The sequence below is a fragment of the Camponotus floridanus genome, unplaced genomic scaffold (genome assembly GCF_003227725.1).
Source record: "Camponotus floridanus strain SB8 unplaced genomic scaffold, Cflo_v7.5 scaffold124, whole genome shotgun sequence".
Lineage (NCBI taxonomy): Eukaryota > Metazoa > Arthropoda > Insecta > Hymenoptera > Formicidae > Camponotus > Camponotus floridanus.
In genome coordinates this window covers 301031-523173 of record NW_020229242.1, presented here as the reverse complement: position 1 = coordinate 523173, position 222143 = coordinate 301031, and the positions used below count along the sequence as shown (strand labels likewise).

The following is a 222143-nucleotide window of genomic DNA, read 5'->3' as shown; positions in this document are numbered from 1 at the left end:
GAATGTCTATTTTCAATTTTTTTTTTGATGTTTCAGTTCTAAATATTAGAATCTTATATAATTAATATCTTTGTTTTCTGTAGATACATTTGAAAGTTTTGAAACCTGGATTTTGGAAAACAAAATGATAACTTGTATGACCCGTAATTTAGCACGTAAGACTAGAATCAATTCATTTATAGTAACTGGGAATGGAAATGAATTGGCTGGATTGCATTATTAAAAGCCAAAGCATCCCTAAACGATTAAAAAATAGGGCTGGTCAAAGATTAATGTATATCCTACATATAAGGAATACACTGGTAAGAAAATAATTGTCAATACTATATAATATAAAATTTATTTCTCCTCTTTTAATATCACTTTGTATTTTTCAGTGTTACATGATTTCTTTACACAGTTTGAGAATATAAAAATATTTGTAAAGAAAATTCATGAAGGATAATGGGCTTGGTCATCATGCGATAAAAGCGTGTTGCGAGATAATTGGCATAAAGGATATGTATGCCAAAGTACAAGGAGGAATGTAAAAGCATTCTTTATTGGTTTATTGCAACAGTATGTATATAAAGTATTTAAAGGCATACACTTTTTATTTAATTTATATTAGAAAGAAACATTTTTTATTTATAAAAATATATATACATATATATATATATATATAATATATATATATATATATATATATGTTAGACACAAAGCTAAAAAAAAAACGTGGATTGTGTCGATTAATTAATTAATTGTTTTATTTAATTATCAATTTATATACGTATATTATTAACAATAATTTTTTGTTTACTTAAACTGTATAAGGTTGTGCATAAGAAACAATCTTTTTTATTTAGTATTTCAAGCATATTTTCATAGAACTTTAATTTAATTATTATATTATTAAAAATATTGAACAAAATAAAGAATTAAAGCTGGCTTTCTCTGCAGTCTCATGGCAGATTATATCAGAAATCATACTTTAATTATTGCAATATATCATGAAACAAATCAATCTCAAAATAATGGAAATATTTGCAGAAATATCAAATATGTAATGTAAATATTTTAATTTTTTTGTATGCGATCTATTTTTTATTCTATCGATGTTTTCATAGTGATGCACCTTGAGCACTTTGCTTCATATGTTTGCAATAAAAATATATTAAAGCAAATTATTTTGCAAATTTATTATTCTAATTTTTATTTAGAAAGACTAAGATTAAAAAAGACGTATGCATTTTTTTCAGATAATTCTATTGGAAAAAACGCATCAGACAAAACTTTCCTGTACATTTTAAATGTGCCAAAAGATTTGCTCTTTATTCCACTTACTGCAATAATGTACACTAAAAATGACAGCTCTATATTAAAAATGATAAATCTATGTTTAGTAGTTGGAAAGAAAGAGAGGAGAAATGAAAAGTGTATCTAGAGAATTTAAAAGAATAAAAATCTAAAAATAATAATACATAAAGATTAATATTATGTATTTTTTTCATGAGGAATGTGGGGCGCACATTTATGCATTTATTTATTTAGATGAGATTTACTTTAGAGCACATTCAGTATTCAACTTTAATTTTATTTTCTCTTTCTTACGATATATAAGTATAACATAATTACTTGCAAATGCTATCATTTTTGTGTGCTTACAGTGATACAGAAGCAACATTACAAGTACTATATTTACAGATAACATCTGTATAATAAAAAAGTACCAAAGTCTAATGGTGAAAAAAGGGTAAATATTTTAGACCAGTATAAGTATCAACCAATTATTCCATTGCTCTGTTTCATTAGAGTTGCAATTTTCTTTTATAATATCATAAATATTATAAATAAGAAAAAGATTTCTATACGTTTCAAATAAATTTATATATTTTATGTATGTAATACTGCGCACACATATTAAAAGGTGATAATATCGCAGTTATAATAAGATACAATCCTGACAATGCAGTGATTTTTGGATCCTTCTTAAAATAATTTAATTTGATTTATTTTTGAGAAATGCGCACAATACTTGAGAACAAATTATTTTTGTGCCACGTATTACTTGTGTAAAATTCCACACACAGTATCATATTGTCTGCGATATATGAAAAGCTTCATCGATGAAATATGATTGAGAATATGATGATAAGAAAAGTAATATAGTACTTGTAATGAATAACCTTAATGTGGAATACATAAATATTTTATATTTTAATTTCATAATCAAGATGAGATAAGACACTCATGATTACTTTAAAAATGTGTCCACAAATATCATGTAACTTCAACAGCTGCACATTCGTCAAATTAATCCTATTACGTTAAATGAATCACAGCAGCTTATTTTAATCTAACCTAACCAATTATATTATATGCTTCTCATTAAAATGTGTAAAACTGTACGTCGCACATTTAATACGATTAATATACTACGTAATAAAATGTAATACACTATTGAAATAATTAAATATTATTTTTGAAAGTATGATAAAATCCAGGGAGCATACGCTTATGTTTACATTCGACATCGAAAGCACTGAGAGGTTAGGTTAGGTTAGGTTAGATCGAAAAAATTTATCGTTTAACAGTTGGCAGCCCTACGAGATAGACTGTGCAGCACTGCGCGTATATAAAATAAATTTGAAATCGCTTCTAGCTAACCATCTTCACGCGATCGACTTTATTTGAATTGCACCGAATCGAATTATGATGCGGCGCCGATTTGTCCGAATGTAATTCGGGACATCGCGATGCTGTATAAGCGTCGAATGAGCACAAATTATCACGCAAATATGATAAATCAAATCTACTCACCGGCTGTTCCACAGGCCGCTCCTCCTTGGGACAGTTCGCACGTCTCGACATCCTATTCCGATCTTGATGCACACAAATCCATACGATATCATCCACGCGAACGCGCGACACTTTATTCGGCACTCCCGATATTCGATCGCATCCGATAATCATCATCAAGGGCGCGAATAACGCGACGCAACTTCGCTCCATTTTCGCAATGACGCCATCACTGAATATCGTCAAAAATCGCTGTCGCGCGTTTCCATCGACACACTATAAAAGTCGCGCGATCATCCTTCGACACTCTCGACTCTCGTTCACTCGCGATATTCGTTTAAAAACGGTTAAAAGACGCGAAAAATGCGGACGTACGACGATCCGTGTAACTGCGTATGACTCCGATTCACGCGCCAACATGGCGGCCGTATGACGCGTTTGACGTAGCAGTGACGTCGCAGTGACGTCGCAGTCACGCGCCAACATGGCGGCCGAACCAGTGCGCATTCGTTTCTGCGAATGGCCATTCCTGCGCGCAACTTTGATTTCTGAATATTGTCTACGGCTTTAATTAATAGCACATAATGATAAATATATAAAGATGGAATCAATTAATCATATTGGTCATATATGTAGACTTGCCTGAAGAAATAGAAAAAAAATTGAGATATATTTTTAATTTCTTTTTCTTTTAGTAAAGGATGGAAATGTCTATTCATAGGCTTGTTCTTTTTTTCCTCTTTCGCGCAATTTCGATTCAATATATAACGTAGAAAATTCATAGTATATTATGCTAATGATATGAATTACGAATGATTCGATTGTTTTATCGCGCTTTTCCAAAGTCAAATCTTATAATATTTAGTTTTGCATTTTAAAAAACTGAGAGCGATTCATATACAGAGTTTGAAGAGATATCCAATGAGATACGACAAATTATACTTGCGTTGATTGGTATTCATCAATACCGAACTGTTAATCGCGAATACGTACAATACTTTCACACATTTTTTTCGCAAAGAACGATATACGAAATGTAATATTTCGCGCCTCGCGTTTCACTCATGCAGCCATCTTTCTTTGCTGTTTAGTATCGCCATCTGCATTCGCGTTATACGCCAGAATTACGTAGTCCAGATACTTCGACTGCCGGTAAAGTCATCATTTTGTGCATGTCGGTAAATTGTTAGAATCGCGTCGCGCAAGCATGATTTTTTTATTTGTAACATAACAAAATATGTAATTAAAAGTTCATATAAAACACGTGTTTTTAATCAAATTACATATACTTATTCTGTTACTCTAATACTTGTACGTTAACAGATTTAAGTTACACACATTGCATAAAGCTTCCAGAGAAAAATATCCAGAGGCACAAATATTTTATTATTTAAACGAAAATCATGCGAAGATGAAACAATAGATTAAAGAAGCCGTATAATCATTGTACTTTTATGTATAAACGTTTCACAAAATAAAATCTTTATAAATGAAGTGTTACATTAAAAATATTAGTATAAAATTAAATATCCATGTGAGATTTAAAATTTCTTGTCCTTTTTTTTCTTTAGAATTTTTTTATTTTTTTTTTCTAAAGATTCTTTAAGCGAGAACTGCTTCTTTCACAAGACTATTGAACAATTTGAATATTTGATATTTTTTTAGTAGTTTAAATTTCGTGAAAAAATTCGAGAGAAAATTAGATTTTACCGTATTACTGCACATATCGATTAAATGCTATATCAAATATGTAGTGTAAATATTTTAATTTTTTTGTATACGATCTATTTTTTATTCTATCGATGTTTTCATAGTAATGCACCTTGAGCACTTTGCTTCATATGTTTGCACTAAAAATATATTAAAGCAAATTATTTTGCACATTTATTATTCTAATTTTTATATAGAAAGACTAAGATTAAAAAATACGTATGAATTTTTTCAGATATTTCTGTTGAAAAAAACGCATCAGATAAAACTGACTTTCCTGTACATTTTAAATGTGCCAAAAGATTTGCTCTTTATTCCATTTACTGCAATAATGTACACTAAAAATGACAGCTCTATATTAAAAATGATAGATCTATGTTTAGTAGTTGGAAAGAGAGGAGAAATGAAAAGTGCATCTAGAGAATTTAAAAGAATAAAAATTTAAAAATAATAATACATAAAGATTAATATTATGTATTTTTTTCATGAGGAATGTGGGGCGCACATTTATGCATTTATTTATTTAGATGAGGTTTACTTTAGAGCACATTCAGTATTCAACTTTAATTTTATTTTCTCTTTCTTATGATATATAAGTATAACATAATTACTTGCAAATGCTATCATTTTTGTGTGCTTACAGTGATACAGAAACAACATTACGAGTACTATATTTACAGATAACATCTGTATAATAAAAAAAGCACCAGTCTAATGGTGAAAAAAGGGTAAATATTTTAGACCAGCATAAGTATCAACCAATTCTTTCACCGCTCTGTTTCATTAGAGTTGCAATTTTCTTTTATAATATCATAAATATTATAAATAAGATAGAGATTTCCATACGTTTCAAATAAATTTATATATTTTATGTATGTAATACTGCGCACACATATTAAAAGGTGATAATATCGCAGTTATAGTAAGATACAATCCTGGCAATGTAGCGATTTTTGGATTCTGAAAATAATTTAATTTGATTTATTTTTGAGAAATGCGCACAATACTTTAGAACAAATTATTTTTGTGCCATGTATTACCTGTGTAAAATTCCACAAACAGTATCATATTGTCTGCGATATATGAAAAGCTTCATCGATGAAATAAATGGTTGAATATGATTGAGATATAAGAAAAGTACTTGTAATGTAGTAATATAGTACTTGTAATGAATAACGTTAATGTGGAATACATAAATATTTTATATTTTAATTTTATGTAATCGAGATGAAATAAGACACTCTTGATTACTTAAAAAATGTGTCCACAAATATCATGTAACTTCAACAGCTGCACGTTCGTCAAATTAATCTTATTACGTTAAATGAATCACAGCAGCTTTTTTTAATTTAATCTAACCTAACCAATTATATTATATGCTCCTCATTAAAATGTGTAAAACTGTACGTCGCACATTTAAAACGATTAATATACTACGTAATAAAATGTAATACGTTAATGAAATAATTAAATATTATTTTTGAAAGCATACATCATCATACAATTCAGGCAGCATACGCTTGTATTTACATTCGATATGCAGACACTGAGAGATTAGGTTAGGTTAGGTTAGGTTAAGTTAGGTTAGATCAAACAAATTTATCGTTTAACTGTTGGCAGCCCTACGAGATAGGCTGTGCAGCACTGCGCGCGCGTATACAAAATAAATTTGAAATCGCTTCTAGCATAACCGTCTTCACGCGACCGACTTTATTTGAATTGCACGGCATCGCATCGAATTATGATGCTGCGCCGATTTGTTCGAACGTAATTCGGAACATCGCGATGCCGTATAAGCGTCGAATGAGCACGAATTATCACGCAAATATGATAAATCAAATCTACTCACCGTTCACCGGCTGTTTTACAGGCCGCTCCACTCGCTCGTCTCGAGACGTCCCATTCCGATCTTGATGCACACGATATCATCAACGCGAACGCGCGACACTTTATTCGGCACTTCCGATATTCGCTCGCATCCGGTAATCACCATCAAGGGCGCAAATAATGCGACGCGACTTCGCTCCATCTTCGCGATCGCGCTATCACTGAATTGTCGAAAACGGCTGTCGCGCACTTTCACTGACATATTATGAAAGTCGCGCGATCATCCTTGGACACTTTGGACGCTCTTTCACTCGCGATATTCGTTTAAAAACGGTTAAAAGACGCGAAAAATGCGGACGTTCGACGATCCGTGTAACTGCGTATGACTCCGAGTCACGCGCCAACATGGCGGCCGTATGACGCGTTTGACGTAGCAGTGACGTCGCAGGCACGCGCCAACATGGCGGCCGAACCAGTGCGCACTGGTTCGGCCGCCATGTTGGCGCGTGCCTGCGACGTCACTGCAACGTCACTGCTACGTCAAACGCGTCATACGGCCGCCATGTTGGCGCGTGAATCGGAGTCATACGCAGTTACACGGATCGTCGTACGTCCGCATTTTTCGCATCTTTTAACCGTTTTTAAACGAATATCGCGAGTGAACGAGCGTCGAGAGTGTCGAAGGATGATCGCGCGACTTTTATAGTGTGTCGATGGAAACGCGCGACAGCGATTTTTGACGATATTCAGTGATGGCGTCATCGCGAAGATGGAGCGAAGTTGCGTCGCGTTATTCGCGCTCTTGATGATGATTATCAGATGCGAGCGAGTATCGGGAGTGCCGAATAAAGTGTCGCGCGTTCGCGTTGATGATATCGTGTGAGTTTGTGCGCATAAAGATCGGAATTGGATGTCCCGAGGCGAGCGAGTGGAGCGGCCTGTGGAATAGCCGGTAAACGGTGAGTAGATTTGATTTATCACATTTGCGTGACAATTCGTGCTCATTCGACGCTTATACAGCATTGCGATGTCCCGAATTACGTTCGAACAAATCGGCACCGCATCATAATTCGATGCGATGCCGTGCAATTCAAATAAAGTCGATCGCGTGAAGATGGTTAGCTAGAAGCGATTTCAAATTTATTTTATATACGCGCAGTGCTGCACAGTCTATCTCGTAGGGCTGCCAACTGTTAAACGATAAATTTTTTCGATCTAACATTACCTAACCTAACCTCTCAATGTCTTTGGACGTCGAATATAAACACAAGCATATGCTGCCTGGATTTTATCATGCTTTCAAAAATAATATTTAATTATTTCATTAGTGTATTACATTTTATTACGTAGTATATTAATCGTATTAAATGTGCGACGTACAGTTTTACACATTTTAATGAGAAGCATATAATATAATTGGTTAGGTTAGATTAAATTAAAACAAGCTGCTGTGATTTAACGTAATAGGATTAATTTGACGAATGTGCAGCTATTGAAGTTACATGATATTTGTGGACACATTTTTAAAATAATCATGAGTGTCTTATCTCATCTTGATTATACGAAATTAAAATATAAAATATTTATGTATTCCACATTAAGGTTATTCATTACAAGTACTATATTACTTTTCTTATCATCATATTCTCAATGATATTTCATCGATGAAGCTTTTCATATATCGCAGACAATATGATACTGTGTGTGGAATTTTACACAAGTAATACGTGGCACAAAAATAATTTGTTCTCAAGTATTGTGCGCATTTCTCAAAAATAAATCAAATTAAATTATTTTAAGAAGGATCCAAAAATCACTGCATTGTCAGGATTGTATCTTATTATAACTGCGATATTATCACCTTTTAATATGTGTGCGCAGTATTACATACATAAAATATATAAATTTATTTGAAACGTATAGAAATCTTTTTCTTATTTATAATATTTATGATATTATAAAAGAAAATTGCAACTCTAATGAAACAGAGCAATGGAATAATTGGTTGATACTTATACTGGTCTAAAATATTTACCCTTTTTTCACCATTAGACTTTGGTACTTTTTTTATTATACAGATGTTATCTGTAAATATAGTACTTGTAATGTTGCTTCTGTATCACTGTAAGCACACAAAAATGATAGCATTTGCAAGTAATTATGTTATACTTATATATCGTAAGAAAGAGAAAATAAAATTAAAGTTGAATACTGAATGTGCTCTAAAGTAAATCTCATCTAAATAAATAAATGCATAAATGTGCGCCCCACATTCCTCATGAAAAAAATACATAATATTAATCTTTATGTATTATTATTTTTAGATTTTTATTCTTTTAAATTCTCTAGATACACTTTTCATTTCTCCTCTCTTTCTTTCCAACTACTAAACATAGATTTATCATTTTTAATATAGAGCTGTCATTTTTAGTGTACATTATTGCAGTAAGTGGAATAAAGAGCAAATCTTTTGGCACATTTAAAATGTACAGGAAAGTTTTGTCTGATGCGTTTTTTCCAATAGAATTATCTGAAAAAAATGCATACGTCTTTTTTAATCTTAGTCTTTCTAAATAAAAATTAGAATAATAAATTTGCAAAATAATTTGCTTTAATATATTTTTATTGCAAACATATGAAGCAAAGTGCTCAAGGTGCATCACTATGAAAACATCGATAGAATAAAAAATAGATCGCATACAAAAAAATTAAAATATTTACATTACATATTTGATATTTCTGCAAATATTTCCATTATTTTGAGATTGATTTGTTTCATGATATATTGCAATAATTAAAGTATGATTTCTGATATAATCTGCCATGAGACTGCAGAGAAAGCCAGCTTTAATTCTTTATTTTGTTCAATATTTTTAATAATATAATAATTAAATTAAAGTTCTATGAAAATATGCTTGAAATACTAAATAAAAAAGATTGTTTCTTATGCACAACCTTATACAGTTTAAGTAAACAAAAAATTATTGTTAATAATATACGTATATAAATTGATAATTAAATAAAACAATTAATTAATTAATCGACACAATCCACGTTTTTTTTTAGCTTTGTGTCTAACATATATATATATATATATATATATATATATATATGTATATATATTTTTATAAATAAAAAATGTTTCTTTCTAATATAAATTAAATAAAAAGTGTATGCCTTTAAATACTTTATATACATACTGTTGCAATAAACCAATAAAGAATGCTTTTACATTCCTCCTTGTACTTTGGCATACATATCCTTTATGCCAATTATCTCGCAACACGCTTTTATCGCATGATGACAAACAAGCCCATTATCCTTCATGAATTTTCTTTACAAATATTTTTATATTCTCAAACTGTGTAAAGAAATCATGTAACACTGAAAAATACAAAGTGATATTAAAAGAGGAGAAATAAATTTTATATTATATAGTATTGACAATTATTTTCTTACCAGTGTATTCCTTATATGTAGGAATATACATTAATCTTTGACCAGCCCTATTTTTAATCGTTTAGGGATGCTTTGGCTTTTAATAATGCAAATCCAGCCAATTCATTTCCATTCCCAGTTACTATAAATGAATTGATTCTAGTCTTACGTGCTAAATTACGGGTCATACAAGTTATCATTTTGTTTTCCAAAATCCAGGTTTCAAAACTTTCAAATGTATCTACAGAAAACAAAGATATTAATTATATAAGATTCTAATATTTAGAACTGAAACATAAAAAAAAAATTGAAAATAGACATCATATCACATGATTTTTGTATGTGTGTGATTTAACCATTATAATCCAATAATAGCATAAATATTAACCTTTTCCAATAAGATCCGATTCAATGCTTCTGCCATCCATTGTAACACTCCTCCAACCACATTCCAATGGCGATAATTTTATTTGCATTGGTCTGGTCTGACTTTGTGGTAATTCCATAAGTTTTTGCTTTCTTTCAAGATTTACAAGCAGTTTCAGCTGTTGAATTAATTCTTTTCCTCTAAACACAGGAGTGTTTAGACCAGGAAATTGTCGGAATTGTATCGGAATTTTTCCCATGACAATAATTTGCTCCTTATTTAGGAGCTTTCTCTTTTCACTATTCTTCTTGCTGTATCTCTGCGTCTTCCTGCATTACTGATACTTGTCACACCCTTTCATAATTCATCTTCAGGTCCTATAGAACAAAAGCACAGTGAAATACAAATTGTTTTCTACTGTAAATATAAACTATTATCAAAATGCTATATCCATAAAAGTTCTACTTACTATTCGCAAAAAATATAGAGTTTCTCACATTATTTAATAAAGTGACTATTTTTAATAAATGTGAATGACTGACAAGCAATAAATTAAACAATATTAAACAATAATATACCTGAAAAAAATTTCATAATTTTATTGGAGTTAAATTGATAAATTAATTTTAAATACACATTATATGTTAATTACATATAATGATTTAGAGACAATGATATATTTCATTTGCGTTACCATTGTTTATAGATTGAACATTTTTTATCAAATTATTTACAACTCTAAATATGTAGCATACGACAAGCCATTTTTAAAATCTATAAAACAAACAACAAAGTTGTTCATAGTTTTCACTCTTTTTTGTCATAGGCCGGTATTCATAGTCCGATCTTATATTTGAGATCGTCTTAAGTTCGAGCTTGAAATGCTACGCAGCTATTTGATTGGTTGAATGAGGTCTTAAGTCAACCTCCAAGCAGACTTAAGACGATCTTAAATATAAGATCGGACTATGAATACCGGCCATAGTTTTCTTTTAGGCGATCTTAGCCCCGGTTCCACAATTCGAGTTAATCCGAGTTTAATACGTTAAACTGGGACCTGATTGGTCCATTCACTACTTAAACTCGGATTAACTGGATTGTGGAACTGGGCCTTAGGCCGGTATTCATAGTCCGATCTTATATTTAAGATCGTCTTAAGTCTGGTCCGAGGTTGACTTAAGACCTCCTTCAACCAATCAAATAGCTGCGTAGCATTTCAAGCTCGAACTTAAGACGATCTCAAATATAAGATCGGACTATGAATACCGGTCTTAAAGTCATTAGATTAACAAAGTATCCGGCTTTAGGTTATCCCTGAAAGGACGATGCGTCCTCTATAAACATAAAAATATGAACTTAAGGTGCAATTTCATTGACGCTAAAAAGTAGCGTCAATGAAAAGGCCGCTTTACTCATTGAAAAAGTTGAAACTGTTTGAACTTTATTTTATTGATGCCAAATCTAGAGAAAGTCTAATGATTTTAATTTGCCGCTGGTTTCTAGCGTCAATGAAATTGCACCTTAACGCTTTACTAGATCATTTCTCATTTCGTAAGTCGTTGGCAAATTGACCAATCATGGTTGATTATTTTTGAAATAATCGATTATGATTGGTCAATTTGCTCACGACTTGCGACGTTACGACCAATGTAGATCCGGCTTTAGGCTGAGTTTCTACTGAGCGCGTCAAGCGTCGCGTCAACCAGCGTGAGCCAATCAAAACATCCCATTGGAAAGGCCCATCTACACAGGACGCAACACGCAAAACGCAGCATACACTATGGTTATGTACCACTCTACAAAAGTCTATGCTTTTGGTCTGTGTATATATATGTTGGGTTATCATACATGTCACTTTCTTTTTATTTGCCGGCAGTTATTTAAATATTGATTGATAGATAATTATTGTCTCTATTAATCTTTCTATCTATAAATATATTTTATATCGAAACAATTTTTTATCTTTATACAATAAAATTTATTCAGTTGAGATGTCTTATAAATAGATTTCGCATGTTACAAATTGTTATGAAAAAAATCTTGTACATACTTACACACATGATTTAAAGTAATAATGTCCAATTCCTTATAAATGTTGTATGACGGATAAAATATCCTTCTGAAACGTGTAAAAATAAAAACTTGTAGTATTAGCAATACATACATGTTGAGTTATGGGAATTGCTCTTTCGTTGCAAATTTTAAAATTTTGGATTAATAATTTTTGTTTTATAAATTGAATTCTCTTTATTATCATGCATAATTTTAAAATATTTAATATGAAAATTGATTTTTTTGATATATTTTTTTAACAATTTAAATCTGTTATAACATTATCTTTGATCTTTTAATAAATTTTTACACAAAACAATGATTATTATTGATATTATTATCATTTAAAATTTAGGATCAAATACATATAAACAAAATTTTTAAATAAAATGTCAACTGCAGATATAATTTAGATGAGAATGTAGAAACAATTAGAAAATACAATACAGGAAAAAGAAAGAGAACCAACAGTAATTATATACTTTAATAATAATTATAGTAATGCAATGTTAAATCAAATTGTTTTATCCCAATCATATACCTATTCATTTTAGATTTTTACTAATTGACTTTTTAATATAATCATGCATATAATATAAACCATTAAAATGTTTATGTGGCAATTGTAAAAGATTATTTATATTTATTTGTAACATGCAACATATACAAAATGATGAAAGAAAAGAAACAAGTGCTAAAGGAAAAAAATATTTTATAGCACAAGGCACACAAAATATTTCATGTATGATGTATATACTGTACCTTTTGTTTTAAATGTGTTAAGAGCCGGCGAAGATATATTATTTTAGCATCTCTTCTACGAAGTTTCTGCTGTAGCATGCGAATCTTATGGCGCAAATTTACTTCGATAGAAGTTGGTAAATTCTTTATACGGTGCGATTTTATAGAGTCTAAACTATTGTAATCATTTACTCGTTTTATTTCAATTTCCATCGGTTTACATATCGATGGAGATGTTGGCTCTTCTATTGCAGCTGTCTCTTGATTATATGTTTCTAGAATGATGTTACTATTGACATTGACATTATATATATTTGGGTCTTCTATTACATCTACTATTGTATGCATATTCTCAATAGCTTCATCATTTATTTCCAACTGAATATTAATATGCGAGTCATTTATATTTTGATCTATTATATTATCTATTGTATTATCTACATTATTGTGAATATTTGCAAAATTTGTTTCATAACATTTGTTACTTTTCTCTACATCATCCTCCTTATTTTTCTTATTTTCATTATCTACTTTCCTGATTTTGTATTTTTTTCTTTTTATAGATGAAGGAAATATAGAAGGTACCGCTGTTGGTCTCAAAAATGTTTTATAAGCTTCTCGACAAGGCAAAAAATCATTTGCAGTAAAATGTTCATTGCAGACTGTATCATATTTACTGGGAGTCCAATTTTCTCTTTTTATGGCATTCAACCAGGCTGTCAATCTACATTTATCTTTGAGAGGAAAGCTGCAATATTTCATATAAAATTGATTTATAAATTTAATTTAATGATAAATATTTAACAACATGTAAAGCTATAATTTACTTAAGTCAAAGACATATTCCACTTGATAGAAAAAAACCAGAAAAATCCCAATTTTACGAGAAAATGAGTGGAGAGATTACGTAGGTATTTACCGAAAAAATTTGATATTCTTTTCTTTAGAATATCTACTTGAGCAGCCAAGTATGCTACAAGTCATTGGCATATTTTTTTATCTTTATATGTGCGCTATAAACACACTTGATATTTTCCACCTGTTAACCTAACCCCTTTTCCAATCAGCTGATTTACTGATGGGAGTGGGAGAAAAGAAACGAAAGCTACTGTCAACTTACGTCTTTTACTAGCGGTAACTAAATATATTTTTGAACGCGCTGAATCGATTGGCTGTCTGATAGAAAATTTCTAGGGTTCCAAAAATTTCCTGCAAAATAACCAATCAAGTTTGGCGAAATTTACAACCAATAATTTTAGATTTGTCTTGAAACTAAACTAGAACGTGAATAAAGCCGAGTCTACAAGGTAATTTAAACTTTAAAAATTTAACCAATCACAATTAAGTATAATGAAGAAAATACTCGATTGTAATTGGCTACATTCGGCTCAATATTACTAGATTTTCCGATGTAATTCGACGCTGATTGGTCGAATATGAAAATAGAAACCAATAATGTTCGACAAAAAGTCGGGAAGATGTTGAGGATTCTTTGAAGCGTTTGATTGACCAATCAGATTAAAAATCTTTATTCCTTTTGTCCTGATTGGTCAATCAAACGTTTCAAAGCATCCAAAATGTTTCCCCGTAGCCAAAATAAGACAGATGTATTTAAAATATTAGAGAGAAAGAGAGGAAACACAAAAAGTGTAAAAGGAGTAAATTTAATGAAAACACTTTTTTTTTTACACAACATCAATTGATGAATTACGAAATAAAATAAGTATCTCGTGATCGCGGCCATGATGCTCTATCGAAGACAATTACGCAAGTCATATTGAATTAATATTTATAAGAGACAAAAAACTTGCCTCTCTTATTTCACAGAGATAATCCAGAGCACGAGAATAAGAATAACGTGACGTAAAACAATAATGTCGCGATCGTTGCCTGATAGCCCTTATCAGTCCACGGCCACTTTTGCATCATGCGACCTTCGTCACCTCCATCGTCGTAAGCCTCACGTTTTGGTCGCTGTTTCGTCCGTTGATTCGGTACGAAAGTATATTCCATTAAATCGGTTTTTTTTTGTGCTTATTGTTAGTACGATTCTATCAATTTTTTCTTTATAAAGATGCTTTTTGTCGATTCTTTTGCGAGTGATACGCACCTGTCCGTTTGAATTGTTGTATCGTCATCGAAAGATTGCTGTAATTAATTCGATTGCAATTCAGTTTTTCATACTATTGTTACGAAAAAAGTAAATCTTTTGTTTCGATCGATCCGAGTCGTCGCGAATAAAGATAAATCGCGTTCCTTGTCAATTTTCTGTTCACCCAGACGCATAGTAGATAGGAAGTCTACTTCCTTCGAAATTACAATATCATTTTTGCTCGTTGATGAATTTTAAATTTCTTGAAATATAAATTTTAACTCTTGCTTAATTTTGTGTTTTCTTTTAAAATCAGAATCTTTGTATCTTTTTTTGTTTTAAATACTAGAAGAAAGCAACTACAACGGGGAAATCTTGTGATTAACCTTGAAAAATCATTTATAGATTCTTTGATTAATTATGTAATGATAATATAATGAAAGAAAAATAAAATAGAAATAAGAAATGTAAAAACGAAATATTTAAGTTTTAATGTAAGATGCTTTAGAAACAGACTTGAGAGAAAAACATATTTATGATGAAATGATTGATTATGTAATAACTGCAATTCTTTCATTGACTTCATTTCATTAATTTTTTAAACATTTGGATTTTGAAAGTTTGCTGTTATTATTCCAAATTACTCTGTTATCATCAGTGACCTATTTTTTCTATACATATTGCATAATTGCAATTTTAATTCCTTATATTCTGTCTTGCTATACATACATTTATTTTTATTTGAAGAAGGAGAGATCTAAATTTGATCAAATGAAAATAATGTCGTTTCTTGTATTTTCATTTTTTTCCAATTCATAAAAATATGTGTAAAATATTTGCAATCTGCATTTTATCTTACAACTTCAATCTCGCAACTACAATTACAACTACAAATGCTTTGTTAGTGACGCTGTTTTTGTACATGCTTTTATATATTCTTTTTATAACTACTCTCTACCTCTTATCTTTCATTCTATTTTTGATACAATTTAGCTTCTTTTCAATCTCTGTAAAATTTCTCAAGACGTTTAATTTTTTCATTTCACAAATACAGGTGAATTCAGCTAAAAGAGAACACATCCAATCTGATCATTCCGGATCTCTTTGTAAAAGCTGGAAGATTTCCATGAGAAATGATTCAGACTATTATCATCTTGCAAAGAAACAGCAGGGTCATCGAATGAGGACGATACCGATTGACCTATGCCAGCATCAAAGTACATCACGTTTTCAAATAAAGTCACGTTTAAATCACGTTTCAACAGCTGATAAGCTTGACCTTTTTATCCATATGGACATGCCCCGATATGCAGAGTCACCCGATTGACCTCGAGAGTGTCGAAACAAAGATAAACGAGGATGTAAGTAAAGCTAGCGTGCTTTTAAAGGTGACTCAGTATCTAGCCAACATTGAACACGATTGTATACAGAGAAATTTCTCCCCCACTGCTCCTCTGTCTCTACAAGACAATTGTTTTGTTTTTTAATTTGATGAAATTATTAAAAATCAGTAGGAGTGAAAAACCAATATAGCTGGGAAAATCAAATCATATCACTGCTAGAAAAATTCTGGAAATGTTTTCTTAATTATAATTGCATTTTTTTAAATAACACTTTAAATGTAATTCTTTCTTGGGACGTGTAGGGATTTGAAATCCTCGTAATAGTGAATATAAGTTTCTAAATTGTTGGTCTACTATGGAAGCTCTGGGATCTGTAAGTATTTTGAATTGTGAATCATTTTTATTCGAAACTAATGTAAAATACATTGCTAGACAATCTAGGTTGAGTATCTTGAATGATGTTAAGCTTTATTGTATATGCATTAACAGCTATAGAAAAACAATTGTTAGTAAAAAAAATAAATTAAATATATACATATTTATACATATTGATGATACATGCAATTGTTATGAATGCAATGAAACAACAGAGGCATTTCTTTAATTGATATGATGGAAAAGATCTAAAATATTTATATGTGCTTTGCATTATGTCTCTACATAATTTCAAACAAATCGAAAATATTAATCTGTTAATATAATCTATTGAAACAGTTTTATCATGTCCTTTAGTTGATATATATTTATTAAATCTTATATAAGGATAAAAAAAATATCTAGAGAGAGAGAGAGAGAAATCTTGTTCTTTTTAGGACAGTTTTATAAGAGTAACAACAAAATGTTTTATTCAATATGTGTTGCAAAATTATTTCAAAGATATGATATGTGCAAATACTTGCTGTATTTCTTTGGGAAAAGAAGATACATTTTATTTTTAATATTTTTGCAGTGACAGAACAAAATAATCTGTATAGCACATTCAAAATAGAAATATACAAAAGTATATTTCTCTATTATTATTTTTTTCTTTCTTGTACAGTTCTTGGAATAACTTTATAGTGAGATTAGTAGATAAGTAACTTATATAGATTAGTAGATAAGTAACTTATATAGATTATTGATTAGATTGATTAGTAAGTCACTTAAAAAATTAGCAAAGAAATTTGTTCGACAATTTAATGATAATTAACAGTAATTTATACAAAGAAATTTTCATTTAACCACTAATAGCTCATTGTAATAAATATTCCATGAAAATGACTTTTTACAACAAAATAATTAAAAAATATATTTATATATCTCGAAAGTTGTTTGAAAATTGGTTGAAAATTATCAAAAAATTATCGGTTGCAAATTTTTTTATAAATGACTATCAGGATCATCCTATATAATGTTGTGCGTCACGAAAGATTTCATTATTGAAATTCGCGAACTTTCCATAAAGAGAAAATACGAGAGATAAGACGACCAAGACAAACTGTCGATTAGACAATTTACAAATAAATAACATCCGACACGCGCGGATGACAAATTTGTTGACAAGGAAGTTTATTAATCTTTTAAAATTTCATTTTTTTGTCTTCTTTTATTTATGAGAAAGGAACAAAATAGATTTTTTGTGTAACAAAATGTAACTCTTTGAAAATATGGTTAACCATTAAGATAAATTGTGCAATGCGCACACTATTAAAAAAAAATATGTATCCTATCTTAAAAAGTGTCATATAAATAACTCATGACGATAACCCCGGAGTCATCCTCGTTTGATAACGCGCGACCAAGATCGTCTCGTCGCACGAGTGCAAATTCACTCACGTGCAATGAGATAGCCGTACAATATTAATTTGTGTTTGAGCAAATATTGCATTAGAGTTGATACTGGACATATGTATCTGAAAACTTTGAATGTTCTTTGAAGATTCTCGATACTTTCATTGAATTAGAGAAATTTATTTGCGAAATTAAAGGAGCTATAATTCGCAGACACTACAAATCCGAATGTATGTTTCTCATGATTTTCTCTTGTGTGTTTGCAGTATCCGATTTTAAAATCTTTCCTGGCAGGCTCGTTCTCCGGGACGTTCTCCACGATTCTTTTCCAACCGCTGGATTTGGTGAAGACTAGGCTTCAAAGTAGAGTCAATGTCTCCATCGAGTAAGATTAACATTCTGTAAAATTTGTAGTCATACTTTATTTTTAACAAATAATCGGAATCTTTATTAATTCAAAATTCTTAAGATATAAAGTTTATAATTTAATCTTTCAAGGGATTTGAGAGAAAGATAGAGAAAGAAAGAGATATTTATTAATATTCTAGTCATGCAAAATTTAGGTTTTAAAAAATTTATAAATTTAATTTATATAATTTTGTTGATTAATTGACTTTGATCAGTTGATTTTAAATTTTAACACATATATTTCTAAACATTGATATTTATTAACTAATTACCAATTACATCTTCTACACTTCTCCGGAATAGATCGCCGAAAAATGGAATGTTGGGCACGGTGGCAAACATTGTTCAAAAAGAGAATGTCTTCGGACTTTGGAAGGGCATGACGCCGGTAAGATGTCCTTTATTCTGAAGGATTAATTTGTAATTGGATATTGAACTCACATTGATAACGGTTACAAATGTTATTTTGCAGTCGATAACCAGGGTAATTCCCGGTGTGGGTCTATATTTCTCATCATTACATTGGTTGAAGCACGCCTTTGATTTGGAAGAACCATTGACGGCCCTGCAGGCGATTTCCTTAGGCATTACCGCACGCTCTATGTCCGGCGCTTTGCTGATTCCTATTACTGTCGTCAAGACGCGATTTGAGGTATGATTAATAGAAAGGATATGACAAAAATACATAAGAGAGGATGAGAAAAATATTGAGAAGGGAGTAATGAAGAACGAAAAGAAATTTTAAAGCAAGAAAAGAGAAAGGACATTTTTGCAAGTAATTGCGCTTAGTGTAGTTTATTAAAATAAGAATTTAAATATTTCAAATCGAGAAATGAATATTTAATATGATTGTTATGATTTGCGCAAAATCAAATTTGAGCCAATTTTAACCGATTATATTATCCCGACTATATTAACATAATTTTACAGAGCGGCGTTTACAAATATAATGGTATCAGCGAAGCTCTGAGGTTGATTTACAAACAAGAAGGAATGAGAGGTTTATCTAGTGGACTAGTACCTACCCTTCTACGGGACGCGCCTTACAGCGGTTTATACCTTATGTTTTATACACAACTGAAAAGCGTGGTTGCTAGTACAGGTATTTCTCAAATGATTAATCTAGTAATTACTAATAATAATTATATATATATGTGTGTATACATATATCTGTATGTGTTTTATAAAAAAAAAAATTATATAATTACTTATATGATTTATTATAATTCCGATATTGATTCATAATTCTTGATTTATAAAAATTTAGAGATCCTTGAAGATTACAATCTTACAACCAAATTCTTCATTGATAGGAGCAACAGGCGATTCGCCGATACCGATTCATTTTGGCTGCGGGATCCTCGCTGGAGTTTTAGCTTCGGTAGTCACGCAACCGCCGGACGTTGTCAAAACGAAGATGCAATTGTATCCGAATGAATTCAATGGCATTTATCATGCGACATTTCTCGTCTATAAAAAGTACGGTGTCTTGGGGTATTTCAAAGGTATCGTTCCTAGAATGCTGAGACGAACTTTGATGACCACTATGGCTTGGACCGTATATGAACAGGTAATTCGATCAATCATCAAATACAAAACACGAATACGAATAATCAAATAAACAGCAAGTTTGCATCTCGTAATAACTTTAAAATTAATATTCAGAAGCTTAGCAATGAAAAAAATAATTGTGTACGATTTTGTTAAATATAAAATTCATATCAACTTTTTCTTTACTAAATTGTAATGTACTTATTTTATTTGATTACTTTTAATTATATAATTTATAAATCAAATAACATATTTAAATATATCGATGTATATGATTATACTTTTCTCATATGTTTTTTTTCCAATTTTGAGATTATATGACATAAGGAAACAAATTACGCGCGCATTTTGTAATATTCTAGTAAAATCTTATATACCTCTGATTATACATATTTTATCTGACGAGATATATTTTTTTTTACCGAAATTATAAACAATAAATCTGACGATAATAATTAACATGTATGTTATTACATTATGTGTTCAGGTAACGAGACGAATAGGCTTAAAATGAATGCATTATCGCTGTATGAAGTTATTGTACACCAGAAGAGGATTGTACCATGTCCAGTATTAGTATATACTATTTATATATATTATTAGTTGGCGTGAGACACAGTATCTTTCTCTGTACCTCGCATATTTATTTGTAAATAATAATATATAAATATATATATATATATATATTTTTCCAAAGTTATGACTGCATATTTAACGCCGCCAACTCTCTTATAAATCTTTCCTTTTCGTTCACTTTTATATATTTTATTTTGTTATTCTCATATATTTAATATAATACAATAAGGATTTTAAAAATGACAAAAAAAATTCAAGACTCTTGAAATATGTTGAAAGTTGATATTTAAATCTGAATTAAATCTGTTTTAATTCCAAAATCGCACAACATAGAATAAAAAAAACAGAACGATATAAATGTGCATATAGCATCATTTTATTAATTCCAAATAACAATCTTAGGAGTATTATATTATAATTGCGGTACATTAATACCGCGAGTTAATATTAGATAATTTACCTTTCTGATCGCTCTGTTTATGTATAGATGGCCTAAAATAACAATTACTCAATACACAAGTTATATCAATTCCGATTTTTGTCGAAAATTTTATTTCTTCGTCCATGTATTCTCTCTATCTCACCCTCTCTCTCTTATCACCGTTAAGATTATATAAAATCTTTACCTTAACAAATACGTTAAGTGATGTCTTGCGTAACTTCTTATGCCTCGCACTTTGTACATCTCTCTTCTTCCTGAAAGTAGACGATCCGAGTTTTAATAAGTGCCACTGGTTCGCGATTCGATGTAATATTCAAACATATTTCAATCATAGTTTTGTATAGACAAAATCTTGTCCTTCTGTCGACTGTGTGTTTTATCAGCGCGCAAGGTCTTCCTCGGGGAGATTATGAATTAAATTTCGACAAGAGTAAATAAATTAACTTTTATTTAAATTGAATCTAATTTCTCCGGGAAAAAAAATTTGTCAAATAAATATTACTTCCCTTTTATAGGTATAAGGTATATTAGCTTAAAAAAATATTATAAAATATTTCTTTTATTAAGAGCAGTACGATATATAGGTATATATTTGTCGAGCTTCTTTTTCCTTCATTATTATTAAACGATGGTCCATCAGTCTTACCCCTTTTAAAGATTGCGCGAATACTCTTAGTTTTATACTCTTCGCTTTTTGTACGCGAAAAGATATGATTACATCCTATATCGGTAATTTGAAGATTTCTATATTTGTCTCTGAATTGTTGCCTATCTCAAAATGATTCTCGAGTTAGTCAGGGACCCGCTCAGATAAAAAAAAAGCAAGAGGGGGGAGTAAATTCTCTTGGCAAAGAAGAATATACTGATGTTATCACATTCCGGCATAAATACCTCGTCAATTGCGTGGCACATGGAAGCTAGAGGTTCGTATAGTCACAGTCACACACGTTTGCAGGGCGTACTCGCAGTTGTGCGCGCTCCAACTGCATTCGCAGTAGTGGACGAAGCTCTATGAAGCGGGCACTAAGAGAGAACTGTGTCCCCCCCACGGCGCTAAATTTCTTCTCTTTTCTCTCTCTCTCCCTTCCCTTCCCCTTCTCTCTTATCGCGCAAACTTTAACATTTTTTTTCAACGAAGACAATTCTGTACCAGAGATGCGGAAGGGAGTAAGTCCAATTCTATCGGCTTTGTTTTTTTTTCATATAACGGAAATACGTGTGACGTTTCCTTTCATGAGTACTTAACGGAAAACGCCCCGAAACGTTTCCGAAAGAGGAAAGTTCTCGAATTTGATTTTATCTGAAAACAAAAACGCGATAATATATTATAATAAAGAGAAACGCTGTATTTTTACAAACAATTTGTTTTATTTTTAAATAAACAGCAGAAATTTTTATATATATATATATTTATATATATGTACGTATATATGTCATCTTAGATGAGTCAACCTGATTGCATTTATTCACACTTATATTTAATTCATCTTGAATATGCGCGCATCCACAATTCCGGAATCTTTGCGGGCTTCTCCTGGAAAAAAACGAGTTCTTGGACTTACGCTCTTCTGCCGTTTTTCTTCGAATACAGAATTATGATCGACGAAAGCAAGCCATAGGATATACCTTCTCCCAGCTTGCTCCACAGAAAATAATCGGAATTACATATAGAAGGCAAATTTGATTTCTGCATGACGCGATTAAAGAATTTTTCACATTTTCTATTGATTCCTTTTTTATTTAATGCAAAAAAATTAAAGTTGAAAAAATAAATCCAATTTTCTCTTTCTCCAAGTTCTATGCAATATTCTTTAGATTGTTTCAAAATTTCTTAATTATTGCTGTTTTTTAGGAAATTAAGATTTATAGAGTCGAGGAAATTGAATTTAGATTTATTTTGAAATCTTAATTCTTTTCGAGACAAAATTGCGATAATAGCATGATTGATATTAATTATCAATCATAAAAAAATTGCGCGATCGTCTGACATGAGACATGAGATTAATTAAAGAAATTTTTATATGACTAAGCGAACAAATGTAAATTCAATTTTCTCGATTAAAAAATTAATCATTAAATTATTAATTATTGTAAATTATTAATTGTTGTAACCTTTTGTGTCTTTGCAGAGGCATTGCACAGTGATAAGTGTACCTATTATTTTTCGATTGCTATTATCCAATATTCATTCACCACTATTCGAATTCTGATCTTAAAGATAATGAAAGAATATGGCAAATAGTTTTATAACGTTCGACTATTCTAGCAGAAAATCAGAGAGAGGGGAAGAAAGATGTTTGTTTCACGGAGAAAGAGAGAGAGAGAAAGAGTGTGAAATGAACACTTGCTGTGACTCTTACGCGGTGCTTCAAACATCACAGATTATATTATCATGTATATGTATTATGTGCATCGGAATGGCAACTCACCTGGATCGAGATAGTACCTGTACAGTAATTGAGACGAATATGGTTATATTGTTTAGTGCATACCTGGCTCATTTCTCACTCACTAACCAATCAAGAGAAGTTACTTGTGACTTCGGCTTCGCGAGCGGTGTCGGCGACGATTCTGATGGCTGGAACTCCGATGATCCCGATTTCCTATAATCATCGCTATTATTATCATCGCAATTATCGTAATTACAAAACATTTACAGCACATTAAAGATTATCAAAAATCAAATCACGGCTTACCTTTATCTCGACTATGACGTCGATAATTATCTTCGTCCCGATGATGTCTTTCTCGCGATCTACTTCTACTTCTGTGTCCAGAATTTCTATAACCAATATAATATATTCATTAGATTGACTTGTTCGAGTATCGTCAAGTGTCGGTTTAAAATATGATAAAAAATAATTTAACACTTGAAGAGATATTCACCTGTGACTGCTAGAGTCGTGACGATTTTTATCATCGTCCATTCGCCTGCTTCGACGTTTGTCCCTATCTCTGTCGCGATCTCTATCTCTGTCACCATCTCTCCGCCGCCTGTCAAGCTCTTCATTCGCTCGCGCTCTTTGTTTCCGCTCTTCCTCCCTTCTCTGCTCCTTTTCGTCCCGCGCTTTTTCGCGTTTGTTCTAAACGATTTTAATTTCATTTTCAGTTTCAAAGACATATCTAATGTTGAAAAAAAATTTATAAAAATCTATTTTCACCATAATTTCTTGAAGAGCGCTCTTCAATCTTGCATAACCCACATGCTGTTTTCCCATTAAATGATCGTCGATCCGTTGCTGGGCGTCGCCTACGATGAGGAACGCGCCGCATACGTCGCACACTTCCATCTGTTTCTCCTGCGCGGCCGCTAGTTCAGCAGTCTACAAACGAATTTCATAAAATTAACATAAGTGTAAGTTGCAAAGCATCATATTCTCTATTTTTCATTAAATCTCTTTCAATAAATTATAATCTAAAATTTATTACAGATTATAATTGCAACTTTTACAACTCGAGAAATTATTCGTCTATATACTCACTTGATTGTAGTGACTATTGTCGTTGGATTTCCTTAGGGTTTCGCGCTCGTCCTTTAATTGGTCGCAAAGACGCATTAGGCCCTGCGCTTCCTCCACATTACCTCGAATTCCACTCTGTTCGGCCTCTTCCACTAATTTATTTATCTTCTCTGTCAACAAAGCAATCTGCTCCTCGTTCCTTTGCGTTTGCGCCGGGGTTAACGTCGGCTATATACAAAACATTGAATTATAATTTTTATACTTGTAATCTTCTAATGGAAAAACTTACCGCTTCTGTTCTTCCAATCAGTGCCAATCGTTGCTTTCCCTTGATGATTTTTCGCTCCACTTCGTTCAACATACTTTGACAGTACCTAATAAATTCGTCCTCGTATTGCTGCTTACGGTACGAATACGGAGCCTTTTCGAACAATTCCCTAGCTTCATCGTCGTGCACCTTGGGACATGCGCCCAAGTCTGCTCTCGTATTAACAAATAGATCATGAGGACAGAACTTTACCAAATACAGCTTGCAAAACTAAAACACAAGGAATCTTTGATGAATTCGAATGAAAAAAAACATACATTAGTAAAGCACAGATTAGTAAAGATATATGTATACGATCAAAGTGCCACATGTAAAAATAATGCCTGTATCCAGAATCTTTATATTACATTAGGAAAAGTAACTGTAAACTGTATTTATTTTTCTTCCTCGATAATTCTCTACATCTTACAATGTTTAAATTCTAAAAATCTAATAAACGATACGATTAATCCCTGACATTTGTAACGACTAGTAAATGACTTTTCACACTCGTAATTGTCTTTGATCGCCCGCGTCTTCAATTCCAACGGAGATGAAGAATAAAAAAAAATGTTCTCGTCAAAATAAAGGGTTAACAATGAGGCGCTCGAAAAATTTTGCGCGAAAAACAAGCGAAAGTGTTCGAAGGGTACACATTTAGCATCGGATGACGGGCTCACCTCGGGGTCCTCCCAGTTGAGCTCTTTGGGCTTCTCGTTGGGCAAAACGTTTCTGTTTCTGCCCATGAGCTCATCGAGCAACGCGGCGGCCGCGGCGGCGGCCATCTTGCTTCGGTCGCACCACGATCGCACGACGATCGTCGCGAGCCGCGCGCGGAGAGATCGCGAGGAGAAAAACTCGGCGGCGAGGAGATCGCGTCGAGCGTGACCGTGACTTGACGCGGAGATGACGAAGATGAACGGAAAACGGAGATTTCGACGGGACGCGTGCACGCTCGGGGCTCGCGATGACAAACACGATCGCGACAATTGCAAAGCGTAACTACGAACTGTACCGCCAGCTGGCGTTGCCGCGGTGAACAGTTTGAACAGCTGAACAGGAGCCAACCTGATCCAGACGGACGAATCTTCGCTCGCGTTATTCCGATAAATTTTCGAATATAATCCTCGACGGACTCTAAGGTAATCCCTAAGGATATTCCTAGGTACCGACATAACATTCCTGTGTATTTCTTTTATGGCAATTTTAGAATCCAATTGTCAATTGCACACGCGCAAGCGCACAGAGTTGATATAGGTCGGGTTTTTTGCGCATGCGTGTTGATGATGACGACAGTGACGTATACTGAGAGCGCGGAAAACGATTGGCTCGAACGACAGATCAGATTAAATGTATAACAATTTTTTAATTAAATTAATATAATTAATATATCCATATTTTTATATGTATAATATATACATGTATATAAGTCTTTGTAAAAGGAGCTACCATCGATATAAATATCGAAGCAATTTTTTAGCGAACAGGGACACACATCTTTTTTATTTGCCTAGGTACTTTCTTGACACCGCGCAGGCGCCATAAATCCGATTCCTGACATTGCCAACACTGAAGCGCTCGTGGTGACACGCTGTCGCGTGAAGTTAACCGCGCGAGGGGAGTTCGAGTCTCGAGGTTCGAGGTCACCTTTATCCGCAGTTACGTTCAAGTTGCGAGCGACGGCGAGCGTGAGTTGCGAGTGTGAGTGTGAGTCAGTGAGTGCGGTTGACGTCTATTCGGAGATACACCGACGAACGATGTTGTAAACCGTTTTCGAAGAAACCGCATCGCCGCGGTGCTCTTATCAAGAGGTTGAAGATTGTCGTCTCTTCGCGCAGGTGAGCAATTTCGTACTTTCTGCTCGCGCAGAGTTTTACTCGGCCACTTTACTCTAATGCCAGCAATCACTGACGTTCTCGAATTTACAGCGAGGAGTCACATATAGGGTAAAGATTGAACGCGGCGAGAAATGTTGGCGAGCAGCCAGATGGACGTTCGAGAAAGTCACATGTATAGCTGTTTGCTAGCTCGCTTTGATGTTGACACTTTGAGGTACGAACATTAAACGAGTACAGATTCTCCACCGCGACGTGGGGAGTGGTGACGATGCAAAATAACTCCAAAACCAGAGAAATGTTTATCGTCCGAGCTTTGGAGAAGATATTGGCTGATCGAGATGTCAAGAGATCGCATCTCTCGCAGCTCAGGAAATCTTGCGAATCTGCGCTTGGTGAGAACTCAAAGATTCTTCAAAGAGTAACAACACGCTAGTAACAACATAGTTGTATTTACTTGTTTTCATCTTGCAGAGGACCTCCGCAATGAGATCAAAGAGGTGCCGGTCGTACAAGGTGAAGAGGTGACCTCAAATGCCCTTCCGCAGCCCAAAAGCGACTCGAATGTTATCACCGCGGAAAAGTATTTCTTACCGTTCGAATTGGCATGCCAGAGCAAGTCGCCGCGGATTGTAGTAACCGCGCTGGACTGCCTGCAAAAGTTGATAGCGTACGGCCATCTCACCGGGAATGTGCCCGATTCGACAGAGCCAAACAAGTTGTTAATTGTGCGTATTGTTGAAACGATCTGCGGTTGCTTCACCGGCCCGCAGACCGACGAGGGTGTGCAGCTGCAGATCATCAAAGCTCTACTGACTGTAATGACGAGTCAGCATGTGGAGGTGCACGAAGGCACGGTATTATTGACGATCCGTACCGTTTATAATGTTTATTTAGCGTCGCGCAATTTGGTGAACCAAACGACCGCTCGCGCAACTCTCACGCAAATGATCAATGTAATCTTTGCACGAATGGAAACGCAGGCCGAGGAGGAGAATGTGAGACTCGACGGCGAACATCAACAACAAGAGGCTGCTGTTGTGGCGAACGGTGAGGCCGAGACCGAAGTAAACGCGGAGAATGCCTCTGACGTTGTAGATCCTCAAACGATTGTCAAGGGTATCCTAGACGATGTGGTGAATTCTGTGGTACCGTTGGAAGAGGAAGTTAATCTGGAAAATGGTGGTCCGGAAGACAACGGCGACGAGGCGACCGCCGAGAATGACAACATGGTCACCGCCAAATTTACTCATGTGCTGCAAAAGGATGCGTTTCTCGTTTTCCGCGCTCTCTGCAAACTGTCTATGAAACCGCTACCGGATGGCACACCCGATCCGAGATCGCACGAGCTTCGATCTAAAATTTTGTCGCTGCAGTTGCTTCTAGGAATTCTACAGAACGCTGGGCCGGTACTACGCTCTAACGAGATGTTTGTCATCGCTATTAAGCAGTATCTGTGCGTCGCATTGTCTAAAAATGGCGTATCCTCGGTGCCAGAGGTGTTTGAACTCTCGCTGGCGCTATTCCTGGCGTTACTTGCACGTTTCAAAGTGCATCTCAAGATGCAGATCGAAGTATTCTTCAAAGAGATCTTCATGAACATTCTCGAGACCTCCAGCAGTTCTTTCGAGCATAAATGGATGGTCATACACGCGCTTACGAGAATTTGCGCAGACGCCCAAAGTGTTGTTGATATTTACGTTAATTACGACTGTGATCTCTCTGCGGCGAATCTTTTCGAACGACTTGTCAATGATCTCTCTAAGATTGCTCAGGGTCGCCAAGCCCTGGAACTCGGCGCGTCACCAAATCAGGTGCGTTGCAAGCGATAAAAGATTATTCTAGATAAAAGGTAAAAGAGAAAATAAGATAGGTTATTAAAAAAGAGGACTACTTTATCGAGAAACATTGTAGCTTTCTAATAGTAGCGTCTTGCTGTTCCAGGAAAAATCTATGCGCATTCGGGGTCTCGAGTGTCTCGTATCCATCCTGAAATGCATGGTAGAATGGAGTAGAGATTTGTATGTGAACCCGAGCGTGCCAGCAGATCAGCAGCCACTCTCGGATCCACCAGATCCAGCACCGGAGACCCTGCTGCCGCGCTATGGCAGCGCTGGCAGTCTCTCATCGGCCAATTCCAGTCTGATCGGTAACAAGGAAGTACCGGACTCGCCGGAACAATACGAAGTACAGAAACAGCAAAAGGAAGTGTGGGAAACTGGCATCGAAATTTTCAGCCGGAAACCCGGTAAGGGTGTGCAGTATCTGCAAGAACAGGGACTACTCGGCACCTCACCGGAAGACGTAGCCAGATGGTTGCACCTGGACGAGCGGCTTGATAAAACGGCCATCGGTGATTTTTTGGGTGATCATAATCACAATCAGGTAATAGAAAATACATAAAGATTATACAATTTATATGTGACAAATTACATTTGATAACAATCGTCGGACTAATTATATTTCGATCATTTATTATATTAATTTAGAATATCATTTTAATTTTTCTATATAACCAATTAAAGTATAATGTAACAAAATTTGACGAATTACTTTGTTTGTGCAGGTAATGTATCACTACATCGATCAGATGAACTTTGCTGAGCGCGATTTAGTAACTGCGCTGAGGTACTTTCTGGAAGGCTTTCGACTACCTGGTGAGGCGCAGAAGATTGACCGGCTAATGGAAAAGTTTGCCAGTCGCTATTGTGAATGCAACCCCAACAACGGCCTCTTTACTAGTGCAGATACAGCTTATGTTCTTGGTTTCTCAATCATAATGCTGACCACTGATTTGCACTCACCACAGGTTAAGAATAAGATGACCAAAGAACAGTATATCAGGTATAATACATTTTAAGCTGCTTAAAATTGTGCGTGCATATATTCTTGTTGTATCTTGTTGATCCGAAAAAAGGATCTTTAGTAATATCAAATTTATAATAATATGAAGCGCGCGCTTTATATTAATTCTTTTATTATTTTCATTTTATTTTTATTGTTAATCGTTTGTGTAAGGATAAATTGAGGAAATCTTTTTACGTTATCTTTGTTCGTCTGTCCAGGCTTAACCGACGTATCAGCGACAATGAGGACCTTCCCGAGGAATACCTTTCTAGGATCTATGATGAAATCGCTGGTAACGAAATCAAGATGAAGTCAAATCCCAACAACAACCGGCTTGCCGGCAAACAATTAATCTCCAGCGAGAAGAAGCGACGATTGTTATGGAATATGGAGATGGAGGTGATTTCCACAGCAGCGAAGAACCTAATGGAATCTGTCAGTCATGTTCAGGCGCCGTTCACCACGGCGAAACATCTCGAACACGTGCGTCCGATGTTTAAGATGGCTTGGACGCCGTTCCTCGCGGCCTTTAGCGTCGGCCTGCAGGACTGCGATGATACAGAAATCGCGTCGCTCTGCTTGGACGGCATCAGGTAAGAATATATTTTTGGATTGAAATCTCGCATTATCTTTCGCAATCATTTATATTCTATTATTTATATAATGTTCTTTGCAGATGTGCCATTCGTATCGCTTGCATTTTTCACATGAGCCTTGAACGCGATGCCTACGTGCAAGCGCTGGCGAGATTCACTCTGCTAACAGCTAATTCTCCCATCACTGAGATGAAGGCGAAAAATATCGATACCATTAAAACTCTCATTACGGTAGCACATACCGATGGCAACTACTTAGGAAGCTCGTGGCTTGATGTCGTCAAGTGCATTTCGCAGTTGGAATTGGCACAGTTGATTGGCACTGGGGTACGGCCGCAGTTGCTGGGTCCGCCGTCGAAACCGCATTTCCCGTCACCGTTGGCAAACTTTGGCAATCTTGCATATTCTGCCAGTTCGCACCAAACCAGTAATCTCAATCTAAGCTCGTTAGATCCCAGTGTAAAGGAATCAATCGGCGAGACTAGTTCGCAGAGCGTCGTCGTGGCCGTCGATCGTATCTTTACCGGTTCAACGAGACTTGACGGAGATGCCATCGTTGAATTCGTCAAAGCTCTCTGCCAGGTCTGTCTTCTTCATATTTAATTGGTGTAAAAGATTAAATATAAAATATCTTTGGTATAAAACAAAATAATAAACATTACGTTATCATAGGTCTCTCTCGAGGAGCTGGCACACCCCACACAACCCCGTATGTTCTCTCTCACAAAAATTGTTGAAATCTCATATTATAATATGGGCCGTATCAGATTGCAATGGTCTAGGATCTGGCAAGTCATCGGCGACCATTTTGACAGAGTGGGATGCAGTCCTCGGCAAGATATCGCTTTCTTTGCCGTAGATTCTCTAAGGCAGCTGGCTACAAAGTTTATTGAGAAGGGCGAATTTGCCAACTTCAGGTTTCAAAAGGATTTTCTCAGGCCATTCGAACACATCATGAAGAAGAATAGGTAATTTAACTTGATAATTTTCTTAATATTAATGACTTAATTTGATATAATTTATATTAATTACGTACCTATAATTCAATTGTATATGTGATGTGACTAATAATTTAATTTAATCCAGGTCACCTATGATCAGAGACATGGTTGTTAGGTGCGTGGCGCAGATCGTTCACTCGCAAGCACCTAATATTCGATCTGGTTGGAAAAACATTTTCAGCGTTTTTCATCATGCGGCCAGTGATCGTGACGAATCCGTCGTTGAACTGGCTTTCTCCATGACTGGCAAAATTATTAGTGGGTTATTTTTATATCTTCCGAGATGCTGTTTTCTCTTTTTCTTATTTCGGCGATCGGTTTAAGTCAGTCCGTTGATTGATTAATTTTATAGTCGTCGTTAATTCGGATTGATACAATGTGTCTATAGATGAGCTGTATGCAGAGGATTTCAGCATTATGGTGGACTCCTTCCAGGATGCTGTCAAATGCCTGAGCGAATTCGCGTGCAACGCATCTTTCCCGGACACCAGCATGGAGGCCATACGGTTGATACGTTCCTGCGCATCCTATATCGATGCGAATCCCCATCTGTTTGCCGAAGGTATGATGGACGATAGTGGGATGGTTTCCGAGGAAGATCGAGCCTGGGTAACGTTATATTCATTCGTGTATTTTTCATTCAAATTGGTCAATATTAAAATTGCTTAATATATTTATCTCTATTTTTTTTCATATTTTTTCTTTTAGGTAAGAGGATGGTTTCCATTACTGTTTGAATTATCCTGTGTGGTGAGCAGATGTAAATTGGATGTCAGGACGCGTGCGTTGACAGTACTCTTTGACGTTGTTAAAACTCATGGCGCGTCTTTCAAGCCTCATTGGTGGAAGGATCTCTTCCAGGTTCTCTTCAGAATCTTTGATAATATGAAACTGCCCGAGCAGCATACCGAGGTACGCCTTTAAAAATGAAAACTTTGCAAAGAAAAAAACCGATGTAATCTTGTTTTTTTTCTTCTCGAAACGCTAAATGATTGGAGCATCTGTTAAATGTTACAGAAAGCCGAGTGGATGACAACAACGTGTAACCATGCGCTATATGCCATTGTAGATGTTTTCTCGCAGTTTTACGATATTTTGGGTCCCTTATTGCTGGAGCAGTTGTATTTTCAGCTTCTCTGGTGCGTTCAACAGGACAACGAGCAACTGGCCCGATCGGGCACCAACTGTTTGGAAAATCTGGTCATTAGCAACGGTATCAAGTTTGACGAGCAAACCTGGGAGAAGACTTGTCAATGCGTCTTGGATATTTTCGAAAGTACCTTGCCGTCCGCTCTTCTCACGTGGAAACCACAGTCGCCAAACAAGGAGTCCGATCTCGATGTAATCACTGGTGAATCCGATGGCCTCCATATTGGTATTCTGAAGCGGAGCAATAGCGCGCAGAGCCTGAACACCGAGTCTCTGCCGAAGGCGAAGCTTTTTTCCGCGTTACAAATCAAATGCGTAGTCCAGCTCGAGTTGATACAGACTATAGACAATGTTATCTTTTATCCGGCGACTTCGCGGAAGGAAGATCAGGAAAATCTGGCACTCGCACAGGCCGATATGCTGAACGGCAAGTCATCAGAACTTGTAAAGTAAGTTTTATTCACATGTATTGCTATAAAATAAGTGAAAGATATTTTTTAATCCTAAAGAATTAATTAGAGAATCTGAAAACTCTCATTGAGCATCAATACATCTATATTCATATTCTACTCAACATTTTTTAAGTTAATACTCAACTTTTATTCGATCGCTAACATACGTTTATTTATAATTCGATAAATAAATTGGCGGTTTTTTACTTTTTCAATACCGATAGCAATATGTATTGTTTCTTCAGAGCTAGCGCGGATCAACAAAAAGAGGAACAGGGAATGTACTGCGCTCTGACAACCAATCACCTTTTACAACTAGTAGAGTGTTTGCTACGATCACATCGTTTCGCAAAGAATTTCAATTCGAATCACGAACAACGCAACGTACTATGGAAGGCAAGTTTTCGCGGAAATGTAAAACCAAACTTGTTGAAGCAGGAAACACAGTCGCTTGCCTGCGCACTACGCATCCTCTTCAAGATGTATAGCGACGAAGCACATCGCGTAGACTGGCCCAAGGTCGAGGAACGACTGGTCGAAGTGGCATGCGAGGCTTTGGAATATTTTCTTGCACTTGCCAATGAGGCTCATCGCGAAGCTTGGACGCCGATCTTACTACTGCTGCTTACGCGGATCCTGAAAATGAGCGACCATCGTTTCGCAGTTCACGCCTCTACTTGCTATCCTTCTCTCTGCGAGGTCATGTGCTTCGATCTCAAGCCCGAACTTAGATCGGTATTGCGTAGGTTCTTCCTCAGGATTGGACCAGTCTTCAGAATCACACAGCAGTAGTAGTTACGGAGCCGGTAAGCAACGGACTATCAACGGATACTATCGTGGAATCTCTTGATTTCTGGCTCCGACTCTTGTGAGAAAAATGAATGTCATATGCCCATCTCGAGCCTTAATAATAAGAATGTAATTAAATGTAAAATGTGATTAGATATTTTGTCTCGTGTTAAACTTTATATATAGTTTACAATCAGATTTTTGCGGCGTCAAACTTTTTTTCTTAGTGTATTCGTATCATTTTACATCGCATGCTTCATCGATTTGCTTTTATTCTTCTATGTATAGCATTACATCTAGCGCTAAATGTGACTCGGATTTTATTTATACAATTTGCAGATTTCTGCATATCAATCGCGGTCAACACTAATTTGATCATATCGTGATAATAAATTTATTTTATACATATTTTAGATGCTAAAAAATTTAGCGCTAAATGTATGATGAAAATACACTATGTAAACATGTTTGCACAACGTTTATTGCAGAGATTTTTGAATCGTATATGAACCGTTTAATGTCACATGTATGTACATATGCGTTTATATAATATAAGAGAATATATTATATAAGGATATATATATATATATATATATATATATATATATATACATGTATGCATATATATGCTACATGCATGCATATGTACATATGTACAATAAGGCAACATAAAAAGTTAAAAATTGGCAAGATATATCTTTAAAGTTACTTTTCTTTTAATGATTTTAGACGCGGTAATATTTTGTGCAATTTTTTTTAAATTTGAATTTCGTGATTTTAAATATCGTGTCCATTTTCAAAGTAAAATCTATTATTCCCGTGTCTAGTGATTTATGAGAGAATTTGACTTTAAAATTTGATCATTAATTAATTGAGAAAAAATATTACTTTATTACTATTGTGCCCTAATTTTTATTTAAGTGAATGATAAAATTTGTAAAGAAAAGAGCAAACGACTATCACGGATTCTCATATGTCATGAGATACCGTATATGAATGTATGTATATTATAAATAATAGCAGTGAAATAGCTAGCTAGGCAGCGACAAATCTTTACAATTTAGATAGAATGAGAAAAAGATTTTCTGTGTGTGTGTATGTCTGTGTGTATGTGCGAAAAGATAAGATGAGTGAGAGAAGAAACAAGTACTGTCAATACGTAGAAGATTTAAAGTAAGCCATCTGTAAGCATGTTATCATTAAAATTAGAATCATTATATATGTATATTCGTATCAGAGCAGAGGAAGAGAATATATAATATTTAAGTAATATATATAAATAATAGAATGATTAACTTTGACATCATTCAAAGTCTTATTTAAATAAATTCGAAAAAGAAATTGTATATGTGTATATATATATATATATATATATATATATATATATATATATATAATTTATTGTATATACATATGTTGCCTTTAATATAAAATGTAATTCCGGAATTTAAGTAGATATTTTTTTGCGCATGCATATTCTATCGTTTTCAGCATTTGTAGGAAACAAAAAGAAAAATTAAATGACGTTGACTACACCAGGAAAACTTTAAAGGTGCAATTTCATTGACGCTAAAAAGTAGCGTCAACCATTGGTTGAACAAAGAAGCAACTACTTATTTCTTTGTTTAACCAATGGTTGACGCTAAAAAGTAGCGTCAATGAAATTGTACCTTTAAATATTTGAACCAATCAGAATAAAGAACTTTGCACTTTTTGTTCTGATTGGTCGAACGTTTCGAAGCATTTTTAGCGCATGCTATCTATATACATAAAAGTTTATGATTTAAAAGTCTACGTTTTCTCAATCGTAGTTGTTATTGGACACTCGAGTATTTGAAAATGCGCGCATGCGCAAATCGGAGGTGGATAAAATATAGAATTCAGTTGCATGTATTTTACGGAATCTAAAAAACATAAGAAAACGAAAGTGCTCCACTATTTTTTCGAAATGAACACACGTGCCAAAGAAAGAAATGTTAGTATACCTATTATTTCGCATTTTTATTTCTTTATTGCTTATATATAACTTTGAGAGTAAGTTCGTAGATATGCAAAGCAGATCTTGCAATTTACGAGAAGAGTTCCTAAATTGATTTAGTTCATGAACGCATTTCTACTATGAATTAGTAGAATCTGTGAACGAAACATTTTTCGATGTTTTGAAGTCGATTTTTTAATGTTTTTATAATTGCAAACCAATTTCGCTATAGAATGTTCTTTTTTCTACTTAGACGTTAGAACATTCTCATTCGGAGACATATTTTTATAGTATGAAATTTTCAAGATGTCAAGATATGTTCAAGATATGTTGAAACGAATGAAAATGGAAAGATTTTAACGTGTAATATAATTGTCTATGCATTTTAACTCATTCTATATTCATATCTATATATTCTATCATTTAGTATTATATTAATTTAATTTTTTTTTTAATTATTTTTGATTTCTATTCTTTAACAGCAAAAGTGTACACATTCAAGTAATATACAACACCAGTCGAATCAACATCACATTGATAAAACGTGTGAAAAATATCCTCCAATTGTCTTTGAAGGTTGCATTCAATATATTACTGAATTTGTTGATTGTGCTTTTGTATGCAATAATCTCACGTGAGTATGAATCAATCATGCGAGTATGAATAAATGTAGGATATTTTTAAAGAGGAAAATATATAGATGATATTTTTGTTGAAGCATTTAATGAAAAACTGTCAAGAAATTGGCAAGAAGAATCTTATTGAAATTAGTATTTATTATGATAAAAATGTGTTTTTTTAATGAGATTTTTTTTCGAAATTTGAAAGTTATTTATATTTTTTTAAATAAAATAATAGCTGACAGAAGTAAAAATTCGACCTTGTATCATATAACTTTCAAAAATAATACATTTGAGAAAAACAAGATTTAAAACTTCCCTTTTTGGTTTAAAAACTCTAAATAAGTTTGATAAAATTTATTTTCTTGTTATAGTTCTTCCATTGAGTCAAATCATCTCTTTTTTACATATTTTTCTATATCAAAATAACAAAGTTATTGTGCAGATACTAAAGTTAAATAAAATATTTTCAATAAAAACAAAAATCTGCAATAGTATGAATGAGGACTATAGATGGAGCAAAAGAAAGAAAAAGAAACTATGAATTCAAAATAAAAATTTTAAAATACAAAGATTTTGATTTTCATATTCTTTTTCAGGGAAGAGATAAATCGTAGCAAGGAGAAGGTTGTACCACTAGGTTTTGATCTAGAGTGGCCTTTCAGTTTCCAAACTGGCAGCGGAAAGACAGCCCTGGTACAAATTTGTCCAGACGTTAATGTGTGTTACCTCTTACATATTTATTCTTTAAATAAATTACCAGCAGCCTTTGTTGAACTTCTCTGTCATCCAAAAGTCATGCTTGTTGGTGTTAACATTAAAAAGTAATTATTATTATATAAATTATTGTTACATAATATAATATATAATATAATAAATTATTTTTGGCAGTGATAAAGGCTATGAAAAACTAGTATTTAATATAAGAATTAGTTATTTAAGATCTGCAAAGTAATTTTGCGTCTTTATTTTAGGGATCAAAGATTAAACTCATCTGCTCAATTTTTTAATTTAAAATAGGACATCTTTTAATGTCAAATTATTTTTACATGATTTTTTTCCACACATAATATCATAAGTTTGTTATTTTATAGCGATCTACGGAAACTTGAAAGAGATTTTAAGGAGTTTCCTGCTCAGAAAATAGTGGATAATTGTTTGGATTGTGGGCCGTTTGCTAATCAACGCTTGCTGCGATCTGGTCGTTGGAGTTTAGAAAGATTGACGACTTTAGTGGTATTTTCTTATTATTTATGTATTGCTTTAACTGCAACTTGATAAAAATTAAGTAGTTGAATTAAGTTGAAGTAAAATTAAGATTGGCATAAATTTTTTTTCTGCGTATTTAGTTAAAAAAGAAAATCGACAAGAATCCCGAAGTGCGGAGGAGCAAATGGCACGTACAGCCCCTCAGTGACGCTCAAAAGATTTATGCAGCCACAGATGCTTATGTATGTGTAAATTAGTCAAGTCGATACAACAATAAAAAGCATCTAAAATAATATAGAAATGAAAAAACTGAAACATTAAAATGATGAAAAGTATCTTAAAATAAAAATAACAATATTAGAAAATTATGATCAACTTATAATGTGGAAATTAACAAAAGAAAATATTGAAGATTTAATTGCTAAAGAGTTTATAACATGTTTTTTAAAATAACCATTCCTTTGCAGGTATCCCTTTTGATTTATAGAGAACTTGAAAACTATGGAGAATTAGCTTGACCTAACTGATCATGACAAGTTTGTAACCAATAAAAGTTGATGATATATGAATTGATAATTGAATTTTAACGAAATTTCTCAGCTTTAAAGACTAGCTAATTCAACATCACAGAATCTACGAAATGAATCCACGAGTAAAAGTTTTATTAGCCGGTCGCTTATCATATGGGGTCGGTTTACATTTACAAAAGACTTTGTCGGATCATCATCACAAACATTTAACCAAATCAGCGAATACATTAGTACTCCTAGAACACGAACCGGTATACACGGTGGGAATTCGAAAAGGAGTATACACGGAGGCAGACGAGAAAAAATTGAGGAGCCTCGGCGCGGATTTCTGGAAGACGAATCGTGGCGGACTTATCACCTTTCATGGACCCGGCCAACTGGTAGCTTATCCGATACTCGATCTGAAGCAATTCCGTACAAGCATTAAATGGTACATACGCCAGGTGGAACATACGGTGATACGCGTGTGCGCCGAACTCGGCATTAAGGCCATGACTTCGCCACACACTGGAGTTTGGGTCGGCGATCGCAAAATTTGCGCAATAGGCGTCCATGGCAGCCGTTATATTACTACCCATGGCCTCGCACTCAACTGTAACATTAATCTCGGGTGGTTCGAACACATCGTACCATGCGGTATCGAGGGCAAAGGTGTAACCAGCATTTCTAAGGAGCTAGGCACGGACATAACGGTCGACGACGTGATACCGATCTTTCGAAGCGCTTTTAGCGAGCATTTTGAATGTGAGCTAATTAATTATTCGTCCAGCGAGGCTTCGCAGCTATTGCGAGACGCGCATAATGTTTTAAGAATATAATAAATAAATAATTAATCCATTTAATATTTTTAGAAATAAAGAGATTCGTGAATTTTTTTTAACAAAGTTGTTCTCAATTATAGCATTGCTCTTGAGTTTGTTAAAATTCTCTCTCTCTTCCTTATTTCTAAATCCTTTAAAATTTCGAACTTTTAAATGTAATAAAACTTGATCAAATCAGTCCATATTGTGATTAAATATTTTTAAAAATTCGAATTTGATTATCAAAAAATAGTATATTTCGTGATTAGTTTTAATTTCAATTGCTTAAATTACTCTACATTTTTAAATTTTGTTACATTATTTTCAAAATTTTTAAAAATTTTAAACAAGTAAGATTAAAATCTAATTTTTTACTAATATCATTAAATTATGACGTAAAAAGCGAGAAATCGAATGAATTTTTGAAATATATTGAAATAAATTCTTTTTACATGTTTAATTTATAATTCGATTTTCATAGATTGATATATATATATATATAACTATAACTATTAATAAATTACCTGAAAGTCCATTTTCGCTGGAAACGACAATGCAACACACGCACTTCAGTGTGTATACTCGTTTATTTAACTTAGGATAAAAAGTGAATCTTTGTAAATCTTACAACAGCAATTTAGAAGCATTCAGTGTTAATATGATAATCTTATATCGATAATTATATTTTAACCATTTCTTATGATATAAAGATTTGAAAGATTCATTCAATTAATCGATTCTGTAATTATTGATTGACAATTATTGTGCCTGAATGATTATTTCGATTACGATTTAAAATATTAGCCGTGAAAAAATATTAATCACAATTGTGTTATAGAAATTTTAACGCAGTGTGTAAATATAAATCAAACATTTCAACATGTAATGTACAATATGTAAATAGGTAACAAAGCATCCGCAATGCGAGTATAGTGCATAGGAAATTTTATGTCACAAACAATTTATTCTTAAACATTATTAATTATATAAATATTGTCGACAACCTAAATCAATGTGCGTTTAAATTGAATGCATCTTAAATTTTATGTTTTAAATTAAGGAAAAAGATAGACTTCATATGGCTAAAAAATCGATGCAAATCTAAAAAGTTTAAATAACAAAACTTATTTTAAGCTTATAATTACGCAATTAAATTAAAGATTGAAATTGCATTGCATCTTTGTACATTAAGGAATCAGGATTCCACTGGATATTAATATCCGTAAAAACCCGATAAAAAATATCCACGATTAATATATATAATATATATACATATATAATAAACAATTGTAATGTATTCGTAATCTCTCTTTGATTCTAATATAAGCATTCGATTTAAACGCGTTATTATTTGGTGAGATCTATATAGCGACAGGCATTCGACCTTCTGTCTTGCAAGTTTCCAAGTGATTCAATCGCTATAGAAAGTTTTGATAAAATATTCGATGTCTCTCAAATTTGTACGGTCTTACAAATCTTCTAAAAGAGCTTCGAAAATCTTAAAACATTGAAATCAATCGCAAGGAATCAAGAATACTTGAAAATCTTGAAAGACTTGATAAAATAGCTCTGAAAACTTTTGTTCGAGAAAATTTGTGTCATATAATCGCATTGAAGCAATTTGAAAGGTCACATCAGCCCGTCGCTAAGTCAAAATATAAAACTAGTATCACTCTGTCAACACGTGAAGATATCTTTGATTGTAAAGCTCCGCGGTGAGAGCTCCAATAATCTCGACAGCATTGTGAAGGGAATTAGCAGAATCTCTAATGAGTCTGATAGCTCTCTCCACATCTCCCCGTAGTTCCGCGTATTGCTTATTCATCAGGATTCCCTCCAAGCTCTGCATGGCCTTTACAGCTTCCACGCTAGGTCGAATCTCCATTGTATCCGGATCGGTTGATCGCGAAGGCGCCACGCCAGGTGAATGAGGTGTGTATCTTACTAGTTGCTGATCAGACTTGGATTCCGGTAATTGCGCTAGGCAGTAAACGGCTGTGGCGCGACTGAGGAATTTGCATCTATTTGAGAAGATTTAGTGAATGATTAAAAGATTAATCCAAATGCAGAACATATGATTATATAGCGCATCATAGCTCATACCGCACAGTGAGCTGAGAGCCTTTTCTTAATCCAATAGCTCCTAGAATACCCCATCCTTGTCCCACATCGTCTGCTACGGTTAACAACGCTCGTGCTAATCCCTTTAAGGCTCTAGCAGCGATTACTGTATTCTCGCTATATTGACATTGCCTGTAAGCCAATTCGCATGCTTTCGCCCATAGCAGAGGCAATTTCTCCTCTACGATGTCTCTGAATAAATAAAATTCAATACTAATGTCGATTTCTTTGTAACATTTTCTAGGAATAAAAATTAATGAAATTGTATATTAAATAATCACCTTGGATGCATGTAAAAATATTTTCTCGTTACATCTAGTTAATTTTCTTCGCGCTAATAATCATCGGACTTACGTAGTTTTAATAGCGCTGATCCAGTCTACTAGATTAATCAATAGCATGCCTTCCTCTCGGATGTCCCTGCAGGATGGAAGTCTCTTTAGCAATACAGAGTAAAGGGCCAACAACCTTCCCTCAGACACCAATACCGATTCTAATGGCGGTTGACGGGGTATCACGGACTGCAAGACTGTCAGCACTGACGCCCACGTGGGCCGAACGTCTTCCGTTACTAAAACGAAATAGAAACGTCATTAATACTTTGGAACTAAATCTGTAGCATAAGATGAAAAACACGAATTTTTATATGAAAGTAATCGATCGGTTGTTTACCGTTATATTTAAAATAAGCTTCCAACGCGGCCTCCATAAGATGGCCCAGAGTGGATGAGGAAGCTACTGCCATTCCGATCACTCTTAATACGCCCATCAGCACCGGACTGCTAGCTGTTCGATCTAGGAGCCATGCCGTCCAACTGCTACGAAGATGATCGACCAATACTACGCTTTGATTGATTGAGTGCAAAAATTCAGTGATCAGCAGACCGGCCTCAGCAACCTGTTGCGATTCGGAGACGGCTAAAGAGAAAGAAAAAAGTAAAGAAAAAGAAATTACATTAGTTACTTTGTTTTCTTTAATCAAAGCTGTCAAAGATGAATCACTCCAAAAGTTTATATCTAGATATTTACTGCTGGTGATGACAATCTCCATATCGTCGAGCATCCGCGACAACGTATTGGTGAATACTTTGCTATTGGTTGACAAAAGAGACTTGTGTCGTGTGGTACAATTGATCAACAATTTTACCATAGAACGTACGTACATCTGTCGTTTCTTCAAAGTAGTGGGATGAAAATGTTTCACTGTAGGGTCGTAGGCCGCCGCTATTTTCAATAAACTGTATATAACAAATAATTATTTTCATAATTGATGTAATATACATATTAAACATATTAAACATATTACACATATTAAATGATTATGCATGAATATACTATATATTAGTCTCACTTGTTAATAGCTACATCGATGGCGTGAGCCTGGTCCTTGCCTAGGCCTAAAATTACTCTGGGGTCGCAGCTCATCACGTGCCAATTGATCACTTGGTCATACGCCGCGGCGTCTATTAAGTGCCACGAAAAGCTCTCGGCTTCCGTAACCAACTGCACCGCTTTCTCATTCTGAAATATTATAATCAGTTTTTCAATGAAATATTATAATCCGTTTTTCAAGTTCATTTTTCTCCAATAATCATTGCAATGACTTCATATTCTTGAAATTCTTACTCTTTATTTTTAGAAATTAGATATTATTTTTCTTTTTATCATTCAGAATTTAATTTCTTATTTCTCGAATTTTATTTTTTATTCTTTCTGTTCTAACCTGTCTGACGTTGGGTTCATTCGATAGCTTCACCAGCAAGTTAAGCAAACAGATGTGCATCCTGGCAGCAATTTGCAGAGATTGCGTGGCTATCAACTCATTGATCCAGGCGGACCAATTGATACAGGTGAAGACACTTCCGAGAAACAAGTGGCAGTCTGGTAGATACTGATCAATAACTCTAATCATTAACTCTATATCGTTGGAGGCAGGGTAGAAGCGATCCCACGGAAGGGACAGCAAGTTTCCATGCACCACATTCAGCACGTGATCTTTGACGGATACGTGGGCATAATTGGATACGTAAAATTGCCACACGAAACTAAGAATCTTACTCGACGCTGGCATAGTGTCGACGATGAAACGGATGCACTCGGCAAACATTGCCATTGTCCGATTCGCATATGGACCATCGGTGATGATCCATGGCAGCAACACCGATCTGTCGTCCGTCAACTGCTGGATCCACGCAGCCGTAGGCTCCCGCAAATTTCTCGTCCAATACGGGGTAATCCATGGAGCGTACATTTCGCTTAATACTGGCCAGATCTTTTCGCACACTGAAAGAACATTGGCGTAAGAATAATTTTCTTTTTTTTGTTGCACATAAGGTTCGAATAGTTATATAGCAAGATTTCAAGATTCCAAAGATTCATAGTTCTAAGAATATCGACTCACATTGATCTGCAAGCGATCCTCGATCAGCCTGAAGCGTCAATACGACCAAGGCGTGGCCGACCATACCCAGAAATATAGTCAGCGGTTCATTGTAAATTCTGTACTTTGGATAAAGGCCGTACAATCCGTATTGCAATCTTTCCTTCATGAAATGCCTGCTTAAGAGTACAGCAGTGTCGTGCATCTGTGAAATACGGTACGAAAATATCATGATATTATCTAACTCTAATGAAATTTATTATTACTTCTACAACAAAACGCAATATTTTTCTTTTTGTATAAAAATAATTATTTTTGATGATAAAATTGAAACCTCTTGGCGAGATAATAGCCTTTGCTCCGTGGCATAATGTCTGATTTCGTCTCTGATCTTAGAAGCATATATCGGTGCAATGTTCTTTGGCTTGCCGCTGAGGGCTCCTAGCAAATCACGCCAAACATCTAGCGACAAATTCTGGCTCTCGGATCCTTTAAGTACTGCGCTCAACACTTCACCGTAGTGTTCAGGGAACTCGTGTAGGAGAATGAGTCGGAGATGATTCCGAAAGAGCTGCAGCGATAATACAATTAAAATTTTATAATTACTTGTAATTATGTGTTGTAATTATTTGTACTTTTCGTTTTTTTCTGTTAATTAAAATGAGTATCCTAACGAAGATAAAAATAATTCTCACTTCATGCAACATCAGCTTCTCTTCTTCGGGATTCAGACCGATGTTATACAACGCTTTAGAAATTAGATCTATGAAAGTAGATCTTTCGCTTAATCGCGGACGGCGATAATTCAACCAGCTACCGACGTCAAACTATAATAGAAAGAATAATCCATTAATCATAAAGATGAAATAAAAGATAATTTCCTTACGCTCGATTCTCTCTACCTTTGAGAGCAACACAAAGCACAAGTCAACATTTGATCCGGTGGATAATTCTACGACGGTTTGATACATTTGCAAGAACGTGTTGGCTCCACCAGCGACGGGCGTGAAATGTGGTCCCAACAAACCCCCGAGATTAGGTCTCTGAATGATTGTGCTCAGCAATTGTGGACCTTGAACTTCTTCACCACTGATGAATAACTAAAACAGAACAGAAATCTTTCACAGCACATTTCGAGATTAAAATATTTTTTTCGATATAGTCATGCTTAGATCTATTCTATGTTAACAAATTGATATGTAAAATTATGACTTTGAATTGATGAACATTTTATATTCCACATATACCTGACCCAACTTCTCCAAACAAGTGGTAATGAGCTGTTTCGTAGAAGGACATAATGCCGCTTCTTCCGTGTAGAACTCCACCAGATGATAAAACAGTTTGACTCCGCTCTCCTGCACCTTGCGGAGTATCGCAGTATTTTCGTTAGTGCGACTAATAGTTAATTCATGCTCTAACATTCTGAAAGATGCGAATATTTAAGAACTTGGGAAAAAATAATTGTACAATTTCCTACTGTGCTATGGAGATAATTTTAAAATGTGATAACTATATAATTATAGCATTAGAATATATATTTTAGAATCAATCGATTAAACTAACTTACGCGATTAAATGATCGATGAAGACACAACCAAGAGTAACTTTGCTGGGTGGCGGTTGACTAGCTTTCACTAACAGATTCTCGTATTCAGCTCGATTCTGAGTTATCATGTGATCCACACCTTCGCTGACATGAGCTTCTTCAACCTATATGCAATTTTAAAAGTTCTGCTTAAAACTTTATGAACATACATCTAATTATTTATTCAGATCAAGAATATTAAGTATTAAAGACATCAACACACATTTATAAATAAATATATAAATATATAAAGTATATAAATTATGTGGTGTGTATATATATATAAAAATCTTTTTAATAAATTTAAATTTAATATCCAATTTTTTTTCAATTAATATTCAATATTTGATATTTAATATCTAGATTAAAGAAACGATTGTATTTTTTATAAATTGCTATTTCCAATCGTACTGTAATCTTGATAATCGCAGGGCCTGCACAATGCACTGTGGGAGGCGTGCCCGACCTCGAACGTCTCTGACCGGACGGCGCTGGATCGCAAAGGGCATGTAGAGTCACGTGGTTCTCATAGATCCGGTAAAGAGTCGGGACTAGTTCGAGGAAGCTGCAATCTACCGCGGTATGTTCAGATATCATGAGATTGTAGGTTTGCGCATAGTCAAGGATGACTCGGAGATGCGGCTTGACTAGATTGATGACAGTAGCGGAGTTGTAGAGACACTCTCTGGCTACACAGCCTAATACTGGTTGATTACGACTCAAGGATGGTGGCGAAAGCGGTGATTCGTAGACATTTAGCCTGCGAAAAATTCTGTGAAGCGGTTTGATCGATTCCACAGTGCTTGCTGAAGAGGATTGGGATCTCTGAATTCCTGATTGACTTTCGGGATCGCGAAATATCGCACGTTCCCATTCGCGTACGGCCTTCAATTGACTTTGCTGCACCGTCCAATAGTCGATATATTCCAACCAAAGAGTCTAAAAATTGACGAAAGTAATGGCGAAGATGTATAATAATTTGGGACTCTTTGATGTACAAGTTTAACTTACTCGATCTCCTTGCACTAGCAAAATTAGCCTTTGTGACATATATTGCGGTGGCAGGGCCGGAAGATAAAGTCCCGGTTCCTGAAGACGGGGTTCTTCTAGCCAGAGACTCAGTGTCTTGTAGAACCTGCAATAAATAAATGAATATATATATATATATATATATATATATATATTCATTTATTATATATATATATATATATATATTTATTTTTTTTCCAAAGACATCTTTAAGAAAAGTATTTTGCTCGACTGATCCAATATATTCGCTCACTTTGCTGTACTGAGATAAAATACACGCCGTTCATCCGTGATTGGTTTTCCATTGTCAGTGTCTTTCTCCCCTTTGAGTTGGAAATGTTCTGTCGTTTCATGCAACCGTTTCTTCAGTTTCTTCAAGTAGCTTAGATTTATCATCCCTTCAAAAAACTTTTCTCCGAACCCACCTTTATCCATTGATCTAGAACAATTCAAAAATAGAAACAAATTATATACATTTGTTTTATATATTGTATAAAATTACTGTGCTAATTTCTATTGTAAAGTATAAAATAATAGTAATAATCACCCCGATACAGTAGAAGTTCGTGCGAGGAATAAACTAAAAAAATTTTGCCACAAGAGAGGCAAGATCGGATGATCCAAAGGTGTATCAAGGGCCTGTTGAGACCAACGGTAAATAGCTAGATTGTTTATTCCGAATGGAGTTATCTTCACCGTTGCACAGGCTCTCTGAAAAAAAATTCGTAGCGATTATAAAATTTTATTTATTTATAGCATATAGTAATAATCTTTATACAGTTGATCTTAAACCTTGAGAGCAGTGTCCAGAGATATTTTGGATTGCATAGACAGTTCTCGCAGGATCTCACGCCAAAGTCCGGTTTTAAGCTCCCTGTCATATTGCTCCGTCAACAAGATCTGATAAGCGAGCCATATCGTTTGAACGGTTCCACCAAGGAGACTTGTCGAATTGGAAGATCCCGTTGCCCAGCTCAAAAAAGACCCGAATGATCCCGGCGCTCTAGTGGACGATATACTCTACAAGAATCGCACATTTAAATCGTATGAATAAATGCATATATTAGTTATTATTAGTGTTAAGAAGTTTTAAAAAATTACATGTATTACTTTATTATAACAAAAATTACTTTTTTAATTATTAATATATTATACATATTTATTAATCATGTATATATTTATTAATTATTATATTGATAATTTATAATATTTGATAAAATAAATATAATATATAATTATTTGTGTGATAAATTTTATTACATATATATATAATATTAAAATCTAATTATATGAATTAATTCTTATGTATCATACCTCGTTACTTCCATCTAAAGCAAACTAACAAAATTGATATTTCGTTAAAATTATGAAGTAATATTTTATTGTAAAATTACACTGTTATTTAACCTTTTATAAGAATATATACAGAATATACTCGAAATTGCACAAAAAGATGACAAAATTTTTTCACATAAGGCATTAAAAATTGTAAAAAAAATTTTTTACTTTTATTTTCAATTTTTATTTTTGCATCACATCTTCACTTAGTTTATATCACAATTTTTGATATTATACACCTTTTGTATATATGCATTCTTTGCTAATTCTAAAATCACTCTCGCCACCTTTGTACATATATACAATTATACCATCTATATAATATTACCATCTTTGTACATATATACAATTATATTACACTTAGATAGATTACTTACACAGAAAAGATTTTGAAACATGTTCTCCATCGTCATCCTAGTTTCTAAGTGAAAGAACGCTGCACGGATCACAGTGTCCATCAAATACATTACGCTATGATCCTTGTTCCAATCCTGAACAAGTGTCAACACATTCAACCACAGATGCACGAATCGTTCCGGGCTATTTAAGCAATACCTGTGACAAATATGTATAAATAATAATTACCTTCAAGTATTTACAACTGTATGAATTTATTCTCTTTTTTTTTTATTTTATTGCTCTTCTATTCCTATTATTAATTTCATTTTTATATCATATTAACTCATCCATGCGTACCGTTTGAAATAATATAAGTGAGATTCAATCATATTCGAGAACTGTCTGAGGATCGGGCCGGGAAATTCCGGGGCAATTAAATTCTTCGCTATCTTCATGTATGTCCGGTCGGCAGCGATGAGTGGCACAATCAAACTAACGAACTTGTCATTCTTCAATAACGAATCCGGACATTCGAGAAACAATGGTATCACACGATGCAAGCACACCAGCACTTGCTCATATTTGTAATAGCACTGTAAGGTTTGCAGCTGGCTGAAACCTTCGACGCAGATCAGTGGCACCGAGTGACCCCATAGAGTCATCAATACGGAGGCGTAGCAGGCGATCGGCTGTTTCTCACGTACTCCTTTCGCTAAAATTTCCAAGGTGGAATTTGATTCCATATCGGGCACGCAAGCAAGACCTTCGGCCGGATTTGAAATGGTATTTTGGCATACGGATTCCGAACGATCCAGTTGATGTAATCTCAGTCTATTCATCATCTCCCATGACCACAAGCTGAACGCCTGCTCGCTGTTCTGCGGCCTCACCATCGAAGATACCTAATCGAAACAAAATCGAAAACAAACTTTAACTCTTATTCGCTTTGATATTTATGGATAATCTATTTTATGGCAATCTCTAGTTCATTCTTAATCTTAACATTAATTTTCAAATGTTGATAAAACTAATGCTAATGCTTATCTTGATATGTATTAAATTTAAATAAAAGTGATATTTGATCAATCTCTTATTTTCACTTTTTCTATAATCGACGACTCACCTGCTTTACACCTTCTGCTAAAAGCGAGGCCGTCTGCATAGGAGTGTCGGGCACATATTTCATCATAAGCTCGACAATTAATAACGCCACTTGTCGATGTAGATCAATTGGAAGATACAAATTGTCATTTCTATATTAAGGAGGAGTTATGCACAGTCATATAAATTATCAATAATTTTGAATTTACAATTATGACTTCAATTCATTAGGAAATAAAGAGAATACAGGATACTTGAGTAGATTAAAAATTAATAAAAAACAGCAAAGTGTGAACATATTGAAAAATTTAAATATTCTATATAAAAAGAGTAAATGTTTTTTTAATCTTTCAAAAATGAAATTTCTGCAAAAGTATCGAAAGCATTGGCGCAACTTACGCGTCAAGATCCCAATTCAAATGTGAAAGAATCAATCGAGCCAAATGATTTTCGGATGAAGTCAAGGGATACTGATGTAACCAAGTGGACAAAATTGCCATGTCCTGCTGTTGTGGAGCCCACATTCCTATCTTTAGTTCCGTAAACAGATATAAACTCAACTGAAATCATTAAAAAACGATTATTATTATTTGTAAATTTATTTTAATAATAATAAATTTATTTTTAATAATTAACTATTTATATTATTACATGAGTAGTATTTTCTTATAATTTTCTTATAATATCATTATAATTATTTTAAGAAGTTTTATAATAAATGTTAATAAGAGAAAGCTTTCGCTCCTCTTTCTAATGATGAGTTGTAAGACTTTATTATAACATAAAAATTTACATTTTTATGATTTTATTTATATTTATATAAAAATTATTATTTTATACCTTCCCGACTGATACAAAATTGTCCTTTAATTTGTGCAAGATGTCAGACAGAAGAGTAGGATATTTACTCGTCAAATTCGATAAAAGTGATCTCGCGTCCTTCGAACAGGATTCTTGAGTTTTCTCACTGAGAAATCCAATCTGTAATTCAGTTTATTAAATTCGATAGTTAAAGAATTAAATATCTAAATATGCATCATATTTCAAAGATATTTGTGAAATGTAGAAATTATTGTAATTTTTCTTATTTATAAATAGATTATCTCGTCATTATAATAATAATAATAGAGATTATTTGATCGATTCATTGAATATGTATTTGTTAGCATACTTGAAACAGATCGATTGTGGCTGTTCTCACGAAATCGTAGTCCTTCTCGGCTCTCGCCATGGCCATATTAGCAAAGGTTGTTAACAGAAAATAAGACTCGTCACCTGGCATATTGCCCAATTTTTCTTCAAACTGCTTATGAAGTTCGCGACAACTTAATTCTGTTTCCCAGTCTGCAATATCAAAAATATTGTTGTTATTAATATTGTAATGTACTTTTAAATGGAGGTCAAAAAATTTGTGCGCAAATATCAAAAAGAAAGCAATGCAGAAGGAAATGCAGAAAAAGATAAACAAATAATCATAAAGACAAAATAATAAAAGAGAAAAAAAAGATTTGACTTTTAAAATTCAACTAAAGAATCATTTATTATCTTATACTTTACAATTTGTTATTAACATTTAGTTATTACTTTATTGTGCTTTATTGCTCTTCACTTACCTGAGACTGACATATTTGATGTTGCTACATCATCAATTGTAGAATCAGTATGCAGAATATAGAAAATGTGCCACAAAGTAGTCGATGATATAATGTGATATGGGATTGCTGCGAGATATTGCCAGGCTCCTAAACGTCTCGACGAAAATATGCACAGGATTGCTCTCAGGAAAAAGCAATCATATTCAATTTGCAGTTTCAACAGCATCGATTCGTCAGTTACCTGTGTAACAGTTATATAGTTAAAAAAAAAAAAGAATTAAAAAGTTATATAAAGAAGTAATATTCATTTAAGTTTTTACTGAAAAAACTGAATAAAAATTGATAAGAAGTAAAGCATATGTCTTTATATATAATTAATTCAGTATAATTTTATATAATTCTACAAATTCGCGAAAGATAATTGCGTTCTATGTACCTGGCTTCTATCAAAAGCCTCCCATTGATCGCTAGCGTATTGAACGACGTCTCTGATCAACGCGCTGAGTCTTTTTGCCAACTGTCTATATCGCGGCGAGTCGTAAGTCTTCAGACCCTGCTTCAAAAGTCTGACGAGCACAGTATAGAACGCGAAGAGGCGCAACATGTGATGATCCGTGATGACGTTCTCCTCCTGCTCGTATTTGTCATTCTGACATCGAATAAATAGCACCTGCTCGAAGAGCCTGTTTAATGGAATCTGATTGAGAAGGGAAATCAAATCGCTCTCGAAGAGATTGGCGCCGACATTGGCAATGTCTTCATCTTCTTCGCCCTCTTCATCCAGCATCACCCATACCGTATCCCCTGGACTACTCGTGGTATCCTGCAAGGATACCTGCACCTGTTCCAAAAACTTATCTCGATCTTTGATCGGTAAAAGAATCACCGCGATAGTGGCAATCATGTGATCGAGATATGGATCATTAAAAGGCGAGGAACTCAATCCAGAGACTTTCTGCGGTACTGGCACTTGTACAAACGACTTGGCCCAGTTCATCACGCCACCGGGACATCGCAGTATATGATTTAGTAGGAACAGGTGATCCTGCCATGTGGCGACTCTCAGAAGCACCGCCACTAGCTTTGACAGCCATTCTCTGGTGTCTGTGACAAATTTACCATCTTTAAGAACTCGACGTTGAAAGTTAAATAGAACTGTCACACACATCCTGAGTTCGATCAACTGCGGAGCCGTCTGAGACGGTGATTGCTCTGGTAGAAGATTTGCTGGAGCGGTCTGTGAAAGATTAGCAAACTCCTGAAAGAAAAAAATTTGAATAATAATCTTTTTCATCTTAAAAAAGATTAAGGAGATTGTAAGACTATTAGATTTTTGTATGTGTGCAAATTTAGTAACATATTACTTAGTTCATTTTTATTTAAATTAACTTAATTTAGCTTAGTTTTAGCTTATCATAACTTTGAGTCAAAAAAACCTTAGAATTTCTTGACACTCTAACAATTTTCAACAAAAGATAACTCACATTGAAACTTCTGGCAACTCTTTGCACATAATGTTCAATTTGCAGACGCAAGGACTCTGCTTCATAGCAATATAATGCTTGGCTATCGTGTAGAGTATCTTTGATGGCCGACAAGGTCCTGGAAAGTACTACCAGAGCTTGCTGATTAAAATGAGCAACCGAGTATTCATGGACGGCACTGACGGGATTGCCGTCTTGACATTCGCCATTTTCCGTCTCTGACGTTTTTTCCAAACACCAGAGTTGTTTCTGCGTTTCTCGACAGCTCTTCTTCAAACGCTCTAGCTCATAAGAGTTTACAATCAGATGGTTTCGTACTCTCAAATAACTCATCAATAGCTCGTGTAGCCTATGCTGCTGCCTCAATGGCCCGCATCTTAACTGAGTCTCTGTAAACTCAGTCACAAATGCATCCGCTAATGCTAATTCCTGGTTATGATATAAGGACATCAATTGCTGCTCTGTAAATGGTTTGACATCCTTCGATGTATTCAAAATTTCTTTTTTGCCTTCTCCAATCTCTGTTTGCTTCGATAAAGTGTTCTGACATGGAATCTTTGTTCTGATTAAATCCTGGGTATTTTGCGTCGATTGATTAAGTTCTTCGGGATTGATGGATTCATCTATTTGATTATTCAAAGTGTCATTGGATACTGAGTCAAGTTGAACAGCATCAGTTTCATCGTGAGAGTTGTCAGCTAACAACAATACCTGAAATATATAATCCATTTCAAACTACAATTAATTCAACCTAGTACAATGTATTACAGGTATCCTTGGTGAGATGTAGCCTTGTAAAATTACTTCGTTTGTTGTTTCAACTCGTAAATTACGCTCCTTTTCATAAGCTGCTTCTTCAGCAGCCTGCTTTTCATAAATGTCTGTGTCGATGGCAGCTGAATGTAATTCACTTTCTATATCTTCCACGGCTTCACCTTTGGGGTAATTTGTAGGTGATTCTCCAAGCAGGCACTCAAACTCCTCCAATGTAGGAGCATCTGGTATTTGATGCTGGAGGATTGATTGACGCAATCTGTCCCGTTTTTTCTTCTGGAAAACACAAGTATGAATTTGAATTTATATTATGATACATTGCTATTAATTCGTTCGTTTTTATTCATAATTTATAGTTCAATTATATAAATATATATTAATAAAATATGCATAAATATACAATAATAATTATTCGATTATAATCTGTTAATTCAAGCATGTCATTACAAGTACTAGAAAAGTAATGCAGGAAATACCAAACGAGAAAGCTGTCTTACCTGTTTCTGCTTCTCCATGGTGCATAAGTATCGCTATTTTAATTAATTGATATTGATTGATATAAATCACTGGATATCCTCGGTGTATCTCTAAAAAAACCTATTTGTAATAGATTTATAGTAGGTAGTAGATAAAGGATTATTGATAAAGGGAATCCAACGCAATGAAAATTATGATGTTTTGAGGATCAGAGCAATGTTGTAAAATGCATTCGTCGTCATCTTCATCATTGTCAATCAGTCGTTTGATCAAAACAAGGAATCAAAACTCACGACACTGTTTATGTCTCTATTTACGTCAAGTTGACCTCGACTAAACAATGGAATCGGTCCACTTGACGATTCGAAGCGATTTTAATTTTAATCGATTATCTGGAGATCCATCCAATCGCCAAACTGCGTTCGACTTGAAATTATCAAATGTTTGGAATGTTTAATTTATCGGAGAAAATAATCGGAATAAAGAATTGATCAATGTTTATAAAAATAAAAGTGTCTGGAATAATCAAGAGTAATATTGTGAATTGAAAGGACAGCTTTCTCCGGGATTTTCGTGCGCATGAGTGAATAAGTTATTGAACACGTGACCGACTTCAACAGACTCGTGCTAAGAGGTTACACACCGGGCTATTGTTGGAGAGTCCTGTATAAATTATCAGTATTTTTTATGTTATTATTTATGGTAAGAATATGCAATATTCATGCAATATATATCAACTGTTATATATTATAAGTATAAATGTATTACTATTTATATATATATGTACATTTTTAGAAACTTTGTTTCCGCATGAAGGATCTGATGGTATCCTTTATTACAAGAAAATATATACGTTACTAAAGCGTAATAGCGTCTGCTGACATTTGCGCTGTACGCATGCGTAATAATTATAAGAATCAGCTGATTCTCTCCATCGCGCACGGAATTGTACAGGCCGCAGCACACTTTTGCATAAGTGCATAACCATAAGCATAAGGAAATTGATTGGTCCCCAAGTATATGCATAAGAAAATGAACCAATCAATTTTCTTATGCTTATGATTATGCGCTTATGCAAAAGTGTGTGCTGCGGTCTTGTAGATGCATATGCGTAGCATAAAACCGTATGGACCAATGAGCATCGAGTATTAAGGTGCAATTTCATTGACGCTAAAAAGTAGCGTCAACCATTGGTTGAACAAAGAAGTAAGTAGTTGCTTCTTTGTTCAACTAATGGTTGACGCTACTTTTTAGCGTCAATGAAATTGCACCTTTAAGCCGCCATATTGACTTACTTAACATAATACTCGATGCTCATTGGTCCATACGGTCTCATGCTGTGCACATGCAGCTATGCAATTTCGTGTTCGATGGCCCTACATTCAAATGTTTTTGCATCAGGTAGAGTAATATTTTATTAACGGTCAAGATAAAAAGAAAAGATTTCTTTATTCGATCTATGTTGAAATAATACTTTATATCTTAACGTATGTATTTATTCACTAAAACATTGCCACGTATTTACGAATCATTCTGTTTATATTTTCGGCTAAATAGAAACAGTATATTTTCACAATATCTGTATTGTTATAATTCTTATAAATTTCGCTATTGTAGTTCGCCTATGACTAAAACTCGATGATGAAGATATATCTCTGGATGTTTATTAATTTTATTAATCGAAAAATTGAATGGTATCAATTAGCGTTGTATTTCTTCCTTTGAAATCTTTTGCAATCTTTTATTTCGTTCCAAGATCCTCGAGATGTTGAACTGAAATATCGATATTAGCAATAATTAATTATTATAATGTATGCCATATTATAATGCATGCATGTACATTTCATACTAAAAGAGAGAAATTTATATTTTATAAAACAAACAAATGCACAGATCTGGGGTATAAATTTTCATGTAGACTCTTTTGTTATCTTAATAATATAGCTAAGGCTGATGGCAGAGAACTACATGTTTGTCGTAGTCGTGGACGTAAAGTAAGACAGAGAAAAACGTAAGTCGTACAAGGCCATTGTCACAATGGCCTTGTACGACTTACGTTTTTCTCTGTCTTACTTTACGTCCACGACTATGACAGACATCTAGTTCTCTGCCATCAGCCTAAGACTTATGATTCCCCGATACATAATAATATCGAATTACAATGTTAAAAGTGAAAAAAAGCATTTGATCTTTTTATACTATATATCGAAATAAAATTAGTTTCTTTTTGCATATAATTTCTCATTTTTAATAGGTTATATTTATGATATCGATGAGATGTCTTTTTATTAATGGCATGTGAAAAAATTAATTTATTTTAATATATGTATGCGTGAGAAAAAGAGTTCTTATAATATATTTCACATTGAACATCATAATTCAATAATTGCAATAAGAAGACAGAAGACTCGATGTAAAAAATGAATTAAAAAGTGAAAGGCAATATACTTCCGGGCGTGCGTTGTTTGTTTGTTTAGTGTCGATTAATAAATTTTTATCTTATTTTTTTTGTTCTCTTTTCGATTTAGATTAAAATATGTGCTTTGTCGTAAAATTGTACTCTCTTTGTATTTCTTTTTTTTGCTTTGTTTTTTTTTTCTTGCACTTGATTGCACGTCATTCGCTTCGCATTATATCACAAATTAATCATTCTCTGGTCGCATAAAAAAGTAAAATATATATGCATTAAATACTTACTTCATCTTTGTACGATTATAATCTTCCTGGATGTATATTACGAGTATGGTTGCCATCGAGATATTTGCAAACGTCCAATATGTCGACGAATGTTTATCTTTAATTGTAAAAAGCAAAGAAAATAAAAAAAATTAATTAATTAATTACATATTAAAGATAAGATAAAGGGAATAGAAAATAAAACTTTTGATAAGTTCCTAAAAATGAGAAGAGAAAAAGAAGACTGGAAATATTTTGTTTAAAGAAAATTCATAAGATTTAATATAAAAAATATGAGAAAGGGAAAAGAAATTAAAAAAAAAATATATATATATATATATATATATATATATATAATTAAAAAGTATCATTAAAACATGAAAAATATTATATATATATATATATATATATATATATATATATATATAATATTTTTCATGTTTTAATGATACTTTTTAATTATCAATATCTGCTCATGCAATATAAAAGCAAGATAAAGAATAATCAATATAAAAAACACTATATATAATTATGAATATATTAAATATAATATAATATCAATTATTTATATAAATTATTTATATAAAAATATAATATAATATTATAATATTAATTAATTTATAGAGAATTGAAATATCGTTCTTACTCATCCATGGAAGAAAATATGAAAAGTAAAAGAGCGCGCCGACAAGATTCGATAGGAAGATCATATAACCACCGACGATGGCTTCGGAGATCGGAAATGCAATCTCGGAGGCGAGTTCGAGAAAAAGGGCGGGAGTGGACCAGCTGGCGGATATCCCCAGGATGACCGCGGCATATAATTCACCCTTGTGGAAGACTAGGATACGATCGTCGAGCAATAGTATCCATAGGAACATTGCCGATGATATCGTCAACAGTATGTAAAGAGTGATCTTTAGACGACCTTGAAATGCATCTGCCAATCGCGACGCTATCAAGCTCAAAACGCCACTAACGATGATAGTCCAGAAAGCTAACTTGTCCGCCTCTTCCTGAATTTTGACATTTATTTAAAAAATTATCTATGGCGCTATAATGAAAAATAAATTCTAAAGTTTCCGAGATAGATTAGACAAATAAATCTCAACAATTTAACTTTCTAACTTTTTTTTATAAATGTAAATTTTTAACAATTTGATATACTTGATATTTTAGAAAAATTTTGTCAAATGTAAATCGCTTTTGAATGAAACAAATGCTCAAAATTTTTACACCGTATTCTTACTTGCGTAATGCTGGCGTCAAATGTCATCGTCATCATCGCGAGCCAAGGTCCAGTCACACCTTGGCTAAGTGCGGCAGCCAAGCAGAGACGCCACATGTTTTTATTTCTGTAGAAATGACTAAATTATTAGAGAGTTAAGTTTCTATAGCAAATTAATTAATTACAATTAAAAAATTAATTACAATTTTGCAAAATATATTAACATAAATATAAATAAGCAAAACAATAAGAAAAAGTTATATTTTCATTTATTTGTAGTTTTCGTTCAAATCGATACTTAATTATTTTTAGATTAGGAAATTTAATGTACGACTTAATGTCCAAGAGGAAAGGAATCTGAACAAAAAAAAGAAAAAGGATCAACCATCCCTTGTGGGGATCGAACCCACGACCTTTGGATTAGAAGTCCAACGCGCTATCCTCTGCGCCAAAGGGACTTGGTACTCTTTCATGAAATGGAAAGTGATGTAGCATCACTAATTTTTCACAAAAAAAAGGGACAAATTATAATATATTTTTTCAAAATTTCATAGCTGAAATCTTGAAAGGATAACAAACAATTACTTTAATAGACGAAAGATGGATTCTACGAGGCCAAGACGCTCGGAAATTTCAGAGAGGTCAACAGATTGACACGATTCCTCCGGTAAGAAACAAAGAATGCCTATCAGGATAAGAAATTGGCCGACAAATTCTGAAATCATTAAATACAGTAGGAAAAATTAACACTAATTCAACAATTTTATTTTATTTTAAGTCTTGGCAACATTAAAACAATCTATTGTCAAATTTTAGACAAGCTCTGTAGCTCTGTCAGCTACAATGTAAACTTATGTATAGTACAAGCGTAGTTGATGCCAATTTGTTGCAATTTCTATGCTTGAATCTGCTGCCAAATTGCCGACATTATTAATGTTTTGCTTACTGGAATATAATCTTTTAGTTATTTTATATAAACAAAATTATTTTACTTATACAGTTTTTGTAAAAACATACCGATTCTCATGAGAGACATAATCTGTGCTCGCAATGCCACCGGATACGTTTTATCAAAAGTGACACTTTTGTTGGAATTTATATTATTTATCAAAGATGTAGTATTATACGCGATTGTGTCCTCTACTATAGCTGGCCCAATTAAATAAGAAATCGCCATTCCCAATTGATTGCAAGCAGAAGATATGCCTACAATATTGATTAACTTGTTTAGATTAATGCAGTAATAATAGCACAATTCAACAAAAAAAAATCAAGAAAAAGAATCACGTCTTGTTCAGTTATGGAAAATGTATTCTTTATCATGAATTTTAAAAATTGTAATTTTTTATGCAATTATGCTATATATATATAATTATTTTTTTTAATTATATTTCTTTTGTTGATTATTAGATAAAATAGAAAAGTACCGGTAGCAGTGGTGCGTTTCCCAGGAGGGAACCAAACCGCGGAGACCAGTGCTGTGGCAGGACCAAGGATCACTCCCGACAATCCGTTCAGGATGGCCGCGGTATGTACCATTCTGAATGACAAAATCATCCTTTTTAATTTCGATCAGCAATCAGCCGCGCAAAATTAACGTACATAGTGAAGACGTTCTCCCTAGAGGACACGCAACGAACGAAAGTCGCAAGAGTAGAAAGAATCGCCGCCATTCGCAAGGACATTGTCAAGCCTTATATTAATTTTAATACGATATATTAATGCGCTTCAAATTTATTTGTGATATTTAAAACTATCATCTTGTTTACAATCAATCGTACGTTTAAATTATATCGTGCAGAACAAAAAGGATTAACAAGTTTTATAAAATATCTTTGTTAGTCCAAATTGCATATTTTTAGAAAATCGCTTTTTATGTAAAACCTATTTTATTTTTAAAAGTAATTGATTCTAGTTTTTTTCTCTATCTCTTTCTTTTGCGTGGGGTTCCTATATTACTATACTAAGATCACCTTTCTTATAGAGGAGCCAGCAACAGGGTATACAGCAAGTCAGGTAGCTGATGCAACCCCAATCGGACAGCAGGGCCACCAGGGACTCGTTCCAGCTCGGGAAAGCCCGCAGGGCGAAACCCGCTATCGGACCCCAGGTATTCCACACGCAGCACTGCGAGCATGACAGAGTGCAAAACAGGCCCAAGGCCACCCGACCCTCCTTCCGGGGCCCGATTTCGCGCTCCGGCTCCGTCAAGGCCAAAGTCTCACTTTGACTTCCTATACACACGTGTTAAAACTGGCGATCGGCTCCAATAACGATGAAACGAAGACTTACGACGAGATATGTGATTTTGACGTCGCTCCAAGCTCCCCGTGCTCCGTCCGAATCTTCGGAGGCATATCCTGCCTTTGGATGTCCTTTTATGGTTCTTTAAAAGCTTGCCAGGTGAACTGCGGCATTGATGTAACCGCGTCATGCTTACATACTATGAAGGTTATCATATTAATGTCAAAAAGAAATTGAGAATTGCGATTTTTCTTATACATATCATCAAATTTTAAAAACTTCTCTTATCGAGTATATATGGCAATTCACTCACATTTTCGTCGTTGAGCTTTTTGGATGGCAGAAATTAAAAGGATGAATCGTACATGAAAATTTTGAATAGTTTACTTGGATTTTTGTTAAATAGTTTAAAGATTAAATGGTTAAAAGATGAGTATTTTTCAAATACTAATATTTTACTATGAGTATTTTTCAAAAAGGAAAATAAACGCAGAAATACATCTATAATTGTTAGAGTTACGACATTCTGTACATTTAGCATCGATCGAGTTACTCTGAACGGTAGCTTTGCTATTTTACCGCCCCGTTTGAAAAAAGGGAAGGGATGCAATAACGATAACAATAATAACGATAATAATAAATTCGTTTTCCAGAGGACGCGTCGATAAGCGACCGCGCACCCCCGCGGCTTCCCCGACGCCTAGCTCGTCCTCGCGGGGAATATTGACCGCGGGGATAACGATAATTGTATTGTCGCGTCGCGTCGCGTCGCGCCCGACGACGACGACGACAACGACAACGCAACGGCTACGCGACGACGAGCGCGCGCGAAATCAGCGTGAGCGTAATAATCGTAAATGCCGACAATAATAGACGGCGCACAAAGGGAATTAGACACCCATATACCCGCGGGGGCGGGGGCGCGGGGGTTCTCGGGGGGTGCGCGCGCACGTGCTTCCCGCGCTCACCCTCGGCGCTCTCGCCGGGTTGGCTCCTCTAATTACATCGATCCCCGTCCGTCGCCCGATTGGTCCAGCATCCAGAATCCGCCTCCATCGCGCGGATGAATCTCACGCGAAACAATCCAGATCATCCGGGGAATCGTGGCGGGGGGAAAAGGAAGGGGGTGGAGGAGGAGACACATACGTGATCGAGGACGATGGGATGGGATCCGTGATGATGCGGCCGAATGCCGCGGACGAGTGTCGCTGATCAAGTTTTCAGCTGTCGTGCCGTTTAACAGCAGAGCTTGCGAGGGCGTGTTATTGTTACTTTTATCTTTATTGTTGTTTGATTTCGCTTAATCTAAAGAGGGATGAGATGTGAATGAGCGCAATATTTTTTAATTGAAGATTGAAATAATACTGAAGATTAATATTGGTATATTGGTATATTACAGGCAAAACAAAATTAAAATAATTATGGCGATTAAAATACAGAATTTAATGATATTTGGAAAATATTTTTACAGATTGTGGATATACTTCAAGAAAATTAAATTTATAGATTTATTTATAGATTTAAAGCTAAATTGGATTATAAAGTTTTAAATTCAAAAAAAAGTTTAAGTTTGAACTCTTGGAATACTCCAAAGTTGACATCTTAAAAAGAAAATCTATAATTTTCTTAAATTTTCATCTCTGGATTTCCTTCGATGCAATGTCTATTAAAATCTTTTTTTAATTATAACATATTTTTTAAATTATAATAATAGTACACTATATTTTGTTTTTATCACATTAATTTTTAATGACAGATTCTCTCTCTTTGATTTTTTCCAATCTAAATTATAATTTTTCTCGGCAAAAATAACATGAAAAATCATTTATTCAATTTTTTAACATTATAAAGATATAACTAAATTAAAATTAAAATTTTATTGAAGTAATTTTCATTCAAAATTAACTAAAGAATATAATTTTATAATCCATTTATAATTTGCTGAATAATTTATTTTGCAACAAACTCTACTTTTTTAATCGCTCCAAAATTATTAATATTTCATATTTTCAGGAAACTGATTTCAAATTAATCAAATAATCTGTCATTAAAAATAATGCGATAAAGATGAAACATCCTACATATATATATTACGAAATTTATATTTTGCAATTCGCAAATTTAATTTTTTACATATGCAGCCAAATATAGAGAAAACAATCAAAATTTTGATCTTTTCTTTTATCATAATTCAATTTCTTTAGATTTCTTACAATTTAATAATTCCAGCTACTTGTTAAAAAAAAGCATTGGGAGAGAAGAATAATATCGCCTTCAATCAAAGATTAAAATTGAAGGAAGGGAAAAGTTTTTCCGAATACCAATAAGTACCGATAATCAGAACTCATCGGGATGCGTTGTTTCGCCGCATTGAGAAAATTGAAAACAGAATGAACCCGCAAATAATCTCGCTATTCACGCTAAACCGCGCGCGTTCGCTTCTTTCATTCTTGCTCGCGAAAAAGCCCCTCTTTCATTTCTTCGGAAAGCACAATGCATGATTGGCGCACCACAATTGTTGAAATAAATTAATTCGCGAAGCTCCTCCGTTGTCTTCTTTCGTGTATTATTTTTCATATTATATATCGAAAATTATGTAACATCTTTTTCTCCCTTCTCTCTTATATATCTATAATATTTATAAAATTATATACATAATTTTTATTTTGTTTTATACATTATTTTATTTATTTATTTATTTATTATCTATATAATTTTATTTGTTTTTTTTTGTCGAGAGATTAAAATATAGAATCATAAAGATTATATTTTTGATATTTATTTAAGCGTCTTAGGCTATTGTATTTAATTTGAATAGGTTTTAATGTCCAAATAAAATTGCGATAATATAATTGCTCTGGGACATGGTTTATTAATAATAACTTCCCGCGATGCAGTGCAAAAATTGTTCATTTTATAGAATTAATTATTATTCTTATTAGCAATTAAAATAGTTTTATAAAATTAATTAGATAAAAATTACTAATTTTATATTACACTATATTATATTATTATTATTGCTGTATTATGTTATATTATATATATATATATATATATATATATATATATATATATATATAAAATTATTAATTATTAATATAATTATATTCAGAGTCGCAATATAATGTAATATAAAATAGTATATGACTTTGTCTAATCTTGACAATAACTTACATTGTAGATAATTGCTAATACTTTGTAATGATTATACATGATAGTTCCTTTTTAATTGGATATCTTATAGATTAAAACGCACTACCTTCTGCGTTTATGTTTCTTAGCCTTACTTAATTATCTAATTAAATTACATCTTTATTTATTGATTAATTACATCTTTATAATCATGCGCAACTCACGCGCATTCACATCGCAACCTTTTAAATATCTGACAAACTTTATTGGCAAATTGAGGATTTGGGAAGATCGCGAACCCCCCCTTCCCCCCCCCCCCAGGAGACATCTTAAAGCTATCCGCGTGTTTATCCGTCTACAGTCTACAGGAAACGGTGGCCGCACGTGCGACTTCGCACAGGGGCGGCGCAGTACCGCGTGGGAATGGGAGGGTGGAGAGACATCCACCGTGGAAGGGAGTATCTCACGTATCCCTACCTTGCTCCTTCGTCCTAGCCGATGTACGAGGTGAGAGAATGGAGGACGGTTAGGTGATTCAGACGCGCGTGCCGTCATCCCGCGTCGCAGACCGACGTCCTCTGGCTCCTCTCGCGAATTCTCATTTCTCGATCCTGGCAATCATCTAGAGTATCGTAACTTTGATTGTGCATTGAGAAAGTTTGGTGTGTCCCTTTGAGTGAAGTTATTATCCGGAAATCGAGTGAAAGATAACATCTCGGATGAAAAAAGAAGAAATAATGAAACGTGTTGAGACTCTTGAAAAAGGTGGATTAAGCAGGTCGATCCTCGAAATTTGAAAACTTTCCGAGTTCCAAAAATTTGGAGAGAATCTAGTTAAAAACTCCCTTGGAACACTAGATATCTAACAATGAAACTTTTATGTGTGTGTATGGGGCTTTAATAGTATTTGCATGTGATAAAGATAAGCTTTCTTCGCTTGGAAAGAATGTTTTAAATTTTGCAAAAATTCAAAAGATTCATTTGGGACAAATATTTTACACAAACCTCTCGAGAGATCCATCTACGGAGAAGATATTCTTTCTCATAGAGGAATTTTCTTCACAATCCACCTGTTCTTTATTCGGAAAAAAACATTTTCTATCTATAAAGAGAGCGTTTTTCCAGATTGTCCCTTTATTTAGAAGAATCATTTTTCATTTAAAGATCTTCGAAAATTGTTTTCTCTCTTCGCTGGAGGAGATATTCGACGTCTAAAGAGATCCATGGACCATCGAATTTGAAGATCCCGTGAAATGTCTGCGAAGAAGACGAGAAGACCGTCGTCGCCGCGACGTTTCTTCGCGCGGCTCTACGGCCACTTGGAGGCGACCAAGAAAACGGAGGATGACGAAGATGAGGATCACGCGCGGGAAAGTCTGGACTCTTCGCCGGAAATCACGGGGGAGACCCCCCACGTGTTGCCCGGTTCGCTCGAATCGCACAAAATGTTCCATGTAAGTACAGAGATCGCATATTTTCTCTGCGTCTTATTAATTAATTAACATTATCAATCAAGATATGTACAACATAATTTTTTGTCTCAAAAATCCAACTCTTCTTCCTGTCCAACTCTCAATCAATTTCTTTCGAATTCTACGAAACTCTCTCTTTCGAGAGTCCGAGCGCATCGATGAATTTTTAAACTTGAATTAATCACACGGAAATCAATTAAATTAAATTAAAATAAATTAAATTATTACCGAGTATTCTTCTTCTTGTCAGATGTCGCATTCCAAAGATCCCGAAAAGACGTCGGACGACGCCGTGAAAAGTCAGGTGTTCGAGGACAAGACAACGGAGAAGGATTCGATGCTCGCGAGCGTGAGATTGCCCTTCCTGCACGGGGTCTTCCCGAGGGCACCCGGTGATCATCCATCCTTACACCTGACGCAACTCGCACATCCGTCCGCGCTACCGCCGCATCTCAACGGTCTGCCCCATCATCCTATGGCCGAGCATCACTTCCAAGGATTTTCAGCGTTCCGTAAGTCCTCGCTGCACTCTTTCTCTTTTCCACAAATTTCAAAATTAATCACGCGCAGCGCGATCAAGTATTTCAAATTTGTCCGATTAAACTTTATTAAAAATTTTTCACATTTACACGCGATTTAATTTTATCCAATTTACTTGATTATTCGTTGCAATTTAATTTAGCTCATTTTGAACAATTAATGAAGAATTAATCACATTGGCTCTAAAAATTAGCTGTTTTGAAAATTAGGATGAGTGGGTTTTCAGAATATTTAAATTTTTCAATCTTTTAGCGCGTACAAAAATAAAATTCGTTTTTACGATAAAGTTGTTTATTGAAATTTAAGATTTCGAGCGATTTTTTTGGGCGATCAAAATTCTCTTACAGCTGGCATTATCGATCAGATTTATGCTAAAAAATTTATGCATTTTTCGCTCAAAATCGCGTACTATTCATCTTCAACTTTAGCACAAAGATTTTATCCTCGTATGTTACGATATTTTCGACCAAAAGACATACATTCTATTTCACTCGCGTGTGAGCTGCAGCACGGAGATATGCACACATGGAAATGCAGGCGATCGCATCGCGCAATTCCAAAGGCCTGGTGCTCGGACGACACGTTTCTCTCTCCCTCTCTCTCTCTCTCTCTCTCTCTCTGTAAGCTTAGGATCGGAGGCATCTTTGCGTTCGAGTATTCGCGAATCGGTAAGCAGATTTCGCGATGTCGCATTATGCGACGTCGGACGAACGACACGACCATCGTCCAGAGGGAGAGGATACTCTGTAACGACTGTAGTGCTCTCCCTTAGTATCGACAATGATACGAATTTCTCAGCAGCTACAGACAATGCTACGAATTTCCTACTCGGAAATTGTTTCAAGAAAAAATGACAGATTTTTAAATTTATAAACCTTTTCGCCAGATTCTCTCAAAACGACTTGTCGAAAGTGATTTACGATATTTTTTTCGTTTCCCGAAGACGCATATTTGAAAAAAAAAGAAATTTCAAGAGACAGGATACTATAAAATAAGAATATATTAAATGTAATAAGGTCGAAAATTGTGCCATTTTCGAAAATAATGATCCTAATTTTCCGAAATATATTTTAAATACCCAATTCTCTGCATAGTAGATATGATTCCTAAAACGTTGTATCTCTAAACGAATGCATTCTTTGCGAGATAAATATATTTTTCGAGGAAACTTTCGATTGTTTAAAAAAAACATTGAAATATCACAAGACAGAAGAGTAAAACTTCCAAAAAATTTAGCAACAAATCTCGCGAAAAAAAGAGGGGGTGAAAAAAAATGAGAGCATTTCGATGAGATTGATTCGATACAGGCAGATTGCCGAAATACTTGGATGTCCCGGTCCGAGCGACGGGAGGGCGAGAATTAACGAATTTCACTCTTCATCTGGAAAGTTTGTCGGGGAAGCCCGGGACAGAAAAGATCGCACGCGAGAGCGAACGCGCGATTTTATCCCGCTTCGACACCTCGTCGCGTTATTGTGACGAGATTACGAGACGCAGTTGGCCGCCCCTCAATGCGAGATACACATCGTGGTATTCCCTGCACAAATCAGCTCTTCTCCTTCTCCTCTTCCTCTTCCTCTTCTTCCTCTTCCTCCTCCTCCTTTTCCTCCTCGCCGGTCCTTAAGCCTCCCCGAGAGCCACCGCCGACTCGACTCGCCGGAAAATATCGTGCACGCCGGGTGTTCGCGTTCGCGAATCTCGCATCGCGGAATCCGCATACATACTTGCGTATCCTGACTTTGATCTCTGTGATCTCGACAATTTGCGGCAAAGAATAGGGATGTGATGTTCCAGGGGAGCGAGATATCAGTTCGTATCGATGTACGATTACATGTATATCGGCAATTTTCTCCCTTCAAATTTCATTTTTTCAATGCAAAAAAATTCTTCTTTTAATTATTTTTCAATTTTTCTTTTTTTCCTGCGGCATATATGTATATGCAAATAGGGATTACTTGAGATTATAGATTTTTTTCCCGGAACAAGAATCTTTCGTTTAGTTATATTCCTTTAATGAAGCGTAATGTTCTCTTTTTCGTGCATTTTTTTTCTCCCTTGAAATCTATCGCACTGCTCGTAAAGGGTTATAAGGTTTGAGATGCAATCAGGATCCCGTATCCGCTTCGGACCGGATTGAGCGAAGCCTCGGGAAGCCACGATTTCCGGTGTCGCTTACCGATGCGTTCTAATTATTCTGTCACGTGGCGAGGATGAAATTACAGCGCTTCCAGATTCATCTTATCCGAATATGCGCGAAAAGTAAAGATTAAAATCGAATTGGAGGAAATCGTGACACGTGTACATCTTGTCGCAACTGTATCTTGAAATTGCAATTATTCGAAAGGTCCACCTTCCGAGGATGATGTCAGGATCATTTGTTACTCGTGCGAGCATCCGCCCAGGTGTTGGGGGAATCCAGGAAACGAGCTTCGCGTGACCGTCCTAATTGTTCACGCTGATCACGAGATCATTAAATCGTTCGTTTAAATAGATGAGTTATAGCTGCTTTTTATTTAATTTCTTCCTTTTTCTCGCCTAATACTTGATACTAAAATACTTTTATATACATCTCTTACATTTCTAGAATTTTCAGAAAATTAAATACTTATATTCTCGAAAAGACTAGCAAAAATAGATTTGAAATTATATTTGTAAAATGTCTTTTAAATATCCCGTGATTTTTCCAACAAATCGAAATCTTAAAGAAACAGGAAATATCCTATTTATGGACATCACAAAAGTATGACAACAAATCTGAGATTTTTCTTCTTTTTCTAGTGGCGCGTAGGAGGAGAAAAGAGGGCCGACCGCGAAGACAGAGGACGACGTTCAGCGGCGAACAGACGTTGAGATTGGAAGTCGAATACCGACGAGGAGAGTACATCTCGAGGGGACGTAGGTTCGAGCTCGCGGCCTCTCTTAGGCTCACCGAGACGCAGATCAAGATCTGGTTCCAGAACAGACGCGCCAAAGACAAGAGGATCGAGAAAGCGCAACTGGATCAGCAGTATCGGTATTGATTTCCATCCTCTCCCGACAAGCTCTTCGCAAATTTTCTTGGCATCGAAATATTATATCCGATACCTTGAAATACACCGATGATTCGTTTCGGTTAATTCGTTTAGTCAGGGTAGTTAAGTTGGTTATTTGCCGATGTTATTTCTCAAAGCTATTTAAACGCGCAATCCTAATTCCCCGCCTTATTGAAGCTGACACGGGAAAAATAAGAGGCCATACGGAGCATATGGCGGTTCTCGCGCGCATCCCACGCTCTATGCGTCCAGCCGAATCGTTATCTTGTCGACGTGATATATCGAGTTCTCTAATGCGGTTATTAGAGTGCACGACTGTTAGTTTCATCGGTCGTTCCATGTTAAAATCGTTCTATAATTCCGACGAATTTAAAAGAGAGAGAAAATGACATAAAAAAATTATTCTCTCAATTCTTCAATCAATGATAAGCGAATCTTATTCCAATAGAAGTTGAATCGAAGGCTTAGTTATTTGTTAGAAGAAAAGATATCAAACTATGTGATTAAATATGTAAATTACATATAGATTATGTTTAACATATATATATATATATATATATATATATATATATATATATATACATACATACATATATATGTGTGTGTACATGATGCAACCTAAAAGATAATTCTACAAAAACATAAAGTCGAAAATGTAGACTAAGCTTTTTTTATATGGTTTTATTCTACATTCTCGACTTATGTTTCTTTTATGTAGATTCATCTTTTTTCGGCTCTATCACTAGTTGCGAAATGCACCCTACATATTTGTATTCAATTATTTCCACATTTTATTCTGGACTTTTATAAATCTTTTTATCTCCGTCTTTCCCTTTGCGTTACTGATTTAAAGATTCTCACAAAGACGAGATCGTACAACCCTCCTTTGAATATTCTAAATCGCGCGAGAATCGTCAAACGCTTTTTCACCGGAAATCAGGTTCCGCGATCCCATCGCGAACAATTACTCCCGTACGATTCGCGATGGAAGAGAATCGCCCGATCCGAAAACTCGAGCACCCTCCTAGGGATGCGACGCGAGGTGTCGGGACGTCCCGGTCGGGCTTCCCGCACAAAGACCGAAATTTGTGCGAGCCGCTCCTCCTCCGCCTCTTGCTTTCTCGCCTCGCCTCTTCGTCACAATAGCACGAGACATAATCCTACTTAAGGCTATTTAGCGGCATATCGCAATCGGGAATCACCCTAGCTCGAGTCGCAGTCGAGCGTCGCTCTCGAGGTCCACCGAATCCCGGCCTTTCCCCCCTTCCCCCTTCTCTTCTTCGTCGCCACCCTTGCCTTGCGCCCCGGCGTTATTCAGTCGATATGCACCTGACGCTCGATAAACCTACGGATAAATGCACTCGCCGTGCTAACCGAGGGGATTTTCTCATCCACTTGTCGCAATCCTCTCCTCATCCCCCTCTTCATCTACATCCGGTTTGATCTTTTGCGCTCTCAATTTCAACCTCGAATATTGAAGAATATCTTATTAGGATTGCAAACGACGAAATAACGAAAGTTTATTTTTTTCGACCGATTTTAAATAAAAAGCTTATTTCAATAAACTTTCAATTTTAAGCTTATCGTCGAGATGCGCTTGATGCGTGAAATTATTTCATGCTATATTACTTATTCGTCTCGTCTAACTATGTACAAAGATTGTGAGTATAAACTATTATAGATAAACAAATATAAAATATTGAACATAAAAAATTGGAGAGAGTGTTGTGGGAACTTTTATTACGAGATCCTAATGGAAGAGAGGGGGGGGGGAGGATGATCTCACAATAACAGTCTTCATTAAACTCAGCCACAGTATTAAGGAACGTAAACGAGCAGAGGGGATCGCCGACACGCGATCCGCAGTTTACCCTCCCCTAATGTTTCGCCGAATAAAAGCTCTTTCGAAGCGAACGGAGATACAAGAACTGATCACGCGCTCTCCTACAATTTTCCCGGGACCATTTTCACAGGCGGAAAAAGTAATCGTAGACCTCGCGATTAGAAAATATATCGAGTGTCCGAAAATGCACGTCGATTAGTCATTGTGTAATCAAGAGTTTGCGAAAAATTTTTCGCTAATCGAGTATGTTTTGCAGAAACTTTGCTGTATCAAACGGCTTGATGAATCTGCCGCTCTATAACGCCACGGGATTCTGCGGCCTCTGCTTATACAAGGATACCTACGGATCGGTAACCGCCAATCGAGATCACTCCTGCGTTCCTGGCAATTCTATTGTCATCGCCGACGAATCTCTAAAGGATCAACCGCGTTACAGCAGCAGCGGAAGCGAAACGTCCGACAATCCGCCGAATCTCATGTCCACGACTTAATTGAATCCAACGTGATTTCGCTGTTCCTTTAAAAATACAGCTGACAATAAGTTAAAACTTTCTTTTTATTACGCGATATAAAAGCGCGACTCTAACAATCAGTAGTTTTCAGCACGAATAAAAATCTTCTCATTAATTCTTGTCATATTACGAGAAAAATAATAACCGCAAAAAATACCTTTCACATCCAGATGCAAGAAAAGATATTCACCGTTTCTCTAGCTTTCTAAAAAAGAAAAATTGATTTTTTATAAACAAAAATTAAACTTTTTTTCAAGAAAATACATTATTTTTTGCTGCGTTTGAAAAATGTTTCAAATTTTGATCAAAAATTTCAAAAGTATTTTCGAAATATTAAAGATTAAAAGAATACAAAAATTGATTTTTTTTATTCCCTCGGGTGTATATGTATTCTCTTGAAATACAATACTTGCAATTGACCATCAATTTAATTTCTGAATAGATTCTTTACGCGTGTGATACTCTTTGTACGAATTTGTTTCGACTATATTTATTTTATATTTACATTTGATAAATATTTGAAATAATCCAAGTGAAATTGATTGAAATCTTTAATTTTCATACAAATCCAATCTGTACATTCTATCAACATTTTCGCATAAATTTATATTTGCATCCTTATATTGACATTGCAAGATTATATTGAAATATCTTTAAACAACGAGATTTTTAAATATTTCGAAACATTTATAAAAATTTATAATGATAAAATAAAATTTAAATCATTGAAATTAATAAGTATTGATGCTAAAAAAGAACAATTTTTACTGCAATTATATTTAAAAAAAGTTTTAAATTTGGAATATTTGTACCGTTTAAATATATTTCAATATTGAATTGGCATCTTGTAATATCCTAAAGCATGCAATACTTTATATGAATTTTGTTAATATTTGTTTTAGATGCAAAATTCGATTAGATGCTTCGCGAATATTACTGGACAATTTAATATTAAGAAGAGAGAGACAAAGAGAGAGATGTTAATCTACTATGAAAGAATCTAAACACATTTGTAAGTGTTAGTAAATAATATGATACAAAAATTTTTGACATTATCTAACAAAACTTCTTTATCAAAAATCTCTTATTTTATAAAGAGAATTTTGCAGAATTTTCTGTAAAAGATGATATAGAGTCACACTCGTGGAAAAGAATCCTAATGTACAAAACTACAAGAATTGCTTGGATGTACAAAACTGCATATGCTTTTCAAATGTATAATCATCAATTAACAAAGTAAAATTATCAAATTGACCGTTAAAATTAGTTTATAATCGACTTACCTTTGAAAGCTTGTCTTGTTTCTTATTGTTTACACTGAACTAAATATAAAATTAATTCGGTGAATAGTTATATATAAAATAATAAGTATCATTAAAGAAATTAAGCCAATTAATTATAATAGAAACGCGTAATTATGTAGTGTATAGTTGCTATTATAATTTATATAGTAATTATAATAAAGGTAATATATTTAATTTTGCGCATATTTTATTCGTCGCTTTATCGATGCTTAATAACGAGGAGAAGAATGAAAGACATGAAATTACGTGTAATATTTGTAATTATTAATTAATTTCCTTTCACTTATATATTCAATTATACAGTTAAAAAAATTAGTCAACAAAATAAATTATGTAAGATAGTTATATTCTTTTCCTTATATTTTTTTTCTTTGTATTGTTATTTAATTCCATATATTTCACTAAACTCTGTCGTAGACAAAGTAATGTATCATAATTGATTGAAGTAATTTTTTAGAATGATACGTACTTGAAGAGTTTGTGAAGGAAAATGAAATTGCAACTCTGTAGAAGACTAGAAAAAAGTTTATTAAATATGTCTTAAATACATCGCACAAGATCCTAAGAAATTTATCTTTAAAATCTTTGCTTTGTCAAAAACTTTTCAAGTATTTAATATTTTATAGCTGTGAATGTAAAAATATTTAGATCTTAAGAAAACCAGAGTCCATATCTAATCCGAAAATGTCTTTAAATCGTTCAAGTTTGAATCAAAAAATGTTTCATAATTTCAAAAATTTTTTTTCTATTTTAAGATTTTAAGAATTTTGATCTTTAATCTTTATTAATACATCGCTCTCATTTTTTAGGGAGAAAATATTTATTTCTTTATTATACTCGGATTTTTGGAAGCTTGAATTTTCAAGATTTTATGAAAAAAATACCTACTTTCGAATAATAATTGAAACGATTCAAAATCTTTGATCATTAAACGCGGGGACGGATTGTAACTCAAACTTACCTCAGTTGATGACCTCAGAAGGACGGTGGTGGAGATACGTCGCTCTCTTCTAGTACCAGCCCGAATGGTAAACCAGAAATTAATGAAAACGAAAGACAACAATTAATATACAGTGAAAAGTAAAAGAAAATCTCGATAACAAACACATCCTGCCTATCCCCAAGAACTCAAACGAACCAAATTTGCAACACTTTATCATTTTTTATTATCATCCCTCTTGTGCGTACTCTAAATCTCGCTAATTCGTTAAATTCAATTAAATCGTTTCCTTCTAAATTAACGCTTAAGATGACGGTCAAGAGCGTCGATTTTTTTTAAGTGAATTTTTTTATCGTATTCTCAAATCCTTAGGCAATATCGAGTTTTTAGAAGGACCTCGGGCACGAAAGGATCATAGTAGCCATCAGTTTCAATCAATTATTCTCTTAGGAATTTCAATTACAAAGTTTGTAATATCGACATTGTCCTGAAATCTTGAATATCAGATTTAATATCAAGGATTTCAGAAAAAGGGGTGCATAATTTTTAAAAAATCTAACAATGAACATAAATGTCAGAAAAAGGGAAAATCATTAAGGATCCAAATTATAAATTCCTGAGAATTTGATTCTTTTGTTTGTTTAAAAGTTCATTCTTTTAACAAATTAGTTTTTTATAAAATATAATTTATATATATATATATATATATATATATATATATATATACCTGTATATATATATATATATATATATATATATATATATATATATACATACATGTACATATATATGTGTCTTTCAATTTTGTTTTCAAATATATAATAACAATATATTAAAAATGAATCTGGTTCATAAATTAGCATATTACATTAGAATTTAAAAATTGCATAAAAGTGAAAAAATGTGATTGCTTTGAATTATAATTACTTTTCTTGCTAAATCGCAATAGCCTTGAATATATGTCGTATTAAATATTTTTGGACTTGTGTAAGTAGCTAGCGTAATTGAAGTTTAATGTATTCGGTGTGCCTAAGATCCTTCAAAAGCTATAATGTATATTTAACTACGAAATCCTAATTCTCTTGAAACGCGACATATATAAAAAGAGAAAAGCATGTCGTGTTTTTCGAAAAGTCCTGCTTCTATATGTGATATTTTTTTATAGAAAGACTTCCTTTGTGCGTACGTGAACATTAGCATGAAAAAGAAATGAAAAGAAAAGAAGAGAAAATATATAATAAAACGAACGAATAGCAACGATGCAACAGCGATACAAAACGTAAATGTGCCTCCTGCAATCTAATCTCCCTTCCCTTTCTTTTTCTCTGCGAAAGAAAAATGAATTAAATGGAATCGGTAGAAATTTACAGAACATTTCGCATATTATATCGAATTACACGATCATAATATTTTGAATATTACTTTTAAAGCTACAAGATATCTCAGATACATTCTTTTTTTAAATTGTATTACAAATTTAACACGGAAATATTAACAAAATACTCTGTACAAATTAAATTTTAGTATTAACTACAGCTAAAGCTATTATAGATTATTATTCAAAATAGATTACAATAAGATCTAATATGTTATCAAAATTACACGCACGCAGACATGAAATATTGGGAAGTAACATGTTATTTGTAACACCATAATAATGCAATAATATATTGTTTGTATAACGATAATAAATTATATATATTAGAATAGAGATATTTTTATAAACTAACTTCTCGACTCTGTGTATGTATACAAAGTATTTATTTTTTGCATCTCGTTTATTTTTAACCGATTAATTTTTGCGAAAAATATTAAAACTGATTTTCGAGAAGGATATATGAATAAAAAATATATTCATTCAAACACACACGCTATAAAAAAAGAAACATGCTTATAAAGAGAATCAAAAGAGTTTCGAAATCATGTACTATTTGCATTATCCCTATTACCATTTAAGACCTTTGAAGGAGCTACCCTGTCGAAAGGGATGAAGCGTCATGAATTTATTACGTTGTCCTCTTTAGAAAATAAAATTGATTTGTTTGCGTTATTCATAAAAATTAATCAGTTAAAAATAAACGAGATGAAACGTTTAAAAGTAAATCCTATATACATACACATATATATAACACGTATATAGAAGCTATTGATATAAATAAAAACAAATTCTATTTTAACGTAAAAATAAAAAAATACGTTAAAAATATGCAAAAATTTTTAAATAACTATATAGTTTTATATTATTTAAACCTTTTCTTCTTTATTCTATACTAAATATTTAGTTAAATTACAATACTTTATAATTTCTCTAATACTTCTTAAGAGAGGAATATTATAAAATATAAGGAAAGAAATATAAAATTTTAGAGAAACAATTCCTAACTTTAAATATAACGAGAAAAATCAATGTTTGATTTATTAAAAAGAAATCAAATTTCTACCGATTCTTTTCAATTCATTCAACTCTTTCGCGAGTTCACTATAAATAATAACTTTCTCTCTTTCTCTCTCTGGTATATAGCATACCAGATATAATGTGGGTTCGCCTGAAGGACACTGTAAAACAACATTGTAATATATCATGCACACAGTTTTTACCATTTAGCACCCTACATATATGTATATATATGTATATATACACACACAGCATATCTCGAAATTCGAGGATAATAAAAATGCAACACGAGAAAATAATAAAAATGTACACCATTTTTTCATTCAAAAAAATAATTTTTTAAAGAATTTAAAATTGGTTGATTATGAGCATTAATTAACACTTCAACTGCCATACGACGACCGGCGCATCATATGGCAGATAAAGAGTTAATTAATACTCATAATCAGTCATGCTTATAAAGTCATCTGTCCATAAGTCGCGTGTATAGTAGTATTAGTTGCCGAACACTTTACGATCATTAATGCTAAATATAAGATTGTGTCGTATATCATCATAGATGACTCTTTAAACCAGCGATTATATCTGATCAAACTTAAAATCTTATATTAAAAAACTTAAAATCTTATACTAAAAAAAATTACTTCTTATTTAAAACTGGCATACATCTTACTTTTCACATATTTTCATGCTGCATCTTATTACCTTTAAATTTCGAAACACTATATATTATATACATAAATATATATGTGTGTGTATGTATGTATACACACACACACACACACACACACACATATATATATATATATATATATATTTATATTTGTACGTATTATATGTATGTCTAAGCAAATGAGATCTTAACATTCCTACCTGTGATTCGTATAATAGAGGCTAGAGCGAGAAGCCTAGCTCGCGAACACTAGTCCTGTTCCAGCCTGAGAATCCTTTCTCTCTTTCTCTTATTTTTTTCTCTCTCTGCTACCTGCCTGCTTTCTAGCTTCTTCCTGGCATTTAAGCTGCTAATCTTCATTATTAAAATTCGAATTCAAACTGCACTAGACTAACTACTCTAGTATCTTTGACATCACTATAGGTCTAAGGGCGAAAGACTGATTGAAAGATGAGATCTTTGAAAATCTTGCAAATCTTTATATCTAAAACAGAGTTTCAATGTTTCACGAGTTTTTCTATCTACTATTCTAGTAATCAAATTTTTTCGTATATAATTTTTCAAGCAATGCTACAAATATTTAAATTATTATATTATGTTAAACCAGAAAATTTTTAAAAACTTAATTCTAAAAAAGAATAAAAGAAGTCTCGAAAGATAACTTCATTTTCAAAAATCTTGATATTTTTAAGATCTTCAAGTTCTTTAGAGTTCTAATATTATTAATTATTAGTATTTTTTTCTAAATAAATAATTTAAGATACTGGTTCGAAACTTTCACATGTTACAATATTATATTCGAAATATTTACAGAGTGCCCATCATTTACGACATATCTGTGATAAGGAAATAATGTAACAGGTTTGGAAAGAAGCTCGAATCGAGTCGTGAGATTCCATGTGAAACGAAAAGAACTGTAGAAAACTGGGATTGATGTTTCATTCTATATACACAAAGGATTTAATAATGCATATACATTTAAATATTGACGCGCTCCGAGATATCGGTGACATTTTTTTTTTCATTGACTACAAATTCGACAATACAGCTATTTATTTCTTTTTCTTCGTTTTTTTTAGTTTAATATACATCTACAAGTTCTTTCTGTCTCTTCAAAACATATAAGATATAAATTTTGCCTATGATAATCCTAATCTGCCGTTATCACCTTGAATATTTTTATTATGCAACTTAGAAGAGGAAGTTTTGATAGCGTGAAAAATTTCAATGATTATGCATATGATTAATGCATATATAATAATGGTATATGCATATATACATATGTATGTATGTATGTATGTATGCATGTATGTATGCATATATATATATATATATATATATATATATATATATACACACACACACATACATACACACACACACACACACACACACACCCATATACATATACATATATACATGCATTTTTCTTATGTTTTAATAAATTTTATAAAATTAAACAATGAAACTTCGAAGTTACACGAAAAAGATATTCTGGATGGCAAATGCCAGTCTGTTCTAGACCCCAATGTATGTATATGTATGTATGTATGTATGTATGTATATGTATGTTCTCTTGTAGTCTTTTAATCTGAGCTTACACCTACTGGCCTCACGTCACAAAATTAAAACATGATAAAGAAAAGGTTTCTACACTTTTATTTCGCCGACTTTAAGTTTAAACAATTATACAGTTTCGTAAAATGATTAAGTTCAATTATATATTTCCTATTAATTAGTCCTAATTCCTACACAAATAAACGCTGAGGTATACATTGTCTTCTGTTACCATTTCTGTCGCTATGTGTATACGCGCTCTTTCTCCCTCGTTCTCTCTCTCTCTCTCTTCTTTTAATATGAATTATCTTCTATATATGTATATAAATACGAGTTTTTTTCCTGTCCGAGCGATCTTTACGAATCCATGTCTTTGTAAAGGACACGCGTGTATATTCGAGGGGGATAGTGAGAATGTTTACAATGAATGGAGAAGGGGGGAAAAATCGGACGCAAGATTAAAAAAGGATAGGCATGTAAGCCTCTCTCACTGCAAGCTAACTGATGATTCTCTTTCTCTTTGTCTCTTTATTTTTGTCCTGTATCCTGATTGTCCTGCCTGCCTGACAGTTTCTGAGTTTCTGCCTGTTCGTTGTCTTGTCTCTCTAGCCTGATAGCCTGCCTGCCTGCCTGCCTGCCTGCCTCCGATACTAAACAGTACAGAAGTACTGGCGACTAGAAGACAAGTAGTAGTAGGAGTAGTAGCTTCACCTGAGGTTTAAAAGTCAAGAAATCCGTTAGTCAAGTTTCCTAATCTGTGCAAAGGACCGCGGTCGGGTCGCGAGCAAAGAATTTATCGAATCTTTGAATCTTTTTTATAAGACATTCGGATTTTTGTCAAAACATTTATTTTAGATTCCAGGAATTCTACGAGATTTATAGATCTCTCGTATCCTATCTTTCTTCGTTTTATGGTAATTTAATAAGATTACTCGAATATCTTTTAAAAATTCTATTTTCTTCGAACCTCATATCTCGAAAATTTTTCTATATAAATTTTGGAATTTAAAAATTTCTGATTAAAAATTTCATATTTTTAGATTCCTAAGTAGAGAATTTATAAATCCTTGAATTTCTACATTTCTCTACTTCTCTCTCTCATTCTCCTATTTCTTCAAACATTCCAATTTATAGAATCTTTAAACTTTATATAAATATAGATATAAATATTAATATAAATAAGTTAATAAATAAATAAATATATATATACATAATTCTGCGAATTTTTAATTAGAATTTTAAGAGTCTAAATTTTGTAAGATTTAAAATGTATGGACATTCAAACTTTTCAAAGTCTCCAATACTTGAGAAATGATACTGATAGTTTTCCAGCAATCACATATTATATTACGTAATTTTATATGTAAGATATTTGTTGGAACAGTTAAATTAATTTCTGACTGTATTGCTAGAATGCATTATACAATAGATTATTTTCTATGTTTATTATTAATATAATCAATATTACAGTTGTTGGAGTTGTTTATTTCGAATATATTTGTACTTATTTCGAATATATTGTATACTATATTTTTTCCAATATAATAAAGAAAATAGATTAATAAATAAATTCTAAAAAGATATGTAATTGATCATATTGTAATAATAAAAAATTAAATAAAATTATGTATGTGACTCTTAGTAATAATATTATAATAATCTAAATTTGTGAAATTAAAATCACTTGTCAAATATATTTACAATAAGTATTATTACAATATTTGATAGCTAATCATGTTTGAATAAAATAAAAAGATAAATAAATATAATTATCATGTGTTAAATATTAAAATTTTTTAAAAGGTTGGAAAATACTAGATTTTATTTCATATGCTTGCACTTGAGCTTCTATTCCAACAATATGATATTATATCATTTAAAACACTCCATATCGAGTGTTGTGTATGCTGTATCATCTATGTAATTTGCTGGAAAACTAACTCATCTCCAAATTGAAAAGATATTTAACTAAAATTTGTATAATTCAAATCAGTGTATAATTTTAAATCACAATTTCTTAGAATTTTAAATAAAAATGTTCGATTAATTCAAATTTTAAGATTTGAGAGTGTTCTAGTTTTTAAAATCTCTTTTATATTTCCAGAATCTTGAATTAAAAAATTTCTAATTATTCTCGATTTTTAGGCTTAAATTTGTTTCTATTATATTTGACACTCACTATAGAATATTAAATTCGAAGGAAACAAATTATATAATGCTCGACATCTCAAGTGTTGTATTAAAATTTAAAATATTGCATCTAACCCACATAATCTATAGTAAAATTCTCTCTATAAAGATTGAGAAAGTATAATTCCTTTCCTAAGATTCTCGAATGCTCAAAGCCCCGTATTCCGAGATTCTTAAATCCTTGACCCTGTAGACCCTCGGAGGTCCTAATACACACAAGTTTGATAATTGCGAAGACTAAGTAAATTCCTCAAAAGAAATCTCTCACTTTTGTCGCGCGTTTTATAATAGAGTGAAATAATTTATCATTAACCTACATATTTTATATATGCACAAATATATTAAGTAAAATAAACACTATTCTTTAAAACTCAGTGGATAAAATATTATAAGATGTTGATATGAGAAGTAGAAATATATATAGAAACAAATTTGTTATCTCCATCTAAGCTTCTCGTCTATTCTACGCTTCTAAACTTTCGAAAATGTATCGACTGAAAAAAGAAAGAAAAAAAGAACACTATCGAATTGTTTGCTACTAAATAGCCAGATTAATTTCTAGTGCTATGTCAGATAGAATAATGCGATAAACATGAGGATGCAACAATCGTTAGATATAACTCTGTGCTCTAATTCCATCGTTTGCACACAAACCATAAAATATATAATGGCAATAAGATAATTTTTCAAAGAAGAATCTCTGAGTAGATATAATTATATAAATTTATATATATATATATATATATATATATATATATATATACATTATGTATTATATAAAAAGGACCTTTGAATTATATTTTAAATAATAAGAACGCATGCGCGCGAACAGACTTGAATGATTAATAAATTAATCAACATTAATGTATAAATGCTTCAAATAAATGAGAAATTAATTCACATATATCAAAGTTAATTATTAATTGCGTTGTATGAATCGTAATTATGTGATATTTCTTTAATTTAGAAATTAAGAAGATATTTCTCTCTGTATTATTTAAGATCAAATAAACTGAAGATAATTCGCGAGAAATTACTTGACAGAATCTCGCGATAAAAATAAACGATATAGAAATAACGAATCGATAATATACTATAATTATGTATTGTGCTTACCAGCGAGAGAGGTTGTTAGCGACATGCTCTCTGCGTTTTTTAATATCTTCTTCCACTACCTCCTCCACCACCGCCACCACCCATGTTTCCAAGGGAATTACCGCCATAGCCACCTTGATTTCCATATCCACCGCCGCCACCGCCGGAATTTCCGCCACCCATGGGTCCTGCAATATCATAAAACATAAATAAGATGGCTACAAATTGATCAATGATACGATTGATAGTCACATAAAATGACACATTTCATTTGGAAATCACACAATTTAGAATGTATAATATGAATAATAATATGAAATTATTTAGAATGTATCATAAATAATGTGATGCTTTAAATTTCAACAATTGATGATTAATCGGAAAGATGTTGGAAATATAGTTCATCCTCTATGTAAATTTTTGTTAAACAATATTGAGAACGACAGAAAAAAAATAGAAAGATACATGCCACTAGGGTTAATGCAGCATTTGTATCTCTCGATAAACTTCTTGTTACAATTAAAAAAAAGTGCAATAGCAGGAAAATAAAGACCAGAAAGAGTAAGCAAAATACACTACTGTTGTTGATTTTTGAAAGTGAAGAGCAACCTTGTCCGCCAAAAGGCGGTAACCATCTCGAGTCGCCAGATTGTCGACCGCTAGGACCCGAATTGGCGCCATAAGGTGCCGATCTACCGCCCGAATTGAAATTGTTGCGTACAGGACCACCGCCATACCCCTGTTGATAACCACCGCCGAAATTGTCGTTGCTCCAATTACCACCGCTATTATAACCACCTTGTCCGCCCTGGTTCCATCCTCCTCCTTTATCATATTTACATCAATATATTTTTGTTAATGTTATTCACATCACAGTTTATTATAATGAGAATGACTTCATATTATCTTTGTGCGGAAAATAATATGTGATTCTTTTTCTTATCTCTTTGTTAAAAATTTAAAATATAATGCGAATCGGATATTATAAAATGCTAGGAAAAGAAGAGAAGTTTGTTTGTTTGCGAACCTTTACCTTGATTCTGATTCTCCCATGGTCCATTACCTCCCCAACCTTGATTACCTCCACCGCCGTATCCGCCTTGATTACCGCCGTTATTCCAATCGCCACCGCCGCCACCACCGCCGCTGCCACGTCCTCCCCAGCTACCACCACCTTGATTGCTACCGCGCGGTCCTCTGCCAACTCCTTGGCTACCACGGCTACCGCCTCCGCTACCACCGCCACCCCCGGATGCGGATGCCATTTCAGCTCTGCTTAAAGCCTGCAATAAGAATAATCGTTATAATTAATAAAGATACAAAATATGTTTGACTAGTAATCTGATTTACAAAAAAAGCAAATCTTCTTATTAAATAATTTTCTAGAAACAAAAGTTTAATATAATTTAAACAAAAAATACTATACAAAAATAAGATACATTAATAGAATTTGTAAAAACATGTAGAAAAATACTAGGAAAAAAAAAGAAACTGACACTTTTTCTTGCATCATATATATTATATTGTTAGCTTAAAAATAGTTTTTAAAAACAATTCTCTTACCTTTTTAACGTCGACGTGCTTGCCACGAATCTGATGGTTACGTTGGAGACAAATCTTATCGACGGGATCATAGTCATCGAACTCGACGAAACCGAAACCTCGCTTCTTCCCGGTTTCCTTGTCCGTGACTATGCTAATCGAGTTTATGCTACCATAACTCTGAAAATATTGTCTAAGATCCTCCTCTTCGTGGTCATCCTTTAAGCCGCCCACGAAGAGTTTCTTCACGGTAGCTCCAGCTTCTGGTCGGCCAATCTCTTGTCTGGGTACTGCCCTCTTGGGCTCCACTACTCTGCCATCTACCCTGTGAGGTCTATAAAGGAGATATTGCCACGTGTAAAAATCCAAAATAAATATGACACTTTTTCAACAAATACAAAATTTTTAATTATTAATTCTCCACATTCCATTGTATTACTGCATACAAATTCCTCTTTCAAAAATAAATTACAACTTTTTTTCTAAATGCAAAGATTAATAAGTATAATATATAACGAATAATCGAACCGTTTTACCTAGCATTCTGGGCATCATCCACCATATGAGCACGAGAATAAGTGATGAAACCAAAGCCTCTGGATCGTTTTGTCTTAGGATCCTTCATAACAACAACATCTACGATTTCTCCCCATTGCTCGAAATGTTTCTTAAGCGAGTCATCTGTTGTTCTATAATCCAAGCCACCGATGAACAACTTTCTCACGTGTTCCGGCTCATTTTTACCATCCTGAAATATTAAACGATGGAATTAAAACGTTAAAAGTCTCAATCATACGCAAGAAATAATGCTGAAGTCTGGAAACTATTTGATTCGCAATACACATATTCATTTTTTTCTTTCTATCATTTTGAATATAAAAACCGGTAAATATTTTAAAACGAGATTGTGAAAACGAGCCTTCGTGACAAAAAAAGTTTCAATATGATGTTTGCTTCGTTATTATATATCTAAATAATGATAATTTTTCGACTAATGATTCGGATGAAAAAAAAGGAAATTAAAGCAAATTGAAATTATGATCAATTTACTTCGTAATCATATAACGTTCTTTGCCTTCCGCCATCATAGCATAAATATCGATGGCATTACTGGACGCCGGTCCGCAAATGCAAATACGTACGTACGTATGTATATATATACGTACACCCTCGCTTATGTCAGAAATGAAATTTTCCGCAATATTAACGATATAAGAATAATCTTAAATTTGGTCAGAAGTAGACTGATCCTTAGTACTTTGTCCTTAAAATAGCAGTACAATCAAAGTATCGTGAGGTAAAGATATCGGAGCAATTTTCGACGTGACAAGGTACTTACATCGTGCTCCATTTTCACCATCTTGAGAGATCTGGGCAGGATTGCCGGCTTCCCGATGGGAGAAGAAATACGAAAAGAACTAACACGAGAAAACGTCGTTATTATTTGCGAGATTGCGACGACACTCGACGATGATTACGAACGATCGATCACAATTCCGTGAATTCCGTGCACACACTCGCGTGAACCCCGGTCACCCCGGTGCCCGGCGTGGGAGAAGGGGTGGGGGAAGACGACTACTCGAGTCAACGTGAAGCGAAAATTTAGTCGCGGGGGATGGGGGGGTGCAACGGATTTGCGTTATAAAACTGAATTCTATTACCTAAATTTACCGCCTTCTTTTCGCTTTCGCTGACGTCTGAATACATCACGAATACGTCGTAAAACTAAACCATTCCGGCTCCATCCATAAGTATATCTCGATCTATAATAGGTAATTTGAGCCCTAAGCTTTTAGAAATTGACCAATCAAATATGAAAAGAATACTTGGCTGTGATTGGTCAATTTCTCAAAGCATAGGGCTTAAATTACCTATTGTAGATCGGGACTAAGATGTTGACCAATCACAATTGGATGTGAGAAGAATAATTGAATACGATTGGTTAGTTTCTTATAACTCCGTCAGTTACAGGGACCAACCATAAAGCGTCGTCTGCAATGAGATTTTAAGGAGACTTAAGACGTAAGACTTAAGAAATTGACCAATCACAATCGAATATTCTCTTCATACTTGACTGTGATTGGTCAATTTCTTTTAAGGCTTTAGGCTTAAATTGCCTATTGTAGATCCGGCCTAACCCATATTGGCACGTGTTTTCACATGCTCCTTCGTGGTATTCTTCATTCTTTATTCAATCGGACGGACGCTCTCAGTTCTCAGGATTTTCTGATTGTTTCTGGTGAAAAGCAAAAATGAACACCACGAGGATAGACAACGATCCGGTCGTCAAGGAAGTTAGTTTATTTAGCAAATATTTAATTTTTAATCTTTCTAAATTTCAGCTTTCGAATACTAACGTAATTTTGAAACCCAATTTCTAGGTTAAGTTTTTCTGCTTTTGCACGAATGGTCTGAGAAATTTGAATTTTTACAATTACCTCTTATCATATTATATGATAAAAAATTGTGTGAAACGTGTATAAATATTTGTCTTTTAAAAAAAATCGCTTATACTTAACTATTTTTAAAAAGCGTTTATATTTTTCATATCTACCGTACATATTTATATTTATTTGATTCACTTTTTTTATTGTTTTTCTGTGCTCTATTCTTTATATTGCTTATTTTATTTATTTCTCTCAATCATGTTTATTTTGATTAAAATCTTATTAATTAAGATTTTTTTATGTTAGGATGCTCTTTGTATAAAATACCATACACCAAAGTTTTTTTTACCTGTATAAGTAATAGAAACAATTATTTTTAGATACCTGTATTTCTGTCCAAGACTCTGGCTGATAAATTGTATATTGTTCAATATCCTGCATATGTCACCGATGGCTATGCTAATGCTACCATCTTGAAAACCTCCATCAAACCTGAAAATAAAAAGATCCACATGGAGTTTGCAATAGACACGTTAAACGAAAACTGTTATGATTGTAACATGGGGAAACAGTTGGCTCTCATTGCAGACGGCAAATCTAAAAAAGATGATGAAAAAGTATTTAATAGGTATTTAATAGGATATTTTTATATATTATTATACAACAAACTATTTATATTTGTTATAATACTTTATCAATATAATTACAATTATCCCTCAATAAAGTGCTTATAATATAAATTAATAAATTATAAGAAATACATGTCTATACTATATGAACATTATTATAGTTATACTTAATTGATTAAAAAAAACTACAGTTTGACACATCTCTAAATAAATGGTATTAATTTTAAAATTATTAGAATTACTTTCTTTTTTTTCTTTTTGGTATTAGTGAATTGATGGACAAGATTGTGTTGACTTCGGAACGCACAATGTCGGATTGCTCAAATTTAGCAGTTGGAGTCTTTCAGGATGATGAGTTACATATCACGCCATTGAACGGGATGCTACATATGAAACTACAGTGTGATTATCTGGATGAAAACGACAAGCGTAATAAGGATGGAACAAAAAGTACAATAGAAGGTAAACAAATATTTTTATGAATCTGTGCAATTTATCTAGACAATTTATGAATCTTTAAAATTCTTTTGGTACAAGAACAAAGAAATAAGAGAATGTAATATTAACTAATAAATTTATTTGTTAAAATACAGAGGGCGATGAAGAAGAGGATAATGCTATGCCGGTACAAGTGACATTTGCCAAACATCAGTCAGATAATGTGAAGAGAATGCAAGAACAATCTTTCCAACATTATTCTAAGAAGAGCCAGGAAGAGCCTTGGATACACACGAATTATGTGCCATTTTATGATACGCAAACTGAAGTAAGAATCGACGATATGTTGAATAATTATTATAAATTGTAGATATTTTGATAGCAAAAATGTTCAGGGACTTTCTATCATTTTATTCTCTCTCATATCATTTTATATCAAATTTGTTTTTGAGGCATAAAAAATTATAGCATACCTGAATGATTAAATATGGTTAATTATTAAATTGTGTAATTCTATGAATTAAATAACATCTAATGTTTATGTGCATTGGTATATCATATTGGTATCATTACATCTACAGACATTTCTCCCTTATTAATTTGTAGAACTTTATTAAATAAATTGTTTACATCTAATTTTTTTGTAGTTGACACGGATGGAGATGTTCTGCTCATTAACAGAAGATGAATCTATAAATCTGAATTTACCAAAGAATTATCTGTCTCTATTGGTACCCAAGGAATGTAATTCACGAGAATATGATAATCAGGTGGACTTCCATAATATTGCAACCTTACCACTGTTGGACCAACTTAGAATAATCATGAAAAAAGGTAATTTTTTTATTAAGTTTGAAAAAAAGAGAATAAGTATAATTTATTTTTAAAAAAATATTTTTTGAGCATAATTATTAATTTTATATTATTAAATGGATTTTTAAATGATATGAGAACTTGATAGAATCAAAAGAGTCCGTTTTTTTTTACAGTGAGAATTATAACATTCTCAGCATTACGTGAGTTTGTATCGCCGGAACATGATACAATAACAATGCTGAAATATATGCAGCAAGTGGCTGTGCTGGTGCAGGGTAATTGGGTCGTAAACAGTGAACTAATCTATCCCAAGGATAGTCTTTCTGTACAGAGTAATATTTCCGAGCTTATGTGCAAAGCTCGCGATTATATCGTGAGTGTCTTATCTAAGAACAATAGATTGTTGCTTATAAAGTGCAATTTTATGTTTATGCGAGACATTTAAAAGAATCAAATGTTTTACATGAAATTATTATATGTCTCAAACGAAATTATTTACTCTTACAATTATTTAGTTTTTACTCATTTAATCTTTGGAATTTCACACTGGAATTAAATAGATTTCCGAAATGACCTCTAATTTTAATTATAAAATTTGAACTCCTGACGAAACTTTTCATATTTTATCACAGCATCATTAATTGATAAGATTGAATTGTTTTCTCTTTAAACTTTTGTTCTCAACAATGCTATATGAATGAATAGAAAGAACTCAGAGAAAAGAAAAGATTAATTAGATGTATGTATGTCTTGCAGCTATTATTATTTACGGAGCATCAGTATCTTAAGCGCAACGCAGTCTTATCCTTCATTAAACTGGCATCAGATGAAATTAATCAAATTTTCGAAGAGCTCGGGATATATGAACCAAAGAAGGGTTGGCGATTGAAATTACCACCTAATCGGAGCTTCTGCGATAGGTAATTGTTACATTCTGTTGAGACATTAAAATATCTTAAATATTTCTCAATATAAAGAACTAAGTATATATTAGAGAGAGATATTAGATATTTTGATGCTTATCGTTTTTACTCGTATCGTAGATATTCGGAGATTGCTCAGCGACAGGAAATGTTTTGGGACGCGAAGCGAAAGCACGTGCGCGAAACGATGGAGGCGTATAACCAGCCACCACAGCGTCAACGCCGCAAATCGAATCGGGAATCGCTAGGTTCAGAAAATGAAGAAAGAAATGTTGGTCGTGGCCGCAAGTCACTTAGGGATTCGTCTCTGTCGGATAATGATGGCGAACCTACTAAACACAAAAAGAGCGGTCGTTCCAGAAAAGTATCGGAAACCACCACGTGACCAAAACCTATGCGTTGAGACGATCGACGATCTCTTGCTGTGGCATTTACGAATCGCGAAATATTTCTACAAACCACGCCAAGATACTATGGAAAGACGATTTCCCCCCAAGACAGAGCTTATATCTCAAGCTGATGGTATTGTGTGCGTCTAGTCCGTCATATTTATAAACATCGTAGTATATTATATTTATTAGCACGACGTTTATAACGTGAAGTACATATAAATACGGCATATATCATATTGTTATAATACAGCATACTTAAATATAAAGCATTAAAACTTAGTGCTTCATATTTAGGCATACACTGTATCTCTATACAACGCTTTCAATCGTGGGATATAAGTACATTTTGTAGATAGCGATTAATAATTATATATTTTGTTAATAAATAGCGATTAGAAAAAAATGAATGTCTTTTTATATTACTAGTAGGATTGTTATTATCATATTTCAACAAAAAACATATACATTTTATTATGATAATGCTAATTAAGATACAAAACCAAAGCGAGCGTTCATCATTTCTTGATTTCTAGCTAAATTGAATTCGAATATCATAATAACAATCATGTTAACAATATAAAAAAATTAATCTCAGCATGCTATCTGTCAATAATATTTATAATTCTGCCTTTCAAAATTCTGCCTTTGTAAGATATAGACATGTTTTGTACGTAGCGATTAATAATTATATATTGTTGACAGCTAAGAAAATGATTGATTTTTTTTATTTTTTTATTAGCACATTATGAAATTAATTTAGGTATTTAATTTCGAATTTAATTAAGAATCAAGAAATGAAGAGCACTCTCTCTCACCTGGCTCTGTATATTAATTATATTCATGATAAACTGTGTATAATATATATTTTGTAACTCTCTATTAGCATCCCTGTTAATCGAAAATAAAATGGATCTATCTTGTATATGCTCTCTTAAAGAAGATTTGAAATAACAATGAAATAAAAAAGTAACGATAATATAATAATCGTCTGATCGCTATTTATTACTCTTGCAATTTACGTGAGTAAATGTATACTTTTATATTATTTATATGACTTTAGATAATTTTTAGTCTGAAAAGGGCGAGAAAATTCTGAAATTTTAAAAAGACTTCATTCTCATGTATCATTAAGAATTGTATTACAGAAATCTTTTTGAGGCAATCAATATATATTTACTCGGACAGCTCAATATAATTTATCACTTTATTCACACATATTTAATTGATATATTGAACATTAGAACACTTCTTCATATATACAGGGTCTACCAAAAGTGTGGAAACCCCTAAATATCTCGGAAAATATACGTTTTACAGAAAAGTGTTTCCAACAAAAGTTGTAGGGTTTAAGAAGATCTATATACTGATTCTATCAGTTTGACCTTGGATGGCGTCGTCAAGGTCAGGTCAAGGTCACATTGACTTTTTTAAATGACACCCCCTACATTTGATTGCATATTCTTATAGCTTAATTCAAGAGCTTTCCAAAACACTATAATAATGTTCATTTTTATTAAGTACTTTGCGAGTTATGAGGGTTGAAATAATTTCTTAATTTTACATAAACCATAAAATATCTAGTAAACCATTCATTTTTCGATTATCTTACCTTCATACTTTTATGTACAAAATAATGAAAGGAATCAATTGGTGTAAAGAAAACATACAGTTGTTTTTAAGAAAAAATATGGAATTGTTAATTGCAAATTACATATTTTTTCTTAGAAACAACTATGTGTTTTCTTTACACCAATTGATTCCTCATTAATTTGTACATAAAAGTATGAAGGTAAGATAATCGAAAAATGAATGGTTTACTAGATATTTTATGGTTTATGTAAAATTAAGAAATTATTTCAACCCTCATAACTCGCAAAGTACTTAATAAAAATGAACATTATTATAGTGTTTTGGAAAGCTCTTGAATTAAGCTATAAGAATATGCAATCAAATGTAGGGGGTGTCATTTAAAAAAGTCAATGTGACCTTGACCTGACCTTGACGACGCCATCCAAGGTCAAACTGATAGATCTATCTTAAACTTTTGTTGGAAACACTTTTCTGTAAAACGTATATTTTCCGAGATATTTAGGGGTTTCCACACTTTTGGTAGACCCTGTATATACATATATAAAGAAGCGTTCTAATATGCAATCTATCAATTAAATATATATATTAGTACTGACATAACAAATACATGTGGAATATTAAATACACAAGAATATAGTACTTATATATAGTACTTATTTTATCTAATATATCTTCGCATTAAATTAATTATATTTTTAAATACTACATTCCTTCTGACGGAAAATTCCGCTTCTCAATTTTAACTTTGAGAGGTTTAATGGGAGATAATAGAACTTCGAATTTTAATTTTATCTTACTGATCTTGATACTTTCATCTACTTTGAACACGAATGTTCGTATTAAAGTTGCTAATATAACTTTTATAGAAATCATCGCATACTTCATACCTGCAAGAGTTTATCATATGCAATTACATGTATATAAAGTAAATTTATAATTCAAGATTATTTTACAATTTACCCATACATACCTATGCAATTTCTAGGCCCGTTACTAAAAGGCATATAATAACATAACTGAGAGTTTCCCAGTCTCTCTGGAAGAAATCTATCTGGATCAAATACTAATGGATTTGACCAATACTTTTTACTTCGGTGCACTTTTCCCAATGCTAAGATAATATCAGCACTTTTTGGTAAAATAATTTCTCCTAAAAACACAGAAAATATTGCTTTATGTATCGAAAATGTGTCCATGTGTTTTTATTTTTTCTATTTAATAATATAAGGAAAGCACGATTTTCAATAAATGCACATATGTATATATATTAAAGAAAACGCGATTTTTAATAAATGCACATATGCATATACATATATTTACAAACGAACCCATTCTTAAATCTTCCGTCAGCCGTCGTGCAATTACAGGCACTACAGGAAATAATCGCAACGTTTCCTTAATAATACGATCCAAATAATCCATATGTTGTAGATCCTCGTATTTAACTGGTACGGATCTAGGATTTGTCATGCCGTAAATCTCCAACAATTCCTCATATGCCTTTTCCTTTTATGGAAATAAATGCTTATAAATGTATGGAAATAAATACTCATAAATATGCAGGATATGATATCAGAAACAGCAATCGAAGAGAAAACATCTATATCTCTATTTCTGACGAGGTAAAATAATATTTTAAGCATAATTTTTTTAATAACATTTGGAAAGAGAAAACAAATTATGATATATATAATATAAGAAAAATTTTCTTTCTAAGACCATTTTTCCATGCAAAAATATTTCAGTTATATATTTACGAATCTATGTATTTAAAAAAGTAAAGGAAGAAAGAATTTAAAAAGTTTTCTCTACAATGTCTTGATTAAAGTAGATAAGATTCCAAATTTATATCATCAACGATATCAATATCAAAATTATATAGAAAAATATTTTAAAATATTAATTTTACGTATATGTAAATGTATGTGTTTTATATATAATTTAGCTTTTTAATAGAAATAATAAAGAGATAAATAAGAAAAATAACAAAAATTGTATATATGTATATAATAATATACATATAAAATTAAAAATATTAATTGTATATAAACGATATAACAATAATAAAAAATATGTCCTGCAAACTATTTATTCATGCAATCTCTTGAATAATAGAATTCATATTGGATCCTTTTTTGATATATATTATCACATTTAAAGTGTATCTTTTATATTTTAAAATTACATCAAGCTAGAAAAATACTTGATTTATAAAACGAGTAAACTATTATTAAGTAAACTATCCTTGAATGAATTAAACATATACATACTTGTATCTCTGGCAAGTTCGCTAATATGAAGGTCACAAAATTTACTGTAATAGCGGTCGTATCGGCAGACTAAAAATAAATAAAAATTTTATTTGTTATGCATTTATATGTAAAATATATAATCGCACGTATAGAAATGTCTTATATACCGCTACTAGCATCGTAAACACGTTATCGTGAATATTCTCTTGCGTAAGTTTTTCCTCATGAGATGCTTTCCAAAGAATATCGTAAAATGCCTTGTCTGTATTTAACAGAAATATATAAAATAGTATATCAATTATTCTTTCAATTATAAAACGGAGAGAGCAGAAAAATTATATATTCTTTTCGTTTCAAAAAAATTAATATTCGAAATAACTTTAAAAAGATAAAAATTATCAGTGGAAAAAAGACATGTTGCTTTAACAACGCGTTTTATAACTGCAGTTCTAAATAAAATTTATTTCGCTGTTAGTTGGCAAGTATTGATAAATAATATTGTAATCACAGAGATTGAAATATGCGAAAAAAACGAACTTACAAGTTATTTTATTCTTCGTTGTATCCGATTCATTTAATGCACATTGTCGTTGTTGTATCATCTGTAATAATAATATATAATAAGTTATACGAAGACTGGTATGTGTAAATTAAAATATTAATTAAATTAAAAATATTGAAAGAATATATTTCTAGTATACCTTATTCACGACGGAAGATATAAAATTTAATCTCTTTTGTTGTTCACGTCCAAAATTAGTGAGGTTGAATATAACATTAGAATACAAGAATACATTCTTGAATCTGTAGCTCAAACTTTTCTTGCAACTGAAATATTTTTCTTTTCAAATGGAATTCACCATAAAATATACAAAATATGTATTTGATATAATTGCAAACATTAAGTTTTTTGAATATCAATAATCGAAAAAAAGATCTTTTTCCTTTTCTTTGTTGTCTTCAAAATATTTTTTTTATAATAAGAATTTTTAATTTAAGATATTTTACTTACAATTAAATAATTCCAATTATAATAATTATAAAAAATATATATTGTCAAAAGAAGATTTTTCCGTTAAAACTAAAAGAAAACGATATTTACCTTATTATTACTTCACAACATTGACTGATTATATCTGATCGTGAATCCAATTTGACACCTAGTATAGTGTCTTTACAGCCCCACATGAGAAAAAAATCTTATTATTTGAAATATTAACTACTAACTGATTATATTAATTTTTCATACGTTATATATTAGTTAAATAAGTGTGACTTTTTTTGAACAAAAAAAAAGAAAAGTCTCGGCACCGAAAAAAAAGAACATTTGAATTACATATATGATACATACGTATAAAATATATATTCTGATATACGTATATATTAATTATATGTGACATAATAGAATTATCTCTTGAATTATATTATCGTGCAAAGTAGGCTTCAGAAACACATATCACTTTCCGAGGCGAAGGAATAGATACCTTTATACTATAAAAACGACAATTTAATATACACATACAAACATAATTCATGACTTAAGATAAAAATTTCATCCATAAAACTTTATGTGTGACATATCTTAAAGTATATGTGTATTCTGATATATTTTATATATATTATACACATATGTAACACACACACACACACACACACACACACACACACACACACACACATATATATATATATATATATATATTTTTTTTTAATTCTTCAAATTAGTAATATTTAATATTATTTAATTTTTACTCTCGTGTATATTATTAATGCATCTCTCTTTTTCTTTTTTCATTGTTCAAAGTTTTGATTTTTTTAACATTTTTGTAATGCCGAATATTTTCTATAAGAGTTTTTATAATTAAAAATTGGATCAAAAATTATATTTGATCTTACTATATGCAATGGTCATAGTACACTGCGATAGAGATTCAAATAAGTCAATCTCTTTTCCATTTAATCCAATTTTTTCTAGTTCATCTACAAATATTAAAGATTGTTCGACAAATATGTCGAAAAAGCCTCGTAACATATTTGTATTAAAAATTGAGGATATTTTTCGAGTCCTAGCCCATATAGATGCTGAAATGAATATTATAAAAGAATTATATAAAGAAGGAATAAATATATAAACACATATACTGTGTAATAAAATAATAAAATAATAAAATTAAAAGAAATATTTATTAGTAAAAGAATGTATCTGATTTTCCGTTCTAAGAAAGTTGCAGTTATGGATATAATTATAAATATTTATATAATAATTTTATAAATAGTTTATACATATTCATGTCTGTGTTTTCTTCGTATAGTAATAAGTAATAAGTAATACGTATATTTCTAATACGTAATACGTAAAAGTATATACATAGTTATTAGAAATTAATTATAAATATACGTAAAGGATAATTTTGAAAACTTATGTATGGGATTTATATTATTTATGTAATATTACATAAATTAAATTATTCCACATGATTCTAATTAAAAGACTTTATAACTTACTAGGAGCTGTCAGCAATGATGTCCTGCCAAGTATCGGTTCAATAAGTTTATATATTACGCCCTTATTCAAACAATGCTTGTTTTGTAAAATAATCTACAACGTCACATACATATTTAGTAATATCTCCATCACGAAATATTATTTTACATTATTTGAATATTATTAACGTATATTTCGGAAAATTACTTCAGTTACATCGGAAAGATAAATTATAATAGTTGTAAAATTATACAGAATTATAATCTATAAAAGAGATATTTTTTAAAATTAATTATACATATATACGTAACTGTTGTTCTTTTACCTTTATTTGATCCGGTTCATATATTCCAATAAATAATTTGTTGCCTATCCAAACTTGAAACGGAGACGAGTAATTTGTCACAAGCTTAAATAGAGAAACCAAAATTTCTAAAAAAACAATTTTTTACAACTTAGAGGATTATATCTCCACACGATACGTGATTCGCTCTTACATCTCACTACACTAAATTGAATGCAACGTTATTTAATTAATAATTATTAATTAAATTAATTTATTATAATATTATATATATTATATATAATATATATTATATATAATATATATTATATATAATATTATATATATAATATTATAATATTATATTAATAATTATTTTAATTAAATTAATTTATTTAATTAATAATTTTTTCTCCATAGTTTTGAGATTTTTAAAATGCCTTTCATTTTTCTTATTTTTTTCTATAAATTAAATGTATCATTGTCTTTGATTACCGTCAGGATTCTTCTGTAGGAAATAGAAGGCGCTTCCAACAAGTGGCAATGCCTTTGGACCAGGTAGTGTATTTACCATTTTAATGGAAATCAACTGGCAAAAATTATAGATGAAGTAACTTATGGCGACCCATGCCAAAGATATTAACACAACACTTACGAACACCATTGTACTTGATAAGAGCGAAACATCAATACATTAGTTTATTTAATGATACTAACTCGTATGCAGACACTGTTAATTCACGTTGCTGCTTTTTATCATGTTTTCCCCACTTTAAAAATAATGCTTGCGCAATATATAATTGAATGACAGTAGTATCGAGACATTACATATTACGAGGTGTTCGGAAAAGATAATCTCGGAAAAAATATCTTTATCACATTTTTATTTTATATTTTTTAATAATTTTTTTTTATCAGACATTACTAGAAGGCTAGAAAGTTTGCTATTAGAATGGGCCAAAGATTATTTAATATATAATAAATTATATTATTTTCCGCACACATTATTTTATAAATAATTAATATTTTATCCCGTCCCATACAGATTTTTAATGATTTTCGTTTACTCCATACATCCCGCATATTATCTAGATTAATAATTTTTAAATTTTATTTGTGATTAATGTTATATATATATATATATATATGTATATATATATATATATATATATATATATATATCCTGGCACCCTGTGTATATATATATTGTTGCGCCCGGAGCGAGGACTTCGAGATATATCGAAGACGCGCACTAAGAGAACGGCTGGCGCGGATCGCGTTAAATAAATTAATACTTTTAAGGATAACAAGGAACTTTAATACGAACACAGAAACACAAACAACAGATTAATTATACAACAGATTACCCATATAGTACATAAATGCATCAACATTGCTGCAATGTTACACATCAAATGCATCAACATTGCACATTGCAGTGTAATGCTGCAGAAATATTGCAGAGATATTATTTTATAATATTACTTTGGCAATATTGGAGCAACATTTTAACATTATGAAAATGTATAACATGTGTTTCTTTACTTGCCGCTACGTGGCGACATCAAACTTAATTAACTGGTGTTCGAATTTTCGTCTAAAGTGAATATATAAGAATCTACACAGGACTAATGCAGTAATTATATTTCTTATCTTGAGTCAGTTTAATTTCTGATAAATTGACTTGATTTATTTAATATTCTGAATTCTAATAAGGGATCTAGATTATTAAACAAATAATTTATTTAATAATCTTGATCCCTCGTTGGGATTCAGAATATTAAACAAATTTTTCTTCACTGAATGGATAAATGAGAAATAGTTCATTTATTGCGCGCATTAAAATATTCTGGTGTCGAGGGTATGTAAAATAATTGTACATATATTATTGAGATAAATATTTAATAAGAAATATTTATAAATAAAAAATTAATTATTAATAAATTTATTAATAAAAAACACTAACTAGACACTAACTAGATATCTTTTTAAAGGCGTAAAATTTTTTAAAGGGAAATGTTTTTTCCTATCTTTCTTAAACATTTTTTAAATATTTTCAAAGTTTATTTATTAAATTTAAAACGGTCTGCATTTGTAGCAAAACGCGTTTTACGATTACAAATACATTGCATCATAACATTACTACAATCTTACATTGTAATATTCCTAAAAGCGGACATTTTAACGCTGCTGCAATCCCACAGCAATGGTGCAGCAAATTCTGCAGTGAATTTGCAATGTTGCAATATTGAGGTGAAAAATGGCTGCAATGTGTATACAATCTTCGTGTGCTGTATGGGTAATAACACAATTATGGCTCGTAAATGAAAACGCATCCGAACAGCTTGATAGCTGTTTTTCAACTCCCAGCTGATTCTCGTTGTTTATAAACAATCTTCTTGATCACGGAATCCGGACAACAGCAGGGCCGTTAATAATAAGAAATGATAAGAATAAGAAAATGATTCTTTACATTTTATTCTTCGTGCTTGATTTCATTAATTGTTCCGTCGTTTCGAAGAATACGTTTCTTTATCATGTCAACTTTTGCGGTTTTCAAATCATAAGCCAAACCTAGACAAGCGAAAAAATCAATGAAAACTGTAGTGAAATCGATCAAATATTTTAATTCGGCGACTTTGTAATCCCAAGGAAAAATATGGTGATAGTTGTGCCAGCCCTCGCCTAATGTTATGGCAGAAACTCCAATATTATTGACGGGCGATATTGATCTGTATAATAATGTAAATAATGTAAATTTGTAAACACAAGAATACCGATATCGAACATAGATATCGACATAGATTATCATAAACAATTTCATCCACATGTTCTAGAAATACAACAAATGCATACTTGTCATATGGTTTTGTTCCCCATTTGTGAGCCACGGAATTCACCGAAAAAGTTCCATGGAGATTTAAATAGAGCGCGCAGATGATAAGATGCCATGCACACGATGGAGTCTCATTCCACGCCAAGCAAGGTATCAATGTTGGCAGAATAAAGCAGCATAGAATCGCCAAATGTGCATACCACCTGAGTAAAGAAGAATGTATATGTAATAAATAATATTAGCAACATCAATAGATAACGAACAGCTTGTAACTAGCTCTCATTTTCGTAAAAAAATTTCGCTCGACATACTTCCTCTGAAAGACGACGAAGGGATCTTGTTCGAGATCGCTGCAATCTATCATAGCACCTTTATTAACGACTTCCGGATGTTTACGAATTAATAGCCAGCCAACGTGCGAGAAAAATAATCCTCTGCGCGAGTTGTACGGATCTGCATCAGTATCTGTATATTTGTGATGCACTCTGTGATCTCTGACCCACGCGTAAATAGGGCCCTAAAAGTGTATGAAAAGAAAAAAATTCATATTTAGTTTTGATATTTTATTTTTTAATACTTTTCTAGAAAAAATATTTAATATTTGTCTAGGAAAATTATTTATTGAGGTTTTATTTCTTTGGAAAAATGATTTTGTGAGGAAAAATTATTGTAAATTATTTTTAAAGACTTTTTATTAAACATTTTGTTTCATACAATATTTTTTATATACTTAGCGTATTTTTTTTATCTTTGCAAGGTTTTTTAGAGGGATATAAAAGTGTATGAAAAAAATGAATATGTTGTGCCTTGAAATGGGACACAAACTTCGAGATCGAATCATTTCATATTTTGCTTTCACATTACTTTTCTAGCAAATTCCTTTATATCCGCATACGGTGTGAGAGCTAAGAGTTTCTTAATTTTCTAACTGAATTTCACTCAATTTACGAATATTCTAAACTTGTACACCCTCTGTGTAACCTTTCTATACACAAATGACTGTGACGAGAGAGAAAAAGATAAAGAAAAAAAATTAACGCGCTTACTTGAAAAGCAATGGTCTGAAAGACTGTCAGAATTAATCTCATCGGCCATTTTGCTTTGTAAGATCGATGGGACCATAATCTATGAGAACCAGCAGTGGTGCCTAGCGCCGCAACGATATAAAAACCCCAGGCTGATTTGAAAAAATAATGATATAACGATTCAAACAGTCGATAAAATTTTAGTAATTCATGAGAAGTTATATTATATCATTCATTAAAATTTACTTATATTATGCGCAATTTATTTAATGTAGTCAATAATTAATTTAGTGTACGATTCTCTTGGATATTAAAATTACACGAGGACTCTTTAAGAAACGAAGTCAATAAAATTAAGATAGATAAAAAAATACTTACACCAAATGATTGTCCAAAGTTTAGCATGTAAAAAACCTAGATACAGTCCGTAGATGCTGGCAAAATGAAAGTACGTTAAAATGAAGATTCTATCCCAAACAAGCTTCCATTTATAATCGCCTTTATGTTTTCCCGAATTTTCTGTTAGTACCACGTTTTTAAAGCCTTCTGTACAAATTTCATCATAAACAAGATAATCATATCACCAAATAAATTTGATATCATGTTAAAGAGTCTATAAGACATATGTTTAAGACACGTTAATTTGTGGATAATTCTTGATTAATGTTTCTTTATGAAAATTATGCCGATTAAGTTCGGAAAAGTGTTGTCGACAATATGTGTTAACAATTAATATAATATATAAAAACACACGATGTAAAATGAGAAAGGAATCTGCAAATTATTAATAACTAATATACAAAATAAATTAAACAAATTACCTTTAAAATAATTGCTCATTATAGCTGTAAGGTGTCCGATTTATAAATGTGATTCACTTGAATGACGCACCATAAAGTGTTTGAATTCGAATTTAAATTACGTGTCACTATTATGCATTGATCGATCAATATCATCTAAAATGAAATAAAATTATATTACAACTAACAAACTACAATCGCAACTGCGAATCTTATTTGTATTTGTATTTATATAGATAATGCTTATATCCAAAGGTTTCCACCATTGCTAATATATTTGATAGGAAAAGAAAGGAGTAAGAAAATTCTGACGAAATGTAAGAAAGTTGTAACTGAAACAATATGCATAATAAAAATTTAATATATTAAGATGTAATTATTGAATAAATATCTGAGGATTCATAATGTATTAAAAACAATCAAACAATATATAATAAAAAATGTTTTAAAACATTTTCAGTGTTTTAATGTTTTTTGAATAATTAAAAATCCAAATATAAATGTTTATAATAATGTTAAGGCTCCTGAGTATTCGCCACGAAGAACTCTGAGTTGACGTAAAAATAATGATGGCGACATAAAAATAAAAATCACGTAAAAATAAAGGCCATTTCATGCAAATGTTCCGTTACCAGTTGCCAAACCATTGCGATTTAATTAGTATCAAATTAGTTCGATGATGATTCGACGAGGTATTGTGATAAATAGTGTATGTGTATGTATGTGTGTGATTCGGAGTATCTTATTCTTATTTTCTATATTCTTTTTAAAGAGAATTATTTATGTAGAATTATTTTATTGAAAAAAAAGATTATTTTGTTAAAAAAAGTGTACACACACACCACACACACACAAGTGACACACGTTATAACCTTTTTTTCTTTCTTTTTTATATAATATATAAAAAAACTTGAATTAAATGCGATGTTAAACTTTAAATTATTAAATTATTCATTTTATACTAATGCTATGACATTTAACGTATGTTAATTATGTGTTAATATTTATTCACTTTATACTAATGCTATGACATTTAACATATGTTAATTATGTGTTAATATTTATTACTAATATATCTATTTACATGTATATACCATAAAGATTACATAATTGAGTTTATATTTTTTTTCGCATGCAAACATTTATGCAAACATTTATGTAAGAATCAGCAATGTTATGACAATCAGGAAGTTTGAATATAATAAACATAACAGAATCAAGTTTTAGCATTAAACTTTTTTATTTTTAATTACATCTATTAAAGAAATTGAAAGAGGCAAATATTAAATTAGAGGCAGATATTATTTATTATATTTTATTGTATTTTTATTATTTTATAATGTTATTATTAATTATTTATTTTTTATTATTAGTTGTTTTTTTTTAATTTTTTTATATGTTATTATATTATTTATTATTTTATTTTATTTTGTTTAACATGTTATTATATATATTAAATATAGTTTCACAATTTGTAAAGTGAATATTTCCTATATGTTACTATTATCTATATTATTAAATAAGTACTTTATTTATATTATTAAATTTTTCAACTGTTCATTATAATAGATGATAAAAGCCGATTTCCCTTTCCGTATTCCTTGCCTTTGCATTTTGATCTTATTCTACGAGTAAAACATGTTTTAGCCTTTTAAAAGGATATAGATTTAATCTTTAGCTTGCTTCTTGAATATCGGTAATATATCAATTTTGCAAAAATTATTATAAATTATAATAAATTATTATAAAATTATTATAAAATTATTATAAATTAATATTCGCATTATTCTAACAAAACAATCTAAAAATAAACGCTGTGGTATCAGATGGAGTATCGTGATCTATATGAAACACATTTGGATAAAAAGAGTATTAGAGTATTAGTATACAATATATAGACATATAAAGAGGCTTGTGGTTTATTTTTGATTTTTTACATTTAATAAAATGTCTTTGAAATTATTTTACTCGTATATGAAATAAAATTTTAAAAATCTACGACAAAAACAATTTAAAAGGCAAAATTAAACGACATATATGGGTGTCAGATGTCACGTTCGATTCTGTTGTACAACCGGTTGCCTATCTCATAGGCGGTCTGAAAAAATACGCTCTTTAAAAAAAGCAGATTTCTTAACAAAAAAATTGATTCCCTTGGTGAAATTTCTTGAAGTTCCATAGATTTTAAAATATCCTGTATATATAGAATATCTTTTTTTTAAATGATACCATACCAAAGTACGCAAATAGTGAGAATACAGAAATATTACGTTATAAAATACAACATTTTTATTGAAAAAGTTATTTTATGAAAATAATTCCAATTATTTGTTGCCTATCTCAAAAAGTCACTCGCTATCATTATTGGAAAAATAACGAATCTGAATCTGTTACAATTGATTATAACATCCTTAAAAAAAAATCCGTTCCTCGAAAATATCAAAATTCTCTCAATTCTTGTCTCTTTTCTATATTGTCGATTAGTTCTTTCATTTAATTAATATTAAAATTAAAATATATACTTATCAATTTTTAATTAATTTTTTAAAATTAATATCGAGATTGATATAAATTTCAAGCACGTTGTTTAGGAGTTATTATTAAACAACTACAGTCAAATTAAATTTGAAATGTTTATTAATTCATCCACGTTCTCGATCATGATGTATGTACGTGAGTGAGCAGCGAATGGGAAAGAGGAGAGGTAAAACACAGAGCAAATTTCTTTCTTTCCAAAAGAATAATCAGCGTCCGATAGAATCGGAATAAATTGAACAAAGCAAAGCGTGTCAGTGATGAGTTTCTCCAGTGGGTGGAGAACCGCAACTTTCGATCTCGTTTTCCCATTGAATTCGACGCATCGCTTGGCGGCCGATTTATTGAAATTTTATGGAAACGGATCGCGGACTTTCTTTCGTCAAGCGTGCGGTCTGAGGAAGGTCGCTCTTTTCACCGGCAAACGAGAGTGACGAATCGCCAACACGTGTGACGGAATTATTGCGCGTAACAAGGAGTTGCTACGATAAATAATTCAATTTGGAGTGTTATTTCGATCTATTAACAAACAATATATGCAAATTACAAATTTATCGAACATCGAATATTATTTTACGTCACTATTATTATTCTCTCTTAAGCATTGATTAGGAGAGATATATCAAAGAGATATTTTTATACAATTTTTTTACACGATCATCATCCGACCTGCGAATGCAGGAATGAAATTTTTAACAGATCGAATTGCGAGATAAATCTGCATGCAATAAATGAAACAAAGGAGTATTATACTATAACATTTTACAAACGAGGAAGTAAGACCTGGCTGTGAGTAGCAATAGGTGAGAAAGTTACGTTGGCGTATGAAATTTTAATCGGGACGTAACGCTTGAACGAAAGTATATTAATTCCAAGTGACAAGTTGTACGCAGCACTAGATGAGAAAAAAATCAATCATCTTACATAACAAACGCGAAAATCTGGTTATTTTCATTCGTGTGATATCTCTTAAAAATGATGTTAGAAGCTAAACAGATTTTAGATCCAGAAATCTCTTAACGAAGATATAAATAATTTTAAAATTATTGATAACCGAAAGTGACAGAAGCAGAAATATACATTCACGCATTCCGACTCTTCTATTCCTAATTTTAAGTCACTTTCACACAAATTTGAATTAAAACATTTTAATTTTAGAAATTATAAAGTTGTGCGTACAAGAAAAATATCTAATAATGTTCTCTTTCTTCATGCAGCGAATAATTTTTAGAACACGAAAGCTGTCAAGTGTCAATGACACGTTTTTCGAATCATGAATTAAATCCTTTCGCGATAGATCAATGATTAGCATCGTGTATCTCCCTTCTCTCACCTTTTTATTTTTCTCGCGGAGCGAGGATGTATTTAATTCAGCTAATTATGTCATTACACGATATTTCTACATCGGAAAAGTAATTGTCCTTGTTTATTATTCTCGAATAACTCGATATCGACTTAATTTACAATTCTCTGTTGCCGCTTTTGGATTTTATTTTTGAATAATCAGCTCACGAATAGATTTCCTCTGAGATAAATATTTTAATAATTACAGCACACATGCAAACTGCATCTAATGTGAAATATTTCTAATAAAAATAACTAGTTCACGATCGTCTCTGGGAAAAATATTTTTTAATAACCAGAACACACATGCACATAAACCGCATCTACCGAAATATATAATCTGTATATATATATATATATATATATATATATATATATATATGTTGTGTATGTAACTTACATAAAATATTTTTAACGTAATATGTTGTAACGTTTTCGTCTAGCTTGTTACTCGTATGAATGTTACGCGCGATAGCGAATATATATACGTATCTACGTACGCAATTTATGTATAAGTGTTAAAAAAATAACCAATCACAGTCGATTATTTTTTCATCATAGGCCGAATATTCGATTTGTCAGTTATCTTACGACCTTACGGTTACGATTAAAATTTTTCCACGTGCGAAGGTCTTTCCGTACACTCTAACCAATCAGCCACTGCCACGCTGCCAGCTGATTGGTCACTTCTACGCTCCCCTTGCCCCGCGAGAGGGATCATGGAACGAATCGTTGTCGCGCAGTGTACATATGCTAACATATACTATTACACATGACATGACAGAAAAGGAGATTGTCTCTCCTTGTCACACAAAAAAATTCTAATGCTGACATAGAATAATTAATCTACAGATATGTTTTATTCAAGTGTCTCGATCTCGCACATACACATATGCACAAAAATTTTCTGCACCGAAATTTTTGTTATTACGTCGATTACTAAATCTATTTTTACTAGTTCATCTATATCCCTCCATGCAAATACATATCTCTTATACATAAAAGTTTTACAGTTTGTGCGTGCAAAATAGAATCAAGACTCGTAATGATTCTATTTTGCACACAAAAACTGTAAAACTTTTATGTATAAGAGATATGTATTGTACAATACATATCTCTTATACATAAAAGTTTTACAGTTTATGCGTGCAAAATAAAATCAAGACTCGCAATTGCATAAAGGAATGTAGATGAACTACTAAAAATAGATTTAGTAATCAACGTAATAACAAAAATTTCGGCGCAGAAAATTTGTGTGCATATGTGTGTGTGCAGATATGCAAAAGCAGCATCTAAAGACATTATAAGAATTTAGAAATTAATTTCAAATATATGAGAATGATACATACAAAAGAAATTGACTGTAAAATTATTAATGAAAAATCAAATGAATAAAATCCAAGTTTCTTTACTCAAAATAAATAGTTGATAAAACAGATAATGCACAATACGATAATGCAGAAGTAGTTTTAGTCCTTCAAGAAGCATTTCACTAGCACATCCCTAGTTGAAGTATTACTGATTAAAAAGGCCCACTTACCTGTCAATGCGACAGCAAAGATAGCGAGATAGAACGAGTGTCAAAGCACCGTGAGAGACCAACAATACGCGTGTGCTTTATCTTGACGGACATGTCACTCTCTTATATAGCATATCTTGTTGAAAGTTGTATATAAGAGATGAATAAATAAGGTCTCTTATCTATTTATCTACATCCAAGATCATTCAATAATGAAAAGTGTGAGGGAGAGAAGAGAAAAGGCATGAAAAGAGGCGTAATCTGACAACCGGGTTCATTATACAGCCCATCGCCCATCATCCATTTTATTTCACGCATTTTGCATTTCAATCGTGACACGCAATCTCAATTCTACATGTACCGCGAGATATATCCTGCTTCCTCAGAAATTCCGGCCTGCAATTATGCTTTCTTCGGAATTGCGCCGTAAAATCTTCCGCAAGTTTCACGAATCTTTATATCTCCGTTGTTTTCTGCTTTTCCCATTTCATTTTTTAATTTTCAACATAAAAGGCCGATCTTAATCGCGAGATATCTCATTTTCATCGGTGCAATTCGTTCGAGAATTAATGGTCATCTTAATGACATGAAATTTTTCAATTAATTGCAATCAAAAACAGTTTTTTATCTTTCTTAATTATCTCAGTAAATACTTAATTATTTTTAAACCTCCAGTATTAACATGATTTTATAGTTTAATTTGGTAAATTTGATTTCTATAATTTAAGAGATTCAATAATATGTTTTATTAAAATTGATTAATTTTTTTAATGTAAAATCGTGTTCTCTCGAGTATTAATTCATCTTTTCAAATTTCAGTAAAATACATTTAATCCTCGTAACATCAATTTTAACTCACGATCCTCGCCGAGACTCTTTAAACAGGTGCATCTTGCGAAGGCAGTAGAAGCGACTGTGCAGGAGTTTATCCCACTACTTAGAAGAGAACCGAATTCGCTTGATCTGGTGGAGGCAACTTTCAACAAGATATGCTATATAAGGGAGTGACATGTCGGCCAAGATAAAGCACACGCGTATTGTTGGTCTCTCACGGTGTTTTGACGCTCGTTCTATCCCGCTATCTTTGCTGTCGCATTGACAGGTAAGTGGGCCTTTAATCAGTGATACTTCAACTAATGATGTGCTAGTGAAATGCTTCTCGAAGGACCAAACTACTTCTGCATTATCGTATTGTGCATTATCCGTTTTATCAGCTATTTACTTTATTTTGTAAAGAAACTTGGATTTTATTCATTTGATTTTTCGTTAATAATTTTATAATCAATTTCTTTTGTGTGTCATCATTCTCATTATATTCTCTATATTTGATATTAATTTCTTATAACGTCTTTTGATGCTACTTTTGCATATCTCGCTCTGATGAGATAATTGAAAGTGATGTTAGTATTGATAAATTGCTATAAAACATATGAAAATGAATTTCACAATTTTTATAAATATATATTTCATTCATATATTTTTTTCTAACAATCTATTTATAAGTAAAATTTATATTCTTTATTTATATTTATATTTATTATTATCTTTATATTTTTATTAAATTTATTGCGACAATTATTATTAGATTTATTAATAGACAATTTTATATTAAATTTTACTGTTTCTATCTATATTTTATTTTATCTAAAGTAAATCTCTAATCGTATATTTTTAACTTTACCATCTTTCAATGTGAATTAAGTTTAACTTGGAATTGGATATTTCAACATGAATATTTTAAGAATGGATGGAATTAAGGAATGCGATAGGATTAACTATTGCAACTATGGAAACTTAAATGCTCGACTTCCTTATCTCGTAAGCAAATAATTTCGCCCGACCGGTTCTTGCCCGAGTGACTGCCTGTCAGGCACGTGTCATAATTCTTGTTCCACCATGCGTGACCAAGTTAATCTTATAAAGTTGAGACTTTAACGGCGTTCACGGGGGTCTCCCTCTCGATTTATCCGGTTCAGCTTCTAGCGTGAAACAATATAAGCCGTCGAAGAGAAAGTACAACTCGCCGTTCAAATTTCCATTTTTCTCTTTTCTTTCCTACAGTCGAGGAATAACTTAATTAAAATACCGCACAAAAATATCTTTTACGATTCGCTGAGGCTGCGTACGAGTAAAAGCGAGGCAGATCAAAATATGGATACCCCGCCATTCGCGCGAGCATATCCTTCAGAATCGATCTTTTCTCCGCACGAAAATGCTTGACGGTCTTGATGCTTCGTAATTTGCCTGTCCTTGATGGTATATATCTTTGTAACTAAATCTTAAATTTATATTCTGTAAAAATCCTCTTAAAATTAATCAAAGACTATAATTCTGTTGCTTCTCTTAAAATTTAATTTATAAAAGGACCTTTATTTCCAATTGCTAATTACTTTCTAAAATTATTAGTGCCTGTATATCATGTAAAAAAATCATATACATATATTTATATTGCAAATTTGAACTGCTTGATTTTCTTCTTATAATATTTTCAAAATGAGATAAAATGACAGCATGCTTAAAATGAAATACATTTACGTAATAAGCTACAAAGTTGATACATAATATTCAGTTATGCAATTCTTCTATTTGCTTTTATATAAGGTTTACAATAAATTTTTATTCTAAATATCTTAAATATCTTTTTCTTTTATATTATATTTTTATAGATCTATTTCAAATTTTAATAGCGAAATTGACAAACTTTAAATGTTTTGATATGGAATCTATATTATTTCTAATTTGCACATGAAATTAATATATGAAATTAATTGGAAATTTTGTTTTACATAATTATAATCACATACAAAATTTCCAAAACTACACAATAGATTTTTAATTAGATTATTGACGAGTAATATCAATAATAAATTTTTTATTAGAAATTTGATGCAATTATTAGAAGCAAATTAATTAGATTCCTTTTCAAGCAAGAATTTAATAGATTTTTTTAATGAAAATGAAAAAAAACTCTAAAAAAATATGGATTTTCGAAATCTATTTCTGAAGAAGAGCACACAAGGTATCTCGATGAGGAACGGATTAGCCGGTTGGACATGTTTCATGCGGAATTTTGAAAAAATGTCACCGCCCGGCTGCTCCAGATTTTTTTCTTAAACCACAACCGGTTGACGTTACGCGCGTTATACCAATGCAACGCGTTATATCTTTCCGCAAAGTCGCTGAACAACTATCTCTTTTTCCATTATGCAATATTGCTTTCTTTGCATGGCGCATGCAGGAAGTCGGTTATTCCGCGAGGAAAACGCCCTTCTCTGATATGCGTGCATGTTACGAAGATTTTGTTAAAACAGATGATTACGGTGAGAACGCCGGAAAGATTATGAATAATAATAACGATCATTCGAGCGATCTCCTCGATGGAGAAAGTTCCCGCGGTTTTCCTGCCAGCGAAATCGGAGAAACCGATCGATAAACAGGCAAAAAATGATTATCTGAAATCGATCGGATTCAACGCGACGATCGAATTCCAAAGAGAAAAGAAAATTGAGATAAAATACATCCACCAACTTTGAAATTAAGTTTGCGGATTTCAACATGCTCCGTATTGATTTACTAAATAGTCTTTTTACTTATGCAAGTTTTGTCCCATTCAAATTGGAACAATTTTTTATGCCGATAGATCTCCAGAGTCAAAAATTAAATGCGCGATAAAATGAAATTTATTGAGTAATTATTGTAGCTAGAAATTTTCTTCTCGAGAAAGAAAAGCTCGCACATAGTCAAATATATAAATGTGTATAATTATATGAAGTCCATGTGTGCTTTTTTCTCTTGTATAAATCTCTCTCCATATAAAGGAAAAATAATAAGAAGAAAATAATAACAAAAAGGAAAATATTTAAATTGCTTTTTTTAGAAAAAGTGAAAGTGAAGAAATTTCTCACATGTAACATGTATGTATATGACTTTATAAGAGAGGGCATATACTTTCAACTTTGAGTTTTCGAAAAAAAAAAATTTGACGAATTGTGTGAGAAGCTGAAAGATTCAATTAGAACCACAAAGTGGCGACCGTGACCTTGGAAAATTATGTAAAAGTTATATTCTCTTTCGTAAATCGCATTGTGCATCGTTTTATGGAGACGCGAATCGAACCTTGGCGCGATCACGCGTCTCGCAAGAAAGTCCCATGTTGGGTGTGTTTGTGCGTTATGCGTCATTTTTATACGAATGCCCCTCTCACTTTCACTCCGATCGGATTTTAATCGAGGAACTTTATCCACATGACAAACATAAGGCTGCCGCCGCGCTCGTTAAACGACACGACACTTTTTTGCCTCATTATGCCAGCGATTAGCGATTGGCTAATTCTATGGAATATTAACGATTTCCGGGTATCGAGAGGAATTTCTTTGTTTTTTTAATACATTCAACATGAAAGTGTGATCGATAAACACTTGTAACGAAAGAAACACTTTTAACATAATTCATACACAATTGTAAAATAATTAATAATTTCCGATATTTAGCAAATTCCACCTAAAAGTTTCTTAAAAAGTAAACATTGTTGATGTAAATTGTGATGAAATTTGTACTAAACTTAACTTGAATAAAATATTACAAAGCGCGCATTACGTATACTTTATATATAGATAAAAATCAATGGAATTTTTCTCTTAATTTATATTAATTTAGCAAATTTAATTAAATTAAATATTTATACGTTAATAATTCTACGTATTTACGTGAAATTAAGTTTAGATTTGACAAAAAGTCCCGCGAGCGACGAATTTGAGAAAAAATGACGTTATGCAATAGACGCGTTATTATGGATAGAAAATGGCAGATTATCTTCGATCTATGTATTTATATAACTGCTGTTGCTCTTTCGACATTCTTAAAACTTTTTTACCCCTAGAATTATTATTTAACCGATGATCAAAAACACGTAAAATTACAATTTTATTTCAATAAAATATTTTGCTATACAGTATAAGTAAGTTCTGGTATATTATAGCATACTTTGTACTAAATACTTTCATTTGTAGTCGTATTTCTATCGAAAAAGCTCACCTAAAACCAGTTTTAAGATATAGTACGGTTCAATAAATAACGTAACGTCATATTTATAATTTCCATTCAACAGAAATTCTCTCCGATGAAATTTATCTTGAAATGCAGCTTGCCTTGTGTTTGTCGTAGATTAATAAATTTTTGAAAAAAATCGCACGTATACATATCGATAGTCTTTAAATTTAATCAGTCAAGTATTGCATCGGGAAACATCACGTGTGATTCGGAAGACTTAAGAATAAGAGATTGACATTTACAAATGATTTACATCACAATTAAATACTAAGAAAATTAATAAGAATGTTATTATTATAAATCATGTAGTAAGAATTTTTGACTCAATCTACCGACAAATTAAAATGAATCGAATGAAAAATGTAATAATTTTTTATAACTAATATAATATGTATGATAAATCTAATGAATTGCGCGAATGTTGAAACATTGTATTAGAAATTCACAAAATTCCTTTGAATAGTCTTACTATAATAGATACGGTATAGATAAATAATTATAAATAATTATATATATAATAATTATATAACATAATTGTATATTATTTATAATATTAATTTTACTATCTATATATCTATTGATAAGTTTTCAAATTTTGTTCATTACGAACAATTTGAATTATATTATTAGATTGCTTACAACTGCACTGTATAATGTCCTGCGAAAACAAATTTATCATCTGAAAGCGCATTCAAGGCGAAAGGATATTTGCTTGACCCGGTCACGTGAGCAGTGTCCAAGTTTGAATAGCAAGAATCGTTGTTGCTTGTGCGCGAGAGCAGGTGCGAGGAAAGCGTGTTACTTTCTATGTGTGCGAAACTCGAACATCGGTTTCACGATCAGGTAAAGTCATTTCGGTCGTGACGATGACGTGCTCAACGAGCACGAATGCTTTCCATAATAATTCTCAGATATAGCACGCATCTGGAAAGCTAGTTTCTAATTGCTTTAAACGATCGAGTCGTGATAAAAAAGAATGATTTTCAAATAAAACACATGACCAAATTTCTTATCGCCGAATATATTCATTATTTTTAATGAGCTTTGAGATTCTCGTATTCATGTTGTTAACACAATTCTTTTATTTTTCTAAAGAGTTCTTTTATAGACTTTTCAATCGTCTTTTTATATTTCTTTATATTCCATTTACTTTCACATTTTTTTAAATATAAATTTACCTACTTTACCTTCTCGAATTTCATGTTTTCATTAAGAATTTCTAGTTTGAGGATCCTTTCATTTTTAAATCATCGAACTTTCGAATTGTCTGTACTCTTGTCTCATCTATGAAGAACGTGGATAATGACCTTCAACAGGTTAAAATGAGAAACGAGAATCGAGCTGTAATTGTATATCAATGTCATTACAGGAATAAAAGAGCATTTCTTCGAGAAATCGCAGCCGCGCGCTTTCTCGCAAATCGGCACTCATTAAATTCATATGCACGCACGTGCGCACGTGTGCACGCGAGGGGAAAGTGCCCTTGACCATCGATACCCTCGAAAAATGCGGCTTACGTTTTAATAAAATGGAAAGTCGAGATTTACATCGAATTTGATATATTATGACGCATAGCGTCAATAATAATTCATCATGATTCCTGCTCTTCGATTCTAGGCATTAATTTTAATCGAAATAAAATCGCATATCGAATTCTTCCTCTCTGATTACATTGTGTTTCACAGGATGTTTTGGGTGTTTCTGGGATTACTGGGCTCCGCCATCGCGGCGCAGAGTTCCTATGATCTGGAAGCAAGGGCGGTTTCGTTCCCCGGGAAGCCGAGTAGCTTAGGACCGCTCTACTCGTCCAGCTCGGCTCAAGGATTCCGTGATAACAGTTACGAGGACAATGCGGTGACACCCACACCCTCGCCGACGCCGATCTATAGAAATCAGCAACCGGTCAGTCTTCACATTATCTATATTTCCATTTAAATGTGCGCACGCATATATTTTTATTGTATTCAATTCAACATCAGATATTAATATTATCAAATATTATTATAATTTATTAAATAACATATTTAACATTAAATTATTAATTATTTTTTATAAATAATAACATTACAATAATTGAGATTAATGGATTCCGATTGATGAAAAAATTTGTTCTTATTAATGTGAAAAGAAAATACGAAAAAAAATTATTCTACCGCAGTTATATCGCAAGCCGACAGCAACGCCGATAGATGTTCGCGATTATCCTCAATCGTCGGCTATCCGCATCGGTTCTCCGTCGCGCGCTCCTCCTCGAGGCCAGTACGGACCCAATGGACCTCCACAGGAGGAACTCGAGGAAGAGAAGGAAGAGCCTGATCGTCTCAGCCTTCTTCTACCCCAGAGTAGATTCGATTGCGTTAACAAGCAAACCGGCTACTACGCCGACGAAGACCTCAACTGCGAGGTCTTCCATTACTGCCAGGACAACGCCAAGCATTCTTGGATCTGCCCGGAGGGCTTCACCTTCCATCAAGTTAGTGGAAACGCAAATATTCTCCTTTTTTTCGCGTACTTAATGTCTCGATAGTTGTCTTTGATCGCTGAAAAATATCGCTCATTAAATTACGATAATAAATTACAATAGATCGAATCCTAGATACTTTAGGAAATTACAGTAATCCCTGCCATCAACTTGCTGTTGTGTTTATTTTACGTATAATTGTTTTTTAATAATATATATCGTTACAGGTCATGATGTAAAGTGTTCAAATGCTTATCTACACATACCTCGTATCTTTATGAAATATTCAATTGTGATGGAACTAAAATTCATTGTTTGATTATATCAGGTACACTTAATCTGCATGCCACCCAGCGGCGACATCAGTTGTAAGAAGAGTTCGCAATACCATTTCGTCAATGAATATCTGTACAAGCCGCTGAATCTTCAAGAGGCCGAGACCAAGCCCAATGTTACACTGAGGTACAGCGAAAGGTATTATCCCGCTGATATTTATTCGGATGAGAGGGAAGTCGGTGACTATCAAATCACTCCTACGGCCGCTCCGACACGTCGTCCCGCCCCGCAGGTATAATCATTGTCATTAAATTGTGTCATAATCGTTCGAACTCGTTCACCTGTAAATTAGAAATTACAGTAAATTATAACTTGCAAGATTCATCTAAAACTCGCGTATTTATAGCACATTTCTTTAGAAGCGACTTGCCCTTTTTAAAAATAATTTAATAATAATTTTGAATTTTCCAAATTTAAAATAATTTTTAAAATTCATGATTCACACACCAAAATTATACATTTTATAAAAATCTTTCGAACAAGTTGAAGCATATTATTCTATTTCTATTTCTTTATACAAAAAAATGTAAATATGCGAGATATCTATTCCTTTTAAAATCGATCATACATTGACACATTAACGATTAGGTCTTGTACAGGTCCTTGTGAGCCCGCAGCCTCAAAGTTTGAACAGCATTCCCGCATCGGTTCGTCCCACAGGACTCCCACAGTACCGTCTCCCGGTGAACCAAGTATTCCACAGCCCCGAAGAAGTCAACATTCCTCTTCAACATAGACGACCACAACAGCAGCAGCAGCAGCATCAAGTTCTCAGACGATACCCTCAGATTCAACCCGAGGAAGAGGATTACGAATAGATTCTTAACATTTTTTAGCTCTCTACACGCGGTAGAATTCATTTCATTCATTCGAATTTTTACATTTTTCCCATTAATCATTAAAAATATTCGATACACGTTTCTCAAATCGTCTAATATTTTTCTAAATTTCTTTTTTTGTGCAAAATCCTCTAAAAATTGCGAAATTTAAAATACTCTAGAATTTCTATATTAATTTATATTAGCGGCTTTTATATCGTATTCTTAGAAACTTAAGATAGAAAGAATAAAGAAAAAAAGAGAGAGAAACTGATTGCAAAATAAAAAACGCAAAATAAATAAAAATTTATTTAAAGTGTCGTTAATAATCACATTTTCTAATTAATTGATAATTAAAGCTAATTTAATTATTGTAAATAAATGATCGGATAATTAAACGATACGCTAAGTTTGCTTATAGTGTGTAATTGACTTTAAGAATTGATAAGCGAAGATGGTCAATAAATTGTTGTTGCGTTATTTTTAATTGCATTCATAATTTCTAATCATATAAACAGTCTTATATTTGTTATCGGTTTCTATTCAAGTAAGCTATTCTAAGAAACATTATAATTCCTTAAAACTTAAACACAAATTTATTAATATATATAATTTAAGTCAATATTATATAAATTTAACATGTATATATTAAGACTTGAGCATTATATTTTTACTCATAAATTTGATAAAAACAAACCTCGTTACGAAGTACAAGCATATTGTCACTATGTGACAAACATTTCATATATTTGCCAATTTTATTCCAACTTAACTTTTGCGCTCAAAGCGCGGATCAACACGCCTTCAGTGCAGTTTTTGCAATTCTGCGTCTCCAATGCATATCGCTTTGCTTTCTTTTGCAGTCCTGAGAATCCTTCGGCAATATCGTTGCTCCGAATCATTGCCGTTTACCGTTGATTTCTCATTCAACTGTTCTTCCGCCAACTGCTGCGTAGTGTGTTTCTTGATCGTAGAAACACAATTAGATTCCCGAAGAGAAACTACATCATTCTCCCTATAAGCATTACAATTTTCTTCTACTTCGCGAGTTTTCTCATCTTTTCTCACCGTTTCAGCCTCGTTCTGATTGCTTTTCTCCTCGTCGTTATATCTCACAATCTTCTCCTCGTAGACGTCAGCTGTAGAATCTTTTCGCTCTCCTATCGTTCGCGAAAGAAGAGGCGGCTCGCTTGGCGAAGACGTGACCGTGGTAGAATTCTCTTGCGGTGCGAGCTTATTATTGGGATAAGAATTCACTCTGGAATTCCTATCTTTGAGGCAGCTGCGTACAAAATAATTGTGACTGCTGGCGCTCTGCGGGTACAACTTCTCCTCGATTCGACAGTTAATCACTACGGCCTCGGCGATCGGGATCGGCTCCGTGTAAGTGAATATTTTCTTATCGGTCCTGTCCTCAAGCCGCCTAAAATTGTTGATGGGCCCGTTGATTACCGGCACCGCGTTGCTCACTTCGCTAGTGGTCTTTATTACAGGCGTGATATTGCCCATGGAATCCAGCCGAGAGTTGATTTGATCAATATGGGAACTCGGAAACGTTGCAGTGACTTTGCCGGGACTCTTTGGCTGTATTTTCCTCGGCTGCTTTTGTCTCGGCCGTTGCTGATTACTCTTCGTCGAACAGCTTCGCGAATCCGCTTCAACGGCCGGCGTTTCACGTGTCTCACAACCAAAATCTTCGGTATGATGATGCCTAATGTGCCGGTTTAGATTGTCCTTGCGTCGGAAAGGAATGTGACAGTACTCACAGGAAAATGGTTTCTCGTCTGAAAAAAATAAATTCACAAATTCGAGCAGCCTCGTCAGCGTAAAAGAATGTTTATACGATATCTAACGCACCTGAATGTACAGTTAAGTGTCGTCTCAATTCACTCTTGGACAGGAAAACTTTGTTGCAATGAGCGCAAGAGAATGGTCTTTCCTTCTCGTGAATACGTTTGTGTCGTTTCAGCAAAAATCTATCTTTAAAACTCTTGTTACACTCATCACACATATGCGGTCGTTCGCCTATGATAGTAATCATCTACTCGTTATTTTTTTCATTTGCAGATTCTTTGGAAAACCAAACTTTTTGTCAATTTTTTGAGACTTAAAAAATATATTTACTAAAGACAAAATTCGGTGAAGAACACAAGATTATTTCCACTTACTTGTATGCGTTCGCATGTGACGTTTCAGATTAGTTAATATGTGAAAGGATTTGTCACACGACTTGCAGTTATATGTCGCCGTTGCATTGTGCACATTTAAGTGATTTTTCAAATCGTCTCGTTTACTATATCGCTTATTACATTCAGGACATGTAAATTGCTTCTCCTCTAAAAGATTCAAATTAGAGTCATATAAATGTGTACAAAGTACATGTCATTTTTATTATAATTCTTTAAAAAAATATATATAATATTTTTAATAAATTTGCTTAATTATCATTTATTTTAATTATATAACATTGATGTATCATGGAGAGAAAAAAAGAAAGAAAAGAATTCCAAGTATGCTTACTGCTGTGGGAAAACATGTGCCTGTTGAGTTTGTTCTGCTGGGGAAAAGCCTTTTCGCAAAGATTGCATTTGTATGGTTTGTGACCTTTATGAACCCTCTCATGATACTCAAAGTGAGAACGTTTAACAAAGCTCTTATCACAGAAGGTACATTGATACGGTTTAACGCCTGTCACACAGGCATCATGATAACACTTGCCCTTCTTGTTACGGAAGATCTTACCGCATACGTTACATTTATATTTTTCTGGAGTGCCTGGTATTATTGTTATATGACTGCGATCCCGACATTTGATATCCTTATTCTTTTCCACAGTCTCCTCGAAATTTCCTTCTGCCTGATTACACAAGAAAAAAATTTTTTAATTAGCTAACACAACAAAAAATTATCACTTTCTTCTACCAATAATTGTTTCCTAATTGCAGCTTTTAATTTCTTACATGTAGCAATTAAAGTTATTTTCTATAATGATAAATAAATAAATAAAACTGGAATTTGTCTTCTTACATGAGGATTTTGTAAACTTGCAGAATTGTGATCATTTCTACTTTTTAAATGGGAACAAGTGTCCAATACTGTGTTACGAGTCTCTATCTTTGGAATGTATAACTTGTTGGAATCATTATTGATAATTGTATCATTGGTAGCAAACTTGTAGACTCCATCTTTGTCAAAAGTGACATTCTCATAATGAAGATCTAATGCTGATTTGCGCTTAGTAGAAGTAGATTCAGGATGGTTCTCCTTGGACTTGGAATCCTTGTTGATAACTAGCTCTAATGGTAATACAATTTCCTCACTGGATGATTTGTGTGTATCATTTGAATCTCCATTCATGGAACATGGTTTTTCTGCAATATATTAAACTTATTACAAACAGAAATGATTCCAAAAATATAAATCCAAATTAGAAAAATCTGATAAAGGCAAAACTCCAGGAAAACTTATGTACCCAAGTAATCTTGAGTGCCATGATGTTCAGCTTGGCAAATTTTACAACCATGTTCCTCAATTACCAAGCATATTCGACATTTGGTATGGCCACAGCTATCCTTTACGAGTCTTGAAAAAGACGCATTTGTAAGTTGTCCACAATTTGGACATTCTTCGGTCATTATAGTGCATTTTCTGAATTCCTTGGGAAATATCATACTTTATTTTCTGCATGCTATCTGGGAGCTTGTATAATCCTGACTTATATAATTAAAAAGAATAATTATTACAAATTATATCAAATAATTTGTATGTACAATAAAATACAGCAAAATAAGATTCTAATAATAGTACCACAATAAATGTGTAAGATCTAATCGAATAATGATTTTTAATAAAATCCAAATCTTACTTAAAAACTGCTCATCAAGGTGAAAACGTATAGAATTACATTGTTCCTCTTTTCCGATTATGTCCCTGAAAAATTTTGGCAACAATTTATTTATTGTAAATATCATATATTTGTTTCATTTTCACTTTTACCTATAATTTGTTTAACAATTAAGTAAATAATAATTTGCACTACTTTAACAATTTTTAAAGAATTTCAATCATTTATTCTACAATATTGCAATATCTCTTTATCGGCTAACGTTTTTGTACAAACTTATCAACTGCGGTTCCTGTAATTGGGTGCAGTTTCAAGTGCATGCAGTGTTCAGAGTGCGTTCTAAAATTCACTCCTTGTACTAGGGTAATTTTTCGATTGAGCAATCGGGATGAAAACACACCAAAAATTCCTTTATTCGGATTGGTCAAGTTTTCGAAGCGTTTAATTGACCAATCGGAACAAGTCTATGCTTCTTCATCCTTATGGCCGAGTTTCCACTGAGCGCGTCTCGCGCCGCGTCAGCCGGCGCGTCATGACGCGACGTGACGAAAGTTTTCAAGCAGCGTCGTTCTTATTCACCCTGAACGCGTCGCGACAAGACATTTTGTTTTTAACTTGCTCATAATAATCCGAAATAAATCGTTTTAGTTTAATTTACATTTGTCATAGACATTTGTATTATGTTTGCATTAATTGTGATATTTTTTAAATTGTAAATAAGAGTTTAAGAAACAACTATTTTTTTATATAATATAAATTGGTAAATGTATTAAATAATTTTTTTTCCATTTATAAATGGAAGTTTAATGGCTGGAAGTTTAGTTGAGTATAAGAAACAAATTTAAATTTAAACAAAGTACTGAAACAAAGTACTTAATGTATAAAAAAAATATCAATTTTTGCTATAAGAAGGGAATTTTTCCGCCTCTGACTTCTAAATTATTATTTTTTTAATTGAAATATTGAAATATTTAAGTTAAATAAATGTCATGTTAGATATATAATAGTTAAATATTCCAATTAAAAAGATAATAATTTAGTTAAACGATTTAGTTAAGTTAACAATTTTTTTTCTCAGTGTACACTGATTAATTATTTATTAAACCTCACGAGATGTATTAATCGTTTAATAATATAAGTGTATTTATATCCAAGTATATTTTTAAAGTCTCTCACACACACGTACATTGAGAAAAAAAAGTTGTTAACTCAACTAAACCGTTTAACTAAATTATTATTTTTTAAATTAAAATATTGAAATATTTAAGTTAAATAAATGTCATATTAGATGTATAATAGTTAAATATTCCAGTTAAAAAGATAAAAATTTAGTTAAATGGTTTAGTTAAGTTAACAACTTTTTTTCTTTTACAATTAGTCTTTTCTCTGTCTACTATTTGATTGTTTTATTACGCTTTTACAAGGTCAGGTTCTATAATCTAACTTTTAATTTGTATTTCATATGAAATTATTATTTTAAATATAATAATTTTCTTTCTTTGCATTTCTATCATGAATAGACATTTCCAACCTTTACTAAAAAAACTAAAAATATCCCTCAATTCTTTGTCTCTTCGGACAATTTATTTATATATAATTCTTTTTATTCTTTTAAAAGTGAACATCGAGAACAAGGTACGCGAGTACTGTAAATGTCAAAAAATGATCGCGCGAATATTATAGTTGTGAATATATAAAAATAAATGCAATATACTATGAATTTTCTACGTTATATATTGTATCAAAATTGCATAAAAGAGAAAAAGAAGAACAAGCCTATGAATAGACATTTCCATGCTTTACTAAAAAAAAAAAAATTAAAAATATCTCTCAATTTTTTCTCTCTTTCTTCGGGCAAGTCTACATATATGACCAAAATATGATTAACTGATTCCATCTTTATATATTTATCATTATGTGCTATTAATTAAAGCCGTAGACAATATTCAGAAATCAAAGTTGCGCGCAGGAATGGCCATTCGCAGAAACGAATGCGCACTGGTTCGGCCGCCATGTTGGCGAGTGACTGCGACGTCACTGCTACGTCACTGCTACGTCAAACGCGTCATACGGCCGCCATGTTGGCGCGTGACTCGGAGTCATACGCAGTTACACGGATCGTCGAACGTCCGCATTTTTCGCGTCTTTTAATCGTTTTTAAACGAATATCGCGAGTGAACGAGCGTCGAAAGTGTCGAAGGATGATCGCGCGACTTTCATAATATGTCAGTGAAAGTGCGCGACAGCCGTTTTCGACAATAGAGTGATAGCGCGATCGCGAAGATGGAGCGAAGTCGCGTCGCATTATTTGCGCCCTTGATGGTGATTACCGGATGCGAGCGAATATCGGAAGTGCCGAATAAAGTGTCGAGCGTTCGCGTTGATGATATCGTGTGCATCAAGATCGGAATGGGACGTCTCGAGGCGAGCGAGTGGAGCGGCCTGTAAAACAGCCGGTGAACGGTGAGTAGATTTGATTTATCATATTTGCGTGACAATTCGTGCTCATTCGACGCTTATACGGCATCGCGATGTTCCGAATTACGTTCGAACAAATCGGCGCAGCATCATAATTCGATGCGATGCCGTGCAATTCAAATAAAGTCGATCGCGTGAAGATGGTTAGGCTAGAAGCGATTTCAAATTTATTTTGTACGCGCGCGCAGTGCTGCACAGCCTCGTAGGGCTGCCAACAGTTAAACGATAAATTTGTTTGAGCTAACCTATCCTAACCTAACCTAACCTAACCTAACCTAACTTAATCTCTCAGTGTCTGCATATCGAATGTAAATACAAGCGTATGCTGCCTGAATTGTATGATGATGTATGCTTTCAAAAATAATATTTAATTATTTCATTAACGTATTACATTTTATTACGTAGTATATTAATCGTATTAAATGTGCGACGTACAGTTTTACACATTTTAATGAGGAGCATATAATATAATTGGTTAGGTTAGATTAAATTAAAAAAAGCTGCTGTGATTCATTTAACGTAATAAGATTAATTTGACGAATGTGCAGCTGTTGAAGTTACATGATATTTGTGGACACATTTTTTAAGTAATCAAGAGTGTCTTATTTCATCTCGATTACATAAAATTAAAATATAAAATATTTATGTATTCCACATTAACGTTATTCATTACAAGTACTATATTACTACATTACAGGTACTTTTCTTATATCTCAATCATATTCAACCATTTATTTCATCGATGAAGCTTTTCATATATCGCAGACAATATGATACTGTTTGTGGAATTTTACACAGGTAATACATGGCACAAAAATAATTTGTTCTAAAGTATTGTGCGCATTTCTCAAAAATAAATCAAATTAAATTATTTTCAGAATCCAAAAATCGCTACATTGCCAGGATTGTATCTTACTATAACTGCGATATTATCACCTTTTAATATGTGTGCGCAGTATTACATACATAAAATATATAAATTTATTTGAAACGTATGGAAATCTCTATCTTATTTATAATATTTATGATATTATAAAAGAAAATTGCAACTCTAATGAAACAGAGCGGTGAAATAATTGGTTGATACTTATGCTGGTCTAAAATATTTACCCTTTTTTCATCATTAGACTGGTGCTTTTTTTATTATACAGATGTTATCTGTAAATATAGTACTCGTAATGTTGTTTCTGTATCACTGTAAGCACACAAAAATGATAGCATTTGCAAGTAATTATGTTACTTATATATCATAAGAAAGAGAAAATAAAATTAAAGTTGAATACTGAATGTGCTCTAAAGTAAATCTCATCTAAATAAATAAATGCATAAATGTGCGCCCCACATTCCTCATGAAAAAAATACATAATATTAATCTTTATGTATTATTATTTTTAGATTTGTTTTTTATTCTTTTAAATTCTCTAGATGCACTTTTCTTCTCTCTTTCTTTCCAACTACTAAATATAGATCTATCATTTTTAATATAGATCTGTCATTTTTAGTGTACATTATTGCAGTAAGTGGAATAAAGAGCAAATCTTTTGGCACATTTAAAATGTACAGGAAAGTCAGTTTTATCTGATGCGTTTTTTTCAAGAAATATCTGAAAAAATTCATACGTATTTTTTAATCTTAGTCTTTCTAAATAAAAATTAGAATAATAAATTTGCAAAATAATTTGCTTTAATATATTTTTAGTGCAAACATATGAAGCAAAGTGCTCAAGGTGCATTACTATGAAAACATCGATAGAATAAAAAATAGATCGTATACAAAAAAATTAAAATATTTACACTACATATTTGATATAGCATTTAATCGATATGTGCAGTAATACGGTAAAATCTAATTTTCTCTCGAATTTTTTCACGAAATTTAAACTACTAAAAAAATATCAAATATTCAAATTGTTCAATAGTCTTGTGAAAGAAGCAGTTCTCGCTTAAAGAATCTTTAGAAAAAAAAAGTACAAAAAATTCCAAAGAAAAAAAAAGGACAAAAAATTTTTAATCTCACATGGATATTTAATTTTATACTAATATTTTTAATGTAACACTTCATTTATAAAGATTTTATTTTGTGAAACGTTTATACATAAAAGTACAATGATTATACGGCTTCTTTAATTGTTTCATCTTCGCATGATTTTCGTTTAAATAATAAAATATTTGTGCTTCTGGATATTTTTCTCTGGAAGCTTTATGCAATGTGTGTAACCTAAATCTGTTAACGTACAAGTATTAGAGTAACGGAATAAGTATATGTAATTTGATTAAAAACACGTGTTTTACATGAACTTTTAATTACATATTTTGTTATGTTACAAATAAAAAAATCATGCTTGCGCGACGCGATTCTAACAATTTACCGACATGCACAAAATGATGACTTTACCGGCAGTCGAAGTATCTGGACTACGTAATTCTGGCATATAACGCGAATGCAGATGGCGATACTAAACAGCAAAGAAAGATGGCTGCATGAGTGAAACGCGAGGCGCGAAATATTGCATTTCGTATATCGTTCTTTGCGAAAAAAATGTGTGAAAGTATTGTACGTATTCGTGATTAACAGTTCGGTATTGATGAATACTAATCAACGCAAGTATAATTTGTCGTATCTCATTGGATATCTCTTCAAACTCTGTATATGAATCGCTCTCAGTCTTTTAAAATGCAAAACTAAATATTATAAGATTTGACTTTGGAAAAGCTCGATAAAACAATCGAATCATTCGTAATTCATATCATTAGCATAATATACTATGAATTTTCTACGTTATATATTGAATCGAAATTGCGCGAAAGAGGAAAAAAAGAACAAGCCTATGAATAGACATTTCCATCCTTTACTAAAAGAAAAAGAAATTAAAAATATATCTCAATTTTTTTTCTATTTCTTCGGGCAAATCTACATATATGACCAATATGATTAATTGATTCCATCTTTATATATTTATCATTATGTGCTATTAATTAAAGCCGTAAACAATATTCAGAAATCAAAGTTGCGCGCAGGAATGGCCATACGCAGAAACGAATGCGCACTGGTTCGGCCGCCATGTTGGCGCGTGCTGCGACGTCACTGCGACGTCACTGCTACGTCAAACGCGTCATACGGCCGCCATGTTGGCGCGTGAATCGGAGTCATACGCAGTTACACGGATCGTCGTACGTCCGCATTTTTCGCATCTTTTAACCGTTTTTAAATGAATATCGCGAGTGAACGAGCGTCGAAAGTGTCGAAGGATGATCGCGCGACTTTTATAGTATGTCGATGGAAACGCGCGACAGCGATTTTTGACGATATTCAGTGATGGCGTCATCGCGAAGATGGAGCGAAGTTGCGTCGCATTATTCGCGCCCTTGATGATGATTATCGGATGCGAGCGAATATTGTGGGAGAGCCGAATAAAGTGTCGCGCGTTCGCGTTGATGATATCGTGTGAGTTTGTGTGCATCAAGATCGGAATGGGTCGTCCCGAGGCGAGCGAGTGGAGCGGCCTGTGGAACAGCCGGTGCGTAGATTTGATTTATCATATTTGCGTGCACAATTCGTGCTCATTCGACGCTTATATGCACGCTTATAGCATCGCGATGTCCCGAATTACATTCGGACAAATCGGCGCCGCATCATAATTCGATTCGGTGCAATTCAAATAAAGTCGATCGCGTGAAGATGGTTATGCTAGGAGCGATTTCAAATTTATTTTGTAGGGCTGCCAACTGTTAAACGATAAATTTGTTTGATCTAACCTAACCTAACCTCTCAGTGTCTTTGGATGTCGAATGTAAACACAAGCGTATGCTGCCTGGATTTTATCATGCTTTCAAAAATAATATTTAATTATTTCATTAGTGTATTACATTTTATTACGTAGTATATTAATCGTATTAAATGTGCGACGTACAGTTTTACACATTTTAATGAGAAGCATATAATATAATTGGTTAGGTTAGATTAAATTAAAACAAGCTGCTGTGATTCATTTAACGTAATAGGATTAATTTGACGTATGTGCAGCTATTGAAGTTACATGATATTTGTGGATACATTTTTAAAGTAATCATGAGTGTCTTATATCATCTCGATTACATAAAATTAAAATATAAAATATTTATGTATTCCACATTAACGTTATTCGTTACAAGTACTATATTACTTTTCTTATATCTCAATCATATTTCATCGATGAAGCTTTTCATATATCGCAGACAATATGATACAGTGTGTGGAATTTTACACAGGTAATACATGGCACAAAAATAATTTGTTCTCAAGTATTGTGCGCATTTCCCAAAAATTAATTAAATTAAATTATTTTAAGTAGGATCCAAAAATCACTACATTGCCAAGATTGTATCTTATTATAACTGCGATATTATCACCTTTTAATATTTGTGCGCAGTATTACATACATAAAATATATAAATTTATTTGAAACGTGTAGAAATCTTTTTCTTATTTATAATATTTATGATATAAAAGAAAGTTGCAACTCTAATGAAACAGAGCGATGGAATAATTGGTTGATACTTATGCTGGTCTACAATATTTATCCGTTTTTCATCATTAGATTTTTGGTGTTTTTTTTATTATATAGATATTATCTGTAAATATAGTACTTGTAATGTTGCTTCTGTATCACTGTAAGCACACAAAAATGATAGCATTTACAGGTAATTATGTTATACTTATATATCGTGAGAAAGAGAAAATAAAATTAAAGTTGAATACTGAATGTGCTCTAAAGTAAATCTCATCTAAATAAATAAATGCATAAATGTGCGCCCCACATTCCTCATGAAAAAAATACATAATATTAATTTTTATGTATTATTATTTTTAGATTTTTATTCTTTTAAATTCTCTAGATGCACTTTTCATTTCTTCTCTCTTTCTTTCCAACTACTAAACATAGATCTATCATTTTTAATATAGAGCTATCATTTTTAGTGTACATTATTGCAGTAAGTGGAATAAAGAGCAAATCTTTTGGCACATTTAAAATGTGCAGGAAAGTTTTATCTGATGCCTTTTTTCCAATAGAATTATCTGAAAAAAATGCATACGTCTTTTTTAATCTTAGTCTTTCTAAATAAAAATTAGAATAATAAATTTGCAAAATAATTTGCTTTAATATATTTTTATTGCAAACATATGAAGCAAAGTGCTCAAGGTGCATCACTATGAAAACATCGATAGAATCAAAAATAGATCGCATACAAAAAAATATTTACATTACATATTTGATATTTCTGCAAATATTTCCATTATTTTGAGATTGATTTGTTTCATGATATATTGCAATAATTAAAGTGTGATTTCTGATATAATCTGCCATGAGACTGCAGAGAAAGCCAGCTTTAATTCTTTATTTTGTTCAATATTTTTAATAATATAATAATTAAATTAAAGTTCTATGAAAATATGCTTGAAATACTAAATAAAAAAGATTGTTTCTTATGTACAACCTTATAAAGTTTAAGTAAACAAAAAATCATTGTTAATAATATACATATATAAATTGATAATTAAATAAAACAATTAATTAATTAATCGACACAATCCACGTTTTTTTTAGCTTTATGTCTAACATATATATATATATTTTTATAAATAAAAAATATTACTTTCTAATATAATTAAATAAAAAGTATAATATGCCTTTAAATACTTTATATTCACACCTATTGCAATAAACCAACCAAAGAATGCTTTTACATTCCTTCTTGTACTTTGGCATACATATCCTTTATGCCAATTATCTCGCAACACGCTTTTATCGCATGATGACAAAGCCCATTATCCTTCATGAATTTTCTTTACAAATATATTTTTATATTCTCAAACTGTGTAAAGAAATCATGTAACACTGAAAAATACAAAGTGATATTAAAAGAGAAGAAATAAATTTTATATTATATAGTATTGACAAGTATTTTCTTAGTGTGTTCCTTATATGTAGGAATATACATTAATCTTTGACCAGCCCTATTTTTAATCTTTGACAGCCTATTTTTAATCGTCTTTAGGGATGCTTTGGCTTTTGATAACGCAAATCCAGCCAGTCCATTTCCATTCCCAGTTACTATAAATGAATTGATTCTAGTCTTACGTGCTAAATTACTGGTCATACAAGTTATCATTTTGTTTTCCAAAATCCAGGTTTCAAAACTTTCAAATGTATCTGCAGAAAACAAAGATATTAATTATATAAGATTCTAATATTTAAAACTGAAACATCAAAAAAAAAAATTGAAAATAGACATCGTGTCACATGATTTTCGTATGTGTTTGATTTAATCATTATAATCCAATAACAGCATAAATATTAATCTTTTCCAATAAGATCTGATTCAATGCTTCTGCCATCCATTGTAACACTCGTCCAACCACATTCCAATGGCGATAATTTTATTTGCATTGGTCTGGTCTGACTTTGTGGTAATTCCATAAGTTTTTGCTGTTGAATTAATTCTTTTCCTCTAAACACAGGAGTGTTTAGACCAGGAAATTGTATCGGAATTTTTCCCATGCCATTAATTTGCTCCTTATTTAGGAGCTCTCTCTTTTCACTACTCTTCTTGCTCTACCTCTGCGTCTTCCTGCATTATTGATACTTGTCACACCCTTTCATAATTCATCTTCAAGTCCTATAGAACAAAAGCACAGTGAAATACAAATTATTTTCTACTGTAAATATAAACTATTATCAAAATGCTATATCCATAAAAGTTCTACTTACTATTCGCAAAGAACATAGAGTTTCTCACATTATTTAATAAAGTGACTATTTTTAATAAATGTGAATGACTGACAAGCAATAAATTAAACAATATTAAACAATAATATACCTGAAAAAAATTTCATAATTTTATTAGAGTTAAATTAATAAATTAATTTTAAATACACATTATATGTTAATTACATATAATGATTTAGAGACAATGATATATTTCATTTGCGTTACCATTGTTTACAGATTGAACATTTTTTATCAAATTATTTACAACTCTAAATATGTAGCATACGACAAGCCATTTTTAAAATCTATAAAACAAACAACAAAGTTGTTCATAGTTTTCACTCTTTTTTTGTCATAGGTTGTGTTCCAAAATTTACTGCTGGTACTGGAAATCTATAGTGTACGTCACGTAAACTATACATGTTCAGTATTGGTAGTGAATTTTGGAACGCAGCCATAGTCTGCTTTTAGGCGATCTTAAAGTCACTAGATTAACAAAGTACCGCAATTTTGATCTCAATAAGATAAGCTGGAGCAAAAATGGCGTCCGATAATATAGATATAGGCTGCGATTGTTGCATTTCTCCACGCAACAACTTGGCATTTTTGATATTTTCTTCTTTTTCTGCGCAACAGAAGGAGTTTTCTCACCTCACACACAACAAGACACAGGACAAACCAGGATCAAGATTAGAAAAATTGTACTTAGTATAGATAGCTTCACAAAGTGTGCACTATCTGCACTATCGGACGCCATTTTTGCTCCATCTTATCTTATTGAGATGAAAATTGCGGTACTTTGTTAATCTAGTGACTTTACTGTTTCGAACGCCTCGTTCGTCGGTGGCGTCGGCGCGGCGTACGCTCAGTGATGCGCAAGCCTTCGCGCGGAGAGGTCGTTTAACGTGATACGGTTGTGATACGAGAGGGAGAAAGTGAATAACTCTTGCTGAAATCTTGAGAAATTTACGAAAGGGCGCGCCGCGTCATCGACAATGTCGTTTTACTTTCGCGACTCGCCGAAATTCGCGGACCGGCTGCGGGGCATACCCGACGACGAGCTGCTGCGGGAAGTCAAGGAGAGGTTCAACGAGGACAACGAGGACGCATTCTTGGACTCTAGCAGGCGCACCAGAGGCGACTCCTTCGATCGGCCTTTCCCGCACTTTCCGAGAGTGAGTACAATATTTATTTCGTGACCGTTTTCCCTTTACTCTTTTCTCTTGCGCGCGCGTGTGTTTGGAATTCACGATCACGTTCGAATATCTGCTCGCGGATGCCAAGGCGCTCTTTCATTGACCTTTATTCTCCCTTTTCTCTTTTTTGCCTCCTTTTTCTTTCCATTTTTTCGATTAAGTGAAGCGAATCTTTCAATTTAATATTCACTTTTATCTCGAGCGTCACCAAAGATACTCGAAAACAAATACCCAACGCGTTTCATACTTGTACTCTTACATTTAAACAAATATGTGGGTATTTAAAAGAAGGAAATGAATTTTCCGAGAATATAGTGGCAGCGAGATATAAACATTGACATTGTTTACGTACGAACACGGATGTATATTGACAAACATCGATGCGAGAATACTCGAGAATGTTGTGGGTTTATCGTTTATCGTTTGCGCGCGAGATTCGAATCGCGGCGGATTTCTTCGTGTATTTATAGCATCGTCCTAAAATCGCTGCCGACGATCGTCTCGGTGGCAACGAGACGATCTTTGTCACGTTGCGGATTCGCGGGCACTTTTTCTCCGGCTATTCTCGTCGCGATATTTTCAGATTACAAAAAAACTACCCGCAAGACTTTTATATTTTCGCGGGCGGAGATACAGGTCGAATTTGACTCACGCGCGAGTCTCTTTCTCCCCTTCTTATTTAATTAAAACTGCATAAATGTGTCGTTGTAATAAATAATCATTATAATAAATAGTTGTAATAAATATATCGATGCTCGAAAATTGAAACATTTATCGTTATCTCTGGAGAAAGATTATTCAGTTATTATTGGAGCAATTAAAGAGCTCCCTTTTTCTCTCTTTTTATGCCTTATTATACGTGAAGGAGAGAAAGAAACTTTTGGCTTTATCGAAAATATCGCCGCAACGGAAATATATCGATCGCAGGCACTCCCAAACTTTAATATCCCGCGAAAGAGCCTTTTATCGTCGTTCGTAAATAGGTTTGAGAAGCGAGATATCGTCCCGTCTAAATGAACCCTCCCGAAACGAGTTTTACGAGGCACATATTCGAGGGTAGGCCACCCCTATCGATCTCGATTCGCCGAGAGAAACGGCATTTCCGACCCTTCTTTCACGTGTACATTTCCCGAGTCTTTCGATGACGAGAGATATATCGCGGGCGTCGGAAAATCACGTTACAAAAAAATTGCAAACATTAAAATTTAACGATAATAATAAATGTCTCAACAGCTGTATGTCTCCTTGAGAGGGCACAGAAAAAAGATACCATTCTACTGCCAAGAAAAGCGATTACTCAGTTTATTTTCCTTTTTTTAAGTTTTCTTATCAACAAAGCATATATTCTTGATAATAGTCTTAAAATATACTCATCACAAGTATTGGAAAATCTCATTATCATGTACTCGAAAGAAGACTTTATTCTCTCTTCAAGAATATTGTTGTAAAGTTGTGTCAAAGGAAAATCAAACTTACTTTACGCCAACTCTTGTAATAAACAAACCCAATTTTTGTTTTAATTTAATATTCTTGATTAAAATACTGCGCTTACCAAAATTCAGAATATATTTAAAATAAATAATATTTACTTGAATACAGTAAACATTTTTCTCTGCGTGGACGATCGATTCGATTTCTCTCTCTTCTTTTTCTTCTTTTAAAATATATTTTTTCTTTCCTACTTCTCATATTTCTCGCCGCGATAATGTGCCAAAAACCAATGCACGATCCAGTCCACAATCAGCAGAAGAGAGCGGAGATTAATAGAGATGACGCGATCGATAATGTTCCGGGAAACGATCTTTGCGGCACGAGATATGCTAATTGGCGTGTTGACAATGCGAGACAGGTGATTCGGTTATATGCGCAACGATGATGTATAGGTAAAGAAAAAGAGGGAAAGAAGTGTGCTTCATTACGTAAAGCGTATCGTATTGTATTGTAGCGTATTGTATTGGTTATATACGTGTATGTTTCCGACAGTTCTTTTCGTCATCTCCCCTTTAAGTCTTCTTTTATCTCGCGTCCCGGAAGGAAGGTCACGAATGATTCATCTAATATTTGTCTGGAATGTAAAATATTTACATCTTGGAGAATTTTTTCGGAATGAATTGTAAAATATAAAAAGGACATGTATTTTTTAATTTCTCTCTCGTGTGTCTCTTGAAAAAAGCCAGCATATTTTACATTCAAACGTTGGGTGAACTCGGTGTGAAGTTTCTTAAAAATATCGCGAATAGAAAGATGAATCCGGAAAAAACATGGAATAAAATATTAATTTTCTTCCGACAAGATTAAATCTGGAAGTTACAAGGAACGTATGATTTTCGTGAGCTTACATCTCGCGATAAAGCGCGTAAAGAGTCGTGGATCTACGCACAGCTGTACGTACGGTTGGCAATAAAGAGTTGCATTTACACACGTTAGCGTTATTTATACACGTTTAACGTATTAAACTTTGTCGCGTTACACAACGTACCTTGCGTAACGAAAGAGCGCGATTGTGCTCGCTCTTTTGAATAATTTAGCTCGACAATTTGATGATTCGATAACACTAGCATCTCAGAAATGGTTTAGATTGGTTTAGATGCATGTGTTACATCTCGAAAGAGTAATAGAAAAATTATAAAAATTGCATAGTTTTATCGCATTTAAAAATAAAAATTCCATTTCGTTGATTTACAATGTGGATTAAAAGTTATATTTTAATAAAAAGTAGAAATATTTTTATTTGTTTTTGTGGAAACATAATGTTGAAAATATATACTCGTAATGATAATTTCTTATAAATGTCGTTATTCGTTACATTATTAATTTTCTTATATTCGATATGGACACTGCAATTATATTTTCCAATTTTGCTATTTTATTAATGATATGGTCCGAAAAAAATATCGCGATGTATAGTTAGCGTTTATTTATTTATTCAATGTCTCATTCCTATGATGAAATTTTGAAGAGAAGGCCGTTGTACGCGAATCATTTTAATAATTACTCAATTTTACAATCACGGTACTCGACCAAAGATTCGGTTCCTTAATGGATTAAGCGAATTTCACGCCACGCGCCGGCTTCCGCCCCTCTCTTCTCCAAATGAATAAGCCTTTCGCCGACTCGCTTGGTGGACTCGCGCCACCTTCTCGCGGCTCGTGCTCTCCTGGCACCGCTATCGATCATCGTAGATCATCGATCGTCATTATCGATGATTCCACCAACGATTAAACGAGCTCGACGCGTGACGCCTTTCGAGATGCGGATGCTCGATATTGATATATCCGGTGGGCTTAAGAAAAAAAAAATCGCCGTTTATGATTACGATATGTTATATCATTGACTTGCGATTATATATATATATATATATATATATATATATATATATATATATACAGGATGTTTTTTAATAAGTGCGAAAAATTTTAGGAGATGATTCTTTGTCGAAAATTAAGGGGGTTTTTCGTATAAACATATACTCCTACATTTCTTCCAGTGGAGTTACGCTCCTTCAAAAATTGAGGGTAAAAATTAGATTTTTATTTTTTTCTCAAATTTGTAACAAGTTAGAGAAATGGAATCGAGTGGATATTTTCTACTAGTAAAAAGGTTATTTATTAGTATTTTTTTCAGCCTCTCGTTACAACGGGACGAAACTAGCAACTGCTATTCAATTTTTTATTACAACTTGTTAATGTTTACATGAAAAACCCCCCTTAATTTTCGACGAGGAATCATCTCTATCTGTATATAATATATATATATATATATATATATATATATATATATATATAACATAAACGTCGAGTCATTTTCGCCGAACTCGTTATCCCGCGCATAATATTGCGATTCATTCATCGCTATTTCGCTCTCGGTCTGTTTTCCTTAACCGATCGTCGGATTTTTTCTGGAAAATACATCGCGATAAGAAACTCTGCTCGTTACTAGGAACTCATAAATATTCAACTGCGATGCAAAGTCCCTTCCATCTAAAAATATAGTCACGTTTCTCCTTCCCTTCCTGTCTCCCCCTCTCTCTCGCTTTCGATCGAAAAGGGTCTACCTGCCCAACGAGCCCTAGGAACTTTAATAAGAACGCGAATAAAACGCATCGTTAAAAAACGAACGGACCCGTTCTCGTTGTCGGATGTCTAGCATTTCGAGAGAGAGAAGGAGAGAAAGGGGGGGGATTAGACGCGAGAAGATTCTAGCAAGTTCTCGCGGCCGCCTCCGCTCGCTGGCGATCACGTGGGGCGCGCGATCCACACGTAATCGCGCATTTAAGTCGCCCGCCGCAGCCCGCTCCTGCTGTCAGTCTCCCTGTCGTCCGCGCCCGTGACGGTCGTGTGTGCGCGCGCGCAGCCACCGAAACGCTGACACGTGCGTCGTACGCGTGTTTTTCTTTCTCGCGGGAGAGACGAGTCGACCTTGAAAAAGTACACCGGTGACGGCGAGCGAGAGAGAGAAAGAGAGAGAGACGCGACCGAGTGTACAGTGGCTTATGTAATCGCGGCCGGAGGCAGAAGCGCGAGGAGGAGACGAGGAAAAGCCAAGAGAGAGAAAGAAGGCGCGAGATTTCGAGAAGAATCTCGCGAGAGAGAGCTTTTTCTCGACCTTCCAGTCGCGCTTTCGAGAATCGCGCGGGCATACGGTAAGAGTTGCGAAATATATATCCCGATATCCGGAGAAAAAGAGAGGAAAGAGAAAGAATTAGCTGTTGTATAGTAAGAGAGAGATAGAGATAGAGAGAGAGAGAGAGAATTCGTGTCACGTATCCAAAAGCGGACGCGGGCTCGAAAAACAGGTCCAGAAAATGGACTCGCCTGTCATCGTGGACGCAGCATCCAAATTCGGACGGGAGATCGATCTGGACCGCTCGTTCCCCGTAAGTGACGTTACATCCACCTTTTTTTTCCCCCTCGTTTTCCTCCTCCCGCGAGACCGTAGACGACGAGACAACGAGACCGAGAAGACGACGCCGACAGTCTCGAATCGTAGGTCTCTCTCTTTACCTTTGCTCCGAGGAAACCTAACCTAACCTAATCTTCTCGCGAATTTGACATTTATGTCTTTTCGTCGAGTGGGTAAAATAAATGTTTCGCCGCGTCATTGCCCAAGACGGACCATTGTTGTTACATTGCAGCAATATTACCGCAACATTGCAATATTGCCGCAATGTTTTGTGCTGGATGGGCGATAACTCGTCTAATATTGCGGCAATATTGCAATGTTTCTGCAATGTTGCAGCAATACTAAGAATATCCCCGCAATATTTCGTGCTGCATGAGTCGAGTCTCGATTACAAAACGATACCGAGAGCCTCCTTTTTGGGAAGACAATCCGTACCTTTTAATGGAATCGGCGACGCGCGCGAGATATTTCCATACGTTTCGCGCTTTATTCCGTCTCCCCCCCCCTCTCTTGTCTCTTCTTCTCTCTCCCTTCTCTCTATTTCTCTCCGTCTGCTCCTTCTCGCATTCCGCACCGAGATCGCGTGGAAATCAGAAATAGCATTTACGTGGAACGCGACGTATTTTTCGCGGCGATAAAACACGCAGTTGGAAGATAAAAATCGAGATGTTATACCGAGTCGATTTTTTATTCGCTCGGAAAAATCTCAATTATCGTCTCATTGAGATAATATCGCCGTCGTAATAATTATCCGAATAAATTAACATGTATCAAACGTATTACGAAATCACGCACATATGAAAGAGAGAGAGAAAGATAAGACCGAGGAACGAGAAGAGGAATTACCGCGGGAAGTCGCCAAAAGTATCGAGCATCCGTGACGTCACGAACTCATTTAGCCTCGCCATTATTATTATCGTGATCGATAACCGGCTACGTGACGTATGTACGTACCACGTTACGTCGCGAAAGGCGCGGCGACTCCGTGCGTGACGTCATTTTGCCGCGTTATCGGACATGTACACCGTACACCATACGCCCTTTCGAAAATCTCGATCGCTCCGGATCGCGATTTCGTGCCCGAGGAAACGAGCACCGGAAAGAGGGGAAGGAGGAAGTGGGCGAGAGGGGGGGATCTTATACTTCCGCGCGTCGCGGATGACGTTTCGCGTCTCGGTGATTCTGGAACGCGTGACGAACGACTCGCGTGGGCGTATTTGCGCGTGCTCCGAGACGAGGACGGGGATAAAGAGGGAATGGGACACCGAGCACAATCGTCCCCACCCTCTCTCCCACCTCCCCCTTTACGTATGAAATCATCCGGTGGAAATAAAAAGTTTTTCCAGAAAAAAGAGATTTTTATTTATTTCTTTTTTTCAATTCCAATTATTCCGGTCGAATGTTCTTTGACATTTCCGAGATTCTTACTTACTTGGATGCGCGTGTATGCGTGACAGTTCTCAATATTTAGATCTGCAGGCTGTATGTTTTAATTTTAACACTGAGTTTCTCGAGGCGACGTATATCGTGTGGATAATATATTATTTTGGATTTTATTTCTAATGCGCTCATTACATGTACATAGGACAAAAATCTGTGCGGAATTTACACTATTAGTAAAGATGAAAAATTTAAATCAGTTTCTCAATCTTATAAAAATTTATTCCGGTTGAAAGAATAGAAAAAAAATGCGAAAACATTATGTTCATTCGTAAATCGCTCTAACAGCTGCAAAGAATTGATCGCTTCTCTTTTTTTAAATTATTTATTTATTTTAAATGCCGGATGAAATAATTCAACGTGACAAATTTACGTAATAAAAGAATAAACTTCCCTTTAGATAAAAAAATTTCAAAGATTATTTTAATTAATAAAAATGATTCTTCTAAATGTATAAAAAATATCTGTCTCAATTTTATTCGAATTCTCGTAACAATTTTTATTAAGCATGATGGATGAGACACTAATTATTTTTGTCGACAAGATAAAACATAAATTTTATTAACGTGTCTCGTTTATCCTCGCACTTTTAATTGTATTTTTTAAATACACTGTAGCTTTGATAAAGATATTAATCTAATGTAGTTGTAAACAAATTTGTCAGACCGATGCAGAATTAAAGCTCGAAAATCACTGAATAGCATTATTATGCATCAAGTCACAAATTATCACGGTTGACAGATGAAAAGAGCGAAGGCGACAACGGCGGTGCGTTTGCGAATTTCGCGAGCGCTGGCAGCCGCAGGGAGCCGGCAACGTGGTGCCGAAAATAGGAAAATCCGATTATCGGCGTAGGTGCTCGTATATAAAGCGCACGTTCTCTCCTCTCCACCTACTCCATTTTTCTTTCGCGACTGTGACTTTCTTATAATGCCCATCCGTCCGCCCGCTAAGTGGAACGACGACGTGATGTGACCTCGATTCGTCGCAGAAGGAGGATTCGTCACCTCGTGCCCGATTACGCGCAATTTCCCCTTCGGGGCGCCCTTGCTCGCTTACTGGTCGGATCGAAGAACACGATGATATTGAATGTCACGCCTAATTACGGTCATTAATGCCCAGTGGATCTGAATCTAGCGAAAGCTGGGCTGTAGACGATATTCGGCAGTTGTACAAAGCTGAGGGTATACGATGTACAAGCTATGAAGAAATCTAATATAATAATATAAGATGATATCTTTATACTCTCTTCTCTCTCTTTCTATATATATTGAAAAAAAATTCGTTTCAAAATAAATTTTTACAAAGCATTTTTTTCTCTAGTATCATTTTATACGTCGATACGCAACTTTACGCAATTTCTACCGTTGCAGGGTTTTCCGTTCGACGACGAGACCGACGTGTTCGAACGTCGACGAGGCGACGGCATCCGCGCGCACCTGGACGATCTCGCGGCGCGACATCCCGAGCTCGCCGAGCATCTACGCGGCCCGCCCTGGCCGTTTGGCGGCTCCCTGCTGCGCGATCGTCGCCATCGGCGTCGCGACTCTGGTGGTAGCGCTAACGACGGACAACAACATCAACAATCGGGTCAGCAGCATCAAGTGGACGAGGACGCGCGTAGCCAAGCGAGCGGTAGCAGCGCCGCGAGCGGCGCGAGCGCCGTTAGCTCGCACAGCGGCGGCGAGCCAGACCTGACGTCGTCGTCCGCGATACCGCAATACGGTCTGCGCAACACCGTGGACATAGGCCAGCAGCAGCGGCGCCGCAACATGGAGACGAGTCCGGAGAAGAGCGAGCGCGGTCAGCGCTCGATGTCGGCACCACCGGAGAATCGCCAACAGCAGCAGCAACAGCAACAACACGGCCAAGGTCAGCAGCAACAGTCGGTACCCGGCCAAGGACAGAGATTCGTGTCCCGAGTGGACATCACACCGCAGCACAATCAACAACAGCGCGCCCAATCGCCCGGCAAACCATCTAGCAACGTCCGGCACATCCCCATTTTCGTGGAGGGTCGTGACGAACCTGTAATGTCGAAGCTCACCGACGATACGTCGCCGCCCGCGTTCCATCATCAGCAGCGGCAACCGTCGCCGCCGCACTTTCACAGACCGTCGCACTTTAATGAACACTTTGGCAGACAACAGTGGCCACCGTCGCATTTTCAAAACGCATTCTACGAGCCGAGTTTTGAACAACCGCAGATGCGACGGCATCAGCAGCAATATCAGCAACCTCAGCAGTACCAGCAGCAACCGCAGCATCATCAACAGCAGCCGCAGTATCAGCAGCAGCAACCGCAGCAGCATCAGCAGCCTCAGTATCATCAACAGCAGCAGCAAGCTCAACAGCCACAGTATCAGCAGCAGCAACAACAACAACAACAACAACAGCAACAGCAGCAGCAAGAAATACCGAAGCCTAAGCCGCCGCCGGCCCCAAAGGATCCTTTGGAGAAAGTCGCTCAGGTACAGAAAGAAGTAGATAATCTGGCAGAGCAGGTGCGACGTTACGTCGGTGGCTCTCGACAAGACAAGGAGTACATTTATTTGGACGAGATGCTGACGCGTGAACTACTCAAGCTGGACGACATCGAGACGGAAGGTCGGGAGAATGTGCGGCAGGCGCGTAAGAATGCTATCAAGACCATACAGGATACCATCAGCTTACTGGAAACGAAGGCACCACTCACCGGCCAACAGCAACCTGTTTTGCGAGAGGAAGAAGAATGTCCCGAACAAAAGGACCAGCAGGAAGAAAAGGTCTCGCAAGTCCCTGAGCTTATGGATGTGGATGTGAAGCAGGAGAAGCAGGCCAACGAACCGATACCACTTCCGCCAGCGCCGTCATCACCGACGAAGGTAAGAAATCGTGTAAGAACTTGAAACGAAAGATGTTTCAAAGTGTTTCATTATCGATATTATATAAAATTTTCTAATAAATTGCAATTTATTTTTAATTTGTTTTATATTCCAGACTCTATCATTTGATTTATTTTTCTTCATTATTTTTTCTATTGTAATATTTTTAATGAATCGTTCTATCAATTTAACGTCTTGTTTCGTTTTCTCTTTTTGCGTAGACGAAAGAGTCTTCGGAAAATGAAAATGCGGCAACAGCTGTCGAATCCACGAATCAGAATGTCGCTCCCGCCGTTCAACAGGATATCAAGATCAATGAGAAAAATGAGCAGAAAGTAGAAAATCGTACAGCAGAAAATATAGAACAGGTTAATGCACCGATGGAACACGAGAAGGAAACGAGCAACGAAAAAGATGGTGATGCGACACAAAACAAGGATACGACACCGAAACAGCAGACGGAGGAAACGAAGAAGGAAAAGATGGAATCGCCGGAGGTGCAAAAGAAGGCGAAAAAGACGAAGAAGAAGGAGCAGCAGCAGCAGCAGCAACAACCAGTGTCCGAGCAAGCAATTCCGCTGCCACCGCCCTCGACGGAGGACACGAAGAAATAGAGAGTGTGGGGATAAGACTCGACGAGAAAAAGTTGTAAAAATGAAAATGAAGATTGTTGATGAAGTAGAGAATTTCGTGCGTTCTTAAGGGACGACGGAAGAATTTCGAAAGACATCGAATAATCGCACCATAAAGTGACTCGACAATTACGTAAAGGCGTTGAACGCTAAGCGCGGCAGCTATATCTTTTCTTTTTTTCTTCTAATTTTTTTTCCAATGCCAACTAGGATCAAACTAGTCGTGTGCGAGCCGTGCAATGAACGAATCTTGCGAGACGCTCGTCATTGCCTTAGGATTGAGGCCTTCTCTCTTTTATAAAACGGAATAAACGCGAGCAAACGGTACCGTAAGTTTGCGCGAATAGTCGGCTTTCTTGCGGAAACGGTCTTCTCGAGACAACGCAGTGTTCTAAAAATTAGACTGCGTCTGTATTCCGTCTGTATTTTTTCAAACAAGCATCTATATAGAAGGAGAAATCCCCGCATAGATATGCACAAGCGAATCTTTCTCTTCCGTCGAAATGACAGTCTTTGTCGTTTTTCTAACTTATTTATCGTTTACGGACTGATGATGAACGATTACGAGACGACGGGTCTGATTTATATGAGATGAACTCGAAATCGCGCGCCAAAGTCGCATAGTCGTTAGTCTCTCGTATAGACTAAAAGAAACAATCAAAATCCCAGAGCACGTGACTTCGGAGACATCTTATATATAGAAAGAAAAATGCGCGAGTAGTTTACTACTAAATAGAGAAGCGCGCTATATACTCATTCGTCGAGCAGACCAGATTACATCGTAGACATTTATTTAAAGTAATTTACGTGCAAAACTCGCAATCCTACATAAATAAGATATGTACAATATTTGCGAATTTTTTAGAGCGTAAAAGAGAATAGTATTTTAAATAAAATAACACATGTTCGATATGAAAAAAAATTTTGACTTCCATCCTGCATATTTTCCGCGCTTTCCGCACGTGTAGTGAATGACAGATTGGTCTGCTCAATAAGTATATAACGGCATTGATATAATCGGTACAGTATTACGTGGAATGTACACGTAACGACGATGATACGTTAATATTGATTTCTTATTGTACGCCTATTAATGATTTAATAGGATGCCTATTATTAATTTATTGTATGTCTGTCTGCGAGATAATTTCTTGTTCGCGAGTTGTATGTTTGTTGTTGACGCTAATAATAATTGGCCGCATATCGCACGCGCATTCAACGTGTCATCACCACAACACAAAGTGTATATGAGGCGTATATGTACATACTTTAGAGTCGTGATGACATTTTTTTCTTTCTAGAATTGTACAGGACAGTTTCATGCAATACATTGCACTTAAAATAATTGTATCATTCATATTTTATTTTTGTTAAGAATTTCAAATTTTAACCAGGCTGTGGTTAAAATCATATCTGTGTAATTGAAAAGAAGATATTTACCATTTCAAAGATATCTGGGATGTTTCTTAAATTGTTAAGAAATTAACGAAATGTACATGTAAACAGTTTTTGAATCTTGAATTATCAAAACCGCAATTAAATTTTAATTTATTTATCACATCAAAATAGTGAAAATTATAAAGCGATTAGAATTAAAGACGATGGCCATGTATCATGTATATTTTCGCTTAGGAAAATTTGGCTTTGATCTTCGCAAAGAATATGCGAAGCTCGCTACACGAATACTCCAGATTTAACGTTTGTTTGAAATTCTCAAAGTATCAGATACGCGATGCTTGAGAAAAATCAATTTGAAATGTCAGAGATTCAAACCTCGTGTTCGAAGGCCTATATTTATACAAGTATATTCTAAAATTTTTTTAAAAAATGTCTTTTTTACAGAGTATAGAAGACGATGTACATTATTCTTAAAAATTTTCTCAAAATTCACCAATCGATTTTTTAATGATAAAATTTACCATAAATACAATCATAACTAGATTATTACAAAAATGTAGAGTGAACTTATAATTATGATATTTAATCGTCATTTTCGATCAAAATCAACAGTGTCCAGATTTAAACTCGAAGCTCTCTTTCGATTTCTCGTTCGTGATGATGACACTCTGTCTTCTGTTCTCTCCCTTGCATCTGCACCGATCCTACTTTCCAGGTAGACGGAAATTTTGTATATTTTTCTGATATGTGAGATGTGTGTGAGAGAAAGAAGCGCGCGTGACAAAGATAGATACGGCGAAAGTGTGTGACTATTTTATGAGATTAATCAGAAGAAAAGAGAAAATACAAAGTCTACTCTATATCACTTCACTCGTTTCATTCCCCAGAAATCAGAAGCGATGTAATGATATTCGAATTAATTTTTCGAGCGTGAAATAAATGTTGGCAGGACGTTCTATCGATATCAACTTTTCGAAATTCGATGGAAATTTTTTTTGTGATATTGCGCACAATATTCGGGAAAAAATGCGGTACCAATGACCTGCTAATAACAACATCCGCCAAACGCAGCTGTTGTCTCGTCCATTGCCAAATTCCTGCGAATTGTTTGCACTTGACGCGCAACGATTTTAACTGTCATCTGGGAATATCCCGCTCGACCATGTGGCGAGGAAACAACTTTGACGTTAGTCATCCGCGATTGTTGATATTTTTCGCGTATTGTAAGAGAGAGGCTAGTGCAAAAATACTTTTATGATCGAGTACATGAATGCGAAGAAAATATCTTTTTCTATAAAATTATCGTATAAAATGCAACGTTTTTCTTGATTCATGAAAAAGAAACAAATTTCGATTTTTTTCTATTGTATTCGAAATTATCCGGTAAAATAGACAATTTTACTTTAGATTTTTTTCACGTGTCACTTATAATTAATCAATGAAACGGCACGAAATTAATTCTAAAAACGATCAATTGTTAAAATTACATTCATTTTAAACCGCATAAATTAGAGAGGAGTAGTTTCTCCTGTAATATTGTCGAGTGAAAATTTTTTTTGCGAGTTATAAAGCTATTTAAATTTTAAAAGAGCGAATCGTACGCTACAACAGCGAATAACCGATGGCGGAGAACGAACGGAACGTTGCGCGAACTTGGCACGTACGCAAGCCAAAAATAGCGATCGGTTGAGCTGTTACAGGAGAACGAGCGTTTTTGCGTCGCGTCAAGCGGGAAATCCCCTTGAGGATGCAAAGCCACGTCGAATCTCGCGTGTCACCAGCGAAATACATTTTAATCGATACTCTTATCAATTCATCAAAAAGCTGTTGCTTTAAAAAGCATACATTTTATTATAAAAATCGATATATCGATAATGAAATAAGAAATCCGCGATATTTCATATTTCAGATTCCAACCAGTTTAAAAAAAATTACATTGAGTAAAATTTAATTATTTTTTTATTATTACACAATAATAAATTGAAATATAAAGCAAACAAAAATTTTAAATAAGAAAATATTTTGTATCGCCCAAGTATGCACAATATTTAAATGTAATTGTGCGTAATTATTGTAATTATTATGATAAACTTTTGACGTATTTAAAATAGAGCTCGTTTTTATGTTTTATATGTATATTTCAATTTATTTATTTTAGCTACAGTTTTTATTTCTCGCTCCAAATTTCAAAAACGCACATCTTTTATCGTAAATGTGGAAAATGTAATTTGTCTTACGCGATAATGTCTATTACTTTTTACTTTTACTTTTTATTCTAAAAATAAATAATAAGATTAAAGTTGGATTATTTAATTGTCGATAAGGAAGAGAATTTTTTAATTTTATAAATTGTCGATAAGAAAGAAATCATAAGAAATATACGAGTACTGTCATCTCTCGTAATTTTTCGGAGTTAATTATTAACTATTTATCGTCTCGACTATTACCTACTGTTGTTAAGAGAGAATCAAATCAGAGTTAATTATCTTTCCGCGGAAGCATATTTTCACCGCTGACTATTTATCACATCTCAGTCAATTTCTGGTGTTAATTATCGCAAATTGTCGGTTCGCAAATCATTTTTAAGTCGTAAAACGCGAGAACATTGAAGTGATCACCCGAGATCGAATAACGGGGAGATTAAATCCTCGCGATTAAATTCCTTAGTTTATAAGCCTAGTTCAAATTCTCTCGTACATAACGAATTTTGTTATTGGCAGGGTCAGTAATAGAGGAAGAGATATACCACCTGCTCACCCACTCGCGCACTTACATAATAACGGCTCTAAAAATATGAATGAGGAATAATAAAGGGAAAATGTGGAATCGCATGTCTTATTAAACGGATGCAGGACAAAGCGAAAGCTGGTCGTGAGCGATAGGTGAGTCTTGCAAAAATCCTCGATTAACGAACTTGCGTCGACTATTTTTAACAATGAATATATCGCATTATATGATAGATATATCGCTATAAAAGACGCGCAAATAGATCCACGGCCTTTGGAATATAATGTTTTCCGAGTGTTGTGATAGTCGGTCAACCGGGAGTCAATCGTTCGGTCGCGATCAATCGACGATGGTCAGAGTGTTTATTATTTTCGTCATCAGCGACCGATAGTGCGTGCGCGCAGCTTTTCCTGCCTTCCTTTTTTCACATTTTTTCAACGAAATGGGAGACATGAGCGCGCGTATATCCAGCATATAATCTTACATTATTTAAAGTTCATGGTACAAAGACCGCGACCTTCGGTTGACACTTGATGATTCTCTGTTAATCTCAATTGCGTTGGAATCTATACGAAATCTGCTCCTCTTAGCTGTATCTTCTAGATTCTTCTTCTTATTTTCCTCTATATTTTCCTACATTCGAAATAAATATATATTTATCAATTAAAATTACATTTTGTGCTCTCTCTGTTTTTTTTACTTGTCTTGATCAATATGATTTTTTTAGATAATTGGAGGATGATATCAATTTGCCATTTCAATATTTTTCTGCACGACGCAGATAAAAAATATTGCTTGACGTAAAAAATAGAGATATCGAAGGAAAGAGCAAGATAGAAAAAAAGAAGCAAAAAGTATACGGTTAAGACCAACAGATTTCGGCTCTATAAGCTCGTCATATATCTGATGTGCATTTATCCCTTACATAATGTCTCTCACAATCTAATCTAAAATTCATTGATAATCAAAAAGTCGATGATTAAAAAAATGGTCTCTAGATCCTGGCTTAGATTTTATTTAAAAAAAAGAGACGATCTTTATCTTATTTGTCAAAAAATTAAACATGCACTTAATTAAGAGAATCACGACGAGAAAACAATCGAAAAATCTAAGAGAAGAGAAAGGTCATTATTTATGAGATCTATCTTTGATAGAATTCGAGTGGATTTTACGAATTACTTAAATTCGCTTCGGACATCACTGATTCGGAACAGAAAAACATACGAGACGAGAAATAAGATGCGCGTGCGCGCGTCTTTGCGACAGATCGTTCGCTCTTTCTCTGCGCTTTCAAGGAGCGATCCAGTAACTTCGCGAAAGGCGTGAAGAAACGGTCTGATTCGCGACACATAATCCAATCACGGTATTATTACAAAACTATTTTTAAGCAATTATTATAAGCTATTTTTTTTCGTGCATATTTCTCAAAGAATACATGTATTATTTCAGAATGTTCGTATATAAAAATGTATATAACATGCACGGGATATTTCGCAACCGTCGTGCTTCAATACAATGCTTTAACAGCGTATTTTGAGGATCGAAGAGATGGAGAGTCAAACATCCTAAAAACAAAAATATCAAAGTCACAAGTGATCATGATTTGACATCGCGTAGATTCGCGCGCTCAGGCCTGTAACTATACTTATAAAACTGTGCCTAACAATCTCTCATCTTTATTGATTTCCCGTTCATATTGATTTTTACCGCACAGCTGACTTTACTTTGTTGTTTCTTAAGCGTGACTATTGGATTTACATTTTGGAGAATAGATAATATTAACAAGTTTAGTTACTAACGGGGAGCAATAACTATTGTACGCGAAACATTTATATCTTTTTAAGTATTCTTAAAATTTAATCTTTTTTTTTAATATTTCGCCTGTAACAATTATAACTTATAATAGTTGTATATATATTAATTGACCTGAAAATCAATAACGAATGACAGATTGGTACATGTGTAATTGTAGTTACGAGCCTGAACGCGCGAATTTCCTCTTGTAAGCTTTGACAGTTTATAACTCACAGACTATAACGTGATTTCGATATTTTCGTATTAGGATTTTTCTATGCGTTACTTTACCTCCAGAATACATTATTAAAGTATCGTATAATGAGAGAGACATTATTTATATGTAGAGTGTCCTACAATTTTATCATCAATTTAATTTATATTGTCTGTGATATCGAAGAAAATGGAAAAGTAGGAGATCTCATACAGCACAGAACATTGCAGTAATATTGCGGCAATATTGCAATGTTGCCGCAATGTTACAACAATATTAATAATATTGCTGCAATATTCTATGCTGTATGGGATCTTCCTTTACACGTTTTATTATACATTTCATTCGCGCATGGATTTCAATTTTTTTTTCAAGACTAAATATATTGCCCGTTGATGAACGAATAAATTAATCGATAACCGCGTCTCTTTTTGCAGGGCCGCGAATCGCTTCCCACGGTGATTCGTATTCGCGCGGGTCATCATCTTCTCGGACGCATCTCGACGACGCGTGTAACGTGACCCAGGTGGCGTGCCGCTTGTATCGAACTCCACACTCCACAGCGTCGCGGAGGCTCGGGAACGTGCGTGTCTCCCCCTCCCTCTCCCTTTCCGCGCCTCGTATCAGCTGTAATCGTCAGCCCAGCTGACGTGTGATGTGCGCGTGATTTTCCTGCGTCGATCCCCTGGATCGAGCGATGAGGTAGGAACGAGGAGAGGCGCGAAGAAACATCGTTACGAGGAAATCGCCGAGTGCGGCAAAGTTTTGCGACGAGTCTTGGAAGAGGGAGAATAATCCCAGTCATGTCGCACCCGCGTCTGCGAAGCGCGGTGATCGCCGGCGGCTGGTCGGCCAAGACCATGACGATGACGATGACGACGAGACAGGGTGCCGGCGGGGCGCTACTCGGTGGAGGGGTAGGGATGACGGATGGCGGGCCGGTGTCCTCCGCGCTGTTCCAGCAGAAGCGGACCATCACTTCGTTTCGCGGCATGGCAGCGAGCGCAGCAGCGGGCCCGTGCGGCAAGGTCCTCACCGAGGACAACGTCTTCGTGAATCTGCGCAAGATGGAGTATGCGGTGCGCGGCCCGCTACTCATCAGGGCGTTGGAGCTCGAGAAGGAGCTACAAAAGGTAAGGTAAGGTGACGACGACTGGGAAACTGAGAGAGCGAGTCCAGGCACGAGCGAGAGCGATATAAAAATATTGTCGTCCAAGCTGATTTGTTTTTCGAATGCGGGAGGAAAGACAAGTGCATCGCGTAAGAACGCACGATGATGCGGTAGAATGAATATAAGCTGAATGGATATGAGAGAGTGGGTGAAGAGTGGTGGAAGAAGGGCGAGAGGATGCGCGCTTGGTGATAGACGCGAGGTTGCCATGGTGAAACGCCAAGTGTCAAAGGTAGAAAGAAGGAGGAGAAAGAGAAGGGAAATAATCGCTAGTTGGACCTTCGTCGAACGAGACCCTTGCGAAATGTTGAATGGAGCTCGATAATAGACTAGATGTAAATCCAATGAGCAAAAAAAATATATATGTGTATATATATATATATATATATATATATATATATATATATATATATAAGATTGGAATCTAAAAAACTATTTCTACACGTAAAAAGTAAAGAAGATTTATTTATAACTCCACTTCAATTTTACTCCTCGAATCTGTAATGTTTCCATCATTTTAATAACTTTTATATTTTCCTCCTTTATTTTTTTCAAACGGTTTGAGATAAAATAGTCTCCTTCAGTTACGCACTCAGTTGGATGATTCATTGGATTTTTAAAAATAAAAAATAGAATAAAATTGAGACGTATATCTCAATCATTATGTTGCCAAAGAGGGGAACCATTTTTTAAACATAAAAAAATAGAATAAAACAGATGTATATCTCAATTATTATGTTGCCAAAGAGAGGAACCATTAGATGATGATTCGTACGATTATTTGTACAATTACTTGTTATCTAAGAGCGGAATGTCTGATAACGTATCGGTGCGTACAAAATATATTGTAATCGTGTAATTGCGGTTATTACGTGTAACGAAATGTATCCAGCATTAGAAAAACCATGATAATATTTTTCAATTATTTCACGCTGATTGTTTCTCTTACTCTTTTGATTCGATCGATAAAATACATGTATGACGGGTGAACATATGGCAGTGCTTATCGCGCCATTGCGTTTATCCGTTTTATCAGAATCAGTAGAGTCGCATAGAAATATCGTGTTAAGGTTGTATGTGTCATATCTCGAAGAAAATGAAAGAAATTGTAAATATTTTATATTGCATCTAAAACGCATCATAACACGAGAAAATTTAATACAGCGGTCGACGTAGATTAAAAATTATTTCAATAAAAAGTTTTTACATATATTATTATGGCAACATATAATATTGTTACAAAGAGTAAGAAAAATAATGATAAAATTTTCAATTTTCTTGTAAGAGTACTGTAAATATTCAAGATAATATATGCAAAAATTTGTAACTCACTCAGATTATATTTTTTGTAAATAGTGAAAGTATGCTGAATTTTTAGTGCGCATTCTTTGCTATTGAAATATTTTCTCAAATTATATCAAATTATATATAATTATATCTAAATTTAATGTCCAAGAATTTTTCGAAAATTTTAAGAATTCTTTGTCCTCCGAAAAAAATAGATTTAGAATATTACAAAAGTCAGAAATGAATCAAATAATGTATTATCGAATTAAGAATTTATTTAACTGTTATTATTTAACTGTTTCATTTACATCTGCATATTCATATCTTTATGCGGAAAGTATAAATATTAATATTTTCAGTTCGATCACATTTTGCGAAGACTGTACAGCCAATAAAGTTGAGTAATAAAATTATCGGAAAGATAAAAAATAATTTTAAAAGATAACGCAGATGCATTGTTGGTTTTATCTTTCGTCGTTACAAAAAATGTTTCAAAATAAGTATACTTTTTTGGTAGTCTTTTTCCAGAACGTGTTTCCGTGTGACTGCTGATTTTGTGACTCTTGACATTTCGAAAAGACATTTTTCATGCGTTTTAAAAGTAGAAATATCGGCTTGCCACTAATGTTAATGTTAAAATTTACCGAAAAAACAATAGAGATATAGTATTTTATTCATTGCGCATTGAGTAACTATGCACTGAAATAATTAACATCGATGAATCGCAGATGCGTCGTCATTGAATGCGTATTATCGCGCTTCTCCTCAGTTTCACACATAATTACATAACTCATGAATGTACATTTTCGCACTTCTCTCAATTTCACACATAATTGCATAATATCTGTAAATGAGACAATTACATAGTAACGAAATTTAGCCAGTTTACAAGAGCAAATATATTTCGCCTTTTCATTCATATGTTTAAAGAATATTACAGAAATTTTACGAAAACAATAATTAAAATAAAAGTAGATAAAATAAAAATAAAAATAAAATTAAGTTAAAGGGACATATATATTTATAAAAACATGTTATTTTCAATATGAGGAAAAGAATTATATTGTATTAAATTAATATTCAAATTGTGAAAAGTATTTAAGAACAAATTTAAAATATTTTTTAATGGAAATGTTGACAACAATTACATTTAGTTCAAATATCATTTAAATAAATTTAATTAAAATCTTTAAAAAAATATTCACATTTTCGAAACAGTACAGAAAATAAAATTCCGGGTTTTTTCAAAAAATTAAACATAATTTAATACACTCCTTGAATTAGCGATTAAATCGTATTTTAATCGAATTATGTTTTTATAGAATTTTAATTTGTAATTGTTATCAAAATATAAAATTGTAATTAAATATTTCGTATTGTATTTTCTAATCTCTTTAACATGAAATTTGATATGATTTGAATATTGTTAAAATTTAGGTGAAAAAGTGATTGTCACCTGTGATTGTCATAAAACATTTTGACAATTATTTATATCAATAAAAAAATTATCATATAAAACTGCAATTAAATATCTAATATCGTGTTTTCTTCTTGCAGGGTGCTAAGAAACCTTTTAATGAGGTGATCAAAGCGAACGTGGGCGACGCTCATGCGATGGGCCAGCAGCCCATCACATTTCTACGCCAGGTGTTGACTTTGGCGGTCTCGCCGAATCTGTTGGATGATCCGAGCTATCCTGAGGATGCGAAAAAACGCGCTCGGACAGTCCTCAACGGTTGTAAGGGCGGTAGCGTGGGCTCGTATTCGGAATCGGCTGGCATCGAAGTGATTCGTAAGCACGTCGCGCACTATATCCAACAACGTGATGGAGGTATTCCTTGCGACTATCACAACGTCATCTTGTCGAATGGTGCCTCTGACGGTATCAAGGTATGCGCGGATTTAAAGTTTTGTTTAAATGTAGCTTTTTTTCTAATTTTTTCTGGTAAAAAATACATAATAAAAGATATGTGCTATTGGAAACAAATGTATGCATCAAAAGTAGAGATAAAAATTTTATTATTGAAGCACATGTATATATACAGAGATATTCATATATATATATATATATATATATATATATATATATATATATGTATATGTTTATGAATTAAAGAATTGAAATTTTTAAACTTTATATTTTTTTGGATAAGAAAGGAAGAAAGAAAACCAATACTGCATCTTATTTTCCTGTTTTTTTATCTGATTTTCCTTTCCAGTCATTCCTGAAACTGTTCAACGAAAAAATTGACAACAAACCATCCGGCGTACTGGTTCCGATTCCACAATATCCTTTATATTCGGCAACTTTGGCAGAATTTGGTCTCGCGCAGATCGGATATTACCTCGACGAAGACAACAAGTGGTCACTAGAAATTAGTGAATTGGAACGAGTATTGAAGGAATATAAAGGCACGTGCAATCCGCGAGTGTTGGTAGTGATCAATCCTGGTAACCCAACCGGTCAAGTACTGACTCGCGCTAATATTGAAAATGTTATTCGCTTCGCCCATAAGAATCATCTGTTCCTGTTAGCCGATGAAGTCTACCAGGACAATATATATGATAAAGACAGCGCGTTTCATTCATTCAAAAAGGTCATGACAGAGATGGGCGAACCGTATTCGAAAATGGAGCTTGCTTCGTTTATGTCAATTTCAAAAGGTGCGTAAAAAAACGAATAAAGTCATTAAAAATTGTTAATATTAGTTAAAATATTGAACTTTAATAATTTAAGGAACACTCCATCTTAAGCTAAATTTGTTATTTTTATCATAAAAGTTTGCAACACTGAACAGTTTAATCAAAGGATTTTTAAATCTAAATCAGACTTGTAAATATTTTTCAAGAAATTTCAAAACTGAATTATATTTCGTTTTCAGGATACATGGGCGAGTGCGGGATTCGTGGTGGTTACGCCGAAATCATCAACATGGATCCGGAAGTGATGAAGGTATTGCTGAAATCGATCTCTGCAATGCTATGTCCGAGCGTACTCGGCCAAGTCGTGATGGATGTTGTGGTGAATCCGCCACAGCCGAATGAACCATCGTACGAGAAATTTCAAAAAGAGAAGAAGGAAACGCTGCGGTCTTTAGCGAAGAGATCGCGACTCGTCGTTGATACGATTAACAGTATTCCAGGATATAAGGTCTTTTGATTTTTCAAGTAACTGATAGAAAAGCTGCTCTTAATCGCTCTTAAAATTGTACATTCTAACAATATTTGTATATTCTAACAATATTTTTTAGACAAATCCAGCGATGGGCGCAATGTATGTGTTTCCGCGCCTAGATCTGCCGCCAAAGGCGATCGAGGCGGCGCGAGCGAAAGGTCAGGAGCCAGACGTCTTCTACGCGTTCAAGCTGCTAGAGAGCACCGGAATCTGCGTGATTCCGGGTTCAGGTTTTGGTCAAAAACCTGGCACGTATCACTTCCGGACTACAATACTGCCTCAGGAAGAAAAGATAAAAACGATGCTCGAAGCGCTGAAGCAATTTCACATCAAGTTCCTTAAGGAGTATAGTTAAATTCTCTTATAAGCTTTCGGCGGAGAGAATTGCGAATATAGAAGGAAGGATTAACGAGGAACAATTATCTAAAGGATCGTGCATATCTATATAAAGACTAATTTACGGTCCAAACGTCGCGAATGTGAAATATTTTTGTTACGATTAATGACTCACTATTAAAAGTTATTACACAGAGTTATTGAATTGTATAGTATATGATGAAAATCAAAATTTGTTGAATGTAAATCATACTATGAGACCTTAAAAATATTTGTAAATATGTCGTAATTATTGTCATGAGACATAATATGATACATATTATGTAATATGATACATATTATGTAGAAAAGAAAAAAAAATTGAATGTTATATATGTTGCAATCAGGTTTCTATATTCTGCTGCCTCCCATTCTTACGTAATTTGTTTCAACTTAATTATTTTCTTGTTTGATTTGACTTCTTTATGAAAGGGATAATGCTATACGTCTTTTGTCGCTTTTTTGTTTAATTATTCTAAACTTTCTGATTGCGAATACATTTTCAATTTATGCATATGTGTAGAATATGAATAGAGATTAACAAAAAAAAAAGAAATGTTAATTAAAAAATATAGTAATCTGATAAATTGAATAAGAAAAAAAAATATTTTTACTAATTGTTTTTTTTTTTAAATTAATGATTTACCACAAATGCAACTATTTTTTACACTAGTAAAATACACAAAATACATACATATTATCGATATTTACAATATCTGCAATTAAAAACGGTTAAATTAAAGATCTACAGCGAGTCTTTCGATCTCTTCGACGAAGAACTTCATGTCAGCCTCTGTCAATCCCGAATTCTGCAATACTAGTCTGAAGAAATTCGGCATATCTCTCAGCGTCTGATACGTTATCAGCATTGTTCCCGCTCGCATCATACGCTCCTTGATCATTGGCGCGATCTGCACGCGATACCATTCGGAATAAAATGGATAAAAAATAAAAGAGTAAGAAATATATATAAACTCTCGAATAAAAATGTAAATACGAAATGGAAATAATAATATTGAAAATAATAAATATTTCACACACACCTTGTGCAGCGCCTGATCGAGTTCACGGCCAGTCAAGTGTCTCTTCGATAATGGAATGTAACGGAAGCAGACGTTGGTGCACTCCGGTTCGGCGAGTAATCGCCAGCCGTCGCGTGTCCTGATGAGATCGGCAAAGTAACGCGACAACGCAAACACGCAGTCGACGTGAGCCTCAAGACCGCGCGTACCCTTTGCCTTCCACATGTACCAGAACTTGACGACATCAGCGCGACGACCGCACTGCACATGCCGATCGCCATAATCGAAGGTCGCGTCATAGAACTTGTCGTTCTGAAAGAGATAGCTCGCGCCACAGCCATGCGCCTCTTGTAATAAACCTAGAAACAGAGTTCGATAATATAAATTATTATCTTATTTTTAAATAAAAAAAAAAGATATTTTGTGACATGCACTAAAAATACATCTTTCTTTAATTAATAAATATTTATTAGAATATTTATTAGAATTAAATAGTACATATATTTTAATAAAATAAAAGTACTATTTTTATTTAATTAATTAATAATTAATTATTTTTATTAAATGAAAAGGAAATAAAGAAAAATGTAAAAGTTAGTTGAGGAGAGACCTTCATGACGAAGCAACAAAGTGGAACATTGTTGCGGCGCGGCGAGTAGTTTGTGGGGATTCCAAGTGATAGAGTCGGCGAGCTGGATGCCGTCCAGGAGACCGCGATACGTTCTGGAGACGAGGGCACCACCGCCCCACGCAGCGTCCACGTGAAACCATAGTCCGTGCTTTCTGCAAACCTCGGCGATCTTCTTGAGAGGATCGAAGGTGCCCATCACAGTGGTGCCCGCGGTAGCGGATACCATAAGTGGCACGGCACCCTCGTTGATGGCTCGAACGATCTGAGCTTCCAGGTCGGTGACTACCATCTTGCCACGCGAATCGACTTTGATCAGATAAACATTGTCGTAACCGATACCTAGGAAGGCGGCGAGTTTCTTCACGGAATAGTGTGCATCCTCTGATGTAAACACCACTAGTCGCGGCATTTGCGATAATCCGGATTGCTTCAGGTTTGGGTATCTATAATTAATTAAAATTATAGTAACATTAATAAATTGATAAAACAACTAAATTACTTAAAAAATAATAAATTAAAAAATAATTTGACAAAATAAAATAAACGGCAGATTCCCTAATAATTTATCTTAGGAAATAATTGAGAAGAGAGAAAGAGAGAGATGAAATATCACCTATGATGACGCGCCAGATTGATGGCATATCCGTTCGCCATGGAACCTCCAGGACAAAAGAGTCCCTCGCCACCCTGCCAGCCGATGATGGCGCGCATCTCTCGCAGCACGTCCTCCTCCATCAAGGAGAACACCGGAGATACCTCGTAAGTGTAGACGGACGGATTGAGCGCATCGGTGAGCCATTGACCTAGCAATCCGTATGGATCCAGGCTGGAGAACAGTTGGTTCACAAAATGCGGATGACCCGTTTTCACACTGTATTTGATGATATCGCGCGTTAACGTTAACAGCTCCTCGTGGCTAACTCCCTCGGTTGGCAGAGAAAGATCGACCACAGATCGCAAATTATTAGGATCAATCCACTCGACCACGCGCTCCTCCCCGGAAGTAGACTGTAACGTGCAGACACATGGACGAAAATTAAAAAACAAAACACGTGCTTGTTTATATAAATAATAATATATTTTGAACTGTTAAATAATTTTTTCAAAAAATCGTCCTAAAGAAGAAATTCTCTAATACTAACAACTCTTTCAACAATCTAAAAGTTGCTGAAAATAAAAATTTAATGATTTCTCAATTTTCAAAAAAATTAATTTTCTGTTTCAAATATATAATTTTGATTTGTGAGAATTAAAATTCTTTGATTATAAAGAATTACAGTCTTTCTTTCTAATAATATTTTTTGATTTGTTTAAAAAATTAATTTCTCGTTTCAAATAACTTTGATTTTAAATAATTAAAGCCTGCCTAATGTGTGCTTTCTCTTCTTCTCTCTTTTTTAATTTTTAAAAAGTCTAAAAATTACATAAAAAGAAATCGTGGCAAAAGATTTTACGTTCTCTATTGAGAGACTAGAAAACATCAAATTCTCGTTGAGCGAAAATTTCGGTTTTTTCTCCTTATATCAAGACTGATCGAGTATATGATGTATGCACTTTGCGTTTAATTTCCATGTAATAGCGTATGATAATGAGATCAATAGATCGCTTTAACTGTCGCTTTGTCATTCGCAATTACTACCAATAATTACTACTAGTAATTATTACTACTATCGCTATTACACATCACTAGGAGCGATGTAAATTCCATCACGTTCCATCGCAATTCCTAACAAATAAATTATATTACATCAGCATTGCATAAAAATGCAATCATTACGCTATCATCATATATCAAACGCATATCTTCAACATTCATCGTTCGCGATCATTAGAGGATCGTTAAAGATTTGTGCTATTAAGGGTTTAGTTATTTACCTAACGATATACACGGGTACAAATTTGTGGCAGAAGTACCGGGAGAATAATCTATTTTATCAATGACTCACTCTCCTTTTGCGAAATCAATGTGATTTCATGGTATCGCCATAATAATGATAATAGCGAGAGATAGGGTAAATCCGCAGCTTTTGCAAATATCGACATATGCAAGTAGAACAGGATGAAATAATGCTTTATCATTGTTGGCTGTAGTGGTAACATATAATAAGTAGAATAACTAATGAAATACAAAAACTAGCAAATGTTGAAACTGAATAAAAAAAAAATAATTGATAGAAAAACAGCAAAAGGGCGGTTACATGAAAGAACGATTTGCAAATAGTAAATAAATAATTAAGCGATAAACGTCTGAATTCCGTCCCGGTTGGAATAGAAAGAATGTTTCATGTCACAAACGGCGGAATCAATAAAGAAGGTACAATCAATAAAAAAGATCTGTATCTGTATGTGTACAGTGCGCTGAAATATATAGAGCGGGTAGTTGTAATAATGTAGAGTAGAAATTGTATTACAAGAAGCACATAAAATTATAGACTATGAGAAATAGAGACAGAGAAAGAGAGAGAGAGAGAGAAACAGAGAGAATGTCTCTAGGTATTGCATACGCAGGTGGGTAAAATAATATAGAAATGATTATCGAGTGTTCAAGTTGCATTTACCAGTTGTATAATCCACGCTATCGTTATTTCACAATTGTTCCGAGTATTCTCTTCCGCGATTATACGCTTATCGCGCAATTATTGTCTAATTAAAACAATCATTTGTCCGTGTCCTTGCGCGTTTCTTAATTTCTAATTCTTGATCGCGCAAGATCAAGACACAATCGTGTACAAGAATTAATTTATCGTTCAGACAAACGAATAAATAAATATTAAATTCACCTGAAACACCGCTCGTTGCAACATCAGCTCGAAAAAGTCCCTGAAGAGCTTCTCGTGAACGCTCCGACACGGTATGCTGCGGAAATCGCCCTTTTCGGCTTCCTTTCGTTCTTCCACCGATGCGGTGAAATTCGAGAGAATCAGATTCGTGGATGAATCATCCTTTCTGGACATCTTAGGCTGAGATTCCGCAGGATTCGCCCTTTCGGGCTTGATCCGCTTGAACGCGAAGTCGTTGGCGGAGGTGTCCTCGTTGGCGGGCATGGCACGGCTGGGCTCGGACGGGTCGCGGTCTGGGCGTCTGGGTTGCGACAACGACAGCGGTTTCCTTTATACGTTTCATAACGCCGGCCGCGGCAAGGACGTCTCCCTCCAGTGCACTGGCTTTTTCGCGAAGCGTTTCCGTTCGAGTTTCCTAGCCGTCCTAGCTCACTCGCCGCGTTTGCTCTCCCGCGAACAGACACATCTCCCTCCAGATCTGTAGAATCGAGGACTTAGAGGAGAATAAATACCACCATAAATTATCCTCGACAATTTTTTTCATGTTTCTCTCAAGATCGTACGGTGGTTGAGTAAATTTTTATCTCTAATCGACATGTTGTAAAATAAAAATTATAATAATAAATTTTGATAATTAATCTTGATTGACACAGTACCAATATTTATTTACTATATCATAACTCTCAAATCAGCAGATTGTGCAATGCAGCAATTTTTTTCTCTTTCTCTGTCTTTCTCTTTTTTTCTTCGGGACCTATGGATTTTTCTTATTCGAAAAAAATTACAAAAAACTCAAATTACTACTTAAACACTCCTGTATATTGCAAGTAATATTGCATTAGTATTTTTTTTAACAGTGAAATCCGTTCACGCAAGGTCCCGTGCGCGCAAGGACATCAAGAATACGTGAATTGTTGAGTAAAAATAAAAGTAGGCTTAAAGAATAAAAAAAAAAAAAATCGTGATTAGACATGCGTATATTAACAAATGTGGTTAATTTATATCCAGCAAATAGCCTATAAAGTGCAAATATATTGTGAAATGTAATTCATCAAGATATGAATCATAAATACAGATAGAGAGATATATAATCTTACCAAAAATTTGTTAACGTGGTAACGTGGTGATCGTTATCTCAACGAACATATTGGGAATATTGTTTATTAACAAAATTGTATCTTTGTGCCTAATGTTTTTCTTACTTTGGTAAATTATATTTGATAATTTCTTCATTTTGCATCATTGAAGAAGATCCATTTGAGGGTCAAAACACTTGTATTCCTTTGTCACAAAGAAAAATGCAACATATACAATTTTACACGAGAAGTCATTTATATTACGCAAATACTCAGGTCACAAGAATCACTTACTCCAGCCCACTTTTATTTTCAATTGTATTATTGGAGTCTCGAATTGATTTGAATTATTAGTAAAAATTCATATAAGAATTCAATTCAACTCAAATATTATCATATTTTTTATCAATAGTTTATATACAATTCAATTGTAAATCTTTTTATGCTTTATATTCTTTTCTTTTTATTCTTTTCTCACTTTCTTTTAAAATGTAAACTCTTTGATTCTACTTAAAAGGCAAAAATGCAACAATGAGTGGATTACTTGCTTCTTCTCTCTGTTTTTCTCTCTTTATCTTTATCATTTTTTCCTTTGCACATAATTTGTATGATTTAATGTATTATACTGAATAAAATACAAATATATTTAATATATTATTGAATAAAATACAATTATAATTATCATTATTTAATTAAACGTAATTAATGATAATTATTTTTAATTAATTGACACTTGATCATTTAAAAATAATGCAATTTAATTATTTAATTGCTAGATGAAGATAGAAATCGCGATTAAGGATTCGGCATACAAAGGAAAAATTTGCATAAAAAAAAAGACAAGGAGGAAAAAGATGTCTAATGTAAAGGTAATTAAATGGGAAATACCACCAGCTACCGAGATTCCTTCGAGATCATTGTTTCGGGGAAAAGTCTACTTTCTGTTAGAATGATCGATGATTCATCGTAATTCTGACGTCACTTTCCTCTTGACTTGTAATGCATTGTATACGAAATGCCAAAGGATTGTTTCTCTCTATAGTTTTACAGGATGTGTGACCTTATTTGTTTCGAAATGGTCTTTCGCAAAATTACATTTTGTGATTTTGGATACATGTAACCTCGAAATCCAATCTAATGTTGACATTTTTCCTATGATTCAATAAAATTCAATTCAAATTTCATGACAATCTTAATATTAATTTAAGAAATTTTCAAAGGGTTGCAACTTTTTGTTTGTTTGTCCAATAAAATACCACAAAGTAATATTACGCTGGGTGCAAAAAATTAAAAGTGAGCATTGAATCAAAACAAAATAAAGTAAACAAATATCGAGTCGATAAAATCAATTCGAGGAGTAAAACAGGAAGCAGATGTATCTAAAGTCAGTAAGTTGTCAAATGATGTACCTGGTGTCGATAAGTTCATTTGTAAATGAACATTTTTTTTCGTGAGCATTTAAATTGATCAATCGAAAAAAAAGAGAAAACTTGACACGATTGATCAAACACACTTTTAGCATATTTATAATTTCGAATATTATCGAATACAACAATAGGAACAGGATAGATTGATACTTATTTTTTTCTCTCTTTTTCTCGATCCCTATTAAATGCGAAAAGTGAAAATAATAAAGAATTGTGACGTAAGATGTATTTTTAAAAGATATATGTGACAAAAATTTATATTTAGAGTGGAAAAATATCTTAAACTAAGTGAATAAAAAAATTGTATCAATATTGATATTTAAATTAACAAAAAAAGAATGGTGCCAACGGTACATGGTGTTCCCAAGCGGTCACCCATCCAAGTACTGACCATGCCCAACGTTGCTTAACTTCAGTGATCGGACGAGAACTGGTGTTTTTCAACGTGGTATGACTGTTGGCGATAGAATACCTTTCACTTCCTGTTGATGTCCAACCAACTTCGGTTATACAGGTATTCAAACTTCGTATACAGATATTAATTTTAATAACCAAATACATATTAATAGAGTAACATATTTGTAGAAAGTTCCATCGAGTCCGCCAAACGATCACAACATCATTCAAATTATATTTCCGTCTTACATCACTCGCGAAAAATCGAATTTGGAAATAGGAACCAATAGGAACCATCGAAATAGAGGGAGTGCCTCATTTGACCGGAGCCAATTAAATCGAACTGTGCCTAGGGTAACCAGCAGCGATTGACCAATCAGAGAGTCGTATTTTGAATTGGCCAATTGGCGACGTGGTCAATCGTGGTCATCCGAAATAGATGTGAATGCACCTGAGTTCAGTCTGGTTCAGTCGCGAATATGGCGGTATGGCGTTCATATTTGGGTTAGATTGTTCGATATTATTAATATTATTTTGTGTTCTTGATCGATAATCCGTAAAAAACAATTGAAAATCGCGTTAAAATGTACAATTTAATGAAGACTTCGATGCAGAATGCTCGCGTGGTGTCGATCGCGCAGTGCTCGATACGAGTCTGCTCTTTTTGCAATTTTTATCACCTCAAATCTCATAAGCGTACGTAGCACGTGTGATTGTGCATTTTTTAATAGAACGCGATTGCAAATAAAATATTCGTCTTTTTTTATAGAATTTTCTTTATTTTTTTATCTTACATCTTACATCTTATTAAAGCTTTTGTCTTTTCTACTACAACTTTCTTGATTCAGTTGACAAGCAAAGTGGAATTGCAATGAAAAAAGATGTGTTACTTTAAATTTATTATTTGAAATTAGTATAAAAGAGCACTGTCATAAATTAACAGAAACTTTTGTCAATTTTTCACTGAAAATTATTTGCTTCTATTGCATATGCATTCAGCATCTTCCTGAAAAAATATAGCGCTTCATTAAAATTATGGAAAGATTTTTCTTCATTATATTAAAGAAAATTTTTGCAATTCTAATTTGATTTGATAGCTTAGATGCTGAAAACAATTTTTTCTTCATTTTTCTTCATTTTTCTTAAATTTCTTTCTCAATGAATGAAGGAGTATTGTACAAATGATATAACTAAGAGCTAAGATACATTAAATTTTCTAGATAAATTTGTTAGCGATGAGAAATAATATAAGAATTGAATAAATAAAGAGTATACTTTGTGCTTTTATTGCTTTTTATTACTATTTATTTTAAATTTTTTACTTTTAGTAACGAAATACACATTGCTTCGCCATTATGCAACAACTGATGCAATAGAACTGCATTCTCCTTGGAAGAAGAAGACTAAACGTCGCTCTAAGAAATATGCAGAGTTAATGGAAGGTATATTAATATATTAAATAATATATAATTATATACAGAATGAAAAATAAATGTACAACAGATAATAGATATATATTTTTAAAAAATAAGCAATTATAATGAATAATAAATATATAATTTATATTTTATCATATTAGTAACAGATCAAACAACCAACAGTAAAAAAGCAGCAGTGCGCAAGTTAAACTCTGCTCATGTGTCCATGTTAGTCGGTCAGCCCGATGTAACATTGGACAAACTGCACAAGGTTCCTAATTTTTCTTTCGATAAGAAAACAACCTCAACACAAGCAAAAGATACCAAAGCTGATTCTAAAAAAGATTTGGTTTACGCTGTAAGTAAGTTAAATTTTATTTACCATCTCTTCTTTAAGACAAAAGATGAGAAAAAAAAGAAAGAAATATAATTTCAAGTACAAATTATATTTAACTTCTATTTTCTTATACACACAAGTATTGAATGGATGTCAATTTTAGGAAGACAAGACAGACAATGTGCATTGTAACATACTTGAGGAATCTGATGAGTATTTAAAAGACAAATCTACTGTTGTAGAGGATCTAAAAGAGTATGCTATGAGTGATAATACTATGTTAATTAAGGATTCCACTTTCTTGGATACATTGCAGAATGATAAAAGTGACGATGAAGATAAGAGCCAAATCGATATACTGTAAGTACGCGTATAATTGGGATTATTTAAAAGTTTTCATTTTCTTTATATACAGTTTATTTTTTCAGTACACAGATATCCAAGTATGACGAGGTTTCAAATCCTTCTGCGATTACTGCTCCAAAGAAAGAAGATCATTCTGAAGATTCTCTCTCTACTCGAAACTTGATATCTCATTTACGAGCGCACATGGATGTTTATATACAGATCCAAATGCCCCACAGAGCCTTTAAGATATTGATGTTGAACAAAGATAAATTCAAGCATAGTAAAATTTCCATCATCGCGTTGTATAATCTACTCATGGAAACTTACGTCTCTAACGGGCATTTAGAAAAAGCTCTCGAAATTTATAGATTAATGAAGATAAATTCTGTCGAACCCAATCCGCGGACGTACGCTTTCTTGTTCGAGATAATCGGAAGAATGAAAAATGAGGAGAAACGAACAGGTAAGTGGATTAATGACTTTTGAAGATGATATCTAAACTACAAAATCTATACTTAAAATATAATTTTCAAAAATAATTTTTTTAAATTTACAATTTCACATGATTCCTTGCAGAATACGCGACAGAAGTGACGGGGGATATGAGTCGGAGAAAGATCTCTTTTGATGATTTAATGAACACGCAGATGAACACGATGCAACGCAATGCCGTTCTTTATTGTATCGAGTTTTTAGATCCGCAATATCGCGTACGATATAGAAAAATTGATAGCTCATACAACTGCAAATTATTACATAATCTAGTAATGGATAGCTATCGGAGTCCAGCCAATGGTGTAACAGACATGAATGAACTGCGGAACATGGTGTGTATACAAAGTGATATGGAAAAGCAATGCGAGTTGAAAGTGAACAGTATCGCGCCATTCACCGGAGATTCCGACGTTAGAAAACAAGCTGTGAGTTGATTCTATTAAAAATCTCTATTAATATCTTAAATATAATTTTAATTTAGTTTTTCAAAATATTAATTTTTATTAATCTATATATTATTTATTTTAGAAGTTTTAATTTTTCTTAAGATTATTCATGTAATTAATTTTTTAAAACAATGTTATATCTTTATTAGTTACTGTTATGCTTATTTCTTCTCAATATTCTTAAATTAATTCCATTTGTATTTAATATTTGCTTCTCCCAATTTTGTAATTAATAAATGATTTTACATGCTTTTATGCATAAAATTAATTATTTGGAGAGAAATTGTGATAAAAATCACATACATTTAAATAATTTTTTATAAAAATATAAAAATAATTAGTTAATTGTGATGCATTTTTATTTAGATCAAACGAATTGCTGAATGGGAAAAATCTTGGAAATCAGTCGTGACGCATGCTTTTGAGAGAAACTTGGCTTATCAGAAACAAAAAGAGCTGATGTTGAAACCCGATTTGAAAGCATTGTACCCATTTTTGCAAGTACTGCCCAAGAAAGAGTACATTAATGCGATTCTACGTGAAATTAACCAATTGACCAGATTCTCCGACGCGTACAGCACTTCTATGACGAACTTATATATAGCACTAGGAACACATATTTACAAAAAATATCAGGTATATAGCACATATGAAAATTGTTTGTTTTGTCTTATCTTTTTTATGTTATTTATAGTTGTTGCACATTTTCTATATGTATTTTTTTATTTCTTTATATTCTAATATATTTTATTTTAATTGTGTGCAAAAAAGAATATTCTTAAATATTGTATTGTTTAGTCAAGCTTATCTAATGAACTTTATGTTTTAGTTTCAACGAAAGATGAAAGCCGGTGTCATAGAAAATTCTATTCAAATTTACGAAAAATATTTGCAATGGTACATGCAGAAAAAGTCCGTTGACAAGAGTAACGGACGTACTAAGTGGCAGCAACTCGCTCAGGAAGCTAAACACTCTGGTATTTGCTCCGAAATGATTGTGCCAGAATGGCCTCGTAACGTTCTACTGAACGTTGGCGAATTTCTATACAAAATCATCCTGAACGACGTGAAAATTTCTCATGTACCCAAACCTGACACGTCCGAGCGGCAAATACCTGCATTCTACGCACTCTTTAGAAAACAGACTAATAATTTCTTAACAGAGGAGATCAAACCGCATCCTTATTTACACAGATTGTACAAAGATTCGCATCCAGAAACGTTGACTTTTGAAACAGTTCTTTTGCCGACGTGCTCGCCACCGCGTCCCTGGATTGATATAGATACCGGTGGCTATCTATTTTCCAAAACAAGTTTCATCCGCGATCCGTATATGACACCGACAATCTTGTTAAGAAATACACCGATGAAACAATTATATCCTGCGTTCGATTGTTTGAATCAACTCGGTTCTATTCCATGGAGAATCAACGTGCCCATGTTGGATATTCTGATTAAGATTTTCCGAGAAGGAGGTTCGGAAAAACTGGACGTACCTCAATCACCCTCGTCGCTACCGTCTTTGTCCGAATTAATCACGTCAAGTGACATAGATAAAAGTAAGAAAATGAAATTGGCGTTTCAACTCAGGCGCAAGAAGAATGAAATGTACGCACTTTGGTGCGATTCTCTTTACAAGTTATCCGTCGCTAATCATTTTAGAGATAAGGTATTCTGGTTGCCGCACAATCTAGATTTTAGAGGCAGAGCTTATCCGGTGCCACCTCATCTGACTCATCTCGCTTCAGACTTGAGTCGCTCGATTCTCTTATTTGCTCAGGGAAAACCTCTAGGTCCAAAGGGTCTGGACTGGTTGAAAATTCATACGATAAATTTGACCGGTATGAAAAAGAAAGAATCGATAGACCAACGGTTAAAATTTGCAAACGAGATATTGGACTTGATTGTAGATAGCGCGAGAAATCCCTTGACGGGAGAAATGTGGTGGACTAAGTCCGACGAACCGTGGCAGACTCTGGCGGCATGCAAAGAAATAGATAATGCCCTGCAGTCCCCGGACGTGGAAAAGTACATCTGCAGATTACCGATTCATCAAGACGGCAGTTGCAACGGGTTGCAACATTACGCCGCTCTCGGGAGAGATCAGATCGGAGCGGAAAGCGTAAATTTATATCCGTCAAATACGCCGCAGGATGTATATAGCGTCGTCGCTAATATGGTTGATGAGTACAGGAAGATTGACGCGGAAGCCGGCGATAAAGTAGCCAAAGCTTTGGAAGGATTCGTCACGAGAAAGGTCATCAAGCAAACAGTGATGACCACGGTGTATGGTGTTACAAAGTTTGGCGGTAGACTTCAGATTGCCCGGCAATTGAGCGACTTGAAAGAGTTCAATCAGGATTACACTTGGAGCGGCAGTCTATACCTGGTCGAAAAAACGTTCCAATCCCTTCGAACTATGTTTACGGGTGCGAAAGAGATTCAGGATTGGTTTACGGACTGCGCCCGCGTCATCTCAACTAGATGTAATCAGTATGTGCAATGGGTGACGCCGTTAGGTCTTCCGGTCTTGCAACCGTATTTCAAGCGTGTGAAATCAGCTAATCAGAATAAACTTGTTAGGTAAGTCCTCGTTAATCTTTGTCTATGGATAGAATTGAAAAAAATAACAGACAAATTTTTATTTCATAAGTTTACATTACTAGTAACATCATTGCGCAAATAATTTAATTAATGCATAACAGCAGTGTTACAGCTTGTTTTTCCTCTTAATTTTGATATTTTACATTATAACTTATTAACTGTAATGTGATCTTATCTCTTTACTTACACTAAAAGAATAAAAAGCTTTGATTAAAAATTATGAAATTATTTGTATAATTTTATGAAAAATGTCAGTTTACAAGATAAAAATTTCACGTAATAATTCCTTAAAATTATACTATCTAATCGCAAGAACTTTTTTTGAAGTTATTTCTCGTGTACTTATTCTCGTTCGCTTTCATCAAATTTTCATACATAATACAAATATACGCCATTTGCAGGAAGCCGGATACTATGAAGCAAAAGAATGCCTTTCCGCCGAATTTCATCCATTCTTTGGATTCTAGTCATATGATGCTGACGAGCTTGTATTGCGAACAAGCGGGGATTACGTTTATGTCGGTACATGATTGTTTCTGGACACATGCATGCACTGTAGATATTATGAACAGAGTAAGCAACATTATGAGAGCATACAGGTTTTATTATGATTTTGTTTTCAAATAAAAGCATTAATATATAACATTTTATTTTCTTTAGATATGTCGAGAGCAATTCATTGCGCTTCACCGTGAGCCTATTCTCGAAGACTTGTCTCAGTTCCTTTTTGACCGATATGCAAAGTACTTTACAAGCAATCAGAGGTAAGTTGCGAGTTGACGAGAAAAATTTAAAGATTAAAAATCAAGTTACACATGTAAAAATTGTAACAAACTAAGAGAAAATGAAATACTAATGTCATTAACATATTCTTTAATTAAAATTTTAGGCTTCTAAGACAAAGAGACAATGATATTTCAATGGAGATCTTTAAGAAGTTACCAAAAAAGGGTAATTTTGAAATTAAAAAAGTCCAATCATCTCAATACTTCTTCAGTTGAAATTTAAATGTAGTTATACATTATATCGTTATGAATAAAACATTAAAATAAAAATAAAAATCCTGAAATAACGTTTCTAAATATCTTCTAAATCTTATAATATATATGCAAAAATATGCATCGAGAGGAAAAGTTAAACTTGACTAATTTTGTTTAGTTCATTTTTTTAAATCATCTGGTTGAAGTAGTTAAATATCTGATTAAATACTGAAATATTTCAAGTAACATGATAACCAACTAAATGCATTTAATCAAGTGAACGACATTTTCTCAGAAATAGTAATAAATGTAATAATTATATTATGTGAATAAATATAAATGCGAAATGTGAAAATAATTAATAAATAATTGTAATTGGTACAAGACATAATTGAGACAAATGTTGACAACAATATAATCAGATATTATATAAATTAACATATAACATTCTAATGAGATAATTATAGGTAATTAATTAAATCTTGTATTATATGTACATAATATAATCAGACTTTTTAGTTTTTATAAATTTCTATTCACTCTAAGTGGCGCTTTGAAAATTTTATGACAACTACAAATAAAATTGATTTTTATTTTCACAATAATTTAAGCATATATTTAGAACAAAATATATTTCAATATTGATAATATTTGTAAAAACTATCAAAAAAAGAATTATTATAATTTGAAGAAATGCCGATAATGCAGATCTTTGCAACACTTGTAGTGGTTGCTACGGCAACAACTGTTGTCAACAGATATAACCTGTATTTCTGTTTGTCACGATTTTGTATCGCATTATATCAATGTATTAATATTGCGGTAATAGTCGAACAAATAAATAGGAATTGCTACATTCAAATCATGACCGGTTTCGTTGAAGCAAGCAAACTGATGAAAAGATTCCAAATATATAATTGTCACTGTTCTTGCTGAATATATAGGCCAAAGTTTAATATGATTCTCAGCTAAGGTATGAAAGTTGTAAATTGAAAATTAAATGCAAAATGCTTTCAAGTGTTTTGAAAATTTGTATATGTTTCAGATTTATCAGCATTTACATATGCTAGTAGACAATTATTATATATTAAGATACGAGAATACCTATAAAAGTATTTATTATGCAGTAAAAAAATTCTGACTTAAAGAAACACTTTATTGGTCCACTTTGTATTTTTGTCCAGATTCAACAAGCCTGGATTCTATTATTAACGAGATCCTAAATATTTAAAATTCTAATGATTCAATGTGAGTTTTTTAAAACTGAATTACTACTCAATTTATATGTAATTATATGTTTAAATATTATTAATTCTTAATTTTTAATTTAGAATGCCAAGAAAATAAATTTAAGATGTTAAGGATTTTAAAAAGCAAAAGAAAAAAGGATAATGTAAGTTTTAAGTTTTTTTAAATTTATATATTATTGGACATCTTCATATTAATATATTCAATAGTTTATAGAAAGCAAGAAATTTGTTTTATCCATCTATATTTTATTTCAGAATTGGTTCAAAAATTTATTATTATGAATTATAAGAGGATATAAAACAAAATGGAAGAAACAGAATACATAGCTTTAATCGAATGGCATTGTCGCCAGCATTATTACAATAGCATGCTAACTAGTGCTAAACAAGCACACGATGCTTATCCAGATAGTGAGCGATTGAAACTTCTGCTCTGCCTAGCATACGTCCTTGTTGGCAAGAATCACGAGGCTATCAAAGAGAGTTCGAGCTTGCTAAACTATGCAGACTTTACATTACCAGTGTTACTTGTACAAAACGTGGCGCTGGTTGATGCAGAGCGTAGCACCGCGACTCAGATGGAAAATAGAATACGAGATGAGCGTAGGAAAGCTTCCTTCATTGCATTGTACCTCGCAGCATCCGTATTATTTCTCGCTCGCCGTGCGGACAAAGCAAAAGAATACGCGGACCGAGCATACAAGTTGAAACCTACGAATATCAATGTTTTACTTATTAAAGGATGGCTAGAGTGTAGTTTGAGATCCAGCATAGGCAGTTTGGAAGCAGAAAACTTCTTCGATTCGGTCTTAAACGAAGAACTGAGAAATTTGAGCGCATTATTAGGTTCTGCAAAGACGAAACAACATACTGGAAAATATTCTGATGCTATCGCGATATTGAACTCTCTTATCGTACGTTATCCTAAGCTGCCGTTACCGCTCGTAGAGAAGATGAAATGTTTGTTAGCCGCGAAAGATTGGGAACAGGTACTAGAAATGGTAAACCGAGTGCTATCGATTGAATCAAATAATCTAGATGCCATCAAGACGAGCTCAGTTGTGGCTCTCTGCAGAGACGGCAATCCTAGCGAGGGTTTGCCACAGTTGCAGTTGTTCCTGCGCAACTTGCTACTCGCTGAACCGAAGAATGAATTCTTACTAATCAAAAATCTACGCTTGTTTTCCGGTATCGCATTCCAAGATCACGGAATCCTATCGGAACTAGCGCGAATGGCTGAAAAGATGTTACATGCAATATCATCGAGCAACGCAGAGTTGATGGCAGAGCTGGGCGATCTACATATTGCACTGGGCAATGTTAAGGATGCCGAGCGCTGGTACAAAAACGCCATTCGCGCGGATCAATCCTCTTTCGTAGCACTCATGGGACTGGCTCACTGCCAGTTGCTGGAGGGATCCGCGGAGGATCTGGAACAGGCGCGCCAACAGGTAAATGGATGTGTTTAAAAATAGAATTTTTCTAATTAAATATAAAAAGTAGATAACACTGATCAAATAAATGTTAAAAGATTATTCTGCATGTTATATTTTGTAGGTGGAAATCTTGATGGAGATACAACCGCATTCGACGAATGTGCGGCTGTTATTTATGTCCGCGAAGATTGCCTCCAATGAAGACAATGTTAAAGCACTCGGCTATCTCGATGCGGCGGCAAACGTCTTATTGAAGAGTTGCGAGGGTCTTGTATATGGCTATGAGTATCTTAGCGAGCTTAAACCGGACTTATGTCTTGAGATTGCAAAGCAACGGTTGATGCATTCTTTGAACAAATCACCGATGAGCGATGAGGTAATTACTCTGCTTAATAAAGTTTAGTTTTATGTCGATCTGTTTTTTATTTAACTCTAAACTTTTTAAACAGGGTAGTGCAATAGAAAAAGAACCGACCATTCGTTTGCTAGAACAACTAGTGGAGGCCTGTCCGGGTTCCAGCGTAGCTTTATTATTGCTCAGCAAGGCCAGAATGCAAAGCGGCGATTATGAGGGCGCATTGACTTTGCTGAGAAGATTGTTGGATACAGTGGAACCATCCAACGCGCAAGCTCATCTCATAATGGCTCAGATCCTGGCATATCAGGGCAAGTACCAGCTCGCCTCGCAGAGCCTAGAAGTTGGCTTGAGTTATAACTTTAAGATTCGGGACGAGCCAGTCTATCATTTGATCATTGGCATGGTACAGCGACAAACTGGCGACTTGGAGAATTGCATTAAGAGCTGTCAAATGGCCATGTCATTAGCTAAATTGAGTGGCGGTTCCAACAAGAAATCCGACATGTCCGCGTCAGATCGAGCGACATTATATCTGGAACTGATCGCAGCGTACAGTAAGGCAAGACGGTTCGCCGAGGCATTGGCTCTCGTCGAGGAAGCGAAGTTGAATCTCGCCGGCACTGCCGAGCTAGAAAGAGTTACCATCAGCACTGCCGACATTTACCTGGACATGGGAGAATTGGAGAACGCTGTTGACTGCTTGCAAAATATCTATCCAGGACAACCATATTATTTGCAGGCGCACACTAAACTTGCCGAAATCAACTTAAATTACAGGAAAGATCGTCAGGCGTTCGCGAAATGTTTCAGGTATAGAAACTTTGATTTGCATTATTTTTATTAATGTATAAAATTTATATTTAAAATAAAAATCACTAATATCGTAATATATTTTTTAGAGAATTGGTAGAACATTGTCCTGGGTCGAAAACGTACAGTATGTTAGGCAACGCCTACATGTCCATACAAGAGCCCGAAAGAGCGATAGAGGCATATGAGCAAGCGCTTTCACAGAATCCAGTCGACAAGGTAGACATTGCGAATAAAATGGGAAAAGCACTCGTCAAAGCACATCAATATGCGAAAGCAATCAATTATTACAAGGACATAGTAAAACAGGACAATTGTACCACTCTGAAATTAGATTTAGCCAAGTTGTACATGAAGATGAAACAATACGACAAAGCGGAAGCAACCTTGGTACAAGAGTTACAAGGTAATTTCTTAAAACTGATACAAATTAACTTATAATAACTATAATGCTATCAATAATATCAATATATCAATATATCAATAATTAATAATCTAAATCTATTTAACTAAAATGTATTTATATGTACTTAATACATAAATTTAATATAAAATTACTTTAATTGTGTTTCTACTTCATATTTGTTATATAAAAATGTAGTAATTAACTTTATGTGATATAATTTAATGAAAGTAGAATTATTATGTGTGTAATTTTATATTTTATTACTTAGATAAGCGAAGCGATTCTGATATGCAGAGTTTGGAAACGCGAGGACAGGAGTTGCTATTACTCGCGAAAGTGCGTGAGAAATCGGGAAATATTAAAGGCGCGTTACTTACCTTAAAAGAAGCAAAGGATAATCAACACAGATACATTCAGCGTCTTACCATTTCACCGGATGTCACAGATCAGAAACACGCGCTGGCAAATATTTGTCTGACGATGGCCGATTATGCATCAAGCTTACGTAATTATGACGAAGCCATCGTGTATTACAAAGAGGCACTGACTTATAAACATACAGACATGAATGCTCTGCTCTCTTTGGCGAAACTATATATGCAGGTGAATAAATAAATGATGTTTCGTTAGATTCTAAAAAATATCTTGACTGTTATAATTGATATCTCTCGATCTTTAATAAAAAAATTAACAGAAAAATTATGGAATAAGCGGAAGAGAGCTTTATTTTTTTTTATTAAATTATTATTGTCTAATCTTGATTTTTGATAAGAAAATATTAATATAAATGAATTTTTTTTATATTAGATGAACAATTTAGACCGGTGTGCGCAAAATTGTTCCATTTTATTGAACGCTGATCCTAACAATGAGGCCGCTTCCGTAATGATGGCGGATCTCGCGTTCCGAAAGGTGGATTTTGAGACCGCGGCATTCCACTTTCGACAACTACTGATGCGCCAACCCACTTATTGGACTGCTTTAGCAAGATTGATAGAAGTGTCGCGTAGAACAGGTTTTGTAAATTTTTTAAAAACTCATATTCTCCTTTGTTAAATTGTTTTATTTTTTACATACAATTAATAGAAATTAATTATTATTGTAGGTGCTATGGATGATCTTGATGAGTGGTTGCAACGTGCTCAGACCGCGATGGGTGTCGGCAATGTGGAAGCTGGCTATTACTATTGCGCCGGATTGCTGGATTGGCGAATGGGTAAGTTGAATTCCGCTCTTCGTAACTTCAATTTCGCGCGACGCGACCCGGAGTGGGGCCAGCAGGCGATTTACAATATGATCGAGATTTGTCTGGATCCCGACGATGATACCACATTATCGAACGAAGCATTCAATGACGAAGATGCAGAGTATCAGGACTCGAGAACGATGGCTTTGAGAACGGCCTATCGATTGCTTCAGGTTTTGATCATTTTTAACTTTTAAAACTTTATTCTGTTTATGTGTTCTCAATAATTTAAATATTTATTACACTTTTCAAATATATTATTCAAGGAATTAAATCCGAAAGGAAGCCCTCATGAGGAACTGACTCACAAGCTTCTCAGCAACTTTTTTCTGCTAGCTACCAAACAAAAGTCTAACATTGAGAAAGCCTTGCAGGATTGTACCGCTTTAGCTAGTCAAGATACTTTGCGAGATCACGTAGGACCCGCACTCGGCATGGCCACCGCTCACATCCTATTGAAGCAAACGCCACGCGCTCGTAATCATCTGAAGCGCGTCAGCAAAAATGTTTGGACATTTGAAGATGCCGAGTATCTGGAACGTTGCTGGTTACTGTTGGCGGATATCTACGTGCAATCCAGCAAATATGAGTTGGCGAATGAGCTGTTGAAGCGGGTGTTGCAGCATAATGCCACTTGTGTACGAGCTCACGAGCTGTCAGGTTAAGTAAAATTAAAACATATATAATAGAAATTATAAAATAGAAATAGAAATTATTATTATCATATTTTAATTGTCTAAAATAAATCGCGATGTAAATATTATTTCCAGGTTACATTGCCGAAAAGGATCAGAATTATCGAGAAGCGGCGACGAGATATGCCCAGGCTTGGAAATGCGGTGGTAAAACAAAACTATCAATCGGTTACAAACTGGCCTACTGCTGCCTTAAAGCAAAGGCTTACGCTGAAGCGATTGATGCGTGCAACGAAGTATTGAAACAAAACGCGGATTATCCGAGGATTAGAAAGGACATTTTGGAGAAATGTATCAATAATCTTCGCACGTGAAACGTGTACATTGAATTTATACATTGATCGTTTATTTATTACATGTTATATATTGTATGCACATCCGTCCTTTTAATTCCGTCCGCTAATAATTAATCAAGTTATACACCAGTTTGAAGGGAATATTTAGATAATTAAAATATATAATACAATAGTGTGTAATATTTGAAACACTTGGCTGTTTCATATAATGATAATTAACAGTTTATTAAAATATAATTGGCAAGATGAAACGATTAAACTATCTTAACGTCCAAAATCTTGATCGGTCGACGAACCAAGATTCATAAGTCAAGGTACATGATCCGCGCAGCACAAGCTGCGCCGCACATCGCCAGAATACTGGCCACATATACTACCGCCGCAGTGGAACCTGTGAGGCTGACGATTGTACCAAGGCAACAAGACAACAAGAATTGCGCTAGGAACACCATAGAAGAGACGATGGCAATGTCGGTTCCCAGTCCACGTACAAAACCGCCAGACACCGCATCCCCCTCGTCACTCGTAAGGGCGAAGGTCGAGGACGTATGATAGTGTGCTACCAGTAGATACGGCATAGTAAACAATGTAGAGTACATGACGCCGGCAGTCCATGAGAAAACGATGACGCCAACCTGGTGTTTAGTCAAGGCCATCAGAAGCATGCCGACGCTATAGAAAAGTAGCCCGTAGATGTAAACCTAGATATTTTTATATAAATATTATTCTTTGCCAGATATGGAGATTTGTGTGCCTTTCGAATGTAGAGTTAATCATCAATACTGGTTTCGATTAAACGAAGCTTTATACCTTACGCGCACGAAAACGCTCAATCAGCCGCTCAATGATAAGCGAGTAGCACGAACAAGACAACGAATACATAGACATTCCCCAGCATCCAAATCGCACTCCTTCCTCGTAGAGCTCCCGTTCGTCGGTATCCGCGGGTGCCCGCGGATTTCCGCCATACACTGCTTCGCCCACAAAATCCGTGAAGTATAGGGAGTAACATACGTGTGCCATCCAACAGAAGAGATTCGTCAAACATACCTGGCGATCGAAGGTATGATAAATCATGTAAAATCTTCAAGATAAATCAACATTAGAAAGATCCATGAGATCTTTTGATTAAATATTTGCTCGATGTAAAAATTGGAAAACGGTACATGTTTTTTAATTATATAAAAAATTGTAATTTATATATTGATATGAAATATTAATGTATATTATTAAGAAAGGAAAAAAAGAGGAAGATAAAAATTATTTTTCAGATATTTGACTTATATACCTGACGAAGACTATGTGGCATATAGACGATTGACAAAAGATACTCCTTTAGGGTTGCTCTAGGATTTGTTTCATTCTCGAAGCCATAGTTGACGTGACTACCTTTGAAAACTGGCTCTTCAGAATGATCGAAGAGTTGCGGGTCGGGGGCAAATTCCTTGATTGATAATTCGAGAATGAAATATACTAAGGTAAATATACTATTAAACATTAATAATTTATGACTTTACTTCCGTCTTCGGAGGTTCTGTCTCGCATTCAACATCGAGGGCACCGTATGTCTTCGACTCGTGGATGATCTTCTCGCGTTCGTCTTGCTTATTCTCCGTCCGGTGGATTTCTCCCGATGTCTATAACGTAAACGGAAAAAATCTCGAATCTTTACATATTCGCAAAACAATAAAACACTACGTAAAAATAAAATCCACCTTCGACTCTTCCGTCTGCCTGTACTGATCTCTCTCGAGTATCTCGAGTGGAATCTCCTTAAAGCTGGTGATTGTGCATATGACACAAACGACGAAGATAATCGTGATCAAAGTGAAGGTCACCTGCACATGTCCACCCAGCATAACACCGAGCGAAGTGGCGTCCCAATTGATGCCGCCCAAACCGTAGCCCATGAAGCCTCCCAAGCCCGCCATTATGGTGAATGTGCTTAAGCCTTTAGCATGATCCTCTGAACATTTTAGATGTTAATAGAATTAAATTTACATTTTTAAAACATGTATTTGTGTGAGTTTGCTAAAAGATAAGCGAAGAGTTATATAGTTTAATTTAAAACAAAAATTAAAGAGATATTTTTAAAGACATTTAAAAATGAGATTAAGAAAATAAATTGGCTCGCTAAATATACAATAATTAAATTATGCCTTTCGTAGCTGCATATTTTAAAAAAAGAAGATTGTATTTGTATGCTTTTAATTGTAGACTCGCATCAAATCAAATTTATAGAAAATATCTGAGTACCTTACCGGGTATAGTGACATCGAGGAGATAAGCTCTCGCGGGACTTTGACAAGCATCAGCGTCAAAGTCGAGTAGCACCGTGCCGAGAATCGTGAAGAGGATACCCCAGGAGTGCGAGGAAGCCCTTTCAATGGATTCAGAGGCCTCCTCGGCCAGCTTTGCCGTTGTGCGATGTCCAAGGGGAATCGTCTCGTTTGTATGAGATGGTGTGTCGCCGAATACGTAGCCAATGTGTTCGCCGTTCGGCACCAGAATCAGGCCTGTAAGAAATTCATTTATTTTAGAGCACACATATAATCCTCTGTATCATCTTTTAATACCGAAACATGCCAAACTGGCGACTTGCCTATGAAAACTCCGAGGGCCAGGAGAAGAATGAAGGGTCGTCTCCTGCCATGCTTGAATTTACAACGGTCGCTTATACTGCCGAGGATAGGCGTCACGAAGAAGCCCACAAGAGGACTCAATGCCCACACCAGCGTCATACGCTGATGATCGACACCGATCTTCAATAGCGTTGGCGAAACGAAGGCAGTTTCCGCCGCGTACGAAAACTCGATCCCCATCACGGCCGTCGAAATTCGAATCAATTCGGCACGGGTTTTCCTCCTGAGATTGTTAAAAAAAAATCCCGTAAAACTCTGCCATATTATTACATACCATGTTATTGCTTTACATCGCGTAGGTAGAACTCTTTTCTAATATATATACATATATATTTTTAATATATAGAGAAGATACATTAGGTGCAGTTAAGAAAGTTTTATTATTACTAAGTGTTTATGATTGTTTTGAATTATTCGTATTAAAAGATGAAAATAAACATTCCATGTATATGTCACAATTTGCGAATATAACTCCATTTCAAAAATATAGAATATAGAAACATATAAGAATAAATTAAAAATATATTAGTAATATATTAAAAACATATATATGTTAAACTAAATAAGCTCTCTTTTTACAGCTTCGAAAATATTAATACTAAAATATAGAAATCAATCTATCTCTTTTTTTCTCTTTCTCTTTAATATTTTGGAAATTAATTTGCATTTGATTATACAGATGCACATAAAAGAACAATTATATATAATTATAATGTTGTACATTGATTTTATGTTTATATCAAATACTCTCTCTGTTGCAGTATATCGAATTCTTTTCACCTGTAAATATGAGAATAGTCTTCCAACGTGCGTTCCAGCTTAGGGGGCCCCCGCAGATGATGCCTCAGTCCATCCAGACCTTGATCCAAATTCAAACCGTTTTTCCATTCCTTCCACGCGCCCCATCGTTCTTTGATGGTTTCGCGGACACCGTGAATTCTACCCGCGAATCCCTCATACTCGTGTAACTTGTCCATGATCGATTCTTATTTCGAACGATACAGGATGAATGATACAATAAGGGGACACTCGATAGTAACGGAATACATCATCCCTCAATAAGATGATCAAAATTGATGACAACAATTTTCATATTCTTTCTTTCTCGCGTATAAATGTCATTACAAACATCAGCTGTAAGAAATAATGTTATTAATCACATTTATATTTGCACTAATTAAAAAACATCTTTAAAAAATATAATTAAAGACGATCATGAAAAAATATATGATATGCTAAATTTCGTAATTTAATTAAATTATTATTATACGTTATTATGCGTAATTTAATCGTAATTGATAATTTTTTATTTATTTTCCAACAAATCACAAATTAATCTTGAAATTAATCTTAAAATCGTAATTAAAGTTTTATTTTAATTTCCTAACATAGATTATACATAAATATAATTGGTATTATTATATAATGTATCATTACATATGTAAATTACATTGGTTCTTTTTTTTTCAGAAGACTCGACAATTTAACAATTTTTTATTACGCACTATCATCCGTATATAATTTAAATAATAAGATAAGCACGAATGACTGTTGGTCTAAATTGTCCTAAGTCGACGCTATTTTGGCAAAAACAGGACGAATTGTTTGCGAGTCGTCTGGACCACATCGCGATCGACTGGAGCGAGAAAACTCGGACACGGACGCGGACGCGGACGGACGAGAGACGACTGGTCGGCGAGCAAACACGAAAGCTCGAGAAGTGCCCGCGCAATCTCGGACAGGCATTCACAGATTGCGTTCTTGACTGAGCTTCTCGTATACAGACTAGCACAGTTTGTTTTCTCTATTTTTATAAAATATTCTTTTATATTCTTCTATTTTTATAAAATATACGTTATAATATTATGTGTTTTATATACATTTTATATTATGATAAAATTAATACTAGCAATTTAATTTCAGGAACAATTATGCGTCATATAGGCATCTCTAAACAAATCGCAGATCCGAAAATATCCTTAATTTTATGGAATTCATATTTGAAGATATAGAAAAGGAAAATTTCTCTTGTAATTTTTATTATTTTATCACAATTTTTCAATTATGAAAGAAAAGATCTTTTGCCATCAATATCGCGGCAAGAGCGAACCTCTGCCTGTGCCAGCAAAAATCGAAAGATTCTTCGCCGTTGCAATTTTCTTCGTAGTAGGAGGTTTACGCGATGTCCAATAAGGTAGGAACATCTCTCTCGGAGCGCAATCCGATTACGCGTAAATACGTCTGAAATGGAGTAAATACGAGGGTCCGTTTGTTTCGTTGTTTTTCTTTCTCTTTGCCTCGTTAGATAAATAAATTATGGAAAGGAAAATGAAAAGAGATACACGGATGAGAATGAGTTTTATAGAGACAATAGGATCGATACAGTTTATCGCCTAATACGCAGCTTCGACCAAGGCCATTCACGCAACGAAAGGCGCTTTGTAGGTCTTCGTGGCTGCTTCGCACTAGATATCACGGATGAAGACGAAGATGCCTTAACAGTGCCTCAATTTTCTGAATCTTCTCTTAGAATGTTGATCGCCACCGCAAAATTAAACCGAGAGACATGCACCTTGGAAGCTTTTAAAATTTCTTTTTTTTATTTTTCTCTTATTTATTTCTCTTATTTATTTTTATATTGTCCGTAAAAAAACTTGAAAAATGTGCAACGCAATCTCAGTCTGCAACTTGTCTCATTTTTCTCGTACAAGAATAAGGGATAAAATTTTTTGTATATATTTACAAGGTTTTCTTTCTAGAAAACTCAATTTTGAAAAATTATCAATGTCAACAAGGTAACAATGTTTAAAAATTAAAATATACATTTATGTGGATAACGATTTTGCTTTTTCTTTCTTTCTCATATATATATATATATATATATATATATATATATATATATATATATATACACGCGTACGTTCTATTCTTTTTTTAATTTTTCAATCTCCGTGTAATTTTTACAGAAATCTAAAGTCTAAAATCAATCCGTAATGTTTCAGAAATAATAAGCCGCGAGTTTATTTCTTCCCGAAGGACGGACAGAGAGAAAGAAGCCGATTGAAACCACCCATCTCCCATCGGCCTTTTGAAAGAACGCGGACTATTGCAGGATACAATTTCCTCGCAGGAAATTACGTCTACAAGTCAGGAGAGCGCTTCGCGCTATTTTCTACGCGCTTTAAAGCACATGCGAGAGATCGATATTCATTGTCGTCATCGCGTTGCTGATATAAACGACGGTGTTAAATGCGAGAAAAAAGATGTCAGTATTGAAAAAGTTACTTTATAAAAAACAAACCGTTACTCAAAAATGAAATAGAGTTTTTAAACAAATAGTAAAAACTATAAATTTTTATTATTTGTTAAAAACTGTTATAAAACCGAGTTACATATCAAATGCACACACATTTACATACACGTATACACACATATAAACGATTTTTTAATGAAAATGAAAATAAAGTAAAAACATTAAAGTTAAAGAAGATTTTTTATTATTTTTATTAATAGAATCATAATGACCACAATGTTAACAAAATTTGCAGAATGTATGCATATATCACTACCTGCCATGTCACTCTGGCCAATGACACAATAGAGTCGCAATTAATAGTTTTCGTTCATACCTTGCTTGTTCTAATTAAGGCATCTCGAATGTCTCGTTACTCGACAATCACTATTACAGAGCTGGCGAAAGAAAAGGGCCATTTTTTAGAAGCAGAAAAGCTTTATGTTTCTCGCAAGAAAAGATTTTAACAATTTTAGGTCATATTTATTTGTCAATTTATTAAAAAAGTTAATGCAACATCTTTAATCTATATTTATTTAGCAATTAATCAAAAAAGTTGTATTTTTAAGTCAATGATCTAATGATATTTTTCTAACTGAAAGTACACAAAAGGTCATCAAGACTTTATCTGCATAAATAAAAAAAACTTAACAGTTTTTCGATGTATTTTTAGTTTAGAATAATTTTATTACAATAAAAAAATAATTTTACTAATTCTTTCTATACATTTTAGGAAATTGTGATTCTGCATATGCTTTTACAATTTCTTCATCGCACATATAACTCAAGAGATATCTAACCAATGTTTAAGTTACAACCTATTAGATGTTAAAACTAAGTGCGCTTTATCCTTTGTTCTCCTTTATCTCTCCTTGCGATGGAATTATTTTCAACTTATCCAGGTAATCTTTAATTCAAGACTACTAGACACTTATCTAAACAATGACACAATTATCAATCATTAAGACTTACAATTAGATTAAATAGATAAGGCAAAATTAGATAAGACTTGAAATTTAAGAAAAAAACAAATCAATATTTATATATTTATTTAATTTCTTTCACTTTCAACTTGGAAGAGATAACTTGGGAGATTAGCGATTTAACGGGTTTTTTATTTTACTCATCGCAAGTTGTATCATATGTGATACAAGATATACGTGTATATCTATTCCATTCATATTGCGTATATTTTTCAAGTGAGACAAAAATCAGATTGTCAATCTCTTTCTCTTTCGGACAGTTAATCGATAATGGCTTTGCATCTTTCTTTATCTAGAGAGTTTTTCTATTCTTTTTTTAAAGAAATCGAATCGGTAATTTTATTTAAAAGAAAACTTTGATAAAAAGAACGACTGATTTCCCAACTTGATTTTTATAATAATGCAATCTGTTGATTTTTTAGAGGAGGCCTCTATCGTGGCGCTGAAAAATCTATCGTCGACCCTGTGCGTTCCCTTGCCATTGGCCCATATTCATCCAAATATCGCGCTCGCACTCAAAGCAGTAAAGGTCGCGGCCGCCGAAAGTGGTGAAGTGCCGAGGCCGCTGTCGCCTGTGAAAGGACATTGCGCCCCGTCGACGATCCCGAAGAGCATTCCGTGGTTCCGTACGTCAAAATCGACAGCTCTCGCATTCTCTTCGGCGTGATACTTGTGATGAGGGTGAGAGATGCGTTTCTGTTTCGCTTATGTTGCTATTTCAAATAATATCGAATTTGAAAATAGGGATCTATATTTATATTCTTGAAATTTCGAAATAATGGAAAAAATATATGAGCTGACAAACTTGCGATAAGCATACTCTGAACGTCAGATATATTTTTTATAAATTTAAAGGGGAAATATATATAACAAAATTTAACAAATTTATTTATAATAAAAATCTACAAGTTTTTTCATTTATTTTAATTATGATAATAAATTATTTTATCGCCAAATTAACAAATATACACAAGTATTAAATCAAATATTTATAATAAAGAGATTTTCTTTACAAAAAATAATAGTAATAAAGTAAATAAAAATTGTTAAAAATTGTTAAAGGTTGATATTAAAAATACTAGATGATCTTTTACGACAATATTTACTATCAAACATTATTTACCGAAAATATCAAAAAGATTCAAAAGTGTGGAAAGAAATATAATACGATATGTCTTACCAAAATGATAATGAAATGATAATCAGAGAAGAGCAATCTTTACCATGATAATGATCGTATTACGAAGGATTAATTTCCGCACTACCAATCGGATAATTCCCTCTCTCTCCCGCTCTCTCTCTCTTTCTCTCTCTCGGTGACGTGTCGCGATTATGCTTTGTATTTTCCCGATTAATTACATCATTGTGCAATTAGTAGATAACATGATTAATCAATCGTTCCAAAATGATGGAAATTGTCGTTATCGGCTTAAATTTAAACAGTGCGTCATCGAATAATCGTAATCGCATGCATCTACGTCGATACAATCTATTTTTGGTTCTCCTACTCGTGATCGCAATCGAATACATCGCACGTGTCCATCGTGTGTTTGTAATGCGTGTTTGTCAACACTAAGTGTCGTACGGATCGATCGATTGATTAGAGTAAAATTCCCATCTTATTCTCAAGCATTAAAACCAGATTACGAATATGATTCTCATATATTTTCGATGCCAAAAAAACCAATTTTTCCTTACACATATCTTTTAAAGTTTCATCAATCTTATGTAATTTCCCATAAATATCTCTCATAAATAAGAATATTAAATTTTAATGTCTCCCATCAAATTCTAAAAACATAATGTGAAATATTACGCGATAAAGAAAATGCATTTAAATCAAATATAAATTAAATGCATTTATAATCAAAAATATATATAATTATACATAAAATATGTTCATTTACATGTTCTTTTTCTTCTATAATAAATAATTTTTGCATTCTTTTTTTAGAAAAAGTGAAATTTGAAGTGAGAAAAATTATTAATAAAAATTTGATTATGTATGAATGTTTTTCTCGAAAAAGGAAACAAGAATTGAGAAGAAACTTGAGAAAAACTAGAAAGTTTTAATATTTTCTCGACGAAAATTCGAAACAAGGTTTCAAGACTATCGACTTTAGTTGAGAATTAAAAGATATAGCACGGTAATCAAAAAAATGAAAATCTGAATAACACTCGATTTGGAATAAGAAGACGATGACTAAAGTTCCTCGATTCAAAATAGAGATTTATTCTTGAATCTTCAAGTCAGCGTGTAAAATCAATCGTCTCTTCACGGATCGACAAATAAAATCTTACGCCACCAAATGTGCAGGCGCATTATCAGTCGCGAATAAATGACACACATTGTACGTTGAACTGACTCATAAGTATGAAATAATTACGTTTCTTTTATATAAGAAAAAACGCAATTATTTCATACTTATTACATTGTTTTCATGTATCGTGCCTTATCGTGGAAAATTCCATAAATTTGGAAGCAATCGTGTATAGATAGCCGATAGAGGAATGAATGTATAAGTAGGACGGCATTTGAACACTTCCCTATCGGCTACCACGACCACCGATTGTCACAGATAAATTTGCTGTTTACCAAGAAGAGAACGCACGACAAACAAATAACAAATAAGAAACGGGAGCGCGAAGATTCTTCACGTGTCATGATTTTAAGCCGGGTGATATTTTTTTCTCAAACATCACGAAACACGAGCTTTATTTTTTTTTCTTTACGAGTATCGTAAGTCATCGGCGTATCATGCTGTCACGTTCAAGGAGCGTGACTCTCTGTAAAATTTCGTGCGGATGACTTCGACGTTGCGTTCGGTGATCCCGCGAAATCCCAGATGATTTGGTAGAAATTCCCAAGAATTACCTCATCTATAATTCTGCAAAATTGATGAGATTTAGAAAGTAATTGATTATTCTCGTTGTATTAATTTATCACCTTTGTAATCTTGAAACATATTCTTGCATATAGATTGTAATCTTTCACTTCTATATTTGACGTCTTTAAAAATCATTTTCAGATATAATGGCGATAAAATAATTAATTATCATATAATATTAATTTTATATACATATGCGATAATAATTTATTACGTAATTAATAAAAAAATATTTGCACAATAAATATACTTTTAATTATCTCGCTAAAGAATAATTTTCTTCTATCTCGTGTTTTCAAGAATTGTAAAGAACGTTAAAACTCGTTAAAACAAATTCTAATATAATGTATAAAAACGAATAACTAATTAATTGGCAGATTAAATATCGTGAAAAAATATAGTCTCACAAACTAATTATATACATATATATATATATATATATATATATATATATATATATAATGATTAATACAAACATCAATTTATGACTAATATATATAACATTTAAAAATTTGATATGAAAGATTGATATCATGTTGATGCTGCAAGACATGATTTCTCGTTGTATCTTATCACAATTAAAGCCTGAATAAATTGATGACGTAACAAACGCATGTCACATGTACGACATAATTTTACATGAAATTACGACGAATAATGACAATCAAATAAACTGACTTCCGCGTACTCGAATCATAAATTACGTACGTGTCGCGTCATAAATATAACAATCATTTCGTATTAGACATTTTGTTATACGTACGTTCGTTACATAACAGTCGCGTCGAGACTCAACGAAAATACTGTAACTGATAGAGAGAAAAAAACAGAAAAAAATTCATTTCATTAATTAATATTAGAAGAAAAAAAACAAAAAGATAAGATATAAATAGACCCTCCAGGCAATGAAATATTCAAATACATTTCGTGTTTTAATATAAAATCTCTTCAATATTTCTTCACATGACTTTATCAATTATTTATAAAGTCGTGTGAAAGAATACGTAGGAAAAAATAAATTAGAAACATAAATTAATATTGAATCTAATTTTAAATTATGTCGTCAAAATTTTTCTCTCATCTTTTATCTCCTTCTTTTTAGTTATATATATAATCAATTTTTTCTATACCGTTGAATTACAATTTTTTGTCACGATTTATTATTTGAAAAATCGTAAAATTTCCCAAAGTGCCCTCTCCTCGCGAAGGCGAGTGATATCTTATCTGGAACCAGGCTCAGCCTTGCTCCGGAAATCAAGGTATGCGCGCCGCCGATTCATGGATCATTCGCTCGATCGCGTCCGTACAAGTAAGGGCTACTCATCGAAATCTCCTCTTCCTTCTTCCTCTCGAAGATTTCAATTCGCAAGTTGTCGTCCTCGATCGGCGCGGGTTCTCGCATTAGACGGACAACGTACGAACGGGAGGTGGGTGGAATTGGCGGCAGCGACGCCGGCAGGATACCACCTTTTGTTCACCAATGAACGCGGAGCTTCGTCAGGAAGAATATCGTGGCAATTGCAACAACATCAGGAAGCGACAGCATTGCGACGGCACATCCCCGAAAGAGAATCTCCGGCGCGCGAGCACCTTCAGGACGTCCAGCGACTTGAGCGGCGATCATGGGTGGGTTTCTCCGATAATTTTAAGAGATTGCTCGGTTCCAAACAATTCTAAATTATTCAGAGACCTAGAGGGAAATTAGAAATGATTGATTTATTATTGATCGTTGAGTAATCATGTGATTAATCATTCGTGAATTCAAAATTTTATGCAAAAGTGATGGGAAACTTTTTCTTAAAATATTGTTAATTTATTTTATTTGTTTAATTATTTATTTAATTATGTATGACTTACGCTTCTCTTTTCTATTGCAGGACTCGACTTCCTGGCAGACGGAGGTGCCGACTTCGAGCATGCAATCACCGTAACAGGCAAGAAATTCATCCAAGATCTTAAGACTCGCGCTCACAAAATGATTTATATCACAATTTTATTAATATCTATCCTTGTTAGGTTTCGGGAGATTTCACTACATGCTGTTGGCCATCTGCGGCCTGATTTACATGGACACGGCGATCGGCGTGACGATACTCTCATTCGTGCTTCCGGCGGCGCAATGCGACCTAGAGATGGACTCCACCGCGAAAGGTTGGCTGACCGCCTCTCCGATGCTAGGTCGGTGTCCGGATGTCACTCTTTTACACTGAATCAGTAAAAGTATCACTGATTGAAGTAGAGCAACGCGAGATTTTATCGAAGATCAGTGAGTATTTCGTTGATCTTCAGTGAAAATACTCATAGTCTGCTCCTCCGTTTTGCTATTTGATGGCAGTAATGTTTCATCGAAAAATTAATCATTATCGTTAACTTTTCTCAGTGAAATTTCAGACTGCTTACAGTATATTATATTTATAACTAAAATTTATCGATGACCATATACTCATTTAAAAAGATTCATTAGGAGAAATTCATTTATAAATTGAAATATATTTTGACAGGTATGGTGATCGGCTCGTATATATGGGGATGCCTGGCTGACACAAAGGGCAGGAAGATTGTATTAATTGCTACATTGTTGATGGACGGTATCGTGGGCGTCGCATCCTCGTTCGTTCAGTATTTTTGGTTATTCGTGATCTTCCGATTCTTCAATGGATTCGCGTTAGTGTCTGCAAAATTACTTTCGCTTGATCTTGATTTCGATTTTTTTTTCAAAAATGACCATTTATTTCAATCTTTGAGAATTTATTTCAATCTTTTGTTGAAGAATATTATAGTTTTAAAAAAATATTATTTTTGAATTCGTCAGAAAATTTGCACATATATCATTAGAAAATCAAAATTAAGATCTTGCACATCTGATATATAAAAGAGACATCTTGTCAGATACTTTATGTTGTTTTTAAATATTAACGAAAAGTTTCGGTCATCAGCGTGACTGGAGCCATGGGCATTTGCTTCCCGTACCTCGGAGAATTTCAACCCACAAAGTACCGCGAGCGCGTTCTGTGCTGGATGGAAATGTTCTGGACGGTCGGTGTGATAGTCCTACCGCGTAAGTATCTTACATCACTCGTTAATCCTTTCGTTAAGCTCTCTTTGAAGACACGGTCGAATCGTTTTCCAGTGATCGCTTGGCTAATCATCCCCATGGATTTTACGTACGTGACTGAGACGTTCTACTTTAAATCCTGGAATCTCTTCGTCGCGCTTTGCGCCCTGCCATCGCTCATGCTCGGCCTGTGGCTCTTCGCCTTTCCGGAGAGTCCCAAATTCCTATTGGAGTGCGGTGAAGCCGATACTGCTCTCGAGGTGTTCAAATGGATCTACTCGCGAAACACCGGCGCCGATCCTGATACCTATCCGGTAACAGTACTTTGATTCTTAACTTTATAATAGAAATAATAAATATTTTCTCTATTTTAGGTAAAGTAAGTCTTTAGATAAAGTCCTCAGATGTGATTCTAAATTCTCTTATGCTTCCCTAATTCAGGAAATGATAATCAAGATATTAATGCACATCTAAATTTCTTACTCGGAACCGTTTTACAAGTAATTACAGAGTAACAGTATTAAATATTTTAATCAAATATATTTAATAAACGTTAAGAGACTGTTAAGTAAATAAGATATATTACTTTGCAAGATATTTAACGATTTTTTTTCCTTTTTCTCGCTTCAGGTGAAATGTCTACAAGAGAAAACGAAGCATCAGGATAAGAGTACCAGATCACTAAAGCTGCACAAACGGAAGGATCTGAAGGTCCTCTTCACGGAAATACGAGATCTGACGAGCGCACTTTGCAAGCCGCCTTATTTGCGCAACACGGTGCTCGCCTGCGCTATTCAATTCGGTCTCACCAGCAGCTATTACACTCTAATGGTTTGGTTCCCCGAATTATTCACCAGGTAACCTCTCCGCCAGGATTTTCTTAAATCGAAAAATTTTTTTTATACGTAACACAATTACACGAAAAGAAAATACGTGTGTGATTAGATATTCAAAATATCAAAGTTCAAAAATATAAAAAACACATCTCAATTTTTGTTTCTTTATTGATTTAATATTTTGGTGCTAATCAATTATTCTTACGTTGTATGTTCTCCTAATAGATTCGAACAGTTCGAACACGTGAGACCCGGTGAGACCACATCGGTGTGCATAGTGTCTGCTTTACCGGACAATGGGACCTTGTTCGATCCCTATGGTTGCGATGATACAATGATCGCATCCTCCGTTTATTTGCATACCGTGTATATCGGCCTGGCATGCATCCCTGGCTCCATTATTCTACCCATTTTTGTACACAAATTGGGCGCGAAATTCTTCTTGAGTGAGTGACAAATTATGTAAGCTAAAATTTAAGATTAAAAATCAAATTAAGAAATAAGAGTTCCGACTCTTTCAATATTCGAGTTGATCTTAATTTTTTAATGTCTACTCAAGTCTTGTAAAATAAATTCTTTGAAAATTCTTTGATTTTTCCAAAAGAAAAAAATTTTGGAAAAATTTTAGTTCTTTTGCGAGATAGTAGATACCTTATTTTTAAAACTAAATCAGAACAGATTTTCATTAAATTCTAATAATTAAAATTATTTCAATTTTAAAAAAAACTCTATTATACAATCATTTTTATTAATATTAAATCATAAATTTTTTTCATATAAAATAATTAGAATCTTAATTTCGAATTTCTCTAGTTTTTAAATGAAAGATCTGTTTCAGTCGTGTCATTGGTGGTTTCCGGCGCGGTGACAATAGGTTTTTATTATGTGGTGAACTCGACGCAGAATCTGATATTTTCCTGCGTGTTCGAGGCTCTTACATCCCTTGGGATCTCTTTAGTTTATTGCGTGATCGTCGACATGTTTCCGACGAATCTCAGGTGAGCAAACCGAGTTCTCATTATTTCCAATTAACAAAAATACTTATTAATCCAATATTATTTTCTTTCAGAGTAATGGCGGCTGCTTTATCGCTAACAATGGGTCGGCTAGGCGCTTTGGTTGGCAACCTAGTGTTCGGTTATCTGATCGATTTAGCCTGTGAGATTCCTATCGTGCTGTTCGCCGCGTTTCTGTTTGGTAAGAACTTTTACAAATTCTAATATAAGTCTAAATTTTCAAATCCCTTTTTTTATAAACATTTTTAATTTCTATAAAAATTATCCAAGTTTTTTCCATTTTTTAATAATCTCAGTATAATTGAGGTATTAAATTTAAGACTAAATGATACTAATGATATTATCTGCTTAAATTCTAAATTCTTTACTTGTTTAATTTTTTCGTTGTAATCGGGATTTCGAGGAGATCGGATCTAAATCAAGATGCTGAATCTAAGATGTTCAATGAATAATACAAATTATTCTTGAATATGCAAATATAATTAAATCGATTTTCAGTCTGTGGTATCTTGTCGTTCCTGCTACCAAAAACTGGGAAGGAAACTCTGGAATAATAGAGGGAGAGTCTTTCGAGCTAATTTGCGCATTTTGCTCGGATGACTCGAAGAATCTGTGGCTTGGACCTCTTTCTTTAGCTTCATTATTTATTAATAAATTTATTTGTAAAAAGAAGAAATCACATATATTTTATTTTCGAAGATGATAAGCGTACGAAACCTAAGCAAGCGTAATAAAGAAGTTCGAAGAAATTTATAAGATTGAAAAAATATGTCGCGTTTATGCGTATACTGATATTCTATGAATGCGTATACTGATATTCTATGAATGCGTATACTGATATTCTATGAATGCATATAATAATGATATTCTATGAATTTCATGAAAAGGATCTGGTTTTTAATCTTTTGATCTTTTGACATAATATATGCTGCTGAGTCTTCGTGAAAATTTGCGATTTATATTAATTTTTATATAACCGAAATGAATATGAGGAAACACGAAACATGCTCAAATCATTGATTATACTAAATTTATAATTTCATTTTTGAAGAAATACAAATTTTATAAGTATATAGTTAAAATTTTATAAATATATAGTTATAAATATAAAGTGATGTTAATACACAATAAGTTTTAAAGATTATTTAATAATCTTTTTTCCTATAATAATCTCTTATAAAAGAGACAATATATAAAATTCTATTCAAAAATAGAAAATGTTTGATAAAAGGTAATAACACTAAATTAATGTACAAATAATTTATCAATAAAATTAAATTTGTTCTTCGAATTTCAAAAATTTGATATCTTCACAAATTATATTGAGCAATTCATCAATTGTACGTGTGTTAGATTTAGGTTTTCTAATTTTTTTTGTAACAGTACTATTTTATCTATTATTTCTTTAATTTCGAAGAAAAATGAATTTTCTTCGTCATGAATTTGCAGTAAAAGTTTTATTAAATTATAGTTTGAAAATCCCTCTCACTAATTCTTTCATTTTATATTGAAGTATTTTTTGTATTATGTTAATATGACGATTGACTTCACTATAACAATTAATTACATTAAATTAATTACAAAATATACATCAAACAAATTAATTTTATTCGTTATTATTATTACCTGTCAGTTTGTGTACAAGCATCAACATCCTCAGAAAAACCACAATCCAAATTTATAGGCTAATAGTATGAATAATTACGTCATTTGTAAGTTTCACACTGTTCCTTTTTCGATATACGACAAGTATTCCTAAAAATATTTAAGGAAGACCACGCGTTTATTTTAATAAAGATAAATACTTGGATACACACGATATTATACGATAAATTCGTACTTACCATCTATGTATTAAAGTGATAAACGATCTTCATGGAGACACCTTGAACACTCGTTTTAAATTTCGGAACATGCTTCGCGCATGCGCGTCGATCTGGCGGGAACTAGCGCGATTGGAAAAATTTTGTGGCGCGTAATTTAAAAGATTCAACGAAAAATTATATTTTATACATATATTTCTTGCACATAATTAGTATGTCTTTACAGAACTTTATTAAATTATGTATTATTATTTATATACTTATTTTTTTTATTTTATTAATACACCTTTTATAATAATTTTTTGAAAAAATATTAATTATTTTGGACGCTTAATATAATATAATGGAGCAATTTGAAAACCAGAATCGCATTCAGCATAAAAACCTACAAGAAATGCGAATGATTCTCTTTATTTTGTGTTGAAAAAAAATGAATTTTTTTTTTTCAGACTGCGTTATGATGGGAAGCGTGTCGCATAAATGACGTAAGCCAAACTTCCTGCTATTATTTCCACCCGAAGATAGTATATCGAGAAGCTATCGTCGGATGATATACGCGCGACATGTTCAGGAATTGATAAAAGTTAGGACTTGGGACGAAAAAAAAGAATCAGAGATTCGCTCTGATTCTACTGATCGTAAGAGCAACGAAAGTCAAGGGAAATCGAGAAGATCGGGATCGCATTCCAGCGACGTTGCTAGTTGCCAGGGAGAGATCGATGGTATTCCGTAAGAATGACGTAACCTGACGAAAAAAGACGCAAACGGTTCTCGCGCCGAGCTGATCGCCCGAGGCCCGAGCTCGAGCGACCCGTTTTCAGGTTATGTCGTCATCGGAGCAGCCGCCTTTATCGTCGAGGGGACTCTGAGAATCTTGTAAGTCGATTTTTGTCAATTGTATTCAACGTGTTACATATTTTTATAAAATATATCAGTTATAGATAAAGAAGAAGACACGTGCGATTAAACATTTTCACGTGCAGTTTTGTATCTTTAAAAATTTCACAAATTAATCTAATGACATTTACTTTATCTTATCAAAATATATCGTGATTTTTGGAAGACTGCATCTGTTCGGCTATTTTATCAATGTTAGAAATTAGTTTTTTTTTTCTTCTTGTAGAATTCATCTTTTGATTTTATTGTACATTTATACTAATATATTTTTATTTATTTTTAATTTATTTTAAAAATTGTCAGGGAGAGAAGATAGCGCAAAAGCTGTAGAATTTGATGAAAACAGAGCAAGAACAAAATAAACGGCAAAATGGTTTTTGAATCAATCATTGCGGAGCTCCTCAACAAGGTGATCGGCGAGTATATTGAGAACTTGGACTATACGCAACTTAAAGTCAGTCTCTGGGGAGGTAGGAATGTATACAATAATTCTACATAATTTTGCATCTAATCCAATTATATTTCATGCAACAAATTTTTTCACTTTCAGGAGATCTTGTATTAAATGATCTGTTAATAAAAGAATCTGCATTAGATGTGCTAGATCTTCCTGTAAGATTGGAATATGGCCGTTTAGGTATAAAAAACTGTATTTATTATATCAATATATGTTACATATAAATTATGCAATAATTAAATTTATAAAATAATATATAGTAATATAATAATTATTGAAATTCTATAATAAAGTACTGTATCTTTCAGGAAAATTGATACTAAAAATTCCATTTAAAGATATGTGGAATGGTCAGATTGATGCTATAGTCGAAGAATTGTTTATATTAGTAGTGCCTACAAGTCAGGTTGCATACAATGAAGAAAAAGAAAGCAAAGCGCAGTTGGAAGCCAAACGAGCAGAACTCGACAGAGTAGAAAAGAGGAAGCAGTTAGAAGATATAAAATGTAAATAAACACTTGTGTTCTTTTATAAATTAATTGAATAGAGATTTTTAAATTTGTATGTTTGCAGTAATTATATTTATTTTGATAATATTGTTTTTAGACTTTTATTTTTTCTTTTTGTAGAAATATGAATTTAAAACTCTTCTTGCAGCACAAGAAAAACTGGACGACTCGATGGTTGAAAAGCTGGTCGCTCGTATGATCAAGAACATTCATGTAGAGATCAAGAGAATTCATGTGCGATACGAGGATCATGTTACTTTTAAAGAACATCCATTTTCCGTCGGTTTCACCTTGAACACCTTCGTTCTGGAAAGTTGCACAGATTCGTGGGAGACGACAGGCAATCTGAAGGATATGTATGCCATTCCGCAGATCTTCAAACTGTGTAGCCTGGACGGACTGGCCGTTTATCTCAACACAAGCGTGGAGCAGTACAGCAAGAGCCCACAGTCCTCATATTCCAATCTCTTCTGTCAAGGTATCGCGACCACGGATTATATTCCGACGGGTTATCAATATCTGTTAGGACCGATCAACGTCAAGTCCAAGCTCAGACTTAATCCCAAACCCGAATCGGACAATAGCGATTACACTATTCCCAAGGTGACTAAAAAGCACGCTCATTCTCTAAAATACATTAGAATTAAAAATTGTGAAATTGTCAAGTTCAAAGCTAATATAAGACTCATATTTTAAGTAATAATTTTATATATTTTCTCGTGTGCAGGTATGGCTGGATCTGGAAATGCAAAAATTGCGAATCGGTTTGACGAAGCGGCAGTATCAGACCTTGATACGGCTGGGCGAAGGCCTCGATCAGGCGCGAAAAGCCGCCCCATACCGAAAGTACCGGCCGAATTTGACATCGTATCGCGGCCATTACAAGGAGTGGTGGCATTTCGCGTATACTTGTGTCCTCGAGGAAACCGTACGAAGATATCGTCGTAACTGGAATTGGATTCACATGAAACAGCATCGCGATACTTGCCGCGATTACGCCCAAGCCTACCAAACGAAGCTAACGACGAAGAAGCTTGCGAAGGAGATCGCGGAGCAATTGACGCATTGTGAAATGAAATTAGACATCTTTAATCTGGTAATCATACGGCAACAGATCGAGATGGAGGTGGAGAGACTGGCAGAGCGAGAAAAGAGTCTGAAGGCGAAACGAGGTTGGTTCGGCTTCCTGTGGAACAGTTCGCAAGCCGAGGAAACAAAAGAACTCAATTCAGCTGCGGCTATTATGCGCAGGTTTGATTCCAAACATCCGCTTCGGTGTGTAGCTCGAACTTTTAAATATTCTTGGGAGCTTTTTGCTACTGTAAACGCTTTACAATTCGGGATGAAATTTTATCTAGAATATCATAATGTTTATTTTCAGATTCGAGGAAGCGATGACGCCGCAAGAGAAGGAGAAGCTTTATCGGGCAATCGACTATCAAGAAAACAGCGCACCAGCACACTATCCGGAAACATATGAAATGATCGATACTTGTTTCTATCTGCATGGTCTACAGATTTCTCTGCTGGACACAGATAAAGAGCACTCGTGCATTTTGGACTTGCAGCTGCATGGTGTACGAGCGGGTTTTAAATCGCGACCGTCTGCAAACGCGATTCTCGTCACCGCCTCCATCAGTGATATGAAGCTATTGGGTGTGACACAAGACGGCCATATTCCCTCGCTTTTCAACCCAGAACATGGCAGTTCTGACAGCGCCTTGCTGTCGGTTTCTTACGAGAAAAATCCGATTGACAAGTTGTGCGGCGATCGCGTCATCGTTAAGTCCCGATCCGCCGACATAATCTATGATGCACAAACCATTATAGAACTGGTCAACATGTTTAAGGTATCCCTCTGTGTTTTTCTTCAACAAATAAATCACATTTGCGCAATTCTTATAATTATTTTAAGATAAAAAATCTTAGGGAAACAATTTCCACTTGATTCATTTTCTACGAATTTAATAAATATCTAAATATTTCTAATTTTTTTTCCTTCCTCGCTTTGCATATTTTTATGTCAATGAGAATTTTTTAGGTGCAAGACTCTTCGACGCTAAACCAGCTACAGACAGCAGCAGCGGAGCAATTAGAGGGCTTGAAGGAAATGTCGGCGCTTGGGCTAGAGTACGCTATACAAAAACATTCAATCCTAGATATACAAGTGGATATGCAGGCCTCACAACTTATCATACCGCATGGGGGCTTTTATGGAGACTCAAAATCATTGATCGTCGTCAATCTTGGCAGTTTAAAGATGCATTCCTTGGAGAATGGCAAGAGTGACATGGCTGGCGCCAGCGTTAAACAACTAGTTAGCATGGGCAAGAGCGAAGAGGAAGTGCTTCTGCACTTGAGGGAGCATAGTTATGACAAATTTGTTTTGGAGATAGTTAACTTTCAGGTAGTTTTAATCTTCAATTTGAAGCGTTAACACTTAAAAATTATTTTACGAAAATTATATAAAACTATATTATATAAAAATTATATGTATGCATGTATGTGTGTGTGTGTGTACACGCGTACGCGCGCGCGCGCGCGCGCACACACACACACACACACACACACATATATATTTTTTTTTTAATTAAATAAATATATTAATTTATTAAATAATGGAAATAATAGACTAATAAAAATAATTTTTATGGCTTGTATATACAATAAAAATTCATTGCAATAACATTTTAAATATATATTATATTGTGAAAAATATAAAGTCAGTATATTTTTAAATTTTGTTTTTACTTAGGTGCTAGTCTCATTGCCGAACGAAGAATGGCGATCAGCTCTTGCAAGCACCGAGAGTTCCCTGACGTTACTTCATCCGACCACATTAGAGATCCAGTTCCATAAATGTTTGGTGATGGACGATCCTTTGTTGCCGAAACTCCGACTTCTTGGTCGCCTGCCGTCAGTAACCGTGAACATAACGGATGTTCGATTACTACAGGCGCTGTCGATTGCACAGAGCATTCCGCTGCCCGAAGAAGAAAAAACCGCAGAACTACATCGAACATCTCTTTCTAAATCCATCTCACAATTGTCACTGAAAGAGCTTGGTACCACGATATCCACTATTGCCGACAAGAGAAAGCAACAAGAAGGAACAATGTCTGTACCGATAAAGCAGACTACTGATTTGGAAATGAAATTCGAAATGAAGGAATTTACGCTTTCGATATCTAGGCAACGTGATGACAATGTGGAATCGGAATTTGTCAGGTTTGCAATTTACACTTTATACTTTTATTTTATTTTAAAATATACTTTTAAATATAAATGAATTTATAATTAACTTTCACATAAATTTTTGAATTTAGTTTTCCTCAGATTCCAGGTGCTGCAGGTAGAGGCAGAAATGCTGCAGCGTACATACGATCAAGAGGTGCAATTGCGACTAGGCGGCGTGCAATTGCGACAGCTGCATGAAGATCAAGAGATTTTCATTGTGAATACACCGATGTCGACCGGTAGAGATGAATATCTAATTGTTGTGCGGTACATAAATGTAAATAAACGCTCGCCAGAATTCATCACGCGACACGGTTCTGTCGTGAAATTGTTAGTACTGGAATTCACTTCGCTAGACATGTTATTGCATCAGGAGGCGCTCATTGAGTTGCTACGGTTTAGCACATATATACAGGACCGAATGAATTCGCTTGAAGGTGTTCAGAAGAAAGAAGTCGAACATCTTCGACCAACTCAGCTCGCTTCTATCCAAGAAGAAACTTCCGGTTTCTTTAAGGAGCAGATGCAGAGACAAAAATCCAGATCCACTGGACGACGTAGAAGACAAACAGTCGAGTGCATCGATTTAAAAGTGAGTGCTAAGGTCGGCTCGATTAATCTGAAAATCTCCAGCGTTATTCGAGATATTAGCGCACTCTACATCGAGGGCCTCAGCGCTAGTTTTCTCAGCAAGTCTTCGTATTCGCAAGTGAATGCTGATTTAGCCTCCATCAGCATTAAAAATCTTAATCCTGCTTCCGTGTACAAGGATATTGTGGCCGTAGAGGGTACCGAATCTTTGCAGGTAGGTATAATCATATTTACAGTTATCGTTTTATTTGTATAATGGTCGTTACAAATCATATTCGCAATTAGATTCAAGCGGTTATGTATAACATCGAGTCATGGGAAGTGGATAAAAACAACATGTCCGTCAAAGTGACGATGGGTTGCCATCGTATCGTCTTCCTGAATGCGTTTGTTACCAGCGTGATGAATTTCTTGAACAACTTTCAAACAGCGCAGAAAGCTATCAAAGACGCTTCGGCGGCAGCGGCGGAAGCTGCGAGGACAAACATTAAGGATGTTCAAGAAAGCGCCTCTCGCATCCAGTTATGTATCAAAATCAAGGCACCTGTCGTATATGTACCGATGAACTCCAAGAGCGAGTACAGTTTAATGTTGGATATGGGCAATCTTATGGTACCGTGTGAAATTTATTTTGATTTGATATCATACACACAACTGCTAAAATTCCTCAAAATTGAAAACAAATGATATATCTATATTGTACTAAATATATATCTTTTCATTTTGAAAATATATTATTAATTATGTAATATATATTATAATATTAAATAATATACAAATATTATGAAAAATATAACTTTAATATTATTAAAATCATTTGAAATGTATATATTCTCAGGTGTGCAACGTCTTCAAGAAATTGGAAGCGACAAATGAGGAAACCAACGAATGTCCCATAGTGGATGAAATGAAAATTGAGCTTCAGAACTTGAAGCTTTTGCGAGTCCGACTGAATACGGAGAAATTTATTAACGAAAACGAAGTGCTTATACTAGAGCCGGTGACGTTTACGCTGCTAATGAAGCGTAATCTGTCAACCGCTTGGTTCACCGCTATTCCGGACATTGATATGTCGGGCAGGTTGAATAAAATTAATCTACTATTGAGCAAAGAAGATTATGCTACAATTCTAAAGGTACTGGAGCAGAATCTGGGCGAGACCTTCGAAGATTCGAAACTTGTGCAACCTGTACCATCTACTGTGAAATCCGAATACAGCGGAGAGCTACAGGTGAATACAAAACGAATAATATGAATATAATATAATAATTTATTTAATTTATATATTATTTATTCATAAATAAATAATAGATTTAATTAAATCAATTAATAAATATGAAAAGATTCTTTTTATCTCATCGTCATTTCTTCCATGTTAAGATTCAGCCGGCGTACAAATACGAAGTCAGCACATCGCAAGAACCGCCATCGACGGATTCGCAGGAGCGACATGCCCACACGTTCGTCAAGTTCGAGTTTATCATGGATAGCCTGGTGATCAATTTATTTACCGGCGGTTCCAAGCTGCTGCAGTCGCAAACATCGCCGCTGCATTTGCCCGAGAATGGATTAGCGCGCTTCAGTCTCACGCATTTTGCCGTGAAAGGTCGCGTATTTGCGGATGGATTGCTGGCCACATCAATTCTGTTGATGAACTGTACACTAGATGACACACGACAGAGTCGAGAAGGTTCTTTGGTGCGAATCATGGAGAGAATCAGCATGCCGAGCGGCGGTGCCAGCGAAGATCACCTCGACAAAGAGCATGCCAAGTACAATACCAGAAGCATGCTGGATGTGACGGTGCGCCAGAGTCCGAATGACACATTCGCCGACGTGCGTGTATTCTCCTTCAGTATTATCGTGTCCCTTGATTACCTCATGAAGATCAAGGACTTCTTCGACGTAGATACTGCGGGCAAGACTATCGCCACAACCTCCCTGCAGTCTTCGTCGAAAGGCGAATCGGTGGTATCATCAAAGAAAAAACATCCGACACAACAACCAGTTGCTCCGACGCCCAAAATGTTGACTGTGAATCTACATGTGGAGAAACCGGATATTATTCTGCTCGAGGACATGGACGACATCAACTCGAATTGCATAATATTGAACACAGAGCTGTTATTGAAAATGCGCATTATGGGAGAACACCAAGTGATCACAGGCTCCATTAAGGATTTCTCTCTACTCACGGGGATATATAATCCTACGAAAAGAGCCGATTGGATCTATCAGGTATTGAAGATATGTCTGTATAAAATATAAAATAATATTATAAATTAAATAATAAATTATTTATTGTTAGAGTATAAAATGTTTATATTTAATCTTCTAGCGATATGACAGAAAGTTTAGAATTCATAAATTTTACATGTTTTTGTAATGAAATATTTGTCATTACTTTTAAATAATGAGTCAATCTAGAAAATCTCTTAAACGATTTTATTGAATCAGAATCTTTTGAATTAATAAATAAAATTTATTGTAAAACGATTTAGTATCTGTTAAACTAGTAATATAAGTATATAACATTATAGGTCCTGAAACCATGTAGCATCAGTGTTGCCGGTTCCACGCCGGAAGGTAAAGGACTTCACTTGGACATTTGTTGTACAGATATACACATATCTGTTTCGCCAGGTAATTCGTGGATCGCCAAATCGCTGGTCGATAATAGTTCATAAAAATATGACACTTTTATAGGTGTGATCGAAATATTGAATAAGGTCGTTCACACGATGACAAAGAAGGAGGAGGAGGACAAGGAAGTCATTAAAGCCGAACCGAATTATGAAGGATTGTGGATTGTCACACCCTTCGAGGAGAACGATTATTGGTTTTTAAAGACAGGTTATATATAAATTGCATTAATTACTCTTATTATACATATGAAAATATTTCTTTTTCTGTTTCATCTCTTTTTTTTTTCTTTTTCTTATTATTTTGCTAAAATATCAATTTGTATAAATTTGTTTTAGAAATTGCGCTGGAAGCTCTTGAAGAGTTTACATATCCAGATGATGAAATTACAACTGCTTATAAATCCGAATTAGCAATTATTTCGGCTCCGACAATCTTGTTTACTCTCGAGGCAGGTGTCGGGAACAAAACTCTACCCATGTTACTGCTTCATGTGGGCTTTCAAAGCAACATCAATGATTGGAGCACGAAAACGGTAAATCATTGATCGCGAAAATTAAATATCTCTTTATAGAGATTGAGAAATAATTTATTATAAATTTATGATATTTTCTCTCTTGCTGACTTATGAAAAGGAAAATGAGCATAATTTAAATATTCTGAAAGTTTGTTATGCAACAAATTGATTAAAAGCTACTATTATTGACTAATTTTTGCCAATTTTTTAATAGATTAATTAATTTAAACTCCTAATATCTAATTATGAGTTTAGTAATGTATAATAACGTGTATAAATAAAAATTGTTCGTTAATCTTTACATTTGTTATCATGATTTTACAGATGGGCGTCGATTGTACGATGTCTGTAATCATGGCGTACTATAACAGCCGCCTAGCTCTGTGGGAACCGTTGATTGAACCGATAGAAGGTTCTGATAATGGCAAACGTGTTTCTACACCGTGGGAGTTAAAGACAAAGGTAATTTTAGCATCCATAATTTTTTTTCTTTTTTTTAATGTTTCGTTGTGTTTTTGCTAATTAATTGTTCTAAATTTGTTAGGTTCAATTTAATGATATATTACTGGACTCGAGAGGCGCTAGCGCGGTTAGTCCCACTTCGGATAGCGAGCCTGAAGAACTACCAAATCAGTCCACTAAGATGTCCATCGACATCACATCTTCTGTAAGTGAAGGTTTTAATATGAATATTGAATATTAATTATATGTATTAAATTACACACACACACACACAATATATATATATATATATATATATATATATATATATATAATACTCAAATGTTATAATGTTCAAGTTAAATGAAAAATTTTCTATAAAAGAAATTATACAGATGAAGTAAATTAAAATTGGCGTAAATTATTATCGTCAAGTTTTTATCTGAAAGAAATACGTACTTATTTCTCCTTGTTTTATATTAATCGGCAACAGGACAATCTGGAGATAACTGTAACAAAGACATGTTTGGACGTGCTGAAGCAACTCGGCCAATCGTTTTCCTCGGCTATGGAAGCCAGTGGAAAAGGACCTACTAAGAAGGTGGCGCCGTACATGCTGAAGAACGAAACTGGTCTGCCAATGATACTTGATTTGGAACATAGTCTCTTTAAGGTTTGTTAGAAGAATCTTTCAAGCTTCTATTTTACTTACTCATCTATCTATTTGAAATTTATATATTAATATCGGTATTTTTTTTTTAGATATTCGATGATGGATCAAGAATACAGAATGATAGCAATTCGTACATGGAAGTAATCCTTGAGACCGGTGCGTCGATTGAACTGGCACCAAAGACATCCAAGTTGGATACACATCTTCTCAAACAGTTAAAAGCAGAAACCGTGAAAGACAGGGAGGATAGTAAATTTACTGTTTCTGTAAGTTGATATGCAGATGTAACATGCGGAATTCATGACAGGATTCAACTTTTTAATCTCCCAAAATTTATTTCTCAAAAATAAAATAATTACAATAAATATTCGGAATTAATTCCGATTCCAATATTAAGTAAAAATAATGTTAAATTTATTGGAAGAGAGAATATAATTAAAATTATTAATTTATATAATTAAAAATATTACTAGTTTTTATATAACTTTTATTATTATTCAATTGGAAAATTATAAAAACTAATTCTAAGACTAATTTACAATCTTAAGGTAGTTAAATAATAAAAATAAAAATATTCTAATATTTTTTATGATGTATAATTAAATATAATAAATTTTAATAGTTAATAATATAATAAAATTTAATAGTTTAAAGGTATCCAAGGCAAATTGGCGATACCTGTTTTGAAGGCGGACAAGAGATTCTTCTCTTTGAAGTACCGTAAAGAGGGCTCCGAGGAATGGGGCATTGTATCGGACGTCATTGTGGAAGAAGGTAGCACGATCGTCACTCTTAGAAGCATACTTCAGGTAAATGAAGAAGAATTGCAAACATTTTTTATTGATTATAATTAATATTCCGCAATATGTTTTGTGCGTAGATCCACAATCATTTTGCGCAGCCGATAGCGGTTTATTATATGACGAAGCGCGGAAACGAGGTTGAGTGCGTAGGAACGGTGGCACCAGATGAGAAGCTCAATTTACCCCTCGACGCTGTGTACACTCCGACCAACATCTATTGGCTCTTCTTTAGTGTTGAAGGGTATATTTACATCTTTTTTTATCTTTATAATACTACTTAATATAAATTTTCGAGATGTCTGTTCTCTGAAAGAATTTAGGAAACCTGAATGAAGAGTATTAAAATAAATTTATTTTAAAAATATTGCATCTATATAATTTCTTTATTTTACTTGGAATTTTGAACAAACATACTTAAAAAATCAGACAAAAAATCTTTTTACAAAATTTGAGTAAACAATCTTATTATTATTATTAAAAATAAAGAAGAGTTCTTTGATATAAAAATTTTTTCATGATCGTCTAATCTTTATTTTAGATACATGGTGTCAGTTGAGCCATTCATCTGGAAGGATCTACAGAAAACAGTTTCCATGACAAAGCTACTAAAATGTGAATCTCGATCCAAGCAGGATGTCACAGAACCATTTTATATTCAGGTTACAATATTTATATTATTGATATTTATCGCCTGAATGATGCAGATATTTGCAAATTAATTAAGTGACAATAATTAATATGTAATGAGTCTATAAATATTATTTGTCATAATAGTAAATAACTGAAATAAAATAATGTATATATATTTGTCTACACAGGCCGTAGGAGAAATCGAACAGGTGTATTTTGAAAATACTACTCGTCACACCATGGCTAGTACCATCTACAATGTACATCTATATCCATCCATATATCTGAAAAACTTTCTGCCGATCGATATCATCATCTCTTTGCCAGGCATTGTTCAGGAGAATTTACTCGAAGCCAGTGCTTCCTTGCAACTGCCCACGATCGATCCAGTCAAATCAAGTATAATTATCAAGGTAGAATAAAAGACAAAATATTAAATCAAGGTAGAATAAAAGACAAAATATTAAAGTGAAAATTAAATTATTATGAAATTCTAAATTCTTATTATAAATTTTTATTTTATCGAGAATGAATTATCTTGTCGAGTGTAATTATAAAATTTGAAGAAATTATCATGCATTACTTATTCGGGATAAATGCGTTTATTCACAGTTGCCAAATTACCTGGAAAAGGACTGGTCGTGTAAAGGTGAAATTGTGGCAAACCCACCTGAGTTCGCAGTCTGGTCCTTCGAGTCCTTCGATAGCGCGCAGAAAGTAACATTGGATCTCGGAATGCATACATCCTACAAATATGGTTCGATCGTCATGGCGCTGTACTGTCCTTTCTGGATGTTGAACAAGACTGGCCTGATGTTATCCTACAGAGTATGTTCCCAGTGCTGATATTTGCTTTTGGCAACTTTGTGGACAAATTGCAATTTAAATATCTCTTTATATTTGAAATTTTAAAAACTTTTTTCTGAAATTTTTAATTCGCAATTTTTTTTTAGAGAATATATTATATCCCTCCACCAGATATCTCAAGTCCTTGTGAAATTTTTTATCAATATGTACTTCTCTTATATCATATGCACCTCTCTTATCTATCATATATGCTATCATAATGCTTGTATCCTCATCCTTTTTTATGTCCTTTCTGTCAATGTTTTATCATATTAACCAGTGCTGCATCTGCTCGATCAAAACCTTGTATTCAATGTACTCCATTATTTTACAGAAGTCAAGTAAGGGTGGCAAAGAGCACTCGAGTCCGATCAAGGTAGAGATTTCCTATTATCGTGTCGCATCTCATTGTGCTTTTCGTGTAAAAATAGGGTGTTTATTTCATGGAAAAATCTAAAAAACCTGAATTTCTTAGAATTTTTTTTATCTAAAAAAATCAGAATTTTCATGGAATTTTATTAGTACTCGGAGAATTTTTTTTTAAATTCTTGCTTTGAATATTTTGCTCCTATATTGCAAGCAGTCAAAAATCCACCGATTTGCAAAATTGTGGATTATATCTGTTTACAATATATATTCACTATCATATTAAAATATGCAGTATACATTTTTTTATTGTAATATTTAATAGATAAGGAAGTGAAAATATTAAGCAAGTAAAAAATGCTTGTTTTACGAAAACTATTTTTTTCAGTACATTTTCGTGAAATTAACCGTCAAAAATTATTTCGGATTCTTTCAACCATACAATTGTTGACGATGGAAAAAATTAATATGAATAACTATCAACTCTTATGTCAAAAAGATTTGTATTATTAAAAGAGTTAAATTTTATTGTTGGTTTAAACATCAATATTTATATTTTGTGAAAATGTACGTGGAAACATCTTTCAGAAATTCGTTTCCACTATGAAACCCCATCAGCAACGAAGGAGGAGGAAAACGCGCGCGGTGACCCATCGCTTTATTTCAATATTAGTATACTGAGCTGTTCTCGTGCTTGTGTTCACAAGACTCGATTATTACTGTGGGATAACAATCGTCTGATCTAGTCGATCTATCACATTGGGACTAACCGTCGCAATTGTGTTAGATTACCATCTTGTTGGTCCTAATGTTAGCCGATTCTTAACAACTGCATTTTATCAAACACGTAAATCGCGCTTCTTTTTATATGTAATTGTTAACTATATTATCATTGTGTAATTGTGTTTTCATTCTTACTGCTCTGTCTCCCTTTGTTTATCTTCTTCTCTATTCTTACTCGATTTATACTTGAATCCTTGGTTAATCTTTAAATCACAAATTTCATAATGATTCTTTTCTGTTTTTAGTTTTCTGGATATAAAGCACATCCAACACAGACAAAATTTATTTAACGTGCTAATATTGCGAAGGCGTTTGTTACTTATCTTACTAACTGCATGATATAGAAAATATTATTTCCAACGATTAAAATATAAAGATTATTAATCCATATTGATTGCTCATTCCAGACAACGGATGATTACTTGAATGTCCTGTACCACCCGGAGCACTTTAAGGGACCTATTCTGTTTTCATTCCGTTCGAAGGCTTTCTTTGGCAAGAAGAAGGCCATGATCAGAGTGGAGGACGGAGAGTGGTCTGAAAAATTCTCAATTGACGTTGCAGGCAGCGAGGGTGTGGTGGCATGCAAATACAACGGAATGACATATCAGGTTCTAATATAGATGATTTTTTTTTTCTTTTTTTTTTCTCCCTTTTTACCCCCCATTCTTTTATTCCTTTATTAATAACAAAGAAATTGAATGAATTGTTTACTGATTTTTAGTATCTTTAGTTTAATATTTTTTATAATAGCTCTTCAGTTAATTTATTTTTTTATAGTTGAATGAGATAATATAAAAAAAAAATATAATAAACAAAAATTAAGATAAAAAACGCTTTTCATTACAGATTGGAGTACATAATCAACTGACCTACAACTCATTGACCAAACAAATTACATTTACACCCTACTACATACTCATCAATAATGCAGATTTTCTCATAGAATGCCAAGAGGGCGATCGTCCAGCGGATCCGATGATCAAAGTATGTTAAGTATAAGCGATTCAATTATTTTACTATGTAAATGAAAAATTGCATATTATAATCTTATAATAACACAAAATTATTGCTGCATTTGTGGAGGTACCTCCCGGCGAATGCGCAGCTTTGTGGCCTCGAATCGAGCATGACAACAAAACTTTGAGGGCCAAGGTCGCGGGTCAACCCGAGAAAACCGCGGCTTTCATTTACACTGATAGTCACACAACTTTATTGAAATTAGATAATAAGGTAATGTCTACTCGCTGAAAAAATTTGGAAAACCTGAAATTCCGAGGTATTTCTTTTATCAAGAAAAATTAGAAAATTTTATTGTAACTCAGAGAAATTTTTAAACAATTTTCTCTTTAATAATTTTACTTTTGAAAATAATGAGAAATTCATGAATCAAGTTGTGAATTATATCTGTTTAAAATATAAATATATATATCTCTTTCTCTATTCAATGATTTAGTAAAATATTGAATACACAGTATATATTTTTAATGATAAAGAAATGAAAACAATTTATGCAAGTGAAAAGTGCATACTTTTTAAAAGTCATCCAGTTTTCTTCAGTACATTATCAAATCTAATATTTAAAATTTAAATAACTTCATTTTTTCTTCATATAAATGAAAAATATATTGGAAACAGAGTGCATACAATATAAAACTTATTTTAAAATATTGCATCTAAAAATTTTCTAAAATATTTTATTTGAAATTTTAAATAGAAATATAAAGAAGATTGGAGAATTCTTAATTAGAATTACTCTTATAAGATTTGAATGGATATCCTATATTACATTTTCATATTGTACTTTTAACAAGTTTATCTTTTATTTAACAGTACGGAGGGATCAATGTAGATGTGCAAATCAGTGAAGGTGGTGTCTACATCTCTCTGTCAGCATATAGTTCAGGTAACGCACCGGCTCTGATCATCAATCATACTCCGTATACCATCAATCTGTGGGAGAAGGGTTCAATCAACGTCAGGTAGAAAGTGCATTAAAAAATCTCTTAAAAACTCAATGTGCAATAAATCGGTTTCTGTATACTTCTGTATATAAACTATATGAACTGATCATGTATTTCATGTATCCACAGGTCCATACAGTCGTACAACAGAATGTTTTATACTTGGGAAAATCCAGCAGGTCCGCGAAAAATCGTCTGGGAAGATAATAACGGCAAGGAAATCGAAGATAATCTTCGTAAAGTAAGAGAGAAGAGAAAGAATAGACAAAAAAGTATTCGTAAAAGTAACGCAAATATGCGTTTTCATTTCCTTTTTATTTCCTTTTTAGGATAATCTCGGTACCTTCCAATTGCCGGACGTAAATGATAAACTGTTCTACGTGTCGTTTCTAGACGGTACTCAACGAGTGCTTTTATTCACTACGAATCTGAAGATAGCCGAAGATTGTCAGCTGGCTGGTGATCTTGAAATAATCGATCAGGAAATAATGTTGAACATACACGGTATTGGGTTCTCTCTTGTGAACAATATTACCAAATCCGAATTGTTATACATGTGCATCGCTAGGTGAGTATATGTATATCGCAATATCAAGTAATATTTTGATATAATATAATAAAATTTTGGATTTACGATCACTTAATTAAGTGAAAATTATTTGTAAAATTATATCATTTTGAAAAATTAATAAAGTTCTCCTATAATGCAGTTCTGGAATTATATGGGAAACCCGCAAGTCCCTCGGTGGCCGATGGCGAGCGTTAACCGCCAAGGAGGTCAATGCCATCGAGGAGGGATATCAGCGATACATTAAGGAATTGCAGATTGGCAAGGATGCAGACTATCGGGTAATGCTGGAGCCAAAGTTAATGGTAAAATATAATTTTTGTTTCGATATAAACGCGTTAATAACCACATTGATATTATAACAATCTTTCTTTTGCTTTCAGGTGGATTATCTGAATATGGAAATGTTGAAGCCACATCGTAGATACATGCGACGTACATTTCAGACTGGACTTTGGCTACAATACCGCACTTCAGCGCATCAAGTACAGTTGCATGCAAAGATCAATAGACTGCAGATCGATAATCAATTATCAGAGTGTGTCTTCCCGGTTATATTGGCTCCGGTTCCACCGCCAAAGAGCGTAACGCAGAGCACAGGTATTGTCTGCAGAGAAATAATCTTTTTACTTGTAATCTCTAGTATTTATCTCATCAAAGTTATAGATGTCATTTATATCTTATAAAAATAAATTATATAAGAACCTTTGATACGAATATAATAAAGATTAATTTACTGTATATGTACATATATGATATGTTCATATATTTAATATATATGTATGTATATTAATATAGATGTATGTATATTATATACAAGTCATCATATAGATATATTCATATATTTAGAATTTTATCATCATAAAACAGTATAAAAATGCCATCAGTGCGAATTTATTTTATAGCCAGAATACTTATGCACTTGTTAAAAAAGTTTCTTTGATCTCTCTACAGTAATGAAACCTTTTGCGGAACTCAGTATGGTAAAACGCCTACTGGAGCATAGTACCGTGCAACAATTTCGATATTTTAAAGTTCTCGTACAAGAGTTCCACATCAAGGTGGACATCGTTTTTTTGAATGCGATAATGAGCCTTTTGGAAGCAAACGAAGTCAATGATGCGGAGGAGGTGAGTCTTGTCACGGTCATTGAAATTTATTTACTTATCTAGAATCAACGAGAGAATAAACAGTTATTTCTTTCTAGAGTGCATTATTCCGTACTGATATGAAACTGGTCAATGAACCGCTCATGTATCACGTCAGCCTGATTACCACGGCTGAGCAAAAGAACTTTTTCGATCTACTGCATTTCTCGCCACTTAAGGTTTGTCACGAATGTAAAATGCAAATATTATTTATTTACTACGACAGAAATTTCACGTTCTTTTTATTCGCAGATACACATCAGTTTCTCGATGACTGGTAGTGGCAGTGGACCCTCTGCAATGCCACAAGTGCTTAATGTGCTGTTGCAAGGAATAGGTGTGACACTAACGGATATTAACGACATCGTGTTCAAGTAAAGTTCTCTTATTGCACTTGTCAGTAGTAATCTTAGCGTAATTAAGAATCTTTTTAAAACTTATTCAATCTTAAGAATTAAATTCCTAGAGCTTCATATTCTCTAGATTTTGAGATTCTAAATTTCTCTGTTAATGTACAGATTGGCGTATTTCGAGAGAAACTATGTATTCATGACAAACAAACAGCTCATCTCCGAAGCGACTACTCATTATGCAGGCCAGGCGATTAAACAGGCTTATGTGCTCGTGCTGGGACTTGATGTCATCGGTAATCCGTACGGGCTTGTGGTCGGGACTATGAAGGGCATTGAGGATTTGTTCTACGAACCTTTCCAAGGGGCCATACAGGGCCCGGGAGAATTCGCGGAGGGTCTGTTTCTTGGAGTGCGCAGCATGTTGGGCCATACCGTCGGCGGAATGGCGGGCGCAGTGTCGAAGATCACGGGAGCAATGGGTACGTTTCAGTATCATTCAAAACATTTTAATTATGTTCAAGTGGAAAACTGCAGACATTACCAATATTTTTATTTTGACATGTTTTTAGAATCTTGTGTTATGAAAAGATATTGAATTGTATTAATTCTTGCAATATTTGATATTTTTTTTTATATAATATGTATTTTTTGCAGGCAAGGGTATAGCTGCTCTGACCTTCGACAAAGATTACCAGCGAAAGAGACAAGAACAGCTGACCAAACAACCTGCCAACTTGCAAGAAGGTCTCGCTCGAAGTGGAAAGGGTTTAGTAATGGTAAAGTCATGAAAATTAATGTATAGATTAATTAAATCACTTAGTACAAATGATTTATTCATTTCGTTCTATAGGGTGTAGTCGACGGTGTAACAGGTGTGGTAATGAAACCTATATCAGGAGCAAAAGAAGAAGGAGTAGAAGGGTTCTTCAAAGGATTCGGAAAGGGTGTCGTTGGACTCGTTACCAGACCTACTGCCGGCGTTATTGACTTTGCGAGCGGTTCCTTTGGAGCTGTCAAACGGTACGATCTGTTAAGAGCATGCAAAGAGAATTTTAATAATTTTATCGATGAATAATAAGATTAATTAGAAATTGAAATTGTATAAATTGTACGATTATTTATACAAGATATATTGAAAATTATATTTTAAAATCCATTTTAGAGCTACCGAGTTGAACGAGGAGACAAGGAGAGTACGATCGCCTAGATTTCTGCAACCAGACAGTCTTGTTAGACCTTACATAAAGGAAGAAGCTGAAGGCAACAAGATATTGATGGTAAAAATTCTATTGTTTTAAGTACTCGATATTTTGATCATCAAACTTAAAGTACATATTTACATGTTCTGGCTTTAATAAATTATTCATTATTAGTGAGATATTTCTTAATGGATATTTCGTTAATTTATATATAGCATTTATGTAAATATTTCGTATAACATAGATTAAAAACATGTTTTATACTATTAATATAAAGAAAAATCCAGATGTTATAACGAAAATGATATTAAATAATAAAATATTTTTTGTGTAAATATAAAATTATTCTACATACAATATTTTTCCAAAAATTTTTTATTTCATAAACTTAAAATTTGGCATGTAGAATTTTTTAAAAATTAACAATTAATACATAATGATAAATTATATATATATATATATATATATATATATATATATATATATATTTCTATAAGAAATGTTTCTCTATAGGAGCTGGAGAAAGGAAAATACGCACATACGGACGTTTATGTCTATCACATATTTATTAACAAAGATGTACTGTTGCTCACTGACAAAAGATTATCATACCTCGAACATAATGATCTGTTTGGTGGTTGGCGGGTTGGTATTGATTAATTACCATATCTCTATTAGTTTCAAACAAAAATTGTGACATACGTTTATGATATTTTATTATTATAGGTTGACTGGACTCATACTTGGAACGAATTTAGCGAATCACCAAAGATTGTAGAGAGAGGTGTGCAAATCTTTCTTAAAGACACCAGCAAAAAGAAGAAATTCGGCGGTTTTTTTGGTAGCGCGGATCAATCAAAGATACTTTTAATAACGGATCAAAATATTAAACAGGTACGCATGTATTGCGCGCGTCAAAATAATCTTTTATCAATCCTTCTCATATTTTATTATTGTCTCTTTTGTCCGATATTTTATCAGTTTGCAAATTTATCTCTTCCACAGTTGTTGTGCAGTAAAATACAGGAGCAGATCAACCAATACGGAGTATAACGACGAACATTTGAACAACTTCGAATTATAAATGAAGCAAAAGAGGCTTTCTTGCTTTCGGAACGCTTTATAAGCGAGTTCGCACAATTTCTAAATACATTTTCTATTATTTATAAGACTGATACTGCGTGCACGTGATAATCGTAACAGTCTAAGGTATAAAAAGGACATCAATGACCATATTGAGAAAACAATCGTGAAAGAACGTAGTAACTTTTTCACTTTTTATCACGCAGTTGTTCAAAATTTTTTTATTACCGTATTATGATATCGAAAAAAAAAAATGTTAGATCGTTGCGAAAGATTCATCGAAAAGTTTTAAAAATATGATGTATATGTTGTTTCGAAGTAATTTTTATTTTAATCTAGATTCATTTTTCTCGGAAAGAAATTTTTTTAAGAGAAAGAAAAAAATCGATAAAATCTTACTTACATAAAACACTTTATATAAGAGTCTTTTACATCAAGCTATAATGTAGACATTTTGCAAAGACGAGATTAATCTCTTTTTCAAATTCATATTTATAAATTTCTCTCCACAAGCTACATTTGTCAAGTCAATTGTTTTAGTCGCAAGAAAGTTACCATTTTATCATTAAGAGCTAGATTTATAAGTTATAAAGTAGGATTAATCGTTTGAACGTCCTAAAGTGCGATAACTTAAGCCAAAACGGTTAAACTGTTAAACCAAGTGAAAACAAATATCAAAACAGGTATTTTGATATTTTTTTACACAAGTTTAATTAAAAAATAGTGGAAAGATTATTCATTTGTTGAAGTATTAAGCAGAATTTTTTATTGAAAACTTTGATATTATATATATTTTATATTTACAGACGAAATATGAGCATATATCGCTAATTGCATTGTTAATCGTATCATCCAACAAGTTTAACTCGAATGATATTCTCGCAAATTAAAATCAAAAGTAATCATATGCTTAATTATCTTCTTCCTGACTACTTTAACGTTATTAAAGAATATATTACAAATGTTACTGACACATCGAATAGACGCATTGTTAAAACGTAATAAATTTTGTCATCTAATTGTAGTGCCTAACTATGCACCGATGTGACATTTCTACCTCGTTTTTATGCTACTTAGTACACTATAAATAAATCACGCTACTTAAGTACAATAAATAAATCAATGAATATCAAATGGAATTACTTAAATTGTAATATAATTGAGTTGACTAATATTTTCAGAACTAATTTTTACTTATAGAGTTGTTATTTTTCATGGAAGTTTTAAAAAAGCGACGATAAAAGCACTTCAATATTAATTTCAGATGTATGATATAATATTAATTATATATATAGTGTATATTGCGTTTATCATATATTTAATTTACTTTACTAACTTCTGTTGCAACATGTAATAAAATTACAAAATTAACATTATCTGTACTCTGTTTCTTTCGAATTGTGATATCTTTCTATCATTTGATAGTTTATTTAAGTTTCAATGTATTTCTATTATTATCATAGATGATCTGTTTTAATATCTTGAAAGCTTTTTCTTTTTCTTATATGTTTGCTAAAAATGTAAAAGGAAAGATATATAATATATTTAATTTAAATAAATGCATGATTAAACAAAAGTTGTTACAAAAAATGAAATATTGTATATCTTAGATTTATTTATATATTTATTATATAATAATTTGTTTGCTTTTATCCATTTTGTAAATTAGTCGTAAATCAGTGTACTAAGCACTAATTGCGTTTAACATTTATATACATCTTCTAGTATTGAATATTATACGACCATGAATATGTGATTTACATATTATTTATCTCTTCATTTGTTAATCGTGATTGCGTTGATGATAGATTCGGCGTGCATTTGGATACATTTGGTACATTTATACACATATTATCGGTACACAAAAATCAGGGAAACGGAAGATTTGATATATGCTGACTGTAATCATTCACGGCCTATCCAATGCGGTCCGACGACGTCGATATCGAGGAATTAGAGCGGATTCCGCAACACATCCCAGGTCCTCCGCAGTTACCGCCGTTAATCAAAGGACAGAAACTGAAGAGTGTGAGTGACATTTCACTTATATGGCATATTTCACTAAATTCTTTCAAATAAGTTTTCTTTTAATTAATCATGTTTAATGTCGTTTAATGAAACACTAATAATCTCCATATTATGTGAAATAATAATTGTATAAAATTATGTTAAGTATTAGTAATTAAAGATTAAATAATTTCTTTTAGCTTAATAAATTAATTCCAATTTTAGGGACCGTATACCATCACGGTGACTGATGAAATGGTGGCACTGAGAGAAAGGGAGAACCTGGAGCTGTACAAAGCATGGGTACGAGAGCAGCGTCGGAGACAAATGTTACCGGAGGAGGATGCTGATGAGTATATTGGCGATTTCAAAGAAGCCGTGATTAGACGGAGTTTTATTCGCAAGGTCTTTTGCCTCCTTACATTACAATTGACATTCACCATCCTCGTCATATCTATCTTCATGTTTGTGTAAGTATATTCGAGGAAGAGTTTTCTAATACCTCATTTGTGAACTATTCTTTTCTCTCCTTTCTATTTCACTAATTTATTACTTTGCTTTTGATGAAAAATGAATGAATTATTTGCCTGTGAATTATTTTCCAGATATGAAGCACAGTTGTTTATGATATTGCATTGGTATCTGTGGATCGTCGCCATGTAAGACAGAGATTTCTATACATTTGTATGAAAGCAGTTTCTGTTGTATTAAATGAATAAGGGAATATAAATAAAGGAGAGAAAATTCTATTTATTTTCTCTTTTATATTTATTTCCTTTACTTAATACAACTCTAATAGAATTACCGACACATCCAAAAAATTCTATATATTATTTAGTGAATTTAAATCTGACTGAATTTCAATAGGGTCTTCTTCATCGTTGCTTATTGTGCCGTGGCTTGTTCTGTACACGCCAGAAGAACACCTCCGTTCAATTACATATGCCTGTTTTTGCTGGTAAAATTTCTCACAATTTCAGCTTTTCTTCTTTTCTCTTGTAATGAGTGATCAATACAAATTAATCCAATTGAAATAATTCTGGATATCGCATCGCAGACGCTAGGAATGTCGTACTTGGCTGCCTTCGTCTCTGTGTTTTACGACATCGAAGTAATCCTTATCGTTATGGGCATGACTGCAGCTGTCACGACGATAATAGCTCTTATAGCAACGTTCTCCAAGGTAGAAAAAATGTTCTACTAATTTTTTCTATAATTTTTTTATAATTATGGCTTTCTAATTTATAGAACTGGTTATAAGTCTGTACTAAAATATAATGATTAATTAGTTCTCTTTTAATATTTTTACTTTTTTTGCATCATGTGTTTTACAATCTATAAACAATTTCATATATGTTATATACTGGGAAGAATATGTCCTAATTATCTTTCTTTTAATGTTTTGTTGTAAATGTAGCTTAGATTGATATAGGTTTTTTCAGCTTTATTTTTTCTGCTTTTAATTTATATTAAGCCCATTAGTCGAAATGTGAAAAATACATCAAAAATAGGATTACAAGATATATAAGATTACAAGAAAAGAAAAAAATAAAATTCTCATTATAATATGATTTGATTACAGTTTGATCTGACAATGAGACCAGGCTTATTAATGGTGATCGGGCTAGTTTCGATCGTGGCTATTTTTACGGTGCTAATAATCCTGCTGTTCACTCATATAATGGTTTTACGTCTAGTAATCGCTATCATCGGAACGCTGCTACTCTGCTTGGTTAGCGAATGATGGATATTATGAAAAAAATTGTTTAGTTAGCAATACTTAATATATTTTAATTTAATCTCTAAATTTTCTCATTTCTCTGAGAACTTCGTGCAATAATTCATTATGTATATCTCAATTTATCTAAAAAATCAGAATATTTTCAAATTGTTTAATATTGAAATAATATTCAACATTAAATATTTTAAATTTTAAATATTAAACATTTAAGTAATATTTAATATTTAAACATATTTTCAAAAATATATTTAGAAGAAATAAAACAAATTATTGAATAGATAATCGAATATTAATCAAAAATATATTTAGAAGAAATAAAATAAATTATTGAATAGATAATCGAATATTAATCAAACATTTTATTTTCAGTATTTATACTTTGACATCCAAACGATCATGGGTGGACGCAGAATAGAATTGGGTCCCGATGAAGTCGTCTTCGCAGCTACACAGATTTACGTTGATATTGTACTGCTATACCAATACTTATTAATGTTTGTAGGATTCTTTCATCGATAACAGATATATCATATATATGCCTTGATATATTATTTTACATATATATATATATATATATATATATATATATATATATTTGGATTATGTATGTACATATTATATTATATAAATATATTCTAATTTTTTCTTAACTTTTTACATGATTAGTGATACATATTTCGCGAATAGCAAAGATACGAATCATTTTTATAAAAGTGTATCATCGATCGATAACGTAGAAATCTGTAATTTTTGACTCGAAAAATTCGCTTTGCTGTAATCGCGCCCTAAATAACGAGCCATGTCAAGTCAACTCAAACTATGAAAGTTGTGTATTTTTGAGTGTTGTTTGTCGCAATTTTTCGAGTAAATTTCGAAAATTATGCTACTTTCGCCGAGCTATAGATAAAACTTCGAAGAAGCTCTCTTTCTCATGTCAAAAGCGTTTTTTTCCCAAGAAGTAAAGTTATAAGCCTTATCGTATTTTCGACACTCATTCGATTGTGTTTTTCAGTTTATCGTTTTTCGCGATATTATTAGCGATCGTATTATTAAAATTTTTGATGCGTAATTTTTTTTTCCTTTAGTTTTACTATTGTTTTAAGCTCCATTGACTGTTGTAAACGTCTTTATTGGCTCAACGATTGAATTAACCTCTTGATTTATTTTTATTTTATAGAAATAAAATGGAGAATGACCGATTAAGTGGCAAAGAAACTAAGAAGGACGGCAATGTCGAAGCTAAACCTAAGAAAATTTTAGGTTTAACCACTACAATGGCCTTGAATACACTGCATCGTGATGTTGGACGTGTTTTGCAGGAGTATGAAGAGGATTACAGGAAAAATAAGTAGTATCTTGTATAGCGATTGTGATTATTTCAAGTACAAGTATATATTCATATGACACTTATCTTTACAGTGATGATTCTTTATGATTTAGAAAATACAGAGGTTGGCTGAAGGATACTTTGCATCATCGCAGCCAGTATACGACGCTCTGTTGGACATCTGCAATTGCACTATTGATCAATGCCGTTATCCTCATGTTTGTGTTCTTTGCACTTAATGAAACACGGTAAATTGACTTTATAAATATAAATTTATTCAAGATCTTTGCTATACTTTTCATCTGTCTTGTTTGCTTATCAGATAATAATAGCTCGAGTAGTAGTATCATTGACACTTGTATTCCATAAATGAGTGTGCCGTTGCAGGTATTCTACACTGCCATACGAAGGACTGATAGTCTGTTGTTTAGTAGTATTGAATTTTATTTTAGTGATGTTGGATAACAAATTACGACACGAGGAGATTCCTCATAGAGTGAAAATACTTCTTAACCAACTTAATGGTATGTATTTTTAAAGAATGTATTATACTTATTCCATAGAATAGCGTACAATTTCTTACTTTAATTCCTAACTACTTTAAAATCGATTTCTTTATAAAAATGTTGAAAAAGAAGCATATGGTTTATATCAAAATTTTTTAATTTTCTATAAATTTCGAGATTTAATATTTTACTAAAATTTACATTACAGTTTTACTTGTTGTACAATCGATTATATTTGTAATATTAATTTAGCCCTTAAAATTTAAATTGCAAGTAATTGTATAGATCTGACAATTCATATGTTACAATTTTTCTGTGATATACATGAATAAAAATGCATGCTCAAAATTACAGTTGCACGTTCTACATGTCGATGGAAGCCCGAGAACTACCCGCATCTATGCAGTCCGCAATCCCCTTGCCTGACCTTGCAATGGACGTATCGTGACGGTGAAATAGTCAACTTGCCGTGGGCATTATTGGTAGCCGGTGACATAATTGTGATGAAGCCAGGCCAACAAGCACCTGGATATTGCACATCATATGATGTATGTAATTACGTTATATGCATCATTTCAGCATATAATTTTTAAGTTACTTTAAATTATTATAGAATCATAAAAAAGTCACTTGATAGAAAAGTAAATCACAAGTCCTCTATTCAGGAGATTGAATCTCCTGTGCATTGATCGAATTTTCAGGATCCAGAAGCGCCAGTCTTGCACGCTAAAGAAACTTATAATCCACCAGTCCACAGCGCCAACGAAATCTTCTCCACACCGCAGGCTCGCGTGCCTTTGAAAAACAAGATCTACAAACTCCAGGAGACGCCATACCTGGTGAATCTACGAATGGCACTGGATCAGGCACTCAATCGACCAGTCACTTATCATAATCGCAAGCGTCATTTGCTTATGATCTGTTGTATTGAACATCTGGCCTATCCAATACTTCTGATTATTATTCTCGTGGTTAATCTGCTGCGTTATTTGTATCCGACGGACTATTTCGGTACTGGCCACTGGAGTGAAATGTTCCTGCTGCAACCGATCGCCGTGAGTCTTCCCTTGTTGCCGTTGATGTTCCCCTCCTGCTGGATATTTCTCAATTGCTTTGGCATGGCTCGCTTTAAGGCATTGTTCAAGCTCTACTTATCAGCGAAAAAACTTCAGGTTGGTATGAATATCTAGATATTTGCGCATAAACTTATTAAAAGTTCAAAACTTATCAATACTTCAATTTTTCGGGATATTTAAGAAAATTATTTTCAGATTGTAATGTATATAGTATGAAATAATATCTGTATGTATATGATGTATAATTATACAATGTTACAATAATAGTAATATATTATTAGTAATAAATTACATAATATTATCATACACAATATATAAAATTATTTTATTTTACATCAAATGAAATAATAAAGTCATAAAAATTTGACAACTATAAATCTTTTATACATTACATGTATATTGTATATAATATGGATTTTTTAAATTTAGTTTATAGATCCTTTTGAAGATGCGGACAATAGTCCCAGTCATCCAGATGTAGTGTACAATTGGCTTGAACTCAAGAAATACTTTTTCGACATTTTTTTCGGCAAGGAGCACATGATGTCACGATCTGCGAGTATCTTGCACGTTTTAGGTTCCGTGACTGTAAGTTATCATAGCACGAATCGATTATAAATACTTCCCTAACTGAATATGAGTAATTGGATCTTAAAAATAATCAGAAGATATATAAGTTATATCGAAAATAATCAAAATAAACTTTTATCGAGTTATTGGATTATATTGTGTATATTTTTGCAGGCATTATGTTGCGTGGATAAGAAGGGACTTCTGTCATGGCCTAATCCCACAGCGGAGAAAGTATTTTTCCTCCGTAACGCGAATAATACTTTATCACCAAGTTCGAGGTAGTCATCTTGTAGTCATTCAATTGGGATATAAGAATCCGAGTATCTAGAAGTTCAAGAATTTGATATTCCCTCAAGAGATAATGGAATTTAACGTAACTTATAAATTGCATGAAATTGAGGAATAAAATCGTGTCGATAAGATTACAGTCTTATTCTTTTACAGTACCGGTAGCGTGGATAAAACAGTGGATAAAACCCAAGAATCCGAAGAGACGAAGATAAACTCCAATAGAACGTCTTATGTACAACACGGTAAGAAAGACATGATATAGCGAAAGAAACGCATAACATGTTTCTCCGTCGAAAGTACCGCACGTCTCCCGAGTGAAAGAAACGCATGATATAAGCTTCGACGCTTCACAGATATGTCGCATTCCGCCGCCGAGGTATTGGATCTCACGCATGATCACGCTCTGCCATTCCGACTGCAATTCGACGATCATTCGTGGCGACAGCATCTCAACTCATTGAAGCCGCTTGGTCTAGCAATTCTCCTCAATACTTGCAACATGGATACGCAGGAGCATTACACGCAGTTTTGTTGCCATGTAACTTGCGAAGCTCTATACAACGAGAATCTGGTCCCAGTTACGAACAGACGGTACACTTTTTTCATTTGTTATTCTTCACTCTTAAAGATAGCTCAAGCATAGTATCTGTTTGGTTTTTCTTTGCGATTAAATTAGTACGAGTTAATTGTTAAGTGTTATTACGAGATAATTGTAAGTTTGAAATTTGCATATATTACCAGATGTCTGTGTGAACTAGCAAAGCAAATCGGCTTTCAAGATCAAGCGCAAAAAATTTTTCAATTGGAGCAACAACTGTACACATTTAGACATGTGGCAAGTATTATTCATAATTATAATAATTAATTTAATTTTTCGAATATTGTATAATATAAATCTTTGTTAAAATTTCAAAGAGCATACACACACACACACACACACACACACACACACCTATATCCATCTACTGACTCACATCGATAGTACATTACAAAACTATCGATTTAAATTTAAATTATTTAACACTAATTTTATTCGCAGCAGTTTTTTAAAGAATTTATTCTTATAAAATAAAAATAAATTATTTGGACGATTATTTGGATATTTATTATAAAAGCAGATTAGATTCGAAAAAAATTAAAATTATTTCGTTGATAGCAACCAGAAATGGTCAGACGGGATATAAAATTCGCGCGTTCGTTGAGCATCGCGACAAAGTTGAAGTTTCCATTCCCTCACATGGTTGCTGTGGTCGTGAAGGAGCGCAGCGGCGGTGGCCTCCAATTATTAACGCAAGGAACTGCTGACATAATTTTGGACTCATGCATCGAATATTGGGACGGTCACGATCTCTGTCCTTTTTCCGCATCGGACAGGTATTCTTTTGTTATCCGATTCTCTGATATCTTTGTTCGTATTTCTGCGAAACGTTTTTTTAAAATGTTTAACTAATTACACTTGTAACGCTTGTCCGAACATTTTAGAAACGTCCCCTATTAGGCCTAATGCTTTGACTATTTTTCTTTTCGGTGTCGCAGAAAGAAAGTGCAAGATTTTTATCAGAGAACAAGCCTGACCTCGTACTGCACCGCGTTCGCTTATCGGCCATTAACACGTGCTATCAGGGACAAGATGTCCGAAATATATTTGGAGCTTCCTGCGGACAGTAAACACTTGTACACACCTCATAGGAGTCCAACCCCTCTACCATGGGACTTTAGAAATGTTCTTGATCCTAGAGTACGAGGAATACTGGGACAGTTTCATTCGACAGGTTGGTGCAGTCATTAATCTGATAATTTTTTTTAATATTGAATGAGAAAAATCTAATAATTGCAAGATCAAAAATAGTGAAAGGCAGAAATAATCTTCTGTTTTTGCTATTTTTATGCTAGTCTTTAATTTCAATATATTTTTATATTAATATTATTTTATTTATCTTCTATTTTTTATATTAAAGTTCTTGAAAATAAATTTATAAAATAAATTTTTATTTCACAAATATTTCAGTTAAAAAATTATGCTTTATTTTTTTTTAGATTCCTTATTGTGCAACGAAAATAAAGATGACGATGTGAGCGATATCGAAGGCTGCTTTGACATTCAGTGCAATCAAGTCTTCATCGGCATGGTTACTATGCAATATCAGGCACAAACGGATATGGTATGATAATCGATTTTTTCTTATATATATATTTGTTTTATATATGTACATATATATATTTTTTTAATGAGTACAGGTACAACTAATTGAACAATTGGACAGGGCATGCATAAGATTCGTCCATTTTAGCAAGGAAAACGAGTTGCGCTCGCGCGTCTTCTCAGAGAAGATGGGTTTGGAGAGCGGTTGGAATTGCCACATCTCGTTACTTAGCGAGGGAGCCAGGTATCATGCGTTAGAACTTGACGTTTCTCTTTTGATGTCTCTCGAACTTCTCATGGGGCATATTCGTGACTTTCTTTTGATCGTCGATGCTTCTAATCCGACTTTTAACTCTTTTAATTCCACTAAGAGATTCTTTTCTAAGAAAAAAATTTAAGGAAAATTTCGAGAGGAGATTAGAGGAAGACGATTTAAAAAGAAAGTATTTTTGAAAGAATTATAGGACAGGACATGCAATCATACAAAAAGGCTGCACGCATATTAACGATTAGTGAATTTTCTAATTCTCGTTAGAGAGAGCAAACTTCCACGAGGCTTGAATGTAAGATGTGTACGTGTATTGCAGGAGACAGCAATGGCTGGAGAGATATCCGCATATGCCCTCGTCGTATATGTTTGTCTATACGTCTTTTTTACCTCTGTTATTGTTAATCTCGAGCTGCATGTATACATGTCGTTATTATGCAAGATGTCTCGAAGAAAACAATGTTATTTGGAATTGATTTATTTTTGAGAATTCAAATACAACTGGAAAATAAATTAATTGTTCCGAAAGTCAAGAATTTCTTAAAGACTATCAACATTTAAGAATTGAAAAATTAATTTAAAATCGTATTTTACGATGAAGAGAAAAAAAAAAAGATGAAAAACTTCTCCGAGGCGTTTTACATCTAATCTCAGATAATGCCACACAATCGTTTGGCTGCAGTGTTCTAATACTTGATACGTGATACTAATATTTCATTTTTTATTCGAGGCATCGAATCGCAACTTCCATGTATATAATTAAAATTGCTTTATACTAGGGTGTCTACTTCCTGGAAAAACCGGGATTTCTTTTTTACCTAGAAAAATATTATCTGATAAGCACATAAGCAGTACGCATTCTTCATTGTCAATTTTAGCGATAAAAAAACATAAAAATATTAAGCAAGTGAAAAATATTTATCTTATAAAAACTATTCAGTTTTTTCAATATATTTTTAAACCTAACATTCGCAACTTCGGATTTCATTTTTCCTTTACATGAATGAAAAGATTAGAAAAGATTTATTAGAAAAGATACAATAAAAAAAACTTATTTAAAAAGTTGTCTTTAAAAATTCTCAGAAGTTTCTTTTTTTTATAAAATTTGAGATAGCCTTTTATACTTGGTCTCATATCACACTTCTGTTAAGTACTTATGCTCCTGAACAAAGGGACAGAAACGAGTTTGCGATTCGATGCTATTTGATCATGTGAATACACAAACACTCATACGAGAAGAAGAGATGCACACTCATATATACTTGATTGTAACTAACACACACACACATGACAATATCAGGTCCGAGAGTCCAGTGGGTTGGTGGGTGAGCCAGGCAGCAGCCATGTCCTCACCCACTCCTTCACCCACGGCCCAATCTCATCAGCCTAATTACTCCTGCATGGACGAGGCCAGCCACTTGCTTAATCGTGTCTTACCTCGGTATGTTACACCGATTACATGTAGAGATTAATACAGCTTATATTATAAAATCGAACTTTACTTATCAAAGAAAAATAAAAGAAAAAATTAAAAGAATGATATTAATCCTAGAATGTGCGTAAGCTAGTAATAAAAGCTTGTAGAAATGGATTTCAAAAGTTCTAATCGAAGAAGTGGTTTCAAATTTCCTTATATTATTAAAAGATGAAAAGATTTAATCAAAAAAATAATACAAGAAAATATAATCAGAAAACTCTCTTATGCATTCTATGGTTAAAATTATTATAAAAATGCACAGCATGATAGAAAAATTTTCGACGATTTGTTATTTTGAAAGCTTTACCAAATCTGCGACAACTTGACACATTCTCTTGGCTTCTGGCAATCTGCGTTGATGTGTTTCTATCGATCAGGATACTTGGGGAAATCAAGAACGCATTCATCAAGAAAGAATGCCTTTCGTTTTTTAGCACTAATCTAAACAACAGTCGAGCGATGAGTATGTCAGCGCCGAGTGCCATTAACACGGACTTCACGACAGTGAAGTTCGATGACGAGACCACCGAATGGAACAACACAGGGACCTCACAGGCCAAGAGCGCCATGAGTCACAGGTAGGAAGTGATGTCTAAAAACGTGCAGCCGATGGAGATTTAATTATCGAGCGAATTGTGTACTTTAGGGAACAGGACACGATGAGAAGCGAGGACAGTGTTCTGGTGCAAAGCGTCGATTTGGGTTCGGGTCAGGAAGCTTGGAGATCCTTGAGTTGCCTCACCGATAGCACTGAGCAAAGCGCGCCGGTCAATTTTGATCTGTCCAATAGAGTAGGCAATCTCCCTTTTTAGATTAAATTATATAAATATGATTTCTAACTATATATAATATGTCATAAAACTGATTATTTGCACTAAATAGGCAAAACTGCCGAGAGGCATAGACAAGATACGTCCACATATAGAGCTAATCGACAACGTACCGTTGCTCGTGTCTTTATTTACTGACTGCAACACCACGGTGACCCGCGAGATGCTGCACATCATGCAAGATTACGGTGAAGTGGTATGTGTGCTCGGCTCATCCGCCAACGCCGAGAACATGCCGATCTTCATGCAGGCTGACGCCGGGTAATTTTATTCTTCATATAATTTACAATTTAGTAAAATTCTTTAGTAAAACTCTCGATGAAGTTAAGATTCTGAACGCGATTCTTAATCTCGCCTATTCGAGAGTTTTATAAAAACTTTATAAATCAATTGCACAGAGTGGCAGTGGAGCCATTGTATCCCCAAGTGTGTCAGAAAGTACCCGTCCTAGTGCCCACCACGGAAGACCAAGGAATCTCTCCCGTCGATCTCAGTAGAACACTCAACTCTGTTGCGTGCTCGCTAAGTGTGAAGCGCGAAGATCCCGTGGCAATTTTCCACCTCATTATGGAGGTACGTTATACTCAACATATATTTGAACAGATGGTGCCTACATTTTCAGCCTTTCTTACATATATAGGCTCGTCATTACATGAAGAATTTGTGGAACTGCATACAATTTTGGCTATGTTGTTCGGTTACACTTGCCTTCACACAAACATTGTCAGCGTTTTTGCTACTACCGCCGCTGTTCTCCATCGATCAGATACTTTGGCTGTGCTGCTTCATCATTCCTGTGTTGTCGACATCCATGATCGCTACGCCAATAGATTCGACAATAATGCAACGCGCGACCGGGAAGAATCAGTGCATAGTCAATGGGGAGGTGAGAGGAGGCAGTAAATGTGCAGTATAAGACTCATTTCGAAATATTTCCTCTTCGAATCTCGCGCGTTAAAATCTATTTTAAAAAAAGAATATCACTCTTATTCCCCAATTATTCAAGGAGTTCTTAAACTGCTTATTTTCTGTAATTAGTTCAAGCAGCGTCCTTAGAAATAAAAAGAACAGAATTTAATATGAATATATTATGTAAATAGATTATGCTATTCGTGCTGTGGTGTTACGGCAGCAAGTTCCTGCCGACGGTGATCTCGGTGATCCTGTCGCAGTGCATCTCCTTCCTGTCCCTTTGCCCCGTCTACATGCCGCAAAACTCCAAGTGCCTGTATATATATCCGGATCCACGGGACCAGATTTGGAGCGGCTGGGGTAGCAAACCTATCGTCATCCTAGTCGTGCAGCATTTTGCTCTGACCCTTATAGTCTTGCACTTCGGTAATTATTTTCATCAATATCATATTATTATTACAATATATTATTAGTATATTGGAGTTTCAAAAGTTATTTTTTATTTGTGAAATAAAGTTAAAGGCGAAATCATGTAGCTTTGATTTCTCAATTTTCATTAATTGAAATAATTATGGTTACAAATTCACTTTTGTTTCATGTTTTTATATATATTTCAAACTTTTCCTTTATTTTTAAGAGAAAAAATTCATATTAATGATTTTATTTTGAAAAAACATTTAAAAGAAAAATTTCTATGTATATTAGTAATAATAATATATACATTAAAAATTAATATATATATTAATATGCACAAAGATTATTAATTAATATTAATTTTTTTTCTCTTTCAGTTACAATATCTGTCAGTTTTGTGCATAGAGAATACTCGATATGGAGGAAAAATCCTATGAATAATTTCACTTGGTTTCTCAGTGTGTTTATTGTGTAAGCAAAGGATTCAGATTGAATAATTAGGATTGGGAAAGTTATTTTATAAAAATAAATTATTCAAAATTTAAGGAGTTATATATCAAATACACTCATATAAAATTAACATTTCTCAAATTTTTTTTTCAATATTAAAAGATATATAATTTCTATATGAATATCTTTATAGATATAAAATATATAACATAATAATTTTGAATCTTTTTTTTTAAAGAACTTATATTTTTATAAATATAAATAAAAGCTTTTCTTAAGCATTTTTAAATTTTTAAAGGATAAAGTCGCAATTTTTAATTTTACAATGTTTATTATAATTTTAAAATCCTTATATAATACGGTAATTTATTAGTCAAATTTGTTTTTAATTTGCAAAAGTTATTCATATTTCCCAATCCTGTGAACTAGTAGAATTAAGTAGTTAAAAAAAAAAGATATATACAATTATTGCATTATTACAGACTATGTGTGCAAATGGTGTTCTCTGGAGTAGTGTTCCATAGATTTTGGCAAGAAGAAGGTAAAAGAATCGAGAACTTTCCGATATACGTGCCATTATTTTTTTTGCTCTCTATTCCATTGACATTTGCAATTAACGAGTTGATCAAATGGCAAGAAATCAAGTAAGTTATCATTTCTAAATATTTTTGATCATTAAAAATAAAGGTACCATCCAATTCGTTAAATTAATGTTTCTGTCTCATTTCAGAGTCAACGTTAGGTACCAAAAAAGAGCACGTCTAGAATTTGGCACAAAGCTTGGAATGAATTCGCCATTTTAACTCAGTTCCCGACATCATTTGTCTTCAAAGTATCACAAATGTTTAGAAGAAAAAATACGGGTATAATATTAAGTATTGTAACTTGACTATTACAAGATAACTTGAACAGATTATTGAGGATCAAGCACAGATAAAGATATATATAATACAAAGGACCACGCACACGAACATTGGAAATCTGGGCACCGGTCAAATTTCTCCAAACTTTGGGATTTTTTAGCTTATGACCCCCCAATCAAAAGTTCTTATGGGCCCGAACCTCCAGGAAGTCATGGAAAAGAGTTATGGGGTATGGAAGACGGAATATAAGTAGTCGAGTATACACGTTTTTACCCTTAAAATGTCTCGAATTCGAGGGGGTCTATTATGATAACTAATCGGACAAAACTTCTTGAACTTGGAGAGGGCTATCTGATAGTCTGGCCCAATCTTGGCTATAAAGTCTAACTAGGGTCCGGTAGGGTCGAGTAAGGGCCGAGCCAGGTTTTTATAATGAAAACCTGGATTCATCGCAGAATTAGATTCTGTGAATAGGAATATATTCAGATATGATATTAACATTTCATAACCGATCAATTAAGGCAAGATCTGGTGTGGTTAAAGAAATGGGTCCAGGCCCCACCGAATATCATTAAGTTCAAGAGATTCAACCCGTAAAAACGTGTATACTCGATTACTTATATTCCGTCGACTTCCATACCCCATAACTCTTTTCCATGACTTCCTGGAGGTTCGGGCCCATAAGGACTTTTGATCGAGGGGTCATAAACTAAAAAATCCCAAAGTTTGGAGAAATTTGACCGGTGCCCAGATTTCCAATGTTTGTGTGGAAGCGTGGTCCTTTATATTTTCTCTTATATGAATACTAAAATACATACATACATACATATATATATATATATACATATATATATATATATATATATATATATATATATATATAATTTAAATTTATTAATAAATAAATATACATATATATTTTATATATGTATATATGATTTATAAAATTTCAGCATCGTATAATTAAGTATTTGTAGAACTATTATCTAAGCATTTTCATCTATTATTGACTTTTATTAGTCGGTTCAAATCATTTTGAATATATATCTGGAGAACCATTAAAATATATAAAATATGTAGGGATAATTATGTTAATATTACACTTTTCAATTGTTGCAAGTTCTCAAGGATTTAGAAAGGTTTTGACGGAAAGAGATATTCATGTACTTACCATGTCATGTCTAATATTGCCAAACATAGATAGAAACAGAGCACTGGTATTTTTCTATAGTGACATGTGTATTTATAATTTAAAAGGCGATGATGAACAGACGGAGTCATCAATTACGAGCTTAAACGAGTGTTGTGCAGAATTTCTTTTATGCAATATCTATCACGGAATAGTTTCTATTACATTTTTTTGTAAGCTCGCTTGATAGAGTAATTTCTATGATAGTGAGTTTCTTTACAAGCCATAAAAATCATAGGAGCGTATCACTTTTCTCATGATTTTAAGACGCTCATACATAAATACCATCGATCCCTAAATTTTGTTTAAAAAAATGATTTTATAATTTAATAGCAAAAAATTTCAAGATAATTGTTAAAAAACTTATTTAAAAGATTTTTCCAGGATCCGTAGCAATGTGAAAGTACCTGATAAGTCTGAGGCATCTTGTGTTTGATGATCTTAGTGTTACGTAGATTAACTTGTACATAAATGTTCCTATTGTAATAGTTATTTATTTGTTTAGCACGATTATAAGAGATTAGGAAATTTTAGCGAATTAAATGTACTCGGCGAGAGATTGTGACTGCAAGTCCTATCAAAAAGTTCGAGTTAAGCGAAAGTCTCGCTGGTACGAGGTTCCTTTAGTTGTGAAATAGTTCTGAGTCAGATAATTTGATTGTATAAATTCGTCGACTTTCTATGAAAAGTAATAGAAATTATATAGTAAAATGTGATGTGATTGTCGAGATTTTGTTTTTTTAAAAAATACAAACATACAAACCTCCATATTCTAGCTAACTTTTATATTTATTATTAACTAAATCTCCACATAAATTCAATTTTTCTCCTTGTGTTCCTCCATCATCATTCCATTGTTTATTGACAAGATAATATCATATCTTGTTTCTGTTCATCTTTTCACAAATTTATTTTCTGTAATATCATTTTGCACAAAGTGTGT

At 33.5% G+C, this 222143-nt stretch overlaps 26 protein-coding genes, 5 long non-coding RNA genes and 2 other non-coding genes across 63 annotated transcripts; 17 read left to right on the top strand and 16 right to left on the bottom strand.

The window, feature by feature from the left end:
- Positions 1-8671: 8671 nt before the first annotated feature.
- Positions 8672-10663, bottom strand: LOC112639986. Its single transcript, XR_003123789.1, has 5 exons — positions 10590-10663; positions 10142-10497; positions 9775-9994; positions 9516-9699; positions 8672-8845 (listed from the first exon to the last, which is right to left on the bottom strand). It is a non-coding gene; the product is annotated as an uncharacterized LOC112639986 (long non-coding RNA).
- Positions 10664-12092: 1429 nt separating this feature from the next.
- LOC105247839 (52 kDa repressor of the inhibitor of the protein kinase) lies at positions 12093-14008 on the bottom strand. The gene is made up of 3 exons (XM_011252234.3): positions 13833-14008; positions 12935-13661; positions 12093-12239 (listed from the first exon to the last, which is right to left on the bottom strand). The coding sequence occupies exons 1-3, from the start codon at positions 13901-13903 to the stop codon at positions 12207-12209; spliced, it is 831 nt and encodes a 276-aa protein (XP_011250536.1). The 5' UTR covers positions 13904-14008; the 3' UTR covers positions 12093-12206.
- Positions 14009-14628: 620 nt separating this feature from the next.
- LOC105247843 (mitochondrial glycine transporter) lies at positions 14629-21182 on the top strand. Its single transcript, XM_011252239.3, is given in 10 exon segments — positions 14629-14907; positions 16060-16291; positions 16294-16317; positions 16320-16366; positions 18385-18503; positions 18830-18914; positions 18999-19178; positions 19457-19628; positions 19840-20096; positions 20565-21182. Coding segments are annotated over 10 exon segments (1263 nt in total). The 5' UTR covers positions 14629-14787; the 3' UTR covers positions 20592-21182.
- A 153-nt stretch (positions 21183-21335) lies between these two features.
- On the bottom strand, positions 21336-25891 carry LOC105247841 (luc7-like protein 3). 7 transcript variants are annotated; one of them, XM_025415599.1, is made up of 9 exons: positions 25544-25891; positions 24846-25094; positions 24578-24784; positions 24257-24418; positions 23982-24178; positions 23792-23877; positions 23588-23710; positions 22520-22629; positions 21970-22395 (listed from the first exon to the last, which is right to left on the bottom strand). In XM_025415599.1, the coding sequence occupies exons 1-7, from the start codon at positions 25646-25648 to the stop codon at positions 23625-23627; spliced, it is 1092 nt and encodes a 363-aa protein (XP_025271384.1). In that variant the 5' UTR covers positions 25649-25891; the 3' UTR covers positions 21970-22395; positions 22520-22629; positions 23588-23624. The 7 variants fall into 7 exon arrangements, with proteins under 7 accessions (XP_025271386.1, XP_025271384.1, XP_025271385.1 ...); XM_025415600.1 differs by having other exon boundaries at positions 23612-23710; XM_025415602.1 differs by having other exon boundaries at positions 22520-23541; positions 23612-23698; positions 25544-25890.
- A 542-nt stretch (positions 25892-26433) lies between these two features.
- Positions 26434-33535, top strand: LOC105247840 (brefeldin A-inhibited guanine nucleotide-exchange protein 2). Its single transcript, XM_011252235.3, has 13 exons — positions 26434-26701; positions 26792-27093; positions 27173-28512; positions 28643-29083; positions 29265-29542; positions 29764-30138; positions 30222-30723; positions 30814-31109; positions 31228-31400; positions 31531-31751; positions 31851-32054; positions 32160-32740; positions 32989-33535. The coding sequence occupies exons 2-13, from the start codon at positions 26970-26972 to the stop codon at positions 33533-33535; spliced, it is 5082 nt and encodes a 1693-aa protein (XP_011250537.1). The 5' UTR covers positions 26434-26701; positions 26792-26969.
- A 1798-nt stretch (positions 33536-35333) lies between these two features.
- Positions 35334-37992, top strand: LOC105247844 (Werner Syndrome-like exonuclease). Its single transcript, XM_011252243.3, has 6 exons — positions 35334-35507; positions 35993-36144; positions 36730-36954; positions 37225-37366; positions 37480-37581; positions 37807-37992. The coding sequence occupies exons 1-6, from the start codon at positions 35421-35423 to the stop codon at positions 37855-37857; spliced, it is 759 nt and encodes a 252-aa protein (XP_011250545.1). The 5' UTR covers positions 35334-35420; the 3' UTR covers positions 37858-37992.
- On the top strand, positions 37960-38713 carry LOC105247846 (putative lipoyltransferase 2, mitochondrial). The gene has a single exon (XM_011252244.3). The coding sequence runs from the start codon at positions 37980-37982 to the stop codon at positions 38685-38687; it is 708 nt and encodes a 235-aa protein (XP_011250546.1). The 5' UTR covers positions 37960-37979; the 3' UTR covers positions 38688-38713.
- A 524-nt stretch (positions 38714-39237) lies between these two features.
- Positions 39238-53429, bottom strand: LOC105247847 (ectopic P granules protein 5 homolog). 2 transcript variants are annotated; one of them, XM_011252245.3, is made up of 30 exons: positions 52916-53429; positions 52449-52694; positions 51645-52355; positions 50597-51418; positions 50179-50401; positions 49737-49909; positions 49406-49546; positions 48965-49125; positions 48588-48717; positions 47822-48366; positions 47503-47680; positions 47102-47125; positions 46580-46807; positions 46335-46498; positions 46041-46226; positions 45770-45893; positions 45170-45697; positions 44741-44883; positions 44418-44595; positions 44073-44270; positions 43866-43997; positions 43505-43741; positions 43192-43375; positions 42514-43073; positions 42142-42311; positions 41820-42028; positions 41463-41708; positions 41145-41361; positions 40773-40982; positions 39238-40690 (listed from the first exon to the last, which is right to left on the bottom strand). In XM_011252245.3, the coding sequence occupies exons 1-30, from the start codon at positions 52931-52933 to the stop codon at positions 40339-40341; spliced, it is 7638 nt and encodes a 2545-aa protein (XP_011250547.1). In that variant the 5' UTR covers positions 52934-53429; the 3' UTR covers positions 39238-40338. The 2 variants fall into 2 exon arrangements, with proteins under 2 accessions (XP_011250547.1, XP_011250548.1); XM_011252246.3 differs by lacking the exon at positions 47102-47125.
- A 1167-nt stretch (positions 53430-54596) lies between these two features.
- LOC105247854 (disrupted in renal carcinoma protein 2 homolog) lies at positions 54597-58338 on the bottom strand. Its single transcript, XM_025415619.1, has 6 exons — positions 58227-58338; positions 57817-58005; positions 57385-57514; positions 56821-56926; positions 56294-56587; positions 54597-54668 (listed from the first exon to the last, which is right to left on the bottom strand). The coding sequence occupies exons 1-6, from the start codon at positions 58336-58338 to the stop codon at positions 54597-54599; spliced, it is 903 nt and encodes a 300-aa protein (XP_025271404.1).
- On the bottom strand, positions 57185-57257 carry Trnar-ucu. The gene has a single exon. It is a non-coding gene; the product is annotated as a tRNA-Arg (tRNA).
- A 4876-nt stretch (positions 58339-63214) lies between the features above and the next one.
- LOC105247855 (homeobox protein rough) lies at positions 63215-69745 on the top strand. The gene is made up of 4 exons (XM_011252263.3): positions 63215-63629; positions 63898-64159; positions 66966-67200; positions 69319-69745. Exons 1-4 carry the CDS (start codon positions 63429-63431, stop codon positions 69551-69553), a joined length of 933 nt encoding a protein of 310 aa, XP_011250565.1. The 5' UTR covers positions 63215-63428; the 3' UTR covers positions 69554-69745.
- Positions 69746-71665: 1920 nt separating this feature from the next.
- On the bottom strand, positions 71666-82814 carry LOC105247848 (heterogeneous nuclear ribonucleoprotein A1, A2/B1 homolog). 6 transcript variants are annotated; one of them, XM_011252249.3, is made up of 7 exons: positions 82610-82814; positions 81807-82018; positions 81292-81604; positions 80756-81011; positions 80308-80553; positions 79750-79916; positions 71666-71888 (listed from the first exon to the last, which is right to left on the bottom strand). In XM_011252249.3, the coding sequence occupies exons 1-6, from the start codon at positions 82628-82630 to the stop codon at positions 79789-79791; spliced, it is 1176 nt and encodes a 391-aa protein (XP_011250551.1). In that variant the 5' UTR covers positions 82631-82814; the 3' UTR covers positions 71666-71888; positions 79750-79788. The 6 variants fall into 6 exon arrangements, with proteins under 6 accessions (XP_011250551.1, XP_025271390.1, XP_011250549.1 ...); XM_025415605.1 differs by having other exon boundaries at positions 71669-71888; positions 80338-80553; positions 82610-82813; XM_011252247.3 differs by lacking the exon at positions 71666-71888 and adding an exon at positions 76527-77154.
- A 708-nt stretch (positions 82815-83522) lies between these two features.
- On the top strand, positions 83523-87259 carry LOC105247849 (DNA-directed RNA polymerase III subunit RPC5). Its single transcript, XM_011252253.3, has 8 exons — positions 83523-83564; positions 84038-84285; positions 84555-84748; positions 84880-85052; positions 85372-85558; positions 85714-85913; positions 86297-86460; positions 86584-87259. The coding sequence occupies exons 1-8, from the start codon at positions 83523-83525 to the stop codon at positions 86846-86848; spliced, it is 1473 nt and encodes a 490-aa protein (XP_011250555.1). The 3' UTR covers positions 86849-87259.
- A 1734-nt stretch (positions 87260-88993) lies between these two features.
- On the bottom strand, positions 88994-94177 carry LOC105247856 (cytochrome P450 4C1). 3 transcript variants are annotated; one of them, XM_025415597.1, is made up of 13 exons: positions 94121-94177; positions 93961-94054; positions 93508-93614; positions 93203-93296; positions 92594-92779; positions 91800-91869; positions 91399-91525; positions 91239-91299; positions 90865-90959; positions 90716-90784; positions 89774-89951; positions 89416-89595; positions 88994-89332 (listed from the first exon to the last, which is right to left on the bottom strand). In XM_025415597.1, the coding sequence occupies exons 1-13, from the start codon at positions 94127-94129 to the stop codon at positions 89148-89150; spliced, it is 1455 nt and encodes a 484-aa protein (XP_025271382.1). In that variant the 5' UTR covers positions 94130-94177; the 3' UTR covers positions 88994-89147. The 3 variants fall into 3 exon arrangements, with proteins under 3 accessions (XP_025271382.1, XP_011250566.2, XP_025271383.1); XM_011252264.3 differs by having other exon boundaries at positions 93961-94177; XM_025415598.1 differs by lacking the exon at positions 94121-94177 and having other exon boundaries at positions 93508-93591; positions 93961-94017.
- A 1361-nt stretch (positions 94178-95538) lies between these two features.
- LOC105247850 (acyl-CoA Delta(11) desaturase) lies at positions 95539-103632 on the bottom strand. Of its 2 annotated transcripts, none has more exons than XM_011252255.3 (7): positions 103546-103632; positions 98148-98282; positions 97705-97872; positions 97348-97478; positions 96613-96818; positions 96322-96504; positions 95539-96197 (listed from the first exon to the last, which is right to left on the bottom strand). In XM_011252255.3, exons 2-7 carry the CDS (start codon positions 98164-98166, stop codon positions 95942-95944), a joined length of 963 nt encoding a protein of 320 aa, XP_011250557.1. In that variant the 5' UTR covers positions 98167-98282; positions 103546-103632; the 3' UTR covers positions 95539-95941. The 2 variants fall into 2 exon arrangements, with proteins under 2 accessions (XP_011250557.1, XP_011250558.1); XM_011252256.3 differs by lacking the exon at positions 103546-103632 and adding an exon at positions 102406-102452.
- A 900-nt stretch (positions 103633-104532) lies between these two features.
- Positions 104533-112406, top strand: LOC105247851. The gene is made up of 5 exons (XM_011252257.2): positions 104533-104626; positions 110259-110475; positions 110732-111046; positions 111363-111602; positions 111970-112406. Exons 2-5 carry the CDS (start codon positions 110260-110262, stop codon positions 112186-112188), a joined length of 990 nt encoding a protein of 329 aa, XP_011250559.1. The 5' UTR covers positions 104533-104626; position 110259; the 3' UTR covers positions 112189-112406.
- On the bottom strand, positions 110973-112083 carry LOC112639987. Its single transcript, XR_003123790.1, has 3 exons — positions 111939-112083; positions 111301-111651; positions 110973-111113 (listed from the first exon to the last, which is right to left on the bottom strand). It is a non-coding gene; the product is annotated as an uncharacterized LOC112639987 (long non-coding RNA).
- Positions 112407-112835: 429 nt separating the features above from the next.
- On the bottom strand, positions 112836-116329 carry LOC105247853 (zinc finger protein 37). 2 transcript variants are annotated; one of them, XM_011252258.3, is made up of 8 exons: positions 116185-116329; positions 116054-116118; positions 115661-115902; positions 115216-115559; positions 114709-115045; positions 114357-114524; positions 114046-114213; positions 112836-113972 (listed from the first exon to the last, which is right to left on the bottom strand). In XM_011252258.3, exons 3-8 carry the CDS (start codon positions 115857-115859, stop codon positions 112993-112995), a joined length of 2196 nt encoding a protein of 731 aa, XP_011250560.1. In that variant the 5' UTR covers positions 115860-115902; positions 116054-116118; positions 116185-116329; the 3' UTR covers positions 112836-112992. The 2 variants fall into 2 exon arrangements, with proteins under 2 accessions (XP_011250560.1, XP_011250562.1); XM_011252260.3 differs by having other exon boundaries at positions 115661-115844.
- A 7924-nt stretch (positions 116330-124253) lies between these two features.
- LOC112639985 (28S ribosomal protein S5, mitochondrial-like) lies at positions 124254-125366 on the bottom strand. The gene is made up of 3 exons (XM_025415607.1): positions 125259-125366; positions 124850-125166; positions 124254-124700 (listed from the first exon to the last, which is right to left on the bottom strand). Exons 2-3 carry the CDS (start codon positions 125046-125048, stop codon positions 124432-124434), a joined length of 468 nt encoding a protein of 155 aa, XP_025271392.1. The 5' UTR covers positions 125049-125166; positions 125259-125366; the 3' UTR covers positions 124254-124431.
- Positions 125367-126108: 742 nt separating this feature from the next.
- Positions 126109-138555, top strand: LOC105253917 (BAG domain-containing protein Samui). 2 transcript variants are annotated; one of them, XM_011262318.3, is made up of 3 exons: positions 126109-126433; positions 134170-135660; positions 135882-138555. In XM_011262318.3, exons 1-3 carry the CDS (start codon positions 126254-126256, stop codon positions 136272-136274), a joined length of 2064 nt encoding a protein of 687 aa, XP_011260620.2. In that variant the 5' UTR covers positions 126109-126253; the 3' UTR covers positions 136275-138555. The 2 variants fall into 2 exon arrangements, with proteins under 2 accessions (XP_011260620.2, XP_011260701.2); XM_011262399.3 differs by lacking the exon at positions 126109-126433 and adding an exon at positions 130747-131330.
- Positions 138556-140266: 1711 nt separating this feature from the next.
- On the top strand, positions 140267-148776 carry LOC105253797 (alanine aminotransferase 1). Of its 3 annotated transcripts, none has more exons than XM_011262202.3 (6): positions 140267-140572; positions 142863-143558; positions 146441-146773; positions 147103-147547; positions 147766-148034; positions 148135-148413. In XM_011262202.3, exons 2-6 carry the CDS (start codon positions 143229-143231, stop codon positions 148411-148413), a joined length of 1656 nt encoding a protein of 551 aa, XP_011260504.1. In that variant the 5' UTR covers positions 140267-140572; positions 142863-143228. The 3 variants fall into 3 exon arrangements, with proteins under 3 accessions (XP_011260504.1, XP_011260421.1, XP_025271395.1); XM_011262119.3 differs by lacking the exon at positions 140267-140572 and adding an exon at positions 141581-141780; XM_025415610.1 differs by lacking the exon at positions 140267-140572 and having other exon boundaries at positions 143229-143558; positions 148135-148776.
- Positions 148777-149046: 270 nt separating this feature from the next.
- Positions 149047-155012, bottom strand: LOC105253686 (cysteine sulfinic acid decarboxylase). Of its 2 annotated transcripts, XM_011261904.3 has the most exons (7): positions 154831-155012; positions 153964-154147; positions 152867-153344; positions 150700-151094; positions 150066-150529; positions 149477-149814; positions 149047-149344 (listed from the first exon to the last, which is right to left on the bottom strand). In XM_011261904.3, exons 3-7 carry the CDS (start codon positions 153128-153130, stop codon positions 149171-149173), a joined length of 1635 nt encoding a protein of 544 aa, XP_011260206.1. In that variant the 5' UTR covers positions 153131-153344; positions 153964-154147; positions 154831-155012; the 3' UTR covers positions 149047-149170. The 2 variants fall into 2 exon arrangements, with proteins under 2 accessions (XP_011260206.1, XP_025271407.1); XM_025415622.1 differs by lacking the exon at positions 154831-155012 and having other exon boundaries at positions 153964-154268.
- A 699-nt stretch (positions 155013-155711) lies between these two features.
- LOC112639995 lies at positions 155712-155831 on the bottom strand. Its single transcript, XR_003123796.1, has one exon. It is a non-coding gene; the product is annotated as a 5S ribosomal RNA (ribosomal RNA).
- A 275-nt stretch (positions 155832-156106) lies between these two features.
- LOC105253506 (DNA-directed RNA polymerase, mitochondrial) lies at positions 156107-162480 on the top strand. 4 transcript variants are annotated; one of them, XM_020027900.2, is made up of 11 exons: positions 156107-156250; positions 157094-157207; positions 157345-157541; positions 157684-157880; positions 157949-158331; positions 158445-158788; positions 159176-159445; positions 159639-161392; positions 161815-161986; positions 162074-162177; positions 162303-162480. In XM_020027900.2, the coding sequence occupies exons 1-11, from the start codon at positions 156211-156213 to the stop codon at positions 162412-162414; spliced, it is 3687 nt and encodes a 1228-aa protein (XP_019883459.2). In that variant the 5' UTR covers positions 156107-156210; the 3' UTR covers positions 162415-162480. The 4 variants fall into 4 exon arrangements, with proteins under 4 accessions (XP_019883459.2, XP_011259998.2, XP_011259925.2 ...); XM_011261696.2 differs by having other exon boundaries at positions 156221-156269; XM_011261623.3 differs by having other exon boundaries at positions 156227-156461.
- A 1468-nt stretch (positions 162481-163948) lies between these two features.
- Positions 163949-168943, top strand: LOC105253269 (tetratricopeptide repeat protein 21B). Its single transcript, XM_011261221.2, has 9 exons — positions 163949-165094; positions 165201-165455; positions 165529-166247; positions 166337-166653; positions 166922-167256; positions 167461-167668; positions 167759-168072; positions 168166-168559; positions 168670-168943. Exons 1-9 carry the CDS (start codon positions 163949-163951, stop codon positions 168906-168908), a joined length of 3927 nt encoding a protein of 1308 aa, XP_011259523.1. The 3' UTR covers positions 168909-168943.
- Positions 168944-168967: 24 nt separating this feature from the next.
- On the bottom strand, positions 168968-173192 carry LOC105253335 (proton-associated sugar transporter A). Of its 4 annotated transcripts, none has more exons than XM_020027525.2 (9): positions 172970-173192; positions 172313-172666; positions 171493-171755; positions 171152-171406; positions 170606-170856; positions 170408-170527; positions 170179-170334; positions 169701-169940; positions 168968-169591 (listed from the first exon to the last, which is right to left on the bottom strand). In XM_020027525.2, the coding sequence occupies exons 2-9, from the start codon at positions 172507-172509 to the stop codon at positions 169193-169195; spliced, it is 1881 nt and encodes a 626-aa protein (XP_019883084.1). In that variant the 5' UTR covers positions 172510-172666; positions 172970-173192; the 3' UTR covers positions 168968-169192. The 4 variants fall into 4 exon arrangements, with proteins under 4 accessions (XP_019883084.1, XP_011259641.1, XP_011259810.1 ...); XM_011261339.3 differs by having other exon boundaries at positions 173038-173192; XM_011261508.3 differs by having other exon boundaries at positions 173075-173192.
- Positions 169782-171231, top strand: LOC112639994. Its single transcript, XR_003123795.1, has 3 exons — positions 169782-169953; positions 170162-170368; positions 171108-171231. It is a non-coding gene; the product is annotated as an uncharacterized LOC112639994 (long non-coding RNA).
- A 40-nt stretch (positions 173193-173232) lies between the features above and the next one.
- LOC112639993 lies at positions 173233-174973 on the top strand. The gene is made up of 3 exons (XR_003123794.1): positions 173233-173325; positions 173456-173726; positions 174535-174973. It is a non-coding gene; the product is annotated as an uncharacterized LOC112639993 (long non-coding RNA).
- Positions 174974-175600: 627 nt separating this feature from the next.
- Positions 175601-184630, top strand: LOC105253045 (synaptic vesicle glycoprotein 2C). 3 transcript variants are annotated; one of them, XM_011260927.3, is made up of 13 exons: positions 175601-175726; positions 176230-176488; positions 180051-180321; positions 180573-180629; positions 180712-180873; positions 181197-181359; positions 181632-181753; positions 181826-182064; positions 182381-182607; positions 182812-183032; positions 183425-183584; positions 183656-183783; positions 184101-184630. In XM_011260927.3, exons 3-13 carry the CDS (start codon positions 180318-180320, stop codon positions 184154-184156), a joined length of 1539 nt encoding a protein of 512 aa, XP_011259229.1. In that variant the 5' UTR covers positions 175601-175726; positions 176230-176488; positions 180051-180317; the 3' UTR covers positions 184157-184630. The 3 variants fall into 3 exon arrangements, with proteins under 3 accessions (XP_011259229.1, XP_025271420.1, XP_011259311.1); XM_025415635.1 differs by lacking the exons at positions 175601-175726; positions 176230-176488 and having other exon boundaries at positions 179974-180321; XM_011261009.3 differs by lacking the exons at positions 175601-175726; positions 176230-176488; positions 180051-180321; positions 180573-180629 and having other exon boundaries at positions 180777-180961.
- Positions 182441-185478, bottom strand: LOC105253216. Its single transcript, XR_889364.3, has 4 exons — positions 185447-185478; positions 185229-185357; positions 182792-183053; positions 182441-182629 (listed from the first exon to the last, which is right to left on the bottom strand). It is a non-coding gene; the product is annotated as an uncharacterized LOC105253216 (long non-coding RNA).
- A 460-nt stretch (positions 185479-185938) lies between these two features.
- On the top strand, positions 185939-205462 carry LOC105252880 (vacuolar protein sorting-associated protein 13). 2 transcript variants are annotated; one of them, XM_011260547.3, is made up of 45 exons: positions 185939-186301; positions 186626-186792; positions 186873-186959; positions 187088-187285; positions 187437-187891; positions 188016-188539; positions 188670-189138; positions 189330-189695; positions 190044-190516; positions 190625-191330; positions 191402-191728; positions 191955-192347; positions 192497-193354; positions 193657-193759; positions 193823-193969; positions 194098-194294; positions 194601-194738; positions 194821-194943; positions 195211-195390; positions 195480-195656; positions 196038-196199; positions 196271-196434; positions 196732-196852; positions 197012-197236; positions 197436-197651; positions 198004-198045; positions 198624-198680; positions 199226-199429; positions 199668-199805; positions 199905-200051; positions 200652-200800; positions 200912-201023; positions 201112-201350; positions 201493-201655; positions 201734-201950; positions 202305-202480; positions 202558-202677; positions 202751-202872; positions 203017-203330; positions 203506-203627; positions 203702-203871; positions 204014-204128; positions 204564-204695; positions 204777-204944; positions 205056-205462. In XM_011260547.3, the coding sequence occupies exons 2-45, from the start codon at positions 186693-186695 to the stop codon at positions 205101-205103; spliced, it is 9864 nt and encodes a 3287-aa protein (XP_011258849.1). In that variant the 5' UTR covers positions 185939-186301; positions 186626-186692; the 3' UTR covers positions 205104-205462. The 2 variants fall into 2 exon arrangements, with proteins under 2 accessions (XP_011258849.1, XP_011259018.1); XM_011260716.3 differs by lacking the exons at positions 198004-198045; positions 198624-198680.
- Positions 205463-206878: 1416 nt separating this feature from the next.
- LOC105252804 (protein lifeguard 1-like) lies at positions 206879-209421 on the top strand. The gene is made up of 7 exons (XM_011260423.2): positions 206879-207161; positions 207366-207610; positions 207746-207799; positions 208008-208098; positions 208198-208323; positions 208723-208872; positions 209251-209421. The coding sequence occupies exons 1-7, from the start codon at positions 207057-207059 to the stop codon at positions 209398-209400; spliced, it is 921 nt and encodes a 306-aa protein (XP_011258725.2). The 5' UTR covers positions 206879-207056; the 3' UTR covers positions 209401-209421.
- A 238-nt stretch (positions 209422-209659) lies between these two features.
- Positions 209660-220828, top strand: LOC105252626 (transmembrane protein 94). Of its 2 annotated transcripts, none has more exons than XM_011260223.3 (24): positions 209660-209839; positions 210059-210229; positions 210322-210456; positions 210596-210732; positions 211069-211262; positions 211416-211886; positions 212220-212378; positions 212535-212641; positions 212808-212896; positions 213008-213245; positions 213396-213489; positions 213811-214028; positions 214191-214426; positions 214692-214816; positions 214893-215041; positions 216977-217120; positions 217189-217333; positions 217425-217633; positions 217771-217945; positions 218013-218258; positions 218473-218710; positions 219076-219169; positions 219631-219792; positions 219879-220828. In XM_011260223.3, exons 2-24 carry the CDS (start codon positions 210066-210068, stop codon positions 219949-219951), a joined length of 4002 nt encoding a protein of 1333 aa, XP_011258525.1. In that variant the 5' UTR covers positions 209660-209839; positions 210059-210065; the 3' UTR covers positions 219952-220828. The 2 variants fall into 2 exon arrangements, with proteins under 2 accessions (XP_011258525.1, XP_025271381.1); XM_025415596.1 differs by lacking the exon at positions 209660-209839 and adding an exon at positions 216366-216506 and having other exon boundaries at positions 210066-210229; positions 219879-219951.
- The last annotated feature ends 1315 nt before the right edge of the window (positions 220829-222143 follow it).

Bases quoted from the DNA above. Each gene is read 5' to 3' on its own strand.
- LOC105253917 (XM_011262318.3), top strand. From the start codon at position 126,254: ATGTCGTTTTACTTTCGCGACTCGCCGAAATTCGCGGACCGGCTGCGG. The intron at 126,434-134,169 runs GTGAGTACAATA...CTACCGTTGCAG, and splicing joins CTTTCCCGCACTTTCCGAGA to GGTTTTCCGTTCGACGACGA. The intron at 135,661-135,881 runs GTAAGAAATCGT...CTTTTTGCGTAG, and splicing joins CGCCGTCATCACCGACGAAG to ACGAAAGAGTCTTCGGAAAA.
- LOC105253686 (XM_011261904.3), bottom strand. From the start codon at position 153,130: ATGCCCGCCAACGAGGACACCTCCGCCAACGACTTCGCGTTCAAGCGG. The intron at 150,530-150,699 runs GTGATATTTCAT...AATTAATTATAG, and splicing joins AATCTGGCGCGTCATCATAG to ATACCCAAACCTGAAGCAAT. The intron at 149,815-150,065 runs GTCTCTCCTCAA...CTCTGTTTCTAG, and splicing joins TTTGTTGCTTCGTCATGAAG to GTTTATTACAAGAGGCGCAT.
- LOC105253269 (XM_011261221.2), top strand. From the start codon at position 163,949: ATGGAAGAAACAGAATACATAGCTTTAATCGAATGGCATTGTCGCCAG. The intron at 165,095-165,200 runs GTAAATGGATGT...TATATTTTGTAG, and splicing joins TGGAACAGGCGCGCCAACAG to GTGGAAATCTTGATGGAGAT. The intron at 166,248-166,336 runs GTATAGAAACTT...TATATTTTTTAG, and splicing joins GCGTTCGCGAAATGTTTCAG to AGAATTGGTAGAACATTGTC.
- LOC105252880 (XM_011260547.3), top strand. From the start codon at position 186,693: ATGGTTTTTGAATCAATCATTGCGGAGCTCCTCAACAAGGTGATCGGC. The intron at 200,052-200,651 runs GTAATGTCTACT...TTTATTTAACAG, and splicing joins TATTGAAATTAGATAATAAG to TACGGAGGGATCAATGTAGA. The intron at 201,951-202,304 runs GTATTGTCTGCA...ATCTCTCTACAG, and splicing joins GAGCGTAACGCAGAGCACAG to TAATGAAACCTTTTGCGGAA.
- LOC105253045 (XM_011260927.3), top strand. The intron at 180,874-181,196 runs GTCGGTGTCCGG...ATATTTTGACAG, and splicing joins GACCGCCTCTCCGATGCTAG to GTATGGTGATCGGCTCGTAT. The intron at 182,065-182,380 runs GTAACAGTACTT...TTCTCGCTTCAG, and splicing joins CCGATCCTGATACCTATCCG to GTGAAATGTCTACAAGAGAA.
- LOC105247839 (XM_011252234.3), bottom strand. From the start codon at position 13,903: ATGCCAATGACTTGTAGCATACTTGGCTGCTCAAGTAGATATTCTAAA. The intron at 13,662-13,832 runs GTAAATACCTAC...GAAATATTGCAG, and splicing joins AAGAATATCAAATTTTTTCG to CTTTCCTCTCAAAGATAAAT. The intron at 12,240-12,934 runs GTACAGTATATA...TACACGTTTCAG, and splicing joins TAACACATTTAAAACAAAAG to AAGGATATTTTATCCGTCAT.
- LOC105247849 (XM_011252253.3), top strand. From the start codon at position 83,523: ATGAACACCACGAGGATAGACAACGATCCGGTCGTCAAGGAA. The intron at 84,749-84,879 runs GTAAACAAATAT...GTTAAAATACAG, and splicing joins AACAAAAAGTACAATAGAAG to AGGGCGATGAAGAAGAGGAT. The intron at 85,914-86,296 runs GTGAGTGTCTTA...TATGTCTTGCAG, and splicing joins GCAAAGCTCGCGATTATATC to CTATTATTATTTACGGAGCA.
- LOC105253506 (XM_011261623.3), top strand. From the start codon at position 156,350: ATGTACAATTTAATGAAGACTTCGATGCAGAATGCTCGCGTGGTGTCG. The intron at 157,881-157,948 runs GTAAGTACGCGT...TTATTTTTTCAG, and splicing joins AAGAGCCAAATCGATATACT to TACACAGATATCCAAGTATG. The intron at 159,446-159,638 runs GTATATAGCACA...TTTATGTTTTAG, and splicing joins ATATTTACAAAAAATATCAG to TTTCAACGAAAGATGAAAGC.
- LOC112639985 (XM_025415607.1), bottom strand. From the start codon at position 125,048: ATGGGAAAAATTCCGATACAATTTCCTGGTCTAAACACTCCTGTGTTT. The intron at 124,701-124,849 runs ATTAATATTTAT...TGTTTTCTGCAG, and splicing joins ATCAGATCTTATTGGAAAAG to ATACATTTGAAAGTTTTGAA.
- LOC105247841 (XM_025415601.1), bottom strand. From the start codon at position 25,648: ATGGCCGCCGCCGCGGCCGCCGCGTTGCTCGATGAGCTCATGGGCAGA. The intron at 24,785-24,845 runs GTAAGTTTTTCC...TTTTGTATATAG, and splicing joins TGATTGGAAGAACAGAAGCG to CCGACGTTAACCCCGGCGCA. The intron at 24,179-24,256 runs GTGAAAATAGAT...AAAATCGTTTAG, and splicing joins GCGCTCTTCAAGAAATTATG to AACAAACGCGAAAAAGCGCG.
- LOC105247848 (XM_011252249.3), bottom strand. From the start codon at position 82,630: ATGGTGAAAATGGAGCACGAT. The intron at 81,605-81,806 runs GTAAAACGGTTC...TCTCCTTTATAG, and splicing joins GATGATGCCCAGAATGCTAG to ACCTCACAGGGTAGATGGCA. The intron at 79,917-80,307 runs GTAGTGTATTTT...ATGATATTGCAG, and splicing joins ACTTTCAAAAATCAACAACA to GACCCATGGGTGGCGGAAAT.
- LOC105252804 (XM_011260423.2), top strand. From the start codon at position 207,057: ATGCGGTCCGACGACGTCGATATCGAGGAATTAGAGCGGATTCCGCAA. The intron at 207,162-207,365 runs GTGAGTGACATT...TTCCAATTTTAG, and splicing joins AAGGACAGAAACTGAAGAGT to GGACCGTATACCATCACGGT. The intron at 207,611-207,745 runs GTAAGTATATTC...ATTATTTTCCAG, and splicing joins ATATCTATCTTCATGTTTGT to ATATGAAGCACAGTTGTTTA.
- LOC105247847 (XM_011252245.3), bottom strand. The intron at 48,367-48,587 runs GTGAGTCGTCGA...TGTTTCGATTAG, and splicing joins TAGCAGAAGGTGTAAAGCAG to GTATCTTCGATGGTGAGGCC. The intron at 45,894-46,040 runs GTGAGCGAATAT...TATTTATTGCAG, and splicing joins TTTTATCTCAGTACAGCAAA to GTTCTACAAGACACTGAGTC.
- LOC105247855 (XM_011252263.3), top strand. From the start codon at position 63,429: ATGTCTGCGAAGAAGACGAGAAGACCGTCGTCGCCGCGACGTTTCTTC. The intron at 63,630-63,897 runs GTAAGTACAGAG...TCTTCTTGTCAG, and splicing joins AATCGCACAAAATGTTCCAT to ATGTCGCATTCCAAAGATCC. The intron at 64,160-66,965 runs GTAAGTCCTCGC...TTCTTTTTCTAG, and splicing joins CCAAGGATTTTCAGCGTTCC to TGGCGCGTAGGAGGAGAAAA.
- LOC105247854 (XM_025415619.1), bottom strand. From the start codon at position 58,338: ATGGTACATACCGCGGCCATCCTGAACGGATTGTCGGGAGTGATCCTT. The intron at 56,588-56,820 runs GTAAGAATACGG...GTCAAAATTCAG, and splicing joins TTGACGCCAGCATTACGCAA to GAAGAGGCGGACAAGTTAGC. The intron at 54,669-56,293 runs GTCGGTGGTTAT...TCGATATTTCAG, and splicing joins TTCCGATCTCCGAAGCCATC to TTCAACATCTCGAGGATCTT.
- LOC105247844 (XM_011252243.3), top strand. From the start codon at position 35,421: ATGTATTTTACGGAATCTAAAAAACATAAGAAAACGAAAGTGCTCCAC. The intron at 36,145-36,729 runs GTGAGTATGAAT...ATTCTTTTTCAG, and splicing joins TTTGTATGCAATAATCTCAC to GGAAGAGATAAATCGTAGCA. The intron at 37,367-37,479 runs GTATTTTCTTAT...CTGCGTATTTAG, and splicing joins AAAGATTGACGACTTTAGTG to TTAAAAAAGAAAATCGACAA.
- LOC105253797 (XM_025415610.1), top strand. From the start codon at position 143,229: ATGTCGCACCCGCGTCTGCGAAGCGCGGTGATCGCCGGCGGCTGGTCG. The intron at 146,774-147,102 runs GTATGCGCGGAT...TTTCCTTTCCAG, and splicing joins GTGCCTCTGACGGTATCAAG to TCATTCCTGAAACTGTTCAA. The intron at 147,548-147,765 runs GTGCGTAAAAAA...TTTCGTTTTCAG, and splicing joins GTTTATGTCAATTTCAAAAG to GATACATGGGCGAGTGCGGG.
- LOC105247846 (XM_011252244.3), top strand. From the start codon at position 37,980: ATGAATCCACGAGTAAAAGTTTTATTAGCCGGTCGCTTATCATATGGG.
- LOC105247853 (XM_011252258.3), bottom strand. From the start codon at position 115,859: ATGATATTTCCCAAGGAATTCAGAAAATGCACTATAATGACCGAAGAA. The intron at 114,214-114,356 runs GTAAGTGGAAAT...TTACTATCATAG, and splicing joins TCACATGCGAACGCATACAA to GCGAACGACCGCATATGTGT. The intron at 113,973-114,045 runs GTGCGTTAGATA...TATTTTTTTCAG, and splicing joins ACACTTAACTGTACATTCAG to ACGAGAAACCATTTTCCTGT.
- LOC105247850 (XM_011252255.3), bottom strand. The intron at 96,505-96,612 runs GTATGTCGAGCG...TTCTTTACTCAG, and splicing joins TTCGTCGTCTTTCAGAGGAA to GTGGTATGCACATTTGGCGA. The intron at 96,198-96,321 runs GTATGCATTTGT...ATTATTATACAG, and splicing joins GGAACAAAACCATATGACAA to ATCAATATCGCCCGTCAATA.
- LOC105253335 (XM_020027525.2), bottom strand. From the start codon at position 172,509: ATGGACAAGTTACACGAGTATGAGGGATTCGCGGGTAGAATTCACGGT. The intron at 171,407-171,492 runs GCAAGTCGCCAG...AATTTCTTACAG, and splicing joins GGCCCTCGGAGTTTTCATAG to GCCTGATTCTGGTGCCGAAC. The intron at 169,941-170,178 runs GTATATAAGTCA...TTCGATCGCCAG, and splicing joins TGCCACATAGTCTTCGTCAG to GTATGTTTGACGAATCTCTT.
- LOC105247856 (XM_011252264.3), bottom strand. From the start codon at position 94,129: ATGGTGTTCGTAAGTGTTGTGTTAATATCTTTGGCATGGGTCGCCATA. The intron at 91,526-91,799 runs GTAAATATCGTT...AAAATATTTCAG, and splicing joins TGTTGTGAAGTAATAATAAG to TTGCAAGAAAAGTTTGAGCT. The intron at 90,960-91,238 runs GTAAGTTCGTTT...TGTTAAATACAG, and splicing joins AACGAAGAATAAAATAACTT to ACAAGGCATTTTACGATATT.
- LOC105247840 (XM_011252235.3), top strand. From the start codon at position 26,970: ATGCAAAATAACTCCAAAACCAGAGAAATGTTTATCGTCCGAGCTTTG. The intron at 29,084-29,264 runs GTAATAGAAAAT...TTGTTTGTGCAG, and splicing joins GTGATCATAATCACAATCAG to GTAATGTATCACTACATCGA. The intron at 30,139-30,221 runs GTAAGAATATAT...TGTTCTTTGCAG, and splicing joins CTCTGCTTGGACGGCATCAG to ATGTGCCATTCGTATCGCTT.
- LOC105252626 (XM_025415596.1), top strand. From the start codon at position 210,066: ATGGAGAATGACCGATTAAGTGGCAAAGAAACTAAGAAGGACGGCAAT. The intron at 212,642-212,807 runs GTAGTCATCTTG...ATTCTTTTACAG, and splicing joins ACTTTATCACCAAGTTCGAG to TACCGGTAGCGTGGATAAAA. The intron at 217,334-217,424 runs GTAGGCAATCTC...TGCACTAAATAG, and splicing joins ATTTTGATCTGTCCAATAGA to GCAAAACTGCCGAGAGGCAT.
- LOC105247851 (XM_011252257.2), top strand. From the start codon at position 110,260: ATGTTTTGGGTGTTTCTGGGATTACTGGGCTCCGCCATCGCGGCGCAG. The intron at 110,476-110,731 runs GTCAGTCTTCAC...ATTCTACCGCAG, and splicing joins TCTATAGAAATCAGCAACCG to TTATATCGCAAGCCGACAGC. The intron at 111,047-111,362 runs GTTAGTGGAAAC...TGATTATATCAG, and splicing joins AGGGCTTCACCTTCCATCAA to GTACACTTAATCTGCATGCC.